At 41.7% G+C, this 282,138-nt stretch overlaps 1 protein-coding gene across 10 annotated transcripts; it reads right to left on the bottom strand.

The window, feature by feature from the left end:
* Positions 1 to 46,850: 46,850 nt before the first annotated feature.
* ENAH (ENAH actin regulator) lies at positions 46,851 to 200,590 on the bottom strand. 10 transcript variants are annotated; one of them, XM_082615463.1, is made up of 16 exons: positions 200,489 to 200,590; positions 123,015 to 123,180; positions 113,542 to 113,719; positions 93,441 to 93,497; positions 88,494 to 88,578; positions 72,785 to 73,089; positions 70,799 to 71,581; positions 68,522 to 68,826; positions 67,432 to 67,577; positions 67,228 to 67,285; positions 65,912 to 65,960; positions 62,047 to 62,113; positions 59,317 to 59,379; positions 56,028 to 56,106; positions 52,631 to 52,688; positions 46,851 to 51,833 (listed from the first exon to the last, which is right to left on the bottom strand). In XM_082615463.1, the coding sequence occupies exons 1-16, from the start codon at positions 200,491 to 200,493 to the stop codon at positions 51,796 to 51,798; spliced, it is 2,442 nt and encodes an 813-aa protein (XP_082471589.1). In that variant the 5' UTR covers positions 200,494 to 200,590; the 3' UTR covers positions 46,851 to 51,795. The 10 variants fall into 10 exon arrangements, with proteins under 10 accessions (XP_082471589.1, XP_082471592.1, XP_082471591.1 ...); XM_082615468.1 differs by having other exon boundaries at positions 48,819 to 51,833; positions 70,799 to 70,909; XM_082615466.1 differs by lacking the exon at positions 59,317 to 59,379.
* Between the last annotated feature and the right edge of the window lie 81,548 nt (positions 200,591 to 282,138).

The raw sequence follows: 282,138 nt of genomic DNA, 5'->3' as shown, positions 1-282,138 counted from the left end.
ACTAACTAGGGTAGATGAAGAAGCGTTCTGCCTTGGGAGCACCGCTTGACTGCCCTCCCCTCTGTGACTCCCTTGCCCCCTGCCACTGGTCCGGCTTCCTCGCCATCGCCATCCACTATGCTGGCTGCTCTTCCCTCTGCCTTGGTCTTTTTGTTTGTTTGTTTGTTTGTTTGGGTTTTTTCTGGCCGCACTGTATGGCACGCAGGACCTTAGTTCCCTGACCAGGGATCGAACCCGTGCTCCCTGCATTGGAAGCACAGAGTCTTAGCCGCTGGACCACCAGGGAATTCCCCTCTGCCTTGGTCTTCATCTCTGCGCCCTCATCTCTTTTAATCCAGAATATGTTTCAATTCAGAACCTACTGTATGTTTCACGTGGGGTTGCACAACTGTACCAACACAAACCATGCACAACACAGATGCAGGTGCTAAACTGTGAGTCCCTGAGGGTGGCCTTCCACCCCTGCCTCCTACCCAGAGTCTGCCTGGGGCAGAGTGGGGGCTCAAGTGTGGAACAGAGCGTACTCGTTTACGTAATATGTAATTGCCATGTTGATTCGCTTCTAGCCAAAGCTAAGCCTTAGCCATCAGTGGTACGGTTCAGTACGTACACTTCTCTTCAGTGATTGCTCCGACCCTCTCACTAAAACTGCTCCGTGCCCTCTAGGAAAAGTTGGGGAGCACCTGCCGTTGGCATCCAGGCGGTGGAGAAAGGGACAACGTGGGGGAGGGGACTAATGTGTCATGAGACCTTGCTGTGTGGAGAGCACTTCCGTTCCTTATCTTATTTATGGCTCAAATCCACTCAGTGAAATACTTATCATTATCCCCATTTTTAGGATGACAAGACTCAGGTCAACAAACTTGCACCAAGCCACACCCAGCAAATAAGTGCTGGAGCGGAAATTCTAACCCAGGTCTAAGGATTCCAGAGCATCTGGTCTTCCCACCACCTGAGCCCCCCTGGTCCCCGGGGCAGCCTCCTGGTTCTCCCGGCCATTAACTCCCAATTATTATATGACCCCACTGTCATATCAGCTGGACGTTTCACAGGCTGATCAGAATACGGCTCGTGGGCTTTTTGTCTACATTTTGGGGTCACGGAACCCCTGTGACTATGCTCCTCTGAGCACACCTGGAGTGCAAACTTACCCTTGTCTCCACTTTTGATCCTTTCCGCCATGACTCTTTATTCTGATGCCCTAATTCTGGACTCTGTAAAATTGCCTGTATGTCTTCCTCTTCCTTCCTTCTTCTAAGGGGCCGTCTTAGAAAATTCACTTTGAGACAGCAAGAGCAGGATCGCTGTAATCTTTGTAGTATATTTACTACAGCATCCAGTGCAATTAAATCTGCTTAAAACATGTTTGAGGGCGATGAGGTAAAATATTTGAGATGAATGTTTAAAATCAGATTTGCAGAATTCTTTCAAATTTCTTCATTTTACTTGAGCAAGTGCATCCTAACTGATTGTACAACCTAAAACCTATTTGGAGCACAGTAGTGGATTATTTTTATTCAGAACACACACCTGCATAAATGATGAACAATATATGTGAATATTATATCTATTAAAACAGATGAAATGTAATTGCAATATAGATGTATTTGAAAGCTGTACTGAATCAGCTTGAATAGCCATTAAACAACTCTAAATATTATTTGACATGAATAGTTTGGCAGAAAAAAATTGCATCTTCATACTAAGTTACTTAAGATATTTCTTTGCTTGTTTATGTTTGATACAGAAGGCTAGGATCCCAGAGATAACCACTGCTATAGCAAAGCAAGTCATGGTACTCTGAACTGGAGTCTTCTCCAGGGTAAGTCACACTGTGGAACAAAATGCCACTTTTGCCTGTATGAGTACAGTTTTTACATACTGAGATTTCTGAAATCTCAGTAAAATAATCTTTTGTCTATGTAAGGTAACAAAGGAAAGTTTATCTTGGACCATTCAGAATGATTCCATTTGTAAAGTACCAAAAGTACAAGATTATAAGCCTTCCCATAGCATTAACCTTCAAGATAGCATAACAACAGCACCCATCAAAAATGTCATTTCTACAAATATACAGCCTTCCTTCTATTTTTTTAATTTTATTTTTATACAATGATTTGGAATACTGTGGCTTTTTCATTTATTTATTTATTTATTTATTTTTGGCTGTGTTGGGTCTTCGTTTCTGTGTGAGGGCTTTCTCTAGTTGTGACAAGCGGGGGCCACTCTTCATTGCGGTGCGCGGGCCTCTCACTATTGCAGCCTCTCTTGTTGCAGAGCACAAGCTCCAGACGTGCTGGCTCAGTAGTTGTAGCTCACGGGCCTAGTTGCTCCGCAGCATGTGGGATCCTCCCAGACCAGGGCTCGAACCCATGTCCCCTGCATTGGCAGGCAGATTCTCAACCACTGCGTCACCAGGGAAGTCCCATCTTAACCAGTTTTAAGTGTGCAGTTCAGTGGCATTAAGTACATTCACATTGTTGTACAACTGTCATCGCCATTCATCTCCAGAACATTTTTCATCTTCCCAAACTGAACCTCTGTACCCGTTAAATAATTATTTCCCCTTTCTCCAGTCCCTGGCAATCATCATTCTACTTTCTGTCTCTATTAATTTGACTATTCTATATACCTCATATAAGTGGATTCACAAAGTACTTGTCCTTTTGTGACTGGCTTAGTTCACTTTGAATAATGTCCTCAAGGTTCATCCACATTGTAGCATATGTCAGAATTTGCTACCTTTTTAAGACTGAATGATATTCCGTTGTATGTATATACCACACTTTGTTTATCCATTCACCCATCGATAGACACCTGAGTTGCTTCCATCTTTTGGCTATTGCGAATATTGCTGCTCTGAATACAGGTGTAGAGGTATATGACTTCCTGTTTTCAATTTGGGGGGGTATATATCCAGAAGTAAAATTGCTGGATCATATAGTAATTCTATGTTAAATTTTTTCAGAAACCTCCATACTGTTTTCCATTGCAGTGTACCACCCACAGGGTACAAGCGTTCCAATTTCTCCACATCCTCACCAATGCTTGCTATTTTCTGGGGGTTTTTGGTTTGTTTGTTTTTGATGGTAGCCATCCTAAGGGGTGTAAGGTGGTACTACCAATGTTTTAATAAAATAAACATTTATGGGGGCATCTCTGGCAGTCCAATGGTTAAGACTCCATGCTTCCAATACAGGGTGCACAGGTAGGATCCCTGGTTGGGAACAAAGATCCCACATACCTCATGGGATAAATAAATAAATAAATAAATAAATTTTAAAATATTTATGATTTTTAAATATTTTTATAATATCATATATGGTTTGTCAAGGCACCTTGGAAATTTTGATTCAGGATATGCCCATTAGATTAAAAATTATTGCACTAAGAGACTAAGAGGTATTTGTGTCATGCATTTCTTAAAAGTACAATACCAGTTAGTGTCGTATATAGTATAGATCAAAACTTTCTAACTTCTTTAGGCCAAGGCAAGAAAAATGTTTGCAAGTAAGTGACAAACTCTTCCCCTTTCCTTAGGAAAATATGACTTGAGTAGAGCTAAAATATAAAATATTAACAAGAGTAAATTAACACAAAAGCAACCTATTGCCTCAAGTTACTTTCATCTCAGGATAATTAATTCAAGGAGGAGGAGAACTGAGCTTCAACATATTTGCTCTTTCATGGGACTCTCCTTTGCAAAGCAAGGAAACATTTTTTCATTGGTGAATGTGTGAGTAGAGGCCGGTGAAGTGACAGTTAACCAGCCCGGTTTCCGAGGAGGGAAGAGAAGTGTAAAAGCATGTTGGCTGTACATGTTTTGCAGGGTAAACTTTTTGGACACATAAGCATTTAAAGTCCAGAGCTACATCACCCTCTGGAATATACACAGGGAAATGATAGCTAAGAGGCAGGATGGTTTCCTTTCTGTTCCAAGAACCCATGGTTAAAAGAGTCAGAGGATTACTGATTTGGCAGGATGGAGTCCCACAGAGAATGTGGATTTCAGAGACTGGAAGACCTGCACTTGAATCCTCACCTCTCCACCTACACTTCAGACCTCAGGCCCTTAAATATTATCTTCAGACTGTTTATCTATAAAATGGGGAAAATAATACCCATCGTTCACAGCGCAGTTGTGAGGTTTAAATTTAACAATAAGCAATCACTAAATAGTTCTGATTCATTAATTTATTAAGTCATTCATTCAGCAAATATGTATGAAACTGTTATGATGGAAGAAATTTGAAGACAAAACTTAAAACAAATTTTACAACAAATTCCAGTAGTGCCTGGAATTTTTATGTTTATCTAAATGAGATATAAGTTCATAGCAGGAAAGGGGATGAAGTACACTGCCTTTTTTTTTTTTTTCCCCAGTACGCGGGCCTCTCACTGCTGTGGCCTCTCCCGTTGCGGAGCACAGGCTCCGGACGCACAGGCTCAGCGGCCATGGCTCACGGGCCCAGCTGCCCCGTGGCATGTAGGATCTTCCCGGACCGGGGCACGAACCCGTGTCCCCTGCATTGGCAGGCGGACTCTCAACCACTGTGCCACCAGGGAAGCCCAAGTTCACTGCTTTTGAGGAACAAGCCTTTCCAACAAGGATCCACATGGCAGTCTGGAATTAGACTGCCTGGAAAAGTTAGTGGAGCCAGCTAGCTATGGTTCAGAACACAGCCTCCCACAAGAAGGAGACTGAGGTTCCAGTTCCCTGAATTAACACTTTGGGCTGGAAAATCATCACCCAATCCCTGAGAGCAGTGACACTGGACTGACTACTTTATAACCAGATAAGTTCTTTGGCGTCCCTAAAACAGCTTAGAGTAACTAAATTGGAAAAATGTCTTTCCTAGAGTTTGGAAATACCTCAAATCCAAAAATATCCTCCCCCTGCCCAAAATACTTGTATTGCTGGTGATTTTGCAATCACCAGGTGATTCTAAAATGCCAGGGACCGTGAAGAAAGTCTCTCAAATTACTTGAGCATGCTCTTTGCCCACCACATACAAACCAAGGCCTCTACCTCGTCCTCTGCCTTTACGTGGATTTGGCAAGGAATACTCACTGAGTCCACACCAGGGCCTTTAAGAGCTTACCAACAGGTCGGTGTTCCCTGAGGACTGATGATCTGGGTCCAGAAGGAAAGCACTCGCCTCGGGTAGAGAGAGGAGGACATGGGACGTGGTACATATCAGCTTCGGCAATTCGACTTGGGGCTCCTGAAAATCACATGGCCATCGAAGCCCATGTTGACATGAACTTGCTTTGCCTGGCCACAAGCTCAGCAGTGTTTCATGACGAGTTTCTCTCCCTGTTGGTAAGATTTGGATCATCTTTCAATGTTTTCTCCCGTTGCCCATGTGCCAAGTGTTAGAAATTCTGAATACACTTAATTAATAACTAATGACACCCCCGAACTCCCTCTCCTGGCTCTGCGTCAGCCAGCTGTGGCAGGGGAGAATTCTGCTTCTACTTCTTCCACGAAGAGAACAATTTATAATCCACAAACCAAGAGGACGGAGCAGAGGGTGTTTAAAAAGTAGCTAGAAGTTGATGGACTGCCAGGTTCACTTTCAAGGCAGAAGTCTGGATTGTCTGTGCGGTTCCTGGCACGGGTAAGTGATGCACAGCTCAGGAGCCCTTCTAGAACCTTATCGCAGTGAACAGATGAAACCGAAAGCAAAGGCGCTGGAAACTTCTCTGTTCGTCATGCACCTAAGGAGTTCAGAGAGAATAAAACAGTATCTGACCCCCTTTGTTTTGTTTCAAGTTTCTAAATAGGAAGAACAAAAAAGGCTTGATTCACATGACAATCACTCCAGCATGACAGGGCCTGGAGGCACCATCTTTGTCCCAAGGAGGAGGAAAGGGCTGGCCATCAAAATGTTTTTGGGAGCACTGCAGAGAGTGCCCTGCCTGGACCGGCCAGAGCCCTCAGAGAGGGCTGTCAAGTATAGATGGGAGGGCTGTCAGGTGTCGATGAAGGGCTGTCACATGTGGATGAGGCCCAGCACTGCCATCAGAAGGGCATGTCTTGGCTAACAAAGACTTAATGCTGCATGTCCCCCCTTGTAACTGGTATCAACACGTCAGTGAGTGTGATGTGTGTGCTGGCCTCTAACTCCAAACTGAAGATGTGCACCGTTTCATCATTTTAGTGGTCTTTGTGTCCTAGCCTTGGTATAGGCTCATGGTATAAAGATTTGTTGGATGGATAAGAAAACAAAACAAACAAAAACACTTGGGCGGATGAAAAAAGGGTAAGAAAGAATGAGAAGAACAGAGGAAGAAAATGTACCACCGTGGAGGGGTGACGTTGGTTGCTATGGTGACATGGACCTATTGGCCCGGAGAGTTTCCTGACAGTCAGGATCTGCCCAAGTCACTCTGCAGTGGCGCTGTCCCTCAGCGTGCTGTACCCTCACCTGGGGTGGGAGGTGGCAGATTGCTGGCTGCTTGCAGGGCCACACCACAGAAGTGTTCAGCAGTGGGAGTTGGGGTTGTATATCCTGGCATGATTATTTTAAAGGATATACTGGAGGGGAGAAAAAAATAGGGAAATGTGAAGAGTTAGGCCAGTGCTTGGACCTGCCCTCTGTCCTGCGCACAGTAATGCGGCAGCCCACTGCAGGCCAGCCAATATCTGTGAATACAAAGATGTATGATCTTCCTAACACTTATTAAAACTCCAGGGCTTCTCTGGTGGCACAGTGGTTAAGAATCCGCCTGCCAATGCAGGGGACACGGGTTCGAGCCCTGGCCCAGAAAGATCCCACATGCCACGGAGCAGCTAAGCCCATGCATCACAACTACTGAGCCTGCGCTCTAGAGCCCCACGAACCACAACTACTGAGCCCACGCGCCTAGAGCCTGTGCTCCGCAACAAAAGAAGCCACCGCAATGAGAAACGCGCGCATCCCAACGAAGACCCAACACAGCCAAATAAATAAATAAATTTATTTTTAAAAATAAATAAAAATAAAACTCCACTAAGCGCCGGGATCTTGTGTGCAGATAGCTCTATTAATCCTTCCAACAGTCCAATGAGGTGGGAACATTATACCCATTTTGCAGGTGAAGAAACTGAAAAAAAGGGCTGACTGACTTGCCAGGTTGACACAAGGAGTAAGTGGGAAGAGCTGGGAAGAGAAACCAAGAGTGACTCAGAGCTCATGGTTACCTACAAGGGGCTAAGAGAGGCCAGCCAAGAGCAGCTGAAATCCCAGCTGGTTCCCAGAGAGTTGGGACAGGGCACAAGATGTCCTTGGTGGTAAGTCTGCCCCACCCCCTCAGAACCAGTAATTATATACCCAGTGAGAGTGGTGGCTTGATGTGGGTGTTGGCTCATGAACTGTAGGCACCAGGAAAGCTAGGACTTGTCATGTGACCTCATTATCCATCCCCTTTGCTGGCAACCAGGGCTGTGCACAGGGTGGTGAACACACCCAATCAGTTGCTTGCTGTTTGTGCAGCTGTCTTTTTAGGCTGTGCTCTTTGTAACAACAAAAAAACAGCCCCCTGCAGGGCTATTTGATGTCACAAAAACCCAGTCTCCAAACTCTTCATATCTGCTTCTATCAGAAGCTCTTTCTTTTACACCTCCCCTGGGAGCCTCAGCTACACCACTAAGGGAAAAAAGAAATACAAGAGATAGAAGATCAACATCCTTATGCATAAGAGTAGAGTTAATCTATATTTCATTCCTAAAGGCTGCAGTTTATGAGATTGGCTGGGATTTGTTACATAAGTAATTGCAGTTTGTTCTGAAGATAAGGCAATTCTGAGTTGGTGACCAGGCTGGGGTGTCCACCTCACAGAGTCCCCTGGCTATTGTTCAGGGTTTGCTTTTGACTTCATTTCATGGAATAAAAGGTCGTTGCAGACCCAACACGTGAACAGGAAGTGGGCAGGGCTTGTTGCCCTGCCTGGTGGTTCACGAGAGGAGAAACACAGAGAAGTCATAACCTCTGCGGTTTGGTGTGTGTTGCAACGTGACAACCCGGAAGCTTATCTTAGAGGAAGGTGATGGGTCAGAGTCGGCAATGAACTGGAGCCTTTACTGTTGGAAGCTTAGGAGGGGAGCGAGTCTTGTCCTCCAGAGAAGCACCCAGGTCTTGGCACCTGATAAAGAGTCCCCAAAGTGTAACCCTGTCCCATCAGAATGGGAGAGTCAGAAGAGTGTTTACAAGAATGCAATTTGATTTTTTAAAAAATAGTTTGATTGTCTCTAAAAATTAACAGCCCTCCTTATGGTTTGACTTGAGTGAGAAGCACATGGGTCAGTGGTGACAGGAGATGGAGGAGACATGGGTGCCCCGTCCCTCCCCACCCCGTGTCTCAGGGCGTTTCAGTGGCTTGAGCCAACCTGCCTGTTTGAGCCTGTGGATTTGCTTGATCTTGAAAACCTGCCAGGTAGTCTCACAGATGGTCGAAAATTGCCACCTGGATCGGTGCTAACAGAAATGCTAGAAAATACTGCTTACAGGCTAGCCAGGAAAACGTTTTACCGGAAAATTGCTTGAGAAGAGACCACAAAGTTTCAGTGAGGATATGCCATTTAAGGATAGAAATACTGAAGTTTCATGAAATGGGACATCCTGATGGAGGCACAAGAAGACATACTCTCTGACAGTCACATCAAAGTCATCCTGAGGGCACAGGCGGTGTGAACCTCACTGGCTCCCAAGGTTTTGGGGACCCATCAAGGGGGAGAAAAAACAGCCTCCCTGCAGCTCTCTGCCACCTGCTACCCCTGGCTCAGCAGGTAAATAAGACTGGAAAAGCAAGACTGGGAGTGGTTCTACCATGCTTATTTGAGGAAATGTCTGAGTGTCAGCTGTCAACATAGTTCCTCCCAAGTTTCTCAACATTCTAAGATTAGACACCTTTAACTAATTTCCAAGCACACCCCCAAGGCGGACTATGATGTTGGCGGTTCCCTGAGAGAAGCCCTTGCAGGTTGGTGCCCCTGGAGGACTGGCAGAGGCTGTGTCACCTGTCCAGACTGCGGTCCCCCAGAGTGAACAGCAGAGTCAGTTTGATCTTAATTAGCATTCGGGATATGAATATAAATACCCAGCTCCCAAGACAGGGAGTCAGCCCAGGAAAACCCCAGGATGTGGAGTTCTCAGGGGTTCGGGGCAGGCTGGCCTCCAAAGGCCACACAGAGCTCTGCAGCGAGCCAGGGTCACGGCTCACCTCTGTCCAGCCACGCCGGATGTTTCCGGAAGCCCCCTCCCAGCTTTGGCCCTCCTGGCTCTGTTTGGTTCCTGAGAACAAAGAGAAGAGCTGTGGGTGTGACCGGGCCCGAGACACATGGGAAAGCCATTGCTGGCTCGGCTGACCAATGTCAACACACACCGGCCCTAAAGCTCCAGGAAGACGGCGCCATTTTGCATAGAGTGGAGGGAATATTTTGATACAGGTGGAGGGGACTATGTCTGCAGAGACCCTAGTTCCCAGCCTTTGGCATATGGCCGAAGGGACCTCCTGGGGTGGGGGGCATGCTAGGGAGCTGGGGGGCTTCTGCCTCAGGCGGCCTCTGCTCTTCCCTCTCTTTGGGTTCCTGTCTGGACAGGACATTAGGTCTGTCACAGCCACAGGCACTGGTTAGGCTCTGCTTCCCTTGGAAGGACATCCTGCCAAGTTGTTCCTGTAGCGTTTGGGCAAAGGCCCCTTCCCAGGGACAGTATTCATTCTGTAATTAAAATGTTGCATCTCAAAGACACTTCTAGTGATCCAAAATTTTGTTGCCAGAAAGAAAATGATAGAGTTGGCACCCCTGAGGCACTGCATGGAGGGCCTTCTGTACAGTGCCTGGGACCATGAGCCCGCAGTAAAGGGCACACCCGCCTCAGGACGCTGGAGAAAGGGCTTCAGGCATCTTGCAGATTGATAGCGGACAGATGTTCACTCATTCGAGACATCACCTCCAGAGCACCTGTGGTTTGCAAGCACTGTGCTAGGGCCAGGCCACAGCCCAGTGGGAGAAACAATGGGGCCCAGAGGGGGGCGTCCAAGTCAGGCCCAGCAAGCGGTGGGTGGGAGGGAGGGAGGGCATCCTTGCAAGCAGTCCCCTGAATGGAGGGGGCCAGGACTGAACTTGGAAGGATTCCTACTGCACTTGGTATTTAGAACAGGGAGAGGCCGCTTTCCTCTCTCTGCCTTCTCTCCTTTTCCTTCCTTCCTTGTCACCCCATTTCCACACTACCCCACTGAGACTGCCTCCAGGGAGACACTAATCCCTGCCCTCCCAGGACCCAGGGTCTCCCTGGGGCTGTGAGGCATCTCCACTGCCCCTCCCTCGTCTGCTGCCCTCTGATCTGGCCTTGACCTCCCTCCCCAGATTAGGGGCTGGTCTGGAATTGAGCACACACCACGGTGCAATGGTGGGCAGTCACAGCTGGTCAGTCTTGCTTTCTGTTCCTTCTCATCCAAAGATTCGGAACAGTACCCACTATACAGGGCCTTCCTCCCAGTATTCAAAGCATCACCATGTGGTCTGATTTATCCTCCCAATGGAATTGGACTTGGTTCTGGGAACATGATGCATTTTATTCAGTATTTTATTGACCAAAAGCATCTCTTTGGAATCAGGAGATCTTTGGAAACCCACAATGTTCAAGGAAAACATTCAGCCGCCTTAGACACATCTCTGTCATTAGCCTCTGGACTTTTTATTCCTTTAGCCCAGAATAATATTTATTCTTTGCTTCATCTGACTGAATCACAGTGGATATTTATACCTTGAACCAAGCACACAGCAGAGAATGCGAGGCTTGGGGGATTTTTGCAAAGCTGTCCTGGTTAAGGGTCTTGCAATTCTCCCAGAAGTTTATTGTCCTGGTGTAAATCTGACTCGGAGATTTCTCACAGCTCTCCGTTCTCAAAAGCCTCTCATCCTCTGGCACTTGGACCCGAGCATTCGGCTATTCGACAGCGGGATAAACACGTGAAGGGCACTGCCCTCCTGCCCCCTAGGGTCTGGCCCCGCTGCCGCCGTGATCAGAGGTTTGCAGCCAGACCTTGGCTTCCCTCCCTTCCCAGCCCCCAGCTTCCATCCTGTCCCTGCCAGAGATTTAAGGAGAAGGAAGCTCAACCCACTTGGTTTTCAGCTTGTCTGTCCACCCTAGGGAGGAAAGGAAGAGTCAGTTTAGTGGGGGAGGCCAGGGTCAGCCCTCGCAGGGTCTGGCATCTGGCCGGCCTCTGGGGTCCAGCCCCTCCGTCTGTCTGGCTGTTCCTTATGGTGTCTGAGGCCTCCTGCCTGGGGTGCCCGCTGTTTGTGCAGCCTGAGAACAGATCTGCCCCTCCTCACTCTGTGCCCCAGGAGCCTCCCTCAGACTAGGAATTCTAGAAACACCCTTTCTGTAAAGCTGAATGAGTGAAGGAACCCGCAACAGGGTGGAGAGCTGAGATTGCAGGGCTGTATCTGAGGAACAACAAATGTGACCTTTCTTGTTTTCAGCCTCTGCATTTGCCTGGAGCTCTGCTTAATTCAACCTTTTCTTTCTTTCTTTTTTTTTAATGGGGAGGGGAAACACTCCATTTTCTCAATCCAATTAAAGAGGCACCTGTATGCCACTGGGCTGGGCTCACCTGTCAAGCTCACAGGATGGGGAAGAATCCATCCTTGTCCCTGCGGAATCTGCCCTCTCGACTGAGGTCCGGAGAAAGGAGGAAATGTGGGGTGCAAGTGCCCGACCACAGGGGGTGTGTAGCTCAGGGCACAGATACCCTTCTTGCCTAGGCCCACCTCCATGCTGTCCCCAGGCCCCCGTGGAGGACTTTGGGGGAGGGTGAGCCTGCAGGAGTCATTCTGCAGCTGCATCCCACGCTAGAGCACAGGGCTCTGGGAGCTGTGATTTGGGCCCCTCTGCCTGCACCCTACCTCTCTCAGGAGTCTCAGTGCCTCTCTGGGACCTTGCATCCAGGTTCTTCAAGGTCTGTACTCTCAGGGTAGAGTGTCGTTCCCATTTTACAGATGAGGACAATCAGATTCAAAGAGGTCAAAGCGACGTGCCCAGGTTCACACAGTTGGAAGGCTGCAGAGCCAGACCTCAGTCCTCCTGCCTCAAGGGAGCCTGGCCCTCCTGTTATGCAGTGCTGTCCCCACCACAGTGAGAGGGCTCCTGTGCTGGGGACATGCCAGCAGAGGTGACAGGAGCAGCAGGGGTGACAGGAGCAGGTGGCGTTCGAGGTGGGCCTTGAGGGGTGGGCAGGATTTCAGCAGATGTAGAAAAGGTGGGAAGAGGGCAGAGGGCACAGAGAGAGTGAGAGAGACAGGAAGTGCAGGCCAGGCCTCAGGGGAGGCTGATGGTCCAGGAGGAGCCCAGGTCATCTGAAGAGGCAGCCTCTGGGTCTGACCCGCCCGTCCCCTCTCAGGCAGGACAAGCTCCTGAGGCATAGCTCACCATTAGCCAGTGAAACTCCAGCTCTACCAATGGTCCCAGCCAGAGCCTTCGGCTTTATGTCAGGGGAAGGTCACAGTGGCCCATATAACCTCACTCTGCTACACCGCTATGGGCAGCGGCCCTCTCTGAACTGTGGTCTATGCAGTAAGGGCCTTTGCAGTAATTTGCAAGGAGAAAAAAAAGTGGCTTATGCAAAAAAAAAAAAAAAAAAAGGAAATTACTTTCTTGGTGCCTTTTGGGGAGGGGCAGGCATAGATCTGGTACTTCCAGTAGAGCTTGATCCGCTAATACATTACAAAACCCATTCTACCAAAGTTGGTTCTCACCTGATTTGGGGAACCTGGAGGAGAGATAATGACCTTGAAAATGTGCAGCCCTCTCACCATGGCCTGAGGACAGGCTGGGACACCAGGCCTGCCTGCTAGAGCAGCCAGCTGCTAACCAAGCCAGAGGATGGGCACAGATCATGCCATAGGGGAGCCACACTTGAATTTCAGGGTCAGAAGGTGAGAGGTCAAAGCAGGGGGTCAGGACAAGGTGGGATCAGGCCCTCGGCACCCTAAGCAACCGATCGGGTAGGGCGCAGTGTAACACATCCGCCTAAATCTCAAGTTTCCATCTTTTCTCTACAGTGGCGCCACTTTGAAAGGGGCCGGTGGTAGGATCCCTCAGTTGCTTTTTTGTCCTTTCCTTCTCTAGCATTCAAATGATTCCAGAGCCCCAATTTTGCCTTGTGCAACCCACATCAATCCAAGTTAAAAAGACTTCCCGGGCTTCGCTGGTGGTACAGTGGTTAAGAATCCACTTGCCAATGCAGGGGACACGGGTTCGAGCCCTGGTCCAGGAAGACCCCACATGCCGCGGAGCAACTAAGCCCGTGCGCCACAACTACTGGAGCCCGCGCGCCTAGAGCCGGTGCCCCACATCAAGAGAAGCCACCGCAAGGAGAAGCCCGCACACCGCAACGAAGGGTAGCCCCTACTTGCCGCAACTAGAGAAAGCCCACGCACAGCAACAAAGACCCAATGCAGCCAAAACTAAAGAAATAAATTCATAAAAAAAAAAGATTTCCCCAGAGAATGTTTTCTCCTGTAAGACTGTAAAATATGAGCTCACCACGTCATCCCCTACCTGCATCTTCCCTTCTCTGCCTCAGCTGCTGAATTAGGGGCAGCTGGGGCTGCCTGGTCCTCTGTCTTGTGCAAATAAGAGAAAAAAAAATAAAACAAAACAGGGAACATTCCTGGGGCAGATGCAGTCCCCCATCAGGGTACAAGGTCTGAAGCAGGGCACACACAGGCTGGATTTCAGCACCCACTGCATCTCACCCAGGAGCCCTTGGACAGGGCACAGCCTGCAGAGTTGTCCGTGGCACTTTTGGTAGGTTATAGGAAGGGGAAGGTCCCCGACCCCAGCACACCAGCACTCAGAGGGGAGGCGGAGGGAGGGGGCTGATCCCTCTGGCACCCCCTCCCCAAGGTAAGAGACTCCACTGATGGAGAGAAATATAATTGTCATTAAAACAAATCATCAGGTTTTTTTATTTGGCAGAAGCATGGCACTCTGTAGCTTTCAGGGAGTGGTCACCCTCAGTTTCTTTTTTGATCATCTCAAAAAAAACTGTCGGGTAAAGGGGCAGATATTTCTCACTTCCTTTTTACAAATAAGGGAGCTGGGATCTAAGGGGTTGATTTGCTTATCCTCGTCTCATGGCTAGCTGGAGGCACAGTCAGAGCTATAAGCCAGGCTTGTTGAAATCGAATCCAGGGCTCGTGTATTTGTTTCTATTCTGTGTTAAAATAGAAATATCTGACCTGTCAGGAAATCCTGTTAGCTTTACCTCCAAAATGCTGCCTATCCAGAACCTGACCACTTCTCATGCCCTCACTGCCACCATCTCTTGCCTGAATTACTGTAACAGCCTTGTAACTGATCCCCTGCATCTGCCCTTGCCCTGAAGCCTGCTTGCCACACAGCCACCAATTGATGTTCTCTTCTTAAAACTTGAGGACAGGTCATGGGTCTGCTTCAAACCTTCCGGTGGCTTCCCTTCTTTCACAGTGGTGCAGAAGGCCACGCCCACACCCTTCACTGGCCTCATCCCCTGACATCCCCCCTCTGCCCACTCAGCTCCAGCCACTCTGGCTTCCTAGCTGTTGGCTTCCACCGCAGGGCCTTTGCACATGCTGCCTTCTCTGCCTGAACACCCTCCAGCACTGCCGGGTGCTCTCTCTCTCTTCTTCAGGTCTTACCCCAATGTTACTTTCCCAGTGAGGTCTTTCTTGACCACTCCGTTGAAAATGACAGCTCCCCACCCCCCCATACTTCCTTTCCTTTTCTCCAGAGCCCTTTCCGCCCGTGTCACTCCATTCATCAGTTTTTCCAAGCTAGAATCGTTCCTGCAAGGCAGGGAGTTTGTCTGTTTTCCCAACCCTAGAACAAGGCATAGCAGGTGCTCCCCAAATGCTAAGGGAGTGAAAGACTGAACACACTGCCCTGGTGCGTGAGGCAGCTTGCTGTCCTTTCTTCACAAGGACAGATGCGGTGGTGGTGTAATAAGATGCCGTCTGAATAGCAAGTGTGGAGAAAGAAAAGTCTCCCTTCCTGGAGTGGTGGCCTTTGCAGCCAGTCCCCACCATTCAGTTACTTCCTCACCCAGCGCCGAGTAATGTAACCTAATGACCTTTTGGAGACCCACACCTGAGAGACTCTTTTGTTAGGGCAGAACCGTATCTCCTGGAACCTTTTTTTTTTTTTTTTAATTTATTTGGCTGCGTTGGGTCTTTGTTGCTCTGCACGGGGTTTCTCTAGTTGCAGCGAGCGGGGGCTACTCTTCGTTGTGGTGCATGGGCTTCTCATCGCGGTGGCTTCTCTTTTTGCGGAGCACGGTCTCTAGGGGCGTGGGCTTCAGTAGTTGTGGCTTGTGGGCTCTAGAGCGCAGGCTCAGTAGTTGTGGCGCACACGCTTAGTTGCTCGGCAGCATGTGGGATCTTCCCGGACCAGGGCTTGAACCTGAGTCCCCTGCATTGGCAGGTGGATTCTTAACCACTGCGCCCCCAGGGAAGTCCTCCTGGAACATTTATTTTAAATTTTAAAAAAAGTTTCTAGGAACTGTGCCTGTCAGAAATCTTCAAACTCCCCTTGCTTTGTCCCCACTTGTCAGACATGCTCTGGGGAGAGGAGAAGACAAAAACGAGGCCAGGAAAGGAAACAGGGGTGGCTTGGATGGAGGACCAGGGGTAAGTGGACCTCTTCGTCTTCCCTGAGTGGCGCCCCCTTGGGGATGAGGAGGGCTGGGCCAGCCGCCCCGGCAGCCTAAAGCAGCAGCCACTCAGAAGCCCCGGAGCAGGTACCTCTCAGCACGGAGCCCCCAGATCCTGTGCTGCTCTTAGGGTCCCTGCTGCCTGGATTCGGGGGGAATGGGGGCTTTCAGGTGCCAGGAAGAGACAGTAAAGCAGTGGAATAAGACAATAAAACCCAGCATATGTCCTCACAGCCAGGTGGAGAGGCAGATGCCTAAAGGGCTGGTCAAGGGCAGTGGTGGATGGCAGAGGAGCCAGGGGGCAAGGTGAGGTGAGGAGCCAGGGGACAAGGTGAGGTGAGGTGACGGCACTTCCTCCCCAGCAGCTCGGCCCTTGGGACCCCCCACTGAGGCCTTGATTTCCTTGATCGATTTAATAAAAACGTGCTTCACAGCATGTTTCCCATGTTCACAGCAGCATTATTCCCAACAGCCGAAACATGGAAGCAACCACTGTCCCTGGACAGATGGATGGGTGAACAAAATGTGGTCTATACATACAGTGGAATAGGATTCAGCCTTAAAAAGGAAGGAATTTCTGACACATGCTTCAACATGCACGAACCTTGAGAATATTAGGTCAAGTGAAATATTGCCAGTCACAAAAGGACAACTACTGTGTGATTCCACTTATACGAGGGGTCTAGTCAAATTCATAGAGTCAGAAGGTAGAATGGAGGTTGCCAGACGCCAGCGGAGGGGGGAATGGGGAGTTGTTTAGTGAGTGTGCAGTTTCAGTTTGAGATGAAATGTTCTGGAGACGGACGATGATTATGATGGTTGCACAGCAACATCAATATACTTAATGCCATTGAACTGTCCACTTAAAATGGTTAAAACGGTAAAAATTTTTTTTTGGCTGCACTGCACGGGGTTGTGGGATCTTAGTTCCCAAGCCAGGGATTGAACCCGCGCCCCCAGTAGGGAAAGCGCGGAGTCCTAACCACTGGACCGCCAGGGAAGTCCCTTAAAATGGTAAATTTTATTTATATTTTACCACAATTAAAAAATGGGGGGAAAAACACTTCAAAATTCAGCTGCTTAGGAGAATGTGTGTTTGGATGCATTTTCCCTGCAAAATCTAATGGCCAGGTATTTATTGGGGGGAGGGGCATAGCACAGTGATCAAGAGCATCAGTTTCAGAGACATATTTCCTGAACTGAGACTCCCAGCTTCTCACCTGGCAGGCATGTGACCTTGGGAAAGTCAGTGCCTCATTTCCTCAGCTGTAAAATGGGGATAATGATAGTACTTACCCCATAAGGCTTGTTATAAAGGTAAAATGGGGTAATGCATTAAGCGCTCGGCACAGCTCCTGACATATAGCAAATCCTCCAAACAAATGTTCACTCTCATTAAAGCTAATATTGTGCATAAAAGAACACAGGACTTCACAGGAAAAGCAGTTACCCAATCCGGCACTCTTAGAAATGTGCCACACAGTCTAAAGTTTGGACCAAACAGAACACCCATCAGAAGTCAGCAATGCTCCATCATACAAAGGGGTGTCTCTTTATTTTAACAGTTGCTGGGAATCAGGGTCAGTAACTATAGATTTAGTAGCAGTTGATGGAGCACTGTCAGTTGAGTCAACATATATTTACTGAGAACTTGTTTTGGGCACTGGAAACAGATGGGAACAAACAGAGCACCCCCACCCTCAGGGAGTGTGCATTCTAGTGGGAGAGTGAAGAACCCCCCCACTCCTTGGTGAGTCATAATAAAACAAGTTACATCATGAAAACATGTACAAGCAGGAGACGATAACAAGAACACAACTAAAATTAAAATACTCATTTTTGGAAGAAGATGTGGCTCAAGTCAGCTTAGGACACCCTGACAGGCAGACCACGCCCGAGGTTGGCTGAGAGGATTACAGAATGGTATAGCCACTTTGGAAAATAGTTTGGCAGTTCCTCAAAAATTTAAACATAAAGTATGACCTCCAGGTATATAGGGAAATAAAAACATATGTCCACACAAAAACAGTATACAAATTTCATAGCAGCATTATTTGTCATAGCCAAAAGGTGGAAACAATTCTTTGTTGTTCAATTCATCATCCAGTGAATGGATAAACAAAATGTGTCACACCCATACCATGGAATATTATTTGGCCATGAAAAGGAATAATAACCTGCTACATGGATGAACCTTGATAAGATCACACTAAATGAAAGAAGTCAGTCACAAAAGACCACATATGGTATGATTCCATTCATATGCAATGTCCAGAATAGGGAAATCTATAGCAACAGCAAGGAGATTAGTGGTTGCCTAGGGCTGGGGGTGGAGGAAGAAGCGGGCCTGTTAATGGGCTCAGGGTCGTTTCCTTTTGGGGCGATGAAAATGGTCTAAAAATGGTTGTGGAGATGTTTGCACAACTCTGTGAATATACTAAAAACCACTGAATATACATTTTAAACGAATGAATTATGTGGTATGTGAATTATATCTCAATAAAGCTGTTATATATATATTTTTTAAAAAGGAATTTCCAGCTGGACTGGAGTAGAGGGAACATGGAGGGTGAGAGAGTCTATTGCAGCAGTTCAGGGCAGAAATAATGAAGGTCTGAGTCAAGGCTGTGGTCATGAGGGTGGAGAACAGGGGCCTGAATGTGGAGACGAGCTAGAGCCCACAGGGTTGTGTGTGTATTGTTGTCGTTCTCGTTGGAAGGGAGCTAATAACAGATCGTATTTATTGAGCGCCTTCTGTATGGCCGCGACCCATGGAACATCTCCTTTGTTCCTCACTGTAACTCTCTAAGAAGGGCTGTTTTTATTCTGGGAAACTGAGGCACAGAGGGATTCAGGAATTTGCCAGGCTAACACAGGATGTGGTGGAACTGGAATTTGCACCAAGTGGTTCGACTCTGAAGCCTCATTCCTCTAACCTCCGGGCTTCTGGGTGGGTTAGCTGGAGGAGGGGACGTCTCTCTCTGAGAGATGAACCGGTTTACAAGGCAGAAACAGAGACACAAACGTAGAGAACAAACGTTTGGACACCAAGGGGAGAAAGGGGGTTTGGGATGAATCGGGAGATTGGGATTGACATATATACGCTACTATGTATAAAATAGATAACTAACGAGAACCTGCTGTATAGCACAGGGAATTGTACTTCGCTGTACGGTAGAAACTCACACAACATTGTAAAACAACTATACCCCAGTAAAGAAAGAAAGGGAGGGAGGGAGGGAGGAAGGGAGAAATACTGTGGGAATCACCAGGCACATATCAGGTGGCAGAGAAAGTTTGAATTACCTATATATTAGGACCAAACCGGGACAAGCTAGAGCATTCCAAACTTGGAACAAGGGGTCCTATATAAAATTAATATTTAAACCAAATTACATATAAACTATATACAGTTTTTCAAAAAAAAAAAAAGAATACTGACGGAGGGGCAAGGATTTGGGGGGAAGGGGACAAGTTTAGCCTGGGACATGATGAATTTGAGATGCCTCTGGGATATCCAGTAGATATTCCATGTAACAACGGGTTAATGGAACAGGAGCTTGAGAGAAGAGGCCAGGAGATGACAGGTTTCCACACCACCGAATATATTTGTTCTCCTCGGGAGTGAATGAGAGCGTGCGTAAGAGTCTAGTCGGAAGAGGGGGAGAGGAGAGAAACAACGATGGAGACCTGAGGTTCCTGATACTTAGGGCAGGAGGCAGAGGAAGAGCGGCCAGAGAAGGAGGTGGGGACAGTCCAGAAGCAAAAGGAAAGGCTCACGGGGACTGAGCCCTGGGCACCCAGAAGGGGAGGCTGGAGGGGTCAGCCCCGAGGCGGGCTGAGGACAGGCAGCCACTGGGAGTCAGAGGAGGGACGATCACAGTCGGGGGAGGAGTGAGTGAGGGTGAGGTTAGGAGACGGGGAGCGCAGACCTATGTGAGAACCACTGAAGACAGTCCTACCGGCACCTGGTAGGGAGAGCAGGAGAGAGAGTGTCTAATCCTCCAGTCCTGGGAGCCTCCGGACACCAGCTGAGCCCCGGTGGGTGTGTGTGATCTGGAGGCTCCCGGGCGGCCCTTCCTGCATCGAAGAATGCAAATGCTCACGGAAGGATGCAGATGACCACGGTCTCTCAACCAAGAGCAAGGAACAGCGAGGGTTTGTGTTTTACTGCTTTGGGAGCATATTCAGGGTTTCAGCAATATAGAATAGTTAGCTGAGGTTTGAGGGTTTTGGGGTTTTTTTTTGCGGTACGCGGGCCTCTCACTGTTGTGGCCTCTCCCGTTGCGGAGCACAGGCTCCGGACGTGCAGGCTCAGCGGCCATGGCTCACGGGCCCGGCCGCTCCGCGGCACGTGGGATCTTCCTGGACCAGGGCACGAACCCGTGTACCCTGCATCGGCAGGTGGACTCTCAACCACTGCGCCACCAGGGAAGCCCGGCTTGAGGGTTTTTTGAACTATAGAGTATGTTTATTTTGATACAAAATTGGTTGTAATGGGCTTTGACCAAAATTTGCATTCTGCTCAGAAAGTCAGCCTGTGCCACTACTCTTTCTTGTTTGTCGTGCTTGAGGAAAATCTGATCTCACATAAAAGCAGCAACCACAGCCAAAATGGCTAGCCAGCTGCCACCAATCGTCCCCCGCCTGCCCTTAACCTCTGCAAGCTCCTCTCCTATGCCGCCACGTCCAAACGCTCCACATAGGACACTATCTATCCTTCAGGACCCTTTCACGTCACCGCCTCTACATAAACACTTGCTCAATGACTGAATGACCCACCCACCTGGGAGCAGCTCTCCCCACCAGTGCTTTCAGGTGAAAATGGGGGTCACTTCTCACAATTACCCCAATGAGGGCTCCACCCAGTTGCTTTTTTTAGCCCAAGAAGCAAAACCTGGGACTTTCCTGCGGCTAAGACTCCACGCTTCCACTGCAGGGGGCATGGGTTCGATCCCTGGTCAGGGAACTGAGATCCCACATGCCGCGCAGTGCAGCCAAAAATAAATAAATATCAATAAATAAAATATCATTAAATAAAAATGAAGAAGCAAAACTTTCCAGGGTTGAATTGCTAATCAGCATCTACAGGGTAAAAGTGACAGAGAGTGGGGGTCATCTCCCCCAGCGGGGGTCTTTCACGGCCCTGCTGTGAACCATGGCCACTGCAATGGCCCAGCTAGGGAGGTACTTCCACTTTTCCTTTGAGGCACTTCTCTCCCCTCCAGCTGCCCTTGAGTGTTTTGAGGGGGAACAGCGTCGGGGGCTTCCTGCCCCCGCCAGAGCTAACCCAGAGGGATGGATTGCTTTTGAAGGACCTGGAGGACCCACGCCCTTCCCCTTCCCCCTTCCCCCCATCCACTGTTTGTCCCTCATCCCTTCTCTGTCTGAGGATGTCCGCCAGGGTCTGGAGGGCAGGTGCAGGGCACGGCAGCAGCTGGCCGAGGCCTAGAGGGGCTGCTTTCAAACACATTCAAACCCAAATAAGCCAACGACAGATAAAACAAACCTTTAAAAAAGGAACTCCCTTAGGACAGCCCTCTGTGGCTCCATCGCCCCGGCTGGCTGCCTCTGTCAAGACCCTGTACTCTGCTCTCTGGAAGCAGATGGCCTGTTGGAGATTTCTGGCAAACATTCTGCTACTCTGCTGGGACTATGAGGCCCTCCCCAGTCCCTGCTGGCTATGCCGGTCCAGGTTGCAGCGTCTTGGGCCTGCTGGGCTCCCAGACCAGGCTAGAAGAGAACACAAAAGCCAGAGCCAGCGGGAGGAGTACGCGCCCCTCCTCACCCCAGGACCCCTGCTGCTGGGAGGAACAGCACAGCTTTGTTCTGTGAAAACGAAGATAAAGAATGACCTGGGCCTAAACCAGCCCGGACTCAGCAGGTCGGTCCTGCCCTCCCTGCTCTCAGCCCCTTTGTCAGGAGTGCACTGGGGAAGAGGCAGGAGCAGCAGAGGGGCACAGCTGCAGAGAGGCAGGGGGGTCCAGCCACCCAAAGCATGACGGGCTTTCAGATGATTCAGGAGACCCTCCTGCTTGCAGAGAGCAAAAGCTCAGGGGCACCGGACGAACTTGAGGGAAGGAGGGTCAAGGCCGAAAAGCCTGGATTACTGACCTGGGGACCACATCGTTCTCCCCTTGGACTCTTCCTTCAGCATCTGTACAATGGGCGCATGACCCCTGCCCAGCCACCGCACGTTCCAGCCTCGGCCTCAGCCTCAGCCTTCTCACCTTTGATCCTGCCTGCACAGCTCTCCTCAGACCAACTCCCGCTGCTTCTCCAGGCCCCAGGCTGGTGGAAAGTGCCTCTCCCACCCATGGAGAATAGGCCAATTCACCTGAAGAAACACCAGCACCACCTGGTTCCAAATTCCCAGGGAAGAGACTGAACGGCCAGCTGGCTCGTGCTCACCTGGGCGGAAGTGTCCTGCTGAACCACAGGAAGTGACCCGGCACCAAGGGAGGGGAGGGGGTAACATGGCTGGAGGTGGACAGGTGGCTGTGATTAAGGAGGTTGTTGTGAACTGGAAGTATGCTCCAAAACCACGTGCACCTGAGATGCTACCTTACAGAGAGGGATGCGGGAAGAGGGACGATGAGCTGAGGCGTGGACACGCTCAGCTGATGCGACTTTTGGGTGTGGAGTCGGCCAGAGTCCAGAGCCTCATGCTCCGCAGAGGTCCAGCTGGAGGCGCGGATCTGGGAGCGTCAGCATCCAGGAGGCCATGGGGAGGAGATCTCCCAGGGGAGAGAGTGGGGAGGGCTGGAGAGGGGCAGCGAGGAACACCAGTGGTGAGACGGGCAGAGCTGAAGGAGACGGAGGAGGGGCAGCCGGGGAAGCAGGAGGAAACCGAGAAAGCAGGGCAAGATGGAATCCAAAGGAAGACGAGGGAAGGGCTGGTGTTGTCAGAGGTCAGGCTGAATGAAGCCAGAAAGGTGAGCAGCTGGGGGTGGGTGTGCACAGAAAGGCCCTGGGAGGGGTGATGCTGAATCTAGAGGGACAGGTGGGAGATTCTCGGGTGGAGAAAGGGTGGAGCCCAGGCACCCAGGATGAGGAATCATCACATGCAAAGACACAGTGGGGGACTTCCCTGGTGGCGCAGTGGTTAAGAATCCACCTGCCAATGCAGGGGACATGAGTTCGAGCCCTGGTCCAGGAAGATCCCACATACCGCGGAGCAGCTAAGCCCGCCAGCCACAACTACTGAGCCCACGTGCCACAAAGACTGAAGCCCACGTGCCTAGAGCCTGTGCTCCGCAACAAGAGAAGCCACCGCAATGAGAAGCCCACGCACCACAACGAAGAGTAGCCCCCACTCGCCACAACTAGAGAAAGCCAGCGCACAGCAACAAAGACCCAACGCAGCCAAAAATAAATAAATAAAATAAATAAATTTATTAAAAAAAAAACAAAGACAGTGGGAACAGAATGCCTTGGGGGCACCTGAAGCAATATGGAATTGGCGGTGAGTGGGAGGGGGGCGGCAGAGGGGTGTAGGAGGTGGAAGTGAAGAGGGAGAAAGGAGCCACACCTGGAGAGGTCTCTTAGGACATGCCGAGCTGTCCACATCTTCTGTAGATCAGGGCTGGCAAACCGCAGCCCACAGGTCGAATCCAGCCTGCCGCCTGTTTTTGTAAATAATGTTTTATTGGAACACAGCCCCACCTAGGCTAGGATAGCAGAGTCCACCGTATGGCCTGAAAATGTATTTGACCCTCTGCAGAGACAGTTTCGTTGCACCACGGAACAAGGATGAACAGGAGGATGAGACCTTGCCGGCCGCAGGGTGGGCAGCGATGGAGTGAGTGAGGCTACAGGCAGGGAGTGGGTATGGGGCCGTGGTTCCCTCCTGATGAGAGCTGGTGCCGACCTGAGCTAACGTGGTCAGGGGTGAGGGGGCTTAGCTTTACTGGAATGGCAAATAAAATCCTTCGATTAGTGGTGTCTGCCTGAAGCACTGGCTTGAGAAAGATGCTGAGGATATAATTCTGCTCAGCAAGAAAGACTTCACTGACCCATTGCTTAAAAATAAATAAAAATAAAGAATTCTTCTTGGGATTTGCTCACATCTGAAAATTCTGAACAGCTCCCTTTTTCTCTCCCTCTTAATGACAGGACCTAGGAGGCTTGTCTAGGTGTTTACCCATAGCCCTTGCCTGCAAGCCTATTCTGCATTCTCAGGGAGGAGATGACCAGAGATGGAAGGCGGGGTGGGGTGGGGTGGGATGGTGTGGGTCCTGAGGCTGCCTGTGCTGCAGGCCCCAGGAGCCAGCTCTGGGCTTTGACCAGCAGAGGCCAGTGGAGGAGGCTCCATGGGTGGAGGGAGAGGCACAGCCTGAATAGAGCAGGCTGGAGGCCTGGGCTGTGAACAACAGGGAAAGAAGGCTTAGGAGTCATCCGAGTTGCCTCTGTAAGCAGGAGTGCTGGTCCCAGGGGCAATCTAGGTGTTTGGTGGTGACCTGAGAGCCGACAGAAGAAGTTGTGAAGAAGATAATGCAGGTTAGTGCAGGTGGTTAGCATGTGGGCCCGGGTGGGACAGGAAGTGGGATCGTGAAAAGGGGATGTGACAATGCCTGATCAGCTCAGGCTCGGGGAAGGAAATATAAAGCCTCATCTTTTTCTGCGTGAGCGAAGTGGGCATGGTGGGGTCCTCCTGTCCAAGTGCCAATGCAGAGGTGCAGGCAGGGCTACGGTGGGCTGTGGCCCGGGGTTGTGGTCTGGACCAACCAAGACTTGAGCATCATCTCCCCTGAACCCTGTGGCCTCCTTTGAGACATCTGTTGACTCAAAGAAAGACACACAGCATAAGAGTTGTGAGTTTATGTTTTATTCAGGGTCCTGCTGAGGACTATAGCCTGGAGACGCCACTCAGCAGCTCAGAGGAAACTGCTCTGAAGAAAGTGGGGAAAAGCCAGTTTATATATGATTTTTGGCTAGGAAATACTTGCAATCAAGCATACATCTTGGTAAAAGATTACTGCTAGTCACAAAGAACAGATATCTCAAGTTAATGATTTTAGTGCTTTCTTATGTATGGGAAGATGCAAAAATATAGGGTCATGGAAATTCTTCCTGAGATATACATCTAACCATCTAGGGGCCCATTTATCCAAAGCACAGGGTGTCTCATCCTGTTTTTTATCCTGAATTCCTCTCAGTTGGTGGGACTGCCGTGGGTTAAGACTTAACCCTTGTAGAACTGGGTGGTGAGCCACACTCTTTGTTCTTTGATCACACATCTTTGGCTGCAAGTGTGCAGGATGGCTGTGAAATAAACTGTCTGCACATGAGGAATGAAACGGGAGGAATGTTCACTTCCTCAATCTGGAAAGACAGACAGGCCTCACGTTCCTCAGCCAGGCTCTCAGAAAAAAGGAGAGATGGGGACAGAGGCCGACTGATTGTTGTTGCTTCAGGGGCTGCTGAGGCCCAAGAAAATCCACTCGGGTTGCCCAAGGCCTGGCCGGGACAGAGCCTAGGCCTTGGACTCCTCCAGTGGGAAGGTCAGACTGCCCAGGCGACATGGCAGGTGCCCTGCACAAGTCCACAGAGCTCCCCAGTCTCAAGAGCAGGGCAGGGGGGATCCCTGTGCGTGCCCGTGGCCACCCAGGAAGACCCTGTGGGGGACATCTCGGAGCCTCTGGAGGTGGAGGCAGTGCTCAGGAACAGGAGAGGCAGCGATGACCACCCAGGACTGTGGCCCAGGCCCCTTCTCGTGTTCCTATTCCCCTGAAATCCTCGGGACTCCTGATGAGCCCATGGAGTTGCGGGGAGGGGTTCTCCGGAAATAAAAAGTGGACAATCCCCCTCAGGGAGATACAAGCTTGAGGTGAGATTAATTTAGTTTAGGAAAATGATGTTTGTTGTTTCTTTTACATTCCAGTGTTAAGGTTCAGTCGGGAGTAACAGAGATCCTAACTTTTACCCAAAAAAGGTGATTCACTGGAAAGAGGATGAGGAAGCAGCGGGGACCTAAAGATGGAGGTACAGAACAGTGTCCCGGCACTGGCACACCAACAAGAATCAGCCATGCCCCTTTGCTGGCCTCTGCTTCTTTTCCCCCAGGGGTGGGGCATACCCAGAGCTGCCTCCTGTTGAGCACTTACTATGTGCCAGGCACTTACAGAATGGAGTACTTTACATGCGTTGTTTAGTCCTCATGACAACCCCATGAGGTAGGTATTAATGATATTACTCCCATTTAGCCAATGTCTGATTGAGGCACAGAGAAGTTGAGTCATTTGCTGAAGGTCACACAGCCAGGACATGGAGGGACATATTCTCCAGAGAAACAAGGGGCATCATGAACTGGATGAGCACCCTAGATGCGTCTTCTACCCCTGGCTAGCCCCCTCCCGATATCTTGACAAGGCACCAGGGAGGACAGGCAGGAAGAAGGCGGACGGACGGGTTATTGTCATCCACCAGTTTACACGACACGTCACACGTGTTTTCATCTCAGCCTCACCACAACTCCCTGAGGAAACGGAGACCCAGCAACGAAGTGACGGGCCTGGAGCCACTGCAGCTGCTGAGAGCTGGGGCCCGTCCAGGGTCTTGGGGGCGTTTTTTCCTCACCTCAGCCTTGGCAAGCGCAGGGGGGGCTGCTGGTTCCGTTGGTGCAGCAAAGACAGACTGTGGGCAAGGCTTTCCGACCAAGTGGTGTGTTCAGGTCCTGACGCTACAGGAGAGGAGCGGGGGTGGGTGGGGGGGCCGCAGTGAGGTCTCCGCGCTTAGGGAACTTGGACCCACCTGCAGCGCCCGCCTGCGGGAGCCGCCCTTTCTGTGGCTAGAGCTATTGAGCTCATTTCCTGTCTCGGTTCTCTGTCTCCAGGTTGCGGGGAGGGCGGGGGAGGGCGGGGGTGGGGCGGGGACGCGCTTCCTTCCACAGAGGATGGGTGTGGCCAGGGCGGGGCGGGGCTGCGGAGAAGCGGCTCGCCCCGCCCTCCGGGGGCAGGAGGTGATGGGGGGCACTGCGGGGGCAGTTCTGACCCCTTGGCTTCCCTTCGCCGAGGCGGCTCCTGAATGGAGGTGCGGGCAGAGAGGCCCGTGAGGCTCTCAGGGGCCCTGGGGGCTGGAGGGCCAGGCCTCTCGGGAAGGGTCACAGGCCCGCGATTGACAGACATCCTGCTTGGAGAAGAGAAGGATAAGGAGCTTTCTGGTCACCAGGGAGCGTGTGCCCAGGCACGGAAGAGCCACGCGCTCCCCTTCAGCCCCGTGGATGAGGTCTTTAGAGACCCCTGGGACCGTTCCTTCGCCAGGAGCCGGAGGGGCTTGCACCATGTGATCCCTGAGGGGGCTTCCCACTTCTGACCCCCAGAGCTTGAGTTGAACCCCCTGGACTGTGTGCAGGAAATGCAAGGAGGGGGAGGGAGACAGACAGACTCCAGGAGGGCTTGTTTAAAAGGGAGCCCGGGGGGGGGGGGGGCTTCGGGCTTCCCTGGTGGCGCAGTGGTTGGGAATCCGCCTGCCGATGCAGGGGACACGGGTTCGTGCCCCGGTCCGGGAAGATCCCACATGCCGCGGAGCGGCTGGGCCCGTGAGCCATGGCCTTGGAGCCTGTGCTCCGCAGCGGGAGAGACCGCAACGGTGAGAGGCCCGCGTACCGCAAAAAAAAAAAAAAAAAGGGGTGGGGAGCCCTGTTCCTGCCTACACCTACTAAATGAGAGGTAGGGCACAGGATCTGCATGTTCACCAGCTCGCACTAAAATCTGAGACACACCACACCAGCCTTTGTGCAGTTCCTCAACCACAGCTTCGCTTGCTTGCCTCTACCATTGCCCCAGATCTGCACAGTTCTCCCTCCATGTCATTCAGGTCTCTTCCCGAATGTCCCTCAGAGAGTTCTTTCCTGACCTCCCGTTTGCAATCCTCCCGTTTGCAATGCTTGGGAAATACTTGTACTAAAAAAATATTTGTTGTGAACCTAAAACTGAAATTGAACTGGGCATCCTGTATTTTTATTTGCTAAATGTGCCAATCTTGAGGCAGGAGGACTCTGCACCCGCAACCCCCTGAGAGTAGGGCCGTTTGGTAGTTGAAGTTTCCAGGAGCAGCAAACAGGCTGCAGCTGCCACTCCTGCACAGCCCTGCCCTAAAAAGAAGGCAAATCCTCTTCTGGGGCCATCCTGCATATCTGAAGAGGAGTGTGTAGGAACTTCCAGGCCAGGAATTAAACCTAAGTGCTTTCTTCTCCCATATTCTCCTCCTTGGCCCTGCTTCCTGCCCCAAATGCTCAGGTGTTCTGCCTGAGTCCCCAGGTGATCACACACTGCAATGGACTCTCTAGACAGGCCTGGGTACACTGTACTCAGGTAAGTGCTCCATGCAAGAGTCAGGAAGGGGGGATTTCCCCCCATCCCCCATGGGTTCTTTTGGTTGCTCTAATAATGAAATTGATACACGACAGATTAACAGGAGGAAAAACAACTTAATTTGTATGCACAAAGGCCTTACAGAAATGGGACTCCCAAAGTGACCAAATCAGGATGTTTATATATCAGTTTTAGACAAAGAAATAATTATTTGTGAAGCTTTAACAAAGGGCCACAGTGCTTGGGGCTGCAGACTAATGAAGAAGTAACAAAGTTTGTTTATACAGCTTTCTTAGCCTTGAATTCCCTGACTGGTGATAAGGATGCTTTCTATCCTTTCTGTATAGGGAGGATACCTTCACATGGGAGATTTATTTACCACTTTCACTGGGAAAGAGGGGAGTCAGAGTGTTTTTCTGTGTCATTTTTTCCCCACTGGCTGTTTCTCAAATAACTTTAATTCAGATAATCAATATGCCACTGCGATACATCTTGGGGCATCCTGCTCTGAGCCCCAAAGGGACAGGGAGCCCCTGCCATAGGAAACAGACACCACAGGGCAGGCTCAGAAATAGACAATGAGCTCCCTGACCTGCATACCAGTAACCATGACAACCTGTGGTTGGGGTGAGTTAGGAGTTGAACTGTGCCCCGCCCCGAGTTGGTATGTTGATGTCCTAACCCCCAATGCCCCAGAATGTGACCTTATTTGGAGATAGGGTCTTTACAGAGGTAATCAAGAGGTAACGAGATTATTATGGTGTCCTTATGAGGCGAACTTTGGACACAGACATGTAGGGAAGCAAGACCATAAGAAGACACAGGGAAAAGACAGCCATGTACAAGCCAAGGAGAGAGACCTGGGACAGATTCTCCCTCCCAGCCCTCAGAAGGAACCCACCTGCTGACTCCTTGATCTTGGACTCTTAAGCCTCCAGAGCTGTGAAATGATACATTTCAGCTGGTTAAGCTCCCCAGTCTGTGGCACTTGGTTACGGCAGCCCTGGCAAACTAATGCAGGGTGCCGGTCTCAGAGTCCGGGGCTGACTCTACCATCTCTGCCCTGGCACCTCCCATCCCTCTATCCACCCAGGTGGGGGTCTCCACAGGACAAGTTTGTGGTGAAGCCTCAGATCACCCTGGGCTTCTTGGATCCCTTAACTTTTGTCCGAGCAACAGGCTTGGCTCAGGAAAGCCATTTGGTGGCCCCCAGGTTGGGGTCTCAGCTCTGGTGGCCAACCTCCACGTGGGGAGCATGCCTGCTTGTATAAAAGTTTTGCTGGGGAAACTTGGGCAGTGGCTGCAAACACTTCACTGGGAGCCAAGAATAAGACTGGTCTTACAGCCGAAGGAAAGAAATTCAGACCAGCCAGAGTTGGAAACGGCTTTTGGGCACATAAATAAAGCAACATGGAGATCGACTTTCTGGTGTCCAGAGCTGGTCTGTGCTCTCAGGACAAACCTCAATGAGGCAACACACTCACCAGTGGCAAGGACTGTGTTTTACTTCTCTTTGTGTTCCCAGCGCTCAGCACAGCAGCAAGTACACAGTAGGTGCTCAGTAAGTGTCAGCACTTCCTACAATAAAACGTAAACATCTTACTCCAAGCAGCAGAGAAAGGAAATAATTCAGCAAGCTGGGGAGCAGTCCACTTGGTGGTGGGCAATTTGATCTGCTCCCAGTTCTGGAGCAGATATCCAATGCTGGGTGACCTCAGACAACTCTCACTCCCGTGCTCTGGGACTCCGTGTCTCTGTAAAACTGGGAGCCTCAGTACCTGACAGGGCAGCCTCCAACACCAAGAATCCTTCCTGGTTTGGGGCTAGGTGGATGGTGCCTGCTACTAATAGGCCTCACCAGAGCTAACGGTGGGGAGGCGCTGGCATCAGGGAGCTGGCAGGGAGGAGTCCAGGCTGTTCTCACCTACCCAGCTGCTCCCCAGGACCTCTCCCATCTCTGCACCTTGCAGCCGGCTGGACACTTTCTAACTGCCTGGGTTGTTCTAAAGTTCTACCTTGAGAGGTCAAAGCTTTGAGAGGCTGGAGTGAAGAATCTGGGAAGACACGCCCACCCCCACCACTAGCAACCCCATCAGGGTTTCAAGGGTGAGGAATCACGTGGAGCTGTTGTGGACTGAATGTGTCCCCTCAAAATCCCTGGGTTGAAACCTAACCCCCAATGTGATCATATGAGGAGGTGGGGCCTTTGGGAGGTGATTAAGTCATGAGGGTGGAGCCCTCATGAATGGGATTAGTGCCCTTATAAAAGAGGCCCCAGAGAGCTCCATCACTCCTTCTGCCAAGTGAGGACACAGTGAGAAGATGGTCATCTATGAACCAGGAAGCAGTCCCTCACCAAACACTGAATCTGCCAAGCCTTGGTCTTGGACTTCCAGCCTGCAGAACTGTGAAAAATAAATTCCTTTTGAGCCCTCCAGACTGTGGTATTTTGCTTCAGCAACCCTTATCAACTAACACAGGAGAATGCTTGGCTTATTTATTGTGTATTAGGGAGATGAATGCCAGTTTTGAGTGACTGTCACCTTGTACCTGCCTGGGGACCCCTGGGCCAGAGGAAAATGGGGATGAGAGCAGAAGGGTGAGAGGGTCTGGAGCTCTGCACCTGGTGGGAGGGGCTGGGCATCCTGAGGGGAGGTCCCAGCGCCCCAAGGCTGTGACTCACCATCATTGCTGGCATAAAAGGAAAGAGTAGACAGACACCAGTGGGGGCAGAGAGACCCCGGAGCCAGCAGGCGACCAGCACACTCGGCCAGGCTGGGGAGAGGACAGGGCTGGAAGTGAGTGAGAAGCTGGGGTCCAACACTGTCGCCCTGAAGAAGGTGGTGGCCTTTCTGTCCGGCCACTTCCACTCCCAACTTTGCCTGAACACACGCTGTGCTTAGGCCCCTATTCAAGCCACCTTTGCAGAGGTGAGTTGTGAGGGATGGGACTGCCTTAAGAAGTCAACCCCAGTCTTTACTGGGGGTCCAGGGAGTCCAGAGAGTTGGGGGACCACCTCTCTTCACTGGATAACTGGGAGGGCCATGCAGTGAACCTCCTGTTCTCCGGGTGGGGCTGAGCCTCGCAGGAGGCTGGGTCAGTAGCAGTGTGGCCCCTAGGGGGAAGCCCTGGGTTATGGGGCACCAGACCTGGTTTCAGCCCCCCCCCACCAACCCTCCTCACCCCCTCGCTACCCTGCACCACTGGCGGGGGTCAGGCGACTCCCAGATGGGCCTCTCAGAAGGAGCAGCAAGGAGGGTGGTGAGCTGATGGCTACCCTGAGGACGGGGTCAGCCTCAGATTTTGAGTCAAGGTCAAGGTCACCTTCCTCTCAGCCCCTTCAGCCAGTGACAGTGAGGTGAGGGCACGTGGGCCTGGCCATTTCCGTCCTCCGCTGGCTCCTCTGATGGGCTCCCAGCATCCACTGGGCTGCGAAGACGAGTGTAGCAGATCCGAGTGGCACTTTGCCAGCTCTTCCTACCCATTTTCTCCGCTGGTGCTGCTCCCCTGTAAATCTTTTGTGCCCCTAACTCTGGCTCAGTGCTGGCCTCCTGAAGAACCTCACCCGCGGCACCTCTTCTACACCCTCTGCCTCAGTTTCCACTTCTGTGCTTCGGGTTCACCCCTGGCGAGGGGCAGGATGACCCGCCCCCCCGGTCCCCGTGCAGCGCCCACGCCCCAGGTGCAGGGAGCTCGGCCTGTCAGAGGCTGGCGAGTAAGACGTGTCCTGTGCCCCGACGGAGCAAGGCCCTGCGGTGCGTCCACCCCCGAAGCCCCCGGACCTCGTGAGCCACCCCGCACCCCCATAGAAGAGAGCAGATGGCCTCCAGCCCTCCCCAGCGCTGGCCGGGCCTCCTGCCCTTTTGCTAACGCCCACTGCCCTGCATCCCCCGAGAAGCTGTAAGCGCCCTGACGGGCCCCTCACGTCTGTCCACATCCCTCCACCCCGGCCGGCAAGGGTCAGTGAGAGGCCGTGTCCACCTCGCTGGGCACTTCCTTCCTTTGGAGGCAGCCAGGCTGGCAGAAGGCTCTGGACGGCAGAAATCGGTCTGTCCACGGTCCCCACCGTGGAACCCCGGCGCGCTCCGACCCTCCTACCCACGCAGCCCTTCGGGTGTGTGGAGTCCCCTCGTGTTCCCTAAGTCCCTTCTCTGGGCTGAAACCCCCCATTCTTTCCATCTTTCCTCACATGACTGGACTTTGAGTCCTCTCACCATTCTGGCCATTCAACCTGGCCGTGTTGCAGTTTGCCGCTGATGGCTTTCCGCAAGTGGGAAACCCAGGGCTCAACACAGCCCCCAGGAGTGGTCAGATTCGCTGGGCCTGGGGGAAGGCTCTGTGCACACATTTTTGTGGACATAACTTGAGGTCATATTGAGGTCATATTAGCTATCTTGGTCTTAACGCAGATGCTGCATTCAAAATGCCCGGATTCACATCCCTTCTCAGTCAGTCTCACTTTGGATAAATTACTTAATTTCTCTGTTTCTCACTTTTCTTAACTGTAAAATTGCCCAATCCCAAGGCAAAATTCGAGGAAAATAAAATAACGGCTGTTGGCCGGAAGGGGGCGCTACACACCCGCTTTGGGCTGGGTGGGGAGGTGTCACTGTCGAACGCGATCGCCAGGGGTCGCCCGAGCGCCGCCACCCAGCTCCACGGGCCAGGAAGACCCCGGCAGGCCTGGCGGCTCCATCCCGGCGCCTCACCTTGCCTTCCTGCAAGACTGTCAGTAGTTCGCTGCAACCCCTCTCACCCGGATGCGGACCCAAACCGCGGATGCTGTGGCCGGGGAGCAGGTGTGAACGGGAGCGAGGGTCTGATGGGAATCGCGTGGATGGTGTAACGGGGAGTGATGCAAAGCCTTTGAAAGAATGGAAATAACACTCCATGGAGAAGCACAATACCCGCCACCCCGTGAGCCCCACCACATCCAAGAATATTATAGGGCTGAGTCCAACTCTGCTCTCCAACAGCCCCCTGCCGTCACCTGCGCCTAAGGCCTACAGTGGCCCCAGGTTGTCACACCCTCCCCCTGACCACCCCCCTTATATCCCTCCACATTGCATGGGGTGCATTCACTGTGTTTAGGTGTTGTCCCCCTTTCACCAATGCCCCCTGTCCCCACCAGAAGCCTACAGACTCCCAGGACAGGGTCTCCTTGATGGAGCACCCCCCAGGACAGGCTGGCCCAGGTCGGTAAATTAGAAAGATCTGGGGAATCACAAATGGAATACAGAAGCAGATCTTTGCATTCAACTTCTTCCCATTGGCAATGAAATGGGGGCAAAACCTCTTTCTGGTCACAGGTGGGAAAGGGCATAAAGTTTCCCTTACTCTTAGCATAGGAGGAAGCGTTTGGATCTGGCTTAAGTGGAGAAAAGTCCTGTTTCCAGAGTGTCTGCTAGGTCTTTGGCAGCCAAGGGAAGATCAAGAGGACATATCTATGACGGTTAATTTTATATGTTGGAGTTGACTGGGTTATGGGGTGCCCAGACATGTGGTCAAATGTTATTCTGGGTGTGTCTATGAGGGTGTTTTTGAATGAGATCAACATTTGAATCAGTAGACTGAGTAAAGCAGATTGCCCTCCCCAGTGTGGGTGGTCCTGACTCAATCAGTTGATGGCCTCAATGGAACAAAAAGGCTGAGGCCCGCAGGGTAAGAGGGAACTCCTGCCTGACTGCTCTCGAGCTGGGACATCAGCTTTTTCCTGTCTTCAGACTTGACCTGAATCATCAGCGCTTCCTGGGTCTGGAGCCTGCCTGCCTTCAGGCCAGAACAACAGTATCCTGCCTTATCCACTGGAGATTTATTCCAAGGTGTCCAGTGGATGCCTGAAACTGCAGGTCATACCAATGAACTATGTTTATAACTATGTTTGTTTTGGGGGTTTTAAAAATAAATTTATTTATGTATTTATTTTTGGCTGTGTTGGGTCTTCGTTTCTGTGCAAGGTCTCTCTCCAGGTGCGGCGAGCGGGGGCCACTCTTCATTGCGGTGTGCGGGCCTCTCACCGCCGTGGCCTCCCCTGTTGCGGAGCACAGGCTCCAGACACGCAGGCTCAGCAGTTGTGGCTCATGGGCCCAGTTGCTCTGTGGCATGTGGGATCTTCCCAGACCAGGGCTCGAACCTGCACTGGCAGGCAGATTCTCAACCACTGCACCACCAGGGAAGGCCCCAGGGAAGCCCCATATAACTATGTTTTTTCCTCTACATACATACCTATTGATAAAGTTTAGTTTATAAATTAGGCACAGTAAGAGATTAACAGCTATAACTAATAATAAAATAGAAAAATTATAGGGAATTCCCTGACGGTCCAGTGGTTAGGACTCCACACTTTCATTGCTGAGGGCACAGGTTCAACCCCTGATCGGGGAACTAATATCCCCGCAAGCCACTCGGCACAGCCAAAAAAAAAAAAAAAAACAATTATAAAAATACATTGTAGGGGCTTCCCTGGTGGCGCAGTGGTTGAGAGTCCGCCTGCTGATGCAGGGGACACGGGTTTGTGCCCCGGTCTGGGAGGATCCCACGTGCCGCGGAGCGGCTGGGCCCGTGAGCCATGGCCGCTGAGCCTGTGCGTCTGGAGCCTGTGCTCCGCAACGGGAGAGGCCACAACAGTGAGAGGACCGCGTATCGCAAACAAACAAACAAACAAAAAAACATTAATAATAGTTAAGTAAATGTGGACTCTCTCTCTCAAAATATCTTATTGTACTGTACTCACCCTTCTTGTGATGATGTGAGATGATAAAAAGCCTACCTGATGAGAAGGAGTGAGGTGAATGCCGTAGGCATTGTGACATAACGTTAGGCTACCACTGACCTTCTGGTACCATCTGCTTTGGGTGATCTTGGATCATTGAACCATGATGATGTCAAATGGCTGAGTGCTGAGTAACAGAGGCAGACGATGTTGACAGTTGGGCCACCCAAGAGGGACAGAGCAGGAGGTCTCGAGATCTCATCACACTACTCAGAGAGGTGCACAACTTATGAATTGTTTATTTCTGGAATTTTCCATTTAATATTTTTGGATCCCACTTGATCATAGGTAACTGAAGTCGTGGAAAGTGAAACCGCAGATAAGGGGGTACTACTGTACAACAGGCATGGGTCTCCAGCCTGTTGAGTGCAGATTTGGAGGCTTGGCAGCTTCTGCAATCACATAAGCAATTCCACATGCATATATAGATATGCTATATGATATTCCTTATGATATATATGTGAATATACACAGATCCTATTGGCGCTATTTCCCTGGAGAGCTCTAACTAATGCAATATCCTAATCAAAAGAGCAACACGATATTCTCTCCTCCCACATTGGCAAAGACAAGTCCTTTGAGCATATGGAGGAATACTGTACATGAGCAAATCTGTTGAGTCAACATTTCCTCTCCGGAGTCTGTCCTCGGGAACCAGCTGTGTGTGGTGAGGGTGTCTTGTGCGCATAAGGAGATTCAGGAGGACCTCTCGGTTTCCCCTGCCCAGCACCCTGCTGGTCCCCGAGTGGCAGGTGTCACTTCCCTGCCGGTCACATCCTGCTGCGCGAACCGTGGGACTCCTCGCGCTACTGGGATCACTAACCACTCCCCAACCCCCGCCGCCCAGCTCCCGCTGTTCTCTCTGATCCTGACTGCGACCCCGTGCAGCGTGCGTGGTGTGCAGCGTGCGTGGTGTGCAGCGTCCTCCCCTGAGCAGTGAGTACAGGTGACCCATAACTGATGCCAAACTCCTCTGTCCAGGGGCGAGCGTGGTGTGTTCAGCCGTTCCCGCACCCCTGGGTGTGCATCCCTGCCTCACCAACATACACCAACGAAACTCCTGTTATTTGAGCTGCTTTTAAGGTGGCTGTTCTGTTACTTATGGCTGGAAGCATCCTGTCAGGTTAGCCCAGGCATCCCGACAACACCCAGTGACCCCTGGGAGACCCAGTCTCCCACTAACTCTCTCATAGCGCAGACTCAGGAAAGCGCTAGGCCAATGGACTTACTCTTTCCTGTATCACAGGTCACTATCCCCGATGGCCTGGCAGCATATGCCGGAATCCCAGCAACACCCACATCACCACAGCAATACGTCCTCCAGGAGATGAGAGGCATCTTGTTTCCTGAAGGGACCGATACTCTTTACTTTTCCTCTGAACATGTAAAACAATTTAGATAGAAGGCGTTTTCGTTTCGTTTAGTTCTTGATGTTTTAAAAATTGAAGTATAGGGACTTCCCTGGTGGCGCAGTGGTTAAGAATCTGCCTGCCAATGCAGGGGACATGGGTTCAAGCCCTGGTCTGGGAAGATCCCACATGCCGCGGAGCAACTAAGCTCGTGCACCACAACTACTGAGCCTGCGCTCTAGAGCCCGTGAGCCACAACTACTGAGCCCACGTGCCACAACTACTGAAGCCTGCGTGCCTAGAGCCCGTGCTCTGCAACAAGAGAAGCCACCGCAATGAAAAGCCCACGTGCCGCAACAAAGAGTAGCCCCTGCTCGCCACAACTAGAGAAAACCCACACGCAGCAACGAAGACCCAACGCAGCCAAAAATGAAATATAAATAAATAAATAAATAAATTTATACAAAAGAATTGAAGTATAGTTGATTTACAATGTTGTGTTAATTTCTGCTGTACAACAAAGCGTTTCAGTTATACATACATACATATATATATATATATATATATATATATATATACATACATTCTTTTTTCATACTTTTCCATTATGGCTTATCATAGGGTACTGAATACAGTTCTCTGTGCTATACAGTAGGACCTTGTTGTTTATCCATTTTATATATAAAAGCTTCCATCAGCTAACCCCAGCCTCCCACTCCATCCCTCCCCAAACCCCTACCCATTGGCAACCACCAGTCTGTTCAGATAGAAGGCATTTGAAATGGTTATATTTTCCACAGAGGGTCTAAACATGCAGAAGAATGTTAACGCAGGTACTACTGTGGGCTCTGCAAGCAGGGACTGTGTCACACAGTTTTATATCTTCTGCAAACTTCACACAGTCCTAGAACCTTAAGGCCTTTTTCTTCTTTTTTAAAATCAGAATCAATTTCTCTCTTTCTCTCATGAGGACCTCTGAACCTCTCCAGAAACCACGGAGTCTGGTGTGGCACGTGCTGGGATTTCAAAGGGAAAGTGCCCAATATCTCCAGTTCTTTCCCACCCCTGAGACTCCACCTCCCACCACACCCATCTCTCACCTCCAATCCCGCCAGTCTGCAGAGCAGGCCTGCACTCACACCCCCGAAGCACAGCTGATGGCTCTGCTGGAAACCCTTTCCCCACTGTCGCCTGGCAACACTTGCTCCTTGGAGCCCATCTGGATGTGGGGCGAATGGACTTTCCCATCAACCCCACGCAGAAAGAATGAATGTATTCTTTCTTCATTTGTGTCTGTGTCATTATATACAACTTGTTACCCATGCCTTGTGACTTTGGTTTTGTAAACTAACTTCAGCCCAAATAGTTCTCAGATCTCCTCCCCCTACCCCGCGCAAGGGTAGGGGCCACTCTTTAGAGGCAAGTAATACACGCTTCTCCCTCTTCCCCATCTTACAGTTCTAGAGAAAAAAGGGTAAAAAGCATCCAGAGTTAGCCACCTCCCGAAATTTGGCCCTGTGACTTATATCATTCCATTCTTATTTGGGTGTTGAGGCTCTTTTGTATTTGTGATGGAGTTTATTGTGAAGAGAGAACTTTAAACTGAGCCATCTTGGGAAAAATGATCTTTTCAAGCTTATTCACATTATTTACAAACTAATTGTACCTGACTCCTGGCTGAATTCCAATTACATCCCCCACCGCAACCCCTTACAGCTCCCTCTGAGGCCTGAGATGCAGCTTGCTGGAAGGCACTGGCTCCACCAATGACAAGCTGCCTTGTGGTGCCGTCACCGTCTGGCAGGGCTGGTTACCCTCAGTTCTAAACTCTAATAGACAGTTTTTCTTGGATCTTAAGCCCTTTGGCATACCCCTCTTGGTAATCATGCTTTTTGAGTTTATAGACCCAATCCTATCCCTGCTGTTCAACATCCATTCCTGCTAAATTAATCCACGAGGATTCCAGAAAAAAATGCCCGAAAATCCAGAACATCAACTCTTCTTGGCCTTTTGTTAACTTGGAGGCATTCTGAATAGCTCTCTGGATCCTTTGCTCGCATCACCAGGTTGCAAGCGGCATCTGAGATGCTCTGCCATGAAGTGGTTGGTAAAGCAAGGGATCTACAAGGAAAAAAATCTCACTTCTGGGTTCATCTGCTGCCCAAATCTGAACCTTCTGGACCTTGTTTACCAACGTATCTCAATATTAACAAGAGAATCTGATATTTTCTCGGATGATATTAAGGGGGAAAAGTCTTTCCCTTTTTTGAAAATTTAGGAGAGGAAAGGAGTTTGGGATTTTGAATAGCTCCCAGTTAAAAAATAATAATTCAGGGCTTCCCTGGTGGCACAGTTGTTGAGAGTCCGCCTGCCAATGCAGGGGACACAGGTTCGAGACCCAGTCCGGGAAGATCCCACATGCCGCTCCGCGGGCCCGTGAGCCATGGGCCCGTGAGCCATGGCCGCTGAGCCTGCGCGTCCGGAGCTGTGCTCCTCAATGGGAGAGGCCACAACAGTGAGAGGCCCGTGTAAACGCAAAAAAAAAAAAAAAAAAAAAAAAAAAATCATCATATGGGCAAAAAGTTTTGGAACTTAACACTGGAGATTTGTATCTTAACATCCTCTTCAGGCCCTAAATCTTTGGGTTACCACACAGCGGGTGGGATTACTTCCTCAAATCAAGCAAATTCCCATGCCATCACGAAGCATGTGAACTCCCCCTAGAGGGAGCATTTTTTTAGGAAAAAACAAAAAACAAAAACAGAACAAAAGGCAGCTACTTTCTAGGTTACTGGGCATGTACCTCACTTCCTTTGCCCTGAGAGCCATTTCTGTAATCTGCAGGCCACAAACAACTGCTCCATCCGTCTGTGCTTTGTTAGGTGGACATTTTAAATGAAATAAATTTTAAAAACAATTTCATTGAGTACAAACAACTGAACTGGAGGGGGAAAAAAGGAAGCTTATCTTCTGAGCAAATTCCTCACAATAAGTGTAGACATGAATTGTGTTCTTGGTGAGTTAGAGGGAGAGGAATTTGTGTGAGAAAGTCCTTGATTCCGTGTTTCAGGGACACAGGATCAGACTCCAGTTAGGGAATCTCACGGAGGCAGGCTTAGTTCTTCCCCTTGACCTTCCCTGTGGACGGTGGGCCGTTCACAGAGGGGAGCATGATGGAACGGAGGTGCACTGGCCCTTCCAGTGGACATGCCCGCATGTGTAACAGTGTCTCCGTCACTGTCATGAGTGTCTTGAAAAGTGGATCAGTATCTGCTGAAGTTGGACACAGGCATGCGCTATGACCCAGGTACATGCCCACGAGAAGCATATGCCTATGGTCACCAAAGACAAGTACTGGGATGGACCTTCATGGCACTGCTAGCCCCCGTGGTCCTGAGCTGAGAGCTGTTCTATCACAGTAAGAATGGACAACCAACCACCACACACATTATAAATGAAACTCATATACAGTATTGAGACACAGAAAATACACCCGTCCATGGGACTCCCCTGGTGGCACAGTGGTTAAGAATCCACCTGCCAATGCAGGGGACATGGGTTCAAGCCTTGGTCTGGGAAGATCCCACATGCCGTGGAGCAACTAAGCCCGTGTGCCACAACTACTGAGCCTGCACTCTAGAGCCCGTGAGACACAACTACTGAAGCCCGTGCACCTAGAGCCCGTGCTCCGCAACAAGAGAAGCCACCACAATGAGAAGCCCATGCACCGCAATGAAGAGTAGCCCCCGCTCGCCGCAACTAGAGAAAGCCCGCGCAGCAACGAAGACCTAACGCAGCCAAAAAAAAAAAAAAAGAAAGAAAAAAGGCACCCGTCCTATTTATTTATTTGGTTGGTTGGTTGGTTGTGCTGGATCTTCGTTGTGGCATGCAGGATCTTTAGTTGCAGCACGAGAACTCTTAGTTGCAGCATGTGGGATCTAGTTCCCTGACCAGGGATTGAACTGGGGCCCCCTGCATTGGGAGCACAGAGTCTTAGCCACTGGACCCCTAGGCAAGTCCCACCAGTATATTTAAATAAAGCACAAAAACAGCCAAAACTAATCTACAGGGTTAGAAGTCAGGAGGGTGTTTCTCCTGGGTGTGGACGGAAGGGAACGTGAGAGGGCTCTGGGGTCATGGCAATGTCACTTCCTGATCTGGGTGCTGGTCCAATGGGTGCATTTACAGCGTCAAGTCAGTGACTTGTACACGTAAGTGCACTTTTCTGTGTTTTACTTCATTTAAGAAAAAAGAGGCAAAATATGGGGGGGGGGGTTGGATGCTAGCTGCGAGGACTCCTGACGGTAGCCCTGGTGCGGGCTTGGTTGGCTCCTGAGAGGTGGTCTCTGCTCTCACCTCGGGGATCAAGCCCCACTGCAGGGACCGGGTGCCCTTTCCTGGGCTGACACTACCTGTCTGCAGGGTCCCAGAACTCCACTCAGTCTCAGGAGCAGAGACAGGAAAGGCACAACTCTGTACCATGCATCACATTTCCAGCGTCCAGGCTTTCCATACAAATTTTTGTTCTGGGGGTTGGGAGTGATGATATACATAGCCATAATCATCCAAGAATGATAGAAATCACTGTCACATCCCAGGTGACTTTTAAATCAAAGAGTTTTGAAGACTAGAGCTGCAATGTCTCCTCCCCACGGGGTAGCTTTACAAATGTTAATTAACATCAGTTCAGCATTACAATACCTCTCAGCCTTTGCTAGGACAGACCCTGTGAACAGAGAGAAATGGCAGGATAGTGGCTCTTTGCACCTGGTCCATGGAGGAGCCGTGAACGTGACCTCCACGACCTCCACCGGTCTGCCACTGCCGGCAAAGTCTGGGGGGCAGTCTCCAGTTCTGTGATACTGAATGTCTGTCAGACTGGCCCATCTATGGTGGGGACCCTCAGCTGCCTGCAGCCGGGTATAAAACCCACAAAGCTTGAGCTGGAATGATGTCGGAAAACCCAGACACTTACCTTTCCAGCTGAGAGAACAGAAGCACCAAACCCCAATGCTTGGACCACCCTGCCAGGGGCTGCCTTCCCCTCTGCACTTCTTGCTGGCATACAATTGCTAATGCAGCATCTTAGGATATCACACCTCATGTTAATAAGCTCCAAGAGAACATCTTACTTGGATCTGAGGAAGCTGGCAAGTCTTTTTATCATCGAGTCTCTTAGAGGATAACCTCTTCCGCTATAGATAATGGGATTGCGCCTGGGATGAAAACCATCAGTATCCAGGAGTGAGGGACTCCGACATCGCGGTGCACCCTCCCCGACTCCTTTCCTGTGAACCTCGGGGGCTTCTCAGATATCTGAAAAGGGGAGGAGAGGAAAAGAAATTCAGCTAGAAATGAGGCTAGTGAAAAAGGAAAGCACTCAAGTTGCTCTAGTTCAGGTTATGAAGAGCCTTCTTTCTGCTTTCCTGACTTCAGAGTATGGGGAAAAAAAAGGCAGAAGTTAAAGTGAGGCCATTAAGTGGTCACATAGTCTACAGGAATGTACCAGCAAGCTCCTTACAAACCACAGGCTCGCAGGTATTCTTGGCTGAAAGGTAACCGGCCTCTAGGAAATCCAGCGAGAATGGGATGGTCACAAGACAAGAACGTGCAGTCTCAGGTGCCCTCCATTCTCTAGAACTCCAGAGCACTCCCAGCATCCGCATGCAGTGATTTTGTGGTAGCACTATTCCTGGGTTACAGACACAACACAGTTGATACTGAAAAGCACAGGGTATTTGGTAGCCCAGAGGCAGCCATTCATTTGTCCATCAGGCTGCTGGTTGAGTCTGGGCAGCGGCCTTGGGTGGCTCCAGTGAGGACGGCACTATTTTCTGTGGACACCATTAGACAGAAGTGGAAGCAACATGCAGGGATGAAGGCAGGTTGCTTGACACCCTCCTTAGTGACGGGGTGAAATGCAGGAGGAGGCCCAGAAAACGCTCTTCAAGCTTTTAGAACTGAGCATATTTCGAGGTCAGAATCACAACCAAGAAAGTGGAACACTCTTTTTCACATCATATATTTTTTGATAAATTAAGAGCACTGGTAAAATAAAAACAAGTCTTGGTTGACTTAAGTATTTCATCTTTTTATTTCAAAACAAGAAAGGATACCAAGAAGCAGAAGAGTGAAACAGTTAAAACCAGCAAAGCTGCAAAGTAGGAAAGAAAGTACAAAGGAAGAAATGGATCCGATTTCAATATGGTTGCTTAATGCAAACACAGGGCTCTAAGAAGTCACACGTTAAGTCCAAGGACTTCAGCAGGCTCGCTGACCCATCAGTGGCAGGGCTACGCCCCTTTTCCGCTGAACTTAACTTTACACATTCTAGACACGTCATGCACATACAGGTTACACTTTACGGTTACATGAAATTGCATGCAATTCACACGGAGAATCATTTTGAAGGCACTGTTGTGCAGCAGGAGCTGCTACTTTCTGGCAAGTCCTTCCTAAGTTGTCTTGCAAGTGGTCCTCCTTTTTATTTATTCATATTTGAAACTTTGGTGCAAAACCCTGGTGCCGTCTAATCCCACCTACCCTGCCAACCATTTTGGTTTCTTGTCTCACCCTCTCCTCCACTTCTCCTTCTTAAAGGTAGGCTCCAAACTTGGAAGGTAATGTTTCCTGACAATAAGATCTCCCTTTATTTGGATTTACAAATGATTTTTGAGTCAAGCAGCAATTTACAATTTGTTGCTTGAAAACAAGTTGCTACCAGTTTCTTTTACGCCTGAAATTCAGCAAGGCCAGTAACTCAGAAATTCCATGAGATAAGATACACGAGGTTCTGTATACACATTAAATAATTTCTAATTCCAATTCAAATATGGCCTTGGATATGTTTAAATCAACCTTAACTTTAAAGTGTTATTTCAGTCCATACTGCCTTAAGAGGCTCACTCCCAGATTATAAAGCCCTAGATTAATGGGCTGCATGTACTCACATCCTTAGCAAAGAAAACTGCTCTGCATAATCTTTAAGGACATAAATGCACATTTCTAGTTTTAAAATTTTGTAGCAAAGCAGGTCCATTTGGACCACAAGAAATTCACCTTTAAATTTTACCAACTGGGCTCTTCTACAGGATGCTGTTGTAATATCACCTAGGTAGGTCTGAAAAGGAGAATGTATTTAACATTCTAAATCTCATAATGGAAACGGTGTATGTTGCTCTCCAACCAGAAAGGTTCATCCCTGACTCCCCCACTTCTCAAAAGTAAGATAAAAAGCACCAAAAAAGCCTTCCTGTCATTCACTCCTATGGTCATCCCAACTCCCCAGAGGTCAGCAGAAAGCACAATGGAACTGATTTTCGTTCAGGCCAAGTAAAAGGTTTTGAAGACTCCTCCCACAGGCAAGGCAACAGAACGCTCTGAACTGGAACTTACCTGGATCGACCTCTGCCTGAAGTCCCACTCTGCTCAAGCACAGATGGGACTAGCCCTAACTCCCCCACTCTCTCTACCCCAGCTACAGACCAGACTTGCAATGCTGCTATAACCACAGACTGCAGGGATGCTTCCTCATTCAGTCTTATCAAGCAAACCAAAAAAAGAATGTCTATGAAAATGTGTAAATACTGTAATTGAGTTTTGAATATTTTGCACCAACTACAGATGTCTCAAGATAGAATCTTCTTTCTAGCTCATTCACTTTTGTTAGAAACACTTCATTTTCCCCCAAAAGAAAAAAACACACAGTATGAAAAGAGTGTCTTATTGCTAAAAAAAAGTGAATTCCAAAACACACACATGCCCACCAAGAACAGAAGGAAAAGAACATCTGCAAAACAGGACTCATCTTCTCTAATCCCATTCAGCCTCTGACTTTGTGCCAATTATTTTCTCCTTAAGATCAAGCAAGGACTAAGAACAACATTTACCCAAATGGTGCGGAAGGGTCACCTCGTTGGCCAAGAAACTGCCATGAGTCTTTTGGATTAACAACAAGGACTTGGGAAGGAAGGGTCACCTCGTTGGCCAAGAAACTGCCATGAGTCTTTTGGATTAACAACAAGGACCTGGGAAGGAAGGGTCACCTCGTTGGCCAAGAAACTGCCATGAGTCTTTTGGATTAACAACAAGGACCTGGGAAGGAATGGCAGCTTGTACACTCGTATATAAGAAGGGCAGAGGGGGGAGGGCATTATTCCCCCCGTGGATGACAGAGATAGAAGGAACCACGGTACAGCAGGCTCAGGGGATATGAGAGCTGCTGAAGTGCATTCCTCCCCAAGAAACAAAGAAGGGCTGCTTCACTCCATCCAGCTCTGCAGTGTTTACTTAAAAAAAAGCTACTGGGCCAGAAAAAGAATCAAAAGGGCTTTGTCACTGATCTAATCATAACCGGAGCACGGTTTCACGTCTCACATGATCCCACACGGTATCACTCTTGGTCTGTGGGAATGGATGGATGCCTGTGCTTCCAGGCTGAGGCCGTGGCCGGGAGAACGCAGACACCTGTAACCCAATCTGTGAAATCTCACAGGTGAGCAGAGGGCCTTGGGGCAGCAGGTAACACAGCATTAACACTACACGCGGCACGACTGCAAAATCATCATTTCATCGACTTTACCTTAGTGTTCACACCTAGGATGCATGTTTTCCAGTGAAGAGGGTCTAAGATTTTGAAACAATTAAAAGCGGCACTTAGGATCAGAGAGAGAAACTCAGGCCCTTTTCCCCTTCTCTTGGATCAAAAGGAAGAAATAAAGCAAATCAGTGGCTGCAGAGTACACACGGGATGATGACACACAGAACTAAGTGTTAAAGGGAGGGGCAACCTCAGAGACACGGCCTGGAGACCACATGGATTAGCCCTGCAGCCTGACAGCTAGTCAAGCTGGCTGGAGTCCAGGCCAATGACCGGTCCACTTCCCACATACAAAGGGAGGAGTGAGACGGCAAAGTGGGAGAAACACGAAGTGTCCAGCCTAAGAAAGGGGCAAAGAAGTGGGTTAAAATAAGAATCTTTTAACAATGTTTACTTTCAGAAACAAGGCTATTTTATGTGAGGACCAAATACTACCCCCTAAAATTCAATTTCAGCAACTGAAACCTATAATGATGAGGTGTCTATGGTAAGGAAACCAAACTGTAAACTCCTTGGCTCAGGCCTGAAACTCCCATTCCCCTTGGTAATAAGCAGGTAGAAAAGAAAATGAAGCCAAATTTTAATACGCCTCTCTTCTGAATATCTAAATCCTCCCAATACTTTTCTCAGGGGGAAATGATTCTCCCTGGACATTTTAGTGACAAAGTCAGCGCCTACCACCAACCCTTCAAGGCGCAGAACTTAGGTCTACATGTAAGTTCATCGCACCCAGCTTCCACTTGCCCAACCACCACTGCCAGGCAGCCTGGCAGCATCCGAGGTCACACGGGGCCTGGGTGACAGCGCTAAGTTAGTCCACCACCAAGAACAGACAGACCTCAGACTTGAGAATACGAGCATCTAGGGAAACTCCGAAACATGTAAAACACCCAATGCCACGGCAGGCAGAACAAACCGAGTTTACACCTGAGTTCAACATGGTTAATGACAATAAAAATTCCAAATCGGTATTTCTCACCTAAAATTTAAATGAAGCAAATTGAAAAACGTCTCTAAAAATGCCTTTAATCTTTAAAAAAGGGACTCAGACTAAGGTTCCATGGATGCGACTAAGGGCATGAATGAACCATAATCTTAAAAAGCTTTCTGTGGCAACTTCTTTTGTATGATTAAAATAGCTTGTATTTTAAGTGTAAGCCAAGAACCTATTTTCTCATTTTCTATAGATTTGAAAGGAAACTTTGGGACCTGACAGAGAATTAAATATCCTTCAATGTAAACACCTATCAATATACACTTCTTCAATGTAAATTTCCTAAATGCCATTTCCTGTGTAATCCAAAGGACCAACTAACTGCATGCTTTTTAATATATTCTAAGTCTTCTTGGAAGAACAACCATTAACTAAAAACCAAATGCACCCATATAACGTTATTCACTGCCTACATTAGCAATTTTTTATATATTTTTAAAATTCTGTTATCTATTGCTAAAGAAATCAGTCTTGGAGCCAAAGGGGAAAAAAGTTAAATCAAATTTAAACATGATAAACTATGAAGCTGTGATTTGTATAGATTTTTACACTTATGGAACAAATGCACTTAGTCCTCTAATGAAATATATAAGCTTTTCTAGTAAGTTCTATTGAAATGAAAGCTGTCTTCTCTCAGAACTGTTGAGAAAAGGTCGTATTTGAGTTTTCAGTTAGAGTCATATGAAAAAGTGATGTAAAAGAACACTCTTTAGATGATGCATATGTCCTCCCTACCCTCAGCTGCCTCCCTGAGGCCCTGATTTCTTCCCTCTATCTAGGAATCCCACAGCCCTATACCAGAAGCTTCCAGGGGCTCTGCTCTCTGCTCAACTTCTCCAAGTATACTACATGCTTCAGAGAAGTGGGGTACATCTCAGTGACGGTGACCTTTTGGCTCAAACACTTAAAATTGAGGATTCAGCTTTATTTATTCTTCATGTTAAATTAATCAGCAAGTATTTGAAGCCTACTACATGCCTTAACTGATACTAACATTTCAGCTTAGAGAGTTTATGTGCAACAGATGAATCTATAATAACTGAAAAGTCCTTTTTTTCCTTTCTTGACCTTCAGATTTATTGATTTCATCAGATTTAACAAAAATAACCAATAAATGTGGCAGTAATTCTTTCAACATCCTAAGTCATTATGACAATCATTTATTTACCCTCTCACAGGGACTGTTACTTTAAAAAAAAGCTCTTTAGAGATAAATTTACATAGTTCATAACATTAGGAGCTTTCAGTTGTATCTCCTTACTGATTCAATTTGCTTCTCTGTGAATTCACCATTGGTATCAACAAGGGAGATATCCTAGACCTCCATTTAAGTTGATGCTGCATATCCCTAACCCTCCTAAATTTACTCTAGTAATATTTTTTCTTTTCTAATCAATTTTAGACTTTTTGAAAATTTGAAGGTTTCACTTTTAAAGTATTATGAACAGATATAAAAACCTACTGAGCCTCAAAAATTATCTAGAGACAACATAAAGGAAACAAACATAATCCACAGCCTATTTGGAAGTTTGGAACAGAGAAAATCTGCATTCTAGACCCTCAACAGTACTTGGCTCAACAGTCGTTTCTTGAGGGGTTACCAACTTTAGCTTCTTAGGCAAATGTGCTTATTTTGAGAGAAAACTACTCTTAAAAATAAATGTTCTCCACTGTGTCTTTTTGTAGCCAAAGATACCTGGGATAATTCTATTCACCCAGATCGACAAAGATTCCTTATGCATACTTCAGAAACACCTAAGTCTAAATATGAAATGGCTTTTCAGTGAAAAGTCTGAGGTATTAGCATCACTAATTTCATTATACTCTTGGGATCCCTTTCTCATCCCTTAGAGCTTTGAGGAGATGTACAGATACGAATTCATCTATTAAAAAAAAAAAACGGTACTACCAGGAACACGTGTAGTTTTAATGTGAATGCTGGAGTAAATGTCTTCAGGAAAGCAGATTATGCAATAGCTTCATAAAGGAATTAAGAGCTCCTAGAGAGTTCTTTCACACAGTATGCTTTATATGATGTCATTCTTATGCTTAATCGATAGAACTGAAAGGGTAATAGGGTTATATATAAAGTTAGGATGCCTACAGACAGGAATCAGAGATCCCGTAGCATACCTTTGTAAACTGTGCTTCAAAGGGTAACACTACTTAGAACTTAAAGGCCAATTCTTCACAAGGGCACTGGAAGTATATACAAATTTAGGAGACAAAGTTGTATCTAGGCAAATGTTAAAGGTTACCACCTGTTACTTCATTCATTTTTGAATGGGAAGTGACTCTTAGTTTGTAGACAAACATTCTGATTTATACATGAAGGGAAGCCAGAACCCCGAGACGGGACAGAGAGAAAAAAATCAGTTAATATGTTTATACCTGTGGACTGGGTAATGACTGCAAACGTCAGTGAGTGGCAGGAACATGGGGTCCACGAGAAGCGGAGAGCATGAGGGAGGGAAAAGTTGGGGTCCGGTAGGAGAAAGAAGACAGACTGTTGTATTTCTAATGAAGACATTAGAATTTTAAAGCGAACTCAAAATCAGTACTTCGTAAGAGTCAGATAAAACATACTGCTGCTTATATGTGGGTTTCAAGAACTACATATAAACAAACACTATATAAACAAACACTACTGTATAAACAAACACTATAGATAGAGATTTCACTATATTTAAAACTCAGTACTTGGTAAGGCCCTTACAATATCCTTTACACTGCAAACTATATAAAGGAAAATTTTAACTGCATAAATGAGTTTAATGTATCTATGCTGTAGAACAAAATGGAGTAAACTTAAACATTTATCACTCTCTTGACTGTAAGACACTGTACCAAGCTGGGCCGAGAGAAAATAAGAACACACAGGGAACACCCAACAGCTATTTCAAGCAAAAAGTAGATAGATACATGATCACATATTCCCTTTGTATACATTACTTAGTATTTATGACTTATGAAATCTTTGTAGTGTTGGTATGTAAACTTTAAGTAGTGAAGTCATGGACTTGAAAGAGTGTTTTTTACATTCAATACAACTTATTTTAGAACCAAAAGATTATGTCAGAAGATTATCTAAGTGTCATGAACAAGCAACACGTATATACTGCAATTTTATTTCAATCGCACAAACGAAGTTAGCATGTAGGAAATTTAAATGAAACAGTACGGTAAAAATAGCAGAGAACCAAAGACTCTAATAAGGAAGTACACCTAAAGCATGAGAATTCAACATTCATTAGTGTTTCATCTTCAGTTTCGATTGACACTTGATGCTTGCAAATTTTGAAACAAACTTTGAGATCATGATGACTATTCTGAAGAGATTTCAGCACCAGCACTAAGATTTGTACATTCAGTTGGTTTGCAGTTGACTTGTTAGCCATTTACATAGTGTATAGTACAGATTTGTCACAGGTCAGATCACAGTGTTGAAGGAAAGAAGTACCTTCCTGTAATTAGACAGGATCCCCTAAACTGCGTTCAGCTTAAGACATCCAGTGTACAAGAGCACGAAAACCATCATAATATTGTGGCTCCAAGGAACATAGTTTTGATAAGGAAAACAACCTAAGCTTCTGTTGCCCATTTTAATTACTGAAATCTCTAACAATGACAAAACTGTCACATAGGACAGCAAATGTATACAGTAATTCAATCAAACTTCTTGGAAAGAACACATTTAGCAATCTGGGATAATGCAGAACGACAGGAAATAAAACGTGATTCAACACTGGTTCTTTTTGTCATTTTACACAGACCTCATGTTAATATTAGACCAAGGCACAAAACGTTTAGTGCATAAACCGGTTTCTTTTTTAAGATCTAGCATTTTTACCGTAGTCTTTTATTTTACTTTGGACCACTTGTACCCAGTACTCTATCCTACTATAGACTGTTTAACTTAATCAACAAAATCAAAAGTGATTTCTGACCAGATTTATGGGGGACATACACATTGGTATCATCATAGTGTTTGCATAACCAAAAGTACAATAATAAAGATGAAAATGCCTCCTATTTCTTTTAGAAAGTAGTACTTCATAAGCTTGCTGCATCTTTAATGTCTTCACTATTGGATGACAATGAAGAGTTGATAGAAAAAAAGAACTGTATACTTGAATTATGATAGCTCATCCATCACAGATCTAAAAATGAAGTTTCTACAGAAACAGGAACTATTTTAACAAGGGAAAAAAATTCCCTCATTCAAACCTCTTTGAAGTGGTAATGGCTGCAAACTTGCAGCGCTTAGAAAACTATGCTGTCAACAAGTTCTGTCTTATGAACTTAGATTAAGAAAATCTAGAAAGCAGATGAAAGTGGATTATTTCTTCAAAATTTTAGTAAAACTACTGATAATCAAAGGTTTCAAAGCAAATATGGCACATAATAACTCAAGCATAAATCAAGATGGAGAGCCTGGAGAATTGGGATTTCCTAAAATTTCAAAAAATTCTATCATTGCAACATACAGGATTTCTCCTCTATTTTAATCTTAGAAGTTTCAAAGAAAAGGGAGTGGATAACATACACACACGTGAGTGCCCACACAAACACGCACGCACGCACACACATGGTGGTAAGTAGAGTATCTAGTTCCTTCTTCCCACCACCTAAGTCTCACTTTATTTATTAAAAGAAAATTATGCAGGACCCCCCCTCGTTGTTTTCCCTTTATCTAATGATTTCTGTGACCTTAATTGCTGCCATCATTGTTACTTTTCTAGTATTTCAACATAACAAGGTTCAAAAGCAGCTTTGTAGTCAGGAATGTGTACCTGAATACCTGTATAACTGCAGGGCGCCTAGGTAATAACAACTGCCAAATTCAGGGACGGAACTTTTGAGTTCCACACTAAGATGTAATTCATGTGAAGCTCAGAATCATGTTTCAGACCACTGAACTTACTCAAGTTAAAATACAAATAGCTGAAGACATGATGTAAAAGATCAAGTACTTGGTGCTGTTAACATATTTACCAATTAAAGTCACAAAATAGTCCTCATTATTATTCATGCAGGTAACTGAGAACAAAGATAGTGCAGAAGTTAACTTTAAATAAAAAATTATTCCTTCCCTTCCTCCCGCTCCCCTATACTCTACAAAATGTTTTCCCTGGGACTAGGCCTTGAAAAGGCCACTACATATTAGTTTGACATGCATTACTGTCTGCAATTTAAAAAGCTAATTTTGTGGTGGTTGTAATTACATTATAAAAATGTCCACGTGCATAAATCTAAAAAAGGTTGAAAACCTACAGTGAATCTACAATATACTGTTTTACATTTGACCACTGGTTTGTGTTATGTAGGAGTCACAGATTTGGTAAAGCATTGTAACAATTTAGGAAGGCATCTAAATCTTTAAATTCTGGACAAATTTTATGTTTGAATCTACAAAATTGCATGAAGGCTAAACTCGAGAAACTTCCTATCATTCTAAAATTCCTCACTCCGAACAAATCATTTTTAGGACACTTTCTTATAAATATCACCCTTTGAAAGCACATACAATTCCATTTGTTCCACATTTTATGATCTTAACCTACATAGGGCTGAGCTCAATTATTCATGGAATATCAAATATGATAGGAAGACAAACCTGAGAGAAACATTTACAATACAATAGCATAACTTGCTAAATTCCTCATCACCATTCTCTGAAAAAAAATTCTCAAGCCTTTCTCCTCTTTATTTTAGCAATGGATTGTGGAAAACGTGCGATTTTCTCTTGACATGAAAGTATTTCAATGCACGGGTGATCTTGCCTGACGGATTCAGTATTTTCTGCATAACTGATACAGGAACTCCTATATGACTCTCCTCCATCCCGTTGTAGCGGTCAGAGAAAAGCAGAAAACTGTGAGGGAAACAGCTTATCGCCAGAGTAGTAATGTCTGAAGGCTTTCAAAGTATGTTGGTTTTTCCCTCCTTCCGACTGTTTGTCTCCATTTTCTTCTTACAGCTCACAAGATGTAAGGGTTTTGTTGTTGTTAACACAGCTGTTCTTTGTAGGTTTTTTTTTTCTTTTCCTTTCTCCAGATTAAAGTCCTATCTCTCCTTAGTTTGATTCTCTATGCAGTATTTGACTTGCTCAGTTCCTGCCTGATTGCTGGGTAGGAAAAGGAAAAATATTAAAAGCAAACATAACGATACGGTAAAATAAATGGGTGATTCATTCTTAAGAAATCTTAACGACTGTATTCAAACTCACAGTAATAAAAGAAACACTGATCTTGCATCTTTCGTTGCAGAAATCTTTGTTTTCTTATTTTTATGAAGACCACACTAATTTCTATATATTTATATATTCTCTCCATTTTGTACACAAAATGAAAACACCGATTTTTGGGGCTTAAGAGGTCAGTGGGATGGGATGGATGAATAGAAGTAACCTAGAGAAAGACTTGTTCACCTAGTTTTCCATCTAATACTCCTCAACACCGGAAACTTAGGAATCTTGCTTACCCCTATTTTCAGAACTAATTTCCATTATATGACGGAGACAGAGCTCCTCCCTGACATCCTAAACCAAGTAAAGGGCAGGATAGTATGGAAAAGTAAGTGTTTTATGCCCTCAAGTAATAAACTGTGGACTTCTTTATTTGCATTTTCTTTAAAATGGCTATTCTTTCTTTCTTTCTTTTTTTTTTTTTTCGCGGTACGCGGGCCTCTCACTGTTGTGGCCTCTCCCGTTGCAGAGCACAGGCTCCGGACGCGCAGGCTCAGCGGCCATGGCTCACGGACCCAGCTGCTCTGCGGCATGTGGGATCTTCCCGGACCGGGGCACGAACCCGTGTCCCCTGCATTGGCAGGCGGACTCTCAACCACTGCGCCACCAGGGAAGCCCTAAAATGGCTATTCTTGATCATTACTCTATAAGGGTAGCAAATTTGTTTAGACACTCACCATCAATGAGCTCTTCTTTTAGCTTAGTTAATTCTTTTCTCATTTCATCTAAAATGTCCTAAAATGTTAAGAGAAAAACATCAGAAATACAGAAAAAAAAACTGTTAAAAAGATGCTTGCTCACATAAAATTTTAAGAATGTATGAAATATTACATATGCTTTTTGTTTCCAGAGTCACAATTTATGTCTTAGAAGATTAACCTTGGTAAATTTTGTTTTAAGAGTCTTTGCTTCCCAATCTTTGCTTATTCTAGCTTAGCAAAATGTGCAGCAGAATGTTTTCTAAAACTAAAATAATTACTTGGTCATCCAGTGAAAGGTATGATTCAGATAATTTCTAGAAAACGTAATGGTTCTGCTTTTAATCTAGTTCTTCTGGGAGCTGTCTAAGAGGTAATACATAAAGAAGTTTCAAGGAAGAAGACACGTGAACTGGACAATCAGCGCTTGGCAAATCTGTCATCTGGTCTGAAGTATGGGGACTCCTTAGGAATCACCAGAGCTGCTAAACTAAGTTTCAAGGAATCTAGGATTCCCCTGGAGGGCCCTCAGGGGCTGCCCTAATAGGTGGGGAAGGAAAAGGATTGGACTCCGCTGGATGTGCACAGACCAAGAAGGCAGGGACCAGCCACATATAGCTACTGAGCACCTGAAACGTGGCTAGTCTGAAGCGAGATGCATTGTAAATGTAAAACAGACACCAGATTTCAAAGATTTAGTATGAAGCAAGTAATGTACAATAACTCATTAGTAATTTTAAAATACTGATTATATATTGAAATATTATTTTGGCTATATTAGGTTAAATAAAATATATTAAAGTGAATACCACCTGTTTCTCTGTATTTAAGGCGGCTACTAAAAATTTAAAGTACTGTGTGGCCCTTGTTACATGTCTAGTTAATAGTGATGTTCTGGACCCTCCTTCCTCTATGAAAACCAATCCATCTTTACATATTTTACAAAATCTCTTTTTATAAAGTTCAATTTGAAATAATGGATACCTCCTAGTTAAAAACTGAAGACTGTGTAATATGAAAGCTAAAAGGGCTAATAAGGTGACACAATTTTTTTTTTTTTTTTTTTGGTGGTATGCGGGCCTCTCACCGCTGTGACCTCTCCCATTGCGGAGCACAGGCTCCGAATGCGCAGGCTCAGCGGCCATGGTTCACGGGCCCAGCTGCTCCGCGGCATGTGGGATCTTCCTGGACCGGGGCTCGAACCTGTGTCCCCTGCATCAGCAGGCGGACTCTCAAGCACTGCGCCACCAGGGAAGCCCAAGTTGACACAATTTTAATGGGTGAAAAATAGCTATCCTTTGGAAGGATTAATTTCAAGTTATTTGACTTTCTTTAATACTGCACACACCTCAGGTTAACATTAAATTGCTCTGCGTTTAAGGTTCATTTTTTAAAAAAGCTTTTCACGCTTAAAATAAGGTTGAAAACTATCAATTAGTTTAATTCCTTCATTTTCCAATGAGGAAAGTGAGGCACAGAAGTTATTATATGGACTAGCAGATATCCTTTTTCAAATTAACTTAAAATCAGTCCTAAAATCAAGTCTATCCTCTCTTCTAGTCCCCTACTTCAGATTGCCAAGAACTTACCATATTTTAAATGTGTGCAAGTGCTCCATTTTAAAATGCTTTTCAAGAAAAGAAAGCCATGTTTAACACACAGGAAACAAGGGCTTGATTATCAATGACCACATGCTTTTCAAATTACATAACTCAACTGAACTGTTCAAACAGCTTTGCAGTATAAAAATAAGGTTGATCTGAAATTGTTAGTATTTGTCTCTTTAATTCCTATTTAACTTTTACTTTGAACTCATTATTGCAACATTATTGGTCCCTTTTTAAGCCCCACTCAAACTTTGTTGGCATTTTAAAAAATGAGTGATAGAATGGGGAAAGCGGACTCTGAAGAAAGACTGGGTTCTTTTTTTCTTTTTTAAATAATTTAAGTGTGTTAGTCTCTGCTTTATAACAAAGTGAATCAGCTATACATATACATATGTTCCTATATCTCTTCCCTCTTGCATCTCCCTCCCTCCCACCCTCCCTATCCCACCCCTCTAAGTGGTCACAAACCATCAAGCTGATCTCCCTGTGCTATGCGGCTGCTTCCCGCTAGCTATCTATTTTACGTTTGGTAGTGTATGTCCATGCCACTCTCTTACTTTGTCACAGCTTACCCTTCCCCCTTCCCATATCCTCAAGTCCATTCTCTAGTAGGTCTGTGTCTTTAGACTGGGTTCTGATCCTGACTGTGGGACTGAGTAAATTTAACTTCTCTGAACCTCAGATGTGCACAACTTGAGTACAAACACTATGTTATCTGACTACTATGAAGATTAGGAGACGATGTCACGCTAATAACCTAGCAAATGCATAGCACTGAAGTCCGCCAGACAGTCAATAAATGCCTGCTACAGTGATCTGGTACAACTGTTATCTTCAGAGGCTACCGTGAAGTGCAGGGTAAGAAGACAAAGATTACATTTTTCACTACAGGCACATCTGTACTCAGGTCTGCAAAACTGATAGTTTTTTTTACTAAGATGTCCTGCCTTCCATTTCAAATCTTTTAAACACCACCATTAAAAAAAATTATTTACCTCTTCTAGAAATAAGATAGTTCAAGGTTCCAAAATCACCTATTACTCCTTCCATTTTTTTTTCTGTGTATACAGGTATTAAATATAATGCATATGTATCCAAAATATGAACAATATCTTTTTCTTATAAAATCGACATAACTGTTCATACTGTTCGGTTACCTGTCTGTTTCACCTAATGTGGGCAAGTGTTCACAATTCATTGTTCAATATTCTCAGTTATGGTTCCTTAATAGCTGCAGAGCCCTCCTCCATACTATATAGTTACATACTTCTATTTTCTTAGCATAAATTCTTCAAAGTGAAGTTGCCGGGTTCAAAGGTAAATCATTTATTTTTAAGGCTTTTGGTTTGTTTTCCCAAACTGCTTCCTAGAAAGCAGAAGTATGTGAGGTGAGAGTGCCCACTTTCCTCACATTCTTGCCAAATCCAGACTTGGTGGGTCCATTTTGGCTAATGATAAGTGAAAAGTGCAAGCCCATTTTTTTTTTAAGCAATTGTACACCATTCACTTACATTTAAAGTTTATAATATACCATTAAACCACTGCCCCTACCTTCCACCACTGCTGGCACTTTATGCAAACTTATGAACCAAAACATGAGGATTTGAAAAAAATAACAGAGTACTAAATGCCACTGTTTAACTTGAGTAAAAAAATATCTAACTCTACATTCTTTTCAAACACATTTGCAACCTGTCAAATATATGCGCATGGGATATTTTTTAAAAAGAACAAGAACAAATAAAGGGAAGCTGCCACTGGTCGCCCACCTGCTTCAGCCTGTCATAATCCAGTCCCTCCGTCTGGACTCCGTTGGCACTGGGCTGTGACGAGGGCGCAGATTTTGGTCTGTACAAATGACATTTTCAGGACAGGTAAATAACGCTTAGGATATTTAATGAGTTCATTAGTCATTGCAAACTTACCAACCCAACACCAGATTAAAGTACATTTCTTAAAACATGAGTTAAAAAGTTAATTGTCCTAATAGTTGCAGAACTGATAAGAACATATGAAAGTATTTCTCACTTTTCTCAGTATTATCAGTTATTTGTAAAGAAATCAGAAAAAGGTGATAAGATGACGAGACTTCTCCAGTAGAGGACAACACGCTTTGGGCATGAGGAGGGTAACTGGGTGACGTGTGGCATGGTGATCAGGACAGATGGGAGGCCAGCTGCAGCACCCCAGCCCAAGTAAAACCATCATGTTTTCTCCTTTTGAAACTGTACATTATCTACTAAATATCTGGCAAACCAATGAACAGGAAATTATAAAGACTTGAATATTTCACTCTATATAAATCAATTTACAAATTCTATGCAGGGGGAAAAATATTTAATGAGTATGATTTCTTTGTATGTGTTTTATTCCGTTGTAAGCATCAAAACAAATAAGGATATTGGAAAAATGATTATTAAATTAAAGGTATATTCATATCCAATTGGCTATGTGGCTATTTCCCAATGAAGTTTTTAAGAAGATGTCATCTGAATTGTCATCTAACTACTTCCATAAACTTATTTTATTTTTCTAAAAGGAAAAGGGAGCGGAATGCCACACAGAAACAGATGGTCAATTACTATTGCACTTTCAAAAGTTTAGCTTCTGTTAAAAATTTTACATGAAGAAATAAGTCTTAAGTATTAGGTATATTTTTATCAAGTCAGTCAGTCATGGCTCCCTCTCCAATTCTGGCAATGAGAGAAAATACTAAGTGGAAAATCTAGAATTTTAATTAGATGGTCCTTTATTTTCAGGTTTAGTATATATTAAGTGGCCACTCTTTAAGGGTCACAAATCAATGCAAATGAAAACATTAGTCAGGTCATATATTTCCAACTTTGCAGAGTACCAATGTTAGAAATTTGAACCAAGATTCAATAGGTATAATAACTTTTTCAAACTTATAATTGTTATAAGGCATATTTATACTTCAAACCCATAGGCACTGTCTGTGAAGATGAAATATTGAGTTAATCTGCTTTAACATCAATCATATGACAACTGAAAAGATTGTTGTGAAGGAAGACAACCAATTTTACTATATATCTGCTGCTATGTTTATATGAACAAGAAAAATAATAACTTTCAGAAAACCTCATTCAAGAGGCACTGAGCTAGGCCCTGGGTTGGATAAGAAGATTTATATGACATACTTCCTTCCCTCTTGAGACAATACACCTTTTTCACTTTGCTGAGACTACTTAATTCTATAGTCAACTAAGACGTATTGAGACCCACAGTGTGCAAGTCACAGTGCTCTGGAGAGTCTGGTCTATATAGTAAATATTCATAAAGGTTGACATACTGTGCATTTCATTCGCCCATAGTGTCCATTCCTGCTCTCCAGAAGTACATTATTATTTATTCTGCTTTTCTTTTACATTTCACATTTAACTGGTACAAACTAGCTAACTGTTTTCTCCTAAACTTATACTGGGCTGGCCAAAGAGTTCGTTCGAGTTTTTCCGTCAGGTTTTTTGTAAGATGTTACAGACTATCCCTGAAATGCATGTGAATAACTACGGTCTGCTACTTAACCAGGCAGTATGTTGTGAATATATACATATTTAATAAACAATGCAAAAAATTATTGTTATATGACAGAAAATTGTGGAAACATGCAATTTTTAAACACTTTAACTCATGCTAACATGCAATCCACCTCCACCTCCACCTCCACCACCTCCACCACCTCCTCCACCTCCACCTCCACCTCCACCACCACCGTGATAATTAACTAAAGGGGGGAACTTTTCATACTGAAGGAAAGACGTAATCACCACTTCTCAAAAAAGGCTTATCAACATTATCCCAGGGGGCACTACGTATGAAAGCAGCAAGGTAACTGAGAAGATTTACAACAGAAAATCTCGTTGTTAAATGCTACTTTTCTATGTGCTAGCAAATTTTCTAAATAAGTCTTTTGGTCAAAACAATTAAACCATCTCAAAAAAAGCAGGAGAAACTGTTTCACTATTGTGTTATGAACACTTTATGCAGATTTAACTGGCTGACAAAATGAACTTACCCAATATTGTAATCATCTACGGCATGAAAATAATTGTAGCTAACAACAATTTGGCCACACAGAGTCTGATTACAGAACTCCTTACTCACTGCCATAGACACCCCCTCCATATACTATTTAATTCATGCTCCTAGTAGACTTGATGTGTATTTTTAAAACTAGATGTATATAATAACACGGGTATGTCTCAGTTATTTCTAACATAAGGGTTTTTTTTACCATAACTGATAATAAAAAAGGGGGATTCTCAGAGGTTTTTATTACTTTATAATGAGAGTGTTACCTCTAGATACCTGCCTATAAAATAACTGTACTACAGCTGTTTAAGTCTCTATTCTGCCAAATTAATTCTAAATATGGCTTAAGCACTTGAGGATTTTAAGAAATTGTCAATTTTTTTAATTAAGAAAGAAATACATGGCTCATATACTAAGTTTTCTTAATTAAAAAATGGTATAATAAGACTCATCCTAGAAAAGAAATAATCTCAAGGATGTTAGGTTGTTAAAGATACTCAATATACTGCAAAGTATGTAGGAAATAGAGATTTTCCTCAAATAATAAATTATTCACAATTGTGGCTATAATACTGTCCTGTGTTCCAGTGACAAGCAGTACAGGATCTTCTATTCAACTTTTTAAAGCCTTGTCTTATAAAGAGAACGGCCTTTAAAATAAAATGCAAAAGCCACAAACACTCTAGATATATGAGGCCTTAGATTCCCACGCTAGTATTTCTGATATGTTTATAATTTATATTAGTATTTCTGATATGTTTATCATTTATATGTATCATAATCCAAATATAAACTGATGGCGGGGAAATGAATACTATTAATCTATTAATTTTTCTCATTCAAATCGCTCAGAATTTTTTTAAAAAATGTTCTAAATACAGCTAAATATGAAAGGCTCGATCTGCCTACATCTCTCCCTGTGGTGATGACCAATCCATGTAGAAAAAGCTCAGCCCTATAACATATTATTTCAAAGTCTCAAATCACAAAGTCACATCAGGATGATACCTGTGTAATGAATCATAGGACCTGTTGTCAAAAACAATCTGATTTTTCCTTGAAGAATCCCGTCTATGAAGGGGAAAAACCATTTAAAGGGGTATACAATAGAACTTAAAAAATTCTCATTATGTTACTGTTTTATAGGTTTTTAGTTATAGCAAACAGAAGAAGAACTAAAGGAGTCCATTAACTTTAAAATAATTTTTTCCAATTAAAAAAAATTATTTGGAGACTGAGTCTAGTTATGTGAGGACACTGTTTACTTGACAATTATAGAGAATTTTTAAAAATCATTATGCAATGGCTACTTTTACAGACTGCAGACATAGTAAAATCTACCTATACAAAGATTCACCAAGTATCAGAACACAACCAAAGACATTTCTATTAGAGTGAATATAAATAAAACTACAGGCTCAAATAAAAAACACAATAAAAATCACTACAGCTTGGAGTATACATAATTAACTCTTCTCAGGAGGCACATAAAGAACTCTTTTTCCATCTTGAATACAAGATCTGTAAGCTCTTAATAAAAGCCACAGGAAGAATACACAAACTTTCCAATGTTATGTTCCTGTCATGATCTAGAGCATTTTTAACTTCAACACTCTTGATTTTATTCTGTCTGACATCTTCACTTAATAAATACAGCATAATGCAATATCTCATGTATATTATAGGATATTAATCCATCTTATCACTAACATAATTTTGACATGGATATTCAGAAGAGAAATGGGTACTTTCAGTACTGTGCAAGAATAAAGTGTGCTCAAATAAAAACAAAAAATGGCCAATATACTTGCTTTCAGAAGGAACGGGGTAAATAATTTAGGAAGAAAAGCAATACAGTTATTAGTCTTTTAAACATATTTTTAAAATCTTTTATGGTTTAAAACTGCTTGCAGTGAAATTTTAAGACATACATATCAGTGGTTGGATCAAATCTATCAAAACGGATATGAGTGCTCAGGAAATAAGTGGAACGTCTATTTTGGGAAGAGAGAGGAAAACTATCTACCAGAGCTAGAACATCATTACAATACACTACTAGATATAAGAACCCATATTTGACAAAATATTTTTTAAATGGTGATGTTTAGAGCACTTACTTAAACTTCCTTTAGAAGTCTGAAAAATCTCTGAAATAAAATTCTTTCCTTCATTAAATGAACCCACCCACATCAAGGAACACATACATTCCACCTGGAGAAGCTTTTCCATGTCCCTTCTAAGATAGGACTTTTGCCATGAATTTAAGTTTAGCTTTAGCCAAGCTCACTACAGAATCCCTATCAATGAGGAAGGGATGAAAGTAGTGACAAAGGACAAATGGCACATCACAGTTCTGTTCTGATATGCACTTGATAAACCAGGCTTCGTAATGTGCTACTGAAGAAAATCTGTAACAACTACTGGAGATGCGTTAGAAGGCCACATCAATTAGGTACCTGAGAACATAAATGTGCAATTTTTCTACTCTACTGAAAAAACATGTTCACCAAAAGCAATTCTGCCATTTTCTCCTAAAATCAAATATATTCATCTTTCAGTCACTTAGAAACTGAAAGCTTCTATACATTCAAAAAAGGCCCAGTTTCTTTGCGGAGCTTAAATAACTATGTCATCACCAAATCTTCCCACCAACAGAAAGAACCACACAAAAAGCAAATCCAAACTTAGACTGAAGCTAACACACAACAGACTTGTGACAATATAAGATCTATTCTTGCATTTTTCTTTATTAGGTTTCTAAAATTAGACTCAAGTTTACTTTTTATGAGGCAAAAATAAGACAAATAGCTCAGAAAGAAAAGGCAAAAAACCTTTTTAGTCTCTAGATACATACCTTTCTCTGGAAAAAATATGAGTCCTTTAAACTGTCTCATAAACCAAGAAAAAGTTTCATCTATGTTTAAAGACCTATGATATAAAGTTAAGTTATGATAGTAAAGTATGCCTGGCTAAGAAATACTGAATTTGCTTGACCATGCACACAAAGCCACTTGTAGAAACACGAATTAACCAGTCTTGTTTCTGAGCATTATCTTTTCTAACTCGATTATAATCAGAAGTTTCAACTGCAAAATAAATCTTTCTACTTTATAAATTCAAAATTTTAGGTTTTATTTTACTCTCTCTTAAACATTGTAGCTTTTTCTCTCCAGCTGCCTTTCAGTTCAAAACATAAGTTTCTTTCAAAAGTTCAATGTTGTTTATTGACAGGGATAATGGTATTGAGGTTATATAGGAGAATGTCCTGTTTCTTAATAAAAATGCTAAAGTATTCAAGCTGAAGCAGCACATATTTGCAAACTGCCTTCCACCTATTCAGAGAGAATAAAGTGTGGATGTGTAGATATGAGTTCAAGCCAATGCTGGCAAAATGGTAATAACTGGTGAATCTAAGTGATGGATACACGGACGTTTGCTATACTATTCTTTCAACTTTTCTGCAGTTCTGAATTTTTTCAAAATCAAAAAATTGGGAGGAATAAAGCTATCTTAAAAGTTCAGACAACCTGGGTGACAATAATAAGCATAGGGTAGAATTTAGACAATTACTAATAAAAATACAGTGGGGCTTAGTTGTCCAACAGCAGTAGGATTATAGATGTTTTAGTTGCTCCTTTGTACAATTTCAGATCTACCATTCGAATTTTTTCTACAATAGAAATGCAGATTTCTTTTCAGGTACAATTCTAAAATAAAACTCAGGAAAAAAATTGATACCTGGAAATAACAGGTGACTTGCTGCCATTCATTGTACTTGCTCTTTCCCAGGGTTTTCTTGTCGGTTCTTTAAAAATAAAAGAACGTAAGTTATTAAATATCCGATACGCTCCCAGAGTTAGGATTCTAATTTGTACCGTTTCAGACCCCAAAATGAGACGAAATTAATAAGCAAGAATGACAAGTTTCCCTAGGAAGAACTTAGATTGTTAAATCTAAAATACAACGATTTTAAACACCAGATGGTAAGAAGTTTCTCTAATAAAGATAGGATAATAAGATTAAGAGTAGGATAATTTTGGGCCTCCCTGGTGGCGCAGTGGTTGAGAGTCCGCCTGCCGATGCAGGGGATACGGGTTCGTGCCCCGGTCTGGGAGGATCCCATATGCCGCGGAGCGGCTGGGCCCGTGAGCCATGGCCGCTGGGCCTGCGCATCCGGAGCCTGTGCTCCACAACGGGAGAGGCCACAACAGTGAGAGGCCCGCATACTGCAAAAAAAAAAAAAAAAAAAAAAAAAAAAGAGTAGGATAATTTTAATTAATTAGAATGGAATTGTGAAAATTATTTTAAATTAATAAGGATAGTTTGAATGGGACAGTATTAACTATACTCTTTTAAACTCTTTTTAGTGCCAATGGTGAAACGAATAAAAAGAATCTTTAATGTGTTCATGTACTTCAATAGTTAATCTAAACTCAAAACAGTCCTCTTGGGAAAAAATTCAAACTCAAAATATATTTCAGAATCATCCAACTGTATTGTACTTCCTTGATTGTCAAACAACCAATCCAATTCTTGGGACTTAGCAGACAACTCCAGTTAAATAAAGTTCCCTCTGAGCTTTTAGTTGATTGTGCTTTGAACTGTTTTTCTAACCTGGGCTGCCTCGCTGATGCCATCACTGGCCTCACTGGATGACTGCGTGAAATCTGGAGTGGAAGCTTGTCATGGAAGGATGAATCTGGGCTGCATGAGAATCAAGTCTACATACAAGTTGCACAGAGTTTTAGCTAAAAAAACTGGTCTGAGTTCCAATGTAGCCCCTCAACTGGCCTATGCACATTCTTACTGAGGTAGCTTGTCCTCTTTTCAAACTGCACATATGCAAAACTAAACTTAAACTCTCTACTCAAACTCTGAAACACTGCTTTTGTTCTGGATTTCTGTTGCATTCAGTCACCTAGGTGTGAAACAAAAGTCATCTTTCATCTTGCTTTACTCCCTGTCAATCAATCAATGGTTACTCCTTCATCTGTATTCTAACAGCTAACACACTCTCTCATTGACCACCACAGAGTGAGCCAGGGGACATCAGATAATCAGATGAGGAGGTCCACGACAGACAGAACCAGAAACACATCCAAGAGGCATCTGCCAGAGGAGGGGAAAAGAGGGAAATCCTGAAGGACAACTGGACAGGCAGAGAAGAGCCATTAGGACACTGTCACTAAAGAAGAGGCAGGCAAAGAGATGAAGAAATAATTCCAACATGATACGATGCAGCAATTGCTACCATTTAACAGTTGGCTGACGTCCTTTCTCAATCAGCCAAACCAGAACTATCCTTTAATCTTCAGAGAGCGCATCTGGTTTTGAGGAAGAGCAGTTCAGTTTGGCTCTGCAGATAGTGAGGCCGTGTTCTCTCTGAGGGGCTCCAGGTCGGTTTCAGGAGGAAGGACAGAGGCTAGGTTGCCTTCATCGGGTCTTTGGAAACACACCAAATCCTTACTGGCACCAGTTTCCCTATCTTGGTCCTCCCTGATTTCTACGTCACTCTGCTCACAACTGCAATTTTAATGTTCCTAGAACAGTTTCAGTTGATTGTCAACTCAATTCTTTGCAGGATGAAGCCTAAACTCCTGATCTTTTCATAAAAAGCTTTAAACATTTTACTTCTAACTTGCTTTTCCAAACTTTCTCCCCCAATACTCCCCAAAAAGAACCCTCTATCCTAGTCAGGCAAGTCTACCTGATATTTCCTAGTCTCTTCCAGCTCCAACTCCCCATCTTTGCCCATGACGTACCCACTTCCTGAAACAGCACCCCTTCCTCTACTTTCAGCTAAGGTAAATACTCTTTAAGGCAGGGTAAAATGTCATTTTTTTCCTACTAAGACGACCCAGGTGACTCCAAACTATACAATCTCCTCCCTCCTTGACACATTATTTAATATTCAACATGTGGTTGTAAAAGATGAACTTTTCACTTGTGTGTATCTCATCATCCCAGCTGAACCATGGATTTCTTGTGCTTAGGGTGACTTTATCTTTCGCTTCTTTTTGGCCTGTCAAATGTCTTGACATGTGGCAATTAGGGGAAAAAAATTTTTTTTGACTGAAACAAGTGAAAAAGAAGCCTCTAGACCTTCTGAATGAATCCTTAATTTTATAAACACGGCACACATGTGCAAACATACACACAAAAACACATGCAAAATCCATGCTTCAGTTTTCATATTTTAAATAAGGGGATATATATTAGATAAGGAGTTCTTAACTGGAGTCCATAGATAACCCTCAGGGAATTCACCAATATTTTGCAATGTGACCAATTTTGTATAAAAATATGATTTTTCCCTCCCTGGGAGAGGGTTCATAGCTCTTTTCAAATTCTAAACGTTTCTGTGACCCCAAATTATAGTTGAATTCTAAAACATCTATGGTTTTAATAACAGCATGTATTTTGATTTTGGCTTATAGAAGATAAAGGTAAAATAAGTCACAAACCAGAGAATTTTTAATGAAGATAACATAAACTGATTTGAGTCCTATTCAGAGGAAAACTTATTCACAGTCACAATATTAATTATAATACAGCAATCAGACTGCTGAACAGTCACTATTCAATAATGAGAAGGAATGGTTATAGACAATTCCCTATAATGGATTCTTATGGCTCATTCTAGATATTAATTCATCAAACTCATCAAATTTACTTATGTCACTTCCTTCCAAATTAGGTAAGGAGATGAATCGACAGTCTAGTGCTTAGCCTTTAGTCAAATATGAAGAAATGACATGTACGTTGTAACAATCTCATATTCTAAATATGGATATAGTCATCATTAAGTACCTCCAGTGAAATGTATTTTGTTAATATTCTAAGTAATATATTCTATGCCCAAGACTTCTCAATGTCAGAAATTTTACTGAATTCAAGAACATTTCCCAAAAGTTTTAAGGAGATTTTTATAGTATTTTTTTAATTGAAGTATATAGTTGATTTATAATATTGTGTTAGTTTCAGGTGTACAGCAAAGTGACTCGGCTATACACACACAGATATATTCCTTTCCATTATAGATTATTACAGTATAGTTCCCTGTGCTATACAGTAAATCCTTGTTGTTTCAAATTTTTTCAACCTTACAAATTAGAAGCTTTATTTCCTTATCAATATTATGCAAATGAATGGCTAAAATGATGATTCAATGGGAGAATGTTTTGAGATAGACTTCAATGCTAGCTACATGCTCACATAATCCTTACCTTTAAGAATCAATGACTAAAAATATTTCCCTTTCATATGGATAACATATTTTTCCTTGTATAAGTGAATAACTTCAAGTCATTAACAATAATATACACAGAATATGCAAAAATCATGATTTTTCAGAGAAAGAGTCATCAGAAAAAAACTTTGGATTTTAATAGATCTCCCAATATCAGAAAGAAATTAACAGCTGCTTCTGGGGTCACAAAAGGTAGAGGAAAAAGTCAGTGCTCTCAAGTGTGAACAAAGAACTTGAACGTTTTAGTAACTAAGCAGTCACTTTATCCAAACATAGGGAAATGGGGAATTTTTAGTTGAGGAATGTTGAGACTTACAGACAGTTCATAAAGATTAAAATATATCTCGAACTTACCAGGTGTACTTGTTGAAGAGGCCTTAGAACTTACAGGCTCTGAATCTTCCTAAATGTACAGAAATACATATTAATAATACCACATCTTCTAGAAACCTGTTGTAGACATTTGGTGTTTCATACGTTCTGCCATTTCCCACTTATCCCTTCATCAATCTTTTCTCCCTTCTACACTAGTTTAGACCTTTTTCTTATCCTAGCACCTCCACCCCGCTGCCACCCCCTGCCGCTCCCCATGGCTCCTTTCCTCAGGCGTCCTCATTGAGAGCTGTGCTCGCCAATGTGATCAAGCCAGATATGAGAGAGAGATTTGAATGGCATCAAAGAAGGCCAAATGCAGCAGGGAAAACAATTATACTGTTAAACACTAATATATAAAACAAATAAAGCAGAGTCTGCCCTCCTGAACTAGAGAGGGGGGCACAGCTAATAACCACAGGGCTCCTAGGGGAAACATTTGAAAACCGTGATTTAGTCTAATTCCTTCATTTTAAATGCAAGGAAACTGGACTTCCCGGGTGATGTAATGGTTAAGAATCCGCCTGCTAATGCAGGGGACAGAGATTCCAGCCCTGGCTGGGGAAGATCCCACATGCCGTGGAGCACTAAGCCCGTGCGCCACAACTACTGAGCCTGTGTTCTAGAGCCTGCGAGCCGCAACTACTGAAGCCCACGCGCTACCGTGCTCCGCAACAAGGGAAGCCACCACAATGAGAAGCCCGCACACCACAATGAAGAGTAGCCCCCGCTCACCTCAACTAACTAGAGAAAGCCCACGCGCTGCAACAAAGACCCAACGCAGCCCAAGATAAATAATAAAATAAATAAATAAATTTATAAATGCAAGGAAGCTGAGACTTTAAGAGATTTAAAAAACCTAGTAAAAGGTCATTCACTCCTTCAATGGTAGGCTTGGGTACAGAATTAAACTCTAAAGGTGAGAATTTCAGTGCTTTTCCCCCAACTCCACACATTCAACCCATTTTACTAAGTAAGAATGCCATTAAAAATTTATAAATAATACCATTTTTAGTATCTGAAGAGTTAAAAAGAAACAACTGTTAGTTGAAATTAATTAAGTTCAAACTAATCTTTGACACAATTTCCTGAATGATCTATACTTGAATTTCACATTTTCAGGTGTAGTAGACTATTTTTATTTTTACTTATTTATTTTTTGCCTGCACCACGCGGCATGTGGGATCTTAGTTCCCCAACCAGGGATCGAACCCGCGGCCCGGCAGTAGACGCGCAAAGTCTTAACCACTAGACCGCCAGAGAAGTCTCCATGTAGTAGGCTATTTTTATTAACTTACATTTTTGTCCTCTTTTTGTTCTGTTTCTATTGTTGATCCCTTTTCAGCAATTCTTCTCCTAGAAAGAAGGTAAATCAATTTTTAAAAAAAACTTAGTGTAAAACTATGCCAAAAGGGAAGAACTGCATCTAGCTAAATTATACTTAGAATAAAAGTAACAAAATCCTCTCTATTCTGGACACATCCATATAATTTCTCACTCACCTCCTGGCCAGCAGGGCACTCATTTCTTCCATTAAACCACTGCCCCCTAATGGAAGGGGTCCATTTCCACGACCCGTATCTGTTTTAGATGAGGCCGAATTCACACCAATGGTATTCCCTCCACTTGGGAAAGAGGCATCCTCCATCTTAATGAGAATATACATACATAATAAACTCCTATGTGGGACAATCCTATGTTTATTAATATATTACATCCAAAACAGAAGGATATATCAGCATTCATTTCAATAAAAACACCTAGATATGATTTTTTAAACTTTAAGGAACAATGGAGTAATTTTATGTATCAGTGAAGTTTTATCAAAGCTAACATCACCAATAATGGGATAAAATGCTATCACATGTCCCCTTGTGTAATACATTGAAAAGGATATATTACGTTGGTAGTAAAAAATGTAAAACCTGACCCCAAAAATGCATAACTTGAATCAAATCTTAGGAAAATATCAGATAAACCAAACTGAAGGACGATCTACAAAATAATTATATTGTTGTCCTCAAAATTGTCAATATCATGAAAGAGGAGATTGAGGAAATGTTACAGATTAAAAGTAAAGAGACATTACAACAAAATATAACAGGTGATCTTGGAGTAGAAAAAGAAGTGCCATAAAAGACATTATTGGACAATAGATGAAACTTGCATAGATTTGTAGATTATAGTATTGTATCAATTGAATTTCCTGATTTTGATAATCATGCTGTGGTCATGTAGGTGAATGTCCTTGTCCTTACAAAATACAGAGGTAAGTATTTAGGGAAATGGGGCAAGGTGTCTCTGATTTATTCTCAATTCAGACAAAAAGAGAGTGTGTGTGTCTGTTTATGCAGAAGGAAACATACACAAAGAATAATAAAGCAAATGTGGTAAAATGTTAAGTGGTGAATGTTACAGAAACTCTGATTCTTGCAACTTTAATTAAGTTTAAGTTATTTCACATGTTTTTTAGTCAATGAAGTTAATAACATAGGGTTCGTAAAATCAGAATACAATAAATTCAATGTTTTAGATACTGAGACAGAATAAGACATAACATAAAAAATACAATTAATGAGGAGATGCATTTACCCGTGACACTTTTCGAAGTTTTGCTCCAGCAATTGCAGCTGCAAGTCCAGTTAAAGGGCGATTGTCTTCAGACATGGATCCCGAAAAGAATCCAGATGCAGGGAGGGGAGGAGCAGGAGGTGGGGGGGGAGGAGGGGGTACTTGATTAGGAAGAGGCGGCGGAGGAGGCGGAGGCGGGGGCCCTGAGGACGGAAGTGGAGGGGGTGGAGGGGGTCCTGGGGGAGGAGGAAGTCCAGCTGATGCCTGGGCAGGACCTGGCGGGAGTGGAGGAGGGGGTGGAGGTGCAGGTGGTCCCAAGACAATGCCTGAGAGAAAGAAATGTTAAGACCGTCAACAACAGAGCTAAGTGACACTATCTCAGGAGGAAAAGCATGTAGAATGACATGCTCAATGAACTTGAACATTTAGTACAAATTAATGAGTTCAATTTATCATAACATTGAAAGTCCAAATCAGTATTAAAAAAATACTAACAATTACAGCCAAAGTGTATAACTACTCCCTTTACTGTTAGAGCTTCATTAATAGAACTTTGCAACAGATCGTCTAAATTATTTTTTTTTTCCTTTGCTCACGGGCATTTGGTAAATAAACAAAATAAATGCTTATAAAATGTGGGACAGAGGCCGCATCGCTGAAAAGACAAATGAACGTACAGGATGGCAGTTAGTACTGTTCAAAACGACGGACCAAAACCATCTGGGTAAACCGTAAGGGCTGAGACAATAAAGTCTACAACAGCGAAAGCATATAGTTACTTGCTTTCCAAAGTGGCTGAACTGAGAACATGAAAGAAGGGTGGGTCCCAGGCTTCAATATCTCAAAAACATTCCACATTTAAAAGCAATGTATAAAGAGAATGGAGAATCACTGAAGTAAAGGAATCTACTAGAACAAAGTAAAACCTCAAAACAACTATCAGAAATAATTAGGAGACATAGAATTGGAAGTACAGAAGACAGAGGTTTAAGAGAGAAATGTCCAGATCTTGTAAAATCACAAAGGAGTGGACAAGAACAGGAACCAGGAGACTGACCCTGTAGGTCCTCCCCCTTCCTTAAGGCTTAAAGGGGTATTTTAGGACAAATAAAATGGTATTTGCAAACTGGGTGGTAAGTTTTTTGAAACTGCTAACTTTGAACAGTTACACAAGCTGGAGTCATAAATTGCTGGAAGAATATAGTGATGAGCTGCATGAGGGGTCATCAGAGCTCTGAGGATACAGGAAGTGGGCCTTTGGACTCTGTCAGGCTAACTGTGTCTCTCTTGTTCCAGAATCACTTTCACAATGATACTGAACTGCACCTACTAGAGTTGTGACTCAACCTTTAAGCAAATTCAGTAAGTCAACATGAAAAATATACACACAGCAATAACAAGCCCTTAAGAACTAAGATTTGTTTTTAAATAAATGTTTTAAATCCAGACTATAACACCGTTCCTTTGTAAATACAAATTTGTTGTCATATTCCTTCCTGTAATCCTCCCTAAATCCTATTTTAAAAGGGAGCAGGTTAAGCATATTCTTATTTACTTATAGAACCAGGTCCTTCTCTGCTTACAAATAATCCATACTTAGATTACATCCCCCCTCCCGTCACTGTGACAGCAAAGTTCAGGCATGGGGAGTGGGGGGTAACTGTAGAGGATGCTACCCTCTCCCAACTATCCCTTCAGCCTGCTACTTCTTGGAATTTTGGACCATGGAACCCTTTGGGGCACATATCAAGCCTGCTATCCTCTCCACCCTTTGTGCAAAGTTGGGCTGCTCCCCAGGGCTTAGGGTGGCACCCATCCCTGGAAGTCTGATATGAGAAGCCCAATACGTACAGGAGAGGCCAAAACGAAATAGGGTCCAAGATCAGAACTGTCCCAGAGGAGACTCCTGGATGACACATCTAACGACTACAGTTGGGCACTAAATATAATCTCTATGTTTCCCAGAAATTAAAGGAAGACAAGTTTGATTATATCAATATATTTATTGTGTGGACTAATGTATCAAGTCATGTTTTCCTAGTGAAAATGAAAAGAAACATACAGAGGCCCTTAAATACTGAATAACACTTCTGACTATGACACTGCAGAAGATATCCACATCTAGTTCAATATGGAAATCCCTCATACTGATCCTCCAAATGCAATTAATCCAACAGAAAAGAACCCACCTTCGCCTTTTTTCAAAAACCATCCTCCCCATTCTTCTAGGCAATTAAAGCTGTGGGTGTGTAACATTTCCAAGTGATTAGCTGTTAGTCGCAATAACGGAAGCCTTACCCTGCTGGGCTGGAGTCTCGGCCGGCTGAGAGGCTGCCTGCAAGCCTGGCTCAGAAGCAGAGGAGTCTCCCAGCACAGAGGTTAGAGGAGTCTCCACAGAGGCAGGGGCAGCTGCAGAGGGAGAAGGGAGAACACTAGGCTTGGATGAGGGAGTTGAGGCAACAGGGGTGCTTGGAGGAGGAGAGGCTTGAGATCCACAGTGTGAGAGTGGTGCGAGGGAAGGCGGTGGCAGCGCTGCTGGCCCCGAGGCAGGCGGTGGGGACACTGGACACGGGACAGAGTCGAGCAGCCCGCTGGGGGCCGCCGGTGATGGAGGCCTCTGGGGCACAGGAGAAGAAACACAACCGGGGAGGACAGGCCTTGGACCAGTAGCTCTGCCTGGGGGGCTGCTAATCATTACTGGAGGAGACGGAGGGAGGGGCGAGAAACTGGAAGTAGACCAGGCACAGGGCTTCGCAGCTGGAGGTTGAGGAGAGGGTGTGTTCACAGGAGAAGAAGGTCGAGAGTTTTTGTTCAGAGGACGAGGAACTGTAGCATAATGGGGAAGAACAGGGTGGAAGGCTGAACCTAGAGATGTTGCAAAACGTGTCGCGGGGTGTCGAAGTGGTGGTGTAGGGGGTGTGGAAGTGGGTGGCAAAGCGGTCACTACAGCGTAATCAGGAGTGGCCTCTGACACTGGAGCTGAGATGACTTTAGCATATGATGGAGGAGGTGCTGAAGGAGGCTGGCAACTGGCATACTCAGGAAGTGGAGCATGATACAGGGAGCTGTCGGAGGATGGAGCTGGACAGAGGTGGAAAGCAGCGGCGAAAGACAGGATAAAAAAGGAGAGAGAAAAAGGGAGCTAGTAAAGCCACAAAACCAGCATTCAGACAAAATGTACAAATGTAGACTACAGTTAGTACCAGAGAATAAGCACATGGGCAAATAACTAATTTCACCCCAACATGTCTTAACTTATAAATACATTTTGAGATCTGAAAGAGGACAAGTTTTCTTTTACTCTAACAAGTTGACTGATAAATTAAACTGATTAGCTTATTCTTTACAAGAAAAATATCATAGTCTTAATTTTCATTATTTCGTCCACTAAAAGGATATTAACATTACATGAATAAGACCACAAAGAAGAGTGAGCTTAGTTGTTTTTTTTTAAATAATAAAGAGAGAAACTAGCAAAAAGTTTATCATAAAGGGCTAGAAACCCCCAAATTCAATGCTTATTTGTGGAAAAGTTTTGTTTTGTTGGCTATAACTCCAGAAAACAATTAGGCAATCAAAAGCAAATGAATGAACTCAAACAACAAACCAATCAAACAGTATTTAATCAACCCACGTTGAAACTTTAGATATAGGCCATATGGAATAAAATAATAATTCTTAAATCCTATAATAAATGTTAATTTTAGTGAAATGTCAAAATACCTCAAATTTTCAGTCATATCTTAACCCTTATGTCTTTCAATAAAATTCCATCAGACTTAGTAACTTTTACTAATTTTTCACAATACTTGCATATATTTAAATTACTAGTCAGCTCTAGAGAGGATACTTTTTAACCTACTGTTTTTAATGCCTCCTTCAAAAACTTTAGAATACAATCAAACAAATTTCTGGAATGCTACGGTATTCAAGACAATTTAAGCACTCTCAGAAGGGAAATGTATTTGGAATACATCTAATATAAAAATTTCCCATAAAAACACACTTACACTTTATAGCCAATTTATAGGGAGTTCCAAGAATTAGAATGCCAGAATAAAGATTTCCTGGAGCTTTCTTTAAGTCTCCAAGCAATAAAAGCAATAGAAATAAAAAAAAGAAAATGTTAAAGCAGCAATAGCCACATATTTGTTCTAACTTCAAATCGTATTGCTTAATCCCAAGCACCTCAAATGTGAAATATTCCAATACACGAATACACAAAATGCCACTGCCATCCAAGCTCAGACATCAGGAACACGGAACAATCGGGAAACTTCTTACCGGTGTTTGCCATTCTTCGCTCTCGCTCCCATTCCAGCTGCTCCCTTTCTAGCTGCTCTTGCCGCTCTCGTTCTTGCCTTTCCCGGTCCAGTCTCTCCAGCCTCTCCCGCTCTTGTCTCTCTCGCTCCAGACGATCCTGACGTTCCCTTTCTTGTCTCTCTCTCTCCAGCTGCTCTTGTTCTAGTCGCTCCCTCTCCAGCCTTTCCCTTTCTAACCTCTCCCTCTCCAATCTCTCCCTTTCCATTCTTTCTCTCTCCAGCCTTTCCCGCTCCAGCTCCTTTTGTCGTTGCTGTTCTTGTAGTTGCCTGAAATTAAGAAATTAAAAATATGCAACTGTGGCTACTCACCATTAAAAACCCATTCTTTTCAAAGTGAACCTATGAGAACCTTATTTCTGATTTAAATACAAAGCAGTGTAGACCATGCAATCAACATCTCTCTTTCCACGTGAAGAAAGACTACGTTAGACAGAGATGGCTTATGTTTCATACGAATGAAAATAATTTCTCTTATTAGGATCATTTTGGGCTGCTTCAGCACATTACACTAATGTCTCATTTTATTCTGTACTTTTCATGAATAAAGTGCTGCAAATAAATGAATAACTGAACATACCACTTTAATGACCAAGACATTATTTCAATCATTTAATGGAAATATCTCTAAATTGTAACTACCTCCCTAAAACATCAAATTTTTACTGTATAAATTATATTTTATCATTTTAGAAAATGCAATGGCTAGTCACAGCACTAGCTCAATAAATGTTTGGTGAATGGGAAAAAAAAACAGACTTAAGAAGAAATAAACTTTAAATCATATTAAGTCTCACATCCAGAGGTCAGTATAATTAACATTTTGGCATTCATACTTCCAGACTTTTTTCCTCATGTAAAAATATGCATATAAACCTTAAAGACCAAATAAATTAGAATATGTCCCTACCACTCTGAAATCTGTTTTCTTCTCTCCCACTTAATTTATTATAAAAGGTATTCTAAGGCACTAAGTACAGTTTTGCACCTTTACTTTTCACGACTGAGTAGTATTCCATTGTTTAGGTGTCCATAGTTTAAGCAGTCTCCTATGGTACTATATAAGTTTGCCTAATACTATTACTGATACTACAATAAACATTTATCTTCATGTATCTTTGAACCGTTTTCTACCTGCTTCTTAAGGATCATCACCAGAGGCACAGATTTGCTAAATGAAAAGATACAAATATCAAGATTTTGGACACACGGTTCCAAACTGTCTTCAGGAACAGAAGCCCAACAGTATATGAGAACACCCACCTTCCTTTCCCCTCACTAATACTGAACACCATCATTACTTTTAATCTTTGCTAATATGACTGATCTCATATAACAATTTTCATTTATTTGATTACTTCTGAGGTTAAGTACTTTGCAATCTGCTTACTGATTTTTGTGTTAGTATTAACTGCACATGTTCTTTGACCAGTTTTCTCTGGGGATAGTTAATATTCCATATTCATTTGAAAGAGTTCTTTTCTATATTAAAGATAATAACCCTTTGTCACACGTTAGTCATATGCACTAACTTTTATCACGTTTTTTTTTATGTCTTTGATTTTTAAAGTTTTGTTTTGTAATATGGCTTTTAATTTTACCTAGAAAATCTAGTAATATTCCTTTATGTGATCTGCTTTTGATATCCTTCTTAGGCAGTCCTGTCCCACAGCAAGATTATATAATTATTAACACTTCCTTTTCATACTTTTATTTTTTACAATAAAATCCTTAGTTCATAGGAAACTCATCTTGGGCTTGACATGTGAAGTAGTGACCTACATCCGGGAAGATCCCACATGCCGCAGAGCAACTAAGCCCGTGTGCCACAACTACTGAGCCTGTGCTTTAGAGCCTGCATGCCACAACTGCTGAGGCGCGCACGCCTAGAGCCCGTGCTCCGCAACAAGAGAAGCCACTGCAATGAGAGGCCAGCGCACCGCAACGAAGAGTAGCCCCCGCTCAATGCAACTAGAGAAAGCCCGCGCACAGCAACAAAGACCCAATGCAGCCATAAATTAATTAATTAATTAAAAAAAATTAACTCGTCCATAGATTTAAAAAAAGTTACACTCATCTTACGCATAAAGTATTTCACAGCATTGTGGGGAAGATTAAATGAGATAATACCGCGACAGCTCTTTACTAAGTACCTGAAGCATAAGAACTCGATAAATGGGAGCTATAGTAATATTTATTTGGAGGTTTCAAACTGAGACTTTCCCTGGACTGGCTAATAAACTGGCTGGATTGTGAGTGGAGGCTGAGCTTCATGACAGGATGCGCATGCTGCCCTTTGCTCCTCCCAACACTACCAATAAGCCAGTAAGACCTTTCCAGAAATCCCTCCCCTTCATGGTTCCTGAACTGACTATAAAACAAAGGAGAAGCCCAATCCCACTCCTGGGACAACAACACAAAGCTTCTCTCTGGACAGATCATTGTACTTCATCGGTGCAAGAGGAAAACAGAAGACACCTATGGTGGTGCTGATTATGGGCTGGCCACAAAGTTCGCTCGGGTTTTTCTGTAAGATGTTACCGAAAAACCCAAATGAACTTTTTGGTCAACCCAACAGTTGCTTAAAATACTGACAACTAAATAATAAAATCTGATTTTTACGGTACAGTACTGACTTCATTATATCACTTGATAAATTAGGGGTCAAAGTTTCTGAGGGATAACAATATCACTGTAGGGATGAGGGCAAGAAATTAGGTATATTCAGAAGAATGTTTTTAATAATAAGTTAGATGAAGTTATTATTATTGAATAACCTGCATCTAATGAATAAACTCAGCTAGGGCTTATATTACATTTGAAATACACAACATGCATCAAAAAATAAGAGCACGTGAAATGTAATAATACTCTAAGCAATCTCTTGGGTCCAGAAGACAAAAGATATACCCATATTATTCTAATTAGAATATATTTGAAAACAGAAGCTAAGGGAAAGTATTTAACTTTTAATGTAGCTGCACCAAGATCTATGATTAAAAAATCCAATTTATTAGGTCCTGTTACATTCCTGTGCCACCTCATTCATTTTATTTTATCAAAATAATACAAACACATAGTTTTTAAGTTTGTAAGAAAAAAAGAGCAGCTCATTGTTCCAACCCTCCCACCCCAGTTTCCAACATATCAGAGATAATTACTACCAATTCTTTTGGCTGTTTCTTTAGATATGTCAATTCTTCTGATTATTTTAACTTTATACATGTCTACTGGCTTTTAAGATATCTCTTATAACTCCCTCACCACACACAGGCTTTTCCCAATATAGTCATGGGAGAATACTGATTTCTGGTTAAATCAATATTCAGAGTTTACATTATTAATATGATAATGTAAACACTGTTCCCAGCTGAACCACACAGTACTCTAAGACTACATCTCATTTCTTGTCCAAGTTCTTAGTTTTTTTACCCCCAAGTTAATGGCTGCTTCTCTACACCATATAATGCTTTTAACACAAAAAGTAAGCTTAAAGCACAAGTAGAAGGCCAGGTACGAGTAAAGTGAATCTGAAAGAATTATTAAATAACAGCATTTACAACTAGGGTGTCCTAGTTGTCCTAGATTGTTCCATACGTCATAATATTCTGGGTTTTCAGTCTATAAATAGAAGAGTATCTACTGATGTAGGGAAAGAGCACAGTGCCAGAGAGATCTCCCAAGTTCATTGATAGATGATTGAAGTAGGCAGTTCATACAGCTGTAGAAGAGTCTGATGACTGTGTATTTTCTTGATTTGAAAGTAAGAAAGATGCAAGAAAGGAAACTGTTCAAAGTCTCTATATAATTTTTAGCCTGTTTACTGAAAAGAAGCACATCTAAACATATTTCCCAACGTTGTGTGTCAAACAGAAAATCTCAGGCTTACAAATCTTTAGCGGAATGAATAATTCCACCTAAATTGGATGGTATATATAAATCTTCTGACTTTCATGTTTTGACTTCTAAAGCAAGACATCTGTATATCTTTTTAGGGGGACAGTTTCCAAATGTATAAATTCTGCTTTTCTTAGAACACCACTGCCAACTCACATACTGGAAATGCACATGACTATTCTTCCTAGAGTTCTGTCTACAAATGACTGTTTTCATCTGAAGATTTTTTCAAAGTACAAGGGCCCTAATTCTGAATTATGGAAAAATTCTGGAAGACTAATTTTTCTTTTAAGTTAGGATATGCATTTTACAATAATTTGAAACCTTCTGAGAAAATATATTTTTTCAGAAAACAATATAGTGCAAATGACTAATATCATAGCAACCAAGAGCATTTAAAAAAATATCAGGAAAAATTCTTCCCACCACCAAAATACCTATTGAATTTCTCACCCAAAAGAGCTATCCCCCAAATGCAAAGAGACGCACGAAGCACCGGCCATCCATGAGATTAATAGCTTTTTTATATATTTGAACACACATTTAGTTTATCTTAACTCAAAGACTTACTTTTCTTAAAGCAAGCAAAACCTGTATAACAAAAATTTGAAACACATTTCATTCAGCCTTATGTATAACAAAAAAATAGTGTTAGGTAAATGAAGAGTGATTTACATTTGACATAATGAAGTAGGAGGGCAGATTAGGAAAAATGTTCCGGGCTGATAACATTTAGTAACACTAATGCTACCGACGTCTGTCAGAAAATAAAACTGCATAAATAAAATGTGGGCATTTCACTTCTCTCTCAGTAAACAAACGAAAAATGGATAAAACTAAACAAGATAATTAAGTTTTAATATTACAAAGCTCCTGAGACAAGAGACAATACTTACAAGAGAAGGCGGTCAACTCTTGGTCCATCCTGCCTCTGAAGGCTAATCGGAGGGCTGTATATTCTCATTGTTCCAACTCAATGCTTCTGTGCTGGGGTTATTATTCCCCTTTTATAACTTTCAGGCAATAGTGGTGATTTGCAAACTATTTATAGATATTAACTACATTAAGTTCCATGTTGAGACTGACACAGGACTGACTCATGTTTCTTAGAATATGTTTTTTCATCAGTCAGCCAAGGAAGCCAAATTAATGATATGAGTAAGAACCAAAAACTGATATTAACAAATGCTACACAACATATGAATAGAAAACTAAACTACACTATCATCGTGTTACTATAGTAAAAGTATTGGACTAATAAGATTTAACATTTAAAGTAAACATTTGTTTTATCAACTCAATTTTATCCTCATTAAAATTTAAAAATTAAACTTGTAAAATACGTATAGTTTAAAAGGTCAAAGAGTGTTACAAAATTTATAACAAAACACTAATCCTCTTCTCAACCCTTACCACTTCTGATTTCTCTCCCCAGAAGCAACTACTTTCAACACTTTGATACTTATCTCACATTTCTAACTAAATACATTAATCTGTTTAGAACTAATACTTCTTAGTCTTTCAGATTCAGAAGTTATCTACTGACTTCATACTACACAAATGATTTAATTCCTACACCCTCTAACATCCTAAAATTTTTCCTTCTTCATTCTCCCAATAAAATCATGATAGTACTTTGGATACATCAGCATCCATCTAACTTACTCATGGCTGACAATATTTACTTTCCAGAACAATCCCTTTCTTAACCCTGGTGTTACAAATGGCTACCTTTTACATTCGATTCTTTTTCTCTGTACCGACCCCTAACTCTCCATCAGAACTGTAAACCCTCTCAATAGGGTCAAGTATATCAGGTGATCTATTTTTTGTTTGCTTATTGTTTTTCTTTCCCCCCAGAAACTTTTGGTCCATCCTGCCTCTGAAGGTTAACTGTAGGGCTACACACTTTCAACGCTCCAACACCCCGCTTCGGTGCTGGGATTATTATTCCCCTTCTATAACTTTCAGACCTGCTGGGTCCCTAGGTTTTGCTTTCGCCTTAGTCAAGCTGGGAATTCCCTTATCTCTTTCCTACAGTGGATTCCTTGTTTCCTGGCTCCTCCCATGGTATCATCATTCTTGGTTTACTCTCTCATTTTAATAGAATACATCTTCCCGTAGCTTCCTAGGAAACTGTGCAGAGGAGGAAATTTTAGATTGGAAGTAACTTCTCAGGAATTTGAAGCTCCCCCCACTTTTAAAATCTTCTATTCTAATATTCTAAAATTCCAGTGATATGCCTTGGTGGTAGATCTTTTTATGTTTTCCTACTTATTGGGCTGAACACTTGGTGAATCTTTTCAATCTGGACCAGGGGACCTGGCAAACTATAGTCCATGGCCCAAATCTGGCCACACCCATCATTTCCGCATTGTCTGTGGCAAAGCTACAAAGGAAGAGCTGAACAAATGTCACAGAGACCTCGTGGCCCACAAAGTCTAAGACCTTTACCCTCTGGCCCTTTTCAGAAAAAGTCGGCACCTCTGACCACAATCAGGTCACTGAGTTCCAGGAAATTTTCTTATCTTATTTATTTGCAGATTCCATTTCCTCACATTTTTGTTTTGTCCCCCTAAAATTCCTAATATTTAGATGTTGGACCTCCTAATCTGATCTTCTTTTATTTTTTTTCTCATATACTATCTCTATCTTTTACAGCTATTTTCAGGGCAATTTCCTCAACCTTATTTCTCAAACCTCCTAGCATTAAAATTAATGCTTTTAAAAAAATTCTAAGTACATTTTCTTACACTTTGATTCTTTTTAAATAACTACAAACATTTGCTTTATGAATAAAATATATTCTTAGTTCTCTGAAGCTTATTTATAGTATTTTTTAGGTTTTCTTCTGTTCCCTGTTATGACGTGTTTCCTCCAATTTCAATTTTTTCTGTTTGTTTTGATCTGTCTTCATGTTATAAAAGCTGTCCTTAAAGGTATGATGATCCTTGGTTGTCCATTCATGTTTATAAGTGGTACTGAAGCTGATCAGAAGCCCTTAAATAAATGAGCTTCAATTGGGAGGGACCTTGGGTGTCAATATCTTTGTCTTTTCTCTTGGCCGAGCCAAGTTTCCGGAGGAGGACTCTTCAAGTTCCTTACCTGAGTTCTACAGGTCTGGCTGCCAATGACTGGGAGCTGAGCAAAGGAAAGAGACCAAGTTGGCTGACTTTCACTCATCTCTCTTCAGTATGGCCTCTCACCCACACCTTCACAGCTGTGCCTCCTATACCTCAGGCTTTACCAGGAGTCAGCAAACCTGCTGAAAAGGGCCAGAGAGTATCTCTGTCCATATTCTTTTTTCTTTCTTTTTAAAAAAACAACTCTGCAAAAATGTACAAGCCCTCCTTAGCTCTCAGCTATGCAAAAACAGCCTAAAGGGCTGGACTTGGCCAGTGAGCTAGTTTGCCAACTCCTAGCCTACACTGCAATGCTGTCCAAAACGGTAGGTATTAGCTGTATGTTGCAAATTGAGCACTTCAAATGCTCCTAGTTTGAATTGGGATATGCTTTTAATATAAAAACACATACCAGATTTTGGAACACATACCAGATTTTTCATACCTAGTATGAAAAAAAAGAGTGTAAAACATCTCTAAAATTTTGTATCAATTACCTATTGAAATAATATTTTAGATGTATAGGGTTAAATATACTAATAAAATTAATCTCACTGGTTTCTTTAAAATTTTCAAAAATGGTCACTAGAAGACTTTAAAATGACATGTAGTTTGCATTATATTTCCATAGAACAGCACTGGTCTAGAGCATCTCTAGAAGATAATAAATCTCTAGTCTCCTGTTTGGGTGTTGTGGGGAAAATCTGGGTAGCTAAACCCTCCTTATAAAGACTTACCTAACCCTCCTACGTGTAGCGTGATGAAACGGCTTGCCACTGAGAGGCACCACAGCAACTCAACCCTTCTCTTCTCTGTCCTGGCTTAGTTTAGCTTTTGCTGGTCTACTAAGCTAGTTACCACCTGTATTAGTTTTTGTGGTTGCCATAATAAAGAACCATACACTAGGTGGCTTAAAACAATGGAAATTTATTCTCTCAGTATGGGAGGTGACAAATCTGAAATCAAGGTGTTGGCAGTGTTGGTTCCTTCTAAGGGCTCTAAGGAAGAATCTGTTCCATGCCTTGGTCTTCCTTCTCAAGAAGGCTGGTAATTCTTGGTATTCCTTGGTTTGTAGAAGCATCACTATAATCTCTGCCTCCATCTTTACATGGTGTTCTCTCTGTGTCTCTGTGTCTTCACATGGCCATCCTGCTTCTGTAACTTTCTCCTCTTCTTACAAGGACATCAGTCGTGTTGGATAAAGGGGTCCGTCTCACTCCAGTATGACCTCATCTTAACTAACAACTCTATTTCCAAAAGGTTACATTTTGAGGTAGTGGAGATTAGAATATATCTTTCTTTTCTTTTCTTTTTTTTCCTTTGGCCGTGCCATGCGGCATGCGGGACCTTAGTTCTCCGACCAGGGATCAAACCCATGCCCCCTGCAATGGGAGTGTGGAGTCTTAACCACTGGACCACCAGGGAAGTCCCAGGACTTCTTCAAGTATCTTTCTTGGGAGACACTATTCAATCTGTAACACCACTCATCAACAAAATTTTAGAAACCAGCAAGTAGACGACCATTTCTTGTCTTCACATTGGACAACTGATGTCCCTAAAGGGCAACTGATGTTCCTCAAAGTGCAATGGACAGTCCCAAACAAAACCAGATTCTAAATATGTTGTTAAACTTTTCTTTAAGCAATTCATTTCCTTTTTGTAACAGTCAGAAGCCAAGAAAAATAACTTGAAGAATAAGAATTTTTAGCTATTGATTAAAATAATCCATTTATAATTTATGGTTCTGAGCAAAAACCCTATCAAGTTTGTTATGCACACCACACATACACGTGCACACATATACCCAAGGAGCATACTACTCACGTCATTTTCCTCCTACCCCATCCATTATTATTAGCTCAGCAAACACGAACCATTTACCAGTCTTCAAAAATCAATTACTGATACCCACTAACAGCTTACCTAAGAGTAGTAACAGAAATGTAATGTTTATTATAATATGAACTTGATACTGAAAATGTAACTACTAAAATTGCAGGTGAATGTTATGATGCAAATTAATATTCTCTTCTACTACATTTTCCAGTTAACGGCGTAGAAAGATCCAGTTAAATAGCCAAAGTAACAGGGTAAGGTTACTTTTTTTAACTTATGAAATAAAACTTGTCCCAAGGGTATTTTATCATGCCTCTGAAAATAAAATCAAGCACAAGAAAATTTATTTTTATATAAATAACTACCCAAAATAAAATTTGAAAATATAATTTCTGTTGGGAACCAAACGTCTCACTAGAGTGTGCTGTACATCCCTCTGTCACTGTGTTTTTTAATCTACAAAACGAGATCCAGCCATGCACAGCTGCTGGCTGAGATAAAGTGAAGACCAGCACTGTCTATATAAAATTTAGCAGATATTTTTGGGTTTTGTAGTACCTTTTCCCAAGTATCTTTCAACCATAAGCAAAAACAGATTGTTTGGCATGTAGGTCAAAAGAAAATGGCATATACTTTTCTTATAACTTGAAAATACTAAAGTTTGACAAAGCAAGATGCCTTTTTATTATATGACAAACAGGGAAAGAATATTAAAAAGCAATGTCTTAGCATGGCATAAAGGCCTTTTACGTACTAATTTAAGAGCACCATCAGTCCTGGAGCCGGGGGAGAGGGGCAGTACTCACGTCACACAGGTGGTGTGCACTCCCTTGGCTCTTACACATAGACTCTTACCGCCTAGAATGCTTTTCCATTCTATGATTGGAAACTTCTAGTTCACTTCCCCTTCAAGGCACAGCTCAAAGAGCATCTCCTCAGGAACGGCTCCCACCGTCTCCCAAACAACACAGACAGAAAAGCCCAGGCAGCATGAAAAGAGTGTGTATTATCTTATTTAATGGTCCCAACAACCTCATGAACTCATATTGTCTGCCTGTTATGCCCCAACACCTACATATAAATGAATTCAGTACCACTGAACTTCTTGGCTTTTTACTCAAAACTTTATTCAGGTCCCTACTCTCAAGTAGCCTACAATGTTCACTGTGGAGATAGGACTCATATGTAAAGTAAACAATAAAAGAGCGTGTGGTTAAGTTACAGGAGTTCAGAAACGAAAACCATTAATATGCCTGGAAAACAGTCTACAGAAAAGGACAAGACAGAAAGGACGAGAAGGGCAGGACAGAGAGGTAAATGCTACAGAGAAGCACAGAGGGAGAAACCGAGTATGGTGTACAGACAGTCATAAGGGAGGAAAGAGATACATGGGGTGGGCTCTTAAGTGTCAGGCCAAAGAGTTAAACTGGATGCGAGGAGAGCTGGCCTTCCCTGTGAGCAGGGAAGTGACATGAGCTCCTGGACTCTTCTTACTCAAGTCGGTACATTTGAGCAGTCAAACTGTCTTCCCCCGCTCCAAGATTCTACTGGAATTCCAGAAAAATAACAGAAATGTGTATAAATAAACCCACTACAAAGTAGACAATTGAGCTGAGTGGTCTTTAGTAGACCAAATGTATCATCAAATTCCTGGAAGACAAAAAGGGTTAGGGAGGAGTCACATGTCTAGAAGTCTCTCCCAGTTCCTATGTACTGGTACATCCAACTGCCTAGTAGTCAGCATCTCTACCTGAATGGCATTTACCACAGAAGACTGTCCTCTAAACAAAGTGAACAAGCTGCCTCAGATGAGCCAGGGTGTCTGGTAGAACTAGAGGTGGCTCAGCTTTGAGGGGCTGAGGCCTGTCTGCTCCCCACTCTTGTACCCCAAAGGAGAGCCTGTCCGTCTGTCTGCTTGGCCACTTGCACAGACCCCCTTGGCAGCCCTTGGTCAGGAAAGAATGCTGTCCATAGACACCCAAACCTCATAATGGAAGTGGAAAGCCAAGCCAAGTACTGACGTCATTCAGCCTAATTCTTTTTTTAGAAATAAAGAGACCACCAAAGATTACTAGATATTTGGGTAAAACCAATAAGGCAAAGAATACTACTCTATAGGAAGGAGATAATTCAAACGAAGGATGAGAAACAAGAGGGACTTAAGATACAATCATGAATTTAGAACAGGCTGTTTTGAAAAAGGAATAATCGCTCCCCCCGCCTCTGCCCCGCAAAAGGCTCTTGGAGAATAAAATTAAATTTTAGGAGATCAACTACTGTGCTGTCCAATTAGGTGGCCATGAGCCATATGTGGCTCTCGAGCACTCATACTGTGGGCAGCCTGAACAGAAACGTGTTGTAAGTGTAAGAAATACATACTGAACTTGGAAGACTCAGTATGACAAACAGAATGTAAAATATCTTAATTTCTATACTTATTTCTTTTTGAAATGATAATATTTCCGTTATAATGGGTTAAATATTTTATTTAACGACATACTTTATGTTACTAAAATTAATTTCACCTGTTTCTTTTTACTTTTGCTAGTATGGCTACTAGAAAAATTTTAATTAAATATGTAGTTTCTATTTCTACTAGGTAACGCTGGTCTAGAACATATGGTTAAAAATATCATCAAGAATACAGAACACAGGGGCTGCCCTGGTGGCGCAGTGGTTGGGAGTCCGCCTGCCGATGCAGGGGACACAGGTTTGTGCCCCGGTCCGGGAGGATCCCGCGTGCCGTGGAGCAGCTGGGCCCATGAGCCATGGCCGCTGGGCCTGCGCGTCCGGAGCCTGTGCTCCGCAGCGGGAGAGGCCACGACAGTGAGAGGCCCACGTAACACACACACACACAAAAGAATACAGAACACAGAAACAGAGGCAGAAAATGAGAAAAGATAAGCATCATAAGGAAATAACCCAGGAGGTCCAGCATTTGATCAGTAGGAGCTCCCCAAAAAGAGAACAGAAGAAACAGAGAAGGAAATGGCTAAAGAAATAAAATTAAAAAAAAAAATCTAGGAGTTGTGAATAAGTCTTCAAATGGAAACAGTCCATTAAGTACTAAGTTTAATAAATGGGGGGGACCCCAAAACCAAAAACATATGACATCTTTGTGAAAACTCAGACTACCATGGTTAGTAAGCAGGTTTAAAAGGATTCTAGGAAGGGGGAAAAAAGATCACCTACTAACATAAAGACAAAGATTTAATGACAGTAATAGAAAGACTGCAAATGTATAAACCATGAAAATAAAAAATAAAAAAATAAAATTAAAAAAATGATGTGTCTATCAAAACTAGGTGGTAGAATGGAAGAAAAGGGATAGGGAGATGTGCAGAACTACTGCATTCCTCTTACAGAGTGAAGAGTTAAGAGATACTAAGGTTAGAAGAACTAAAAATAATAACTACTCATGATTGGCAGGGGAAGTGAAGAATTCTTCATTTTTTCATAGTGTAGAGTCAATAGGTACTATCTGTAATGTGACTAATCAAGAAACAGAAGTATAAACACATTATATATTACTATGGGAGAACTCATCAAAAGTACTAAAAGTAGAAATGGTTAAAAGTGATTAAGTCTCATGATTAATATGAGGGGAGGGCACAGGTGTGCAGCAGATCACCCTCCCCCCCTTTTAGACCCTCCTACACTGTTTGTGCAAAACAGTTTAAGAAAAAATAATCTGGCAGGAATAAAGTAGGAATAAGTGAAAGGGGTCTAGCTGAAAGACAGAAAAACTAGGAAGTCGGACAACTATAGCAGTATACAAGAGAATAAATACTGGAGAAAGCTATTAGTAATGAGAATGTCAGGAGAGTAAATCCAACAGGCTTTCAGAGAAAGAAGTAACAAAATGTACTTGAATAGATATTGTGAATGAAGATAATTATAGACTTTCTAAGCTGAAATTTTGGGAGAAATATTAGAGAGAAGGAATGTGCATTAAAAATGAAATCACAAGGGTTTAAACTGAGGCATCAGTAGGATACCCAAATGGATGAGCTCTAAAATAGGAATTCTCATTGAGGATCCACTGTTGGAATTAAGGGGGTCTGTGATCCTCTGGACCCTGTAAGGGCACACATGCGTGCACATGTGCAAAATCACATGCACATATCTGAAGGGTTAGGTTGGGTGGGGTGGGAGGACTGGATGGAAGAGGGCAGTAGTTCACTACTTCTATCAAATTCTCAAAAGGACCCATGGCACTACTCCATTTATCTGGAAACATGGGTCTGGCTCTCCATTGGGTAATTAGGAGCTGTAGATTTTGAAGCCATCGGCACAGAAGTTAAAAGAAAACTATAAGATCCAACCAAATCATCAACTTTTCAAAGGTTATACTGTGTGCAGAAATAAAAAAGAGATAGCTAAGTGTAAAGCCTTATATAAGAAAAGGAAGAGGTACAGAAAAGGAGAAGAGTTAGCAAAAAAGATACTCTAAAGCATCAAAAGGAAGAGAGAGAAGTGGAATATGTAGACCAAGAGAAGACACTTAAACTAGAATAAGTCAATGATGGAAGCAGCACATCCAGTAGATTTGTGAACACAAAGCAGATTTCATGAGATTAAAATGGAAAAGGGGTGGGACTTCCCTGGTGGCACAGTGGTTAAGAATCCCCGTGCCACAGGGGACATGGGTTTGAGCCCTGGTCTGGGAAGATCGCACATGCTGTGAAGCAGCTAAGCCCATGTGCCACAACTACTGAGCCTGCGCTCTAGAGCCCACGAGCCACAACTGCTGAGCCCGCGTACCACAACTACCGAAGCCCACGTGCCTAGAGCCCGTGCTCCGCAACAAGAGAAGCCACCACAATGAGAAGCCCGCACGCCGCAACGAAGAGGACCCCCATTCGACACAACTAGAGAAAGCCCGCACGCAGCAACGAAGACCTAATGCAGCCAAAAAAACCCCATAAAACAACAACAACAAAAAAACATAAAAAAAGGAAATGGGGTGAAGAGTAAAGAAAAGGAATAGAGATGAAATTAATAATGAGAGAGAAGGAAATTGGTTGGTGTCAAGTAGAAGAAGAAAGAAGAGTCTGTGCATGACTATGGACAGAAAATAATTTAAAATTCATACCAATTTTTCAGAAATTCGGATTCCACTCTTCAAAATGACTGAGTTAAAGCCTTCAACTAAACAAATACGTAATATAAACACCTTCAATTTTCAAACCCTTAAGTATCTACTTACATACAAAGAGAAAAACCTCAAGTCCAGATGAACGCTTTGAAATGAGAAAGGATATACATGAGGGCATGGCGTTCTCATAACAATTACTAAACATTCACTCAATACTCGTTTTCAACTAAAACTGCCTGCTGCAAGTTCTTGGCAACCCTCTGTGAAGCAGATGACCCACCTGTGACCCTTGACAAGGCAGCAGTACCAGCAGAAGACTTCTGTTTGTATTCTGTGCCGTCCTGGACTCCAGCAACTGTGTCTGGGGTTACTTGCTTGCCTACCCTGTATTACTGGAGATGATCTATTATGTGCAGGATTTTCTCCTGGTTCTTCCTAGTTTTCTACAAATGTGTTACTCTCAATAAAACTACGATCATGTTTTATTAATTACTTTTCCGTTTGGTGTGTGAGAGAGAGCATACAATTTCTAACTCTTGGAAGTATTCTAGTATGTTTAAAACTTTCAATATGGAACTCAAATACATGATTATATTCCTTAAACTTCCCTTATTTCTACAGAAACTTAATTCTATTTATATCTGTTACAGCATCACTCTAAAGAGCAGAAAAAGAGTTTCACCCAGTTTGGAGGCTAGTTCCAGAGTGATCTAACGAAATATATAGACTGTGGCAGAAACGAAGTTCACTTTAAGAGATCCTGGGGGGCGTTCCTCAAGAGCTAAGGAGTTACACGTAAAGCAACAACACAGAACCACAGCAAGAGATGCCTCTGACGGTCTGTCAGGGAAACGTCACACATATATTAAGACAACATAAAGAATATGAAGAACATTTCAAATATGAGGTCCAAATCAAAAGTGACAAGAAAAATTGCTGGCTTGCCTGGAGCAAATGCCTCTCAATTGGAAAATCCCATCTATAAGACGGTTATCAATTCCCCAGAACAAAACAGGGGTGCCCTCCTAGTAACAAAAAGCAGTATCAACATCTCTAAAAAGTTTTAATTTGTTTAAAATGGGGCACCTGGTTTGACTAGCTCAATTTTAGTTACTGAATGTGACTGAATTTTACAAAACTATTTTGTTGTAAAGTAGCCTCTAATTTAGAGACTCTGGGTTAATTCAGAAAAAACTACCCCTAAATGAGGCTGTATTATAATTTCAAATGTATTTCTAAACTGCATTGAGATAATGAAGACATTATTGATTTCATTCAATCACAGGTGAATCATAAACAGAATGATTCTGTATTCCATTACTATTCCTGTTCAATATTCAATGCCTCATACAAACAGCCAACACTATTTCAACTTCCCAGTCATATGACAGGCATAATGATCACAGATTAATTTATAACTGCTATAAAAATAAGACTGCTTGAAGTATAAAGACATTTTATATGCTGTTAAGAGTATTTAAAATATTTTAAATTCCTGAGTATGATTTTTACCAAAAAAGCATATATGAAATTTTATAACATCTTTTGTCCAGCCTATTAAGAACCTGCTTGATTATTAACAGTGATTCTAAAACTTAATATAACAATAGAAGTTCAGACTTCCAAATGGCTGATGAGACATCATCTACTTTCAATATCAGATGTTCACAGATTGGTTTTCTGTAGTAGAAAGAAAAGGTGCAAATAACTTGTGAATTTACCTTCTTTGAATTTCCAATTCTTCTTGTGATGGGCCATTCTGAACTTGGGCAGGGAGTTGTGAATTTTGTCTAGGCAATGTCGGACCTAAAAAGGGAGGGAAACATTATAGATGAACATTATCTTTATATTGCACTGGATAGAGGAGATAAAATCATGAGAATAACAGAAAACCATAACATATTTACAAATGTATCTTCTTTTTGTTTAGCAAAATAAAATATAAGCTTCATATAACACACAGCAAATGAAAGACTGCAACATAATACTGTCATTATCTCCAGAAGGCTTACTTGAAACAAATGGAAAACATCAACGATAAAAGAAAAATAAACATTTATATATGAAGAGCTTGAGTAAAACAAGTGTTCAATGAGCATCTTAATAGGCACCTAAGCTTGACGTTTCTAAGACAATGAGACATTCTCTTTGGGGTACTTATTCATGAAGTGGAGAGGGAGAACTTAAATGAAAAATCAGAATTCAAAAACTCACCTAAATAGAACACTGGAAATGAAAAACAGGAGAGAGAGAGCATGAGAACCTTATTACTAGACTGATGCATGCTAATGCATTTATCAAATTTGCCCACTTTAAGTTGCCATTCTTATTTAATGGCCTGGCATTTCCAGCACTGGTGAAAACAAACATTTGCTAAACTTCCATATATAATTAACCTACTTCTCTGAATTTTTAATGTAACACAGGTAATCATAATAACTTTTCATTTGGGGTAAAAACAAAACAAAACAAAAAAAACCTGGCATTCAAACCAACATGGTTCTGTCATGAGAAACTAATGACCATTCATTCCCACATCATATAAAAATGCAGACCCATTTTTAGCATCTCATAAAGAAGGCCACTAAATAATGGGACATTTTAATGTCACTGGATATAAAAATTATGTGTCATAAAATGAGATAAATAAAAGACTGGACCTAATATACAATGCCTATGGTTACAATAGAACAATCTTGAAATCTAATCCAGTAAACAAGAGAATAAAGAAACAGTAGTTATCTTCCACTCTTGGAGAGAAATATATGAGTAATGATATGCTGCACATATTTGTGAATTCTAGTGTGCCAGCAAAGGCCCCTAACAGATAGTTTGAAAGTGTTTCGTAGACCACTAGTATAAAAAACAGTTAATAAATAAATGCTTCTATGTGCTAAAGCACACTCTTGTAATCTGTGAGTTAAAAGCACAAAGTATCTATTTTATACTAGTGGAGAAGATTTCACAAAGAGAAGGATAAGGCCCGTTAGAATATAATACAGTACTTTTATATCCCAAGTGCAGAAAAACAAATAATTTGATCTGAACTTACCTACTAATTTTTCTCCTCATCTCTTTACACATGTTTTTAGATTAATCATTTAATTTGTCCTCTAAAGACAAATTAGATGACAACTGCAGTGATATTTCATTAGATTTCCTAAAAGAGTCTGCTATTTTAAGAGCCACATAGAGGAAATATAAAAATATATTAATCCCATGTAATCAGTAACAGCAAAAAAAAAAAATAAAATAAAGCTTTTAAAATTAAAAATGCACTTAAATGTTTGCATAAATGAAAATATGTAATGTGTCTAGGAGACAGACTGGAATTCTTTCCTTCTTTCAGATATTAACATAATGATATAAAAATAGACTGTCATATTAAGCCATACCCTAATGTTTAGTACTTTACTCGTCTCTTCTGGCAGAGGAGGGGGAGATACAAGGTGGGAGGGTAAGTGTGAGAAAATATAAACAATTTGGGGGAGTATTTTCCAAAGTTATATTTATCCAAAAATGTTAAATGTGAGCATTCAGCATGGGCAACTCACAAGACCACCATGGTTTAACTAGTTTTAAAAACAATGTTTGTGTATTTAAGTTAAAACTTCATGCAACTCAAATAATTAAGCAGTGAATGTCAGTAGGTAGATTTGTTTGGCATCAGTCGCAAAGAATTCGATCCTACTAATCCACATCTACATCAGGCACTGTAGCTCAACAATAATATTAATAGATTAGATTCACCAATTAAAATCTCTTGATGTAAGTTTTAACTCAAATACATAAATTCAAGAGAAAGATGTCAAAATTTCAACTCAATCCTACTGATTTTATTTAAAGGGTTTTTTTTAAATTAAACTGTCCAAAGTTTGATACAACTCACAAAAATGTCTGAATGTGAGAAAGGTTTCTTTGAGCAATTTATAAAAACTATTTTGGATTGTTTTTTTAATTTAAAAGTTTACTCAGCAAGCTGGTTTTAAAAGGAGGTTTTAAAAATGTGGGCAATATTTTCTGGCTGATATTATTAATTATAAAAATAGTTTACTACAAGGAAGATCCTTTTAAAAGGGGAGGAATCCAAGAACAACTGAACAACTCTTAAAATTCTTTTCTACATGGTTCTTGGTGATAGTGGGTTATTTGTCTTCCCAAACACCTTCTTTAACTGGGGGGCAGAAGAGAGGATGCCTTCCCCCTGGCATTTTCTCACATCCATATTTAACCTGGTTATTTCGTTTGTTTCTTCTTCATCAATATTGTCAACTAACAATAACAAGCACATTGAAATTCATGTGCATTTAAGAAATAATATAAATATACTGTGAGCATTAAATAAAAAGAGTCTTAGGTAAATTATGAACTTCAGGTACTCAATTATATTCTTCATTCTTGTCAAACATTCTACTGGGTTACACAATTGTTAAATTATACCAAAGGCACCACACACAACATGAAGCAGCAATTAAGATTAGGCAAGGCTGTCAGCTGCCACTGTATTTTCTGGAATATAACTATTAGTTACTTCACATAGGTCATATGCCTACATGAGTATTTGTGTTCTCACAGAATGCAAAAAAGGTACTTTCCTAACCAGTGGCTAAGTAACAATATTTTATGAGCATCACAGGGTGGTTAACAGCTCTTTTGGGGGAAAAAAGGAGAAGGGACAAGTGAACCTGCTTTGTTCCTACTATTGTATCATAAAGAACAGTAGCTACGTGAGGGTTAGTTTTCTCTGTTCTGTTACCACAGCCAAAGACAATGGTTGGTCTTAATTTGTCCTGGCTAGAATTCATATAGCAAAGTATGTAAATCACATGTTTCTAATAAAGAAAATGTGTCCATGTCACTGATATGGTATCTTGTAAATGATGGAAATCAGAATAGAATGTCTCTTTAAACCAAGAATGAATGGCATTTCAGTCTTGACTTCAATACTGAGTTTTGGCTAAAGCGTATTTCACTTATTGTCACATTTTAATTTTCACAGACCTAGTTTCACACTTAGCCACAGACTATTTAAAACACAGGACTAAAAGACAAATAGGTGTTATTATACACAATACAATCAAGTTTAAACTTAGCAATGTGGTAATTATATTGTTTGTACACAGTTAAATCAATTAAACATACTACTGGGGGAAACTGCTTTTTAACACATTATTTTACAACTTAAAAAGTTCACCTTTATGAAGGCCAAATCAATCTTTTCTCTGCAGTTGGGTAAACTCTATTATTCTGCATGTGAACTACACATATTAAGTAGCGAAGTATAGAACATCAAGTAGGTTTTCAAAAAGAGCTAAAAAGAGTCCTGATAACACAAACACGAACAATCACCCATGGCTAGTTCAAAAGACCGCCTGGAAGAACCCCCAGGAGGAGGCAGAAAAATGAGAACTAGAAGTCACTAATTAATCACTTAATCTGTAATGATTAATTAAGGAACCTGAGAAGGAGTGGAGAGTTTATAAGGAGCCGCACAACAGGCTCACTGCTGTAACTGTCACCTGGAGAGATCGTAAAATAAAACCTCAGGTGATTAAGAAATGCATTAGAATTTTCATTTTTGGAAATTTATAACACATGCTTCTTTGCCTAAACCAGCAAGTATATCAATCTTAAAGCAATTCTCTTTATAGGGCAAGAAACAATATAAGTAATACTGAAGGATCATATCAAAAACTCTGATTCACATGGATAAAGTACATATACACAGCTGAATTGTTTATATAAAATTTTAGTAGTATATATCATTTTATCTCTCATAAAATAATCTGGCCAGCCAAGGTATACAGTAGTCAAAAACGTATATACGAGTTAAAAAAAAAAAAAAAAAAACGGGTCTAAGATTTAAAAGTCACTTTTTGAACTTGGGTTTTCAAATCAGAAAGGTTTAGGATCAAATGAGAATAAAAAGAATTCAGACGTGTGTGTGTTGTGTATATGTGTACACATATAGATACATCCTAGTGTAAGGAGAAGGATATGCATATAATGCATATACCTGATTAACTGTAATGTGGAATGGTTAAGTGACATAACCGGTTTGTCCATGCAGACAACACATATATGTGCACACGTGTGTATATGAGCGTGAGAGTGAAAGAAAACACTCTAATAAGCCTAAATTCACTCCTAAGCCACAGATATCTAACCTACTGAATAAAGGAGGCTGTCAATCAGAAATCAACCTATTAATAAGAGCTCACATCTACCTTACAGCATGTACACCTGAAAATTAATTCAAGTTAAGCAAAAGCTCCCTTCCAATAAATCACATTTATATTCCCCAAATCATATTAAGATGAATATAACTTTTCCCCTTAAATTCTAATTTAAAAGACTGCTCTCAAACAAAATAGTTAAAAACAAAAACGAACAAACAAACAAAAACCCCTCTCATTCGTGTTGGAAGAAGTGAACAAGAATTAGTTCTGAGATCCTAATTCTAACTAAATCCTTTCTAAGAAGCCAACTCAAAAGCTGACCAAATCACCTACATGAACCACAACAAATATCACAACATAAAACAGTAGCTTGCTGTGTATCCCAAATACCACAAACCAGACCATGGCCTAAGGAAACAAAAGTTATGGAAATGCGCAAGGAGTATGTACCACAGCTTGAAAAAGTAATGTAAACATAATGTTGCTTACCACAGAAAATACATCGCAAATTAGTGCTGTCCTGGGTAGCAGTAACTTTGCTCTGGGCTGCAACAGACACCTTGGTGTTAGAAGCTTCAAAGGACAACGGGGCCATCTGAAGAACTTCACATAAACTAAAAGGTGCTTTGAAAGGTTCAAAAGTATTACACATACGTCCTAGCTAGATCCTCATTCTGGATACTCTGTAATTTAATAAAAACGTATCCTCTTTAACATTAACTTGTTAAAAATTTTTATGTGTAATCTTATTTGTGGAAAAAACCCTATAATAAGCCACAGACCAAATGATGCACTTATAGCTTAATTATTTCCTGAGTTATACAATCAGAGGATGCAATCGATTTGCATTTTACAATTATCTTAAAAAGTAAGTGGACCTGAGATACAGGAAGTCAGATCTATGGCCATTAGTTAATTCCATGATAGCTACCCTCTTTTAGTATTGCTCATTTAGAAGAATTTGCAGCTGAAAAAAATTTAAGGGAAATGCTTAAGATAAGCTTAACATGAGATGAACTCATGTCTACTAGTTGAAGACCAAAGCCATTTTACACAGGCTCCAGCAATTAAAGTGTTATATATTCATTGATGTCAAATAAGAATATCTTCATTTTTCATCTTTGAAAAACAGCAAAACTATTCATTGTTTTATCAAGCCACATTTTATTTTCCTTTTTTCTTCAATATGTATATATGCATACGAATTTGACAAAATCTTGTTAAAAAATGCGTGGCCACCTCAAAAAACCATTTAATATTTAGGTTGCCTATACTAAAATTTACCTTAAGTATTAATGAGGTAAATTCTCTTTAAGTGAAAAAATTCAATGAGAAGGAGATGATAATTTATGAAAAGGGGAAAGGCTTTTACAAAAGCAAGGTGACACTCAAAACTGGGGTGGGAAAAACAAAAATTAAATTTCTTTTAGTTTTACATTAGTGACATTCAAAACTTTACATCAATACTTTTCTATAAATAAAATACTACAGAAATTCTTTTCAGCATAGGAAAGATTTTCTCTTTCCATTAGTATTAATCAAGAAACAATAAACAAGTTAAAAATATATTGACTTAAGAAAGACTACATAAAGGCAAACAAGACAGTAATTTAGATTTCCCTTAAAACTGTATTCTTTAAATAATACAATTTATGCTAACTAAAAGTTTGCATAGAATCAAAACCAAACCAATTTATATTTAAAGAATGCACACCTGAAAATGGTAATAAATCTTAAATAAGAGAATTTTTTATTGTTTTTTAGAAATTAGATTTAATACAATCCAATTACGTTTAAGTCTTGTTTTAAAGATATTAAATATAGCAGATATTTTCAAACACAAAATAAATAAGATTGTTGAATGTCACCTTTCCTAAGTACTTCCACCCATTTAATCAATTATTATTAAAGTTGCATGCACAATATTTACAGTAATGACATAAAAAAGACCACAGGCATACATATAAAATGTGTACTAGCCTAATCAGATAATGCCAAAGACGATAAACCATTTGGAAGATTTTCAATAATTATATTTTGTTTAAACTTTTTAAAAAATCTGTCTTACCGATGTTTGTAAATGACTACTTCTATAAAGCCTTTATTAAATAAACATGTCTAGTCTTCAGGTTTTACCCTTCAGCTCTTTTCACTCATATTTAAAGGAGGAAAAAAAAATAAGGAAAATATTTAAAACTTACAGGAAAAACCTGAGAAATTATCTCATCTCTGACAGCAAAGAAACTGCCACATTCCAATACCGATCACTTTGGTAAAAAGTCATTTTTTCATTGTGGAATTCAGGTAAAACATTACTGCCACGTAAGACCCCAAATCCCCAATCTTGTCAGTGTAAACTATTATGCAACATTCTTGCACTTGGTATCTTTAAACATATTCTTTCTACTGACTTTTACTTCATACCATCCCGTAAAATACTCATCTAAATTCTGATAAGGTTGCTTGAGTTCCACTGCAGTTTGCATTTCCCGAAGATACTAAATTATTCATTCCATCATATGCATAAGGCTAACAGCACTTCCTGCTTAATACTGATGCTGTTAACTCTTTCTTCACTCAGCTGAGGGAGGAGGGTGGAATATGGGAAAAGAACGTTCAGTGTACAGATTGAGTAAATTCAGTTAAAAAAAAAAAAGACACTTCTCTTTAAATCAGTGTATTAAAATAGGCTTACGGCTGGGAGAAATAAGGATGCACCCTGAAGGAAAGCATGAACTAAAGAGGTTAACTGAAGCAGTTAAGATGCATCAAAAAAGCAAAACTTAACATCTATATTAGACGTCTAGAAAAGAAGAAAGACCATCTCTATGAGCTACTCTGACCTTGAAATAGTCTTGTCATGGTTGTTCATTTATTTCTAAGATAGTTTGTAAAACAGCTATCCCTCAGGCTTTCCCCCATCTTTTAACATCCTTTAGCATTAGGTATTTTGTACAAGCAGGGAAATACACAAACCTTGGGTGAGATATTAGTAGGAGAAAATGACAGGCTGTCATTTGATCGGTATTACTGTATTTTATTGCAATATATAATTACTATAGTAGACCCTTAGCATTCACATTTTTAACATTAGAGGTCTCCACGATCAGGAGTTAATCTCAAAGAAATTTGTAATGAGGAAACTACCCAGCTCAGCATTTTTCCTGAGGATTAAATGAGATAATGTTTGCTTACAGCTGGTTTTAATTTGATTTGTACTCTCTGGAAAGCTGGTCCGTTGAGCGAGCACAGTATAGCATGCAAATTAGCAGTGATCATACTTCTGACCATCATTAGGGCCCCAGGTATTATCCTCATGATCGCAAAGTTCTACTATAACCATTTTTGAGAGGGCATGAAAGCAAATGTGTTTGTGTTTGTTCTAAGGTATATAGAACAGAATGGAAGAAGACACTGCAGTGGTATGGTTGCCTGTGTTCAAAAATAGGTACCATGGGGTATAAACTGGTAGAGCCACTATGGAAAACAGTACAGAGACTCCTCAAAAAATTAAAAATAGAACTACCATATGATCCATCAATCCCACTTCTGGGTATATACCCAAAGAAATTGAGAATAGGATACTGAAGAAATACCTACATTCCCATGTTCAGTGCAGCATTATTCACAATAGTCAAGATATGAAACAACCTAAGTGTCCATCAACAGATACAGAAGATGCAGTATATATATATACACATATATATATATATATGTATATATATATACATACACACACACACTGCAATATTATTCAGCCATAGGAAAAAGGAAATACTGTTAGCAGCAATATGGATGGACCTTGAGGGCATTATGCTAAATGAAATAAGCCAGACAGAAAAAACAAAGACTGCATGGAATCACCTGGATGTGGAACCTAAAAAAGCTAAACTCACAGAAAAGTGGTTGCCAGGGGCTGGGGGGTGAGGGAAATAGAGAGAGGCTGGTAAAAGGGTACACATTTTCAGTTACAAAATGAATAAAGACTGAAGATCTAATGTAAAACACGGTTGATAACATAGTTGGTAACACTGTACTGTATTACTGAAATATGCTAAGAGAACAGAACATAAATGTTCTCACCAAAACAAAACAACCAATCAACCAAACAAAAAAGATAAATATGTGATAGATGTGTTAATTAACCAGATGGAAGAAATCCTGTCAAAATTTATATGTGTATCAAATCATCATCGTGTACACTTTAAACATCTTACCATTTTATTTGTCAATTATACCTCAATAAAACTGGGAGGAAAAAGGTACCATATTTGCAGGGCACTGTGCTAAAAGACATGAGAATTAACAAATAGTAAATTTTATTCAAAGTGATGATAATTTTAAAGTGGCATTTTAAATCATTTTCAAAAGAATTTCAAATTTTGTTTTAAAATATATGCAGTTTTTAATAAAGGAAAATCGTTATATATCTCAAAAAATGAGGTATCATGCATCTATAGCCACATGTGAAAAAAATACCATCATATAGAACTGCTCTCTTTTTTTTTTTTTTCATTACTGAATCTTAAGCAAAGCTATTTATATGACTGGGTTTCCCCGCCCCTCTTCATTTCTTTAGTTCTCCCCCAACTTAGGGCTTCAAATGCATTTTATTCCCTTCTAAGCAAGAATGAAAATGGCTGCTAACAGTTGATAAATTGCTGATAATTGATTAGGCTTGACTGGCAATAGCATCAGTCCAACATCTGTTTTGTAAGCCATTTATTTTTAGATGTGGAATGAGTGACTGTCTCCAGCTAAAGAAACTGAAAGAGTCAACTAGAAGTTGAGGGGTTTATAATTTACCAATCCTGTCATATCCTAACACTTCTAAAGGTAAGAGTAATCCATGTCCCACATTCATTTCTCTGCTTCTTCCTCATGAGCAGAGATCAAATCCCCTCACCATCCCCACCCCCTTCTATTTCGTTATTAAGGCACTATTAAGTACATACATGCTCAGAGAAAACACCACATTCAGGTAGAATGCACTTTAACAAAGATGATTAGCTTATTACTAGAGTATCTGTTAACTCTCTAACCAGCGCTGTTATCTATTCAGTTATGCAAACCAGATATCTAGGGCCCTTCCATTACTACTATTTAACCTATTTCCAAGTCCTGTTAATGCAATCTCCTCATTGTTCTCCAAACTACCTCCACTGTCACTCTTCATGTTCCATGATCTCTTGGTTTTCAAAGTGGGATTCATATATCCCAGAATGCTAAACATACCCTAGGGTAGAAAAGAACATAGTAGTACTTCCATTTCTGTTAACTTTTTTCTCATCCTTTTTACAGTTCTACTTTTTCATGTTTTACAATGTATGCAATATGTCAACGCCAAACATATACCTAAGCTATAAATACACGTGCATTAGGAGATAAGCTCAAAAATTAAGGGACCACCAGCCTAGACTATTAAATAAACTGTCCATTCTGATGCTGTACCTCTCCCATTCCCCACAGCAGCCAGTGATACTTTAATAACTAAACCAGATCAAAGCATCTCCCTTAGTAAAATCTCTTCAATATCTTCCCACTGATCTTAAGATAAATACCAAACTCCAGTGCTTTCTCCCCATGACGTGGCTGTGGCCTAACTCATCCCATTCATACTTTGTTTCTCTCTACACTCCAGGTACATTGCTCTTCCAAATTTTCAAATGAGCTATATGCTCCTCCCACTGCAGGGCCCTTTTTTACACATGCCACATGCCTTCTGCCTGTGATGTTCTTTTCTTGGTCAACTAGCATGCTTCCTTTTTGTACTAATTAGAACTTTCTGGCAGTCAACACTCAATTGGAGTTACTATTAGCCCCCAGACAACTAATGTAATTATTTCTCCCTCCTTCACTCAGAATTCTTATTTCCTATTTCTAGTTTTATAATTATATATGTTTTTCCCCAGTTATCCACTTCAAAAAATTTGAAAGGAGATAATAAGCATAAGTATAAAATTGGGTAATACCAAATTTTCTAAGAAATATGAAGAATCTGTCTAAAGACTTAGGAGAAAAGTTTTCATACATTAAAATTAGGCAAAGTGGTACAAATTTATATTCAGACAAGAAAGAAAGTGGGAGACAGAGAGAAAATAGATGTGTGACATCCTACAAAATGTAAGTTTGGGGTGGGGGGGATGATAAAGACACCCAATTCCATGGGCCAGGCTCATTTGGGGGTGGTGGGCAATCCAATGAGATGAGACCACCTCAGATCATTTTTAAGGAAACACATGCAATTTTGCTTCCTCATCCACATGTAAAGAGCTGAAATTCTTTTAACCAAGAAAAAAAGTGTTTTCATTCTAAAAGTATAATACAGAAAATTTCAAAGACCATGTCTGTTCTTTCCTACTTTTGTAAGAGAAAAAGAATTAATAGAACCAAAAAAGTATGCAGTTCTAAGGTAATGCTCTTGGATGTGGGAAAAAAGTGAAGGAAGGACAATGCTGGGCAAGAAAACTGAGCCTGGGGACCAAGAGAATAAACTTCAGAGATTTCACAAATGGCCAAGCATTCATCTCTATTTACATTCAATTTGGCAAAGAAAACTACTACACAATTCTACTTGCACAATTTACCAAGTTTTTAAATGTTGAGTTTTTTAAACTAAAGAATATGAGGAAGCCTTTCTGCTTTGGTTGTAACCTCCTTATTTAAAAAAAATATTAAGTATTAGTCATTACTTTCACTGTATACCATACTCCTATAACTTTAACACACAAACATCAATTGTGAAAATAAGAAAGTCAATTGTTAAAACTTAGAGAGTATGCCTAGATACATGAACACATGTTTTCTTATGACTTACTTTTCAAACTGCCATACATGATACCTGCTACAAAATACATGAACCTTGAAAAAATTATGCTAAGAAGCCAGTCATGAAAGATCACATATTGTATGATTCCATTTATATGAAATGTATAGAACAGGCAAATACATAGAGACAGAAAGCAGATTAGTGGCTGCCAGGAGCTGGGAGGTATGAAGGAATGAGAGTGGGGTAAGAGTAGGGGTGGTGATAGTGACTTAGGGGCACAGGGTTTTTTCCCCATGTGATGAAGATGTTCTTAAAACTGATTGTGGGGATAGCTGCCCAATTCTATGAATATACTAAGAACCAATGAATTGTATACTTTAAATGGGTAAACTGTATGGTACAGTAAAGCTATTAAGGAAAAGAAAAAGTGCCATGTCATGCTTGTATTCTTCATCTTGGAATTGTTTATAACATAAAGTTGAAAAATATCCCAGTGCCTATTACTTTTCTATTATGGAAAATATTAAAGGTGATTACCTCTGGATGGTGGGATTTTCTTTAAACATTTAAAAAAACTTATTTATTTATTTTTGGCCATGTTGGGTCTTTGTTGCTGAGCATGGGCTTTCTCTAGTTGTGGCGAGTGGGAGCGACTCTTCCTTGTGGTGTGCACACTTCTCATTGCAGCGGTTTCTCTTGCTGCAGATCACGGGCTCTAGGCATGCGGGCTTCAGTAGTTGTGGCACACAGGCTCAGTAGTTGTGGTGCACAGGCTTAGTCGCTCCACAGCATGTGGGATCTTCCGGGACCAGGGCTTGAACCCATGTCCCCTGCATTGGCAGGTGGATTCTTAACTATTGCATGGATGGTGGAACTTTAGATATTTTTACTTTCTTCATTATGATTTTCTGTACTGCTTAAGCTTTTATAAGAAGCACACAACTTTTTAATCAGAAAAAACTTTTTCGCTAGAAAAACAAAATGCTGTGCTGGAAATCCGAGTTCTACTGCCCAGAGCAGTTCCTGTCGGGTGGAGCTGCAACCGGCTCTACGTTCTGACGAGAGAATTGGATGTACACAATGAAAGAAGTGACTCAATTAATAGTACCAGCATGACCCCAAGTGTCTGGAAGGACTGCAGAGCCAGCACCTGGATGTCCCTTCCAAACACTAGAGCTGGTCTGGGAAGGTTCCTCTGCCATCATATTATTTTTCAGGAGGAATCAAAAATCAAAGCCATTTCTTAGGTCATGACTCTGAATACATATCCATTCAGGATGGTTCACTGAAAACCAGGCCTGTCCTAGTTAACCGGGACAGCTGTCTACTTCCCCCTGGGAACCCTACCGCCCTTGCCCTTCTCATTTTCTCTGGACAGTAATTCGTGATACTTCATCAACGAAACCAAGAAGCAACTTCTATCTAAAACAACCCCAGACAGCCCTAACACTTAAATGACAAAGATGTCCCCATTTACTTCTGGAAACTCAAAAATAAGTAAAATTTTATTAAAAGAATAGTTTTGATGAATATATAATAAATTAGATAAACTGGGTTTGTTTACCTCACATGGGGTTTATGAAATAGAATTAAATATAAATAAAGTTATTGGTGTGGGCTGTCAGCAAGTACATAAAAATAAACTTGTCCTACAAACTAAACATCATTAACTTCAGTCTCTGAAATGTAATTATATCCATAGCAATATGTATCTTTATTTCACTACTGTTTAAAAAATATGACTCATAATTAGTAGGTCTAAATTTGATATGACAATTCAAACGTGAGGGTGTGTTATTTAGAGGAAACATCAAATATTCAGACAAACAAAGAAAATGAAAAAAGCCATCAGCTATGTGGTCAAACTTATAAAAATTAAGGAAACTTTAAATTAGGGATGCCATATTACCACTCTTAAGAATCCATGGATGTTACCCGATAAAGAACAACTTCTTCTGGAAAACTGTGCACAAAATACTTATAATCGTATTTTAAATGATATTCTTAGTAATATTTTAGTTCAACCTGTTTCTTATGTCATTTTACTTTCTTCATTAGACATTTTCCACATTAAATCTTAGTCTTTTACTACTCATTCTCTAAAAATGAACTACAAAAGCAGCAGTGATATATTGTTATTTAAAAACAAAACAGGGGGAGGGAAAAAAGAAAACTTCAGTACCAGCTAGAGCTCAGAAGGAAACACACTGTAAAATACCAAAACTGGTCGAGCCTAAGATCCTTCCAATTTATTGTGAGTTACTACTTTATATTGTGTTAGAGTCAGCTGTCTGCCTCACTAGACTTCAAGATACTCAAAGGTAGTATCTGTGTCATACTCAGCTTCCCATTACCAGCAACCAGTATGGTACTTGGCACATTGCAGGTGACTGATTATTTAACTAAATAGGAGTTTTACAGAATCAATGTAACTTAATCAGAACTCGCTAAAGGTCTACTATGTGTTATAAGTACCTTTACATAGAGCAATCCATCTAAATAATGCAAATAGGAGAGAATAAATATGAGAATGAATGAATCTGTATATAATTTTATAATAAAGAAGCAGGAGATATATACAAGACCAGGAATATTTAAACGAAAGGGAAATAAAACCGTCTTCAACTACAAAACCACCTTTATGTGGATGGGTAAGTGGGGGTTCCTATAAAGTCTTGTTCAGCATAATATAAAGAAATCCCAGAACACCCAGGAAATCTATATCTGAAGTTTTTAATGGACTATAAGGTTGGGATCCCACAAGTTTCCTGGAAAAAAAAAAATCAACTCTTTAAAAGCAAAGAAGGGACTTCTCTGGTAGCACAGTCGTTAAGAATCCGCTTGCCGGGGCTTCCCTGGTGGCGCAGTGATTGAGAGTCCGCCTGCTGATGCAGGGGACACGGGTTCGTGCCCCGGTCCAGGAAAATCCCATGTACCACAGAGCGGCTGGGCCCGTGAGCCATGGCCGCTGAGCCTGCACGTCCGGAGCCTGTGCTCCGCAATGGGAGAGGGCACAACAGTGAGAGGCCCGCATACGACAAAAAAAAAAAAAAAAAAAAAAAAAAGAATCTGCTTGCTAATACAGAGGACACGGGTTCGAGCCCTGGTCCGGGAAGATTCCCACATACCGCGGAGCAACTAAGCCCGTGCACCACAATTACTGAGCCTGCGAGCCACAACTACTGAGCCCACACGCCGCAACTACTGAAACCTGCGCTCCTAGAGTCCATGCTCCACAACGAAGAGCAGCCCCCCTCGCCACAACCAGAGAAAGATCGCGTGCAGCAACGAAGACCCAATGCAGCCAAAAATCAAATTTAAAAAAAAAAAAAAAAAAGCAAGGAAAAAGCCTGGTCCATAGCCAATTCCCAGTGTGAAGAAATTCAGGTGAAGGTAAGTTATTTCCCCAAGCCTCATGACCAAAAAGCATCAGAAGGCAGGGCACAAGAGAACTGTTAAAGGGAGGGGTAACTCTAGAAAACAGGGAGGTGTCTTTAGAAAGGCAATCTGATTATGTCTCTTCCGGCAACGACCTTATGCTGAATTTGTTTTTAAGCAAGTCTAAACTCCACAGGCTGGCTGCAGGGACCATAGCATCACTATTCACAGGAAGATAAAATGCACAAGAAATACTTATGGGAAGTTTTAAGTGACAGTTGTTCAGATTCATACTTTAATGAATAAAAGGGTAAATAAATATTGGCAGAGAAATAAATAACTGCTGGACTAATCGACAATGTGGAAATATCAGAGAGTCCTGAAAACCTAGCTCTTATCTGGGTTATGATACTTGAAAATAAAACTGTACTACCCAAACTGAGGCCAAAGTACCTACTTAAGAGGGAAAAGATATAATTCAAGCTGATTTCCCAAAAGAATAGTATCCCTTTGGAGCAAAAAAACAGTTATAGCTTCCTAAGAACAAAACTCTAGAGACTCAAACATCTATTCATGTAAATAATACTATAAATTACTACTACTGTATTAACTATACTTGAGGGCTGTTTATATATCTTAGTCCAGATTAATTAGATTGTAGGGTACATTTTTAAATGTATGTATGCATATATCTTTTGGCCTTTGGCAGAAGGAGACACTTTGAATAATTTGATCTTTATGTGCAAATAAAATTGCTAGTAAATGTCACTGTATTAGGATTGTCACTAACTTTGGCTCTGCCAAATTTATTTATACAGTCCAGAAATAATCATTTTAAAGTGTTTTTGAAAACAGTAAGTCCCATTGTGGTGAAAGAAGGAACAGAAAGTGCAAGGACCTGAAGCAGGGGAGACTGCGTTTAGTTAATGCAGAGTCAAGAGGGGCCAGCTCATGAAGGAACCCAGAGTCCCGTTAAGAAGCCTGTACTCTATTCTAAGAGCGATGGAAAGCCATTGCAAGATTAGTTGGTACACACAACAGAGGTATGCAAAAATCCACCCTACCTCCCATGGACATAAGGTCATTCTCTAGTATTATCTGCGGAAGACACTAGAGACCTGTTTCCCGGGAATTAACATCACCCATCCAGTCAATATCTTCAAATTGGGGATGTATGATTCTAAGACTTAAAGAAAATGTTAAATCCATGGAGACCAGTGACTTTAAATCTGAATAAGGAAAAAGTAATTCTTTGTTTTTAGTATATTGAATAGTATTATCACAGTAAAGATGAGGACAATATTTGCATAGGAAACTCTTCAATAAAAATACATTTCTTCCTACATGAATGGCATTTTCATAGCCTAATATCACAGAAAATTTCCAGAAAACAGCAGTCATTTGTCTCCTCACGTGAATCATCTCAGAAATTGCAAAAGCCTATAGAAATAGCAGGTCTACCTTAAAGGAGTTATTTCTGGTATCTTTACGTGAGTAGCATGCTATGTTTGCCTATACCAGTTCCTAATTACCGCTCTGTACCATGCACGGTACTGACACTGCCTTGCAGATATTTCTGACCGTGGCGTATCTTCTCTACACAACTGCTCCTTAAGCTCAGCAATGTCGAATCTCTCATTTTTGTTTCCCTAGTATCGTGTAACACAGTACCTTTATTAGGAGTACCAGTAATTCAGTTTACTGTGGCTTTTCCTCTTTTAGATGAGATCATCTACCTCTTAGGAATTTTTAATGGGTTAATAAAACAATGTCACAATATTCTTTATATATAAAAAGGTGATGTCAAAATACCCCTATTTAATACCATCTTCAAAAGATTAATTAGAATTTTTCTATCTTGCCTAGATCATAAAAACAGGAATGCCCAATGTTAATTCAGAGGCACTGAACCAATGTGCATCTGCTCTCTGCTAAATACAAACATGGACAACCCAACGGTACACACTATCACTTACAGACTGAGGAAAGCATGTCCAAAATTAAGCTGTGATCCTAAAACTAATACAATATTGTAATATACTATACTTCAATTGGAAAAAAATTAAGCTGTAAAAATTGGGCCACAGATCTGGCTGCCACTGTGTGTTGTGATTGGTCTCATGAGAGTAGAAGTGGTTCCTGCAATTCATGTCTTGTCATCAATGGACAAGTCAGATTCTATTCTATCAAAGCTTCTCCCTGCATCCCCGTGTAAAGATGAAAAAGTCCAACAGAAAGGTATCAGAATTTTCGACTGTTTAACAGCCAGCAAATGCTTCTCCAATTTATGGGCAACAAATATGATTAAAATTCAGGAATACAAGTAAAGTAACTGTATACAAATTACTATTCTCACACAGGAAAACACGTAAATAATCACGGATGACATCCTCAGTTCACTGCAGCACCATTAATTAAATTTCAAACTTACTGTAAAATAAGCCTGAAGAACTGAAGTTACCAGCTAGACCTGTAACAGACAATACATTAATAAGATGCCCAACTACCAGAGAAGCAGAGAAACAAGAATGAGAGACAGAATAGTGTCTGTCTGACAACAAACTTCAGGCTAAAATAACTTTCTATATGGTTATGAAACACAGATTTATCAAAAAAAACATGTTTCTTTTAGCTATTTAATCAATCCCACTTTGGAGCAGGACAATATCGTAAGTCCCACAACATAAGACTAAAGCTGTGCTTATGAAAAATGCAATATCAGACTTGAGTTATGGTCAAGCCAAAGCAGCTTTCCCAAACAGTTAGTGACTAGAAGCTTAAAAGTCATGAAGTAAATACTTTAAAATTCTTTTATTACAAATTAAAATTCACATATGAATATATATAATAATTCATATGTTAGAACAGTCACCCAAATCACTTTGCATAAGCACTTAGCTCTCTTACGTAACGCTGGCTGAGAAAGGCTGGGAGAGAGGTTATAAGATATGATGGGTAGGGCACAGGAACCAGAAGCCTAACTCAGTAGTTCCCAACCTTTTCAACAACTAGAAACCCATTTATTATTTTAACTAACCCCCTTGGACTCCATGTTTAGGGTGAGCTTGTCCAAAGGAACTGTATTTATCATTAATCTTTGTTCTTCCATAAGTAAGCAAAGATATATAAATGATCGTGTTCAGTTCAGGCACTGGGACTATTGCAACTCTTCTTACCAGTATCTTGGCACAGTCACAAGATCTTCAAAGGGTCAACAGTAGTTAATTAGAACTTACTGGTTTTAGATAAATAAGCATCTCCACAGAGCTGGCAAATTTAGTCTCAAACAAAGAAGCTTAATATCTGAGTTAGGAGGTACAACCCTATCACTGCAATGTATGATGTACATCGTTTATTTAGCTTTCCAAAACACTGAAAATTATCTCAGAACTCTATCAGTTGTTCTGTAGTAGCTTTGTGGGTAATAAGTTGAAAATCATTGTTCTAACCCAAGCAGAATTATCTCCCAAGGAAAAGGACATTCATATATAACGTGTATGCTAACTCTGTTAATAAATTACTAAAATGTGGGCTTAACATATTTGTTCTCTAAAAGCTATTTACAGACAAAGACTGTGCCCATGTACCATTCTTTCTAAAACCTGGACTCAGGTTCACAGGAAAAATTCAAACTTATGCTGAACTACATTTTCATTTTTCACCTCTTTCTCCCAAACTACTGGTTTTCTTCACATACCAGAAATAATTTTAGGTCCCACATTATCTGCAAACAGATATGATACTCTCCCAGAGATCTCTATTGTTGTCATGTGAAAATGGGCAGCCAGAATTCTTTTTTAAAGAAAAACGTACCTAAGGGGATGAAGCAGTCGTACAACAGTGATTTCCTGTTTAAATGCACCTGATTCTACCACTGTAATCCCTCTCCTATTTGAATTTTCTTCTCTATTCTTACTATTTCTGCCTCCACTCAGAAACTTAAGGCTTGTCTCACGGCCTCCAGCAGCTCCCTTTTCAAACCACTGCTGGCCTTCTCAAGTACGGCTTTGTTCATGTCATTCCACTTGTTCAAAAACGTACTAAATCTCTATCACCCACAGCTCTCAAAGGACCTTCTTGATCAGACCTACCTTTCTGACTTTAATCCCCACCAGGCCAATCAAACAACTCCTGGTCTACAAACAAGCTCATTATTTCCACTTTTGTACTCCTACGCTATTTCCTAGGCTGGATATGCCTTTCCCCCGGTCATGTCCCTATGCCTACATTTTATCCATCTTTCAAAATCAGTTCAAAAAGCCATCTCATCATTAACACTTGCCCCAACTGTTCCAGTGAAAAGAAATCTCATTCCCCTTCTCATACTCACACAGGATTTTATCTGTACCTCAGATATGACTTCCTCTTTTGGATTATGACTGTGTCTTATCTCCTCTACAAGAGTAGAAGAATCCTTGAGGGAAAGATTTGAGTCTTATTTCCCCTTGCATGTATCCAAGGATGGATAAGTTAATTAACTTTCTACAGGGGAGGAGGAACATAACATGGTATATCTGTACCAGGCAGTAAAGACAAAGAAGAGGTTGGAGAAAACTTCAAAGTCTCTCTACCACTTTTATTCCTCTAAGTAAATTAATCCACATGGTAGAATTTTCTGTGTATTTTTAAATGTTAGCACTAAAAAATAACATTCTACTGTATAGTTTAAAAATATTAATGTCTTTATCTCATTTAATTCCCATGATATCCTAACACAGGTATTCTCATGATCCTTTTATATAGTATAAGGAAACAGCTTCAGAGAAGGCAACCTGCCACCAGAGGGAGAGTCAACACTGGAGTCTTTTACCTCCAATTTTAAGTTCTTTCCACCAAATCAAAATGAAAGACCACAAAATTTTACTAAAAACCATAAAACAAAAAGTAAACGAAAGTTCTTCTCTTTCCTGTTTTCTCACCTGAAACTGACTTCCCTCAAAAGCCTTTTAAAATATGCTTTGAAGATCTTGAATTGAAAAGCAGAGGAATGCAATAAAAAGAAATGGCCCGGAGGTCGGAAAACCCAATCCCAGTTGTGCCTCCCTTTCTAGGTATATGTGACCTCAGGGAAGTCCCACCTCTCCATATCAGTCTTCCTAACTGGAAATTGGGGGTGACAGATTAACCTCACATTATTGTGGAGACTGAATTTATAAATGGGGAAGGGTGTGAAGAGGTCAGTTAGAGAAGGAAGCAGTGCATGGCAGCACCCACAAAAAAAATATTTCCCACCCACCCAACCCCCAAACCTGTTACTCATTTAATCCTGATGAGCAGCTAACGCTTTATCTGTTTCAGTGTTACTTCTCCAATAAGATTGTTGATTAAGGAAAGCTAGAAGTGAAAACTATTATCCAAGACCAGCTTTAGAATCCATCTTCACCAGTTGCCCAAACTGACACATCTGGTAAATTGTCTTAGAACACCATCCTCCCCTCCCTGACCTGTCCGTTACATCTCACAGATATAGTGGAAAGAGGCTGAATGCTAAAATTAAATCTGGGTACAAACGCCACTTACACCACTGTCTAGCTGTGGGCCCTTGGGCCAGGCCAGTGACCTTCTGAAAGCTCCAACATCATCTCTAAAGCAAGGATAATGCCACCAACTTTGCAGTGTTGTTATAAAGTTTATCAGTAATAAACGTGCCCAATTAGGACCTGCCACACAGCTGGTGCCTAATAAACAGATTATTATTCTTGCCTCAAAACTGCTTCAACGACTATATGAGGACATAAGTAGAAGGCCTAGAACAATGTCTTCACAGGCACGGTAGGCACTGAATAAAGTCTGTCACCTCCTCTTCACTCTGCTCCTTTCCTCTTTATACTGTGTCATTTCAGGCCTCATCCTTCTCACTGATATTATCACAGCGGCGTCTGAAACCCATCTCCATGCCTGCAACCACGCGCTCACCAATCCATTACTTGTGTCCTGAAGCACAAACCTGATCACATCAAACATTTATTCAGCACCCTTCTAAGACCGCACTGCAGACGACATCATGAGTTGCACACCCCTCAGCAAGAATACAAGGCCCTTCCCGTCTTATCTCTTGTGACTTCCCTCCCCCAATAGAAACTCTCTTGCCCAAACTATAACATCACCTGCTTGTTTCCCAACTGCTCCAGGCTCTCATGCCTCCAAGCCAATCCAGAATGTTCTTCTATCACCTACTCATTCTTTAAAACATAGCTTAATGGGCTTCCCTGGTGGCACAGTGGCTGAGAGTCCGCCTGCCGATGCAGGGGACACGGGTTCGTGCCCCGGTCCGGGAAGATCCCACTTGCCGCGCAGCGGCTGGGCCCGTGAGCCATGGCCGCTGAGCCTGCGTGTCCGGAGCCTGTGCTCCGCAACGGGAGAGGCCACAGCAGTGAGAGGCCCGCGTACCGCAAAAAAACAAACAAACAAAAAAAACATAGCATCACCTTCTCTTCAAAACTTCCCTTTACCCTAGAATTTTCTTCTGCATACTTCATTCACAACATTTTACAAACCGAATTCTAATCTTGCTGTGAAATCCTGGAAGGCAAGGGATAGGCCTTATCATGTTAGCTTTATTCCCAGTGCCTAGCACAGGACCTACGCTCAAAACCTGTTTGATGGTTTCTGTGATATAACCTTAATATTGCTCCCATGAATACCGGCACTCTGGAAGAATGAAAAATAACTGTCACTATAAAACATATAAAGTATTTCTAGAAACTTTTTGAGATATTTTAAATCCATTTAATTCCAAAGCATATCTCAAAAAGATTAAAAAATGCTAAGATAAAACTCATACAAATGCACACAGTGAAAGGTTTATCAGGCCAAATTAACAGTTAAAAAATGAATGGAATCTCAGTCTTTATAAATATTTAATTACCAAGTCTAAAGAAAATTTCCAACAGGAGGATATCTTGCTTTCAATAGATATAAAACAGAATCCAGCAAAAGCAGTCTTAGTTAATGGTAAAATATTCTAAGGTTTTCCTCTTATAAAGGTATGCTTAATCTTGGTTCAGTAGAACAATAGTAGAATAATCTTACTGAACTCTAATACGATTTTCCTTTTAAAAAAATGGAATTTAAAAATTATCTCCTTTTCAAATGACTTAAACCTTTTTCAAAATGAAATAGATTGTGCAAGTTCACATCCATTAATCATGAAAAGGATTGATTTTACATTTTATATAATCCATAACTATTATCTGCAAAACTGCTATAAATGTACTTGATAAATAATACAGAAATCAAAAATATCAGGCGGGCTAACGCATTTTGAATGTACTTATTTGAGTCCATTTCCATTAGACAAAGGAAAGTGATAAACTGCAGCTTTTGGTATAAAAGAAAGCACTAATTCAACTCTTCTTCAAAAATGTTAGAACATTTGACTTGCGTTTTTTAAATTCCAAATATAACTCACTGTATTTAGCACCTCCTGTACCTTCCAGTATATTAGATACTTGCACATCAAGTTAAAAACAAAATAAAGGAAAACATTCCTGCCACCCACCCTTTTCATAAAAGAAATGGCAATATTAAACACGTACACAGAGCACCTTTTAAAGGTCAGTATGACTAGCTACAGAAAAAGCTGTTTTTTCTTAATTTAAAAATTTTGCTTGAGGATTTAGAGACGTGGGGGTCAAGGGAAAGAGGAAGGGAGAATTGTGTGATTTTTGATTTTGGCAGAGAAGATGGGTTAGTAATTTCCAAATCCTGCTCTAGGGTACATGGGTGCCCCAGTGGTTATGGGCTTCCAACTCCCACATTAATCAGAGAAGCTCTGTTTTGTGGGGAGGGGTCTGTATATGAACTGAGCATCTGAAAAAGATTTTGTTTGAACAAGGGCGTCCATAACTTAAAAATGCCTCAACACCACTAAAGAAGGACTAACCAATATTCAACGAATAATACATTAACACCTAGTGAACAAAAAAGCCAGAAGCATTCAATATGGAAAACTGGTTTTAAAAAGTGATAAAACACTAAGTAAAAAAGACTAACAGCTGTAGTTACTTTACCTTTATGAATAAGTTTGTTTCTTTCACTTCCGATCAGAGATTTATGGGGTACACTGTTTGCTTAGGGAGGGACATGCAAGAGTTAAGCTTTCCCAACTTGGTTTTGGCAAGAAGAGAATAGATGGTTTTAGCAAGGAATTGGCTATGAACCCAAAGCAAACAGCTGTGGAAGGGGAAAAGATGTTCAAGATGAGAGGTGACATTATTGGGTATGTTTGTTTAGGTGGATAGGAGGGGCCCACTAAATAACTCTGGGGTGGGGTACATTCCTATCCTACTTCAGAGGTCTACAGAAAAGTTTATACCCTTTCCCGAGGACACTTCTGATTCATATCATCTAAACCCTCCTATGCCTCCACTGCCAAGCCAATTAATGCTATCAAAAATCAGAGACAGTGTTTAACTACAGTAATTTACAAAAACAGTCATTTTCTAAAGAAATCAGATTATAAAGAACATCAGCCATTTTATATGTTTTCTTTGTCTTCTCTGATGAAAAAGCTACAGAACCAAAAGTTCCTTTGCCAGTGACTGGGGCAATGATGCAAGGAGATGGCTAGGATGGACCAACTTCTTCCACCATTCTCTCTCTTTCCTCAGCCCATGATAAGTTGAGACTGTGACAGAGAAGAGAATAAAGCTTCAAAATTATCTGAGAAGAATCTATTCAATTTTTCTGCCTTACCAAAATGCTTGTGTAGCTAATGAGATGATGGGCGATCTCCCCATTTACTAAACTTTCTATAATGTGGAAATTACAATAGAGAATGTAATTGAGTCTCTCCATATTAAGACTCATTAATTTCAAAAGATCAAGATCAGAAGGAAAAAACATTAGTTAGCATTTGCATTTTGAAAACAAATTATATGACTATACACCGATAAAAACAATCTTTTCCAATTGGTTAAAAAAACTGATGACAAGATGAACAATAATAATTTTAACCACTTTAAATTAGTAACATTTAATTCCCAATATCCATGGATACTCTTTTGAAGGTTCAGAAATAAAAGTAATGTTACATTGTTCCAAACATGGAGAAGCCAAACGTCATTGTCATACATATGCTCTTAGATCTAAAGTTTGATCCTTTATTTATTATGTAGTTGATCTATTTAATTAAGATATTAAGAACCACAATTAGAGTTGCTTCCTTATGGTAAAACTATGGCAACAGAAAAGCAATTCTATACCTACAGGAGAATGTTGATAAAATACTGATGCCTGAAAGAAAAGTACAGTGACTTAGATGATCTACATACAAGACTGTACATAAGAGCAGACTTTTCTATGCTATTTTCTGGACTTACTGACAAACCAAAAGAAGTTCCAGTGATTTACTTTCTCAAAATAGATAAGATATGAGAATTATGTACAAATTATTTATAGAGATACTAATTTCCTCAAAAGAAAATCTAATATAAACCACCTATAGGCATAATGTAGTTTTAGCAAGATTCAAAAGGGCCTTCTTACTTTGAAATTCATATGTGAAATAGACTAACACATGGGCTAGATGTTTCAATCCTTTTTAGAATAGGGCAAGGTATAAAATTTAAAGTATCTATAATAGGTTTTGAAATTCTATACCTTCAACAAAATACCAAATTTTAATGTAACTATATAAGTCCTTCCTCTTAAAATATATAAATAAATTTTATTTATGGCATGCTTATATCAATAAGATTGCTACTAAATACACAAAGGCAAGAGTAATCATATGTGTTGTTTTATTATAACCTTAATTTTCTGATTATAAAATCTATCTCCCCAAAGAGAGAACCACAAATTGGTATAGTTTTTCCTATTTTTTTAAGCCAAAATAAAAACAGAGCTCACCTCTGATACATACACAGTTTTAAATCCTGTATTTTTTAAAAATAATGTGAATTATTTCTACACATCTTTCTGACCACGATGCAGTGTCAGAGGACATGCAATTCATGGCTTGTACCACCTGAGGGCACTCCAAAAAATCTTTAAACAACTTTTAGAATGGAATTTTTATCTACTAGGAAGTAGATAGTCCTACTTGAAGTTCCGTAGTGGCTTAAAAAACATGTTTGAGAAAACACGTGTTTTTTCATAAAAAATAAGATGATGACAAATATGCATATTCAATCCACTGTATATTCTCTGGGTCTCCTGTCCTTGCAATGAAAGTTGAGGTTCTAGATCGGAATAAACAAACTAAATAACTTCAAATGAGAAGGTTAAAAAATTACTAACTACTAACAGTCTCATAAGATTATCCTTTTATAGTACATGTTTATCATCAACAACCAAAAGTTCACATTTTTGTAGAAAACAAGAGGAATTCAATAATCACTTCAAATACATACATGATTTAAAAGTTGGTCAGAAAAGATTTGGTTTAACATATACATGACACTTCAGTTCAAGAAAACAAGTAACCAGAGGACACCCTACCTGTTTCCTGTGAATTCAACACTTCTAAGGCATGCATCATGGCACTTGCGAAGACATTGGCATCTTCTTTGCTGCCAAAGTTAAGACCATACACCTGTCTAGCATCCCGCCATTGGTGGAAGGTCTGTGTAGCTTGATTGTACTTCAACCCTTTAGGAATGGCACAATTTATCACGACCTAAAAGACAGTAATTCTTTTTATAGTCAAGCTAATAACTGGCAAATATAAAATATTTGGCAAAATATTTGGCAAATAACTGGCAAAATCAACGTCAACAAAGCCTGATTGGACATATTCATTCAAACCTGCTCCTGACACACCTTGGCAAAAAATGGTTAAAACAATTATCTAGGGTAAAATTAGTCTGCAGAAGTAACATTCTGATGGACGTTAGGCTGTCTGATAGTTACAAAGGTCTGGCCTTAAAAGAGTAAATCAGCAAAATGAAAGAAAATCTATATCCCTCATTAAATATATTTGAACATGTTTACTGAGGTATCATAAATTCAGAAAGTGTATAAAACATAAGCATGTATCTCAGTGATTGCTCCCATGTAGCCAAAACCCTAATCAAGAAATAGGACGTTAACATCAGAAACCTCCTCCTCAACTCCTCCTGCCTCCCAAAAGGTATTAGTCCTACCTCTAACATCAAAGATCAGTTTTGTAGGTTTTGGGATTTTATATAAATGGAGTTACACAATACATATTGTAATTTATCTGCCATCTTTCCCTCCAAATTATTTATGAGAGGTATCTATTTGTTGCATGTACTTGTGGTTTATTCTTTTTCATTGCTCTATGGTACCCCATTGTACAAATCGTGTTTATTCGCCCATTTTCCCATTAATGAACATCTGGATTATTTCCAGCTTGGTGTTACTAAAAATAACAATGTTATAAACATCCTACCAAATGTCCACCAAATGAGCACACATTTCTGTTGGGCACATACCCAGGAGTGGGACTATTACAAGCCATACATATGTTCAACTTCAGTAGAAAACTCAAAGTGGCTTTCCAAATCGGTCTTACCAGTTTTCACTCCCCCAGCAGTATACAAGAGCCTGCACACCTGCGCATACAGTACACACTGTAATTTGCACAGTCAGTCTTCACTTCAGCAATTCTGCTGGGTATTAATACTACATCGTTGAGGTTCTAGTTAGCATTTCCCTGATTCAGATTGAGATTTAGCACCTTTTCACGTTTTAATGGCCATCTAGAGATCTTCTTTTATGAACACCTGCTTAAATTAAATCTCTTGCCCATTTTCCTACTGAGTTGTCCATCTTTTTCTTTATTGATTTCTAAGAGTCCTTTACATACTCTGGATGATCTCACTGTTGGGGTCATCAGTTATGTGTTACAAATACTTCTTCCATTTTGTGACTTGCCTTTTCACTCTCTGAATGGTGTCTTTTGATGAACAGGAGTTCTTAACTTTTATTCAGTCCAAATTCACAATCTTTTTCTTTATAGTTAATGCTTTTTTGTAACCTGTTTAAGAAATGTTTCTCAATCCCAAGTCATGAAAATATCATCCCCATATTATTTTATAGAAGCTTTATTGTATTAACTTTCGTATTTGTGTCTCCAATCCAACTGGAATTGATTTATGCCTATGGTATGATATAAGGTTCAAGTTTCCTTTTTGTTTCAATATGGCTGTCCAGTTGATGCAGCACTATCTATTAACTTGCTGCAGGTTTACCTTTTTCATAAATGAAGTGACTAAATGGCTCTATTTTGTTCTACTAGCCAACATGCCTATCTTTGAGCCAACATCAGTGTCTTAATTATTGCAGCCTTATAGTAAGTCTTGATAGCCACTAGAGTATGTCCTCCTACTTTATTGTTCTCCTCAATATTGCCTTGGCTGTTCTCAGTCCTTTGTGTGCAGCTATAATTTTATACTATCAATTTTGTGTTATTTATCCAATCTGCCAGTCTCTCTTTTTTTTTTTTGCAGTACGCGGGCCTCTCACTGCTGTGGCCTCTCCCGCCGCGGAGCACAGGCTCCGGACGCGCAGGCTCAGCGGCCATAGCTCACGGGCCCAGCCGCACCGCGGCACGTGTGATCCTCCCGGACCGGGGCACGAACCCGTGTCCCCTGCATTGGCAGGCGGACTCCCAACCACTGCGCCACCAGGGAAGCCCTGCCAGTCTCTTTTAATTGTAGTGTTCAGTCCATTTACATTTAATGTAAATTATATATAAATTTGGGTCTAAATCTATCATACCTTCTTTTAGAGTTGTTTATTATTGTCCCCTCTATCAGCTTGCTAGTTATACATGTTTTCACTGTTGTTTTAGTGGTTGCCCTAGAGATTACAACAGGTACCTTAAACTTATCAAAGACAAATAAAAACTAGTATTTTTATCTTTACCTCAACGATACAAGGACTTATTTTATCTCCAATGACATTCTCTTTCTTCCAATGCCCATCCTAGGAGTCCTACACTAGTTTTATCAGGTGTTTTAATTCCACTGACATTTTAAACCCCATAAAACATTATTAGTAGTCTTACACAGTAGATGATCATTTAAGATTTACCCAATAGTTACATTTTCTGTTGCTTTTTATTCCTTCTGCCCTCTCCAAGCTTCTGTTCGGACCATTTCTGATCTTGAAGAACACCTTTAGAATTTCATTCAAAGCAGATCTCCTGGTGATGAATTATCTCCATTTTGGTTTGTAAGAAAATATCTTTGTTTCACCTTGATTTTTGAAGACTATTTGTATCAGGTTTGGAACGTTAAGTGGCCACTTATTTTCTTTTAGTTCTTTGCAATCTGCCTCTTAAGTTTTTGTTGTTTCTACTGAGAAGTCAGCTGACAGTTTATTGTTGCTTCTTTAAAGTTGTCCTTTTTTCACTGACTGCTCTAAAGAGTTTCACCTTGAACTTAGTTTACAGTGATCTTAATATGATGCGTTTATATGTGGTTTTCTTTGTATTTATCCCATTTAAGATTTACAGCATTTCTAAGTTGATGTCCTTTCATCACTTCTGAAAATTCTTGTTCACTATTATGTCTTCAATTACTGCTCCTGCCCCATTCTCCTCTCCTCTGGGACTCCAATAACGTATGTGTATACCTTATACGTTTTTACTGTATTTCCTATGTCTCTTAAGCTTTTTCATATGTCCATATTTTTCTCTCTCAGAACATCACAGCTTCGGACTGAATATCTCCTTCTGACATATTCCAGTTTACTAATTCTTTTTAGTGGTTTCTAATTTGTTGTAGAACCCATCACTGAGTTGTTAATAGCAGTTATTTTATTTTTAAATTCCAACATTTCCATTTGGCTCTTTTTTCAAAAAAGTTTCCAGTTCTCTACTGAAATTCTCAATCTTATCTTTTATTTCCTTGAATATATTAAGCACAGTTATTTTAAAGTCAATTTCTGGTAATCCCATTAACTGGATTCCCAGTGGGTCTGTTCTATCACTGTTCTTCTTGTCTCGTAGCATTCTGGTTATTTTGACTGAATGCCAGACATTGTCTATGGACAACTATATGGAAATTTTGAGGCCTACAATGATGTTATATTTTTCCAGGGAAGATTTACATTTGTTTCTGACAAGCAGCTAGGGAAACTAACAATCTCAAATTACCTTAATCCAAAAGTGATTAAAATGTCATTAGAGGCTGAGTATCAGTTCCTATAAATTCCAGTCTACTTATGAGTCTAACTTCTTCCCCAGGGTATGGGGCTTCTGGGTCCCAAATCATGGCCTGAGGGATTACCAAGACAACCCTCCCCTCATTAGCAGGCCCTAACTTACAATTTTTGTTCTGCTAGTCCCAGGAGTCTGCCAAAAGCTCTGTTCAGCTACTCAGTCCCCTCTTTCAAAACTGATATGTGCTTCCAGGTAAACATACGTCCCAAGCTGGGCTCACTTCTCTGGTTCTTTCTGCTTTTAGGTCATGGACCCATAATTCTTCACTGCCACGTAAGCTCTCCAAATAAACTTTCTTCTTTTAAATATTCTGTCCAATTGTTTTGGTTCACAGAGAGAGGCTCTGTCTAAATTACCTCATCCGTCAATTCCCAAACTTGACAGTAATTTTTAAAATATGACCACTTAAAGATGTTATGCTAAGTGAAATAAGCCAGATATAAAAGGTCAAATACTGTATGATTCCAATTATTTGAAATGCCTAGAATCGTAAAATTCATAAAAATAGAATGGAGAATGGAGGTTGCCAGGGGTTATGGGTAGAAGGAAATGGAAACTTATTGTTTAAAGGGTTCAGAGTTTCAGTTTGGGAGGATGGAACAGTTCTGGAGATGAACAGCGGTGATGGTTGCAGCACAACTACGTGAATGTATTTAATGCCGCCGAACTGTGCATTAAGAATGGTTCAAATAGTAAAGTTTGTGATTTCTACTACAATGAAAAAGATATGATCGCCTCTTACCATATGATTTCTATACATATCGGGCTGGGGGGTAGGGAAGTCACAAATCCTTAGCTACTAGAAACCCAAAGCTAGAATGTAACATTACCAGAAAATTATAAACCAAATTTTAAGGCAAATCTATATATATCCCTGCTTGGCAAATCGGTTAAAAGGGCAGGCGAAAAAGATAGTTATGTTCACTTTTTCAACGTGTTCAGTGATGGAATATTAGAAAAAGTTGAGGAAAATAGTACTGGAATCAAAACAGAATTATCTAAATCATTAGTTCACTTTTTCCAATATAGAAATTTTAAAATGTGAACAAATTATTTCATTCGATTCTAACTTTAAAGAATTGACAAAGCTGTATAATCTCGGGGCTTCCCTGGTGGTGCAGTGGTTGAGAGTCCGCCTGCCAATGCAGGGGACACGGGTTCGTGCCCCGGTCCGGAAAGATCCCACATGCCGTGGAGCAGCTAGACCCGTGAGCCATGGCCGCTGAGCCTGCGCGTCCGGAGCCTGTGCTCCGCAACGGGAGAGGCCACAACAGTGAGAGGCCTGATACCACAAAAAAAAAAAAAAAAAAAAAAAAAGAAGCTGTATAATCTCAAAAAGCTTTCAAAGTCAAGGGGCATGCATATACCTTCATTTAATAATAACTGTTTATTGGATATTAACTAAGGATGTTATCAGGTTTGGACTTCTTCATAATCCTAATACTTCAAACCCAATGAGCTTGCATCTAGATTAGTGATTTCCATCCTGCGCACACCCATCCATTTTTAGCCTGATCATAACAGATTAAACCGTGCAGTTAAACATCTATACTTCCTTCTGACGTGGCTCAATAGCTTATCTTGTCTCTGAAGTCATCCACAACCCTCTTCCCCATCTTCTCAACACGGTGATCATTCTTTTATGCCCTCACTGTGCAATGATTTGTCATAAATGAAACAACTAACTGTGCTGTTTTCCTTACATGCATAATATCCCATTCTTTACTGCATTGTTCTTCAAGGTCAGGAATTATTATCTATATAAAACCTAACTACAATGCCTAGAACATAATAAGCACTCAAGTATTACGGAGAAAAATGGTAGCTTTTCATATATATGTATATAATTTGTACATACTCAATTTTACAAATAAATGGTGGGTCACTTTTTTTAATGGCTCTTAGTACAGAAAGTTTAGATGTTGTTTAATAAATTATACTAATATGTTTCTACTTAGAACAGACTGATAACCATTAAGAAATGAAAAAAGGTACTCTGGAATGAAAAGAAACCAATTATTTATTAGATTTATTCTTAGGTACTTTATCATTTTTGTTACTTTAAGCAGTATCTATATAAAATTATATTTTCAATTTGCTTATCGTTAGTTCTCCAAAAATGCTACTGATTTTTTTATTATTTATTTATTTTCGGCTGTGTTGGGTCTTCGTTTCTGCGCGACGGCTTTCTCTAGTTGCAGCAAGCAGGGGCCACTCTTCATCGCGGTGCGCGGGCCTCTCACTATCGTGGCCTCTCTTGTTGCAGAGCACAGGCTCCAGACGCACAGGCTCAGTAGCTGTGGCTCAGGGGCCCAGTCGCTCTGCGGCATGTGGGATCTTCCCGTACCAGGGCTCGAACCCGTGGTCTCCTGCATTGGCAGGCAGACTCTCAACCACTGCGCCACCAGGGAAGCCCAAATGCTACTGATTTTTATATACTGATGTTATATCCAGCAACCTTGCTGAACAATCTTATTAGTTCTAGTATTTTATCTGCAGATACTCTTAGGAATTTTTTATGTAGACAATTATATCATCAGCGAATAAGGTCAGTTCTGTTTCTTCCTTTTCAATCCTTATTGCTTCTATTTCTTCATCTTCATATTACTAGGTTGCCTCTTCTGCAATACTAAATGAAGACGATTAAAGCTGAAATCCTCAAACTTATTCCTGAGTTTAATGGAAATCCTTCCAACATTGAACTATCTTGTAAGATGTTTCCTATATGTTTATATTATTCATCCATATCAGCTTAAGAAAACTCATTTTTATGCCAAACATGCTGAGAATTATTATGTACGGATTTTAATTTTATCAATGTTTTTCCTGAGACTCTTGTTTCTTATAGGTTTTCTCCTAGCAAATTAATAGGTTATCTAATGTTAAACTACCTTTACATTACTGAGATAAAGAGAAAAATCCTATTTGGTCAAGTGGTGGTCTTTTTTTTCCCCATATACATTGTTGCATTTGGTCAGCTAATATCTTATTGAGGAGTTTTATATCTATATCAATGTTCTTAAGTGAAACATGCTTATACGTTTTCCTCTCTCAAATGGCTCTTCTATGTCTCAGATATCAAAATTATACTAGCCTCATAAAACACTCTTCTTTAGAACCGTTTGCATAAAACAGGTAATAGCTTGAAGGTTTTTAGATTTTGTTTATAAATGCTCTGGATGCCCTTTTTAAAAATTTTTTTGGGGTAGATTATTAACTACTGATACATTTTATGATTGAGGTCTATTATGTTTCTATACTTTTCTGCCAGGTGTTGTAAATTATATTTTTCTACAAAATGGTCCATTTATTAGTGTAAAGCTGTTCATAATATTATAATTTATTTCCTTACTATAACTATAGTGATATCTCTTTCCAACCCTAATACTGTTTATTTAACTTTTAATTTTTTTGTTTGAATCTGTCAATTTATTCAGGGAAGCAGCTTTTGTGTTAATAATTTCTATTTATTATTTAGTTATTTTTTTCTTTTATTTTTAGTATTTCCTTCTGCTTTTTTGGGTTTGCTTATTATATGCCATTAAGATTTGTCCACCTACCTAGAGGGTATCATGCTGAAAAAGTCAGACAAAGAAAGACAAATACGCTATGATTTCACTTACATGAGGCATCTAAAAAACAAAACAAATGAACAAACATGACAAAACAGAAACAGATTTGCAGATATGAGAATAAACGGGGGGACGGGGGGTGGGTGGTCCATCTAAGGACAACTTAGACATCCCACAGGTTTCTATATGTAATATCTTGTCACTCAGATCCAGGTTGTTTTTTTTAAATTTTTAAACATTTTCTAATCTTCATAATGGTTTCATCTTAGTGTCACAAATTATTTAGAAGTGTGTTTTTAAATTTCCAGTATTTTAAGAAACACTCCATTTGTCAAAACTGGAAGTCATAGGATAGTTTACTTCTCTTATGAATAAAAATTTCAGTATTTCATGTGGAAATTTGCTGACTTACACAGATTTCTAATTTTTTTTCAGCTGAGGTATAACTGACGTATAACATTATATTCAAGTTTACAAATAATGATTTGACCCAATTATTTTTAAATATTCATTTTCTTTTTTGCCAATATTTAGATACTTTTAGGTTTGTTCATCAGTGTTATCAAATGACCAATTCACTGAATTTACCAAAAATTTATTTTACAGCTACTAGTTTGGAATGTTGTGCTTAAAATGTTCAATAATTTCTACAAAGTTCTAGTTGTCCAGTTTCCAGTTTTTCTCTATAGTAGCATCTTAGGAAGTATTCAATTTGTCTCTGGCCTAACTCACTTTGCTGGAGGAAAGACAAAGGGGAGAGAAAGTACTCAGAACGACCTGGATACCCCACCAGGGAGAGAGGGTTCTTGGTACAGAGACTGGAGACCAGAGAAGGGCTGAGCAACAGGCACAGAGAGCAAAAGGAGGGAGGCTAGGGAGGAGGAAGAACAGGGTAGGGGGCGAGGGCACGGGAAAGAGAAGGGAGCCTGAGAGGACAGAGGGCAGGCTGGGACAGTTAGTACTAACGGTTAAACTTGCTAAATTCAGTGACCTGCCTTTCGGCAAACTGATTCAGGTCTTTAGAAGTTCCTCTCCAGGGGAGCAATGCATTTGTTTTTGCCAGGTGCCCTAGGAGTTTCACTGGCCTGCAACCAGTATTGGTTAATTTCTTGACTGGAGTTGTGTAAGTGAAGTTGGAGGTTCCCATTTTTCAGAGGAGCTCCTAAACCAGCTCAGACAGAAACAAACTCCTTTGCCTACCTGTGCTGATTAGGAGGATTTTTCTAAGTCCTCTTTTTATGGTGTGCAGCCCCTTGAAGAGGCTCAGCTTTATGTAGAGATACTGGTTTCAAAGCCCAGCCTCTCACAGGCCACAAAATCTAAGTCCCTGGATACTACCAGTTCATAATCTCCATCCCAAAACACAGGGCTGCTGCAGCATCTGGCCACCCCACACTACACCTCCCTGTCTCCTAGTGGAAATGCAGGGACCTACCTTTCTTTAGTAAGAACTCAGCTGGAAATGTGTTACATTTTCCCTGCATATGTTTAATACTGGTTGATTTTACCATCTTACCAGAGCCAAAAAAAAGTATTTTGTAAATCTGTTCTTTATAAAAGTCCTCACTGCTATTAGCATATACTTAATGCTAGCAAGACCCTATTTGTATTTTCCTCTATCTACTGCTCCTGATCTGTTAAGGCCCAAGAACTCAAGTAATCAGATAATCCAGTCACCTTTCTAAGAAATCCAGAGCAGGGAATCAGTAAAAGCTTAGTTGTCATGGCAGACATGAATTACAAAAGCCTAACTCTTCCGGCAACCTTAATACCTACAATTTTTCTATCGTATATGAATTTAACAATATTTTATGAAACTACTTACATTTTGAACTCTTTCCTATAATCCCACACCCCATACCTTTGGTGGGAAATGAATTCCTTAAACACACTCTGCTACTTAAGTGTATTTCACATTTTAGTTTGTCTTAAATTTACTTTAGATTCCAAAACCTAGCTAGTTTGAAGGCCAAAGCATCTAAAGAATATTCATAACTGACAAACTCAGATTTATATTCTTGAACAATTAGTTCTAAATCCTCATCTAAATTCAGGCTTTATAAAAGGTGGAGAGGGCGGGAAGGCAAACCTATATCCTTTTTCCCACAGAGACTCTTTTGTCTATAATTTTAAAGTACTTCTTTATTTTACTGAATGTATCAAGTCCTTGTGTAACACTAGATAACGTTAAGAATTTAATAGACCCTTACCTGATGGTCCTGAATCTTCCTGCCCACCACTCTGAATGTGTTGTTGCCTGTATGATGATATATATGAACTCTGCTGAACCCGGTTGAACCACCAGCTGGCACCCACTTTTTATTGGCATCATCGTAAACCATCACAGCAGCTCTTGCCTGACAGATACTCTGTTCACTGGGGTGGGGGGGGGGAAGAAAAGCAAACTTTTAAGATACTTAAAATATGCTAAGCTTCCCACATAGCCATATAAACCAGAGTTAGCTAACCGAACAGTTGGTCAACAATTAGTGCTTTACTGGGTGCTAGAAACAGCAACAATGAACAAGACAGAGGCTTCCTGCTCTTATGGGTAGAGTCTGATGGGGAAGACAGACCCAAAAATGAACTGTAATGAGGGACCAGAAAGAGATCAGGATCCACAAAGAGCACTTAGATATAAGAAACATTTTCTTCTAAATCTGAGGATCTAATACGTTCATTAAACTGAATATAACTACAAATATAAATTAATCATTATTTAACTGTATACATCTGTTTATAATATTGGTGAACTGTTTGTGATTACCTCTCTTTACTGGTAAAATTACTTTTATCATCAGGCTTGCTTCAAGGTCTATGTAACAAATTCTGCTAGGCTCTTCTGCCCCTTGAGCTATGCAGTGGCCACTAGCAATCAATGGACAGCCCCGTGACTGAGTAGTCCCTGACTCCACTCAGGCAAGATAATAACATCTTACGTTTCAAATTTCTTCACTTAAAAATGAAAAAGTAAAATAAGATGATTTCTAAGGATTCTTCTAGATGTTAAATTCTAAGCTTCACAAATAAATATTGAAGAAAAGAAGACCAACTGCATGATAGAATCTTTAAATCTCAGCTTCATCTTAATTATTTGTTACCAAGTGAAACTGAGATACATGAATAAATAAAATGTAGAGATGATCTTAATTCTATATTAAGCAATAGTTTCATCTTTCAAATATATTCCAAAATAATGCTGGGCAAAAAAGACTGATTGGAATTTTACTTTATTTTATACCATATGTTATTTTTTAAAAATGAAATACCAAAAGTGAACTACAGAACAGATATATTAACTCCATGCTATTAACCGAATTAAAGTGACTCAATCTCCATATAGAAGACTTATCCTGATGCTTGCTTAAGCAGCTGTTAATGGAGATGCTAAGTAGCTCATCCAACCCCATCTTTTAATGAAAGCACTGCTCATTCCACCAATTTTAGCCTTCAAGATTTTAAACAGTAAATCATGTGGGTTCTTCCCCAACATCCTGGGAAACAGTCGCTTTCATGCCCTCCCTTCTTACCCACACTTCTGGCCCATCTCTCAACAGTATATGTATGTGCTTTACTAGACTTGTTGTGTGACTTGATGACAGAAGATCATGGGAGACCTAAAGAGGTCACAGCACCAAGCAATAAAACCACCCAGAACAGTGGGGTTATAAATGCTTGTAATTTTCCATTAGCTAAATCCTACAAAAACTTGTAACAATACCTGTGCAGCACAAACACTGAAATAAACCCAGTGGTACTGTCTAAATTTTTATGCTGCACCGAATTTTTTTTAGTAAATTAGCTCTGGGAGTAAAAATGAGGCAATGACTAAAGCTTGAATTATTTTTAAAAGCTTGATTAAAGAGCCTTTGTCAGCACAGCAGTTGAAATCTCTTCATCGCTCACAACAAAAATACTTGTTAAGGGACAAAATTTACATAACCCTATAGAAAGAAACAAGCTAAGGCAAAGTGCCTCTTACAGCATACAATCCAAGAAACAAATTTACTAACTAACTGTAAATAACAACTCAATAAACAAATCTGTAAATTAATACAGAACAGTATTTTCCAGTTCCAAAATGAATGTTTTTGGACATACACGATGTTTCCCCAAGGTTCAAGAAATAATGTCTCTTCAAGAAGTTCCACTGGGATCATAGAAGCTAAAGCAATAGCTGAACCCCTATTTTGTAAATCAGGTCATTCCATGCCTCAAAAAAAAAAAAAAAAAGTTACAAACGATACATAGGAAATCTAAAACCGGGAGAGTTAAATAAAATGTCCCAACTTTCTCCTCCACCTTTTTCTTCCTCATTGCTCTACAGTGGGATGCCGGAGACATTCCAAATTCCTGAAGCACCGAGTTAACTGAATAGTTCTGACTAATGCTTAATTATTCAAGATATATATAAACCACTTAGTCAGCAAGCAAATGTCTGGTCGCTTCAATTTCCCTATAACCACAGAAACAAAGACATCTCTAAATGAACGTATCAAAGTAGCCAAGAAAGGCCAAAAATACAAAAACTGGTTGATTAGTTTTCTAATGAAGATGAAAAGAAATCTTCAAACTGAGATGTTAAGGATACAAATCTAACTCTAAACAAAACCAAGAAGCACCAAGAGAAGCCAAGGTTAAAGGGGAGAAAAAAATAAGATGTGGGTAAGAGCTGAAGTGTTACTGGAGGTATAGTCAGAGCCACGCGGGTTATGCGGCAAACGGTGAAGATACAAGCTAAGCCCCAAACAACCCTGTAGTTCTACAAGGCATCCGGCACTCAGAGAAGCCAAATCAAGGCCCAGCCAGGAAGGAACGGCACTGTCCAGTGGGCTCTTAGAGACCAAGCCAAGTCTTTCCATTCCTTTCCACACACCTGAGGACCTCTCCTCAACTAGAGACACACATCCTATGGTATAACAAAAAATATTGGGTCTTTGCCAGGTTCCTGGAACAGAGCTCCTAAAACCCTTGGCATCTCCTGAGCAGTAAGAGTGTCTTTGGTATGCTAATGAGATGACTCTAGGCTTCCATATGGGGGCTGGGTACCAGAAAATCAAAGCCAAGATCAGAGGGTAGAGATGCTCAGTCTCACCCCTTCCCCACCTCTGGGGAGGAGAGAAGGGCCGGAGACCAGTCTCACTCACAATGGCCAATGATTTAATCAATCATGCCTACATGATGGAATCTCCGTAAAAACACCCAATCGAGCTCACATCCAGGTGCTGGTTGGGTGGCATGCCTAGAGAGGGGCCTAGAAGCTCTCTATTCCTTGCCCTATACATCTCTTCCACCTGGCTGTTTCTGAGTTGTATCCTTTATGATAAACCAGTAATGGTAAGTAAAACACTTTCCTGAGCTCTGGGAGTCATTTAAACAAATTATTGAGCCCGAAGGGGAGTCTTGGGAACCCCCGAATTTGTAGTCAGCCGGGCCTAAGTGTGGGTAACCTAAGTACCCCACTGGCAGTGCCAACTAAAAATTGTCACTTGCCATCTGGTTCTACAAACATGAAGCCACTGGAGTCGCTGACCTTCAACACCCCCTGAAAGGAGTTTGGGGCGGAGATCAGGAATGAGGCACTCTGTGCTCTAGGAAAAACTGGCAGAACAGGCCTTCAGATAGGTAGGTATTTTCAGAAGACTTTATGAGCCCAATTTCTTGCATCTTCTCACATCTAGAAAAGCACGAAAATCATTAACAGAGACATCTGCTCCTCGTGACTAGCTGCAACCTTCTGCCAAGATGTGTGCTTGATTGATCCTCCTTCGCCAAAATCACATAAGATACTGACCTCCCCCTTATCTTTTAGGAGCAGTTCCCCAGAGCTTTCTGAGAAGCTGTCTCCCAGGCTATAGTTCCCATTTGGCCCCAGATAAAACTTACTCACTACTTAACTCACTACTGTCACGTTGTACTTTTTTTTTTTTTTCAGTTGACAGCAGCCAGGTCTAAGTGGGAGCAGTCTTGTGGGACGGAGCCCTCAACCTATGGCATCTTGTACTAATTCCAGAAAGTCAGTGTTTGAATTCAGTTGAACTGCTGGACACCCAGTTTGTACCAAAAAAATAAGAGAACAGACTGTTGATTTGAGAAGAAAACTCCCACTCAATATACCAACTCCAAATTACAGGTACGCACAAAATAAGCTAGTGGTACCCAGTTTTGGATTTCACAAACCCATAAACTTCAAAAACCGACTGGATGAATCAATACAGAACAGGATTGACAGTATTTTGGCCTACTTGCCAGGTAGGAGATTTCAGGGTAAGGTAGGGGACCACCATAACTTACTAAAATGAAGATATTTTGGAACTTAAAAATCTCAAAATAAATACAATGTAATATATTATAAATATAATAATTAGCTTTCCATACAATTCTCTACATTGCCCACTTTTTTTTTTTTTTTTTTTTTTGCGGTACGCGGGCCTCTCACCGTTGTGGCCTCTCCCGCTGCGGAGCACAGGCTCCGGAGGCGCAGGCTCAGCGGCCATGGCTCACGGGCCCAGCCGCTCCCCGGCATGTGGGATCTTCCCGGACTGGCATGAACCTGTGTCCCCTGCATCAGCAGGCGGACTCTCAACCACTGAGCCACCAGGGAGCCCCCACTTTTTTTTTTTTCTCCATTTCTCCCTGGCCCAGTGAAATACTTATAAGCCTGCCTGCTTTATATGAATGACTATATGACTGGCCTGAGTCACAACAGAATTGCCTGTACATTGGTGTATTTACAAGCACTAGAGCAGTGACAGGACAGCTTAGAGGTTCTTCTGGTAAGAATTTCCAACTTTATCTAGGAGGATTTTTAGATGAGAAAGTCAATGAGTGAATTTCTGAAATGATGAAATTTCATAAATTCACATACGTGCAGTTTTTCAGGGAAAAGTAACATGGAAGGAAGGCAAGATTTAAGAACCACAGCTACTGAAGAGTCAAAAAGGGGAAAAAATTAAAGAAAATAAAGATCTAAACAAGCACAGCAAAAAAGACAAAAATTTTATAATCTTTATATTATCATTCTATCTGAATTATAACAAGGCTCAAAATGAGTACCTAGTCAAAGCCTTCAACATTCTGAGCCAGTAAAGGAAGTACATAAAAGATTAAATTAGTAAATTACTGAGCTGTACTTTTGTGAAGATCAGGCAGTAAATTAGTTATAAACAAAAATTTCATTTTATGACCAAATGCAAATGGTATATGTAATTGATTATACCTCATTTTCCTGATGTTAATTTTGGTTTTTTAAAAAATGAAATATGGCATTACAAGGCTAAAGACAGCTGTTTTTTTTTAAAAAAGTATAAAAACCATGACACTACAATCCAATTTTGTGGCTTTGTAAAAATTCATTTCTGAATATAGTCAAATTTCCTGAACAGGTATATATGATGGTAGAAAATGCTGGCCCAATTTTATTTTTATAGGTTACCTGTGAATTAAATGGTTCCTGGTATTTAAGCAGAGTAAGGATCCCTTGGCTATTCTTGTCTATGCTGTTTACTGAGATTGCAATAAAGCCAAGTTTTTGAAAATAGAAACTTCCTTTCAAAGTAACCATTACTTGTCAAAGAAAGTATGAATATGCAGTGCCTAGGCACAGAGTAGGCATTGTTTAAATTCTCGTTCAGTACATAATTTCATTTAACAAAATCCTACTCAAGAATTGGATCATCAAGACCTGGATCAAATACCATTCCTTCTGTTAAGCCTCTCTGGAGTCCCCAAAGCCAGAATTAATTGCTCCCTCCTCCCATAGCATTCATTAATTTTTCCACCAGGAGGACTCTCTGCGGAGGCAATATCTGAGCCACAGGAAGGAGTTAGGATTTTACTCCAAGTGCTTGGGAAGCCACTAGAGGGCTTTAAGCAGAACATGACTTACACTTTTAAAAGAGGACTCCGGCTACTATAAAGAGAAGGGATTCAAGAATGCACACATGAAGACCAGTGAGAGACGTGTGTACGGTGAGATTTGGACCAGACTAGAAATAAAGGAGAGGGAAGCATATGGGATATATATGTCAGAAGCACAGGAGACAGGATTTGCTAGTAGGTAAGACGAAGGAGAAGGGGAAGGAGGGGACAACCAAAGGCAAGAGAAAAATTATGTCACCTAGCATTTTACTGATACTCCCAAAGTAGTATGTGACATGCTATAAAAGATGTCACTACCGGAAGTCATGGTCCCAATTAATTTATTTTTACATACATATAAAAATGTATTCATCATCTTTGAAAAGGAGAATGTCATTTATCTTCGAATGACAGAGCCTAGTCTGCAGTAAGTTATCAAGGTCTATACAATAACCTCTGCTATACTACCAATGACTTAGAGAGTTTACCCTATGAAAGATAATTAGCATCTTGTCTGTTATGATACTGAGTCACTCTGTGAATCAAGATGTCAGTTATTCAGAAGATAAAATATTAAGAAAGAAATTACACAAAGAAGTTGGGAATTTTAGGGCTTCCCTGGTGGCGCGGTGGTTAAGAATCCGCCTGCCAATGCAAGGGGACACGGGTTCGAGCCCTGGCCCAGGAAGATCCCACATGCCGCAGAGCAACTAAGCCCGTGCGCCACAACTACTGAGCCTGCGCGCCTAGAGCCCGTGCTCAGCAACAAGAGAAGCCACCACAGCAAGAAGCCCGCGCACCGCAACGAAGAGTAGCCCCAGCTGGCCGCAACTAGAGAAAGACCGCACGCAGCAACGAAGACCCAAGGCAGCCAAAAATAAATAAATAAAATTAATTTTTTTAAAAAGTTGGTAATTTTAAAGACAGTATTTCCATCTTATTCTCTGATGTCTATTTTGCTCAAGCTTGTAATTTTATAACATTTCAAGCATTAAAGAGGCTTAAACATAATTTGATTTCAATTCAATTCCACAATTATTTGTCACACCTGCATTCCATGGCCTCCTAGAGTTATAAAAGATTATGCACTCAAATCGGGACTAATAAGCATGTATTTTCTTCAAATAGGAAAGTAAGCAATAAACAGCATGCCCTGTATGGTGTTAAGCCCTAGAGGAGTCACAAACAGAAGGCTTTTTCTCTCAGTTCACCACTCTAGACTCTAGCCATCCTGCAAACCTAGGGGTCACACCAGCATCTTCCCTGCCCTTCACCCTGCCAGGCACTCTGTCACCGAGGCCTGTCAATTCTACTTCCTAAAAACTCCTAAATTCATTAGCTCCCTTTGCTCACAATGCTCAAAAGCTTTAATGTGGGCCGTCCCTAGTTGCTCATCTGGATTATTTCAAGTCTCCTAACTGGCATCCCTGACCGCAATTTTACTCCTTCTTCCCAGTGCTTCCAGAGGGAAATTTTTCTAAAGCAAATCATCACATCACTGTTCTGCTTAAGACCCTCTAAAGACTCGTTTCAGGATAAACTTTGGCTTCATAGCATGGCACAAGGGGTCTACTGTGATCTGGCCTCTTTCTCAACATTCATACTTTCTTTCTTTCAAATACTCGCAGCATGAAATGTGTACAAGACACCATTCTACCATCCTGCTGCTGGTGGCACATCCCACCACTGGGGGCACATCAATATTCACTACAGCAATAACAATTAGGCCGTATTCGTCCATATATCTACACCTTTGTACATGCCCTGTACCTAACCTACCTGCACGTTTCCTCCTCGCCTAATACTGACAGTTCTGCAGAATTTAGACACAAGTGTCACATCCTCTTGAAAGCTTTTCCCTTCTCCCTCAATATATAATAGGAACTCACTCGCTGGGTTCTCACAATACACTATGCATATCATGTCTCCAACAACATCATATTAAATCCCTGAAGGGTCGGCATTGTATCTTTCATCTCTCCTAATTAAGACTTGTTGAAGTACTAACTTGGAAAGTAGTGAGCAATATTAACTGTAAAAAGTAAAAATCCATGAGCTATGAGGAAGAGCCCCAAAACATGCCAGTGAAAGCTCGCTTTTCTGACTTCCAATGCCCAAATGGACAATCTCAGACCTTCTCCTTTCCATCTATAAAACATACCATTAGCACTCAAAACACTCAGCTCTGAGCTAGTAAACTATTCTAATCACCCCGCACTCTCCTGCTCCCAGTTAGGCTGTATACTTATTAAGAAGTCAGCTGTGTTTGTGACCAAATATATTCATTCCAATTGTACTTGTACTGTAATTATGCAATTTAAATATTATATAAAGGGATACAATGTGAATATATAGAAATTCTATGAAAATTAAGTTCCTATCAAGATGAGTCACTAAAAAATTGTAAGATGTACATAAAAGACGGGGGAATCACACAAGTCTAGCAGACCGCTATACTGAGAATGCTTTGCATATATCTTAAGTTCTCTCTCCACTTTAAAGAAACCAAAGCTGAAACTCTGAAGATAAAACATGGGCATGCTTTAGGAAAGAAAAATAATGTAGACTTCTCATCACCAGACTAACACTAAAAGCTTTACCAAAAAAAAGTCACAGAATGAACATAAATGCTCTAAGGTACATGTCATTTTTAAGGAGATCAATTAACCAACCATCATCACCCGTACAGATCACATTACATACAAAAGCTTCTACTATACGCTACATTTGTGAAATACTAACTAGCTTTTCTCCTTTCATATTCCATCCATAAACCAAAAAACTTGCTAAGAATGGCGGGGGGGGCGGGGGGCGGGTGCTGCTTGCTAGAACAGCTAGGTGCTGCTGTCCTGGCTGCCTGATTGAAGGACACGGGAAAACTCTGTGAATGCCACTGACAAACAGCAGATACAAATAAGGCAGCAAACAAACTTCTTTTCTGCAAGGCAAGAAAACCATCTGTGACGCAGTAGCTCCAATAACGTAGAAAGGCAAAATTTCCACTAAAGACCAGAGTTGTATACCATTCATCTAAGAAATACTAAAAGGTTGGGTTTTTTTAATAGCTCTTTATTGGAGTATAATTGCTTCACAATACTGTGTTCGTTTCTGTTGTACAACAAAGCGAATCAGCCATATGCATACACGTGTCCTCATATCCCCTCCCTCTTGCGTCTCCCTCCCACCCTCCCTATCCCACCCCTCTAGGTCGCCGCGCAAAGCACAGAGCTGATCTCCCTGTGCTATGCGGCTGCTTCCCACCAGCCAACTATTTTACATTCGGTAGTGTGTGTATGTTGATGCTACTCTCACTTCGCCCCAGCTTCGCCCTCCCACCCCATGTCACCAAGTCCATTCTCTATGTCTACCTCTAAAAGGTTTTTTAAAAAGGTGAAAAGATCAATGTCACTACTTAACTCTTCATCCCATAACATCTATATTCATGTGCAAAGTACAACTGTAATCTAACATGTAACAGATCGACAGTCACCACAGAAAATGACCAATATATCTAAAGCAAGATAGCATGTTTTAGAAAACATTTCAGCAAATCTGTTGGGTTATCCCATAGGATGAAAAAGTCTCTTTAAAAAAAGGAGAAATCATTAGGTAAAATACTATGTAGAAAAAGTACCTGAAAGGAGGCACTTCCTACATGCAGTTATGCATGTTTAGGAATAAGTGTAAGCCTTTAAAAAAACCTTTATGGTACTATTTGACTTTAATTATGAATACCTCTTATTTGAATAAGTATAGAACATGAAAAACTCTATAAATGTGACGTGGCCAACAAAAAGAACCTGCCTCTGCCAACAATATACCTGGAGAGAGAGGAATAATACAGAAAATGAAAATGCGACTATTTTGATATTCTTAGAACCACAAGAGAGGAGAACACAAGGATGGAATTTATAGGGGTTTGTAGAGAGAAAAGAAAATGAAATCCTATTGGGCAGGAAGTAAAAAGAGAATTAAGAAACTACTAAGACAGAAAATCTTGGATGGAAACCTGCCTCTGCATGCAACTGGCTGGGCACGTACTGAAGGAGCCCTGGCCTGCTGCCGAGAAGAAGCCCAGGTAAATCAAGCCCTCCTGCCCTTCCTGTGATACAGAAGACTAGTTAACAAAAAAAAAAAGCAAACACTATTTTTAAAAAATTAAAACCAACTGTTTCAGGAGACCGTACTCTACAACTATCCATAGATAAATATTTTCGGAGCCTATGTTTCAAAGTATTGCTTAACTGCAAGCACAAAAATCATAACAAAATCAATGAGGGAAAATCTATTAATTTTTGACTATCTACAGTATTTAGTATAGACTGACGTATCCCCAGTTGTAGTCGTAAAGAAATCTCCTTACATTAATAAAGACCTAAAACCCAGAGACAAATAAGTGACATATATAATTAATTACTGAGCCAGGGTTGTGATGATAATAATGATACTAATAGTAAAAACAAACACTAATATGAACATAATACTTAAGAAGATCCACACACTGTTCTATGTGCTTTGCCTTTATTAATTCATTTATTTATTCAACAACTTTATTTGGTAGATACTTGTTAATATTCCCATTCTACAGATAGGAAACTGAGACAGAGAAGTGAATTAATTTGACCAAACAACATACTGTACGAAGTGACAGAAATGGGATTCAAAGCAGCCAGTCTGCTTCAGAGTCTGGACTTTACGATCACTCTACTTGAATAAGAGAGCTAGAGTTTGCGTAACTACCAATTATATTAGTTCAATAAAATTAACTCCTCAGAAGTTTTCTATCATTTCTGCATTATACTTCATGTTACATTTGTTGAAGCTAAGGGAAGGGAATTTGTATATTTGCTGAAATTGATGTTCTTGTAAAAATAAACCAGGATTCCTTTGAAGACTTCATTAGAGAAAATTATACCTTATACTATTACGAAAACGTATCTAGACTATCACAGACTTTTTTTTAAAGATAGTACAAAACATATGCATAAAATTAATACTTCAGGGAAAGTTTCCTTCAAATTGAACCTCAACATTCTTCAAAGAATTACATGAAGGCAAAATCTGTGGGAAGCCTTTTAGACATCAAACTAGACACACACACAACACACAGACACACACACACATGCACACAAATGAAGTATAAATATGATTTTTAAAACAAGTCATATGGTAGAACAGCACCCACCATTCCATTATTTTTAACTACCCTGATTTTGTTACTATACAGTGTAACAATTTAGCATTAGAGTACATGAACTCTAAAATATACTAGCTAATATGAGGAGTATCACTCTCATTTTTCAAAAAGAATAGGTAAAATGAAATAATACAAGAAACTTTAGTTATTTTCATCCAAGTTAGTATAGTACTGACTAGAAAATTCAGATAAAATTTCAACCTAAAACTACAAAGATGCTTTCAGATACATGAAAACAAAGAAGAGGATTGACTGTGAATACAGACTGAACTAGGGGTAACATTATAATCATTTACTAATGTCTTCCCAACTAGATTGGGAGGGGAGGGACTGTGTTTTACTGATATATTTAACAGTAGCTGGTGTTTAGTCCCTACTTAGGAGCTCACTAAATTTCTGCTGAATCAAAGACTTGGTGCAGGATGAAGTGATAATTAAAGAAAAAAAAAGTACAATATAAGAAAGATCCATTTTATGGCTGAGTTCTAGACGGTTAAAGTTGCCAGAAATCTCACCTTAGGTAAGTGGCTAATTTACTGTCACTGACTTTCCTAAAATTGGGCACACCTGAACTATAATCTGAATCCAAAATTATTGTAGAAAATGTGAATGGTCAGCAGACCCAGTGACATCTGGTGTGGTAGTTTATTTTCTAAAATACCATAAACATCATCATCTTAAATTACAGTAAGTGCATAGAGTTAATTATTCTTTAAACCAGTCATTAAAACAAAATGAAACTTTTTCTTTTTTAAAAAAATAAATTTATTTATTTTTTATTTATTTTTGGCTGTGTTGGGTCTTCGTTGCTGCACGCCGGCTTTCTCTAGTAGCGGCGAGTGGGGGCTACTCTTCGTTGCAGTGTGCAGCTTCTCATTGTTGTGGCTTCTCTTGCTGCGGAGCACGGGCTCTAGGCGCTCGGGCTTCAGTAGTTGTGGCTCGAGGGCTCTAGAGCTCAGGCTCAGTAGTGGCGCACGGGCTTGGTTGCTCCTCGGCATGTGGGATCTTCCCAGACCAGGGATCCAACCCGTGTCCCCTGCATTGGCAGGTGGATTCTTAACCACTGCACCACCAGGGAAGTCCCCAAAATGAAACTTTTATGAAACGGTTTTGTTTTTGATTTTTTTGGTGAAACTTTTTATGAAAACTTTCTATGAAAAGCTCAGTCTTTCACAAAAAGGCCTGTTAACACCATTTGTGACTTGGTAAAGTTTAATGAAACAACTTACTTAGGTATCTATCACTTGTATTTTTTAACTAGTAGGAACCTCTCTTGTCTGCTATAGATCTCTTTTTCATCAGAATTAAACTTAAAGCTAATTCCTTTCCATGCCCACCTGTGCTAGGCAGCTTCTGAGACAGCCCCCAAAGCAAAGACTTGACCAGATATTTGTACTATGAATATTCACAGCAGCACTATTCAGCTAAAAGGTGGAACACCAATGTCCATCAACAGGTTAATGGATAAATAAAATGTGGTATATATATACAATAAAATATTATTCAGGCTTAGAAAGGAAAAAATCCTGACAAGTGCTATAACACGATGAACCCTGAAGACATAATGCTAAGTTAAAATAAGCCAGACACAAAAGGACAAATACTGTATGATTCCACTTATACAAAGGACATACAGTAGTCAAACTAATAGAGACAGAAGGTAGAATGGTGGTTTTCATGGGCTGTGGGGAGGGGAGGAGGGGGAGTGACCATTTAACGGGTACAGTTTCAGTTTGGGAAGATTAAAAAGTTCTAGAGATGGTTGGTGGTGATAGTTACACAACAATGTGGATGTACTTAAGGCCACCAAACTGTGATTACAAATGGTGAAAATATATAAACTTTGTATTATATATTTTACCACAATTTTTAAAATATATAATAGCTTTAAATATTAAGAAAACATGAAAATGTAAAAAAGTATTTTTGTCTGTCAAGGAATAAGACTGTATTTATTAATCCCACTTGCATTTGGTTAAAGGTTATGTCTTAATACAAGTCAAAATTTTTATGTTAATAAAGAAAACACAAACAATAACATTGTCTAGAATTAATCCAACGCGTTACAACGAATATTTAAAGTTTTGTTATGTCTTGTCATTTGAGATGCTTTGCTACTCTTATTTCTTTTTATAAGACAACTCTTTGGGCTGCACTGAAAACCATTAGCTTCCTAGTTATAAACTTTGGTTTATAATTTCTCCCTGCTGTTTCTGGCTCTTATTACAAGTATAATTATAAGAAATAATTTGCATCTTCTTCCTTCCTCCCAACCACAACAAAAAAGATGGTTCCCAATGATCTCCACCACCTAGTATTCATGCCCTTGTGTAATCTCCTTCCCCTGTGTGTGGGCTACACCCATCAACTTGCTTCTATTCTATGGCAAAAGTTATGGAATGTCAGTTCTAGGGTTCATTTACAAAAAGACTGTGGCTTCTATCCTGTGGGAAAGGCTGGCGTGACAGGCCAACTATGGGGAGGAACTGAGGCCCTCAGTCCAACCGCCTGCAACTGAATTCAATCAATAACTATGTAAATGAGCTTAGAAGATCCTCCCCCGCCACCCCGTGATGACTTTGGTTAAGACTGCAGCCCCGGCCAACATCTTGACAGCAATTGTTGAGAAACCCTGAGCCAGAGGATGCAGTTAAGCTGTACTCAAATTCCTAATGTACAGAAACTGTGTGATAATAAATGTGTGTTGTTTTAAGCCACTAAATACTGCTGTAATTTTATTGTGTTGCCATAAATAACCAATACAGCACCTCCACACATCCTCTTGCCTGTCCCCCAAGATCTTAAATTTCTTTCTTCCGCCAGTATGTTAGTTCCAGGTATACAACATAATGATTTGATATTTGTGTGTGTGTGTGTGTGTGTGTGTGTGTGTGTATAGCAAGATGAACACCACAGTAAGTCCATCACCACACAGTTACAATTTTTTTTCTTGTGATGAGAACTTTTAAGATCTCTCTCAGCGACCCTCAAATATACAATACAGTGTTTTATGTAAACTTAAAAGCCAAGACAACCTCTATTTCACATGCCACATAGCACTTAGCACACAATAAACGGCACACAATCAACAGGCTCATATCTTGTATCTACACACTTATCTTTTTCTTTAATTGATCTGAAGTTTTCAAAGATTAACTCCCAGAGCACCAGCAAACCTAAACCCTCATTAACAGCATGATAGCTCACAAAAGTAAGTACATTTAGAAATGGTCAGTGACAGAAGGAAAAATACGGGTAAACACTTCACTTGGCAACACATACCTTCCCTAACCTAGCAAATCCCCCCATTAACAAGAATTGAAGCAACTGATTAGAGATTTCACCCGTTTCCTGAAGTTTTCTGCCTCACATTATTTTCATCAGGTTGTAAAAACTATAAAAGGTTCGATTCACCAGAAAGATACAACAATCATAAATGTGCATGTATCTAATTAGTTTCAAACACATGAAGCAAAAACTGAATTATTATTTTGCAATATATCACTGTATCAAATCAACACCTTACACTTCCACAATCTTTTTTAAAAATTAATTAATTTATTTATTATTATTATTTTGGGGGGGGCTGTGTTGGGTCTTCGTTGTTGTGTGCAGGCTTTCTCTAGTTGCGGTGAGCGGGGGCTACTCTTCGTTGCAGGGCATGGGCTTCTCATTGTCGTGGCTTTTGTTGCGGAGCATGGGCTCTAGGCGCGCAGGCTTCAGTAGTTGTGGCACAAGGGCTCAGTAGTTGTGGCTCGCGGGCTTAGTTGCTCCACGGCATGTGGGATCTTCCCGGACCAAGCTCGAACCCGTGTCCCCTGAATTGGCAGGTGGATTCTTAACCACTGTGCCACCAGGGAAGCCCCTTCCACAATATTATATGTCAAGTTTATCTCAATAAAGCTGGGGAAAAAACTGACAGAATTAAAGAGAGAACAACGTTTCCACAACATTAGCTGCAAATTTTAACACCACCTCTCAGTTAACTGATAAAACTAGACGGTAACTGATAAAACTAGACAATAATTTATAAAGTACATTAAAAAATACTGAACACCTGGGCTTCCCTGATGGCACAGTGGCTAAGAATCTGCCTGCCAATGCAGGGGAAACGGGTTCGAGCCGTGGTCCGGGAAGATCCCACATGCCCTGGAGCAACTAAGCCCATGCGCCACAACTACTGAGCCTGCACTCTAGAGCCCGCTCGCCACAACTACTGAAGCCCACGCACCTAGAGCCTGTGCTCCTAGAGCCTGTGCTCCGCAACGAGAGAAGCCACCACAATGAGAAGCCCGCGCACCGCAACGAAGAGTAGCCTCCGCTCACCACAACTAGAGAAAGCCCGTGTGCAGCAACGAAGACCCAACTCAGCCAAAAATAAATAAATTTATTTAAAAAAAAATACTGAACACACAGAAAATCTGAAAACTATTAACTACTATGACTTAACTGATATTTAAAAAGCATTACACCCAACAACTGCAGAATATACATTCTTTTCAAGTACACATGGTATGATCACCAACACAGATGATATACTAGACCATTAAAAAAATTCTCAATAAATTTAAAATAACTGAAAGCACGCAAATGATGTCCTCTGACCAAAATGGAATTAAATTTGAAGTTAACCATACTAGGATACCTAAAAAAAATTTGGGGGGTGGGGTGGTAAAACACACTTCTAAGTGATTCATGGGTCAGAGAAGAAAACACTAGAAAATCAGAAAGTATTTCAAATTAAATCATTATGAAAATATGACAAAAATCATGAGATGCAGCTGAAGCAGTGCTTAGTGGTTAGAGTTGTAAATGTTTATATTAGAAAAGAAAGGTCTAAAACCAAATATCTAAGCTTCCCTCTCTTAAAAAGTTAGAAAAGAACAAAGAAAACCCAAAGGAAGGAGGTGAAAGAAAATAATAAAGAAACCAGTGAAACAGAAGACAGTAAGAAAAATTAAAATTTCTAGCTAAACTGATCAAGAAAAGGAGAGAGCACAAATTACCTATTATCAGAAATGAAAGAGTCCTTATCACTACAGATTCTACAAATGTTAAAAATAATACTATGGGAATTTGATGAACAGCATTATGCCACCAAATCTGACAAATTAGATGAAACTGGAAAAATTCCTGAAAAGCAAACTGACATGAGAAAAAATCTAAATTACTTTATCTATTAAAGAAATTATAGAGCTTACCACAAATAAAACTCCACACACATGGTTGCTCTAGTGAAGTGTATCAAATATCTAAGGAAAACACGGCATCAATTTTATAGACTCTCAGAAAACAGAAATCATTTCCAGTTTGTTTGATGATGTCAGCATGACTCTAATACCAAAACCGGACAGACATTACAAATAAAATGACATTGTCCTTCCATAATACAGATGTGAAAATTAACAAAATATTATCAAATCAAAATTAGCAATATATTTAAAGAATAATTAAATATTGTTTAACCCAGGAATGCAAGGTTGATTTAACATTTGAAAGCCAAAGTAATTCACTACATTAACAGAATAAAGGAGAAAAACTGTGCATTGCAAAAGATGCAGAAAAAGCACTGGATAAAATGCATTATCTGTCATAACAAGAGCTCTCAGCAAACTAGGAACAGAAGGGAATTTCCTTAATGTGATCAAGAGCATCTACAGAAATAGCTATAACTAACATTATACTTAATTGTAAAATACTGAACTCCTTCCCCCTGAGATCAGGAACAAGGCAAGAATGCCCTTCTCACCACCATTTCTGTTCAACACTATAGTGGCACTCCCAGCCTTTGCACCAAGGCAAATAAATAAATAAAAGATCAGAAAAAGTGATGCCCTTTAATTGCAGATAACAAATATTTATATAAAAAATCCTAGAGGGCTTCCCTGGTGGCACAGTGGTTAAGAATATGCCTGCCAATGCAGGAGACATGGGTTCGAGCCCTGCTCAGGGAAGATCCCACATGCTGCGGAGCAACTAAGCCCGCGAGCCACAACTACTGAAGCCTGCACGCCTAGAGCATGTGCTCCGCAACAAGAGAAGCCACCCAATGAGAAGCCCGCGCACTGCAACAAAGACTAGCCTCCGCTCGCCGCAACTAGAGAAAAGCCCACGCTCATCAACAAAGACCCGAGGTAGCCAAAAATAAAAATAAATTAATTAAAAAAGAAAAAAATCCTAGCAAATCCACAAAGCAGCTACTGTAACTAATAAGTGAATTTAGCAAGTTTGCAGGATTCAAGTATTTGACATAGGAATAAATTTAATATCAGATGTGCAAAATCTCTACACTGAACATTATAAAACATTGGTAAGAGAAATTAAAAACAACCTAAATAAAAAGATATACCATGTTCATATATGGGAAGACTCAATATTGTTATGATATAAAGGCTCCCTCAAATTAATCTATGGATTAAATGCAATTCCAATGAAAATCCCAGGAAGCATTTTTGTAGAAATTAACTGAGTCTAAAATTCATATGGAAACACAAAGAACACAGAATCTCCAAAACAACTCTGAAAAAGAAGAATAATGTTAGAAGGCTAACACAATCTGATCTCAAGACACAAAGCTACAGCAAACAAGAGAGTATGGTATTGGCTTCAAGACAGACAAATATATCAATGAAACAAAATAGAGTCCAGAAATACGGACTGATTTTTTTTTTTACAAAGTTACAAAGGCATATTAGTGGAGAAAAGACAGTCTTTTCAGTAAGCAGTACTAGAACAACTGAATATATAAATCTCAACCCAGACCTCACACCATACAAAAAAATTAATTCAAGATTATCAGACTTAAACATAAAAGCTAGACTCAAAACTTTTAGAAGGAAACATAGGAGAATACCTTCATGAGTTGAGGGTAGGCAAAGGTTTCAGCAATAATCATAGAAGAAAAAAGTACGAAGGTTAAAATTTTCTCATTAAAAATGACCTTTAAAAAACTGCATATGTATGGTATATGAATTATATCTTAAAGCTGCTATAGAAAGGAAGGAAAGTAGGGAAGGAGGGAATTAAGGCCAAGAGGGAATTTCCATATAGGCAAGGCACAAATGAGAAAAAAATACTTGCAAAACATAAATCTGAAAGGTATCCAGGATGCATTTTTAAAACTCAACTAAACAATTAAAAGACAACCAATAAAATATTGGGCAAACAATGTGAACAAATGTCACAAAATGTGATACACAAACGGTCAGTAAATCCATGTAAAAGTGCTAAACACCATTAACCATCAAGGAAATACAAATTAAAATCACAATGAAATGTCACTACCCATCCACCAGAGGAGTTAGAATGTGGTGCAACTGTAACTCCCATACACTGCTAACGGAAATGTAAAATTGTTAAACAACTTTCAAAGATGATTTAGTACTTTTTTTATAGAGACCTTACCCTCTGACCCTTCAATTGCAATGCTAGATATTGCCAAAAACTAGAAACAGCCCAGGTACCCACAAATAGAATGGATGAATTGTTGTATATTTACACAATGGTATATGACAAAGCAAGAAAAACAAACAACAGATACATGCAATAACACAGATGAATAGCAAAAACATACTGTGAGGGAAACCTTACACAAGAATGTGTATTTTATGATTCCTAATAGATGAAGTCCAAGATCAGGAAATACTAATCTACAGTGGAAATAAATCAGAACAGCGGTCGTTTGGGGGGGGGCAGTGAAAATGAGGATGACATGCGAAGGGGCTTTAGGGAACTCTGCCATCACCCCAGGATGTTCTGAAAAAGATTGGGTTACACAGGTGCGTGCATCTATCAAAACTCACCCAACGGTCTGTGCATTTCACTGTATATATTTTACCACAAAAGGAAAAAAGTTGTATTATGGAATCCTAGTTAATGATATACATACTGAAATACTTAGGAAATAGTACACTGATGACTCTTTTTTGAAATTCATAAAAGTTATATATATATATATATATATATATACACACACATATATATGGCTAGACGGATAAGTGATAAAGTATTGTAAAATATTAATGGTAGAATCTAGATGGTGGGCATGTAGATTTTCACCGTTTCAATTGTTCTGTGTGTTTACAATTTTTCATAATAAACTATTAGGGGTTGGGGGGTAAATTAACCAAACGTTCATTCCTGTGTAGTCTTCTCTGTAAAGGAGCTAGTTATGCACAGACTCAATACCTATAATAAAAATTATGATTATGTAATACAGTACATTTTTTATTTTCAGTAATAAAAAGGAAAGACAAAAGACTGGCATGTTTTATAGAATTCTCCATGTTCATTCAAGTAAAAACTCTAAAATTTTTTAATTGAATGGGTTGAAAAACAATGTGTAGATGAAAATAATCAAGTTTGGCAAGTAATCTAGTGACTAATCCCCTCCCCCCTCACTCAAAATACACACACACAACCACCACACCACCACGGCTTAGATCAGAGTCCACACTCACAGTTTCAACTAATACCTGTTAAAAAGTGCCAAAAAAGTTATTTCCAGCCGATACTTCTCTTCTAAGCTCTAAACCTATATAGACAACTGCCTAGTATGTATTTCTATCTACATACCACAAGCAAACCTCAAAATGCAACCTACTTTCCTCCCTCACCCTATCTGCTCCTATTTCCAACCCAGGTGAAGGATACCAAAAGCCCTACTGTCTGGCCCCAGCTAGAAACCCAAGTGCCACTCCAGACTGCTCCTCGGCTATCAACCCCACATCAGCCACCAAGCCCTGTCAACTCCACCCTTTAAGTCTCTACTAATACCCCCTCCATCTGTCCCACTGTCACTGCTTTAATGCATTATTTCCTGAATTACTACAGGGCCCTCCAAAATAGCATTCCTACCTACACCCTCTGCGGGTAGAAGCCGGATAATCAGCGCTTTCTGAACAGAGATAAGCATCTTAATACTACCTAGAAAATATGATGCCCTACTATTTCTTCATAAGAGACTCCAGTTAAGAATATTTTAATTAGGACTTTTTACAAAATAGACTTACATTTCTGATGGCTCCACTAATCTCATTTTCAGCGTAAACTGATAGACAGTTTATTCACATTACCACATCACTTTTATAGTTAAGACCAGGTGACAGTGATGATCTTAGATTTCACCACAGAACTGTTGCTAAGCATATACAAATTATCAAAATCATTGATACATGGGCTATACTTCCCTCCCTCCCCCCTAAACAGCCTGTACTTCAACAAGGTTTCAAATTTCTTTCCAAGATCTATGTCATCAGTACTAGATTCTACAGGGCACAGAGTGGGTATCTTTAAAAGTGCTGGGGCATGGGAGTTAAGAGCGGAGAATCTGGAGTTGAACCTGAATCAATTTCAATTTCAGCTCTGACATTTCCGTGCACGCATATATGCGACGTTAAACAAGTTGCTATTTAGCCTAAGCCTCCTGATTTCTAAAGTGGAATGTAAGAGTTCCTGTATCATAGAACTGCCGTGAGAATAAAACCGTGTACGTAAAGCACTTCCAGTATCTGGCACGTGATGGGCACTCAGTAATGTCAGCCGTTATTTGTATCAGCAGCAACAGCATTTCGGTAAATGAGGACAGCAAATAAGTGGGATTCCAGGATCACAAGTGATGGCAACACCACCAAAGAACTACAGTGCACCCTTAACATTTGATGTGCTGACAAACAAACCTAAAGATCCATGGCATGCATGGAGTCATCCTTCAAGCAATACAAGAATCGAAACTTCCCACTCTGCCAGTCTGGTGCACGGACAGTGAGCTTGATGAACTTTCTATCACCTGCATGCCAATGGGGCTTTCTTCATTTCTACCCATCCTTGGGTACCTATTTAATTTGGTGGCTATTACAGGCTACAGTGGTTATTTATGGATCTGGGAGTTCATAATAGCCTTGAAATGTCACAAGTATACTGCTGCAAATGGCTGTTGCTTAGCACACCTCTATGGGACTGCAATATAATTCTAGCTTCATGTTTCAATTTAACTGCTACTGCATGTGACTTAATAAGGATTATGGACTCTTCAAGTCATAAGAAGCTGCTTTTTGTTAATATTTAATATTTGATTTACAAGTCAACTTAAAATAAGACAAATATGAATATGATATTCAGGTACATAGGATACTTAGTCACACTAAGTCAATTATAAACAATGCTTCTCAGGCTTAAGAATAACCACCTAAGGAAGCGTGCCTGGTTTTCCTATTACCCTAAGGAAACCCTTAATTTCCCAAGAGTATTTCTTGGACATTCATGGTTCCAGACCAGATATTTATATAATTTGGCAAACACATTCAACACTCACCAGCTGCCAAATGTTGCTCAAAGCTACTTTTTATAAGTGGTGAAATTCTGCCCTGAAAAACAGTCTGTCCACTACAGCTAGGAAAGCATACTTCTCTCCTCTTTCTCCATATATAGTTCTTCCACACAGACAAGGAATTCAGCCCCTAAATGACATGCCATATCACCCTTGGCACATATTAGCTAAATCAAACAAGGTCAGCACACTTTAGTTCTGAGGACTAGACTATGATGACTATCATAAAACAAATATTCCAGAAAAAGTATCTGAAGATTACAGGAGATGGCACACGGTAGGCTTTCAACACACATACCCTAAAGAAGTCTAGGAGCCCTGTAGAGCCTACAGCAAACAAACTTCTTGCAAGTTTCAAACTAAAATATAGTGACTATTTTGCAATTCACTCTACTACAGAGCCTATTTCAATAGGATGTTCTCCACAAAAATCTTTCAGCAAAATTGACGCTCCAGGTAGAGAGCCCATGTTTGTCTTACGGTCTGCTCCATACACTAGCACACTGCAGCATGTCCCGGGGAGGGAGACAAGTAACCCAGCAGTGTGAGAAGATGGAAGTACCAAAGAGTGCCGTCAGCGCTACAAGAGGAAGCCTGGACTGCAAGATGAATACCAAAACTTCACGCAGGCGCTGGGAAGTGGAGGAAAACACATAGATGGAAAGCCAGGAGTCACGAGATTGACACTGACAACAGAATACACATGATAAAAGCTAAGAGGGATTTAGGAATCACCAGCATATGATGTTTTGTCACACGCTCTGTCAAGTGTGTTCTGAAAGTAAGTATAGCACAGCGTGATCAAAGAGGATGACTGGCCGTACTCTGAAAAACAGCAGCCCCACCTCTATCACTGGTCTTCAGCCCAATACAAACTGCATGACATTGAAGAAATTTTGAACTTCTTGTTCTGTACTTCTACAAAATGTTCAAACAAGGTGTAATGGTAACTGCTACTTTTTTTTTAAGTCGCTGGACAAGAAGGCCTTAGTGCTGTGCTTTTCTAATAATACCAACAAAGTAGAGTTAATAACAATCAATAGCTGCTTGCAGGGAAGACTGTCCGCTGGAACCTGCTGAAGAAGTAGCCAAACTGATGTGCCTTGAGAATACCTGCTATTCTTACATAGTATCAGCTGTAAAATTCTCTTTTCAGTCTACCATAAGGAGCAGCTGAAATGAATGTGCATGCAATAAATGTTGAGGTGAGGCTAGAAATGCAGAGATTATTTTATCTTGGGAACCAACTACAGGGCTTCACTGGAACGTTGCTAGATTCAGACTTCAAGGGCATTTGTTCTTTTTTTTTTTTTTTTTTTTTTCCCGTACGCGGGCCTCTCACTGTTGTGGCCTCTCCCGTTGCGGAGCACAGGCTCCGGATGCGCAGGCTCAGCGGCCATGGCTCACGGGCCCAGCCGCTCCGCGGCATATGGGATCCTCCCAGACCGGGGCACGAACCCGTATCCCCTGCATCGGCAGGCGGACTCTCAACCACTGCGCCACCAGGGAGGCCCAAGGGCAGTTGTTCTTAAATGGTTGTGCAAAGTCATAAGCACATGCAATATTTTTAATTTTTTCCAATTTGAGTGAGGACATCTTCAAGCAGTGCAAAGTCTGTTTCTGGGATTGCTTCAGTGAAACGACATCATTACAGTCTCCTAGATCTTGCTGCTCCACCGGGGCACCGTCTCTCTTCTCTCCATTCCTTTAATCAGGTTATTCCTGAATGTTCAAAAGCCTTCTTTGCCCTCACCATCTTGTTAGTTAATTGTTACTGCTCAATCCATACCTTACAGGTCACATCAAAGTATTCTTCTTGGACTGGCCCCTTCCCACACCACACCTCAAGTAAGTCTGCAAGCACCACAGAACTCCAGGAGTCCTCCTATCACAGCATGATTCTTACTGTATTATAACAATTCATTAGGCAGGACACATCCTGGTATAGAGAACAGCACCACCTCTATCTACAGTGTTAATACCTGAAGTATATTCAAGTATTTGCTGAATGTCAAGTGAGCAAACGGATTACATTGCCCAGCATGAAACACGGACAACCACTATTTTAAACTTTTTTTTATTAGCGATCATCTCCCAAAGAAGTAATATGCAATTTTGTATTTGAAGTAAATGGTAAACTTCTCTTACTTTATAGACACCTTTGCTAAAGCATAGTCAGTGAAGGTTAGAACCTAACCTTCTAAATTCTGTATACACATTTACTTATGCACTAAATAAACATATGGAATTGATACAGTTGAGGAAAAATGGGCATCTAGGAAACAACATACAGTGTCAGATCTATTTAATTGAACCTTGGGAGCAACTCAACCTTAAAATCACCAAATTAATCATGGCAAAAGATTCAAACTAAATATTTCTCCTAATCAATTAATTTTAATCAGATGAAGTCCAAAACTGAAGTTGACTTAATGAAATATATCTTGACATGAGTAGTTAGCTGGTCACACTTAACTCTAATTCTTAACAAAATGAGGGGGAAATACTCCCAGCTTTTGAATAGAAAACCTAAAGCCAGTGTTCCAATCACGAAATGCATGACTTTGTCATGACTACTAGGTATCTAAAACAAGGTAGGCATATTCAGAACATTCTAAAGCACGATTTTATACCCATATTCTCATGTGTTAACTTAATCTTTTAATTTCGTGGCAGCTGACTATCAGCTGGCATAGGACCTAAATCATGATCCTATTTCTCACAGTAATTCACATACATCTCTCCAAGCAACAGCTGTGTAATTCTTAGAGTACATCTAAAAATATAAAGTTCAAAACATTAAATGAATTTCATCTAACATTTAGGAATGACTGAACAAAACAGTCAAACTCAATTCATGTTAAAGGAGTAATTTAGCAGAAGGCAACATTCAAAACGATGAGTAATTCAATTCACAAAAATTAAAAATGTTTATGGGCTACATTTTAATTTTAGAAGTGTCCTCTTTTTTCCTCAAGATATGTAATGCCTGCAACTAAACTTCAAGTATTCTTTTTATTATTATTTCCCTACTACTAAAGAGGATATTCTATTTGGCTAAAAATTTAGAGAACTATAGTTTTCTCAGTATCTTGACACAGTCCTTATTCTCTCCCACAAGTTTAATTGAAAAAGACTTTTTTGAAGCTGGCTTATTTTGTCTTTCCTTGACTGACCTCATAAGCCACTTAGCTGCAAAAAGCTCATGCTATCTTTTAATACGCTTTTCCAGAAGTCCCAGTGCTAGTGAGACAGACAGCTATGTCTAGCACAAAGTACTCCTCACTGGAAAACCCAATTTTCAGATACTTTTCTTCCCTTAGCAACAATCACAATAGGGACTTAACGTATGCTGAGCATGCCAGGGAAACCCACCTAGCTGATCCCTCTGCCAGTCAGACCTGGCACCTGGTCAGCAGAGTCTGGAGGACTCAAGCTGAGTTCAGCCCTCCTGGATCTTCAATTTCCTGATCTCTAAAGTAAAATCGTCCCTGAAATTACCCAAGCCATATTACAAAACTAGGAAGACCACGTATAGCCTTGGTGAAGCTTGGGTTGGGGTGCAGGGGAGGGCTGGCTTCAGAAAGTACTTTTCAAAAAGTTTAACTATTGATCAAATAACACTTAAAATATACAATAACAAAAAAAAAGACCACAATTATTCTCTAATTATTAAGCCTAAAAGGAGAGATTTAGCTTATGTTTATTGCTCTAAATCAGTTTTAACAGTTTCTAGGAAATTTGACTTATTTGGTCTAGGGAAACAGTTGAAAACTTGATCATACAGATAACCATTTCATTTCAAAAGTTAAAGAATAAAATGAGGTGATACCAATCACAGGTGATAAAATGAGGTGATAAAAATCACATCATAATCAGGTAATACAGATGTAAATTGGGCAGCAAAGGGTTAAAAATTACTGTTTATCTTGCAGTTCCATAGGCTATTCCTCACACACAGCTGCCACCTTAAGCCTTCAGTTCTTCTCTAGATATTTAAATGAAAATTAAAATAAAACATTTGACCAGTGACATAAATATGGTACCTAAGTTGAACAAGTGGCCACAGCTGCTAGCTGCACTGTTTCTCTCATTCTGATGAGACGTCTAGGTCAGAAGACTTAATTAAACCCCCCTCTCATCTCTCCCCTCCTTTCTCAGACTCCCTTGAAAAAGACAATAAAAGCTCTCCAGTCAAGTAGTGGACACCATTCCTATATGCGGGACATATACCCAAAGTAACCCATTATTTATGTTTCTGTTCTGCCAAGAAATGAATATTCTACCAGTGGTGAAGGATAACAATTTAAACATTAAAACCATGTTAAATCATTACCCATAGGGACTCCAGGTTTTGTAATGGTAGTGCTTTGGAACAACGTAGATACTGAAACAAAAAATAACCAAAATTAGAGGACATTTTGGAGGACATTATACAAATAACCTTTACTCATCAAAAAGGTCAAGCTTAAGAAAGACTGAAGAACATTCCATATTAAAAGAGACATGACAACCAAACCCAACATGCCATCTGAACTGAATCCTGAACCAGAAGAAAATACACTTCTTCGTTTTCTTTTGCTATACTAAAACTGAACAAAATATGAAAAAATAATGCATGAGTCCTACTAGGTATATTCTAATATCACATTCTAAAGAGATCCAAATCTGAAATCTGTTTAACTTTTTAATTTATATCTTTGCTTCTTAATCAGTGGTATTAAGAGTTTACCTCTGCTTACTGTTTTTTTTTACAATTATTAATATTATTATTTAGTTATATGCTTCTATATGACCTCAATCTTCACAAAACCTCTGCAAGGTCAGTATTCTTAATTCCTTTTTAAAGATAAGGTAACAGCTGCAAAGAACTGAAGGAACCTCCCTCAGAGCACCCAGTAGGACCAAAAGCCCCTTTACAAAGATGTTTATTTAACACAGTAACATCTCATGTGGTAAAGTTAAAAGAGAATGGAGTTGTTCCACATACAAGAGTATTCGTATACTTTTACATACGAGTTTCAAAACTTGAACAAGCAAGAGAGAAGAAAGAAATGAAGGAAGAAAAGGAGGGAGAAAGAAAAAGGAAAAAAAGAAAAAGAAAGGGAAAGACAAAGTATACTCATAATTATAAGAACTAAAAATCCTAAATAATATCCACTTAATTGGGTGAGGGTAAACCTCACCCAAGAACATGAAAGTGTATTAAAATACTTGTCTTATTAGAGAAGATACAGACATTGGTAATTTTTAAGAAACCAACAGAAGTAAATAAACAGGGACTTCCCTGGTAGCACGCAGTGGTTAACAATCCACTGGCCAATGAAGCGGACACGGGTTCGATCCCTGGTTCGGGAATATCCCACATGCCACAGAGCAACTAAGCCAGTGCGCCACAACTACTGAGCCTGCGCTCTAGAGCCCACGAGCCATAACTACTGAGCACGTGTGCCACAGCTACGGAAGCCCATGTGCCCTAGAGCCTGCACACCTCAACTACTGAAGCCCTCATGCTCTAGGGCCCACGTGCCACAACTACTGAGGCTGTGTGCTGCAACTACTGAAGCCCACACGCCTAGAGCTCGTGCTCTGCAACAAGAAGCCACTGCAATGAGAAGCCTATGCAACGCAACAAGGAGTAGCCCCTGCCTGCCGTGACTAGAGAGAAAGCCCGTGCACAGCAATGAAGACCCAATGCAGTCAAAAAAAAAAAAAAGTATATAAACAGAACTATGTTTTAAGTTAAGAGCAAATGGTTAAGACACATACACAAAATGAAAATATACCTTTTAAACCAACAAAAGAAAATTTCAGGGCTTCCCTGGTGGCACAGTGGTTGAGAATCCGCCTACCAATGCAGGGGACACGGGTTCAATCCCTGGTCCGGGAAGATCCCACATGCCGTGGAGCAACTAAGCCCGTGTGCCACAACTACTGAGCCTGCGCTCTAGAGTCCATGAGCCACAACTACTGAGCCCACGTGCTACAACTACTGAAGCCCAAGTGCCTAGAGCCCGTGTTCCACAATGAGAAGCCACCGCAATGAGAAGCACGCTCACTGCAACGAAGAGTAGCCCCCGCTCGCCGCAACTAGAGAAAGCCTGCGCGCAGCAATGAAGACCCAACACAGCCAAAAATAAATAAATAAAATAAAAAAAGAAAAGAAAATTCCATCTATCCAGTGGAAAGCAGGAAGAGGTAAGGAAGAATAAAAGGATAGTAAAAGATATAAAGACATAAGAAAGCTGGAAGAGCAATCTTTTTTGCTTTTTTTTTGTTTTTGTTTGTTTTGTTTTTTAATTTTTATTGGAGTATAGTTGCTTTACAATGGAAGAGCAATATTAATACCCAATCAAAAGGCAAAATTATAGAGGAATGACAGTTAACAGAATAATAGAAACAGGAAAATCACCATTTTAAACTACTATAATAATATTTGATTCAAGCAAAAATCAATATTATGGATGCTAAGCACTGGAGCAGAAGTTGTTGGATATTCACCCAGTCTCAAAGTCTCACCCTGCAGATCATTTAATAATTATAAAGAGACAAGGATGCCTTTAAAATGGAGAGATCTGGTGGACACCATCTTAACAAAGCAATCAAACTTAACATCCCAGTATCCAGGAAAACTGCCATCATGGGCCTCCAGATGATGGACTGAAAAGAATACAACCTCACTATGTAATATAATACTCCTGTATGAAAATGTTTAGCCTGAATATACTCACAAAGAAACAAACATAATCAAAATAATGGATATTTTACAAAGCAACTGACTTGGCCTCCTCAAAATGGCAATATCAAGAAAAAAAAAGGCTGAAGAAATGTTCTAGAATCTAGATCAAAGGAGACTAAAGAGACAGTTTTATTAAATGTAACTGATGAATGGAGAGAAGGGGAGAAGAGCAATAAAGAACATTACTGGGCAATTTAAGAAAACCTGAGGGTAGACAGTATATCAGATAATACTATGGTTATCGATGCTAAACACCTAGAACAAGATAACTGTATTGTGATTTCATAGGAGAGTGCCCATGCTTATATTCAGGGGTAAAGTGTTGTGTGAGAATCTCATACAGTGCGCCAAATACATGAATATACAAAGAAAAATTAGTAAGAAAGCAAATATGAAAAAATATTAACTGGTGAATCTACATGAAAAATACATTAATTTTCTTTGTAATATTCCTGTAACTTTCCTAAAGGTATGAAATTTTTCCCAAAAAAGTAAATTGAAAGGAATTTTAAAATATATAAAGAAGTTATACACTAAGAAAACAAGAGAATAAAATCTATCCACCATAACGAAACTCACTCATATATATGCCTCAAAATATATCTAACAACAGAACTGTAGGAGAAAAATCAATTATTATTTAATCTACTCTGTTCAGAACTGATAGATCAAGCAGACAAAATATAAGCAAAAATATTGAAGTCCTAAACAATCTAACTAGAAGGCTCAAGTTAGAAATACACAGAACTCTGCCCCAATGTAAGAGAAAGCATGTATTTTTTCTAGCATATCTAAAACATTTATATAAACAACCATGTATTGGGAGTAAAGGAAGCCTCATTAAATTCCAAAGAATCTATCTTATGGTTATGTTCCGATAATAACTGCAATAAAATGAGAAAGCAGAAAGTAGAAAATAACTATAAGAAACTCCTAAAGTATAATTAAATACTTTATGTTAAAAAGGAAATCAATAAAAATTAAGTAACATTTAGAAAATATGTTTTTCTATATATAAAAAAGGCAAAGGCAGAACTTAATAGAAAAATACATAGCTTTAAACACGTTTATCAGGATACAGAAAAGGTTACAAATTTTAAAACCAACAGAGAAAAGCCAAAAGAATAAAAAGGAAGGAACTATCAAAGACAAGGGCAAAAATCAATGAAAATCTAGACCAAAAGAACAACTGAGAAGATTAACAAAACCAAAAGCTGTTTTGGTAAATATTAATAACCCAGATAAAAACTCTAGTAAAACTGATCAAGAGAAAGAAGACCCAAGAGAAGGGAAATAACTAAACTAGACAGACGTTTTCTAACAAGGGTAACTAAACCCTGATGAATGTGTAATCTAAATGAAATGCCAAAATTATCACAGGAAAACACAGAGAATCTGAATAGACTGGAAGAAAAACATTGAAAAACAGATCAAACGATTAAGGAGGGCTTCCCTGGTGGCGCAGTGGTTAAGAATCTGCCTGCCAATGCGGGGGACATGGGTTCGAGCCCTGTTCAGGGAAGATCTCACATGCCTCGGAGCAACTAAGTCCATGTGCTACAACTACTGAGCCTGCGCTGTAGAGCTCCCGAGCCACAACTACTGAAGCCTGCGCGCCTAGAGTCTGTGCTCCACAGCAAGAGAAGCCACTGTAGTGAGAAACCCGCGCAGCACAGCGAAAAGTAGCCCCTGCTCGCCACAACTGCAGAAAGCCTACGCACAGCAGTGAAGACCCAACGCAGCCAAAAGTAAAAATTAATTAATTCATTAAAAAAAAAAGATTAAGGAAACTGGGACTTCCCTGGTAGTCCAGTGGTTAAGACCCCAGGCTCCCAATGCAGGGGGCATGGGTTCGACCCCTGCTCAGGGAACTAGATCTGGTGTGCCACAACTAAAAGATACCGCAAGCAGCAACGAAGATCTGGCACAGCCAAATAAATTTTAAAAATAAAATAAATAAATATATTTTTTAAAAGATTAAGGTAATTAAAATGGCAATGCTCCTCTCCAAAAAAATTTCTGGTTGAGGTTTTTTTAATAGGTAAATTTTAAGAAACAGTTTATCCTCATCTAAAGTAAGTTTTTTCAGAAAGTAAAGAAGAGCAAAAGCTGCCTCACTCATTTTATCAGGCTGGTAATCTTGATTCCAAAACCAGATAACACTATAAAGTTACAGGCCAATTCACTTACAAAAGTAGGTGTAAAAAAATCCTAAATAAAATATTGACTAACCAAATCCAATAGTGTACTTTAAAAAAACAAGATTCTTCATATTAAAAGCGGAAAGAGGGCCTCCCTGGTGGCGCAGTGGTTGAGAGTCCGCCTGCCGATGCAGGGGATACGGGTTCGTGCCCCGATCTGGGAGGATCCCATATGCCGCGGAGCGGCTGGGCCCGTGAGCCATGGCCGCTGGGCCTGCGCATCCGGAGCCTGTGCTCCGCAACGGGGGAGGCCACAACAGTGAGAGGCCCGCGTACCGCAAAAAAAAAAAAAAAAAAAAAAAAAAAAAAAAAAAAAAGCGGAAAGAAAAAAATTTGATTATCTCAACAGAAGCAGAAAAACTTCAAGAAATCAGCATCTGTTTAATAATTTTTATCTTAGCAAACCAGGTATAGAAGAAAGTTTCCTTAACTGGTAAAGGTTATATACACCAAATACTATAACAAATATAAAACAAACTTCATATGCATTTCCCTTAAGTCAAAAGATACTACCATGCTGACTTGCATAGTGCTGAAGGCCCTGACCAACACTGAGAGAAAGGAAAAAGAAAAGGTAACTTTTAGAAGGGAAGAGAGGAAACTGGCACTGTTGCCAGTGACATCACCTATCTAAAAGAACCAATATAATCCACAAATATCAGAACATCATTTCTCTACAAAATTAATCTATAAATTTAATGCAATCTAAAATTCTAGTTAGATTCCTTAAGGAACTCAAAACTTAACCTAAAAGGTCTATACAAAAATAAAAGGTTAACCAACAACTAAATCAACTTTTAAAAAAATAAGCTTGCAGGATCAGACATTAAGACAAACTGTAAGTTACAACCACAATATTAAGAACATTAAGGTATGAGCACAAGAATAAATGGCCAAACAGAACTGAATAAGAACTTACTCCATGACACCAAAAATTAAATGACAATTTAATAAAGGGTAAAAGGGCACCACAAATCAATGGCCCCCAAAATGGATTGTTTAATCAATGGCTCTTGACCATCCAAAATGAGGACTCTACCTTAAGAGTCATTTTCTCGAAGTAAAAATAAATTAAAAATTTGACAAAACAAACATTTAAAATTAGATATGAAACTCCTTAAAACTTCTAAAGGATTTTTTAAACTGCATATACACCTCTTTATTAGAGTTCAAAGTACACGTTTAAGAGCTAGTGAAGAATAACCCCTGAAATGAGTTATTTAAGAGATGGCAATCTTCAGCTCTTACAAAATTATTTTTAATTATACATGAATATTCTATATTAAATTAGAGAATATTGAAAAAAGTATGTCTTCTAATATAAACCTTTGCTTTTCTCTTTCTCCAAAACTGAAATTCTGTTCACCTTTAAATTTAACACTACTATCAAGTTCACTTTCAAAAAGAAAAGGGGTTGCTTGCTATGTTTATTCTACCTCAGCCTCAAAATGTACACAGAGGCATTCATTATAGGCATGCCTGGCTACTTAAGTGCTATGAGTCATGTTTATTTTTCAAAGACAACACTCAGGGAATATCAATCAGAAGGACTGTGAAAAAGTACATTAAGAAAAACATTAGTATTTTCCAAATGTAAAGTTTTAAAACTTAGAGCATTAGCCAATATGCAAAATGGTAAAACAAATCACTTAACACTTAATCACTTCACTTAAAATTTCACAAATTTAAGTAGCATATGGCTATGGGTTTAAACAGTCAAAATTAAAAATGCTGATCACTTAGGACTGTAAAGAAAAAGACTGTAAAAATCAGAAATTTATTATGTAAAACATGAAAGTACTACCCAATAGCCTTTAAAATATCAGGTTTTAAGGGGTCAACCTTATTCTAAATCTTATTCAACTACATACAATACAATGTAAAACTTTTTGTGGGTACTGTTAGTTTCTGTTAGAAACTTCTAATAAGCAAAAACTTGCGTATATGTCAAAAAATCTTAAGTAACAGTACACAGTATGAGTAAAAATAATAACACTATCATTACACTAAATAAACAGAAACTTAAGCTATTTTTAGTGGTAGACATGAAAACCAGAATTCCTTGTCTCTTCCATTTTGAAAACACCCAACTCTTAGGGGGCAATCCAGGCCTAATTAAAGTCCACACTCTTTCACCATTTTTGGCCAGTGAAATTACTACTGTTACTTTTTTCTTTGGATAATGTCAGTAACTTGTGAGAGAATGGGCAAGTAAGAGAATTGGGAAATAAGGCTTAATACAAGGTGGGGGGGGGTGCACTGGATGGCTATTAAACAAAGGAAGGCTGCTTACCAAGCGAATTCTCCACAAGCAATAAATACCAATGTTTAAAAATTGTATGTGTTAGAAAACAAACTTATGGTTACCAAAGGGGAAAAGAGAGGGGGATAAATTAGAGGAGTTTGGGATTAACAGATACACACTACTACATATAAAACAGATAAGCAAAAAGATTTACTCTATAGCACAGGGAACTATATTCAATATCTTGTATAACCTATAATGGAAAAGAATCTGAAAAAGAACAGATAGATATGTATAACTGAATCACTTTGCTGTACACTTGAAACTATCACAACTTTGTAAATCAACTATATTTCAATAAAAAAGAAAAACAAACAACAACCAAAATAAATTATATGCGTTAACATAGAACACTGGAATATAGTAATAACAGAATATAATAGACCAAACAGTATAAATCCTTTTTTTTATTCAGCTAATTAGCACAAAAAAAGCAACAAATACTTGTAAATGGAGAAAAACCAAGATTTGAAAATAAGCATAATTTGCATTATTTAGATAAGCCCTAAGGGAAAAGATTACAAAATGGCTGCCAGCATATACTTTAATCAACATTAACTAGACATCACAGTAGGGACTGTGAAGGGTTAAACAGTTTATACACAATAGGGATGATGTCAGTATATAGTGTTCATTGCTCACAGGGCTAATGAAAGAAAATCTGAACAACAGAAAAACAATTCCAGAAACATGAACCTGGAGCAGTCAAACTGCTTGTTAATCTCCGAAATGCAAATAGGAAATACTAAATTAAAAATCTAAAACACACACACACAACTTGTAAATAGCGCAACTTATTACTTTGAAAAGACAGTAAGAACATTACAAAATAAAGCTTGAAATGTAAAACAAAGTGTTACATCTGCTCTTCAAACAGTCCTGCTATACCACAAAAAGTACTACTAATGATGGCTAAACAGTGAATAAATTATAATCTAATTTTAAAACAGACTGGATACAAGGATCTAACTTTTAAATTTTACTGGGAAAAAAAAGAAAAGTCATCAGTTTTTCTTAGTATTTAACCAAGCAAGATCTACCAGCCTTTCCTCACAGTTCCTGTAATGTGCAAGCCTTAACTTTCCCAACAGTCAAGATACATCCAGGGTGTGCCTGCTGTGCCTGTGAGCCTGTGTTGTAACAAAACCAGGTCCAAAGCAAAACCATCATAAACATGGGTCACTTATTGACTGCTACTAAAAACCAATGGTGAGTTACAATAGGAATCCCTCTTAAACATGGTGTATTTTGTTTTTATTTTTATTAAAGTATTGAGTTACAATGTCGTGTTAGTTTTATTCTGTTTTTAAACTATGATCACAAAGTTAGAAAAAGCAAAAGCAACTAAATAGATGTATTCAAGAAATTGTTTTAAGACTAACTACAATTAGCTGGTAACAAACTCTGTCTTGAGATGAAAAATGATAAATACTATTTAAAATAAATACTACTCTGTATTAAACGCTGAGGGGGTTTCTAGTGAAAAGGTTAGGAATGCCAATAAACAAAGGGCACTGGAATCAAGGATTCTACTCCCACAACCATTAACTAATCTTATCGCTCACAGCTAACACTCCACATAGTATTTACTTACTATGTGACCTGCACTGGACAGGACCTTAGCAACCACTGTCTCATTTAATTCTCGCAACAATCATGAAATATATACTGTTGTTATTCCCATTTTGCAGGTGAAGAAATTGAGGCTTAGAAGTTAAAGAGTTTGCCTAAGATTATAAAGGTACTAAACCATAAAATCAGGGGTCAAACTTGAGCAATCTGAACAGAGAATCCTTCCCTTAACTACCAAGTGTGTATGCATGTGGTCTTTTAGGTTTCAGCTTCTTCATCCAGGAGATAAAAGGTTCTATTCTCTTTAGTTTAATTAACAAATGGGAAAACAATAACAGAATTTTCAACTTTTACACAAGACAAATCTAGAAGCAATGGAAAAGATATCTTTAAAAAATAAGAACCCAAATACCTCAATATAAAAATGGACAATTCACAAAACATTTAGAGAAGACTGATAAAGATACATAAAATACTGAGGCTCACTAGACAAAGAAACCCAAGTTAAAACAAGATATCCTTTCAAACTTCGATAATGTCAGAATGGAAAAAGGGCATGATCATAGCTTGTTGATAAAGGTGAAATAAGCATTTTGAAAAGCTGTTTGTCCTTAAACATCAAAAGTCTTTGAAATGTAGATATGCACTAATCAAGCAGATTACATTTCCATAGGTTTCACTTAAGTAAGTGTATTACCTATGTATAAGAATGCTAAACCAACAACTTGTGATGATGGGAAATTTCACCAAGGGACAGACTGGGTAAATACATTTTTAGGTTGAACCTTATGAAACTGCCAGTATTGAAAATCACTTATGAATAGAAAAACATATGGTAATTTTAAAAATAATATATGTCTATATTTGAAATTGACATTTCTTGATATTAAATAAGAAAAAAAGGGCTTCCCTGGTGGTGCAGTGGTTGAGAGTCCGCCTGCCAATGCAGGGGACACGGGTTCGTGCCCCAGTCCGGGAAGATCCCACGTGCCACGGAGCGGCTAGGCCCGTGAGCCATGACCGCTGAGCCTGTGCATCCGGAGCCTGTGCTCCGCAACGGGAGAGGCCACGACAGTGAGAGGCCCGCATACCGCAAAAAAAAAATAAGAAGGAGAAGAAAAAAAAAGGATACACAAAACACAGTATTTTAGGAAAGAAGAAAGACCAATAGCGAATATTTGAGAGGCAACTATATGTCCAGGCACTTTAACAAACATAGTCTTTAATTTCATACAAAACAGAAGGAGAGGAAAAGAAATTTTAATACAAAAACAAATACATTAAAGCAGGGAACAGGAAAAATTTCAAACTATGTGAGATTAATATCCTCAGACGGAGAAAAACATATTCATTGGTGAAATAAGAATGTTATTGGGACTTCCCTGGTGGTGCAGTGGTTAAGAATCCGCCTGCCAATGCAGGGGACACAGGTTTGAGCCCTGGTCCAGGAAGATCCCACGTACTGTGGAAGAACTAAGCCCAAGCGCCACAGCTACTGAGCCTGTGCTCTAGAGCCTGCAAGCCACAACTACTGAGCCCTCGTGCCACAATTTCTGAAGCCCGCACGCCTAGAGCCCATGCTCCACAACAAGAGGAGCCACCGCAGTGAGAAGCCCATGCACTGCAACGAAGAGTAGTCCCCGCTCGCTGCAACTAGAGAAAGCCTGCGTGCAGCAACAAAGACCCAACGCAGCAATAAATAAATAAATAAATATTTTTAAAAAGAATGTTATTAAAAGGAACATTCATAAAACAACCCAAAAAACTTTTGAAATTAAAAGACACTAAAAATTTTAAATTCAGTAAGAGTTGGAATATAAAGAAAAGAACAGCAACAACAAAGACAGTAAACGGAACAAAAAAGAGGTTAAAAAAAAAAAAAAAAGAAATAAAGAATTGGTTCAGAAGGCCCAAAAACCCCATAACAGGAGTTCTTCCTTTTCAGAGCCCACTACCAAAGAAATAATAAATTTCTTAGCATTGAAGCAAATATGTTTCTAGATTTAAAAGGTTTAGCACAATGAGTTTTGTTTTTTTTTTTTTTTTTTAACAGAATCACACTAAGACTCAGCACTAAAAAGTTTCAGAGCATCGGGAATAAAGAGAAGATACTAAAGGCTCCCAGAAAGAAAAAGCGGGTTTCTTACAAAGGACTGGGAATCCGAATGACATCAGATTTTTCACAGCAAAACTGGAAACTAGAAGACACTTTGAGCAATGCCTTCAAAATTCTTTTTGAGGAAAAATAATTTCCAACTTTGACTTCTAACTACAGCCAAATTATTGGTCGGAAGAGGCTCTAAGAAACATATTCTTAAATAGTGCAGGTCTAAACGAATGTGCTTCCCGTGCTTCCATAATGAGGGAGCTTCTAGTGGTAATACGCACACAGAAAACAGGCAGAGAGAATGTCCATGGTGATGGTGAAGGAAAGTGCCACTACAAGAAGCCAGCCAAGGAAGCAGCCAGTCCACATTGGAACAGAAGGTGAAAGGCATCCAAGAAAAAACTTAGAGACAATGAAAGATGACCTGATGGGCTTGATTATATGGAAAGGAGAGTTAAACATCAGAAGGAGGGTTTGGAGCTGAATAAGTGATGAATGCATGTAAAACTAAGTAAATGAACACAAAGATTCATTAAATCTGGATAAAACAAAACGTTGCTTCAAAAGAAAATGTAACCAGAGCATACAAAACATGGCACAGATGTAAATATTATGTGATCATAAAAAAGCAAACTTAGTTAACCAAACTGTGTCATGTAACCGTATCTAGAATACGGGAAGTACACATCGTGGGGGAGGGAGGCAATGTTTAAAAACTAAACTCCTCTCTTCCACAGTGGGAAGACAAGAAATAAATTCTAAAACTGGAGCAAGTTAAGAAATGTTGGTTTAAGCATGTTATCTGGAAATACCAAGAAACTGTAGAAGAAACAAGTAAAAGACAGCAGTCGTTCCTCTGGAGAGCTGGATTCTAGAGGGGAAAAAAAAAAGCTAGGGACTACTCCCCCCTACCAAGTCTAAGCCTTGAAGAACTATTTGACCGTATGTACTACTTTGATAAAAACTAAACTTTATATCATGCTTTTATTTTTTAAAATCATCATTTAGAATAATATTTAAGCACAGAGATAAACCCATGCACCTATGGTCAACTAATCTATGACAAAGGAGGCAAGGATATACGATGGAGAAAAGACAGCCTCTTCAATAAGTGGTGCTGGGAAAACTGGACAGCTACATGTAAAAGAATGAAATTAGAACACTCCCTAACACCACACACAAAAATAAACTCAAAATGGATTAAAGACCTAAATGTAAGACTGGACACTATAAAACTCTTAGAGGAAAACATAGGAAGAACCTTCTTTGACATAAATCACAGCAAGATCTTTTTTGATCCACCTCCTAGAGTAATGGAAATAAAAATTAAAAAAATGGGACCTAATGAAACTTAAAAGCTTTTGCAAAGCAAAGGAAACTGTAAAAAAGACAACCCTCAGAATGGGAGGAAATATTTGCAAACGAATCAACAAAGGATTAATCTCCAAAATATATAAACAGCTCATGCAGCTCAATATTAAAAAAACCAAACAACTCAATCCAGAACTGGGCAGAAGACCGAAATAGACTTGTCTCCAAAGAAGACATACAGATGGCCAAGAAGCACAGGAAAAGCTGCTTAACATCACTAATTATTAGAGAAATGCAAATCAAAACTACAATGAGGTATCACCTCACACCAGTTAGAATGGGCATCATCAGAAAATCTACAAACAACAAATGCTGGAGAGGGTGTGGAGAAAAGGGAACCCTCCTGCATTGTTGGTGGGAATGTAAATTGATACAGCCACTATGGAGAACAGCATGGCAGTTCCTTAAAAAACTAAAAATAGAATTACCATATGACCCAGCAATCCCACTCCTGGGCATATACCCAGAGAAAACCATAATTCAAAAAGACACATGCACCCCAATGTTCATTGCAGCACTATTTACAATAGCCAGGCCATGGAAGCAACCCAAGTGCCCATCGACAGATGAATGGTTAAAGAAGATGTGGCACATATATACAATGGAGTATTACTCAGCCATAAAAAGGAACAAAAATGGGTCATTTGTAGAGACATGGATGGATCTAGAAACTGTCATACAGAGTGAAGTAAGTCAGAAAGAGAAAAACAAATATCGTATATTAACGCATATATGTGGAACATAGAAAAGTGGTACAGATGAACCGGTTTGCAGGCAGAAACTGAGACAGAGGTGTAGAGAACAAACGTATGGACACCAAGGGGGGAAAGTGGCCCGGGGGGGGGGGATGAATTGGGAGATTGGGATTGACATATATACACTGATACGTATAAAATGGATAACTAATAAGAACCTGCTGTATAAAAAAATAAAATAAAATTCAAAAAAAATAAAAATACTCATGACCAAAATGTTAAAAAAAGAATAATATTTAATTACAGAGCAAAGTATTCACAGTACATTATTAAGGGAGAAATCACATTATAGAACATTATGTTCAACAGAAAGCTAATATTGCATTAAAATAGTAGGAAGTATACACACCAAAAGTGGTTTTTTTCTAGAGTAGTGGTATTACTTTCATTTTATGAAAGCTTCTCTGTATTTTTCAAGTTTTCTATATCACATATGCATTATTTTGTAATTTTAAAATAAAGTACTTTTAAGGAGTAGAAGGTTAATAGAGCTCAAAGAACAAAGAATTACAGTAATATTTATTCCTGCCTCAATAAGTCACTTAGATCCCACTGTGGGGTTAAAAATAAATGTGTTTTTTATAATTACTGTAAAAAGTACTGGAGGACACTCAAAATCTAATAAGAAAACAAAACAATGCCAGGTCCCCAGGTCAGAAAAGATTCTTTTTTTTTTTCCAAGTATGCTTACATCTGATCCGTCTTCAACTTCATACCAAGATTATCTGACTCAGAGCTGACTCTCCATATCAAAACTCTAGATGGAGTTGTCACTTTCTAAATTTAAAATTAACCAAAGAAATGAAAAAAGGAAACCACTAAAAACTTCCCTATGTCCAAAAAAGAACTAAAATTAAACAAACAAAAAAAAGCCAACCAACAAAGTAGAGGAAATACTTATACCAATGGCAACACTGCAAAAATAATACTAAACCTGAAGCTAGTGCAACCGCTATAGAAGCCAAATATACTCAGCACACACAGGCTCAAGAAAAAAAACAGGGCTTCCCTGGTGGCGCAGTGGTTGAGAGTCCGCCTGCCGATGCAGGGGACACGGGTTCGTGCCCCAGTCTGGGAGGATCCCACATGCCGCAGAGCGGCTGGGCCCGTGAGCCATGGCCGCTGAGCCTGCGTGTCCGGAGCCTGTGCTCCGCAATGGGAGAGGCCACAACAGTGAGAGGCCCGCGTACGGTAAAAAAAAAAAAAAAAAGAAAAAAGAAAAAAAAAAATACTAGAATGCTCAGAACATTATCATATCACAAAACTAGAAACTACAAATGCAAATGTTCATCAACAGTAGAATGGATAAACAAACTAGTATTTCACACAGTGGAATAAAATGAACAATATGGATGAATGGGTCAAACAAAGTTAAGCCAAAGAAGACAGACACAGAATACTGTATGATTCCATTTATGGAAGTACAAAAACAGGCAAACCTAATCTATGTTGTTACAAGTCAGAGTGGTTACCCTTTGGGAAGACATTTTAACTGTACGAGGGCACGAGGGGAGCTGTTTCTTGATCTGGGTGTCAGTTACATGGACAACACTAATGATAGGTATACTTCTGTAGCTGTTATACATGTCATACATCAATAAAAACTTTAAATTGAAAAATTTCAATGGCCAACAAGCACATGAAAAGATAGTCAACATCATTAGTCATTAGGGAAACACAAATCAAAAATCACAGTAAGATCCCGCTTCACTCACACTCACTAGGACGGCCATAATAAAAAGCAAAAATATCAAGCGTTGGCAGAGGATGTGGAGAAAGTGGAACCTTCATACACTGCTGGTGGGAATGTAAAACGGCACAGCTGTGGAAACCAGTTTGGCTGATCCTCATTAGATTAAAAGTGGAATTACCATTCGACCCAGCCATTCCACTCCTAGGTATATGCCCAAAGAAACTGAAAATGGATACTCAAACAAATCCTTGTACATGAACGTTCATAGCAACTCTACCTACTCACAATAGCGGTAAGGTAGAAATAACCCAATTGTCTATCTACAGATGAATGGAGAATCACAATGCAGTATATCCAAACATACCCAAACACATACCAAACAAGGGGATAAAAAGGAAGAAAGCACTAACACTTGCTATGGCATAAGAAACCTTGAAACCTCAGCTAAATAAAAGAAGCCAGATACAAAAGGCCACATACTCTATGACTTCATTGATATGAAATGCCCAGAATAAGCAAATCCATAGAGACAGAAAGCCTATTAGGGGTTGTCAGGGACTGGGGGGGTGGTGTTGGAAAGTGACTGCTCAGTCTCAGTGGGTACAGGGCTTCCATTTAGGGTGATGACAAAGTTCTGGAACTGAGCAGTAGGACTAGTTGTACGACATGGTGAATGCACTCAATGCCAAGGAACTGTAACTTTAACATGGTGACTGTGGTGAATTGTATGCTGTAAATACATAATCAAAATTTAAAAAAAAAGTTTTTTAAAGATAATAATGCAAGCCAGGATATCGTTAAGAACTCTCATACGATGGTAACTGCAAAGAATTTTGGCAATAAGTAATTCATATCTTTGCCCCAGTTCACATTTCTCCTTCTGAGAACCAATCCTAAGAAACAAAAAAGCTTTCAATCCAAAAGCGCTCATGTAACATTTATAATAGTGACAGACAGAAAGAAAGAAAGAAAAAAGGGAGGGGAGGAAGGGAGGGAGGGAGGTTGGGAGGGAAGAAAAGAAATCTAAATGTCCAATTATCAGGGAATAGGTAAGAAAATCATGATGCATCTACAAAATTAATTATGCCAAAACTAAAAACGTTGACTAAAAGCATTCACTGTGAAATGGGGGAATGTTCTATTATGAAGCAAATGGGATAAAAGCAGAATACAAATTCTATAAATACAAGCCAAACTATACAACAAAAAAGACTCAAAGGATGTTTACTATGGGTTTGCTAGGGACACTATTTTCTTTCTGCTTTCTGCCCCTGGGAACAAAGCAAGCTTATTCTCATCTCAAGGCCTTTGGACCTACTCTATCTTCCGTTTAGAAGGCTCCTCCTCCTGATCTCCGCACGACTGTCTCCCTCATCTTTCAAGTCAACTCAAACTTCACCCCCCAAGAAGGGCCTTCCCTAACCACTCCAATCAAGTCAAGCCTTGGTGCAGCCAGCCTCTTCCCCCTGCCTCTTCCCACCACATTTTATCTTCCTCTTTGCACTTATTACGACATGAGAATAACTGATTTATTGGTATATTCATCTTTCTCCTCCATCCCCTATTAGAATGTAGGCCCCCTGAGTACAGGGACTCTTACCTTATTATTTTAAATGTATCATGCCACTCCCTTCTGGTCTGCAGAGTTCCTGCTGAAAAATCAGCTGATAACCTTACAGGAGTTCCCTTGTATGTTATTTGTTGCTTTTCTCTTGCTGCTTTTAATATTTTCTCTTTATCTTTAATTTTTGTCATTTTGATTACAATGTGTCGTGGTATATTCCTCTGTGGGTTTAACCTGTATGGAACTCTCCATGCTTCCTGGACTTGGATGATTGTTTCCTTTCCCAGGTTAGGGAAGTTTTCAGCTATTATCTCTTCAAATATGTTCTCAGGCCCTTTCTCTCTCTCTTTGTCTGGGACCCCTATACTGTGAATGTTAGTGCGCTTAATGTTGTTCCAGAGGTCTCTTGCACTGTCCTCATTTCTTTTCATTCTTTTTTCTTTGTTCTGCTCCACAGTAGTGACTTCCCCTACTCTGTCTTCCAGCTCACTGATCCATTCTGCTTCATTTACTCTACTATTGATTCTTTCCAGTCTGTTTTTCACTTCAGTTATTGTATTGTTCAGCTCTGTTTGGTTGTTCTTTATATTTTCTCTGTTTAAAAATCCTTCTAACTTATCCATTTTTCTCCCGAGTTCTCGGATCACCTTTTCAGTCATTACTCTGGATCACCTTTTCAATCGTTACTCTGAACTCTTTCTCGGGTAGATTGCCTATCTCCACATCACTTAGCTCTTCTGGAGTTTTATCTTGTTCCTTCATCTGAAACACATTCCTCTGCCACCTCATTTGGGGTTAATTATGTTTCTCAACTTTGGAGAAGGAGCCTTCTGTAGGAGACGTCCTATGGGTCCCAGCAGTGCACTCACCCAAGGGCCAGGGGCCAGCGGTCCCAGGGTAGTGTCTGGCCTACATTTGCAGACTACAGGCTACTGGATCATAGTTTTCTTCCTTCTGATTTCTGGCCCCCTGGTGGGTGAGGCTGGTCTAGAAGCTTGTGTAGGCTTCCTGGCAGGAAGGGATGATGCCTGCCCACTGGTGGGTGGAGCTGGGTCCTGGCCCTCTGGTGGGCAGGGCTGTGTGATCAAGAAGTCTTTAGGCAACCTGTCTGCTAATGCGTGGGGCTGTGGGGCCATACTCCCACCTGTACTCCCACCCGGTTAGGTGCTTGGCCTGAGGCATCAGGCACTGAAGCCCATAGGCTGTTGGGTGGGGCCCGGCAGGTCTTGGTGCTAATGACCCAAGCAAGATGTCTGCCTCAAGGAGAGTTCATGCAGATGAATAATCCCCAGTATATCTGCCACCAGCTTTTATGGCCCCAGCAGGATCCACAGCCACTCCCCCACCCCGCCTCCCCAGGAGACTATCCAAGACCAGCAAGTGGGTCTGGCCCAGGCTCCTATGAGGTTACTGCTTTTGCCCTTGGTCCCGATGCACTTGAGATTTTGTGCAATTCCTTTAAGAGTTAAGTCTCTGTTTCCCCGAGTCCTGTGCAGCTCCTGCAATTAAGCCCCACTGGCCTTCAAATCCAAATGCTCTGGGGGGGCACCTCTTCCCGATGCCAGACCCCCGGGCTGGGAAGCCTGATGTGGGCCTCAGAACTCTCACTCCTGTGGCACAGCCTCTGCAAGGTCACCCAAGGCAGAGGGTGGGAGTGGGGGGGTGGAGGATAAGGATTTGATTATATTTCGAGTGCACCCCTCCTACCGTCTCACTGTGCTTTCTTCTTTATGCCTTTAGATGTAGAAGATCTTCTTCTGTAGGTCCCAGTCTTTTTTATCGATGGTTGTTCAGACGTTAGTTGTGATTTTGGTGTGTTCGTGAGAGAAGGTAAGCTCAAGGTCCTTCCACTCCGCCATCCTGAGAGACTCCATGGGACTCTTATCTTATTTATCTATATATCTCCAGGCCAGAGAACTGAACCTGACAATAATAATGAATATTTGTGAAGCTAATCAATAATATTAGTTGACTGATTAACCTGTTCTTTTCCATACTTTGTTGATTTTCTATAATACCACATACGGTTTTTATATTTTTAATCTTTTGTTTTGTTTTGCTGGTGGTTTTTGGCCAGGTGGCACAGCTTGTGGGATTTTATTTCCCCAACGAGGGATAGAACCTGGGCCCTCGGCAGTGAAAGCGCGGAGTCCTAACCACTGGACTGCCAGGGAATTCCCTTTAACCTTATTTTTAAATATAAAATACTTCAGTGGGGGGCTTCCCTGGTGGCACAGTGGTTGAGAGTCCGCCTGCTGATGCAGGGGACACGGGTTCGTGCCCCGGTCCGGGAAGGTCCCACATGCCGCGGAGTGGTTGGGCCCGTGAGCCATGGCCGCTGAGCCTGCGCATCCAGAGCCTGTGCTCCGCAACGGGAGAGGCCACAACAGTGAGAGGCCCGCATACCGCAAAAAAAAAAAAAAAAAACAAAAAAACTTCAGTGGGCAAATAACACTTACCAAGCGAAAGAAAACATAACTTTGTGGATATTCCCTAAGGACAAGGCAAGGGTCTAGTTTTCAGTCATAACAACAAAATCACTAATTATATATTCTTCCTAATAAAGGATAATGCTGTAGTACACTCCATAGCATATCTGACCAATTTTCAGAAATTTAGAGACCTACCTCAAATCTCTGATTCCATAAGGTACTTATAATAACCTTTCCCCCAACACCAATCTTATGCCCACCATCCCAATGCCCGCCCCCCCCCCGCCACACACAAACCCTCTGAGTAATATTTTAATAGAGTCACATCTGAGGCATGAGAATTATTTCAGAACTCACTGGAGCCAATATGCCAATATTAAATAATGTTGAGAAAAAAATTAAATAAATTTACTTTTACTCATATAAGTGAATTTCAAATTAAAATACACTAGAAAAACAGCCTAACTACATTTATTCTTCTGTAGTAATGATCTGTAGTTGAAATGCAGTTTCACAAGAACCTAACTATATGTAGTATTTGCAACTATATTTATATTGTATCCATATATAAAAATTGAAGAGAAAAATGTCCTTTTTTGAAGAGAAAAGCTAGTTGAGATGTTCAAGAATCAAAGTGAAACCACCCTTTAGAGAGAGTAATTCCAGACTCCAATAAAATACAAGCATTCAAAATTTACTGTCACTGAGTTTCTACTAGTGATTAGAAAACTGAGTCCACACACTAAATCAAGGTTTGAAGACAACCAGGCTTAAGTCCTGAAAATCTGCTGAGCTCAGGCTAACAAATGCAACCTTAGACATCAGAATGAAAAGGACATTTCCACCTCTCATTCTGAAGTTAGATAAAATTTACCTGTCCACTGACCATCAATTCTAAAAAAGTGAATTAAGTTCTACTCACAAAGGTGCAACCCAACTAAATACGCAAATATGCAAATATACCTCCAAATCCTTGTATCTTACCTTTCCAGGCTCAGAGATACCACAAAAGACTTTCCAGCTTACTGACTGACAACTTGTAGGCCAGGCCTAAACCGAGACCGGGGTTATTAAGACACTGGCTCAGGATATTCAGACACATTGTTTGGTATATAGAAGTCAGCATACACCCCAATTAATGCACCTAAAGCAGATTCTTATCTCTACAGTATTAAAAAAGTATTTACTCCGATAATCAAAAGGATCGTAACAGAACAGTGCTAAATGAGCAATGGGCAACAGGCTGGCAATGCATTTAGCCTCTTTTGTAAACTCTTGACATAATTAGTACCATGACAACTGGTCAGAAATATGCCCCACGTATGCAACCCCGACTTACCAGCAAGTTTCAGATTCAACCACCTAAGTAAATTCTATTACTAATGCTTTTAAAGGTTATTAGAATTTAAATTCCAACACAAAATATGGGTAAATCTTGTTTGATACTGACATCCACAGGATCAAAAGGCACCTCAAGTCTCTGCCATTACCAAAATGGTCAAGTAATATACAGCTAATTTTTTAATTCAACATTCTGCTACCGCCAACTTGTGATTAAATTCTGAGCAAAAACTAAGAGAAGACAGAAGCAACCTTTTTAATTCCTTCATAGTAAGTAGCTGTCAAATACTGCATCAAGGAAGCTCCCTTAAAGAGAAAGGTTATCAGTTGGAAACATTACCAGCCAGAACTAAATGAATCTAACTGGAGTAAGCAGAAAAACATTTATCCTTGAAGCAAAGGAACATAATTTCAGGAACCAGGAGGCAGATTTCAACTATATACCAACTTGCACCTAATCCCCAAACAGACTGTTTAGCAGCTGTTGCCCTTGCCAAAGCAGTCCCTCCATTCTCATTCAAACATTCCCCTGGAGGAAAATGACAACTCCCTGAAAGCAATCAGCCTTCCTAGCAATCAACTTTTCCAATAACCGGGGAGAAAGAAAAAGTGAACCGTGGGCCAATATCCCTCAAAACTAAAACCACCAGCAGCTCTTTGTATGAATGGTTTATCCATCTCTCTTAAAAAAAGAATGGCCATCCAGATACAAAACTGGCCACAGGGACTGCTTTTAACCAACCAGTTGCCCATTTGGGATTTCTTTCTCCTTATCTCTCTCCTTCAGAGTAGAGCATAAAAATAAGGGAAAGATAATCGCCTCTGTTCACTTGTGCTTCATCATTCACTAATAAGTAGTTCAATGATGCCAGACAAGTGCTCAGACTCTCTCCAATCACTCAACCAGTCTACAAATATTTTTTGAGTGCCTACTAAATGTCCTATTCTATCTTGTTTTCCTCTGAATCACAGATGAATCCTTAGTGATTTCTGTACAGAACTCAACTAGGAAGGTTTTTTGTTTTTTTGTTTTTGCCCATGCCACATGGGATCTTACCCCGACCAGGGATCCAACCCGTGCCCCCTGCAGTGGAAGCACAGAGTCTTAACCACTGGACCACCAGCGAAGTCCCTCAACTAGGAAGTTTTACATTCTACTTACAACACTGAAATGAAAAAGGAGAAAGGCACCTCTGTGCCTTAGGCTTTCTGTTTTTAACTACCTTTATACTAGCAACTACTAGGAAGCCCCTTAAAAAAAAAAGACTCCCAAAGGATTCCACCTTGTATAAGACTGTATTTCATTACGTAGCAGGTAAAGAAAAGGACATGAGCCGGAGTTTAGAGGAGCTTGACGGTACCCAGCGAAAGGAAAGAAGGCCTATCATTTAAGCCCACAGTAGAAAGGAAGTTAAGGAAGTCCCAGGACCCTACAATGGCGAACCTGAAACCCCGAGATGCCCAGCCCATAGCGATTCATCTCCCAAAACAGCATCAAATTTTTGAAGCCGGTGATAAATACACAGTACATACTATGACCTAGTACATACATACAAAGAGAACTGAAACATTTTCATGGAATAATACTTGCCATTACCATATGCAATGTATGCTGCTATTTTCTATTCTTTCAATTTTGATAAATACCGTTAAAACACCCAGTTTGAAGATCAGCATCCTAAAACACTCCCCTCTTACCCCTCTTCCCTTCCCACGCTCTCATCTTATTTTAGGGACAGAGAAAGAGAAGATGACTACTAGAGAGAAGACCCATGAGAACCTCAAGACCAAGGAGAATCCCTGTTCCCAGACAGAGAGGGAGCAACATCAAGGGGAGTGGGGAACCTTCGATCTTGGGCATCTCAATTTGAAACTCTGAATGGATGGTCCCAGAGAGATGTTTTAAGACATGTCTGTCAGGTCAATTTTGTAGTCCCAGGGTTTGTCAAATAAATAAATTACAGACATCAAAAATGTCTGGTGATAATGAAATGTACTGGGTTGAACCATATTCAATTGCCAATATCTGACACTTCTTGACCTAATAGTGTAATACATCAAAGACATGATGAATTAAACGGCCTGAGGATTAAGGACCTAATCACCCCTCATTACAACAGTTTCCACAGAAAGACATGGGCTAAATTCCTACCAATTGATTTCAAAAGCTGAGACTATCTGATATTAAGCTGTGATGTGATTTAATAGCTCTGAATGCTTTATATATATATATATATTTTTTTAATATTTATCTATTTATTATTTGGCTGCATCGGGTCTTAGTTGAGGCACCCAGGATCTTTCATTGCAGCGGGCGGGCTCTAGAGCACGCAGGCTTAGTTGCCCCGTGGCATGTGGGATCTTAGTTCCCCAACCAGGGATCGAACCTGCATCCCCTACATTGGAAGGCAGATTCTTAACCACTGGATCACCGGGGAAGTCCCTCTGAATGCTTTTCCAATATGACCATTACTGGTTTCTCCTCTATTAAAAGCCTAGTACTTTCCCATGGTTCATTCTTATTTTCACACAATTACCAAATCTGGAGCCTCAACCTCTGCCTGCCACTTCTATCAGCACTATCTGATTTATTTTCTGAAAGTATGTTCAGTTCAAAACAATAGATCATAAGCTCCTTAATGGTAGAGACAATCCTTTTTAATCTTTAAAAATCCACTTCTTTGCAGAGTCTTGTACTATCAAAACAATAAAATATGTCCTGAATTACAACAGATCTTCTCCAGAAAATCCTCGCCTGATTTCAACTTGCCTAAAATCTTTTGAGGAGTGACAATGCTATCATCCTACCTATTACCGAATTCCAGAACACTGGCTATCCTTTCAGACCTCACGATCTTTATCTCACTGGAGTCGTTGGTATATCAATGCTATTTTATCCACAAGAAAAATTTTTCCAAACATTCCTTCATATTCCTACCAATAATCTAAAGTTGTCCCAGCAACCATTCTCATCATATTGATACTTACTGTAACTGAGCAAGACCCTATGGGGCCTTCAGGGGACAGCCCCCTCCCCCATATCCTCTGCCTTAGCTCCTTTCTGAAGTACCTGGATAACAGTATGTGATGCACATTTCCTGAGTTGTTTTACAGATGCTAAAACCCCCACCTAATGGAAGATGTTAACTACATGATGACCATGAGCAGGAAGCCCCCAGGCCTAGTGGAGCCTAAGGACTGATAACTGTTAACCCCTGTGACACCACCATTACCTCACCATTAACAAATCAGAGAACTGCACCTGAGCTGACACATACCCTTTGACCCCCCTCCTCCCTCACCTGGCCCTTTTTTTTTTTTTTTTTGACCGTACCTCGTGGCTTTGTGGCTTAGTTCCTGACCAGGGATAGAACCCAGGCCTACAGCAGTGAAAGTACAGAGTCGTAACCACTGAACTGCCAGCGAATTCTCCACCTGGCCTTTAAAAATGCTTTCCTGAAACCCATGGGGGAGGAGTGGGGGGAACCCATCGGGGAGCCTGGGCTTTTTGAGCGCTAGCTATCCCGGACTACCTGTATGGCACCTTACAGTAAACAGTGTGCTTTTCTTCACCACAACCTGGTGTCAGCAGATTGCCTTTACGGAGCAGCGAGCGGACTCAAGCTTGGTTTGGTAACATTATCACCCTCCTGACCCACTCAGTAGGGCCGTGAGAATTATCTCTTTAAACCTACCTCTTGGCATTGTGCTAAACGAGTAAGCCAGAGAAAGACAAATACTGTATATTCTTGCTTATATGTGGAATCTAAAAAAACCCGAGGGCTTCCCTGGTGGCGCAGTGGTTGGGAGTCCACCTGCCGATGCGGGGGACGCAGGTTCACGCCCTGGTCCAGGAGGATCCCACATGCCGTGAAGCGGCTGGGCCTGTGAGCCATGGCCGCTGAGCCTGCGCATCCGGAGCCTGTGCTCCGCAATGGGAGAGGCCACAGCAGTGAGAGGCCCGCGTACTGCCCCCCCCCAAAAAAAGACAAAAATAAAAAAAGCTGAACTCATAAAACAAAGAACAGATTGATGGGTGCCAAGGGCTGGGGGTGGGGGAAATGGGGAGATATCGGTACAAACCTCCAGTTACAAAATGAATAAATTCTGGAGATCTAATGTACAGCAGAGTGGCTATATTAATAGTCCTGTACATATACAGTTGACCCTTGAACAAGGCGGCGGTTAATCCAAGTATAATCTAGAGGTGCCCCTTTGTATCCAAGGTTCCTCCGCATCCAGATTCAACCAACCAGGGACCATGTGGTACTGTAGTATTTACTACTCGAAAGTATCTGTATATAAGTGGACCCTCAAAGTTCAAACCCACATTGTTCAACGGTCAACTGTACTTGACAGTTGTTAAGAAAATAGATCTTATTCTCACCATACACAAAAAAATTAATTATGTGAGGGGATGGAGGTGTGAGCTAACCTTATTGGTATTCATTTCATAACATATACATATATCACCTTAAATTTACATATGCTATACATGAACAATGTTACATGTCATCTCAACATACATAGCTGGGGAAAAGAAGAAATGAACGTGTGTAAATAAAGAAACAAACCTACCTCTTAATTAACCATTAATATTATTTTACATTCACACCATGAGGATCCTGTCATTCCACCTACCAAATTCTTTGCGGGTTTTCCCTAAATTAAATATTTCAAATTCGAATTCTTGCCATGTGCTTCATGGGCCTTTAACAACTGAATACATCCCAACTAGGCACTCTCATTTACCACCTGCCTCAGCCCACAGCTTCAGTTTCATTTAGTTAAAACATACAAGCTCTCTGTAGCATACCTGTACCTCTCACAGCCCTTGGAGACAAGAGTACTCACTTTGGAAGGAAGAGAGGGGACCAGCAGATCTGCTTTTGCTCTTTTACTCTCTCTTTGCCTCCTTCTTGGTATCTCTTACTCCAAAAGCAGCTGAAAATCTGTCTCTACCCCCAACATGAAACATTCTGTGTACTATGGTGTCAGATGTGTAAAGAGAGTGTTTTAACACATCACTGGCCAACTCTTTAAAGTCTTGCCACTATTAAGACCAGGTAACAAAGGGGAAAAGTGTTATCGATACTGTGGTAAATGAAAAAAAAGACACCAAAGGTCATGCAAATTAAGTGTTAGGGTTTATGAGTGACTTCCCTTTTTTTCCCCTATTCTCCAAATTTTTGTTGACATGCTTATATTACCTTTTAAACTGGGGGGATGGACAGGTTCACTAAGTTGACTGTGGTGATGGTTTCATGGGTAGAGACATATGAAAACTTACCCAGGTGTACATTTTAAATGTGACATTTAGTTTATGTCAATTATACCTCAACAAAGCTGTTAAAATGTCTAAGTTGTATTAAACATTTATGAAACTATGGCAGAATGACAGAACTGCAAGCCTTATACACGTAAAGAAAGCTTATAGGAAAAGGCTGAAGGGTGGGGGACCCTATATGTTTCGTAAAGTCACTCAAAGGGTGAATTGCAAAAGGAAGAAACTACAAACGGTGGGCAGGGCGGGGGAGAGATACGCTTCTAAAGAGAAACCCCACACACGTGGCCAGCCGGTTTACAGAAGACTTCTCAACTTGAAGCAAAAAACTTTCAAGTTAAAGTTCCAGAAGTAGAAAAACTTTTGTATTGCAGAAAAGATTCTGGATTACACTAAGATCCCAAAGAAAGGCAGCCAGGAACTTCCAAGACACTAGAGTCCTTACCATGGACTTAAGATATCTCTGAAAAAAACAGGCTTAGAGAAAGCAACAAGATGAAACAAAGAGGGTTTTTTTTTTTACTATTTGTTTTTAAGGATACATGCTTCTTATGCTTAGCTTTTATATTCTGTTGTTCTGTTCTTTGCATTATATCTATTAATTAGCAAATTAGTCCCTTTGATTGTTTTCTAAACTATTTTCCCCCAATTCTTCTGTTTTGCTTAATATTAGTAAAATACTTCCCCAAGGGCTCTGAGATTAGAGGTTAACTCTTTTGTGTTGGTGCTTTTCTTAAAAAACACCTGGTGACTGAGAAAAAAAGAAAGGAAATAACTAACAAGTCTTTTTATCTGCAATCAAAAACCCATAATGTCACTTATAAATCCAAAGTACCATGATACTTCCATTAACAAATCTCTTGGAAAACAGACAAGCTTTAAATGTTAAAAGCTTCATGATTTAGTGGAGGTTAGACAATCTGTTCAGACAATGAAAGGATGATCTGTTTTCCTCCACATCTGGACTCCAGCTAAAGGGGAAGAAGAAGCCAAGATCAAGATCCCCTGGAGGGGAAATACCCCAGGATGCTGATCCTTATACCCCGTCACAGGGTGAGTTCTTTCTGGGCCACAGTCTTACATGGTGGATACAAATAAATGGGAAAGCTAAGGAGTAAGGACCACCCTGACCTGCTGGGATGTGAAGTGCCTCCTCCCTGAGTCTGCTTTCTTATGGTGGAGTACCAGGGTCAACAAAGTGGACATGGAACACTCAGACATGGAATTCCAGTATCCCTACTCTCTCAGACATCACCCATTCCTGAAAGCAGGATGTCTAAGAGCTAAGCAATAGTCTTAGTTTTAAAATGAGTTTTCATTCCAAGAGTCGAAAGATAGGAAATCCCTAGTTAGCAGATGAATGTTTAGTTCTAAAAACTAAGGCACAAGCAATCACTTAAATGAATAAAAAATATAGATAAAATTAATTGTCTAAACAATTCTCACCTCAAATTTCTGGTTTCTTGGCCTACCTAAAGCAGTATTTAGTAGACAGAAGTGATTTTTTTTATTCAGTTACTCAGGGACTTTATAAGAAATGAGATGTTGGGGCTTCCCTGGTGGTCCCGTGGTTAAGAATCCACCTTCCAACGCAGGTGACATGGGTTCGATGCCTGGTCATGGAGCTAAGATCCCACATGCTGCGGAGCATCTAAGCCCGCATGCTGCAACTACAGAGCCCACATGCCACAACTACAGAGACCGCGTGCCGCAACTACTGAGCCCGCACACTCTAGAGCCCGCACTACAACTAGAGAGAAGCCCACACACCGCAACGAAAGATCCCTCGTGCCACAACTAAGACCCAACACAGTCAAAACAAATAAAATAAATGAGTAAATATTTTTTAAAAGAAGAAATGAAATGTTATATAACCAATTTTCTTTAAACTTTGTCTTAGGAAACCCTTCCCTTTTTTTTTTTTCTTTTTCTTTTTTTTTTTTTTTTTTGGTGGGATCTTAGTTTCCCGACCAGGGATCAAACCTGTGTCCCCTGCATTGCAAGTGTGGAGTCTTAACCACTGGACCAGCAGGGAAGTCCCCCCCACCAACTTCCTTTTATTATAAAGGAAAAGGAGTGTTGCAAGCTACATTCTTCAAAAAGCTCTATAACCCTGTATATCTAACAGATCACTAACATTAATCTCCAATTCCTTCCATCGTCTAAGACTTCACCTTTGAGACATGTTTCCGTGTTTTTTATATATAACTGACTTTTGCCATTGTCTTTTTCTTAGTTGAATATCATAATGGATATCTGTTGCCAGGATTCCTTCTCTCACTTTAGAAAAGCTCATTCCCCACTACCACTGGTGCTCATCACAGTATCCCAACCCCTACTAGAGAAGACAGGACAGCGACCTAGACAAGGCTTGTCACCAGTCTTCATCCAGGATTTTTCTACCTAAAGATTACAAGAAACATTCTTTGACTTCAATTTACAAAAGCTGGATGGAATATGGGAATCTGGAGAAACCATGTGAAGAAAGACTACAGGGGCAAAGAATAAAGCCTAGCAAAGAGAGCAAGTAACTCCTAGTCAACCAAAATTGCTAGCTCTGTTCTCATCCCTGAGGTCTGAGAGCGGCCCTGGCTCCAGCCGCTCTCACTTTGATGCTGTAAGCTATACTAGGGTCCTTCTTCAGCTAACTTGAGTTTCCATCAGTGTCAAAATTACCATGTACGATATACAGACGCAGACAACCAGCTTAAGTATAAATAGAGACCAGTCCCATTGAGGCTGAAGAATTATCACTTTTGGAATATCTAGTGACTTCCATATTTATCTCAGTGGTGTTACTAACATTTTGTTTTTTCTACTTCCCTCCTCATTTTTTTTTTAATGAATTTACTTATTTTATTTATTTATTTTTGGCTGTGTTGGGTCTTTGTTGCTGCGTGTGGTCTTTCTCTAGTTGCGGTGCGCAGGCTTCTCATTGCGGTGGCTTCTCTTGTTGTGAAGCATGGGCTCTAGGCATGAGGGCTTCAGTAGCTGTGGCACGCAGGCTCAGTAGTTGTGGCTTGTGGGCTCTAGAGCGCAGGCTCAGTATTTGTGGCACACGGGCTTAGTTGCTCCGTGGCATGTGGGAACTTCCCAGACCAGGGCTTGCACCCATGTCCCCTATACTGGCGGGCGGATTCTCAACCACTGCACCACCAGGGAAGCCCCACCTCTCATTTTTATGAGGGCAAAAAATAATAGTACAATAAATAAATGCATAACAATAATCTACAAAGGCACTGATACCGACAAAATTGAACTGTTGAGTATGCAAGTTGTACCACCATACAACAGTTCAAATTATTGTTTGTCAGCTTGACATATGAAATATTAAACTGAGAAAAAGGAATGGTGTTTAATGGTACAGGTACATAGCATATAAAAGCTCACAAAAGAAAAATCCTTTAATAAATACCTTTCTTTGTTCACACATTCAGAAGAAAATAGGTAAGCTTTCTTCTGGCTTACCAAAAAAAAAAATCATGGGATCTAAAGCTGACAAAATCAGTGTGGAAGGCATTCATTTCAATATTACAAGTCTTATATTGATGTTATTTATAATTTAGCCCCTTATGTTATTGTTATGATTGAAAGTCTGAGGGAAAACTGTCACTGAAATACCTATTTATCAGTAAGTGAAAATTTGTATGTACATATCACACACTCTGATTTGGACGCGTGATGTTTAAGGTGCCTATTAGTTATACAAAATGAACTACTTGTGAGCTTCTTATCTGGAACTCACAAGAGAGAGCCAGCCAGAAACTTGAATCTGGGAATCAGCAAACACAGGGTAAAGTCCAGGGGCTGAATAAGACTGCGGAGGAATGGAAGTCCAGGGTGAGAAGAGAAAGGGAGAAAGAGGACCAAGAGATGCAGCTAATGAGATAAGGAGAGAACCAAGAGAACTGAAAGTCACCGAAGTCCATAGTGGTTCAAGGCCAGGATGGTCAACTGTGCTGAATGCTGTTACAAGGCCAGAGGTGGCTTCCACTTTATCAACTTTCAGGAATGCTTTTCCCTTGACCTTTCTTCTACTCAGGGAAAACATTCTAACAGTACTTAATTTTTCTGAATTCTATCACAAATTTTTAGGGAAAAGCCACTTTAACTCCAGAGTTGTTAATTATTTTCTGGCTAAACAAGTAACAGTAACTCAGGCTATATCCAAGAAGCACGCCCTGGACAAGGTGGCCACTGAACCTGATCTCAGGTGCTTCTGCTGCCACCAGAGCCCCCTGAAGGGCGAAGGAGAGAGCCAAACCTATTCCTGCCCTGGCTCCAAAGGGAAATGTCATCTGAAACACACACCACTTTGTCCCATACCATCCAACATATCAAAATAATTAAGGGATTGAAAAGCAGAAAAAAACCAGTCACTTCACACATCCAAAAGCATACAGCGTTAAATGAAACCTTATCTGGGCAGTGACTGCATCAAAACAGAACTTAAAAAGCAGTCTAAGGAGCAGAAACTGGTAGCCAGGCCTTACTTCTCTCAAATCCAATTCCACCACAATTATAATTCTAGGTGTAATTTAGGATAAAGGCCCAGCCGAGCTGTAAGTCAATTCTTCTTAGATTTAAAGGTCAGCATCAAAACATTTTCTGCTGCTGCTGGTTGTGGTGAAATGGACACTCCATATATTTGCAGGCTGGCATGAAAACTGGCACAACACTTTTGGAAAGCATTTGGCAATATGATTCAAGAGCTTTTAAAACTGTTTCTATTTATTCAGAGATCTAATACTATTTCTGGAAATCTATCTTAAGGAATTAGTCTGTAATTAGGAGGGAAAAAAACCCCTCTGGGTTCATGAAAGCATTATTCATTATACAAAATCACTTTAAACCATACAAACAGCCATTTAAAAGGAAACAGGTAGGGCTTCCCTGGTGGCGCAGTGGTTAAGAATCCGCCTGCCAACGCAGGGGACATGGGTTCCAGCCCTGGTCCAGGAAGATCCCACATGCCACGGAGCAACTAAGCCCGTGAGCCACAACTACTAAGCCCACCTGCCACTGAAGCCTGCACGCCTAGAGCCTGTGCTCCGCAACGAGAAGCCACTGCAATGAGAAGCCCTTGCACCGCAACAAAGAGTAGCCCCTGCTCGCCACAACTAGAGAAAGCCTGCGTGCAGCCAAAAATAAATAAAATAAATAAATTAAAAACAAAAAAGGAAATAGGTAAATTACAGTGAAATACGCAACTAATAAAATTCTGAGTTTTTAAAAAGCATAGAGAATGCAAAACATATCAAGTGAACAAATTAAAAAATGCATAATCAAACATATATATAAATGCACAAAAATAAAAGGAGGAAAAATTTTTTTAAAGATGGTGCAACTGTGAAGAGAAATGAAAAGAAAACTGATTATAGAGTAAATCTGTTAGAGCAGGATGAGATCATATAAATCAGGGAAGATCAAGGTCAAGGGTTCTCAAGGCAGAAGATCTACTGGAACGGGGGAGGGGGGTAGTGCGGGGTCAGAGGGGAAAGTTAAGTTCTTCAGTTAAAGAATGAAAATAGACATAGGGCACCAAGCAGAAAGCAGCGGAGTTCAAAAAATTCCATCCCTTTGCATCAACCAGAAGTTCAAATGACACCTTGCACTGCTTTTCTCCCTTTTCACTCTTGCCCATTGCTCTTTACTCTGCCAATACATAATTAACTCCAGATTATCCATGAAATATAAACAGCATGAATTTAGAAAATACTAAGAAGCAGATGATCCAACACCAACTGGCTTTAGGTTTTAAATGGCATCACATTAGAATTCTTTAGTAACAATGTACCTTCCTTTATGTTAGTATTAAACTATCAGAAAATAATCTGCATACTCCATACACTCTACTGGAAGGAACAGCATGGTAAATGGTCCAGAAACAAGCTGAAAAGGGGAATTAAATCTTTTCTATATGATTAACCAAAACATACATAATTTTATATGCAATTAACCATAATACAATACAAACTACATCCTTCTTAAATATTTAGGAAAAAAGCCTAAAATATGGCCAAACTAAATTAATAGTCTGTAACGCTGTTAAAGTATGTTAACTTTACTTGAATAAACTACAAAACGTAATTTTTTTAAAAAAATCATTGCTCGGGCTTCCCTGGTGGCGCAGTGGTTGAGAGTCCACCTGCTGATGCAGGGGACACGGGTTCATGCCCCGGTCCGGGAAGATCCCACATGCCGCGGAGCGGCTGGGCCCGTGAGCCATGGCCGCTGAGCCTGCGCGTCCGGAGCCTGTGCTCCGCAACGGGAGAGGCCACAACAGTGAAAGGCCCGCGTACCGCAAAAAAAAAAAAAAAAAAAAAAAAAAATCATTGCTCCTACCACTAAACAGAAATGAAAGTAATTCCAAAAGAGGACAACACAGCATAGTGGCTGAGAGCACAGAAGAGCTAGACTGCTGGGATCTGAATTCCAGCTCCACTCATGCCTAGTGTGTGCTCTTCTCTGTGCCTCAGTCTTCTCATCTGGAACATAAAAAAAATACTTCCTTTATAGGGTTGTTATAAAGATTAAATGAGTTAATTTATCTAAAGCATTTAGAAGAGGGCCTGGATTAAGTTACTAAATGGATGCAAAAGGCTATTATTCAGTTCCAGAGATGGAGACATGATGGTTTGTACAACTATGTGAATGTACCTAATGCCATGAAACTGTACACTTAAAAATGATTAATATAGTGAATTTTATGTTTTGTATACTTTACCCCCTTTTTTAGGAAAAGGCTATTATCAATTACCCATTTGCTATTGAAACATTTTAATTTCCCCTGGAAGAATATAAACTATCAGATTCTACAGGAGATTTTACACAAGTTTAGGATTCCTATAAAAATATTTTATCAATTAAGGGATGCTGATACCAACTTCAGGGTCCATAATTTTCAAAAATAAATTATAAAATAATATGTTGTGCTATGGTAAAGCTCTGATGTTCAAATTATTTAACTTGAATTTTCAAGCAAAAATTTACTCATTGGAAGTAGCAGTATCATCCCTCTTACAGTACCAGAACAAAAATACTGCTCTAACCTGAAACTACTCAGAAACAGATCTATAAAACCCTTTCTTTGAACACAAGCATTTTAGTGTATCTACTACACAAGAACAGAAAAACTTCACAGACCTTAAATGTACCCAATTACAAAAAGCAACAAAAGTCTTTAAATGCCTGTTTTAAAATAAAACCTTGCAAAATAGCCCGAAACCACTTCTCTCAGATTACAAAATGAGCATGTGGTGAAAAGGGACAGAGAATACCAATTTACTATACCTTATGCTGACTGACAACGTTTGTTGCATAGCAACAAGATCCTGCAGTCTGAAAACAGCACAGAACTCCTTTTCTTGGCTTGCCAAGCCACAGTTAACCCCATAGAGGCTGAGAAAACATGCAAAAACAAATTTGCAGAGACTACTACCAACATCAGAAGCCTAATGATATAAATTCTAAAACTACAGAATCAAATTCCAGCCTATTTACAACTTGAATGTATTGGTATGCCTTCACTCTCAATGTTTCTCTATGTGCTAGAATAAAACTGCTACTTAAATTTGAACTTCTCTTTTAAAACCATCATCTGTAAGAGTTGTTTTTTTAAAATCCTATGTAATAGCATACCACATACCTTTTGTTTCATAATTTAAAAGAAGTAATTTGATCCTTTCAGTTTATTTTCAAAAAATCCTAATTTATAAGAGCAAGGGCTATAATTTCCTAACAATTTAAATTTTCTCCTACTTAAAATTTATTTGAACTATTTTTATGGATTTGCCTATATAGGTAACTAGTAACTTTTTTTTTTTTTTTTTTTACAGAAGTCTTCATCTAAAGAACAAAAATTTAAAGCTTGCAGTTATCCTTGCCGTATCTTTAATACTTGCATTGTTTTGGGATATCCCCTTCTTTTGAGAAAGTTAAATGGCTGCCAAGCCCCACCTAAGAAACAGATCAAATACACATAAAATCAATTTACAACAGTGGTTCTCAGCCTTTTTTAAGATAGGAAGGCCCTTTAAATTCATAAATTCTACTTTTAATACAGGTTGACTGAGAAAATGTGATTTAAAAGTACTTAGAGGGCTTCCCTGGTGGCGCAGTGGTTGAGAGTCCACCTGCCGATGCAGGGGACACAGGTTCGTGCCCCGGTCTGGGAAGATCCCACATGCTGCGGAGCGGCTGGGCCTGTGAGCCATGGCCGCTGAGCCTGCACGTCCGGAGCCTGTGCTCTGCAACGGGAGAGGCCACAGCAGTGAGAGGCCCGCATACCGCAAAAAAAAAAAAAAAAGTACTTAAAATTTACTATTTTTTAAATAAATCTGTATCTTATTATAAAAGCGCCTACATACTTGAAATATAACATATATGAAGGCAGGCATCTTTGGGTTACAAAGCTTGGTGCGCACAGGGGTTCAAGTTATCTCCCTAAAATAATCCCACAGCTGCCCCCAGAGCCCACAAATTAGAAGTCACTAATCCACCAGAAAAGTTCAAACCATTTTGAAGACATAGGGTAAAATGCATACAGGTATGGAAGTGAGACAAAGCTGGGTTCACGGACAGGTTCCACCACTTATTAGCCATGTACTCTCAGCCAAGGGCATTAATGAGGGTGATACCTACCCTAGGGAGTAGCTGTAAGGACTAGAAGAAAAAGTGTATAGAAATACGAGGCATATTAGTTTCATTCCTTTCCTGTTATTCAAAGCCTTACTGGATTTTATAATCCAGTCCAATCTGCTGCATTTCCCATCACTTCCTTCCTATACAAACTCCAAGATGAAAGTTGAGACACTATTGGATGTGATCTTAAGGATGGAAAGTGAAATCTGAGAAGCAGCGCTGAAAGGTAGAACAGTTAGAGGCCAAAGTATTAACAGCAAGGTCTTTGGATTTATGCAGGATTTTGATTTGAATCTCAGGTGTCATTTAGACCATGTGACTTTAGCTAAGTCACTTAAGCATTGGTTTCCTCTAATGTAAAACTGCAGGGGAGGGGGAAGGGTAAGCTGTGACAAAGAGAGAGAGAGGCATGGACACATATACACTACCAAACGTAAGGTAGATAGCTAGTGGGAAGCAGCCACATAGCACAGGGAGATCAGCTCGGTGCTTTGTGACCGCCTGGAGAAGTGGGATAGGGAGGGTGGGAGGGAGGGAGACGCAAGAGGGAAGAGATATGGGAACATATGTATATGTATAACTGATTCACTTTGTTATAGAGCAGAAACTAACACACCATTGTAAAGCAATTATACTCTATTAAAGATGTAAAAAAAAAAAAAAAAGAAACAGCAAAAGTCACTTTTTTTTCATTTAAATATACAACAGGGACTCCCCTGGTGGCGCAGCAGTTAAGAATCCACCTGCCAACGCAGGGGACAGGGACATGGGTTCCATCCCTGGTCCAGGAAGGTCCCACATGTCGTGGAGCAACCAAGCCTGTGCGCCACAACTACTGAGCCTGCGCTCTAGAGCCCGCAAGCCACAACTACTGAGCCCGCGAGCCACAACTACTGAAGGCCGTGCAACTAGAGCCCGTACCCCACAACAAGAGAAGCCACCGCAATGAGAAGCCCACACACTGCAACAGAGTAGCCCCCACTCGCCGCAACTAGAGAAAGCCTGCGTGCAGCGACAAAGACCCAACGCAGCCAAAAATAAATAACTAAATAAATTTATTTTAAAAATAAACATAAAACATTTAAGGGAATTCCCTGGCGGTCCAGTGGTTAGGACTCCACACTTTCACTGCTGAGGGCGTGGGTTCAATCCCCGGTCGGGGAACTAAGATCCCACAAGCTGTGCAGCACAGCCAATAAATAAATAAATAAACTGAACATATTTTTAAAACGTTTAAAAGTTATATAATAATTCCTGACATTTTAGAATTTAGAGTAGTAATAATTCTCAACTGGGGTGATTTCTCCCCCATGCAAAATTTCACTAGGAAGAGAAGTTAGCGGTGAGCTATGGGCATCTGGTGGGTAGAGGCAGGGATACTACTAAACACCCTACAATGCACAAGATGGCGCCCACAACACAGAATTATCTGGCCTCAAATATCAATAATGCCAAGGCTGAGAAACCCTGATTTAGATGTAGGCATTCATATTATAGGAAAAAATACTAAACTCTTTCAAAAGAACTACGAATATGCAGATTTCTCAGCATCATTTGTTGAAAAGGTTATCCTTTCCCCACTGAATGGTCTTTGCAACCCTGTCAAAAAATCAACTGACCATAAATGTGAGTTCACCTCTGGGCTCTCTATTCTGCTCCATCCATCTACAGGGCTAATTTATGCTGGTACCACACTGTTTTGATTACTACAGCTTTGTATTAAGTTTTGAAATCACGAAATATGAGTCCTCCAACTCTGTTCTTTTTCAAGACTGTTTTGGCTATTCCGGGTCCCTTGAAATTCCGTATGAACTTTAGGATGGGTATTTCTATTTCTGCAAAAATACACCATTGGGATTTTGACAGAGATTGTACAGAATCTGTAGATCACTTTGGGTACTACTATCACCTTAACAATATTAAATCTTTCAATCCATGAACACAGAAGGTCTTTTCATTTACTGAGGTCTTCATTAATTTCTTTCAGCAATATTTTGTAATATGCAGTATACAAGTCTTTCACCTCATTGGTTAAATTTACTCCTAGGTATTTTATTCTTTTCGATACTATAGTAAATGAAATTGCTTTCTTAATTTCCTTTTCAGATTGCTCATTGCTGGTGTATAGAAACAACTGATTTTTGCACGTTGATCTTGTACCCTGCAATTTTACTGAATACATTCATTAGTTCTAGTAGCTTTACTGTGGATATTTTGCATGTACTTATATTTAATGTATGCATGTCACCCTCTGTATCTGTCATCTGGGGCAGTTAGCTCAACTGATTAAAGTGAGAGGTGAATGAGACCAAAGTCGTGGTCCATACCCAAATGGGAAACTCAGGCTAGAGTTGGTGTGTTGAAGTACTAACCCCCAGTACCTCAGAATGTGATCTTACTTAGAATAGAAACAGGATCATGGCAGATGTAATTAGTTACAATGAGATCACACTGGAGTAGGCTGGGCCCTTAATCCAGTATGACTAGTCTCCTTAAAAGAGGAAAAACGTCATGTGAAGACAGAGACACACAGGGAAAAGACAGACCTATGACCACAGAAGCAGAGATTAGAGTGGTGCATCTGTAAGCCAAGAAATGCCAAGGATTGCCAGCACACACCAGAAGCTAGAAGAGGCAAGGAAGGAATTCTGCCTCAAGACTGTAACATAAAAATTCTGAGTTTCCAGCCTACTGGCCTGCCCTACAAATTTCAGATTCAAGGTACAACATCAACTCCTGTCTGAGTTTCCAGTGTGCCAGCCTGCATAACAAATTTCAGATTAATCAGCCCCCACAATCATGTAAGTCAGTTTCTTTAAATGAATGAATGAATAAATATTGGTTCTTTTCTCTAGAGAATCTTGATTGATACAGAAATTATGGGAACATTTAGGAAAATGGGGGAAGGGAAAGATTAGATCTGGAGGTCACAAAAAATAAACTGCCTAGTTCATCACTGTATCCATGATCTGTATAAAAACCTTACTGAATTAGTTTCTAAGTTTAGTACTTTTTACATACTCAGATAGAAAGAACTACAACAGTTAATCTTTTGAAGGGAAACAGGCTTGCTGACTGGATGACAGAATTCTTATTTGTATAAGATTTCCAGGTAGGAAAAAGTATATATATACATATTCACATATATAGACACACACACACATATTTGATGTGTTGGTCCTTATGCTTTCAAGTAAATATTAAATTTTTTAATCCAAGTATCATTACCACCACTTATCCATACCTTTACATAGCTTTATTAAAGGAGTATAAAAACATACTGTGTTTAATATTAAGTTGTGCGAACTACTACCTAATACCTTTGAAAATCAGATGATTTATCTAGAGAATTAAAATGAGAAGGCCTAAAACACTCAATAATCATGAGTTTAATTTTTATATTTCTTTTTTTAAAGTTACTGGAAGTCCCTGATTGTACCCAGCATGCTACAAAGTGCTTAGGGAAATGTGCCATGAGTAAAGGGAGCTCACGCTTGATTTTTTGAGGGAAAATTTTAGGTCTGAAGTACCAAGTGAGCTGAACAGTCAACAGATGATCTGAGTTCAATAAGAGAGACTTAGCCTGGAGTAATCACTAAAGACATAAACTAGCAGAGGAAACTGAAGCAAGAGTGAGTCTGAGTGAGCACAGAGAAGGCAGCTTTCCAGAAGACAGAACAAAAGTAATGAGACCAAAATTCCACCAGAACCTTTGGGGAACAAGCAGCAGACCACTGTGAAATGAATTCATGTGGGGCGTATGGACAGGCATGGCTGGAATGTTTTGCAGAGGACCCTGAATGCCAGGTTGAGACATCTGTGTGCTACAGAGTGCAGGTGAAGGTTTTTTAGGAGGAAGTTTGGGAAGAATAGCTGACAAAGTGGGAACCAAGCATATGAAAGGAAGGTAGAGTGAGAGACTTGAGGTGGCCACTGCGCGAGAAAGGGGGCTGGTTCCTAGTGATACAAATAACGGTTCCACAGTTCAGGGGGTCTGCTTTTTAAAGATTCATTTTAACAAAGTTTAAAACATTTTAAAATATAGGTTCTTTAAGAATTTAACTAGCTCCTTGCTTTTAGAGTGCCTAAAATAAGAAGTCTTTCACATTAAAAGTTAAAGAAAAAGGCAGAAGAACATTCAGGAGCTTGAACTTCATTTTTTAAAGAAAGTTATGGTGCAACACAAAGAAAACGATAGCTAGAATACACTAAATCCATAAATTCTCTAAATACATTATGGCAAACCACAAAACAGGGCAATGGATTATTAATTCCATTTGGCAGAAACAGAAATTGAGATTGGGCACAGCCAAGGTCTCACAGTCAGTAAAGAGCAGAAAAGCTTTGAAGCCAATGATGATTCTATTAGACCTATCTCCTCCCCAAATGAAACCACCTTGAAAAACTTCCGTATCCAGAGGAATACAAAAAGATGATAGAGGAATTTCCCTTAAAGTAGATGCTTTGAAAAAAATAATAAATGGGTATAACAAAATACTAAAGCAATATAAAATAACACTGGCAACCTGCTGTAATTAAAAGGCATACATACTAGACAAAATTTTAAAATATTATTTGCACATGACATTATTTAAAAAGGAATCAAACAAAAATATATGAAAGTCTCTACCCTCACAATACCATGTACCAAACTGATTAATGCCTCCTCCCCCACTAAACTGTAAGCATAAGGGAATGGGTATGTCCATGCACATCTTGACTTTTTTATAACTGGGTTTTTTTTTTTCTTTTCCTTTTTTTTTTTTGGCCGCGCTGCACTGCCTGCTGGATCCTAGTTTCCCGACCAGGGATCAAACCCAGGCCCACAGCAGTGAAAATGCAGACTCCCAACCACTGGACCGCCAGGGAATTCCCTGTAACTGGTTTTTGAGGATTCACCTTACTGGGCCATTTTACTAACTTTGGAATCACAGAGCAAGAGGAACCATGTGGGACATAGGCCATGATAATGAAGAGTTTGGTATTAGTTCTAAGAGCAATGGGAAGCCACTGAAGTGTTTTAGAGATAAGACTGAGCTGATAAAATCTGAATTTCAGAAAGACCTGACTGCTGCATAGATCACATACTGGATGGGGTAATACGCCAATGCAATAAATTAGAAAATACAGCAACACATATGTAAAAATGTAACACAGGCCAAAATAGGTTCAGGGGTCTTAATATGATTCATTGCCAGACTCCCACAACTTGCCAGGTCGCCCAGGGAAGCAAAGTCATCCTAACACACACACACCAGAAAAACTAATGAACTGACAACTTATAAAATTCATCCCTGTCAAACATCCGTCCTACGGTAACAGGAGCCTCTGTCAGTCCACTTCACCTTTGCCCTGTCAGTCTCTCAAAGATGGCAGGTATTTCAATGACAAAGCAACACAATGAGTATCAGGTACAAAGTAGAAGTGCAAACCTTCCCAAAGATGCAGGGCTTTACAAAGTCACTAAAAGTGATGAGAACTGTTTCCAACTATTGGCAAAGCCACTGGCAGAAATGAAAATTGGAGAGGGACACTGACTGGGAAGGAACGTAAGGGCACTTAATGGGATGAAAAGTACTCGATATGTTCTGTATCCTGACCTGGTTGGTAGCTACACAGATGTGTATATGTAGTAAATATCCATCAACCTGTAGATATATTTATGATTAATACATTTAGCTGTATGTAAATTATACCTTAAGAGGGGAAAAAAGGAACAAAAGAAGAGATGGTCCTCTTTCCTGTAAGAGTTGCTAGTTCTGAATGTGAAGCCTAGAAATCCCATGGCCTGCTTGCTACCTGTGTGAAGATGAAATGGATACTCAAGATGGCAAAATGTACCTGGATTCTCAGAGACATCCATGAGCCACTGAGTGTAGTGGGCCTGGAGCCCACTCTTTATCGGGACTTCCAATTATATGAAATAGTAAATGTTCTTAACGTTTAAGTACTTTAAGTCTGCTACTTGCCCCTGAAAGCATTTGAACAGATAACATGAGCAAATAATTGGAGAAAGCTAATGAAGATGAGATAATAGGAGGGCAAAAGAAAATAATATGAAAATATAAGTGGGCTTTGATAATGAAGCCTTTGAATATTTTGGCAAAAATGGATTTCTTTAGGATCATACTAGAAAAGTCCATCATTACACGAAGTACATAGTTTCATGCGATCTTGCAATTTTTAAAGAAAAATTATGCGAAACAAGCAACCAACACTTGATTCATTCTTCTTCCATTTTAAGAATTTAACACATCGTAGCAACTATAACATGAATGTTTCCATAATTTTGTTTCATTTTTCAAGATTAAACCCAAGTAAAGTCTTTTCTCCCCACCCCTGCTATCTCTGAAATGTTACTCCTATTCTAGGTCAATTCATCCTACATGGCCTTGTTCTTGTACCAATTATTTTCAGAAAATAAAGAACCCTTCCTTATATGATGAAATCACAAAGAAAAAGTAAATTATTCATTCACACATCAACACTTAAAAAATTCAAACACAGACCTCAGTTCATGTCTGAATGAGAGACCCAAGCATACTGGTTAAAAGCATGGGCTCTGGAATCAGACTGCCTGGGATGGAATCCCAGTTTGCTGTTTACCAGTGCGTGACCCTGGGTAACTTACTTAACCCTCTGTGACTCAGCTTTCTCATCTATAAAAGGGGAATAACAACTGTTCCTACCTTATAAGTTATAAGAGGAATATTAAATGGTTAATATGGGAAGTATTGATATTGCAGGCAGTAAGTACTCAGTAACCATTAGCTATTACATTCCAAAATCTAAGAAAACTGAGGAACATAAATGCCAACATTGGAACTGAGTTATTGGAGAAGGAAAAAACTTTTTTTAAATCACAGGCTTTATGTTTAAATACAAGTAAACATTTTAAATAAAATTAAGACAAAAATGAGAACAGATATACTTAGAGTAAAAATAAGCTGAAAGTTTCATTTCTAAATATGTAAGAACTTTTTAAAGGTACCATATCAAACCTACTAAACTAGAAACTGAAGTGTTGATGCACTTTACTGAAGATGAAATTAAAAATCTGAATATATGGAGGAGAAAAAAGAATGAAAAACTCAGTATTATAAAGGGGTCAATTCTCTCCCCTACCCCTATTAATCCATTAATTTTACACAATTCTAATCAAAACTCCAACAGGTTTCGGGGTGCAATTTTTCTTTTTTATTTCATTTTCGTTTTAATTGATGAAATGATTCCAAAACTAATCTAAAAGAATGTAGTAAGTAGAATAGCAAATAAAGTTTTGAAAAACAAGAAAATGAACAGTAACTTTCCTTCCTAGAAATTAAAATATACTACAGACTCAAAGTAATTAAGACAGCGAGGTAGTAACAAAGAATTAGACAAGTAACTAATGAGTCCGAAAAGAACCAAGTATTTATGGGAATTCAGCATACAATGAGTGTGGCATTTCAAATCAATGGGAAAAGACAGATTATTCAACAAATGATGCTGACAAAGGACTAAATATTTGATATTTTGTCAAATACTAACCTCCCATCTTACATCAAAACAAATTTCAGATGGCTTAAATTTAAACATAAATGAAACCGTAAACCAAAAAGTAATAGAAAAAAATGTAGGTAAATACTAATATAATTTTAGGTTGGGAAAGGCATGACACCAAAGGCAGAAACTATAAAGGTAAAACTAACAGATCTGACATGAAATTTTGATGTTTCTTTACCAAAGCAAAATTAAAAGACAAGTGATAAATTTCTTTATAAGATACGTCTGTTGATTTTACATCACAGCACCCAACAGTCACACCTCTTGATTCACCCTTGTGTCTTCTTCTCCCACCCTGACTCTGAGCTTGACCATGTAACTGGCTTTGGCCAAGAAGATTAAGGGAACAGGATGCAGGCAGAAGTTTGATAAAAGCTTGCACACTGGGGCATGATCTAATGGAAGGCTGCTATTACTAAGTGAGAGACAAACAGACACACCACATGAACCCAGGTCAGGGAGTGAAAAGATGAGTGAATCCAGGTGAGACCAGCAGAACTGCCCAGCCAACTCACACATGTTTTACTAGGTTTTGAGGCGGTTTGTAATACCACATTAGATAACTGGTATGATATCAATATATCTACACCATAAAGGGTTATTTTTTAAAGATGGTATAAATCATTACAGGAACAACTAAACATCCCAATGGGAAAATAGGCAAAGGATATAGACAATTCACACAAAAACAGAGATGTCCAGTAAACACATGAAGAAATGTCCAACTCTAGTATCAAAGAAATACAAATTAAAACAATGAGATAACACCTTTTGCCATCAGATTGGCAAAGATTAAAAAGGCCAATAATGGCTTGAGTTGATCACAATGTGGTGAAACTGGACTCTCATCCATGTTGTTAATTTGGTAATGTGTGTCAAAAACTGATAAAATTCCCTCTGGTCTGGTAATTTCATTTATTATTCACTCAAATACTTATTGCATACTCAGAGGCCTATGCTGGGAACTAGAATACAGTCAGATCAGGCAGGACCTACTAATAATTTTGCTTTTATTATTAATTTGGGTTTTATCCTAAGAGCACTAAGATGGCATTGAAGGCTTTAGCAAGCGAAGAACAATATCGGATTTCCACTTTAAGATCAGTTTAACTGATGTATAGAGAATGGGGGACAAGAATGCAAGTGAGGAGACACTGATTGTTCCAGTGAGCGTTAACAGTGGCCTGGATTTGAGCAGTGTCAGTGAGATGGAGAGAAGCAAAGGGAGGGTGACGTGATGGGACCTGCTGACAGAAAAAAGTAAAAGAAAGGGGAAAAATAAATACTAGTCCTCAATTTTAATTCCAGGAATGTATGCTAAAATATAAGTATCTGTGCAGATATAAAATATGATACACAGGTGTACAAAGATATATACCCAAAGATGTTCATGGCAGTGTTTTTTATAATAACAAAAATAATGAAAAAAAATCTAAAAGTCTACCCCTAAGAGATTAAGGTCACTCCAAGCACAGTGAGAACACTGTGCAGTCACTTAAAATTATTTAGATTTCTATTTAGTGACAAGATGTGGAAAGGGGCCAGTTACAAAATACATAACATAATTTCACTTCTAAATAGTATGATCTCACTTACTTAAAACATACTCATACACACACAAGCACATTTATGGCTGCCTATGTGCATTACAGAAAAGTCTAGAAAGCTATACATCAAAATATCAAAATTCTAGATGCTTTGGACTTAAGTTATTAAAATCTTTATACTTTCCATACCTTCTAAAATCTATGCAAAACCTGTACTGCTTTATAGTGAAAGAAAAAAAGTAATTCTATAAAACAACACTGACCAGACATTTATTTGGATAATAGTAAACTGGTTCATTTTCTTAAAATACTGCAAATAAAAGATTAAAGAGACTAAAAAGAGATCAAAATAACTGAAATGAAAACTTATGATTCGTAAATCTTAAATTGTTAAAAAATGAACAATTTGCTTGTGATACTAGTCGAATGTGAGACAAGAATTTGGGAGAGGAGAGGAAGGGACATCTCAGAGCAAAGCAGACACTCAAATATAACCAATTTTATCATTACAAAACCTGCACAGAAAGATCCCTTCACTGCACTGTTAGACAAACAATTTGGACTCCCTTGAGATTTGACCTAAAGAGCTATTCATTTTATTTCACTTTATGTTCTGAGGTTCTTTATGAATCTTCTTCCCTACCAAGTTGACACATACAATAACAGATACCAAAAAGGATAGATTGAGGACCTCTGAAGCACAGTTAGTCATTTTGACTTCATTATCATCAGATGTACTGGTTGCCAAAACCAGATGTTCTAGAAGGGCAAAAAAATGTCATCAAGGTTGCTTCATTTCCCAAAGACAAAAACTTTCTTTGGTATTTGAGATTACTGTAAACAGACCCCCCCCCAAAAAAAACACTACCTGGTTTGAACAGTTTTCTGAAGATTCTGATGGATTTGCTTCACTGATATAATCAGTGACCTTAGTCATTCTTGCTTATAACAGGGCTACCAGAGAGATGGCTGCTACCTGAGCACAAATATATGACTCCAAAGTTTGTTTAGGCCTCTCAAAGGCACCACTAATTAATGTTTCCACTTCACCACTCCTACCTGCCTGGTTCCCTAAAGAGAAAAGCCCAACGGTTCTACCTTCAATATCTCTTCTTTAGAAAACATGAAGATGTCAATTTAAAATATTAGTCCAAAATAACAAAAATGTCAGAAACAATGTAAAGCAAACAAGACCATCTTCCAGTATTATTTACTCTAGTGCATAAGTGAAAATAATAATCCAAGGATGGGGAGTGGAGGTTGAGACATAATTCACATACCATAAAATTCACCATTTTAAAGTATACAATTCAGTGACTTTTAGTGTATTTACAAGGTTGTGCAACTATCATCACTGTTTAATTCTAGAACATTTCCCATCGCCCCAGAAAGAAACCCCATACACACTGTGATTTGTAAGATATATGTTTGGTCATTCAGATATATATATATTTGGTCTTCCTCCACAGTTCCAGGTTCACAGCTCCCAAAACCCTTGGAATTTCCTATGTGTAGAGAGTGATAAAGGTGTCTTTTGGTTATGTGAATGAGGTAATTTTCAGAAGCACCTAAGGATGGGAGCTAGTGCCAGGAGAATCAACCAAGTGATTAGAGGATTGGAACTTTCAGTCCCAGCCCCTACCCCACCCCGTCCCCAGGGATGAAGAGAGGGGCTGGAAGGTGAATCAGGGCTGGAAGGTGAATCAATCACCACTGGCCAATGATTCAGTCAATCATGACTATGTAAAGAAGCCTCCACAAAAAACAAAAGAACAGCCTTTTAGGCTCTCTTTTTTGAAAGCTTCCACACTGGGGAACCAGAACACTTCCACGTGCCACTGTGCTGGCCCCAAGCTCCACGAGGACAGAAGCTCCCTTGTTCAGGAACTCACCCTGTCTAGCAGCTCTTCATCTGGCTCCTACTCTTTAATATAATCTTTTCATAATAAATCAGTAATCTAGTGAGTAAACAAGTTTTCCTGAGTTCTGTGAGCTGTTCTAGCCAATTAACCACACCTGAGGAGGGAGCTGTGGGGACCCTCTGATTCACAGCCAGTTGGTCAGAAATACAGGTGACAACCTGGACTTGCAACTCACCTCTGAAGTGGAGGGTGGGTCTTGTGGGACTGAGCCCTTTACCCTTGGAATCTCATTCTATCTCCAGGCAGACAGTGTCAGAGTTGAGATGAATTCTCAGACACCCTGATGGCATCTGGGAATTGCCTGTTGGTTTCGGGAAGCCCCCAACCTCCCCCCGCCCCTGACACACACACACACACACACAGAGTAGAATGGGGTCAGGGAACCCTTTTGCACACACTCACTTCCCACTCCTCCTTCACTATCCCAAGACCGTAGCAACTATTAATCTACTTCCTGTCTCTATAGATATGCCCATTATGGACATATCGTATCAATGGAATCATAAAATAAGTGGCTTTTTCTGTCTGACTTCGTTCACTTAGCACGTTTCCATCCATGTTCCTTTTGGCTATTATGAGTAATGCTGCCATGAACATTTGTGTACAGTTTGCACGAATATATGTTTTTATTTCTCTTGGGTGTATACCGACAAGTGGAAATGCTGGGTCATCTAGTAACTCTATGTTTAGCATTTGAGGAACTACCACACTGATTCTAAAGCAGCTGCACCATTTTACATCGTTTTTCACATTCTTAACATAAACTTAAGAGATGTCAGACTTTCATAGAAGTAGGGGATTTACTCTTCTCAAACCCATTTTACATGCCAAATGCTATGCCAGGGTTTTATATAATTTCTGACTTAATTTTCCTAACAACTCTGTAATGCAAAAAGCATCTCCATTTTACAGAAGGAATTCATATCTCAAAAACTGTTTGTAACCTGCTCAAAAATCACTTAGTTCATAAACGTCAAAATAGAATTTGAACTCAGGTTGACTTCAAAGCCTGTCCTCTTTACCCTCTTCCATGCAACCTCTGCACTGAAATATACGTACACTGACTGCTTTACACCAAAAGGATTCTTTGGAAAAGTACATGTTAACTAAGTTTATTAGAATCATTATAAAACAGAAGCTTCCAGCGTACAGAAATTTCTAGAAAATATAAGAGGTCTCTTGTGTAAATCATTCCGTTAGTAAATGATTTCTTCATGTAGACTTACTTAATAAAACCAATCTATAAATCATCTAAGCATTATACAGATTCATTTCTTCCATCAGTTATATCCACTGACAAAAAAAATCTGGGTATCTTCTACTGTGGGCTGAATTATTTCCCCCCCAAAAATCCGTATGTTGAAGCCCTAACCCCCAATGTGACAATATTCGGACACAGGGCTTTTAGAAGGTAATTAAGGTTAAATGAGTTCATAAGGGTGGGGCCCAAATCCAATAGGATCAGTGACCTTATAAGAAGAGCTCTCTCTCTCTCTCTCTCTCTCTCTCTCTCTCTCTCGCTCTCTCGCTCTCTCGCTCTCTCGCTCTCGCTCTCGCTCTCTGCCATGTGAGGACATAGTAGAAGGTGCCCAAGGAGATGGCAGTCTGCAAGCCAGTAAAGAGAGCCTTACCAGAACGTGGTCATAATGGCACCCTGATCTCAAGATTTCCAGCCTCCAGAACTTTAAGAAAATAAATTCCTGTGGGATTTTCTTACAGCACCCTAAGCTAATACATCCTCCTTCATAAATATCGCAAACTATCCAATTATTGGTATTTTAAGCACTAAGAATCAAAACAAAGCAGTCATTAAGTAGAGCAGAAATAAGGTAAACCAATAGACATGCATAAGCTTGTTGCTCAAAAATATCTGCAAGTCCCATGATCAAAGAGACTAAAAAACAGAATGATGGCCATTCTGTTAATGGAGAATTTAATGAGAAAGTCAAGGAAACCCGGTATCCTCCAAAAGGGCTTTGGAGTTAGACAAACCTGAGTTTGACTCTTTTTTGGCCACTTCTGAGCTTTGTGTTTGAGTGAGAAACATACTCTATTTGTTTCTGAACACTATTCCTGTGGTCAGGATGCTTGTTTTTGTTTGTTTCTTTCCATTAAATAACTTCATTAACATTTACTATATGCCAAATACTATTTTACACCCTATAATACCCAGCAAGCTTCTAGAACACTACAGCTGCTCCAAAAATGGTGGTGGTTATTGTTAGTACATAGATCCTGGAAAAGGACACCTCAAAGTTAAGCATTTACGTGAGCACCCACTATTTGCCTACTAGTTTGCTGGTACCGTGAATATAAAAACGCTGTCCTACCCTCAAGGAGCCTACAATGAAGAGGGACAGATAGACCCAGCTCATTATAAAACAATGTAATAAATGCAATGGCCAAAAAACATGCAAAGTACATAGTAACACAAAGGGAGAGCTGGGAGGCAGATAAATCAAGGACTACTTCCCAGAAAGTCTGACAAGGAATTCCCTTCCTGATTTCTATTCTAGAAAACTTCATGAGCCCTTATTAGGGGAATCATTCACTGAGGTACAGCCTCAGCTCAGATTCTCCCTTTTAACTTTTACTTCCACTCAGTTCCATCTGTCAGTTTCAAAGAAGGGGGAGAGTGGCACAGGAAGAGACTAAGTATCCTTTTCCTCCCCAACAACTGCATAAAAATTGAAATCACATTTTTCCAAATCCTTCTTACACTTATGATAAAGACTGGGTGTTTTACAAGTTATACAGTCACCCCAGAGTTAAGCTGTGTGTAGGATAAGTAACCAAAACTGTCAGTCCAGTATGTAATTTCTTCTATACCAGCCAAATGGGCCTGCCACTTATCTTGCTTATTCCAACTGGGCTAAAAAGGTATCCAAAACCTTGACTACTGTAAAAACCGGTAAATTTTCTTCATTAATCCACATTCTTATTCAAGAAGTGTTCACTTAATACCTACAAGGCAAAACAATGCCTAAATACAATGCACTAACATTCCAAAAAATGCAAATTTGGCTCCTGCCCCTAAAATTAACGTTTTTGAGAAAGTCACACATCCAAAAGCTACAAGCATAAAGGAAGATCCGTGGGCACAGAGACTATTTATATCCTTTCATGGGTATCTCACTTGACATCTGACACAACAATCCTTGAAATAATAGAATTATCTCCATTTTTATCTGTTTTCTCCATTAACAAGTCAGCATATAAACCCTGGATCTTCTGAGCTTTGATTGTGCCACACTCTAAAATGTATATTAAATTTAAATGAAGGTAACAAAATCACAATAACTACTTCAAAGACTAAATATACACACAGGAAGGAAACTTAAAGATCGGTTTCCTCACCTATAAAATAAGAAGGGTGGACTAGATCACAGATGGTTAAATAATGAGCATTCCAGGAAACACTCTATTGCCACTCTCTGGGACCCTCATCCCAATTAAACATTACTAATCATGGCACTTTCTCACCAAACCCAGAAATGCAGCTATGTCCTTATCAACATGGCAGCCACTACCAATTGGGAGTAGATAAGCAAAACATAACCTGCTTGTGGGACTTTCTTGCTGGCACAGCAGTTAAGAATCCGCCTGCCAACGCAGGGGACACAGGTTCAAGCCCTGGTCCGGAAAGATCCCACATGCCACGGAGCAACTAAGCCCGTACACCTCGACTACTGAGCCTGCACTCTAGAGCCCGCGAGCCACAACTACTGAGCTTGCGCGCCTGAAGTCCATGCTCCACAGCAAGAGAAGCCACTGCAATGAGAAGCACACGCACCGCACCGCAGCTAGAGAAAGCCAGCGTGGTAACAAAGACCCAACGCAGCCAAAAATAAGTAAATAAATAAATTTATTTAAAAAAAAAAAACCTTCTTGCCACACTTGGACTGGATGAAGTGAAGCTAACTACCCAAAAGATTTATATAACTAGTCTAAAACAGAACTAAGCCCTAAAACAAGAGAAGTAATATAATTGTATAATGCTTACAAGTACACAATACACACTCTCTTCCATTATCATTTGATCCTTAATACCCAGTAAAGAATTATCCCTATTTTTACATATTTTAAAATACAGATGAGTGAAATAATGTGATCAGCTCAAGGTCATCCAGCTAATAAGTGGCTTGGATGAATCCTCACAACTCCACAACACCTTTTTCCATGAGAAAGTCACAGAATAGTGAGTGGAAGCCTGGACTATTTAATATGGACCTAAGAATGTCAATCCAAAATCTTCTGAGCTCTTCTTAGCCACTAGGCTACATGCAACTATTTTAGATCAGACAAGCTCCTCTTTCTACCAAAATAAGATCTTGAGTAACTAACCAACTAAGTAAAAATGTAATCATTTAAAAGGCATACACTATATTAATATTACATATATACACCTACCTCAATCATAAATCTTATACTTTTGAAACATTACATAAATTAACAATAAGAACAGAACCAAAAAGTTGGGTGTTACACTAACAAAAGTACCAGTTTTTGGGGTCTCAACCCTTTCACTGTCTTATGTAAGAACCACACTTTCTCATTTCTTAAATTCTTATCTGTAAGCAAAACATTAACAAGTAATTCTATATACAGCTTTTTACAAGTACAGAATGCCGTTAAGATTGTTTCAGAAATGTACAGTATTATTCTGTTTCCTTCTTATAGGAATACCACAAGGAGCGTGCTATTCCTGAAATTACAGTCATTTGAAAGATCTTATCACAAATGCCTAAACCGCCAACATATTTAGCATATCCTCTCTTCAGAATTCTGACCAACTTAAATGGAAATTCCTACTCATGCACTCCTATTTCCGGATGGCCTTTAAAACATCAGAACTACTCCTTAATATAAATAAGAGAGACTCGACTTAATAGCGTAACATTTATGTCCTACCATACTTGAAAGCATCATTTGGACTAAGTCAAATACGAATATAACCTGAAGAGCCCTTTCTTAAGCACGAAAATATCCCAGAGTTTTTTGCAGCCAGCACAAGAACCTTTTACTTTCATACCACACCATCCTGCTTTTACAGGTATCGAAGGAAATGTGTATATATGAGTTGTACAAACCACCTACCAAATAATCCAATGCCCTCCAAAGTGAAAAGCTGATCCTCTTTTCTGCTCTTAAATTATTCACAATTAGTCTACAAAGAATTACTGTAGACTACCTGAACAAACTTTTCTGACCTGTGTACCATGTTCTATATTTATGCTACTGGAAAGAATCAGTGTGATTCGTTCCTCTCTACATTTAATAATAGAGCAGGAAAACAGCTTAAAAATTACAAGTTACTTTTTATAAGAAAAGGAACTTTTAAGTGAAGACATAATTTACTGTTGACAGACTCACAACTATACATGATAGTGATCAAACTTCACTGAATACTCTAACTTTTTTTTTTTGGTTCACAATCTCTGAGTATGACAATTTTACGATCATTTTATTTTAAAATATCCCACTTTCATTGTTTTACATTTCTCAATGTTGAGAAAATTTTACCCAAAGTTTGGAAAAATTTGATAAATTCTTGTCTGCAGGACCCCTATAAGCATTAAATCTTTAAAGCACAAATCAACAATATGTTGTATTACACGATGTTAACATTACGGATGTTTTTATTATAGTTCCTGAGTCTTCAAGGACATCAGTAACTTGATTAAAAAAACCACGTTCAAATGCATGACTCGCATTTTTCAAGTCACATTTTATGAACATTATGTTTTTTGGTTTGTATGCCATAATTACATTTTGAACTGATCCATTATATTTGAAAATAACTTGCATGTGAAATCACTAAGGAAAAGGGTCACTTAGAAACACAGCATTAAAAACAATTTTTAAAGCCTTCAAATAAAGGTCTATAACTTGGAATTAAAGAAAAACAATTCAAATTCACAGTAAGCTGAAGTGAAAACTCAACACAGCTTATACCACAAAAAACATATACATATAAGCAAAGTGGTAGTGTTCAACCTTGACAGAAAAAAAAAGTTTAAAATGAAAACTACTTAAATTGAGAAAGAATTCCAATGACATGACATTTTCTTGCCAAAGCGCAGGAATGTGTAGATTATATCATTCAAATCTCATTGTATTACATTATAAAGGTCTTGGCAACGGTTAGCCATTAATCTTTTAACACAAAGGAGATTCAAATCCAAGTGAACTGTAAGACTATCTCTTCCAGAAGACAGAAATGGAGTAATTTACTTTATCCACAACTGTTTAACCTAAAAGGAAGGCCGTAAGGATGATAACGCAGAATGGATCAGCCTTCAGTCTACCAAGTCCCATTTCTCACGAAGTCTTGCACCAATCCGAAAAGAGAAGGTTAGGGACACAAAACAGGCTTAGAAAAGACTGAAAAAAATCTCCAATGAATGACACACCACATCATGGTTTATTCTCTTACACAATTGGAGAAACAAAACCGAAAAATATCACACCATATGTTTCATCGTATCAATTAAAATATTTTACGACCGTACCTTCAATTCTTTGGGGCTGAAAAAATAATTTAGCTTCTGTTTTACTGATTACAGAGTAAAAGGAAAAAGCAGCTGCTGCAATGCAACACAGGCTGCTACAGAGGAAGGAGAGAAAACGGTTTTCCAAACAAATCCCTCTCCCGCCCCCGTTTACACACCCCAAACAACTTACTTATCCCAGTCTTTCACTGTGTCTCCCCAAATATAAACCTAATAAATTCTTTCCCTTCCCCCACCATCGTGAAATTTCACCTTTCAGAGCTTTCACCTATCGCTACCAGAGCACTTTATTCCCCGCAGGAATTTCAGATCTTTCAAACTTTTCTCCCTTTTTTAATTAAACACGAGAGTTTTGTTATAAAAGTGCACGGAATTTTTACATACAGACGGAAAAATACCTGTTTCCCAGCAACATGCACGCTTCGATTCTCGAACCCCTCCCCATCTCCCAGGTTTGGCTTGCAAGGCTGGTGGGGGGAGGGAGCCAGGAGCAAATTAAATTTAGGAAGGGAAATCCTGGGCGAAAGAGGAGCATTTGAGGAAAAACAGGACAACGTCGAAAAGAGGACCCCCCCCCCATAAGAGGGTTGGGGAGGATTACAAGAAAGAAAGAGAAATGAGAAGGGACAAAGGGGGAGGGGGGAGAAAGAGACCAGAGACCGGGGAGACTCGCCGGGCCGGGAGAGGGAAGGCGGGGTCCGGGGAGAGCGGGGTCGCGGCTCCCGCGGCACAATGGCCCGCCGGCCCCCGCCCCGCGCGCCCCTCACCTCATGGTGTCGGCCGCGCCGAGGCTTCCCCAGCAGCCGGGAGACGCGGGAGGCGCCGAGCCGAGGGGGGTCTCTCCTCCAGGGGCGGGAACGCAGCTCGGGGCCGGGAGACAAGTGTCCAGCTTCTCCTTCGGGCGGCCGCGGGGCTACACCATCTCCTCGCACAAAGCCGAGGCGCCGGCCCGGAGTGGGAGAGAAGAGGGCGAAAGAAAAGCTGGGGAGGGGGCGGAGAGGCCGAGGCGCCAAGCGGGTCCCGCGGCCGCCACAGCCCCCCACCTCCTCCTCCTCCTCCTCCTCCTCCTCCCCCGGGAGCTTCCTCGGCCGCCCTCGGAGGGGTGCCCGCCGGGGCCGCGCGCCCGGCCGCAGCTCCACAGGCCCGCGCTCGCCGCGCCCGCCGCCGAGGCCGTGTGCAACCGGCAGCTGCGGCAGCCGCGGGAGGAGAGTCGGGATCGCCTCGAGAAGCCCGGGAGGAGGCGGGGCGCGCGGCGGAGGAACACGCAGGCGCCGCCCTCCTCCCCCCTTCCCCCGGGGGCGAGGGGGCGGTGAGGGGGGAGGGGAGGCGGGGGGCCGGGCGCTCCCCTGCCGCCGGCCGGACCCCCCGCGGGACTGCGGAGAGCGGGGAGGGGCGGGAGCGGGCTCGGCGACTACGGGTTAGCAAAGGCTCTTTGTTGCTTTCCCACCCTGCCTCCCCAGCCCCCTGGGATCGGGGCTGCTCACCCCCCGCCCGCAGCCGGCTAGGGTTCCTCCCCCGGGGTTGTCCTTGGCCGTCGTCCCCCCCCGGTCGCCTACCGCTCCCCTGAGACTGGGGGAGCTCCCGGGCCTCCCCCGCGCCGGAGTGCGGAGACTGGGGCGCCGGGACCTCCCGGCGCGGGACCTGCGGCCACCGGCTTGGGAAGCCAGGAGGCGGCAACCAGGATGCGTGACTGGGCGCCGGGCCGGGGGACTCCGGATCTGCCCGTCCGGGTGCCCTCGTGCGGGGCTTGTCTTCAGCTCGTCCTGTTGCTATCTCAGGACCGGGACCTGCCAGTCGATGGGCATCCCGGCCAGCCCCACGGCCCGCCCCCGCCGCGCGCCGCTCCCCGCGAGTCCTCCGGGGTGGGGGGAGGGGGTGGCGTATAAATGTAAAATATGGTCATCATTGTTCGCTTCGCTCCTTTTCTTCCCGAGGAATCCCAGTGTGTTGTACCGATTTAACGAGCTGATATGCACACACCAAGTATAGGGATGACTTCATCCCCTAAAGAACGCAGCCAACTCGCGGGGAAACGCAGTCGCCGGGAGACGCGCGCGGCATCGTGTGCAGCAGCGGGAATGGAAGAAGAGAAACGCAGCCCGTGAAACCGCTTTCTATCGTCATTAGCAAAAAGGGAATTCCGGCCGCGGGAGGCGGGGAGAGAGGGGCGGGGGGGCCTGGGAGTGATGTCAAATAATGATAGTTTTAAATTTTTCGTCATTCGTTTGGTCTTGAAATCACCTTGAAAAGGTAAACGTAAAATGCTGGCGAAGAAAACATTTAAAGTCAATGGCATGGGGGGGGCGGGGGGAGTCCATCCAGGAAGCCAGGATTTATAGTTGTGGGAGTTTTTAGGTATCGAAAAGCAAATCCAAAAATCAAATGAAAACTTAAACTGGACAAATTGCAGGCCTCTTGTAGTCCCGAGGAGGAGTGTGTATTTTTTAAGATGACTAGGATGGATCTAATCCAAAATGGAAGACCTGCCATGACTCCAGGAACCTATTCAAAAGTTTTGGTGTTTTATTTTAAGATGGAGGCACAATTCAAATTACAGTTTTGATAGTTGAGATCATTTACACTTCCAAAAGAAAAGTGAACAAGTTATAGTCATACTTGGTGAATGTCTGACTTGTCTATAATAGAACTGTGTGGCCCAGTTTTAACTATAAAAAGCTTCCCCATTTCAGACTCAATACCAAGTTATTTTCTTTTTGGAACCTGCAGCCTCAAACCAACAGCCTTATATACTCAGTGATCTGGACCTATGGCACAGGACCAGAGTGGCCTCAAGTAGTCAAAAGGTATGGTGCCTCTGCTTAAACATGGTGTACTTGAACACTAATGTCCACCCACATGTCTAATTACAGCTTACCATCACAGAAGAGCATTTTATTGAAGGATCTCCAAGCACTGGAGAGAAAACAGCCTTGCCAGTCAAATGCCCTTGTTGCCATATTACAAGTAGAGACAGGGAAATAGAGAACCCAAGAACCAGATGAGTTTGTGCAATAGGCACAATTAAAAACCATAGCTACTAACTATGAGGTTCATTGCCTTATCATAAATACTCACTGTCATTTATGTAATTAAAACACATGCACCTCAAATATTCTCCAAATTAACCAAAGAATATTTGCTGTGGAGGCTTTTTTCTTGGAAAAGTTATAATAAGACTTAATCAAACCATCTTGGAAAAGTATTAAGACATATTTGACCACAAAGAATCCACACCAATTTGCCTTAGTTCATTCATAGCAATACAGTAAATCCAGCAGAGCTTATGTTTCAGGGAAAACTCGTACAAAGGGCCAAAAGGGGTGGAGATGTTGCTGTAGTGACTCAAACTATCTCCTCTTGCCAGAGACAAGAGGCAAGGATAAAAATGCTTTACAGATGACTCCATAACCTAGTTCTCATTTGTGAAAGTTAATTCATCCTGCACTAAATAAGTGATATATCACATCATCTTTATCCTTACAGCAAATGTTCTGATGGTATGGGCACCAAATTAAGCAATCCAAGTGGAAAATGCTGTTCTTATTCTCTATGTTTATTAAAATGTACCAGCCAAGAATTTTGGCCGCCTACAACCATTTCCATCCTTTTGGATGGCAGCCCGCCAGCTCACAAGTTGGTCATACCATTGCCTTTGGATTTAGATATTGCAATGGGTGGCCTGACCTCCAAAGGTCATTCAGTGGAAGGGCAATTTGTTGGCTGTGACAAAATGTTATTGCTTCTTGTTCATATTTGGTTTAACAATAAAAGAGGGCAAAGGGAAACTTGAGCTAAGAAATCACCAACTAATTCTGGTCACAAAGATAACTTTGTGGAATGTGTTACCATATAGAATAAAAGAATTTTAGAGATGGAAGGAATCTTAAGTCCAACCCACTCATTTTTCAAAAAAGGAAAGTGAGGCCCAGAGAGGTTAAGTAAATTGCCCACAGTCACACAGTCTCTTTGGTGGAACTGGAACTTAAACCCAGGATTTATAATTATGGGTCCATTGCTCCTTCCACCACGTCATACTGCCTTCCTATGGCATAAGTAAGTGGGTTAGACAGTAAGAATTAAAGCGGATTCTCTTCTCATAAACCCTGCTCTAAAATTAGCCGAGATTGTGTTGGCTTGGCTGAATGGTGAAAATCACTTGAATTTTTCTCTCACAAGGGCTACCCAGCCTGAAGCCCAATGCCAGGCCCTCAGGTAGGCACCCGGATGTTTGGAAGTAAATGAATGGATAAACGAATGAATGAATGAATGACTGCTCTAATCGAAGAGGAAACTCTTCATCAAAAGAAATACAGTCTAGGGACTTCCCTGGTGGCACAGTGGTTAAGAATCCGCCTGCCAATTCAGGGGACACGGGTTCAAGCCCTGGCCCAGGAAGATCCCACATGCCACAGAGCAACTAAGCCCGTGCGCCACAACTACTGAGCCTGCGCTCTAGAGCCTGCGAGCCACAACTACTGAGCCCACGTGCCACAACTACTGAAGCCCACACGCCCTAGAGCCAGTGCTCTGCAACAGGAGAAGCCAACGCGATGAGAAGCCTGAGCACCGCAACCAAGAGTGGGCCCCCGCTCGCCACAACTAGAGAAAGCCCATGTGCAGCAATGAAGACCCAACACAGCCAAAAATAAATAAATTAGTTAATTAACTAAAAAAAGAAAATACAGTCACCTCTTAACACTGAGTATGTGGACCTCAACTTTGGCTCGCAGAGCAACACCCCAGCTTAACACCACAATGGGAGGCCTGCTCCAAGCCCTAGGTGTGTACAGCGATCCCAAGTTGTTCTACACCTCTATTAGCGTGCGTACGATGAAACAAAACGTGCTTCTGTTGAAGATGGGTTTGCTGCAGGAGTGTTGTCAGTCTGGCTCTGAGGGTTCTCTCAGAACAGGCCTTGTTTAAATTCATCTGAGAGCATCAGTGTAGGCTTGTCCTCCATTTATGGGCATGAGGAGGATGCATGACTAATGTTGCTCAGCAGTCAGGAAATCATTGCTAAGGATTGTAGGCACAGTCTCCTCCATCACCCAAAAAAGGGTTCTACCCTGAAAATTCAGGAGTTACTTAGGGATGGGTGAGGACAAGAAGATAGTTTGGAGTGAATGTGATTGTATACTTTCTACTTATATGTAACAGTATTGAGTTTTCTTTTGTGGCAATTAGTGTAATTTTTGTTCGTTTTCCCAAGAATGGGAAAAAATAATGTAGAACATGATATTCCAGTAGAATTCAAGATATTTTTATTACTCATCTTTCAGCTTTAGTTGTCCATATATAATCTCGGTTCTAAAATATTATCAGGAGACAGACATTAGAGGAAACTATTTGCCTCTCTGCCATTTGCATTTTTCTTCTATTTGTCATTTTTCTCCCTTCCAAATTAGGATTTATTAAGCTAATTTCATTTCCTCTTCCCCAGAGTCTCTTTCTTTTCTTAGTGCCACAGTGTTTAAACTTGGCAGGAGATTCCTAAAGCCTGAACAGTATTGGAATAACAATTGGTAGAGGCCATATTCTATAAAATGCAAGGCATTATTTCCACAAAATTCAGCTATGGTTGCCATCTAATGAATATGGCAGGTGGGCTCCATTTCTAGATAACAATCAAATCATGGTGCTTTAAGAACTGGATTGAAAAGAAGCATCACCATAACCCAATTCTGAACTCTTATCTCTTATTTTATAAAATCTAGCTGATAGCTTGGCAAGAAAAAAATGAGTGGTTGCCCTGTTTCTTGTATTGAATTGACTTACTTGTCCCATTGACTTAATCAAATTTGAGAATATCAGTCAATATCCTAGGGACATTATGATTGGGTGACAACTGACCTTGGAGTATTTCCTCAAAGGAGATGAGGAGAAAAGCTAATAAGGAAAAGATTATTTTCTGGCTAATCACAGTAGAGAAGAAAGATATTACCACTAGGCTGTATCCTGTAAGAGGTATCTAAAGTCACGCTGCCTAATACCACATCTTTTATAGCTTTTATCCCATCTTTCTGGTAAGTTTCAAAGCTCATTAAAAATCCCAATTATCTTTCTCTTTGAAACTGTTGCTCAGCATGGTAACATGGCCAAATTCTAGTTTGAGAAATTATCTTCAAAACTTAATTTTCTTGGGTTTAATGTCAAAATTCAATCTCTAGTCAAGTTTTCCTGAAGTCAAAAGAAAAGCAGCAATTATTAGAAAAATAATTTATGTCCCTAATCATTAATACTCTCATTTGACCTAACATTCTAATGCTCTTAATTCATTTCTCATTGCTACCAACTTATGGTGAAATAAAATGGTGATATTGTACTTATTTTGTGTGTTAAGAAGTCGAGTCCTTTGACCAAAGTAGCCAGTGGCTAAATATTCTAGTGGTAAATGAATCGAATTGCAAATCAACAATGAAGGCAATTAATGGCCAAATTTACTCTCATTCCCCTCTTCTATCTGTATTAATGCCTGCTATAGATGGAAACCAACAGAGATAGGCTTTACATTTGAAGGAAGAAGTGTTCTTTGAGTCACAGGAATGTAAGAGATGAACATAGATAAGTGACTGGCTAGCCAATAATGATGTTTGCTAACCTGCTAGGCACTTACATACATTAATTCAGTCAATCCTCACAACATTCCTAGAAACTGGGTACCATTACAGTCATCCTTGCCATACATGTAGCTCATGAATGTCAGGTACAGAAAGGTGCAGAGAATAACCCAAACCACACAGCTTAGGAAAGGGAAGGCCAGAAAGTCCTGCTCCACAAGCCACACTCAAGCTCTGCACCAGGTGGCTTCTTCTATTTCACTTTACTTCTCTAATTAAAAAAAAAAAAGAAGACGACTCAGGTTCTACTTAGGAAATAGAACTAGCATAGTTAAAAACAAAACAAACAAAACACAAGTCACTTAATTCCTGATTCTGCTACAGCAATAGCCCGTCTAGTAAATCATGACATTTGGGTTACCCAAACTATAAATAAACGTCTCCCCTAGGCAGGGATTTTTATCCCAAGTGCCTAGGCTTGTACCTTGTGCAATGCAGGGGCTCAATAAATGAGTTAAATGAGTCTTCAAATTAGGGAACTCCAATTAATATTTTTTTCCAGAATGATAATGCTACTGAGAAGTGACCAGTGGTAATTCACTCATTCACCACTCCTTCCCTTAGATATTCCAGCCATACAGCTACCAGAGGTTAACAGAGCTTACAAAGGTCAAGTTTCCTTAAATCAATTTGGTGAACCAGAAACTCATATAGAAATGCTTAGCGTATATTGGCTAACATTTTTTGTTGAATACAGGGCAATAAACGAAATGAAGCCAAGCCTAAGTGTTTTTCAAGGTGTTTAGAGAAGTGTCTACATACTCTTTATTAATATTCTAACTAATATCAGAGAGACTAGATAGGGAATACCATACCCCCTAGGTGACCATGTGCTATCTTTAGCTATGGCTGTTTGCAAAGCAATTTGCTATAAAAGTCTTAGTCTAGGATGAGACTTAATAAAGTCTTTGAAAAGGGATCATCTATTTTTTCATTTATCTTCTTGTGACAGACCTTTTTAGGACTTAAGTACTCATTGAAAATTTATCACCAATACATATTGGCTACAATATTTTAGGGAAAGGCCTTGAATAGAACCCTGCTATCTTAGCTTCCTGTTCAGGCTTTCTTATCTAACTTAGGTGGCATTTTATATCTGTCAAGCATCTCATAATTAATTTTTCTTTAAATAGCTCCTGTTTTATGTGAGGTGTTTTTTTTTTTTTTTTTTTTTTTTTTGCAGTACGCGGGCCTCTCACTGTTGTGGCCTCTCCCGTTGCGGAGCACAGGCCCCAGACGCGCAGGCTCAGCGGCCATGGCTCACGGGCCCAGCCGCTCCGCGGCATCTTCCCGGACCGGGGCACGAACCCGTGTCCCCTGCATCGGCAGGCGGACTCTCAACCACTGCGCCACCAGGGAAGCCCGTGAGTTTTTTTGTAATGTTGCCTTCACTGAGCATCTCATTGCTTTTCATTTTATTCAGTGTCTCTCGCTTGCAAATATTTCCCTTCAAAAGTTCACAGTCTGGTCTTTTCCTTCTTATTATTACTATTTTTGTTTTCGGTACGCGGTCCTTTCACTGCTGTGGCCTCTCCCGTTGCGGAGCACAGGCTCCGCACGCGCAGGCTCAGCGGCCATGGCTCACGGGCCCAGCCGCTCCGCGGCATGTGGGATCCTCCCGGACCGGGGCACGAACCCATGTCCCCTGCATCGGCAGGCGGACTCTTAACCACTGTGCCACCAGCGAAACCCCCCCTTCTTATTTTTCACTTTATTTTCTGTCCTATTACTAATGAAACAGTGATTTTGATTTGCTATTTGAGTTATTTATATCTTCAGGCTTCTGTTTAATATCAGGTCTGGTTTGGCATTCCTTTCCTACTGAATGATGCCCAAATTAAGTTAAGAAACAATTCCTAAGAAAGCTGGCCTGTGATTCTTCATGTTCTTCTGGTATCCCAAGCTCTGGACAGTCTGTTTGATTTTGAAAGTTGATGTAACTAGCTAAGTTCATAGTTTATATCAGGTTTGACTCAGTGAGTCCTTTCCAGAATAACTCTGTTCTAAACCTGGTTGGGGTGATACAAGTAGGGAAGGAAGAATTAAAGCAGTCTAGGTGATGAGCAAAAATGCATAAAAGTTATTGACATGCAGCAATTTGCTGTCTTGGTTAACTCCTGCTCAGTTGACATCAACCCATAGACTATAAGGCATTTAACCCTCTCCTAATGATGGGGTTTCTAGTAAGAGGACACTAAGTGGAGTATAGTAACAAGAGGCCCTGATGCTACATCTACCATATGTAACTACTCCCACCATTACCATCAACCTATCAAAGAACTATATTTAAAATAGATAATCAACAAGGACTTACTGTATAGCACGTGGAACTCCACTCAATACTCTGTAATAACCTAAATGGGAAAAGAATTTGAAAAAGAATAGATGCATGTATATGTGAAACTGAATCACTTTGCTGTACACCTGAAACTAATACAACATTGTTAATCAACTATACTCCAATATAAAATTAAAAAAATTTTTTTAATCTATCAAATAAAAGGAACTTATCCCCCTTGACCTTCTATTCAGGTCTTTTTGTTAGGTTTCTGATGGCAGCTGACAGAAATCCAATTCAAAGTAGCTTAAGAAAAAAAAAAAGAAAAAAGTATCTGTATATTTCAAGTATGATCTTCAGGCTAGCTAGATTCAGGGGCTCAAACAACGTCACCATCTTCATCTCATAGTTCTGCTTATCTTTGCCTTTTTGTTCTGACTATTGTGTTTTGACCTATTCTCTCCTACTATATTACCAACAATTTCACATCCTATCAGCACTGTGATCCCAAAGCTGGACAGTCCATCCAAGCAGCAGGGACTCTGATTATCCAGCTTGAGCCACAGCACCATCCTGAGCCACTATGGGCAGGGTGAAGAGGTTCTTTAATTAGGCAGGACCAACTTGTGGGCCCTGTGGTCAGATTTTTTGCAAAATGGCCATTATAAATATTCTCTCAGTATCCATGGCTTTGGGTTGGACTCTCCCATACCTACTCTGAGCTTGGTCATGTAACTTGTTTTGGCCAGGGAGACAATAGCAAATGTGACACAAGCAGAGACTTGTAAAGGCTGCCTGCCCTTGCTGGCTGCTCTTTGGAAACCAAAAATGAGATGGCCATATGAAGAAGCCTGGGCTGGTTTATCCACATGGATGAAAGGGAGTTGTCCAAGTTGAGGTCCTAGATCAACAGCCTGTCAACCTGCAGATTGTGAATGAAAGTTCCAGGGACTTCCCTGGTGGTCCAGTGGGTAAGACTGTGTGCTCCCACTGCAGGGGGCCCAGGTTCGATCCCTGGTTGGGGAACTAGATCCCACATGCATGCCGCAACTAACAGTTTGCATGCTGCAACTAAGAAATTCACATGCCGCAGCTTAAAAATAAAAGATCCCACATGCTGCAATGAAGATCCCACAAGCCGCAATTAGGCCCTGGTGCAGCCTAAATAAATAAATAAATAAATAAATATTAAAAGAAAAAAAAAGAGAGAAAGTTCCAGACCATCCAACCCCAGCTGAGCAGATCCAGACCAAAATAACTGCCCAGTCAACCCACAAAATCATGAGAAATAATGGTTATTGTTTTAAGGCCGCTAAAGTTATGGGATAGTTTGTTACACAGCAAAATTAACTATTACAACTTTTTCTTCTTCAAGCAGTTCCCACTTTCTTTGAGTAGAGCAATGTCTGCTGCACTGAGAGGGAAATGTGTGACTAAAGCTCTTGCTCTAGTTGAAGGATGTTCACTTGTGCCCAGGTTCTCTTATCAAGGGATGCTCTGAAGACTTCTCAGAGTCTATGTGCCTTTAGACACCAAAACTCTTCATTGGTTGGGTGGTTATTATACTTTGAAGTTCTTCCTCCAGAAGAAGGCAGAACCTGCAAGATGGGGAAGAATGCACAGAATGATAAAAAGGCAGGACCTCTTAGGTCACCAAATTACAAGCAGATAAGACAGGAGCTCTTGAGGTCACAAGCAAGAACTGTAATTTATGTACCAGGTGATCTAGATTCTTGTTTCCCTCTCTGCTTATTTTCCTTTTGTTATCCACAAATCTTTAGCAAAAATCTTGTTTGAATGCTCCAAACTGCTCTCAGTTGGTCCACAAGTTATTCAAAGTTTTTGTTCATGTTCAAGTTCCTATGGGGGAGAACATCCCTCTCAGGCCATCAGTTTGGTGGAAGAGGTAAATATGAGGAATAAACTCCCCCCTAATCCACCAAACTCTTAGGAATCAGCTCCTACTCAGTTCTTGGCAAAGTTCCCAGTGAGGGACCATTGTCTATATATCATGGCTAAGGAGCCAGGCATGAGTTGGGATGAAACCCATGTTTCTCTCCAACTTGAAAAAGACATTGAGGTCATTCTTCAGAAGAGTTCAAGAAGGCGGTTTCTCTCAATGGAGGGAAGAAAGGATGAAGCAGATATTCCTGGAGGTCTCAGAGCAATATTTTAGATCTTGGCCTCCAAGCTTATAGGCAGCAGTCCAGTGAAATGACTGCGGTGAAGCAAGAGCATCTGATAGATCCAAGAAGGCTCTAAGAAGGGAACTTAGAGCTCAAGACACTTAGGTCTGAATGGAAATGGTAATCTCGGTCAGGAAGGGGGAGGAATGGATGGGAGTGGGAGGGGAGGCCCTTTAGAAATATCTGGGGTGCAGTGATCTGGAAGGGGTCCTGGAAACCAACAAGTTGCATATCAGTATACATATGCCCTTATTGGAGGACCCCTGAATTTTTTTTTTTTTCATTAGAGCCCCCAACCACTCTCTGCTGCCCTGGAAATGTTGATTGCATTGTAGTCCATTGCCAGAGGACAAGAGACCTATGTTAATCACTCCTTTTAAAAGGTTGTAATAGACAGAAAACCAGCCTGAACTGAGGGAATTATTTCTCATGTCATAAAATCTCAGGAAAGACAGGGATGACCAGTGTGCCAAATGGTCAAGACTTTTTCTCTGTCTTGTTTCTACTTCTCTCTGAGTATTAGCTTCTTTCTCTCAGATTGGCTTATTCACAAAGCTATAACACAGCTGCCAGAGCTCTTGGCTCACCTCTTACTTGGCTATCAGGGAGGGACATGCTCTGCCCCAATAAATTGTACATGAGGGAAATGGAGATAGATTGTGATTGACTTGCTTGGGTCCTGTGTGCCTACCTGACCCTAACACTGGCCAGGGGATGAGTACTTTGATTGGTCCAGCTTGGGTCCTTGCCTAGCTTGAGGGCCCTCCTAGAACCACACCTCTGGAGGGAGGAAGAGAGGTTCCTGAAAAGGAGGAAGGGAATTTCCCCTGAAGACAGAGATAAAACAGGTCTCAGTTCTTCTGGCTTCCTGACCAAGTTCTGCTCCTTCCCAGGGGATCACTCCTTTAAAGAGTAACATGGAAAACAATAAAGTCTAAATGATGGCAGGGCGGCTATAGAATGAGTTCTGGGCAATGTCTCTCTCTTTCACTTTATCCTCCATCATATTTTACTTTTCCACATTTCTTTTCCTCTGGATGTATACTAAAAATGTGAAAATAAGATAAAAATGAAAATACAAAGGAATAAAGAAATGTCTAAGGGCTTCCCTGGTGGCGCAGCAGTTGAGAGTCCGCCTGCCGATGCAGGGGATACGGGTTCGTGCCCCGGTCCGGGAGGATCCCACATGCCGCGGAGCGGCTGGGCCCGTGAGCCATGGCCGCTGAGCCTGCGCGTGCAGAGCCTGTGCTCCGCAACGGGAGAGGCCACAGCAGTGAGAGGCCCGCGTACCACAAAAAAAAAAAAAAAAAAAAGAAAGAAATGTCTAAGACCAGCATTATTAAAGATAACTGTTTTATGAAACTTAACTACATAGAGCAGAGACACATTTAAAATATAGAAAAATATAAAAATAACTTTTCAAATGGGTGAAAGATGATGCATGAATCCTTAACATAAATTATTTCCAATCTAGTGAAGTTTATTAATACCACACTAACATCTACTTGAGTTGCTTTTTGCTAACGTGTGGAACTGGGGCTCTGTATTATACTGGCTACTGAATTTTATTGTATAAGTCTCTCCCTTTGGTTGGCTGAATGGAATGGAATGGGAGATCCTTTCTATATTTGTTTCTGTCTGTGTCTTATTATTTTAAGACATCAATTCATAATTAAATAGAACCAATGGAAAAACCTGCAAATCAGATCAGCTGCCATGTTTTTAGTTTATTTTTTTAGTTTATTTTACCATCTAAGTTCAATTTACTATTTTAAATGAAATGTATTGTAGTATAATTTATATGTAATAAAATGCATCTGCATTTTATTGAGTTTTGCCAAATTTATATGCCCTTGCGACTGCCATCACAATCGAGGTATAGAACAACCCTATCACTCCAAAAACTTCCCTTGTGATTCTTCCTAGTCAATCATTCCCTCACCCTCTGCCCCAGGCAACCACTGGTCTTCTTTGTGTCATTATAGATTAGAGTTTTCTCTTCCAGAGTCTCACATAAGTGTAATCATGCAGTATGTACTCTTTTTTTTTTTTTTTTTTTTTTTTGCGGTACGTGGGCCTCTCACTGTTGTGGCCTCTCCTGTTGTGGAGCACAGGCTCTGAACGCGCAGGCTCAGCGGCCATGGCTCACGGGCCCAGCCGCTCCGCGGCATGTGGGCTCTTCCGGGACCAGGGCACAAACCTGTGTTTCCTGCATCGGCAGGCGGACTCTCAACCACTGTGCCGGAAGCCCGCAGTATGTACTCTTGTGTTGACTTCTTTTTTTTTTTTTTTTTTTCCGTACGCGGGCCTCTCACTGTTGTGGCCTCTCCCGTTGCGGAGCACAGGCTCCGGATGCGCAGGCTCAGCGGCCATGGCTCACGGGCCCAGCCGCTCCGCGGCATATGGGATCCTCCCAGACCGGGGCACGAACCCGTATCCCCTGCATCGGCAGGCGGACTCTCAACCACTGCGCCACCAGGGAGGCCCCCTTGTGTTGACTTCTTTTACTCAACAGAACACACTTGTGATTCCTCCATGTTGTTATGTGTATCAATAGATCATTCCTTTTTATTGCTGAGTATCCATTTTAATGCCATTTATCCATTGATACACATTAGGGTTGTTTCCAGTATTTAGGCTATGATGCATACAACTGATATGGACATTCATGGACAAGTCTCTGTATGGACTTTGTGGACTTTAAATACTGAAATGATGATGTTTTCATTTTTCTTTGGTAAATAATTGGATTTGGAAGGGCTGGATCATATGGTTAGTGTATATTTAACTTTATAGAAATCTGCCAAGCTGTTTTCCAAAATTGTACCATTTTACATTCCTTCTAGCAGTATATGAGAATTCCAGTTGCTCCACATCCCTGCCAACACTTAGTATGGTCAGCCTTTGTAAGTTAAACCATCTAGTGGATATGTAGTGTTATCTCATTGTGATTTTAATTTGTATTTCCCTGATGACTAATAAGCTGAGTATCTTTTCATTTGCTTATTGGCCATTCATATATCTTCTTTGTTCCTCATTGCCACTCTTCCACATTCAGGCTCTCATCATCTCCTGTTTAGAATGTAAATTTCTAACTCATCTCCAGTGCAAACCGAGGTCTGATCATATCCCAGCCCTATTTATAAGCCTTCCACAGACCCATATTTTCTTGGAATAGAATTCACACTTAGCATGACATTCAAAGTTTTTACCAATTTAGCCACATGAGACTCTTTAAGACCAATTTCCTGCTATTCTTCTCCCCTATCTTTTCTCCCTGCACACTTGCACCTTACACTGTTGACCATTCCCTAATCCTGTCACAGATGCTCATGAGTTTGTAGCTTTGCTCATGTTGTATATTCTACTTGGGTTGCCCTTTGCTCTTCTCTACATGAATACAAGAAATGCTCATTCCTCAAGGCCCAGCTCAAAAGTATCCTCTTCTGGGAAGATTTCCTCACCTCCTCAGGTAGAATTAACAATTATCTTTGTGCTTTGGTAGCACTTAGCCCATGCTGCCATCAAGGTCCTCACCACAGTCTGCTGTAGTGACTAGCTGTGGGGCTGCCAGCCTCTCCTCTCCTTAATTCCTTAAGGACAGTGTTGGTGTCTTACACTCTTTTTTGCATTCGGAGGGCCTCACATTATTAACTCCTGCTTGCTAACCATGGTTGCTTGAATGTGTGGATAAATGACTGGGTGAATAAATGAAAAAAAAAATCTGCCTTTAGGCAGTTGTTTACCCTCTCTGTTTACCCCCTCCGTTTCCTTATCTGTAAATTGAGAAAGTAAGAATAACTGATATATAACATCTTTCCAGTTCTAATGTTTTTAAAATTCTATATTTATTATTTGAAATCCAGCAAAACAGTGTATTTCACCATATTCCAAACTGGATGATGGATGAAGTGGTACTAATTAGATAATGGTGGATTGTCACTGACTTTGATGCTTAAGGAGCAGCATCTTATTCACTATGAAGTGATAGGAGGAAAATAGTGGGATTCTTCACAATTAACTTTGCTAGCAGATGTGATCATGAAAAACTGCACCATTTTAGTCTAAATCTACAATGCAGCAGCAACAGTACATTCTCACATTTTCCTGTAAATTTGTGCCTTGATGTTTCTGTATGTTGTGTTTTTTTTCTTCTTTTACGGTTTGAGGGAAGGCAAAAGGAAGAAGAATGATAATACTTAGGAAAATATAGTCTACTATTTAGCTGTAGAGTCACAATTAAAACAATCTAGTAATTATTACTTAAATTGTAACTTGCAGTATTTATAACCTTTAAAAAAATGTTTACTGAAGCATATCATGTTAAAAATACACGATGAAGAAATTTTTTCCATATGGGAATATGACAATTATTGTTTTAAATAATACAAATTATCTACCTTTTTTTTTAAAGTGCACATACTGCTTTTTTATTATTTATTTATTTATTTATTTATTTGGCTGCGTTGGGTCTTCGTTGCAGTGCATGAACCTTCTCCAGTTGTGGCGAGTGGGGGCTACTCTTTGTTGCAGTGCGCGGGCTTCTCATTGCGGTGGCCTCTCTTGTTGCGGAGTACAGGCTCCAGGCGCACGGGCTTCAGTAGTTGCAGCTCGTGGGCTCTAGAGCTCAGGCTCAGTAGTTGTGGCGCACGGGCTTAGTTGCTCCGCGGCATGTGGGATCTTCCCAGAGCAGGGCTCAAACCTGCTAAGAGAAGTTTCTCTTCCACATGATTACCCTGAAGCAGTCTATAATAGCTTCTTAACTTCTTCCCAGTATTATAGCATTTGTTAGCTGGCAACAGTGAGAGCCAAATCCACAATTTGGATTTTGAATTTAGTAAGTGGTAAATCATTTGTAAGACCCAAAATACTCAAAGCTACAGCAGCAACAATATCCTTCCCAAGCATTTCAGAAGGATCACAAGCACACTGCCAACACTTATTAATTGCTCTATAAAAAGACACACATGAAGGCATGAGCCCCAAAGGTCTGATGATGCCAAAGCATCATTACGATTATTAACTGTCAATTAACTCTGAAGCAAAAGCTGCTCATGGAATTTTTACATAATAATCTTCCAGGGCGTCTTCATATTTTTTAGGAGTCCTTGTCCAAATTAGGGATTTTCTTCCTCCTCTGACAGTTTGAATGCCACGTTGAATTGGCCTATTCTGCATGTCTCTTTCCCATATGTAACAGATCAATATTCCTGCCATTTAGAAAAAAATACCAGACCAGAAATAACTCTCTGCGTGTCTGTCTTTCACCATCTATAAAATGGGAGTAACAGTCTTAGGAAAGAGTCTACCCAGTGGGGCGCCTGTAAAAACAGGTTTAATTATTTTCTTAAAACTCTACAGTATCCCTGAGAAAGTCCAGAACATGAATACTTCCCAAAAAGATAATAAGAGGTGATTATTTTTTAAGGATTCTTACTGTACAGCTATTAAAAAGTATGTATCTGAAGATTATTTTAAAATATGATGACATGGGAAAATGCTCTTAACATATTTTTTTAATAAATTTATTTTTTAAATTTATTTTTATTTTTGGCTGCGTTGGGTCTTTGTTGCTGTGCGTGGGCTTTCTCTGGTTCCGGCGTGCGGGGGGCTACTCTTTTTTTTTTTTTTTTGCGGTACGCGGGCCTCTCACTGTTGTGGCCTCTCCCGTTGGGGAGCACAGCCTCCGGACATGCAGGCTTGGCGGCCATGGCTCACGGGCCCAGCCGCTCCGCGGCATGTGGGATCTTCCTGGACCACGGGGGCTACTCTTCATTGCGGTGCGCAGGCTTCTCATTGCGGTGGCTTCTCTTACTATGGAGCACGGGCTCTAGGTGCGTGGGCTTCAGTAGTTGGGCTCAGTAGTTGTGGCACGTGGACTCTAGAGCACAGGCTCAGTAGTTGTGGCGCACAGGCTTAGTTGCTCTGCGGCATGTGGGATCTTCCTGGACCAGGGCTCGAACCCGTGTCCCCTGCATTGGCAGGCAGATTCTTAACCACTGCGCCACCAGGGAAGCCCTCTTAACATATTATGAAGTGAGAAAACCAGGCTACCAAACTGTAAGAATGGAATAAGGCCAATTTTTAAAAATAAGAGTGGATAAGCCACAAATCCATGAGCACGTAAGGCAGGATGAGAGAGTGGTCAACAGTCTAAGGTGTAAGTTTATGAGGGGTTTGGGGGTCAGGGGAGAAATGATAGGGAAGAAAAATGACAGGAAATATATATATTATATATTTATATATACAATATACATATACATAATGTATACATATATAAATATGTATTTGTGGTGGGGAAGTGTATAAAATGGGGGGATATGAACACAAATGTTAAGTTATCTCTAGACAGTGGCATTATTTTCTTTTATTCACTTTTCTATAATTTCTAGATTTTCTACAGTGAATATATTATTTTATAATAAAAATTTATTTTTGAAAAGATCTTTTAGGACTTCCCTGGTGGTGCAGTGGGTAAGAATCAGCCTGCCAAAGCAGGGGACACAGGTTCGATCCCTGGTCCGGGAAGATCCCACATTCTGCTATTTAAAAGAAACCTATAATCAGGACTTCCCTGGTGGTCCAGTGGTTAAGAATCCATCTTGCAATGCAAGGGATGCCCATTCGATCCCTGGTCAGGGAACTAAGATCCCACATGCAGCGGGGCAACTAAGCCCGTGAGCCACAACTACTGAGCCTGCACTCTAGAGCCCATGAGCCACAACTATTGAAGCCCACGTGACTAGAGCCAGTGCTCCGCAACAAGACATCGCAATGAGAAGCCCACGGACCACAACAAAGAGTAGCCCCCACTTGCTGCAACTAGAGAAAAGCCCGCGCAGCAATGAAGACCCAAAGCAGCAAACAAAACAAAACAAAACTTAAAATAACTGATTATAGGCTTCTTTTTAAAATTATTTATTTATTTATTGGCCGTGTCGGGTCTTAGGTATGGCACACGGGATCTTTCGTTGCGGCATGCAGGCTCTTCACTGCGGTGCGTGGGCTTCTCTTTAGTTGCGGCACGAGGGCTTAGTTGCCTCACGGCATGTGGGACCTTAGTTCCCTGACCAGGAATCGAACTGGCATCCCTTGCATTGCAAGATGGATTCTTAACCACTGGACCACCAGGGAAGTCCCGATTATAGGCTTCTTTTAAATAGCTAGCTCCTCTATACTACATTTATAATATGATTTTTATTATCACAGCTGCTGTGCAAAGTGAGACACACCTGCTTAACTTGTTGTTTTTGTTTTTGTTTGTGGTACACTGGCTTCTCACTGTTGTGGCCTCTCCCGTTGCGGAGCACAGGCTCCGGACGCGCAGGCTCAGCGGTCATGGCTCACAGGCCCAGCCGCTCCGCGGCATGTGGGATCTTCCCGGACCGGGGCACGAACCCGTGTCCCCTGCATCTGCAGGCAGACTCTCAACCACTGCGCCACCAGGGAAGCCCTAAATTGACTTTTAAATATCAATGTTGAATGTGTCGAAGTACTGAAATTATCAATATTTTTACTTACAGAGTGTCTTACAGCCTAATTTGCCCAAGACCAGATACCTCCTTTTTTTTTTTTTTTTTTTTTTTTTGTAAATTCAGGAAGAGCTTGTAACACGATCCCATTTCAGTCAAATTGAAAGCCTGGGTTTAAAAGCGTGGTGTTTAGAGTTAATAGGGGGTTTGGAGCTCGCTCTTCCTAACTACTCATCTGGACTAGTTCAAAATGCTCTCACTGGCTTGCTTAGTTCTGGTAAAGGTCTTTCTGATGGGCTTCAGGGAACGTTGATTTAGAAATGTGAGTGTCATTCTAGAGTCACCTACCAGAGGCTGTACCTGACCAGGGGTTCTAAACACAGGGGTCAAAGGACACCTGAAACTAAGAAGAACCGCTGCTGGTACAGCTTTTCAGGCAGATGGTGCTGCTGTCTGACTGGCCTCTGGGGAAGCCGGCCTGGCCCTCTGCCTCCCTCTGCACAGGCCCTTTGGCTGCCCACCCTGCCTCATCTTTCCCCCTCACCTGCCTCACTTCCAACCCATCACCTGCCCCCTCCCCAGCTGTGTCTGACTTTCTTTAGTGATCCAAAGACGGGAGATGTCAGAAAATGACAAGGTATGAAAAGTAACAACTCTGGTGGAAGCAACCCAAGTGTCCACTGACAGATGAATGGATAAGCAAAATATGATATCTGGATGCAGTGAAATATTACTCAGCCTTAAAAAGGAAGGGAATTCTGACACATACAGCATGAATGAAACTTGAAAGCATTATGCTAAGTGAAATAAGCCAGTCACAAAAGGACAAATATTGTATGATTCCACTTATGAGGTACCTAGAGTCGTCAAATTCACAGACATAGAACATAGAATAGAGGTTACTAGGGCTAGGGGAAGGAGGGAATGAGGAGTTATTGTTAATGGGTAGGGAGTTTCAGTTTCGCAAGATGAAAAAGTTCTGTAGATGGCTGGTGGTGATAGTTGCATAGTAATGTGAATGAATGTATTTAATGCTGCTGAACTGTCACTTAAAAATGGTTGAGATGGTAATTTTTATGTATATTTCACCACAATAAAACAAACAAACAAATAAACTAACATCTCCCAGCAGAAAGTTTAGGAAACCCTAACAACACTTTTTTTTTTTCTTTTCCAAAAGATCTAAATCACGAGCAGTTCAGATTTCCTGACCAGAGTGTTGGAAATCAAAGACAAGTGCTTATTACTTCTCAAGCATATCCTGTTTTATTCCACTCATTATAGGACTGGCTTAGCCATTAAGTTATATCTTTCTCACTCACAAATCAACAGAAATTATAAGCGGATAAGTAGGATTTGGGCATCTAGTAAAAGTATAATTGTACTGGTAACTTAACTCTAGAAGATGCTCTTAGCAATTCAGGAAATTGCTAGCTGCTTTTCCTACCCTCTGTAAAATGTCTAAGTTTTCAAACATCTCAGATGTCTTTGAACCCTTTTAAAAAGTAAGATAGTATCATTGTACTTTACTACATACTCATCTATAAATTCATTCGTCTTAATAAGTAAATAACATTGATGGAACCCCAAAATTCAGTTATTTGAAACGCCTATATACATTGAGCTGCATAACAAGAAACTAGACAAATACTTGACTTAATTATAACGTTTGTTCCAACACCCCTAACTTTGTTTGAAGGAGAGATTGCCTTATTCAGCTGAATGACTTCTTTAACAATGAACCATTCATTCGCTTGTGATTGCACCAGGAGAGAATTACCAGTTCTTCCAAGTAGCTTTTGAAAACAAGACACTAGCCTTTTGGGGGTAAGGAAGGCTGGGAACAGGTAGGGGGTATGAAAGTGGATCTAGATTAATTCAACGTGGACCACCCAGGACCAGGAAGCCAGTTCCAAATTGAGGTCTTTGGGGACTTCCCTGGCAGTCCAGTGGTTAAGACTCCACGCTTCCAACACAAGGGGCACAGGTTTGATCCCTGGTCAGGGAACTAAGATCTCACATGCGGTGCAGCCAAAAAAACAAAAAATTGAGGTCCTTTATCTGAGTTCTAAACTGGTGGCCCTATGCCTATTTTTAATGCAAAGAAATCTTCATCACACTGAAGCAGCTGATACTGATTGGTTAAACAGCCAACTAAAAGTAGAATCTTTATTCCAGGTCTCCTGATTTCAAATGTTGACTGTAAACCTACAGAGTTGTAATTATAATATTTAGTATTTAAATAGGAGATAAAGCATTTGCCTAAATCTTAATGATCCAAAGTATTAGCTTGCTATGACTACTGTAACAAAGTACTGCAAACTGGGTGGTTTAGAGTAACAGAAATCATTGTCTTATAGTTCTGGAGACTAGAAATCCAAAACTGAGATATCAATAGGGTTGACTTCTTCTGAGGGCTGTTAGGGAGAATGTATTCCATGCCTCTTGCTTAGCTTCTGGTGGTTTTCTGGCAGTTTTTAGCATTCCTTGGTTTCTGCTGCATCACTCCGATCTCTGCCTTCATGTTCACATGGCATTCTCCCTGTGTGCATGTCTGTGTCCATATTTCCCCTTTATAGAAGGACACCAGTCATATTGGATTAAGGACCCACCGACTCCAGTATGACTTTGTCTTAACAAATTACATCTACAGTGACTCTATTTCCAAATAAGCTCATATTCTGAGGTAGTAGGGGTTAACTCATAAATTTTGAGGGGAAACAATTCAACCCATAACACAAAGATATGAAAGTTTGTTCCACCTTTGCAAGCCGAATAGTTTACAATTGATGCTTTTATTCCAATAAGTCCTTGGGACTAGGAATGGTTTTTAAGACAGTAAAGTTTGCTGTACTGTAGAGACACTTAATACTTTATGGCAGATACATTTCCTGGGCTTCTATGTGGCTAAATTTACTTTATTCTCAGTAATAAGTAATCATGAGTACTTCATGAATTATTGAGTCAAACGCATGCCTGGAAGCCATTGCTTATATTCAGTTTAAAGGATGCATCCATTTCATTTGCATTGTGAGAGTGAGGGCAGCTAATGAATTGTGTCCACAGAAGAGCCTGGTCCAGGTGGCACATGCTGTACTGCCACTGGTAAAAATGGGTTTGTGCAAAAATACAGTTTGAAGAAAATAATCTATTTTAGTCAAGAAATGTAGACAGGGAACATGACCTGTTACTAACTTGGGTGAACTTATTCTGGAAACCTTTTCTGCTTTAGCATTCAAAGGCTGATCCCAGGAGAAAACATTCTGCTCCTCAACAGGTGTCTTGCCTGGTTCATTTATCAACTATGAAAATCACGTCGCAACTCACACACACATGGATGCACACATATATGTGAAACAATTTACGAAACAAAACTTACCCATACTACAGACAGTGTCCTCTAAGTTTTTCTACTCTATTGTATTCTATTTTGTTTGTTAAAAATGTTGGTTGTGTGGGCTTCCCTGGTGGTGCAGCAGTTGAGAGTCCGCCTGCCGATGCAGGGGACATGGGTTCGTGCCCCAGTCCGGGAAGATCCCACATGCCGCGGAACGGTTGGGCCCGTGAGCCATGGCCGCTGAGCCTGTGTGTCCGGAGCCTGTGCTCCGCAACGGGAGAGGCCACAACAGTGAGAGGCCGGCCTACCGCAAAAAAAAAAAAAAAAAAAAAAAAATGTTGGTTGTGTACCACTCAACTAGGTTCATGACCTGCTAAGGGAGCCTGTTTGGGAAAAAAATCTGATGTAGAATATATACCCAGGGCGAAACTGCAAAGTCCTAGTTACATGCATGTTGAACTTTACAACAAAACGCCAAATGGGTTTCCAAAGTCATTATACCCATTTACATTCCCACTAGGAATGTGAAAGAATTCCTGTAGCTTTACCTCCTCGCCCACACCTGGTGTTGTCAGTGTTCTTAATTCTTGCTAACCTGGTAGATGTAGGTGTCTCACTGAGGTCTGCATTTGCAGTTCTCTGAGGAATAATTAGCTTGGATTCTTTTTGATTGTATCTTCACAGTCTCAGCAAATTGCCTGTTCACGTCTTTTGCCCGTCTTTCTGTTGGGGTTTTTTTGGGGGTTTTGTATCTTCACAGTCTCAGCAAATTGCCTGTTCACGTCTTTTGCCCGTCTTTCTGTTGGGGTTTTTTTGGGGGTTTTGTTTTTTTTTTTTTTTTTTTTTTTTTGCGGTATGCGGGCCTCTCACTGTTGTGGCCTCTCCTGTTGTGGAGCACAGGCTCTGGATGCGCAGGCTCAGCGGCCATGGCTCACGGGTCTAGCCACTCAGCGGCATGTGGGATCTTCCCGGACTGGGGCACGAACCCGTGTCCCCTGCATCGGCAGACAGACTCTCAACCACTGCGCCACCAGGGAAGCCCTCTGTTGGGTTTTTTACAAGGTGTCAAACAATTTGCAACACTCTATGACGTTTTGCTCATTTAACACAGGGCTTAAGTGGGAAGATTATTCCTTTGGGGATGGATTGGGAGTCAAGGAACTTGATCTGGTATGAAGGAGGTGTAAGAGGAAAACTGGGACCTCATTTCTGGTTTACTACCGAGCCCTTCTATTTACTCTTGTCAGGAATACTCTGCTCTCTTAGCTAGGTTCAGGCCCTTTCCCCGCCCCCCTTTCTTAACGCATGATAGCTGTTGGGGACATTTGCAGTGGGAGGTGTCATTCCTCACTGACACGGCTTGAGGAAGCCAGCCCACTTCCCCCTTCCCTACCACATTTGTCTTCTTCCCCAACTGAACAGCTTGTGCCTCTGCTGACTGGGCACTGGGATTATGGGCTCCTGTACATTCTCGAGGCTTCTTTTGATGTCATCCATAATTTAGTCCTAAGTTGAACTTCTGGATCTTCTCTTTCACACACCCCTCTCTTCCTTGATATTTCACCATAAGAGGTGAGAGAATCGCTGGGCACTGGGTGCTGGTAATAACGGTGCTCCGACCAGCAAGCTCGTGCCCTTTGCCCGGATCTGCGCCTGCCTCTGGGTCAGGGTGGACCTTGTCCCACAAGGGCTTTTGTCGCAGTGCAGTCCATGGAACCACTTCATAAAGTAGATGATATTTTCCCATGGTAACCATGTTATAGTTGGGGGGGTTGTGTTGTTAACTAAATCAATCATAAATATAGCCACCCCAATATCACAAAAACAAAACCCCCCAAAATACACAAGCCTCTGTAATAATAAATGAAATGAGTCATTGCTACCACAGAATAGGGTTTACAGAAGACCTTACTCAGAAAATGAGTGAAGCTCAGATTTGCCACTTCTAGGATCTGGAGCATGACTTCATTGTTACAAGGTTCAGAGTGGTCCTAATTGGCTTTGATGAAATTATCCTGGCTAGTAGCTTTGGGCCCTGCTTCCCACAGCTCAGGGGTCCTCAAACTGGGTTTCTTGGAGCCTCACTGTTCTGGGGGAAAACCTTCAAGTGGACATCATACCCCTTGGGTGTTGGCCTCTAATGTGCCATGACAACCAGAGCAGGTAGCTGGAGCTCTGGGCCCTCTCCTCTGTTTCAGCCAGAGCAGCCCTTTTGTTTTCTTATTTATAACTAGAATCCCATGTAAGAATGTATTTATAAACGAAGCTGCTTTTTTAAAAGTTTGGAAATCACTGCGGTTCACCTGGAGGCAAAGGTCCTTAGAACAGTGGGCTGTAGCCAAAGAAGAAGGGCAGGCTGGTATTTGCTGATGGTGTCTTTTCCTTCAAATGGACATGCAGTTCCTAAGGAACCTTTTTGCTTTCCCCTTCCCATGATATTTCTAATGGCTGGTCAAGGGTCTATAATTTCCCCTGTCCCGGCTGATATGGCCTTCTGGTTCCTTATTGTAGCAGACTGCCCTTGTCTTCCCAGATCTGTGTGCCCCCTTCTCCCCTGGTGATGGAGTTGCGACCCACACATCCCCACCCAGCCAGGGGTTTCATTTCCCAGCCCCCCACGGTTCAATGTGGCTCCGTGGCCACGTTCTCGACTGTGAGTACCAGTGATGTGTGTAATTCCCACATCACTTGCTTAAAAAGAAACTGCTTATCCAGGGCTTTTCTTTCACTCTTCCCCTCTCCCACAAGCTGAGGGCAAATATGATGGCGACCCTGCACCCCACGTGCAGACAAGGACAACTCTGGAGGAAGATAGAACAGCAGATAGAAAGGATCAAAATGTTTGATCACATTTTACAATAGAAATGAAGAGTTACGGAGACTGCCCTGACAGTCCAGAGGTTAAGACTCCGTGCTTCCACTGCATTATGTCTCTTGATCTTCGCTTCTTGTCCTCGTGCCACTGTTCAGATTCCTGCTTTCCTTCCCGAGTCTCTTCGCTTGAGCCTTGCCCTTATGTGAGAGTCCGTTTTCTTCATCTTTCAGCATCGCCACAATTTCCCTCTCTTTACTGAGCAGACCCAGCTTTCTGTCTGATCGTACTCCTTGGCTTCTTTTCCTTCTTTGCCCCATGTCAGCAGAACATGGAAACAGAAAGTGGGCGGGAACCCTTTGGGTGAGAGACAGCCCATAAGATGCCAAGACAAACAGGACAGATTGCTTGGAAGTACAATCGTATAACATCCAGGGATAAATGAGTGACAAGCTAAAGGCTGGATTTCTGAAAAAGACCACCACCTCCACTGTAGATACTTGGAACCAGGGTCTCAAAATGAATGACTGCAGGGAAGGCAACAAATTCTCCTAAGAGGGCACACCCTCCACTGTTCATCCATGTTTCTTGTGACCACCTTTCTGGTTGAAAAGAAATAGGAAGGGGTTTCCCTGGTGGCACACTGGTTAAGAATCTGCCTGCCAATGCAGGGGACACGGGTTCGTGCCTTGGTCCGGGAAGATCCCACATGCCATGGAGCAACTAGGCCCGTGCGCCTAGTTGGTTGCATTGGGTCTTCGTTGCTGTGCGCGGGCTTTCTCTAGTTGCCGCGAGCGGGGGCTACTCTTCATTGCGGTGCGCGGGCTTCTCACTGCGGTGGCTTCTCTTGTTGCGGAGCACGGGCTCTAGGTGCGCGGGCTTCAGTAGTTGTGGCTCGCGGGCTCTAGAGCGCAGGCTCAGTAGTTGTGGCGCACCGGCTTAGTTGCTCCGCGGCATGTGGGATCTTCCGGACCAGGGCTCAAACCCGTGTCTCCTGCACTGGCCAGCGGATTCTTAACCACTGCGCCTCCTGGGAAGCCCCGCCTTCTTTTTAAATCAAATCATTTAACAGACAAGGGTCAGAGCTAAAAATAAGTGCTCCGTTTTCAGAGCTACCTATGATGACATTTACTGTATTCTTAGGTCTTTGAAGTCGACACTCCAGACACACAGGCATGTAGATACACATTTGCAAAATAAAACCTCAGCTCACAAGCAGCTTCCGGAAGCTTGTGGTATTGCTTTGAGCTGAGGACTGGACTTTTCCAGGGGCTACTCATCCAGATTGCTGCTGTGCTTCCCTATCACCTTTCACCCAGGGGTCTTACCTAGATTTGTAGCCCAGCATTGGTGCTCATACCTCCCCAAGGAGGTATTCGTAACTGCTTTTAACAGAAGGAAACTGAGGTCCAGCAAAAAGAGACAACAGACCGAGTGAGTGGGGAAGTTTCCAGACAAGTTAGAAATAAAATTTATTTTGTGTAAAAACCAGGAACGCATGCTTTGATCTGTTTTTCTTTTGGCTGATACCAAAAGGTGGTCAACATGCAGAGGGTTAAACATGTGGGGGAAGTAAATTCAGTGGTGTCGGCTCAGGACACAACATATTGGGAATGAATAAGAGAAAAACAGTACTCTCACTAAGTTTCGTAACTCCAGCAAATTTGTGGATATGGGTTAACCGAGGCTGGAATTCCAGAACTCAAGTTACCCAAGTGTGGCAAGCCAGGGGAATTTCTGTTGGTTGGATGGGAAATCTTCAGTGTCAGCATTCGTGTTCAACTGTACTCAACATTTTCACCCAGTATGTAAGTAACTTTCTTTCCATTTTTATGTTGATAAGGAGCCTACAGTCTGGAGGGAACAGAGGAAAAGGTCTGTATCCACCAGACTGAATGTGGCCACCGGTCATGAAGAACGCTGACCGTGTCCATTCCCAATCAGCTCCTCATGCCTGGCACTAAAAGACACTGGACACCTCAGGCTGCAAGGGCTTCAAGGCAACGACCACATCATGCATTTGTCACTTGATCTGTGAGCTGCCACAAGTCCCCAGCTGGCTGTGTTAAAGTGTTCCACCTCCCCGTTGAGCTGGAAGTCCCTTGAGGGCAGGGACTTCCTCATATTCCTCTGCAGCTCCCGTGGGGCACCATGTTGATTTTCCATCAGTCAGATTTCAGTGGGGAAAGCAGAACCACTGGTGAGTATCACAGGATGTATCGGGCAATTATGGGAGAAGCTGGGGAAGTAGGGATACCTAATGGGGAACTGGAGGACTGGTGCCTAACCGGCTCTCCTGAAGCACTGGTGTGAATGGACTAGTCAAAGTTTGCCAGGAATAGGGGCAGCCAGGCACATGCAGCTGCTGGAGTAGAACTGTGAAAGCAGAGCTGGTAGAGAAGCCCATGGAGAATTATTGCCTTTGCATCTGGTGGTTGGGCCTGGGGCCACTGGACCAACCGTCAGAAAGAATTGCTGGAGAGAGTCTAACGGTGGTTGCCAGGGGCTGGGGGCAGACATTAGTCAAAAGGTACAAAGTTTCATTATACAAGATGAGTAAGTCCTAGAGGTCTCCTGTACAGCAACGTGCCTGCTATTACCAATACTGTATTGTATACTTAGAAACTGGCTAAGAAGGTAGATCTTAGTTTAATGTTCTAATAATACCAAATATCACACAAAACAACGACAGTAATGTCAATAATAATAAAATAAAAAGGGTGTGAAGAAACTTTGGAGGTAACAGACATGTTTATGACATAGATTATGGTGATGGTTTCATGGGTATATACTTATCTCTACACTCATCAAGTAGTATACATTAACTATGTAAAGATTTTTGTATGTCCATCATACCTCAATAAAGTGGTGGAAAAAAGAAGGAAAGAAAGGAAGACAGAAGGAGAGAGTTGCTGGGCATGGAATGGGAAGGAGCAAGGACACACTGGAACCCACCAGCAGTTTTCCATCTGTCTGTCACCACATGGAACCACAATGACCTGCACAAAGCAGAGGCTGTTGCTTTACTTCCACCTTCCAAATCTCGCCCCCATTTCTGTTTGGGCCAACTCTAACCCAGAACCATACAGAGAAGGGGATTCTGGGAAACCATTCCAGCTAAACCAAGTAGACACAATACAGTACAGAATCATCACAGATATGCAATAGTCTCTCTGAACTCATCTGGTCAGTTTCTAGCATCATTGGGAAAGTTCTTATCTAGAGTCAGGAGATGAGTCTGGTCATGGTTCTACCTCTAAAATTGTGTCCTTAGCTAAGTTGCTTAACCCCTCTGCCTGACAGGTCCTCAGAGGGGGAAAGGAAAAATGATTCATCACCTCTTAAGAGGTCCATGCAGAGGTGAGGGAGTTAGGATGTTAGCAGTGAGCTTTGATAACTTCCATCCAAAAGTTCTGAAGGATGCTAGATTCTGCAACATTGTTTCTCTCGGATTTTGCTAGTGTGCATTTAAAGCATGTCTATTTAGAGCTGAATCTCCTGGCTAAAGTATGGGTTTGACAGTCAGAAATTCCAGCTAGTTTTTCTCTAACTATAATCTTGGCGTGCTATAAAATTTGGAGCAAGTCATTAAACCACTTGCTGTCAACATTTACTTATGTACAGAATGGGGATAATAACATTCCAAGAACAGCAGTTGCCCACTAACTCAGTCCCTTAAAGAAATGAAGCCCCAGCAGAGCGACTGTAAGCTTTACCAGAGCAGCGTTCTACAAAATTTCCAGGGCTTGCTCTGTTATCTCCTTCTTGGGGCAGTAAATAAGATTGTTCCAGAGTTTATGAAGCCAGCAAACCTGCCCCATTTCACCTCCAGCTGAAGCTACAGCTGAAGCTTCCTTTAATGATGTAATATCAAACTCAGAAAAACTGGTTCCAGTCCCATCATCTGCAAAGCAATAAAGAGTGTCCTTCCTTGCTTGGTCCACAGGATGTGGTGACAGGGAGCTGAAGAAAGGTGGAGGAGATGGATTCAGGCCAGGGTGGAGGAAGCAGGCTATGACCCAAGCTGATTACCCTCTCCCGAGACCAACTAGTTTCTACAGAGGAGCGGGGAGCCCTGCCAGAGACCTCCCTCCAGAGACCACAGCTCTGAAGAACATAGAACACAAACTGTACCCCTTGCATGTGGTGGGTTAACTTCATGGCAAACAGAGGGTTAGGAAAAGAATGCACAATATTTCCCCTCACATTCTTCATGAGCGACATGTCCCATCCTAGGTCTGAGTACTTTAGTGCCTACCCTTAATAATCACTATCTGGGGCATTAAACGTCTCAGCTCTTTCTACCTGGCATCCATAAGTGTCAACCAGAACGCACTAACAGGGCTTCCCTGGTGGTGCGGTGGTTAAGAATCCTCCTGCCAATGCAGGGGACACGGGTTCGAGCCCTGGTCCGGGAAGATCCCACGTGCCGCAGAGCAACAAAGCCCGTGCGCTACAACTACTGAGCCTGCGCTCTAGAGCCCGCGAGCCACAACTACTGAGCCTGCAGTGCCACAACTACTGAGCCCGCACACCTAGAGCCCGAGCTCTGCAAAAAGAGAAGCCACCGCAGTGAGAAGTCCGTGCACCACAACCAAGAGCAGCCCCCGCTCACAACTAAAGAAAGCCCGCGCACAGCAACGAAGACCCAATGCAGCCAAAAAAAAAAATACATACATACATACATTAAAAAAAAAAAGAACCCACTAACAAATGTAAACATATGACATTTGAACACAAAGTCATATCTCTTGCCCTCACAGGTGACAAAGCTCAGAGTAGTATTTTTCGCCCTCAGCTTCCCACCGTTAGCCAGTTCATTTATAAAGGTGAAGCCTTGGGAATTCCTTGGCAGTCCAGTGGTTAGGACTCTCCGCTTTCACTGTCGAGGGCGTGGGTTCAATCCCTGGTCCGGGAACTAACATCCCGCAAGCCGCACGGCTCCCCCAAAATAAATAAGTAATAAAATAAGGGAGAAGCCTTGCACTGCACCATGCATGTTCTCCCCCAGGTCTCTGTGATCCAGGGGCACGTTTCAGCAAGTTGGCTGATGAACAGTGAGTGAGGTCTGAATATTTATGTAGAGTCAAGGATGAACACATTTTGGTACTTTAAAAGCCCAGCATAAAAATAGCAGTAAGGATATTTCGTGATAAAAATAATCAAGTCCAAAGTCCTTTATTAGTATCTCCCTTTCTTTTTTTTTTTTTTTTTCTTTTTGCGGTATGCGGGCCTCTCACTGTTGTGGCCTCCCCCGTTGCGGAGCACAGGCTCCGGATGCGCAGGCCCAGCGGCCATGGCTCACGGGCCCAGCCGCTCCGCGGCATGTGGGATCCTCCCAGACCGGGGCACGAACCCGTATCCCCTGCATCGGCAGGCGGACTCTCAACCACTGCGCCACCAGGGAGGCCCTCTCCCTTTCTTGATTGGAAGATTTTCATGTGACTTACAGCGTTTGGGTCCAGTGTCATGTTTGTTAAGTTTATATAGTAACCAAAACGCCGGATAAATATTTATATAGTTACAAAACTTTTAACAGGCCCCAAACTTGGAATAATCCAAAAGAGAGCAAAATGCTCCATTTGGGGCAGTGGTAAATCCCCTGTTGTCAACGTGACTTGGACGTCAGAAAGAAAGGAGTAAGCCCGAATGGCTCCCATATGTTTTGCCAAGAACAGCCTTTGAGGGGTGGGGGCAGAAGGGAGAACAGAGGAAGGGCTGCAGTGGACGGTCTGCACTGAGTGTCCCAACAGTCTGGTAACGGGCAGAGCATCATTTTGCACTTGTCAGCTGTTGCCCGGTGGACGCCTGAGTGATAAATGAATAATGGGAGCCACGGGGCTCTTCTTACACTAAAAAATTCATTGCATATGGTTCTGGCCAGTTCTCTATCCCACGCTCTCTTTTGGTCATTATGGAAGTACATTTGTTCCCCGGGCCATAAAAAAGAGTATTACAGCTTTTAGAAGAGAATTGAGGCCAACAACTTAGAGATTCACTCTTCAGGGACATGATATAAAGGACTCATATCGGAACCCGGGATGCAGGGTCATCGAGAAAAGTCCTCAGGCTCACTGGGGCAGGGTCGTAGAGAAAAAAAAGAATCTAATGAGGATTGTTCCTTTGAATCCATAAAGACCCAAACGTGCACATTTTAAACTGGTAATCATTTGAGAAATTTGACAAGACAGAGAAAGTAAGTCAAGGATGCTCCCAGGCATGTATGCATTACAAAGCAGCTGTGGGCTGACATAAATTTGGGGCCAGTGATCTATAAAATAGCAACAGTAACTGTACTGACCTCACAAGGTTGTTATGAGAAATAAGTGCAGCAATATAGAAGCTGCTTAGCATGACACAGGCACAAAGTAAGGGGTAATCCATGTGCACTATTAGTATTATTATTCCTTAGCTTTGGAGACACTGCCTCACTACCTGCACAGCAAGGAGAGAGTTCATACTAGATATATTTAGCTGAAACAACTGGAACATTTAAGCAGAAAATCTTCGCAAAGGGCTCGGACTTGGAGGAAGCATGTGTAAGGTTCTGTTCCCCGAAAGCTCTGGCCTAGGGGCATAGACAGTCTCTCCCCACCCAGGAGAGAAACCCTACCCTCACTGTGGCTAAGTTAGCAGAAGGCTGGCCTCCTAGGAATGGAGGCCATGAGGGCCTTTTCGTCCTTGAATAGTTCAAAGCATTTCTGGAAGCTTTGCTTAGTGGGGCAAGGAACACTTGGAGAAACCTGAAATAGCCCTGGCAGGGCTGATGGCCAACAGCTGCGGCCATGGCAGTTGCTATGTCCCACATCACTGCACCTGACCCCAGGCACGGGGATCCCTGACAAATGTTCATGAGAGCCTCACAATTTTTATCTGTCTGGAAGCCAGTGGGAGGTGAAAGGGAGCCTGATTCTGGTCCCCAACACTGGCACCCTGTCAACACCGTCACATCCCCCTCCTGTTACTTCTCTCCTTGCCATGGAATCCCAGGCTTTGGAGCTATACGAGGAATATTATTTTATACTGTTTTCAGGACAGTTTTCTTTCACCTCGAAATTCAGGTAAATTTCCCATCAAAATAGAATTTTATACCTAGTGCTATCTGAATATGGTTTTGAACACTGAATATGATTTGAGCAAGAATAATGATGCAAACTGCCAGTTATTAAGCATCTGCTATATGCCTCTGAGTATTGTGGGTGCTTTATATATACCGTTTCACTTAATCTTATAAGTGTTATTTCTAGTACCAAGGTTACACAGTTAATGAGTGGCAAAAGTAGAATCAACTCATCTTTCTCCTCCGTAGAAGGTTACCTGCTTTTTCAGAAGTCTTTTCCTTCTTAAAAATGGTTTATAAACTTTTCTGGTTATAAAAATAATGTATGTTCATATTAGAAAATTCAGGAAATATGAGATGCCTAACAAATAGTAATTCTGCTACCCCATGTAACTGCTGTTTACTTAAAATTTTTTTTCTAGTGTGTTTTTCTGTACATGTATTTATAGTATTTCCCCTTTTCCAAAATTGGGATCATGGAACTTTTTAGACTTTCCAAAGATTTTTAAATTTCCTTGAAATACCAGGAAGGCTGTTTTACCCAGGGAAACAACTATGGACTTCTGGAGTTCATATATAGTTCAGAAAACTGACCACACAGTTTCCAAGAGGTGACTAAATTTGGCAAAGTGCCTTTTTCCACCCTGATAGAGGCTTTAAGTGCCTGGTCGTTTGTTTTTCTGGCAGCAGGACCACTCTTCAGTGTAACCAATGGCTATTAATGTCATTAGAAGTTCTTCAACCTTTTTAGGCATTAATCATGCTCCAGATGTTACAAACATTTAGTGACTGAAAATGAACATACATTAAATTCTTCAGCTGCTGCCGCAAGGTCACAGGGATTTCAGCTTCAGTCTCTTAATTTGGAGTTTCAGCGAGACCCCATCAGGGGGATTTTACCCTCAATATAAGCCAAGGAGATTTCATTACACACATATTTTAGTATTTTATATTTTCAGTTAGCCACCCCAGTAGTGTATGTATGCCTTTGAAACATGTCTCCTTTGATAGATAGCCCTTCATGGGGTCCTTTTGTGGGCATGAGAGATTACACTGTTTTGAGTCTATCTTTGCCCCTGAGATAGCAACCAGTAGCATTCTTCCTACTTTGATCAAATAGAATTATTTTTAGTAGAGGCTGTTTTGCTTGAAAGACAGCTTATAATCTTAAAAAGCCCTTTACATTGTAGACATATGGGTTGCTTGACAGTGTGTGGCTAGAATTACAATGTCTTCCCTGCCCAGAAGACTACCTTTGAATGCACCCTTTCTGCTCCTGTATGTCTGTAAAGATAAATGAAGCCCTTTGGTGCCGCAGATAGTAACTGTAGCATCCATCATTTGTGACAACCACTTCCTGAACTTCATCCCTGAATGTTGTATAAACCATTCTTATTGGTCCTCACCAGAGCTCAGTGGGGCCAAAGGAAGTGATCCGCAGGCAGCAGTAGCAGGCTGGAGGCTGTACCTTCCCATGACTTTTACATGCTTCTTTACACAACTCCGTCCTATAATTTTACACGTTCACTTAACAAATGGAATGCACCATCTATTTCACTGGAGCCCTGTTGGATAAATATGGAAAAAACGTGGGAGCTATGTCATGAACCACAATGGGTTTGCGCTCTGTGTAATTTGAAGACAAGATTCCTTTGCTGTGTGTCACTTACCTCCTATATTACCACCGTCGTCCCATATTTCATAACCATCAATTCTTTGCCAGTGCCCACATGCAAAGATGGGTTTGTATTAAAAAATAAATGAGAACAGCACATTCTGATGTGGTGTAGTATATCAGCATTTTCCACCCGAAGCCTCACTGCCTGCCCTTCCCCTTTTAGGAAACAAAGGATACAAGGTAGAGCTACTTATCCAGTTACAGCTCCCGGTGAGAAGGGTGACCAGATGTCAAAAGAAAAGAAAAGCCTTTTTCCTTTGAAATATCTAAATGTCCAAAGATGAGAACAGTCACGGGGTGGGGGGGGGAGAATACTGTGCTATGCAGTTTGATCTAATTCTGTGGACCATCCATTTCCAGTTGGAAAGCTCAATTACTTTCAACTGCCAGAATCAAAAAACCAGACTTAACAGCGGCTTCAACATACAGAGCTTTAGTTCCCTCCCAGAACGAGGAGACCGGAAGTGGGCGGTCCAGGCCGAGTCATGCAAGACTCAGGTTTTCCTTTCTGCTCCACCAAACTTACCGTGTTGGATTTCTTCCTTGTGCTTGTTGTCTCATGGTGGCAAGGTAGCTGCAGCACCTCTGGGACTCAGTTTTAAGGTAGGAAGAAGGGGACAGGGCCATACTAGCCAGACAGTGGTCTCCTCTTACCTGGAAAGCAAAAGGCTTCCCTGAACGCTAAGCCGATCTCTGCTGTCTTCTCATTGGCCAGAACAGGGTCACGTGGTCACTCTCAATAGGCTTAAAAAATGAGTTTTAGCTGGGCGCACGGCTAACTTGAGCTACAGTGTGGTTGTGTTAGTGCAGAAGAGCGAGGAATGGGCGCAGTTTAGTCACATACCTCCCACAGCTGCTCTCCTTAAGATGCTACTGAGAGGATGGCACCGCTGAGGGAAGGGCACAGAGGTAGAACGTACTACGTACTGACCTCTTCGGAGATGTGACTGTCCCCGTGATGTGTTCTTCCAGGCACAGGAATCACAATAACCCTTGCTATATGAGAACAGTCCCAAACTTTTTGTTCATATGTGAAAATTTCTATAATAGATTGTTAGTTCCCCATTGCAATTGTTATGAAAACTCAGTGTTTAAATTAATGGAAAAGGGGCTTCCCTGGTGGCGCAGTGGTTGAGAGTCCGCCTGCCGATGCAGGGGACACGGGTTCGTGCCCCGGTCCGGGAAGATCCCACATGCCGCGAAGCGTCTGGGCCCGTGAGCCACGGCCGCGGAGCCTGTGCTCCGCAACGGGAGAGGCCACAACAGTGAGAGGCCCGCGTACCGCAAAAAAAAAAAAAAGAAGAAAAAAAAAAAGAATGGGAAAGTAAGTGTTCTTTTTAAAAGGTTAATCTGACCATTTTACCCCTCTGTTTAAAACTCTTCCAGAGCTTTCCATAGCTCTTAAGATTAAACGTAAAACCCTTGGCATGACCTTTAGAGACCTGCAGGACTTTATTTCAGCAGCCTCCCATCTGTCTCTCTGCCTCAGGGCCCTTGCATAGGCCCTTTCTTCTGCCCAGAAACCTTTTTCCCCACTATGAGCTTCGCACCCCTGCTTATCTTTCTGCTCTAAGATTGAAGATTCCCTAGAGAAACCTTCCTTAACCTGTCAGGCTATCTTGGGGCACCCTGATATGAACTCCGAGTACTCTAATCTTCCTCTTAGCATTTATCTAAAAAAAACTAATTAATTTACAGTGAGTTTTTCCAAGTCTGCTTCCCCTGCTAGAATGTTAGCTTTGAGCAGGCCCTAATGTTCTTGTTTACTGCACCTGGTTTATTGCCTGCTGTGTAGTAAGCACTTAACAAATATTACTGAATGAAAGAAATGAAATTCTAAAATCATGAAACTGATTTTGGTGATGATATGCACTTGTGCTGCTCAAAATATAGTCCTTGAGCTGGTGCTAATCTGCAAATTGCTCCTTGTTAATCTACCACAAATATAGAAATTGAAAGTGTTTAGAAACTTTTATAGCAATTTAAAAAGTGTTGTCACTCAATGGTTTGGAAATTTTAAAAAATAAAATAAAGCTAGTCCTTCAACACAGATGGTTTGAGAAGCTCTGTTATAGGTTACATACTACAAACTGTCATTACACTAGTGAAAGGCAAGCATTTCTAAAGCTTCTGGCACACTACTATATATAAAATAGATAACCAACAAGGACCTACTGTATAACACAGAGAACTATACTCGATATTTTAAAATTATAAGGGAAGAGAATCTGAAAAAAAAGAAGTGTATGTATGTATAACTGAATCGCTTTGCTGTACACCTGAAACTAACACATTGTAAATCAACTATACTTCACTTTTTAAAATTAAAAAATAAAATAAAGCTGCAGGAGCTCCACAGCCACCACCAGCAGCCATCAGAAGCTGTCAGAGCAGCACAAATTGCCAGCAAGAGGAAGCCATACAGCCCCACCTCCACCTCCTGAGTGAAACCCTGTCTCCCTAACGTCACAGCAAGTTATTTAACCTGGACACGTTCTTTCATCATTTGTGCCTCAGTTTCCTCATGTGTCAATGGGGATAACAACAGAACCTACTTAACAGGGTTGTTGTGAACGATTAAGCAGAGCAATTGTATGCCAAGCATTTGGAGACACATGAGTATCTGATATTATTATTACTTGCAATACATGAGAAAGCCATTTTGCCAAAATAAGAGAGGATTTTAAAACATGGTTTGGATTAAAATAACACTTGGGGTATAAAAGAACACTGAACAGAGATTGACATCAAACACTGAGAACAAACAGCCCGCTGGTAGGATGTGAGGCTGTGTGTGCTGAGGCAGGCTGAGACTGGGTTCTGACCTCAGATCAAGGAAAATATCTGCACAACAGAGCTAGCATATTCGTGCATAGTTCCTACATAGGAAAACTGGCAAACCGAACAGTCAGCGAGGGATGAGTATGTGTTTTTTTACTCTAATATTCTGTTCCAACTCAGGGTAGATGAATTCTATCTATCATAAGGGCTGCATCCTCTTAGTTGAAGGCTTTAGTGTAAAATGCAAGTACAACTTAGAGTTTACATTTTAAGCTCTTGTCAGTCATTTACACTTTAGCATAAAGAAAAAAATCTGAACGGAGCTTGGATGGGAGCCCTTTGCTCATGTCTTACCCTAACTAGGCCCTTGTTCCCTAACCCTACTCCCACCCCCCGCAAATCCTGCCCATTATACACAGTGTAGCCTTGATCACAGCTTAAACTTGACTAGCATTTCCTTTTTATTTCTTTGGCTTAGAACAAAGTCATTTATTAGATTTTTTTATTGGAGTATAATTGCTTTACAATGTTGTGTTAGTTTCTGCTGTACAACGAAGTGAATCAGCTATATGTATACATATAGCCCCTCCCTTTTGGACCTCCCTCCCATTCCACGCCCCCCATCCCACCCATTTAGGTCATCACAGAGCACTGAGCTGAGCTCCCGGTGCTATAAGGCAGCTATCCCACTAGCTATCTATTTTACACATGGTAGTGTATTTATGTCAAGCCTAATCTCCCAGTTCATCCTGCCCTCCCCTTCCCCTGCTGTGTCCACAACATCCATTCTCTATATCTCTAGAGATCTCTAGAGATTCTCTGCGTCTCTATTCCTGACCTGGAAATAGGTTCATCTGTACTATTTTTCTGGATTCCACATATATGCGTTAATATGCGATATTTGTTTTTCTCTTTCTGACTTACTTCACTCTGTGTGACAGACTAGGTCTACTTCCTTGGCTGTCGAGCCTCGCTGTTCTCCTACATCCCTGATAGGAAGTATAGGCTGTGCCACAAAATTTAGCACTTATTTATTTATATTCTGCCATCCACCGTTCCACGCTGTTTTGGGGTATTTATCTTCATTGCATCTGCAAGTTCGAGGACCCCATCTTACACTTTGGGTCACCCCTCATCCCTAGGCACAAGGCTGCATACAGAATAGTCCTCAATAAACTCTTGTTGGATCACGAGGAAGGTGAGGCAGAAAACCTGGGACATCTGTGTCAGTAGAGTGTAGGGATAAGCCTGGATTTGGGGCAGGAGAAGGTCGTTGTGACCTTAAAGAGAACATTTTCGGTGGGGAACTGAAGTAGGGGGCAAGGAGGAAGGAGCAAGAGGGTGGTGAAAACAACAGAGGCAAGAAGTGTAATAGAAAGTTTTTTTTTTCCTATTTTTTTTTTTTTTTTTTTTTTTTTGCGGTACGCGGGCCTCTCACTGTTGAGGCCTCTCCCATTGCGGAGCACAGGCTCCGGACGCACAGGCTCAACGACAATGGCTCACGGGCCCAGCCGCTCCGCGGCATGTGGGATCTTCCCGGACCGGGGCACGAACCCGTGTCCCCTGCATCGGCAGGCGGACTCTCAACCACTGCGCCACCAGGGAAGCCTTCCTATGTCTTTTTTGCTGCCTCCTTCCTCTTTATTTTTTTCTTTCACTATTATTGAGATATAATTGACATATAGCACTGTACAAGTTCAAGTTGTTCAGCATAATGACTTGACTTAATATATTATGAAATGATTGCACAATAAGTTTAGTTATCCATTATCTCATATGGATACAAAAAAAGGTTTGTTTGTTTTTTTCCTGGCGATGAGAACTTTTAGGATCTACTCTCAGCAACTTTCAAATATACCACACAACAGTGTTAACTAAAATCATCACGTTGTACGTTACGTAGTACTTATTTATCTTATAATTGGAAGTTTCCTTTTGACCACTTTCCTCCAATTCCCCCTGCCTCTGGTAACCACAATGTGTTCTCTTTTTATATGAGGTTTTTTTTTTTTAATTCCATATGTAAGAGAGAGCATACAGTATGTGTCTCTCTAACTCGTTCCACCTAACATAATGCCCTCAAGGTCCATTCATGTTGTCCCTAATGTCAAGTTTTCATTCATTCTGTTTTACGGCTGAACAATATTCCATTGTATATATACACCACAGGTTCTTTATCCATTCGTCCATGGATGGACACTTCAGTTATTTCCATATTTTGGCTATTGTAAATAATGCTGCAGTGAACATGGGGGTGCAAATATCTTTTCAAATTAGTGTTTTCATTTTCTTCAGATAAATGCTCAGAAGTGGGATTGCTGGATCACATGATCAATTAAAATCAAAAATTTTAATTTTTTGAGGCACTTCCATACTCTTTTACATGGTGGCTACACCAATTTACATTCCCACCAACAGTGCACAAGGGTTCCAATTTTTCCACATCCTCGCCAACACTTGCTATTTCCTTTTGATGATAGAAAGTCCCTTTTAAGAAGAGTTCATCAGCAAAAGCTATTGGAGGAGGCCATAATGAGGGAGGTTTTCAAGAGAAAAGAGACCTGAGCTTGTTTGTATGCTGGAAGGAATGAGACCACAGACAGGAAGCATTTGTAGGTGAAGAGAAAAGGGAGAATTGGTGAATTACTGTCCCCAAAAGGCATGGGATCAAGTGTCTCAAGAGAGGGGTTAATCTTGTTTAGAAGGAGGGACCCCTGCTCTTCTGAGACAGAAGGGAAGGAAAAGTGGGTGAGGACACAGAAACACTGAGAGGTGGAAAAGTAAATGGATGAGGGAAGGAACTGGCAGACTTGACCTTCTTAAAAAATTGAGAATCTAGGTTCCCTCCAAGGGAGGGCATCCCACCTCTTCTCACCTGTATCCCAGAGTTTGGGGCTTGATAATAGTGGAAAGAATGTTCAGAGCAGGTGCTGAGATATCAGCAAAGAGGTGCTTAAAAAGGGTACTCAGCAACTCTGAGGACGCTGCTTTAACAGGCTGCCACAGATGTGCATCAGACCCAAGCGGATCACTAATCCATCCGGCAAGTCTGTGTCTGGCACCTATCTTCTGCTGGTCTTACTTAAAGCCTTAGAGATTCAGCTGTGAACTAGGAGATTCCGTGCTCTTCTCAAGGGGTTTGTACACTGGAGGAGAGACAGACAAGCAAATATGTAGTTCGTGGACACAGTGCCGGGAGTATTACAATAGGGGTAGATACGGGAGCTGTGCAGAAATGACTCCAGTCTTGAGAGAACTAAAGGCTGCGAAGACTTATTCCAGCCATGGTGAGTGGCAGGATCAAAGGCCCAAAGGCAAGAAAGGGCCCTGCATTTTTGGAAACTGAAAGTGGAGCAGTGTGCCTGGAGGAAAGAGAAGGTGACCAGTCAGGGAGGTGGGAGGAGCCCAACCTGTCCCTCCAGGGCCCACCTAACATGCTCCAGGGTTTTATCCTGCAGGGAGGGAGGAAGTTTGGAAACAAACAGCCCTGCTTAGAGAGTAGTGACAGTGGAAATGAACAGAAGTGAATAGATTTGAGGGGTTTATAGGAGGAATAATTGACAAGGCTTGTTAATTGATTGGATAAGGGAGAAGTGAAGGAAGATTCTCAAGTTTCTAGCTTGGGCAACTGGATAGAGAGAGGTGCCACTCACTGAAAGAGAGAAACAGGAAGAAAAGTTAGTTTATGGGGAAATATGATAAGCTTATTTTTGAACATATGGTCTTTGAGAGGCCTATGGGAAATGTAAGTGGAGAAGGCAATGTATAGTGTATGCATCTGGAGGCCAGATGAGAGGTCTGAGCTGGAGGCACTAAATTATTGGTCTTCAGCATGGGATGATAAAGGAGGCCACAGAGTCACTGGGCTGAACCAAGGGACAGGGGAGAGTAAGAAGAGAAGCAGACTGAGGCTAGAATAAGAGAGACTATAACCACTTAGGGATGGACAGAGGCTGAAGAACCCACAGAGGAAGAGGAACTCACACAGGAGACTGACGAGGGAAAATAGTAGGAGGAAAAGTAGGAGGCAAAGATGAAAGAGTGTGATGTTATGGAAGTCAAGGGAAGAAAAGGCATTTCAAGGAAGGGACAATTAACAATGTCAGAAGCTGAGGAGAAGCCAAGGAAGAAAAGACTGAAGATTGTCTGTGGGGTCTCAAAGCCATAGGAAGATTTAGTGAACTTGGTAAGACTGGCTTGGAGGAGTGGTAGGTGGATTCAGAAAAAAAGGGAGGACGGAAAGACAATGAGAGGGGACCACTGTTTAAAGAAGGTTAGGGACTTCCCTAGAGGTCCAGTGGTTAAGACTTCACCTTCCAGTGTGGGGGGGTGCAGGTTTGATCCCTGGTTGGGGAGCTAAGATCCCACATGCCTCGTAGCCAAAAAAACCAAACATAAAACTCAATATTGTAACAAATTCAATAAAGACTTTAAAAATGTCCACATCAAAAAAAAAAATCTAAAAAAAAAAAAGAAGGTTAAGTAGAGGAGAAAATAGAATGACAGATGGAGGGGGCTATGGGGTCAAGGAACGTTTTTAATTTCATTGTCATTTAAAAAAATTGGAGTAAGTTGAATTTTTTAAAATGCTGATGGGTAAAAACCTGTACAAGAAATGTTGAAGAAATAGGGAGAGTGAATTAACTGATAGAAATGGGGTTCCTGAGGAGGCAAAATGGGATAGAACTCAGAACACCGAGGAAGGCCTTGGACTAATGCTCACAATTACAGGAAGTTTCTTGTGTGAGGCCTTCTGCTGAGCCTTTTATGTCCATTATCTCATTTAATGCCCACAACAATCCAATAAAATAGGTACTATTATTATCCCGATTTTTAAGTGGGGACCAGTTTTTAACTGAGGCCCACACAGTTGCCTCAATTAGTGTCACAGAGCTGTTGTGGAGCTGGGACTTTAATCTCCTCAGGAGTGGAAGAGGAGAAGATGGACTCAGATACAGGCAGGTTTGCTGGCAGGAAACTGTGGGCATTGTCTTCTATCTCTGTGAATTAGGAGGTGGGGGGAAGGGCAGTGGAAGGGCCAGAGGGGAGGGAGAGGTTGCCTGCAGTTGTGAGACAGTTGTGAGAGATAAGCAGCTGACAGGGCCACATCTCTAGCAGCTCCTGGCAGCCAGGGAGCAGAAGCAGAGGCAACGGGCCACACAGGACTGGGGGTTGATTCTCACTTGTCCTTCCCTGTTTTTACCTGTCAGACCTGAGGGAGGAGCTACCTTGGAGGTGTACTAGCTGGAGTGCCAATGTAGAAAGAAAGGGGCAGGAAACTCTGGTTACCTGCCAGTGCTAGTACATGTCAGAACAATAGTCCTGCCGGGTCCCGGAAAATTATGGGGCAACGCCCGTGTCATTACCATCCCTATAATTTTTTTTTTTTTTTTTTTTTTTTTTTTTGCGGTACGCGGGCCTCTCACTGTTGTGGCCTCTCCCGTTGCGGAGCACAGGCTCCAGACGTGCAGGCTCAGCGTCCATGGCTCACGGGCCCAGCCGCTCCGCAGCATGTGGGATCTTCCCGGACCGGGGCACGAACCCGTGTCCCCTGCATCGGCAGGCGGACTCTCAACCACTGCGCCACCAGGGAAGCCCCATCCCTATAATTTTTCACTGGCTTTTGGAGCAACTTTGTAATTTGTCTTGAATTTCATTTTTGAGTTACCAAATCTCAGTAGCATAACAGTTTTTAGTTCTCAAATGATTCATTCATTTCATCATTCATTTATTCATTCCATGAATATTGATTGGGAGGCAGTGGTGGCCAACACATCCATTTTCCCTGTCTTCCAAAGCCAGGGAAACATCTATTTTAACTAGAGTGTAAGTGCCACAGGTCAGAGACTGGGATTATTTTGTTCATTGCTGTATTCCTAGGGCCAGCAACAGTACCTGGCATGTAATAGATTCTCAATAAACAGGTGTTGTATGCAGAAGCACCTTGAACTGTGACGCCAAAGGAGTTTAAGCTTAAGCCCCTCATTTGCACTGGCCCCTTCCAAGGCTCTGGGAGAGGCCCTACTATGTGCTTTCATGGTTATGTGTTTTTATTAAAGTTTCAAAAGTAAGATATTTAATAGATAAGACCTCTGTCTCTACTCCAGCTTCCCCTCCATCACCTTCCCCTCCTGTCAAGGGTGGAGTCACCATGGGCATTTAGGGATCCAGCTAAGGGGCAGTTGCATTGGGAATACATTTAGTATGGGATGTGGGGGACACAGTTATATGGTATGCTGTTATTTAAGTGTAGAGTTATGGCTAGCTGTCCCAGTGTAGGAACAGCTTCCAGGAATACTCCCACCACCCACTTTGAAGACTCACGTGGCATGTCACAAAGGAGCAGGGTCAGATGTGGTGTCACAAAAATGAGCATGTCCTAGGCTCCTGGCACTAGAAGTTTGTGGGTGGTAGAGAAAGAAGATCTTCCTTAAAGAGGGCCTCCAAAATTGTTTCAGGCCCCTCAAAACATGAATCTGCCTTTGGCTAGATAAACGGGTGTATCTAAATCCTCTCGGGACGAGAAATAATCAGCTCCTACTTTACTTTTCTCTAGTACTTACAGACAATAGAGTGTAGTTCAATGCTTATTTTTGGTCCTAGGGAATAGGTCACACCCTTCTAGTAAATGGTTCGTCTTCCTAAATGATGCTCTTGTGAGACTTCTCTCCAAAGGGCAGCTAGCTTGCAGTCACATCTTCAGAGCTGAGGTAGCCATCAAATTCTAATTCCTTATTTATAATAGCCAAGTAAATATTGTCACTGTCAAGTTCTTTGTACCAATTGCTTTAGCTAATGGTTGTATTAGTAGATTTCTGGTGGTGTTCATTCATTCATTCATTCAATAAATGTATTGAATCTTTACTATGAGTCAGGCATTGGGTGTAAAACATTAAACAAGCCACAGTCCCCTTCTTCAAAGAGCTTTTAGTCAAGTGGGGGAGTGAGACATTTAAACAGGCGATGACAATTCATCATTTGCACTAAGACAGGGGCAGTGATGAGCACAGCGTTTTCGAAGCACTTGGGTGGAGCGCCTGACTCCAGAGTCGAGTCAGGGAAAACTCCTTGGAAAAGCTGAGTCAACCACTTGGCAGGGATGTGGAAGCACTGGGTGGGAGGGTGAACTGGGTCAAAGGTTCCCAAGTCAGGCTGATCAGCACAATCACCTGGGACAGCTTCATGACTTCCAGGACCACCCCCAACCTACTGACTCAGAATTTCATCCGGGTGAACCTCAGGAATCTGTCCTTTAAAAAAAAAAAATCATCCCTGGTGGTGTTTTGATCAACCAGATCTGGTGAAGTAGGTGACCTTTGGGATTGTGGAGGAGATAAAAGAGGCCTGCAGGAACCTGGAAGGTCCTATGGTGGAGGCGGCGTGAGAAGGAGGGGCTGAGGATGGAGGCAGGTGGGAGGGATGTTCCGGGCAAGGAAATGAAAGCCTCCTAGATGGGCTATTTGAATGGATCTCAGGCCCTTTTAGAAGAGTCACTCAGTGTGGCTGGCAGTTCGCACGCTGCCAGCTAACTCAGGCTCTGAAAGCCGTTTAACAACCTGATAGAGGGCACAGAGCCAGGTGTGTCCTGCAGGGAACAGGTATGTGAGTACCTGTGCTGTGATCAAGAAGGAGGAGGCTCAGGCTGCCCTGTGACTCTACAGAGACTTCCCATTTCCTGAAGGTTGGCCCTAGTCCAGCCTCCAATTCTCTAGTTCAAGGGATAGCTCCTTGTGTCATTTACCTTTAAAAAAAAAAAAAAAGAACTTAGATGTAATTCATATACCATAAAATTCACCCTTTTAATGTACAATTCAGTGGTTTTTAGTATATTCACAGAATTGTGCAACCATCACCACTACCTACTTTTTGAACATTTTCATCACTGCTGAAAGAAACTTGAACCTATTAGGAGTCCCTTCTCATCCCCCCTTCCCCTACCCTTATCCTTTTCCCCATCCCCTAGCCACCACCAATCGGCTTTCTCTCCATAAATGTGGCTCTACTGTATATTTCATATAAATGGAGTCATACCATATGTGGCCTTTTCATAGCACATTTTTAAGGCTCATCCACGTTTTAGTATCTATTCATTTAATATGTACTTCATTCCTTTTGATGGCTCAAGCATATTCCATTGTATGGATTTTGTTTATCCATTCTTCCGTTGACAGACATTTAGGTTGTTTCTACCTTTTGAATATTAAGAATAATGCTGCTGTGAACACTTGTGCATCAGTTCTTTTGTAAACATAGGTTTTCAATTATCTTGGGTATATACGTAGGAGTAGAATTTATGGGTCATGTGGTAACTCTATGTTTAACTCTCTGAGGAACTGCCACATTGTTTTCCAAAGCAATTGCCCCATTTTACATCCCCGCCAGCAGTGTAGCAGGGTTCTGATTTTGCCACATCCTCCCCAACACTTGGTTTTGTTCCTTGTTTTTATTAGAGCTTCATCCAGTGATGAAGCGATACCTCGTTGTGGTTTCGATTTGCATCCCCATTATGACTAATGACGTTGAGCATCTTTTCATGTGCTTATCAGCCATATATGTTTTTTCTTTGGAGTAATGTCTATTCAAATCCTATGCCCATTTTTTTTTGACTTAATTTATTTATTTTTGGCTGCGTTTGGTCTTCATTGCTGCACGCGGGCTTCCTCTAGTTGCGGCGAGTGGGGGCTACTCTTTGTTGCGGTGCGCGGGCTTCTCAGTGCGGTGACTTCTCTTGTTGCGGACCACGGGCTCTAGGCACGCGGGCTTCAGTAGTTGTGGCACGTGGGCTCAGTAGTTGTGGCTCACAGGCTCTAGAGCAAAAGCTCGGTAGTTGTGGCGCAGGGGCTTAGTTGCTCCGCAGCATGTGGGATCTTCCTGGACCAGGGCTTGAACCCGTGTCCCCTGCATTGGCAGGCGGATTCTTAACCACTGCGCCACCAGAGAAGTCCTCTATGCCCATTTTTAAATTGAGTTGTCTTTATGTCAAGTTGTATGTGTTCCTTATATATTCTAGATATAAGTCCCTTATCAGTTATATAATTTGTTAATATTTTTGCCCATCCTGCAGTCTGTCTTTTCCCTTTCTTGATGGCATCCTTTGAAACACAAAAGGTTTTACTTTTGATGAGGTCCAATTTATTTTTAACTATTTTTTCCTTTGTCACTTGTGCTTGTATTGTCATATTTAAGAAACCATTGCCTAATCCAAGGTCATGAAGATTTATTTCTTTGTTTTCTTCAAAGAGTTTTATAATTTAGCTCTTACACTTAGATGTATGATCCACTTTGAATTAATTTTCATATGGTGTGATATAGGAGGTCAACTTCCTTCTTTTGCATGAGGAGATCCAATTGTCCCTATACCATTTGTTGGAAATACTATTTTTTTCCCTCTTGAATTCTTGGCACCCTTCTTAAAAATCAATTAACCGGGCTTCCCTGGTGGTGCAGTGGTTGACAGTCTGCCGGCCGATGCAGGGGACGCGGGTTCGTGCCCCGGTCCGGGAAGATCCCACATGCCACGGAGCGGCTGGGCCCGTGAGCCATGGCCGCTGCGCCTGCGCATCTGGAGCCTGTGCTCCGCAGCGGGAGGGGCCGCAACAGTGAGAGGCCCGCGTACCGCAAAAAAAAAAAAAAAAAAAAAAAAAAAAAAAAATCAATTAACCATGTGTGAGGGTGTATTTCTGGACTCTCGATTCTATTCCATTGGTCTATATCTCTATCCTTATGCCAGTACCACACCTGTCTTGACCTTTGTAGAAAAGTTTGGAAATCAGGAAGTATGAGTCCTCCAACTTTGTTCTTTTTCAAGATTGTTTTGGCTATTCTGGGTCCCTTGAATTTCCATTTGAATTTTGGGATCAGTTTGTTAATTTCTGCAAAAAGGCAGCTGGGATTTTGATAGGGCTAGCATTGAAGTCATTTATTCTTGAATCAGTTTCATGAGGTCACTAAAAGGTCAGAGAGGGACACAGGTATTTATTATCACCTTGACATATAGGAAAACTGAGATCAGAACAATGCATTTTATTTTATTTTATTTATTTATTTATTTATTTTTCTTTGCGGTACACGGGCCTCTCACTGTTGTGGCCTCTCCCGTTGCGGAGCACAGGCTCCGGACGCACAGGCTCAGCAGCCATGGCTTACGGGCCTAGCCGCTCCACAGCATGTGGGATCTTCCCGGACCGGGGCACGAACCCACGTCCCCTGCATCGGCAGGCGGACTCTCAACCACTGCGCCACCAGGGAAGCCCAGAACAATGCATTTTAAAAACCTCTCAGGGCTTCCCTGGTGGCGCAGTGGTTGAGAGTCCGCCTGCCGATGCAGGGGACACGGGTTCGTGCCCCGATCCCGGAAGATCCCACATGCCGCGGAGCGGCTGGGCCCGCGAGCCATGGCCGCGGAGCCTGTGTGTCCGGAGCCTGTGCTCCGCAACGGGAGAGGCCACAGCAGTGAGAGGCCCGCGTACAGCAAAAAAAAAAAAAAAAAAAAAAAAAAAAAAAAAAAAAAACCTCTCAGACTGACAATGCTGCTTTCAACAGTAGGACGGATACCTCCTAACCCCCATGATGCCAATCTCCTTCTCTGTTCTTCTCCGTTAATTTTCAAACAAATATTTACTGAGTGCTTGCTCTGTGCCAGGCACAGTTCTAGGTACTCAGAAACTTAGAGGTCAACCTTAAGAAAGGACCTTTTGAAATTTGCTGTCAAACCAATTGTTCTTTTTGATACAGAGAGATGATGTCCATTAAAAATTTTCATGCTCTTTACTGTACAGAAATTCCCAACTAAATTTTCTTTTAATTTAATAATTTACCATTTTTTCCTGATTGCAAAATTAAATGTGCTTATCATAGAAAGTTTGGGAAATACAAAAATTCCAAAGAACAAAATAAAAGTTACCCATAATCCCACTAGTCAGAGACAATCACTATTACCATGTTGGTCTAAGTCTCTAAACTCTATAATAATAATAGGTAACATGGTGGTTACTGTGTGTCTGGCCTGTTTAATTACTTCATGTTTGTCAACTCAATTCAATCCTCACAATAACCCAACAAGTTAGGTATTTATTTTCTTGTTCATTTGTTCAATAAATATTTTTTCAGCCCCTATCATGTGGTCATTTGGTCCTAATCTATGTGCTCAGGATGCGGGGATAGACTATGAAGAAGTGGCATGGGTTGTCTCACTAAGTAAATAGGATAGTTAGGTCTATTTATCTATTCATTAGGATTATAGTAGAAGTTCTGATGCTGTCCAAGTACCCCTTCAGGACTGAAGACTTTTCCCTCAGCTGCTGGGAGTGTTGACAGGCTTCAGCTTTTTTGGAAACTGCCCTTGATGAAGAAAGTCACCTTACCTAAGATCACACTGGCTTCAGGGGCAGCCCACACCAAATGATTGGTTAATGTGAGGATTCAAAGACCTGCTCCCTTGCCCCAGCTTGACACTACTACAAAGGGTCAGTCCAGCTTTAGATCTTCACATGGGCCTGGCTAAGGCCTCACTGAGGCTGCACTGTGGTCCAACCAACTTCTCCCTGTATACAATCCTGCCCCCTTCACTTCCCATCCAGAGGTGTTGATATCAAGAGCGCTTCCTAACATAACTTCTTCTGTGTTGATACCTGCCTTGGGATCTGCTTCCCTGGGAATTCAACCTATCACTATTGGTATCAGCAGTGGTTGAAGAAAGAAGGTGCTAAGATAGGATTTTGGAATTAGATCACCCATCATCCAGCTGACAGTAAGGACCCTGCCTTACTTAGTAAGGTAGCAGTGAATTTGTTAAACCTTTCACTGATGGTAAACTGGGATAGTATTCTGGTGGAAGGGAATGGCACTAGTGGGTGTGATGTATCAGGCATTTGAGAAATATGGGGGAAATAGTAACTACTGGGACAGTGGAATTAGAATAATTAACACTTTGCAATATTGAGAAGGATTAATCAGCAATTAAAAACCTGGGGTGGGGCTTCCCTGGTGGTGCAGTGGTTGAGAGTCCGCCTGCCGATGCAGGGGACACGGGTTTGTGCCCTGGTCCGGGAAGATCCCACATGCCGCAGAGCAGCTGGGCCCGTGAGCCATGGCCGCTGGGCCTGCGCGTCCGGAGCCTGTGCTCCGCAACGGGAGAGGCCACAACAGTGAGAGGGCCGCGTACCACAGGAAACAAACAAACAAACAAAAAAGAAGCCACGATCCCTTGCTCAGTTTCCAGAAAGGAACTAATTTTCAGACCTAAAACTCATGGATTGAAAGAAAAGTCAGGTCCCCAGTAGGAAGTACCCTGTAACACCATGATGATGTACATGGAGGCATTTCCCAAACCTTTCCCAAAAGGGAACTGTGGCTACCTGTTTGGGTAGTCAGATACTGAGAAAAGGGAATACTCTTTCAAGGACTGTTGGGCATGGGGTCTGAGTTGAGACCCTGAGACCTGAAGTTTCATCATGAGAACCCTGTTAGAGTGGATGCATATGGGGGCCTGTTAGTAAGTGGAGGCTGGCCCAGGTCTGGCCCCCAGTGTGCACACTGGGTCCATGGGCCTACCAGGTGGTTACTTCCCTAGTCTCTGAATGGACATATCTTAGTTCATTGGCCTGTGGAATAAAAGCTATTTAGTGGAAAGGCCTTAGAAACTCCCTTTCTTGCACCACTCCTGCCCCCATGAGCCAAGATAGTAAATAAAAAACAGTAGTGCATCCCAGAGAGGATAATAGCAATTCATACAAAGTAATTACAAAAGCAATTCAGAGTCCTAAGGGATACAGGGCTGGTGGTCCCCAACATGTCTCCATTTAATCATTAGTCTGCACACTGCAAAAGTCAGACAGATCCTGGAGGATGACAAGAGATTACTGTAGTCCACCAAGAAGCAGACCTATCTGCAGCTGCTGTGCCAGATGTTATATCTTTGCTAGAGCAAATTATCATATCTTCAGGTACATAATATGTGTCCAGTGAACTAATGAGTGCATTTATTTCTATCCCTACCAGAAAGAGGATCAGAACAGTTGATTCACTTGGAACAGACAACATATACATTTACAGTCTTTTTTTAAAAATATTTATTTATTTGGTTGCATCAGGTCTTAGTTGCAGCAGGTGGGCTCCTTAGTTGCAACTCTCTGGCTCTTTAGTTGTGGTATGCTAACTCCTGGTTGCAGCATGCATGTGAGACCTAGTTCCCTAACCAGGGATCGAACCCGGTCCCCCTGCATTTGGAGCGCGGAGTCTTAACCACTAGCCACCAGGGAAGTCCCTACATTTACAGTCTTGCCTCAGGGCTATGTTAATGCTCCCACTCTTGGCATTATGTAGTCCCAAGAGACCTGGACTGGTTGGATATTGATGACATCATGCTAATTACACCAGATGAGCAAGAAGTGACCAGCTCATTAGAGACCTTCGTAACACATGCATTCCAGAGAGTGGGAGAAAAACCTTATGAAGATTCAGAAGTCTCACATGTCAGTAATGTTTTTAGGGGTCTAGTGGTCTGGGGCATGCTGAGACATCCCCCCTCCAAAGTAAAGGATATATTAGTGGCTCTTGCATTTCCCACCACAAAGAAGGAAATCCAACACCTGTTAAGCCTCTTTGAGTTTCACAGGCAGCATATTCCAAACCTGGGAATATCACTTCAACCCATATACCAGGTGACATGAAAGCCTGTCAGCTTTAAGTGGGGCTAAGAACAGGAAAGGGCTCTGCAGAGAATGTCCAGGCTGCAGTGCAAGCAGTCCTGCTTCTTGGGCCATATGATCTGGCAGACCCTATGTTCCTAGAGTGGTAGAAAAAGACGTCATGTGGAATTGGCGACAAGTCCCGATGGGAGAATCACAATGCAGATCCCCAGGGTTCTGGAGCAAGGCCATGCCATCTGCCGTAGAGAATTAAACACCTTTCTAGAAAGCTCCTGGCGTGCTCTTAGGCCCTAATAGAGACAGACACCTGACCATGGGACAAGTGGCCAGGAAGCCAGAACTACTCAGCATGAGCTGGGTTCTGTCAGAGCCGTTGGAATCATAAGATCAGGCAGTCCCAGAAGTAGTTCATTGTAAGATGGAAATGGTGCATCCAGGGTCAGCCATGAGCAGGACTGACGGGTATAAGTGATCTACACAAGTTGGTGACCCAGACCCACAGGCCACCCATCACTGCTGCACCAGCCCCTCCCCCTCAGCTCACTCCCACGGTTCCATGTGCATCCCTGGATACCAGGTGATGACCAGCTAACGGAGGAGGGAAAATCCTTAGTGAGGTTCATGGATGAGTTGTCTTGATATGTGGGTACGAGCTGAAAACGCATGGGTAGCTGCACTACAGTATCATTCTGGGGTGATCCGAAAGACAATGGAAAGAGAAATCCTCTCAACGGCAAGACCTTCAGGCACTGAATCTGTCATCCAATTTGTGTGGAAGAAAGAAGTGGCTTGGTCTTTGGAATAAATAAAAACTCATGGGCAGTGGTGAATGGCTTGGTCAGTGGCCTTGAAAGAGAAAGAGTTGAAGATCAGGATAAGGAAGTCTGTGGTGGAGACACTTGGATGGACATGTGGGAGCCGGCATGCAGTGTAGAGGTCGTTGGCTAGCATGCCTATGAGATAGTACTTATCAAAGAAGAAGAATTAAACAATGAGGTAGGCAAAACTGACTCAGCCCGTTAAAGTCAACCCACCTCTGTCATATCTGCTGGCACACTGGGTGCATGAGTAGAGTAGCCGTATTGTGAGGGACAGAGGCTAGGCATGAGCCCAACAGCATGGGCTCCCCCTCACCAAGGCTGATCTAGCTACTGTGCTCTATGTCCAACCTGCCAACAACAGAGACCAACTGTGAGTCTTTTCTTTGCTATCATCCCTGAGGAAACCAACCAGCTACCTTGCAAGGAGTAGCAATTAAATTTTTTAAATAGAAAAACTAGCAGAAAATATAACATTTATTAGGTCTGTGCAGGAATGACAACTTTCATGGCTTTAAAGCAAGAGAAGCTATCAGTGAGGAAAAGATGAACAGATTTGAATACTTTAAAATTTAAAACTTCTGTGCAAATGAAGAGATAAAAGTTGGAGAACATTTGCATTAAATCATGACACATAAATGATTAATGTGTTATGACTTTAATGTATAGCTTACTCAATAAGAAAAGTGCTGGGACCCTAATAGATGAATGTAGAATATAACAACTACCATTTATTGAATATTTTTCTATGCTCACATAGATTTACAAAATCAAATTGTGCTGATTGTTTTGTGTATAAAATGTTTTATGAACGGCTTTTCTCACATAACAGCACAGACTATGTTACTAACCAGTCTTCTAGAACATAGTTTTCTGTAGTTACAAAGTATAATATTTCATTCATGAGGAAGTACAGCTCTATTTTAAGGTTTTCTTTCTTCCTTCCTTCCTTCCCTTCCTTTCTTTCTTTTCTTTTCTTTTTTTTTTTTTTGCAATTAATGTTGCAAGACTTAGATATTCCATTGATGACTTTGCCTTTTCTCCATGCAGGGCCTCAACCAGTACCGCTATCCAAGTGCTTCTAGAGTGTTCCAATCTGCCAGCATCAGATCCCACGTAACATTGTATTAAACCAAGGGACTCACTTTGCAGCAAAAGAGGTACGAAGGTAGGCCCGTGACCATAGGCATACATCATACTATCTAGTTAGAGACAGTGAAGGGATAGGCTGTTGAAGCATCAGCTGGAAGGCGTTGCTAAGATGGCAACATCCTTTTTCAATCCGGGAGCCAAGAGGTAGAAGCAAGAATGACTCCCTTTACCGTGACTCTCAACGATCCACTCAGGGAATTTGCGCTTCCTGTCTCTGCAGCTCTGGGCTCTGCAGGGTTAGAGATTCCGGTTATAAAAGAAGAAATGCTTCCACTAGGGGACACAGAAAAATTCTCACTGAATCATAAGCTATGGCTGCCTCTTGGGAACTTCAGGTTCTTCGTGCCAAACGACAAGAAGTCAAGAGGAGGAGTCCCCATCTCGGCAGGAGTGACAGACCCTGACCAGTAGAGACGGCAGGATGGCTATTCCACACGTGGGGCAAGAAGAACAATGTGGCATGCGGGGGGTCCATTTGGGTGACTCTTGATACTTCCTCACCCAATTTTGACAGCTGATGGACAAGTCTAGAAGCTATGGCTGAGAAGGGCATGGTGACAGGGAACAGAACCATCAGAGACGAGGGTCTGGATCACCCACCGGGTAAGCCACCTAGATCAGCAAAGGTGCTATTTGCAGGTGAGGGGAATCTAGAATGGATAATACAGGGAAGGAGAGAAAATAAATGTCAACTGTTGCCCCAAGACAATCTGCCATGCCAGGGGCTGTGGTTCATCCCCTTAACCTCTCTCTTGTAAGTTTCCCCTCAGACAGAAGCCACTTGGAATTCTGGAGGAGCTGCTCCCCAAATTTCTATGAAGTAGTAGATCTGAACACAGAAGGGGTGGATTATAATGGATGCTGTAATGCACTGCCCATGATCCGCATCAGGGCTGATGACCTTATTCACCCAATCTGTTGGGAGTGCGGCCAGCAGACATCCCTCGGCGGTCAGCCTTCCTCTGGAACTGCCTCTGCCGAAGACAGTCGCCTGATCCCTTCCCTACAGCTGCCTTCCAATGGTCAATTCAATCCAATGTCTGGTTGAATCAGGTAGAGAGTGTCTTAGCCCCTCACTCTAACTCTGCCAGCTTCAGGGCTCCGTGTGGGGTTGGCTTACAGCTTTCTTGAGACAGACCAGCCCCACTTCTTCCTCTCCCTCCTGTGGGAGTTGACCCCAAGAGCACTCCTAAATAAAATTCCTGCATGCCAATCTCCAGCTCCGAGGCTGCCCTCTGGGGAACCCATCATGTGACAGTGCTATCTGAGCAGACTTGAAAGGAATAAGAAGGAAGATCATTCCAGGCCAAAGGGTGGCTATTCCAAAAGCCCTAAAGGCAGGAATGTCTGTGTGGTTAAGAAACAGCAAAAGAGCCAAAGTGGCTGTAGTGGAAGGCAGTGAATGGGGAGAGTGGTGGAAGATGAGATTAGAATGGTATCAGGAAACCAGATCATGGAGGACCTTGAAAGCCCTCGTTGGGATTTGGCTTTTTACTCCAAGTGGACACCGTTGCAGGGATTTGATAAGAAAAGTGCCATAATCCGACTTAAAATGTAAAAGAATCATTCAGGCTGCTGTCTTGAGAAAAGAGTGGTGGAGGGCAAGGATGGTCACAGGGACACTAATTAGGAGTCCATTTCAGTAACCCAGGTGAGAGGGGATAGTGGCTCAGATCAGGCTAGTAGTGGTGAAGGTATAGTAAAAGCTGATCTGATTCCAGATATATTCTGCAGGTAGAGTCAACAGATTTTCTGAGAGATTGGATGTAGGGTATGACAGGGAAAAAAACCAAAAGAATTAGGGATGACTCTAAGGTTTTTGTTCTGAACAACCTGACGAACGAACGGAATTGAGGTAGGAATGCCATGGGTGGAGCAAATTGGGGAGTGAAGATAAGGATGTTAATTTTGTTTTGTATATTAATTTTGAGATGCCTATTAGACATCTAAATAAAGATGTTGCGTAGTCAGTTGGAAAAACCAGCCTGTATTTCAGGGAGAGGTTTGGAATGGAGATATACATTAGAATCATCTGCATACAGATATGATTCAAAATCTTGAAACTGGATGAGACCATCAAGGGAGGGTGAAGGGGTGTAGATGGAGAAGACCAAGGACTGAGTCCCAGATGCTCTGTCCTTAAGAGGGCAGGGGAAAGGGAAGATACAGCAAAGGAGATGGAGGAGTGACCAATGTGAGGTAGGAAGAAAATCTAGAGCGTACAGGGTCCTGGAAGCCAAGAGAAAAAAGTATGTCACAGAAGGAGGGGCCCACTGTGCTGAATTATGCCCAATTATGATGAGAGCCAAGGATTGTTCATTGAATTTAGTCAATGTTGGTGACCTGGACAGCATCAGTTTCACTGGAGTGGCGAGGGCAAGAAACTGGTGGGAGCCGATTTCAAAGAGAGTGCAGATAGCCTACTCTTTTGAGGAGTTTTGTTGCCAAGAGAAGTAGGGAAATGGTGAGTCAAGGCTGGGAAAATGGTTAGGAGAAGGTACTATTATTGTGCCCATTTTACAGATGAGGAAACTGAGGCTTAAAAAAGTTGAGGAATTTGCCCAGGTTCATTCAACTAGTAAGTTGTGATTTGAGCACAGATCTGTGTGATAGAAACTTACTCTTTCTTAAAATTTTCTGTTATAAAACTGATGAATATTCTTATAGATAAGCATATAATTACATCTCTGATTATTTCCTTAAAATGAATTTCTAGAGGTAGAAATTCTGGGTCAAAAGGTATGCACCTGTGGATAGCTTTGAATCCACATTGCCAAAGCCCTGCAGAAAAGCTTGTAGTGGGTTACACTTCCATCAGCAGCCTATGAAGTCTGTTTCCCTGCATTATTGCCAACACTGGATCCTATCTTTTCTCCCTCCTCAGTTGCAGAGGTGAGAATAATAGTATCTTATTTTGCATACGTATGATTACCAGGTAGAGCTGACCATGTTATACAAGCCTGTTTCCCAGCATCCCTTTGGCTTCTGTGGATGTTTATCACTCTCAGGCCTGTTCACCCTCACCTGACCACTCTCTTCACGAATACTCATCCCCTGCAGCAACATGTCCAGTTTAGAAGGTAAACTGCACAGAGCAAAATAGAATTAAAAAGTAATAATAGCTTTAAGGTAAGAAATTAGATCTTGAGTGGTTTTTATATCTGAGAGACTGTGGAAGAGCTAAAATATTAGGAAAAGTTGGGGGGCAAAGTGGAACTGTGTCTAAAAGGACCCTGTATATGATCCTCTATGTGACTATGACCTGAGAGTATCCAGTTCCAAAGAATCCCCCAGAGGGTGCATGGGAGGGGAAAGGGAGATCCCTTTGTAAAATATACTTTGTAGCCCATAATTTCCAATTTAGCCACTTTTTTTCTTTTAATAGATTTTTTTTTCCAACAGCTTTTCTGTTCTTCATTTGCTCTTCCATCTGGGAAGACAGCTGATAAACTGGCCCTTGCACATTTGAAAGAAATAAAGATATTTATTTATGCCAGCAATACTAGTCGTAGGAAGATGAGGAAGTAAAGAGAAGCAGGAAGAAAAATAGTTAAACCAACAGAAATTCCTCCCACTGTGCTCTAGATAATTATTACTTATATTTTGCTGATTTTGGTTTCCAGATATTTTTATTAAAAATTTTACATAATACATTTATATAATCTATTATTTTCAATGAATAAATATTGAACATCTTTCTGGCTTTCTAGTTGTCAGCAAGTATTGATCTATATTGTCATTTTTAATGAGTTAATTTTTTAAAAAAATTAATTAATTTATTTATTTTTGGCTGCATTGGGTCTTCGTTGCTGCACGCAGTCTTTCTCTAGTTGCATTGAGCGGGGGCTGCTCTTCATTGAGGCGCACAGGCTTCTCACTGCGATGGTCTCTCCCGTTGCGGAGCACAGGCTCTCGGTGCGTGGGCTTCAGTAGTTGCAGCACGCAAGCTCAGTAGCTGTGGTGCACATGCTCAGTTGCTCTGCGGCATGCAAGATCCTCCCGGACCAGGACTCGAACCCGTGTCCCCTGCACTGGCAGGCAGATTCTTAACCACTGCGCCACCAGGGAAGCCTGGTGAATTAATTTTTATAAAATTCCATTATATAGATAATTGTGATCAATTTACTTAATCTCTTATTTTTGGAATTTTATGTTATATCTTAGTTTTTTACTATAATAAGCATGATAAACAACCTTATACATATATACTTGTGCACTCATCCACTGTTACTCTAGTATAAGTTCAAAGTGGGTTTACCAAGTCAGAGATCATGCACATTTTTAGGGGTTTTTTTGTTTGTTTGTTTTGTTTTGTTTTTTATTTTTGGCTGTGTTGGGTCTTCGTAGCTGCATGCGGGCTTTTCTCTGGTTGTGGCGAGGGAGGGCTACTCTTCGTTGCCATGCACAGGCTTCTCATTGTGGTGGCTTCTCTTGCTGTGGAGCATGGGCTCTAGGCACACGGGCTTCAGTAGTTGTGGCACGTGGGCTCAGTAGTTGTGGCTCGCGGGCTCTAGAGCACAGGCTCAGTAGTTGTGGCGCATGGTCTTAGTTGCTCCGCGGCATGTGGGATCTTCCCGGATCAGGGCTCAAACCCATGTCCCCTGCATTGGCAAGGGGATTCTTAACCGCTGTGCCACCAGGGAAGCCCTTTTTGGGGGTTTTGAGATGTGTTTCTAATTGCCCAAACGCTTCCCAAACCACTTTATCTCCACAACAGAGTTCCAGCTCATAAACGAACGTTGGTTTTCACTAAGCAGCGTTCATGCTGAAATAAACAGAAGGAAGTCACAAGTTTTCTTTGGAAAGATAGTTCCCAGGCAAAGATATTACTTAAGAAAGACAAAGTGAAAACAAGAGATAAGTGGAGGGAGGGTAGATTAGCATCTAGAAAGTGAAGAAGCAGATCTGTACTCAAGGAGGACCTGAGCTTCCAGAAGCTTCATTTGGCCTGGACTCTGGTTAGTGGCAGCGGCAGTGCCAGGGCTCTTGTTTGCACCTGTCCCCTTCCAGCACTCCTGTTGACACTTATCCAATGCCAGCTCCTTGTACAGCTGGCTCCTGTAGGCTCGTTGTCGCTTTGGTAAGGACCTAATACCTTCCAAGTTCCCTTCCAGCACACAACATTCCTGCTGGCTGACGGAAGACACGATGGCATCAGAAGAAGAGCCAGGTCAGAGATGAGCGTGTGTGGACACGCAGCTGGCACAGACACCAGGAGAACGTGGTGTCCTCTTAGAAGACCCACATCATAAGCAACAGAAGAATCCTCTGCAGGAACACCGACAGCCACCTTCACTCCGCACCCTGGTCTCTTAACCCAGCAGGCCCCAAAGCAAGCTCATTCTTATTTCCTGTGGGCTTCTGCTCCTGTCTTCACTTACTGGCTTCCCCACCTCTTAGGAGCCTGTGCGGGAGGCCTCAAATGTCACTTGGGACGGCTCCCTCCCCTTGACCTCCAACATCTAAGCTGTCCATCATATGCAGCCATTCTACCCTCAGAGCATCTCTTTCCCTCCTCTCCATCCTCACAGCCTTGGGTGAAACCACCATACTTCTTGCCTGCGAGAAGGTGGCAGTGTCCTGAATGTGTCTTTCCGTGAAAGTTCAAAATTCTCATGGCTCCACACAGTCTGCAGGGAACTGTTTCCATTCCTGGGTAAGGCACTGGCAGCCCTTCCAAACTCTGGCCCCATCCTCGCTTTTCAGCATCACGCCTGCCCCTTCCCTTCTTGTGTCCCCATATGTCCGGACCCCCCCACCCCCCAGCAACCACCTCCTGTGCCTTCATTCCGGTGTTTTTCCCCCACTGTTCTCACTGGTGCTCATCCTTAAAGGCCCGACGCAAACATTAATTCTCCGTGGCTTTCTCCAGGCAGGATTAATTATCCTCTTTTCTGTGTTCCCATAGCGTTTTGTCTATACTGCTGCGGGAACACTCATCATGGTAACAGCTGCCTCCTGACAGACTCGGAGTTCACTGAGGACCCTGTCTCGTTCATCTTTGGATCCCTAGAGCCCAGCCCAATGCCAGGCCGATAGTAGGTGCTTAGTAAGTATTGGTTGAATAGGGTGGAGTCAGAAATAGACTCAGGTCCCTTGACTCTTATTCAGTGCCTTTTATACTATCCCAAAGCAAAGGCTTGCATGGCTAGGATGGGCACTACCACAAAGCAGGATGGGCTAATCTCTCAACTCTCCACTGGCCATGTCTGTTACCTGTTGAAATTCCACTGGAAATTAATTCTTTTGGGTATGATATTATCTCTAGTTAAATTACAAATATCCCTGGGAGGGATTCATTTTCAACACAATTAACCCTGCAAAAATTTTCATGCTGGGGCTTCCCTGGTGGCACAGTGGTTGGGGGTCCGCCTGCCGATGCAGGGGACACGGGTTCGTGCCCCGGTCCGGGAAGATCCCACATGCCGCGGAGCGGCTGGGCCTGTGAGCCATGGCCGCTGGGCCTGCGCGTCCGGAGCCTGTGCTCCGCAACGGGAGAGGCCACAGCAGTGAGAGGCCCGCATACCGCAAAAAAAAAAAAAAAATTTTCATGCTGGAAGGGAACTTAGCAGCTATTAGCTTTTTTTCCCCCAACAACTAGCCTACAGGAGCCACCTGCAGGAGTTGGCGCTGGATAAGTGTTGACAGAAAGAGTAGAAGACAGGTCCAGGGAAGGTCCAGTCCTGCCTGAAGTGCCATGAAGGGATGTACAGGGCAGCAAGAGGGCCTGGGTTCCAGGGGAAGCGGTGTTCACTGGGGAACGGAGTCGCGTGGTGGGAGGAGAGAGGCAGCAAAGAAAAATTCCTCCAACGTCTCAATTTGGTCACATGTCTTCCTTGTGTACAGTACTGATCCCTAGTTCTGATTTCTAAACACCTCTGGCAAATCTTTTTTGCTAGAGTGCCAGAAAATTCTCAGGTAATTTTCCAATTTTAATTCACCTTAATCTTAAAAATAAATACATGCCTCATGGCATTTTTAAGAGGGGTGGGTGTTTGATGAGATGAAATGAGTGACAATAGGGTGTCACAACTCCAGAAAGGTTTCGTATCGCTGCTTTAGAGTTTTGCCAGTGAGTAGGAGTTTGATGAAGTGAAAAAGTGAAATGGCTTCCAAATCACTCTGCCCTACTATGCTGATTTGCAAACACATAACCTTCCTACACTGCTGAAAAGATCCAGCCCTGGGTGAATGAACCCTGCAAAGTTAGCGCTTGGCACTCACCCAGCAGTTTGAAAAAGGCAGTGAAAGGAAACGTTACCAGTCAACTGATAGCAGCAGGACCCTGAGGGAAGGAGAGCCCAGCCAAGGCAATTTGGACGGGCATCCAGGTCACAGCACAAAGCCTTCCTGGGAATTCTTAGGACAGCAGCAGGTTGGAGCCCTGGCCTCACATTTCACTCTAAAGGAGGCCACCACCGAAATGGGTTGAGATGCTCCTTTCTGGTTTTCTGTATTCAGAGGTTCACACGCCCAGGAGAAGAGAGAAAAGGACAAATCAGCCTTATTAGCATCTGTCTACTCTTTTTTTGTGTGTGTGGTAAGCGGGCCTCTCACTGTTGTGGCCTCTCCCGTTGCGGAGCACAGGCTCCGGAAGCGCAGGCCCAGCGGCCATGGCTCACGGGCCCAGCTGCTCTGTGGCATGTGGGATCTTCCTGGACTGGGGCACGAACCCGTGTCCCCTGCATCAGCAGGCAGACTCTCAACCGCTGCGCCACCAGGGAAGCCCTACTCTTGGGCTTGACTCTGAAGCAGCATTGGGTGGTGTCTTTCAGGACTAGAAGAGTCTAGAAGCTGCCAGGCATTCATGACTTGATTTCACATTTTTAAAGCTCTGGATTATGTAGACTCTTCTATATGTGATTGTTACCTCAGATTGATACTTCAAACTGTGATCTTCCGATTTCCCAAAGAAGAGAGTTTGGGGAGTCTGTTAGGCTAGAATCTGCCTCTTTTAGAACCAGCAGGTGGTGTAGCGACCCCTTCACAGGTGCCCTGCTGAGGCCCAGATGAATTTTTAGCCTTACCTCTCACCCAGGGAGTGACTACCTCTCCCTCTCTAGTTTTTCCTTTTTCAAAACTCTTCATAGCTACTAACGGACAGGGCTCTGTCAATATTTAAAAAAAAATTTTTAGGCTGCACCATGCAGCACACAGGATCTTAGTTCCCCAATCAGGGATCGAACCCGGGCCCCCTGCATTGGGAGCATGGAGTCTTAACCACTGGCCAGGGAAGTCCCTCCATCAACATTTTTAAAGAAAAGGAACTCTTTCAGATCAAATCTGTGCCCAACCTCAGTCTATAAAACAGAAGAGATGAGGTCCTCTGGTTGACCTGGGATGGGGGCCTGGTGCCTGCACCTCGCCCTCTCCTCCCCTGGGAAGCAAATCTGTCACAAGTTCCAGAATTCTGCCATCATCCGGATCGCAATTTCTCAATCTCCAAGGGAAATTTTGTCATCTGGCATTTCCATGGCTGTTTTAAAATGTTACAGAAGATTTGGCATGTCCCACTGGGAGGGGCAGGCACCTGTATCTGGACTTGTAAGCCGGTGGGTGTGACAGGAGAGAGTGACCACTGCTCGCTCGGCTCAGCGGCTCCTGTCCTCCTGTCCTGCTCGCTGTCTACACCACACAAGGCACCTGGCTGAGAAAAGCGCTTAGGAAGAAGCAGAGGATGCCAGAGAACAGAAAGAGTATGACACATGCCTGAGTTAGGTCAGAGGGCCCGGCAGCTTTCCTTTCCCAGCTGACTCAGGACGCCTCCTAACAAGCTGCTTGCTTGCTGAGGCCTGTCTTGACAACTGGCATCAGACGGTTGTGACTCGTCAGTTTTTACCCCAGGGGTTAATGAACACGCAGCAGAGGCAGACCTGTCACCCCTCAGAATCCTCCCGAAGGCTCCGGATCAGGTGTTCTCCTTGTCTGAAACCCCTAGAGACTGGGGCCACACGAGCAGCTTCCATGCGGGGTCAACTCAAGAATCCAAAGCAGCTGTTGCTCGGGATTTTTCTGGAAAAGAGAGAGGAAAGGGCTCTGCCTCCATGAGCAGAGGGGGCTGCTTTGGTATTGGAATCAAAATAAAATGAAATGCGTTCTTTGGAATCCTTGAGCTCTGTTCCCGGGACCCAGAAGGCATGGGGTCAGGCCTGAGCTTTGGGACTGATTTCAGGCGCCCCCAGGCTTTGGCAACAGGGGAGAAGCCCTTGGCGCCGTCGTGCTCCTGATCCCCTCGCCGATCAGGCCCAGTGGGCTTTCCATGCTCTTCACACAGCTCAAGACAAGCACACTCAGCATCCTGTCCCCCGAAGACAGACTCGACTCGGGGGACACGTGCCAAGAGTGTCTCTGCTTGTGATGGCAGGGACGGATCATAACGCTGCCTTGATCAAAGGCATGAGTCCCCCCGGGTGAGGGGGGCGGGCCAGGCCTCCTCCCTATGGGGCGCACGTCCCCAGAGCCCGAGCCCAACGCTCAGCTCTGCGGACTCACACTCAGTGCTGTCCTGAGAGGCAGCTTAAGTGACGACTGTGGAGATTCCAGAATCAGGAGCTAGGTTATCTGAGCTCAAGGCCCAGCCTCCGTGAAAAGGAGATAACGATCATACCTGCTTCCTAGAGTCAGAGCCAGGAATGAGCTAATATCGGTAATGAGACAGGGCCCAGCACACAGTAGGTGCGCCTTTAGGGTGACACCCGGCTTTGCCTCAACCTCCCCCTCAGCCCCACGGGGGCCACACTCCAGCCGTGATTTCTTCCACGTGCTGAAAACAGGGGCTGCCTCTGGCTCTCTTACCCCTCCTCCGCGCCCATCGCACCTCCAGAGCTCTATAGTGTGACGTCTGTCCTGGAAGAGTTCCAACCTCCCCGCTCCAGGACTTGCTGGCAGTCAGATCCACTGGTGATTTGGTTGGAAGGGTCGCTTTTCACCTCTTGTCCTAAGCCGTGAGCGAAAACAGTCACATACCCTAGAATTCTGCCTCTGCCTTTCTCCCGTGATTATGAGCGCCCGATGTGAGCGGTGAGTACACCGACTGCAGAGGCCCTGCCAGGCCCTCACCGAGTGGACTGATGCAGCTTGCTGAGTTAAGTAAGCAACGTGCTAGAAATCTGGGGGTCATGAACTCTTAACTTTTGCTGCTTGGCCTCATGATGTTCAGCCAGTTACTTCTACCTTCTGCCCTTCCTAAATGGAAATAAGCTATCTCTGAGATCATTTTAAGAGACACTAATGAAAATGATTACCAAGTGCCTCTCTAAGTAGAAAGCACAGTGGACCTCTGCGCATAATGTAATGGCATTCAGTCTTTCTTCCTCTCTTTGCAACCTGAACCACAGAATCAATAATGTTTTTCCAAGTGCAGTGTCCCCAGAACAAGATGTGCATCCATTCCCTGAGCCCTGCCCTTGGCTGGGGAGTGGCCCCTGCCCTTTGGAGCCTGGTGTCTGGGGCTGGAGCTGGCTTGCCATGGTTAAGTGCCCATCCCTTCCTGGGATTCCAGCCAAGACACCAGGGTTGCATATTTCTCTAATTTCAGAGGAAGCTTTGTTCAGGGGTTGAGTCTCCACAATGGCTTTGGCCATCTATCTCCATTCTGTATTCTCAGATGTAAATTTAACTATCTTTTATTGAGTACCTATTGTACTCCAGGCACTGTGCTAAATGCATTCACCAGCATTATCTTGTTTAATCCTCTGAGCAGCTCCGTGAGGTAGGTGTGTGGCCACTCCTATTTCACCTGAGGAAATGGACTCGTGGTGGGGGGAGTTAAACAAGTCAGCAAAGCAACCCAGAAAACAAGGGGCAGGGCCGGGATTCTACCCCAGAGCTCGTTATTACTTCCCATGTTTCCTTTATCATAGTTGTCCTGCATACAGATGGTTCCAATTTAAGAGAAAATCAAGCTGTAGTCTGAGAAAGTGCTAATTAGAGAGCCCAAGGTCGTGGGGGCCTCTGCCCGTGTCCTGGGGAGGATGCTCTAACGGTGGCTACTGGGGACCATCTGCCTTGAAGGGTGAGGGTGGAAGGACATTTTCCCTCCTCCTTCTTGTCCTGGAGCCCAGTGCACAGGCCTGCATGCTGTCAGAGCACTTCCGGCAAGCTGCGGATCTGAAACACAGAGCATCCAGGCTGTCAACCCCACAGCAGGGCCCCCAGTGTACTGTGTTTCATTCAGCATTATCGGCAATCCCCATTTCGGCTGAGTCATCCAGGCCTGTGTGAGTTGCCCACTTGCTACAGAGCTTTTCTGCAGCTTGTTTGTGGTGAACCCTTTGTAGGGTCCCATCCGTGGCAAGTGCAAGCGATGGGTGTAAACTAGAACCAGAGCACAGGAGATGACCCTTTCCATGCTTCTCTTAGTTCTCCATGGAGAGACAAAAGTATGGATTACTAGCCCATCTATCAAAGGGAATGGAGATACAGAGCAAAGTGGAGCTCCCTATAAAGCTACCGATATTTTAACTTATCTTAAAAGGGGGCTGGGGGCTTTCTGACAGTTTTGTTTGGGGACTGGGGCAGAGACTTCAGGTTCCTACATACTATCTGTTCTCCTCTTCCCCTTGAATTATAAAACTCCAAGTTTATTTGGGACAGCAATGTGCCCAGTTATTGTCCACATTTCTAAGCTTTCCTGACCAATTAGATAGAAGAGGATGTTATATGTGCAACTTTCAAGAAGTCTGCTTAGATTCAGATGGGCAAGATGCCCTTTTGCTGCCCATTTGCCCTTCTCCCTCTGTCCTGTTGCCTGGAATGCAGATGTGATGGCTGACATGACACAGCCCTCTGGGACCTTGGGGAAGCAAGTGCTAAGGATGGAGCTAGAGAAAGCCAGAGCAGCTTGGGGTTCCTGATAACTTCTGGAGCCACCATTCCTGCCCAGGACTGAATTCCTCTGGACTTCTTTCACATGAGAAGATGAACACTTGCTTTGATGACCACAGAGTGGTTGTCTGTAGATGTTTAGATATGGAGACTTTTGAGGTGGCACTAAATTAGTGCCTGCATTCTGTCCTTTGTTGAATAAATTTATATTAAATATCTACTATCTGCCAGGTATTGAGCTAAAATACATGGTCTCTACTCTCAGGAATTTAAACAGGCAATTTAAACAGACTATACTTTAAGGAAGTACTGTAACAGAGAGGAGGTCCCTAACCTAACCTTGGGGAAGGCTTCCCAGAGAAAACTGGGGCTTGTAGGGCACGTGGAAACCAGTCAGGGGTAGAGTAAAGGTAGTCAAATAAGGAGCTTTCTGTAGCTGATATGCAGTCCTTTTTAATGGACTACATTTGTCTTTCCAAACAGGTTATGACCCAGTAGCTGATTCTTGCTAAGCTTGCAATGATCTTGCAAAGATCAATACTGACAGCCACTCCATTACTGGACTCACAGTTTAGAAGGTAGTTTATCTTTTTCCTTCCTTTTTTTTAAAAAAAAAGATTTATTTATTTACTTATTTTGGCTGCACTGGGGATCTTCTTTGTGGCACGTGGGATCTTTTAGTTGCGGCATGCGGTCTTCTAAGTTGCAGCATGCGTGCGGGATCTAGTTCCTCGACCAGTGATCAAACCCAGGCCCCCTGCATTGGGAGAGTGGAGTCTTACCCACTGGACCACCAGGGAAGTCCCTCCTTCTTTTCCTTTTACCACAATCTTTTCTCCCTTCTAGGTCCTAGAGCAAAGGAAAACATGCATGTGGATCAAAAATCTGATCCTTTACTGAGAGTAGATTTGGGTGAAGGTCAGCCTCTGGCTGTATCCAGATCAACTTGCATGTTCCCTGTGTGCTCTTAGCCCTGGGCCTTGGAGGAGAGGTGGTGCCAGGCAGGAGAGTGTCCTAAGTGATCCGTGGTCTCTAGGGACCAGTTTGATTGTCACTCCTAGTCCTGATCTTATCAGGCCAATTCTAAGTCTGCTGCTTCTGCCCTGAACAGAAGTTCAAAGTTTTTGTTTACATTGAAGATGAGACTGAATGGGTCTTGAGTAGCAGAAACAACTTAAGCCAGCTTAAGCACAGAAGGCTAAGTCATTGAATGGGTGAGGTTTCTTCTTATGCCCGCAGCAGGAGAGCAGCTGGGCCTCAGGAAAATACCAACGTCGGGGCCTAGAGGGTATCCGGGTGTCTGTCCATGCTGCATCTCTATGTCTGAGTCCATTTCTGTCCTCTTACTCTGTAATGGACTTTTTATGCTGTCCAGTCCATATGGTAAAAAATAATAATATAAATATTGTTAATAAAAAATACCCAAAAGGCCATGCCTTAGCTCCTGGTGTTTTACATGTTCAAGAGATCAGCCCAGATTGAATCTTTTAGTCTGAATTCCAGATCCTGTGGCAATGACACTAATGAAGTCAGCGTGGCTTAGAAGCCCATCCTGGGATGAGAACCAGGGAAGGGGTCCACAGACAGAGCTGCAAAGCCCATGCCTGGACCACAGCAATGGGAGCGGGCACAGTTGGTGAGGTAGGTCAGCAGACAACCCAGCAGGGCTCTGCTTCAGTCTCTGTGTGGCAGCCTAGGAGTCCCAGAACTTACATTTCTCCCCCAGATCCTCCCTGATCCACGCAAGGACCTGATCCATGCAGTTAGAACCTGATCTCTCAGAGAAATGTCTGTACCCTGGCTAGAACATGAGCTCCCTAAGAGCAGAGGTTTTAATCTGTCTTGTTCACTTTCTTAACCCCAGACACTAGAAGAATGCTTGGCGCCACAGGAGGCACTCAAATACTTGGGACGTCAAATAATGAAATTCAACTTCTGCATTCTATGCCTTCCTGGAAGGGGGACAGGATGGCAGCCGGGGAGTAAAGCGCACAGCAGAGAGGATCAGAATAGAATCTCTAAAAGCAGCCCTGAGGCATATTTGTAGGCATTGGTCTACCCAGTTTCTGGGCCCTGGACATGGTTATGGAGCAGCGTACAAGCCCTGATCTTAGAGCTTGGTAGACACCGTTCACTAGATGCAAAGCCTGTCTACTCAGCATTGACAGGCCTACGTTTACTATCTCTTTGGTCCTGTGATTCCTGGCTGCCTTGTAGCCTCTCTGAGTCTTCATTTGTTTATTAGTAAATAGATCACAAGGTTATTGAGAAGATCAAATGATATAACATATTAAATACTTCCTTGCATGTACTACGTACAAGCTGTTCTATAAATATTTATTGACTCTTGCAAAACATGGGGTCGGATTTTGTGTTGTTTTCTGGTGGGTAAGTTGGGAATAGGGTAGAATTGTAACTATGTAATTTACTACAGGCCTTGGGTTCTTAGAGGAGATGGAATTGACTGGTATAATTACCATTTCTCACACAAGAATAGCCCTGCCTTCACCTAGTTCCTTTTTTAAAAAAATTAATTAATTTCTTTATTTTTGGCTGCGTTGGGTCTTCGTTGCTGCGTGCGGGCTTTCTCTAGTTGCCGTGAGCCGGGGGCTACTCTTCATTGCGGTGCGCGGGCTTCTCACTGCGGTGGCTTCTCTTGTTGCGGAGCACGGGCTCTAGATGCGCGGGCTCAATAGTTGTGGCTCGCGGGCTCTAGAGCGGAGGCTCAGTAGTTGTGGCGCACGAGCTTAGTTGCTCCGCGGCATGTGGGATCTTCCCGGACCAGGGTTTGAACACGTGTCCCCTGCATTGGCAGGTGGATTCTTAACCACTGCGCCACCAGGGAAGTCCCTCGCCTGGTTCCTTTTGTGGAAGTGCTGTTCTTTCTGTATGAAGGCAAAGCTTTGGCCCATCAGCAGGAGCCCTAAATACAGCATGGGTCAGTTGGGGGGATGACTGCTGTTGTGCTGCCCCGTGGATATCTTCCTATACACATCGTGGGCAGAGGGCAGGTCGAAGCTAAGGGCTCCCGTGGAGTGAGTCCTTGGCCTCATTCACTCTGTCTCCTCCCCACCTCAAGTGCAGTTCAGCCTCTTTGAATCTCCCTTCTGCTACCTGTGCTCCAGCCACCCCCATCCCTCAGATTCTTTTTTTTTTTTAAATAAATTTTTGTTTATTTATTTATTTATTTTTGGCTGCATTGGGTCTTCATTGCTGCACGTGGGTTTTCTCTAGTTGTGGCGAGCGGGGGCTACTCTTTGTTGAGGTGCACGGGTTTCTCATCGCAGTGGCTTCTGTTGTTGTGGAGCACGGGCTCTAGGCACACAGGCTTCAGTAGTTGTGGCATGTGGGCTCAGTAGTTGTGGCTCAAGGGCTCTAGAGCGCAGGCTCAGTAGTTGTGGTGCACGGGCTTAGTTGCTCCGCAGCATGTGGGATCTTCCTGGACCAGGGCTTGAACCCGTGTCCCCTGCATTGGCAGGTGGATTCTTAACCACTGTGCCACCAGGGAAGCCCCCCTCAGATTCTTTTCAGACCTGCATTCCAAGCTCTCCTGCTTCCACAGCCTCGCCACCTCTTCTGCTCTGGTTTTGATGCCCTGCCCCCAACTCTCCCAGGACTTCCCCCCCCTCACCACCCATCCTACACTGACCTGAGAAAGAATGGTTCCCAGGCCCTCTTCCCCCAGAGACTCTCCCTCCCTCCCTCCCACCCTCCCTCAGTTTGGCCTCATAGGGCAGACAGTTTGTGTCTGAGAATCAACCCTCTCCTCCGGACGTCCCATTATCCACCTTCAGCCGTCAGGGACACAGAGACAATCTGAACCAAATGGAGGATGCAAGAGAAATTTTTAAAAGAGAAAAAAAGAACAGATAATTTCAAAAGGACATTAAGCTCCACTCAGGGACACAATCTCCGATCAACAAAATGAAAGGCAAGCGGTAGCCCCACAGGGACCGGCTGAAAGGCAGCTGGTGGTGAGAGTGCTTCTCACACAGGCCTCCCTCACTCGCCCAGCGACATCTCCCTTCCCGGCAACCAGCCCCACCCTGGGGAATTAGGTCTGGACTCCACCCCAAGCGACAGGGCCTGGGGCCTCCCTGCCAGTGGGGCTTCCTCCCTGATGGGACTCACAAAGCCTCCCTCACCAGGGGTAACTGCAGGACCGTGCTTGGCTGACAGAATCCTTTGGCAGAAAAATGCCGTCTGAGTCAGCCCTCAGAAAGAATTAACCCTCAGGATGTTTCCTGGAGCACTGAAGTGGGTTGAAGGCCGAAGATGCAGGGAGTGATGAAGCATTTGTCTTCTGAAGGTGAGGGAGGGAATACTTGGGCACTCAGGGCCCTCCCAGCTCTCTGGGCCTCAAGATTGTTCTCAGAGGCAGGCAGAAGGCCCTTATTTCCTTAGAGACTCTTCCTAGGGGACTGTTTTCGTTTAGGGGCTTTTCAGAACGTGAGTCAGGCAGTAAACAAAGAAGAGTCGCTGTTTGCTGCTAAGTGTGGTACCAAGTGCTCAGAGGAGCTACAGGTGAAATCTGAGACCCAGACCAGGCCTCGGGGAATTCACCACCTGGGTAGAGAAGTGAGACAGGAAAAGACATTAAATTAGATAGTCTGTTGGTCATACGTTCATACATCCAGTGTGAAAAGAGAATAGGCATTTTCTTGAGCCTAAGCAGATTATTTTACACATTTAGGCCAGGAGCTCAAAGACTTGCTAGGATAATAATGCTGCCCGTGATTTACATTGGTTCTTCCTTCTAAGAAGCCTTCAGAGCTCCCCGCCAGTGTTTCAGTGAGACTTGGTCAGATTCTCCTCTTTCATGTCCCTCCTTTCCAAGGCCAAAATTTCTCATCCTCGTTTCACAACCAGGAAGGTTAAGAAACAGGCCACTGGCCGGCTTGCCAGGCAACCGGGCCCACATCTACACAGACTCAAAGGCGCAGCCACTGGCACCTCCATCGTCATGCACACAATGAATCCACTGAGTTTTTAATTGTTAAGTGCACTCTTAGAAGAGGCATATTCCAAAGAGAATCGGAGAATTAGAGAATGACAGACATCACACTGGGGCTTACTGTCAACACATGTGACACTGGTGTACTGTATTAGGCTGCTGTAGGAGTTAGCTCTAGGGTCAACAAACTTTTTTATAAAGAGCCAGATAATAAATAGGAAATATTTTAGCCTTTGTGGGCCAAATATTATCTCTGCTGCATCTTCTTCTTTTTTTAACAAAAAAAATTGTGTAAAATACACATAACATAAAATTCACCATCTTCTCAAGGGGGAAAGATACTCTCTTCAAAAAATGATGTTGGGAAAACTGGATAACCACATGCAAAAGAATGATGTTGGATCCTTCCCTTACACCATATACAAAAATGAACTCAAAATGGGTTAAAAACCTAAATATAAGACTCCAAACTATAAAATCCTTAGAAGAAAACATAAGGGAAAGCTTCATGACGTTGGACTTGCGATGATTTCTTGGATATAACACCAAAAGTACAGGCAACAAAAGCAACAGTACACAGATGGAGCTACATCAAACCTAAAAACTTTTATACATCAAAGAACACAATCAACAGATTAAAAAGGCAACCTATGAAGTGGGAGAAAATATTTGCAAGTCACATATCATCTGATACCCAGGGTATATAAAGAGCTGCTAGAATTCAACAACAAAAAAAATCAAGTAACCCGATTAAAAATAGGCAAAGGACTTGAATAGGCATTTCTCCAAAGATGATATATAAGTGGCCAACAAGCATATGAAAAAATGTTCAACATCACTGATTATCAGAGAAATGGAAATAAAAGCCACAGTGAGATATCACCTCACACTCATTAGGATGGTCACCGTCAAAAAAAACCCCAGAAAATATCAAATGTTGGTGAGGAGGTGGAGAAACTGGAGCCATTGTGCAACCATTGTGTTGGTAACGATTGCAAAATAGATGTAACTACTATGGAAAACAGTGTGGTGTTTAAAAAAAAAAAGTTTAAGGGCTTCCCTGGTGGCGCAGTGGTTGAGAGTCCGCCAGGATCCCACATGCCGCAGAGTGGCTGGGCCTGTGAGCCATGGCCGCTGAGCCTGCGCGTCCAGAGCCTGTGCTCCGCAACGGGAGAGGCCACAGCAGTGAGAGGCCCGCATACTGCAAGTTTAAAATAGATCCAGAAATCTCCTTTTTGGATATATATCCAAAAAAAATTGAAGCAAGATCTCAAAGAGATATTTGCACACCCATGTTGATAGCAGCACTATTCACAATAGCCAAGAGATGGAAGCTTAAAATGATTAAGACAGTAAATTGTATGTTATGTCTTTTTACCACAGTTTAAAAAAAAAATAATTTAAAGGCCCAGCCAGAAAAAAAATTTTACCATCTTAACCATCTTAAGTGCACAATTTAGCGTGCGTGTGCACCCATGTACGTGTGTGTTTAACAACCTTTAAAAATGTAAAAAGCGGGCTTCCTTGGTGGTGCAGTGGTTAAGAATCTGCCTGCCAACGCAGGGGACACGGGTTCGAGCCCTGGCCTGGGAAGATCCCACATGCTGCGGAGCAACTAAGCCCGTGCGCCACAACTACTGAGCCTGCACTCTATAGCCCGCAAGCCACAACTACTGAGCCCACATGCCACAACTACTGAAGCCCGCATGCCTAGAGCCCGTGCTCCGCAACAAGAGAAGCCACTGCAATGAGAAGCCCGTGCACCGCAACAAAGAGTAGCCCCCCTTGCCGCAACTAGAGAAAGCCCACGCCCAGCAACGAAGACCCAACACAGCCAAAAAAAAAAAAAAGTAAAAAGCCATTCCCAGCGTGCAGGCCTTACAAAAACAGGCTATGACTAGATTTGACCCATAGGGCCTAGTTTGCTGACCCCCATGCTAGATCAATATACACAAGACCTAGATTAGGTAAAATGTAAAGGCTTTCATCCAGGATGAAGGAAAATCATCATGTACATGAGACAGTGGTCTGGTTGTTAAGACTGGTGCCTCAGTCAGATGTTTAGCTCCGCCGCATATTGGGAATATAATCTTGGACAAGGTACTGACCCTCCCTATCCTCAGGTGGTTCATCAGTAAATTGGGGTGACAACTGAACTTTCCTTGTAGAGTTGTTGTGAGGATTAAATGAGATAATACATTGTAAGCACTTGGCATAGTGCCGGGCACATAGGAAGATCACAGTAAACTTTGGCCTCTGTACACGATATGAATAAAGGAATTGTGAGAAAGACATCCAGTTAACTGCACTATCAAGGCTGAAACCATTAGAATTCCAAGATGCAGCAGCGGTCCAATATTTTTGCTCAGCCTGGAAAGTCTCTGGATGCATGTGGGCTACAAGAACTGACTGCAAGTTGTATTGTTACGGACCAGGGTTCTTGGCCTTCCTTAATCAATAGAAATTGATAAGAGGCCAGACAAGAAATTCAGACAAGGCTTTATTGGGACTCCTGCTGCAACAGGAGGGAGTGAAAACAAGTAAGAGGTTCCCTTGCTCAGTCCCCGAGTGGGGGGCCGAGCTAGTTCCTTACATGGGGTGAGGGTAGGGGTGTGTCCAGGGGTCGGGCTGGAGGCGTGGCTTAGGAGGTTTGTCCACCTCTTAGGTGGTGTTGAGTGCAGGGGCACGGAGCAGTACCTGCTTTTTCTCCCTACACCCTGTTTTCACTCACGGTTCTTCAGAAGTGGCAGTTGGGATTTTGGTCTTTTTGTATCTTACCAGTAAATTTTAGGGGACTTCCCTGGTGGCGCAGTGGTGAAGAATCCGCCTGCCCATGCAGGGGACACGGGTTCAAGCCCTGGTTCGGGAAGATCCCACATGCCGCGGAGCAACTAACCCTGTGTGCCACAACTACTGAAGCCCGTGCGCCTACAGCCCGTGCTCCACAACAAGAGAAGCCACTGCAATGAGAAGCCTGCCCACCACAACGAAGAGCAGCCTGCGCTCGCTGCAACTAGAAGAAAGCCCGTGCTCAGCAGCAAAGACCCACCACAGCCAAAAATAAATAAATTTCTAAAAAAAAAAAAAACACCCAATAAACTGTACTTTTTTAAAGTATTTTTGTTAAATTAATTTATTTTTGGCTGCGTTGAGTCTTCATTGCTGCATGTGGACTATCTCTAGTTGCAGCGAGCGGGAGCTACTCTTTGTTGCGGTGCATGGGCTTCTTGTATCTTGTCCATAATTTGCCCTACCTTTGCATGCACGCAGTTATTTTTAGTCCCTCATAGTTTCTTTGTAGTTTGTTGCTTGAGGAGACATTTGTCCAGGTGCAAGCACTGCAGCAGAGGGCCCCAGGTAGCAGCCTGTCTTAGTATGGTCCCATCACCCTGGGGCTCCTGGGTGGGAAGCCAGACCCCCTTGAGTTCACTGATGGTGCCGTTTGAACCCTGCCAATTAGGCCCCCTGCTTCCCCTGCCCTTTGGCCTCAAGCTTTAATGCAGGTGACAGGCTGCCCACCCACCTCCCCCACAGCGTTTCCCATCCAGGCAGGAGAAGTGGAGGCACCCGGTTGGTCAGGAGGGACAGTGATGAAGGGTGTCACGAGATAGAGAACCTGTGGCTCAGTGGGTGGAGCCAAAGCCTCAGAGGCCAAGCCAACCACACACAACACGCTGAGGGCAGCTCTTCTTTGCTCCAACGCGTGTGACGGTTGGCCACGGGGCCAGGAACAGAGACTGATCGGTGCACACCCTGGCTCCTTAGCAGGCATCAGAGAAATTAAGGACAGGGATGAGGATTCTGACACACCCCTCAAAACGGCCTCCTAACTCCCAACTCTTCCGCCATGCTGTCAGCAGCTTCCCCTGGAGGCCCTCTGTGTACACGGCCCCGTGGGAACCAGTGGGAAGTTAAATGGGAAACTAAGACAGGGCTCGACCCTGGCCATAGAGGGCTCACGTTGATCCACATAACACAAGCTAGCACAGGAGGACAGTGCTGGCTCCGGACTGGTACATGAGGGCTTCCAAAGCCAAGAGGAGGAGGAGTGGGGGTGTGCTCATCCCGCCTCACCTCCAGCAGCTGCTCCTCAGGGGTCAGTGTGGCCCTGCCTTAAAGGGCACCAACAGGCCAGGAGCCTGGTGGGGGTCCTTTGTTTTTAGCAGAAAAACAACCACAATCAGATTTCAAGGCTTTGAGTCTCCACCCTCTCCTTTCAGTCTTTTCCAAATAGCTGCATGAACAGGGGAGGTGGCCTCAGGCCTCCAGCACGCAGGGCAGGAACCTTTCTGAGCTCCCACCCAGCTCCTGCTGCCCAGGCCTGGCAGCAGCCCTGGCTAGGAATCTGTAGGAGCCAGTGAGGACCAAGCCTGGGTGGTTCTGACACCAAGATCCACACCGGGAACAAAAAGAGCAAACAAGATCAATTTCCTCCCACAGGAGACAGAATCTTCATACCAGTGTTCAGAGACAGCTCTATCCTGTGCTGGGACTCCACCCTCTTTAGGAGCCCTCTCCCTTCCCCTTCCTCCTGAAAAAAAGGAGAGAAGCCCCTGCCCATTTGCACTGAAACCCCTCTAGGTGTCAGCAACAAATGTTTTATGAATTACTTCTCCCAGGGTGAGCTAGTTTCGAAACTCAAGTTAGGATAACAAGGGCCTATGCTATAGCGCAGGGAACTATATTCAATATCTTGTAATAACCTATAATGGAAAAGAATCTGAAAAAGAATATATATATGTCTATGTATAACTGAATCACTTTGCTGTAACCTGAAACTAACACACCATTGTTAATCAACTATACTTCAATAAAAAATAAAGTAAAATAAATGGAATGTCATTAAGCAAAAAAAAAAAAAAAAACTGGAGTTAGGGTGGGAGGAACCTTTAAGACCAATGAGTAATGTATATTAATAACATTGTAATAACTAGGCTTGCCTTGGTGATCATTTCATAATGTATCCAATCACTATGTTATATACCTGAAACTAATATAATATTGTATGTCAATTATAATTCAATAAAAAAAAATTTTAATTAAAAAATAAAGACATGGGCCTTTAGAGCCTAAAAGTCACACACCTCAGGAATGGTGCCCTCTTTAACCCCGGGCACTGGGAGCAGGGGTGTGGACAGTAAGGTGTGTTCAGACAGGGACCACACCTAAGATCAAAGTGTCACTTGCTCTTTTAACTGCAGCCTCCCCCCCTTGGGTTAGTTGTTCCACAAGCAGTGGCATCGCCAGCAGCCCTTCAGTTGGCATCTGCAGTCATGCTGACCCTGGTGGGGTACTCAGGCTTTATGAGATTCTAGGACCAGGCATCAAATCTCCAAGGGCTGGAGCCACGCAGGCACACCCAGTTCAGCAGAAAGCAGCCAAAGCTAATAAAGGAAGATACATTTTAGAAGTCATGTCCCAAATTTGGCTCCCTCCAACTGCAGATCCAGCTCTGACCAAGACCAAGATTAAAATTTGCATTATTTTGCATTTTAAACAATCTACTGGTCTTTCAAAGAGTGCTGATTGATGAATGACAATTAACTCAAGTAATCAGTTGTAAATTGCCAATAATTGCTATCATTTCAAGTACGGGTTTTTTTCCTTCTTCATTTTCTCCTCTCTGCTCTCTGTCTCTGTTTTTAAACCAACATATGTTTATTGACCTTCTTTAGACAAGGTGGGCTAGGAGCCACAGGGCATAAAAAGATACACCAGCCAAATGTTTGCATTTGGGAGATTCTTAGTCTGGCTTAGGGTAGTAACACGGTACACACAGGGAAAGAAACCAAATGTCCAGAGTGCTGTGTGATGAATGCTAGCCCTGAAAAGGGCAGCGTTACACTGGATGTTCAGGGAGTTTGATTTTCAGTTGTTGGGGGTTGTCAACGACTTTTGTTTCCAAGGAGGGGCTTTCCTGTACATCAGTGGTTCCCAAACTTGAAAGTCTATGAGTTAGTGACAAAAATTCTATGAAAAAGGTGTTCTATTGGCCAAAAACATTTGGAAGACATGCAGGTTTCTTTTTACATAATTGAGATGCAAGTGACATATAATGTTGTGTAAGTTTCCGTTACTGCTGAGCATCACAGAGGCTTCAAGAGCCAAAGTACATTACGAATCAGTTCAACACGGTGAAGGCAGCAGGTCCCAGATTTGACTATGCAATAGTCCCTCCTCCCTGCCCCTTTGCCCACAACCAGTACATGTTAGCATCTTTCTAGACATTATGATTCCAGAGAGGCTAAATGTTCTAACTCTGTTTAGAAAGCCAAAAAAAGGTTTAAGCCTCATTCTCTCTATGAACTTTCCCCTCAAAGTTCAGCGCAGACTGATCCCTCTTTCCCCAGATCTCCAAAAGCACTTCAGGGTCACCAACTTAGCACCCAACCTTCACGTGTTTCCTGCCTGTTTATACAGTTCCATACCACATACCATCCAACTCGCACAGAATATATAGCAAATGCTCACTAATGAGGAATTACCTGGTAATTAAATACACTTCGACATCATGGATAAAAGCAGACCCTGGACTCAGGAGGCCAGAGTTCAGATACTGGTTCTGGCTTATGGACTGTGTGACCTTGGGAAAGTTACTTAACCTCTCTGGACTTTTTTTTGGTACTTCATGAGGTTGCTGTGAGCATTAAACTAAAGTGCCCAGCACACAGTCAACATTTGATCAATGTTCGCTGTTTTTGTTACTAGTCCTAAATGTGTTGTGCACTTGGTCACCAAGCGAAGGAGAGAGCCTGGCCAGTGCATGGAGAGCTAGATTTCAAGGGCAGCCCACAACGCTGGTCCCAAACACAGCGATATTATTTGTTCATCTCTTCTAAGATCCTGAAGCACTTTAAAATCTCAACTTATTACTTTTCATAGGAGTTCCTTGACATCAGTTGGAATCCAATATAATCACCCTACAGAGGGGTTAATGACCTGCTCAAGGTTACTTGCCAGGGTCAACCACAGGCTAGAAATAGAAATTGGCTCCACGATCACCTCTTTGTCTCACTAGCTTCCTCCCATTGTGGTTTTGGCAAAGATAAAATACGCAGGAGTGATGTAGCAGCTGGGGTGAAGGTCAAAGAACAGCATCTGTGTTTAGCACAGCCTTGATGATGCTTTTGTTGCTTCGTCCTCCCACAAGCAGGCTGATATATCCAGCAGCCTCCTGTCCCTCTCGAAGCACTGAAAATAGTATTCCCTGACCTTCATTCACCAGGATATGCCAGTGAGAGGGAGCGAGGGTGAGCTGGAAATGCCACGTGGAAGGGCTGCCATGCAGAAAGAGGCTCCCTGACCTCAGACCTTTCTGCGTCAACACATCCTTCTCATCACCTTGGCTGCCTCCCACCAACACTGCAGTCACACCGGCTCCTTGGATAGAACCCACAGTTCCGTTGCTGCTGCCATAAGCAAGAAAAATTCTCTGCAGCCCATCCCCTGCCCAAGCATCCTGGGACCAAGTTGGCAACAGCCCTACTTAGGACTGCAAAAGCACTTAGGTTCAGCAAAAAGCAAAAGAGAAACCTCAGAAAACCATATAACAAAGTCACTGAGAAAACTTTGTGTTAACGTGTGTGTGTGTGTGTGCGGTGCATGTGTTGTCAAACCCCTCTCTGCCCACCCTCTCTGGATACTCACAGCTCCTTGTTTTTACGATTCCAACAGTTAATAATTGATGGAGTACCAGACTGCATTCAGAGGCTCCCAGGACCACCTAGATTGTTACCACCCCAGGGAGTTTACTGCCTAAGTCAATGGGACCGAATGGGCAAGTAAGTCACAGGTGACCAGTAAGGGACAGGTGACCTAAGTTGGGGCTCCTGGCTTCACCAAGGGTTGGGAGAAGTAGTATGAAGAGGTAACAGAGGACAATGGAAGAGTCTGGTCTGCCTAACTTACCAGTGGTAGTGATACGAAAGCAGGTGGGAGGGACGCCAGGGAAGTAGAAAAGTATAAACAATGAATCCCTGATCAAGCTTCAGGCAACCTCTGTTGTCACAAAACATGCCTGGAGTGGCTTCCTGAGAACCCAAACTTGGTCTCTTGGAGAGCAGGATGCATAAAGAGGTCAGAGTGCAGTCTAGTCTGAGACCGAGGCCATGAGCACTGCGGGTTCTATTCTTGATTGCCCGCTTAATATCTGGGGCACCAGATATTACCTGGGGACGGGTCAGCCGCTTCCTCCATAGAAACCTTTTGTTCAGGAATTTTGCTTGCAGGGCTTTATGTCTGCTCTTCATTGCTCGTTACACAGAGAATTTCAAGGTATATCTTCTCTGGGTCTCTGCCCTCTAACAGCTTACAAAATAAGGCAGAGTAGATAAGACGTGTACACAATGCTGCTTTTGTGGGGGAATGAACTGGAATGCTGCTCTGGAGCCATTTTTGCAAAAATATGCACCCCTAGAACAGTGTTCCAAAGTCTCTTTTTAACACTGATAGTTAATATTCATATCAAATATAAAAGCTGTTTGCATTTAGAGACATTTTAAATACCTTCCCATATACCTTATTTCATCTAATTATAGATACCACCAATAGAAGACGCACTTTTATTTTTTTTTATTTTTTATTTTTTTGCTATACGCGGGCCTCTCACTGTTGTGGCCCCTCCCGTTGCAGAGCACAGGCTCCGTATGCGCAGGCTCAGCGGCCATGGCTCACAGGCCCAGCCGCTCCGCGGCATGTGGGATCCTCCCGGACCGGGGCACGAACCCGTTTCCCCTGCATCGGCAGGCGGACTCTCAACCACTGCGCCACCAGGGAAGCCCGCACTTTTATTTTTGTATACCAGCGAGAAAGAAAAAATAAACTTCTATTGATTGAAAAATGCATCTTGGTTTCAGAGACATTAACATGTGAAAAAATGTGCATCTTAGAATTGATACAATATTAGGCTTAAAGGAATCTCATTTTCATCAGCTTCTTGCCATATGTCAGAGAAAGCACCTTACCTTCTCTGCAAATCCTATGTGAGGCCAGCCTGCTTTACAGTTAATATCACGGAAGAAAATCTAAGAGGAAGGAAAAGAAGGGGGAAAGATGGATTTAACGTTTATATGGATGAGATCCTGTACGGATAAGCATGTCTATTCATCCCACCTCTGCTTCCTGGGTCTGCTAAATAATTGAGCTCGGCATTAATGGGAAGGGATCTGGGGAGGGGGAAGGATGTGCCTTCTAGACCTGTTTTGTACAAAAAGATTTGCCTGTACCTAAGGCAGCACATGGGCTGTGCTATGGGAATGGTTCCGGCAGTAGAACTGGATGAAAGCTTTGTAGAAAAGGCATTTGATCTGAGCTTGAAGCATCTGAAGACTAAAAATGCAGGAAGACAGGAAGACCTGCAGCATGGTTGGGGGCTTGTGCCACCTCCTTAGTGACAGCAGACAGTGGGCAACAAAGCTGGAGAAAGAGGAAGGCATGCAAATAAACGGTTAAGGATTTTGGACCTTCTTAGGCTGGCAGTGGGCCACCATAAGGTTTTTGAGCTCGGGAATAATTGATATAAAATAGCATTTTGACGGGGGTGGCAGGGGAACAGCACCTCAGAAAAAAAAACAACCAGAATTTCAAGAGGACAAATTTGCAGTCCTGTGTATAGTAAATTCAATGGGAAAAAGTAAAAGTTGAAAGGACTAATGAAAATAAAAACTAATATTTAAAAAAAAATTTTTTAATTGAAATATAGTTGATTTACAATGTTGTGTTAATTTCTGCTGCACAGCAAAGTGACTCAGTTATACACATATATACATTATTTTTTAAAATATTCTTTTCCACTATAGTTTATCCCAGGACACTGAATATAGTTCCCTGTGCTATAGAGTTGGACCTTGTTGTTTATCCATTCTCTATGTAATAGTTTGCCTCCACTAACCCCAGACTCCCAGTCCATCCCTCCCCCACTCAACCTCCCCCTTGGCAACCACAAGTCTGTTCTCTGTGTCTGTGAGTCTCTTTCTGAAAACTAACATTTATTGAGTGCACTATTGACAGAAACAGCAAACTAAAGGAAAGAGCTGTTTTGAGACGGCAGTGGTAGAGATAATTGATTTGGAGGATAAATTTGAGATAATAGAAAAACTAGCCATGAAGTGAATTGGAGACATAGAAATGATGCTGGGGAGAGAAAGGATGTCAGTCAGATCTGGGAGTCATCTTCATAGAGGTGCAAGGTGAGTCAGGGGCTTCTGAAGTCATAGGAAAAAGTGATATTTAGAATGTAGACACTCCCCTACTTAGAAACAAGGTGCTCCAGAAAAACATGTTTGAATTCCAGGAGGCTTTGTCCCCTAGAGGCAAACACATAAATGTTGGTTGGAGTTCCACACGTGTCCACAAACGCCTAAATTACTCATAATTTGGTTAAAATATTGGGGGAGGGGGGAGAAAAAGAAAAGGTGATATTTAGAAGGGAGGCACTTTAGGACCTCAGTTAAGAAATTGTTTTTTCAGAAATAGACTCACAGACATAGAAAACAAACTTATGGTTACCAGAGGGGAAGGGGGAAGGAGGGATAAACTAGGAGTTTGGGTTAGCAAATACAAACTACTATATATAAAATAGACAAACAAAATAAATAACAAGGTCCTACTGTATAGCACAGGGAACTATATTCAATATCTTGTAGTAACCTATAATGGAAAAGAATCTGAGAAAGAGTGTATGTGTATACACACACACACACACACTCTGCTGTGTATCAGAAATATAACATTGGAAATCAACTATACTTCAACTTAGAAAAAAAGAAATCATTTTTTAAATTAGAAAATATTTGAAATATGCAGAATAGTACAGAGAACAATGTAATACACACCTTGTACCTACCTCCCAGATATTTCAAATGTCAGTCTTTTGATATATTTGCTTCAGATTCGTTTTTTACTTTTTCTCCTAGAGAAAAACCAAACACAGATAAAACTGAGATCATCCTCACTCCCTCTCTCCTTCCCTGGAGGTAAGTACTATTCTCCTATTGCTCTGTGGCCCTTCTAATTATTTTTGTACTCTTATGACATAGGGAGAAGACAAAAATATTATGTTAGATGTTTTAAGTTATTTATATACATGATGTAATAACATACATGTTCTTTTGCAGTTTTCATTTCATTCAATATTCATATCATGTTTTGGAAAATCATCCATAATTATATATAATTATGGGTATATATATGACTCATATATATGAATTATGTATAATTATATATAATAATGGAACACATTCATTTAACTTCTGTGTAGTCTGCCATTATAATGACTATGTCATGAATTATTTCTCCCTTTTTTCTAGTTTTAACTATTATAAACAATGCTATAATGAACATCAAAGTATGTGTTCGAAGTATACCTTGTGCACTTGCCCCAGACTTTCTGAGGGATATATATTGAGAAGTAGAATCCTAGGTTGTAGGATATAAACATTTCTAGCAGATATTGCCAAATTGCTTTCTAAATATATGTATTAAATGCTATATCTCCACTAATACTTGGTATTGCCAGACTTTAAAATGTTTGCTCATCTAATGGCATAAGTTGGTGTCTTGTTTTGTAATTTGCATTTTTCTGGTCACCGGTGAGTGTGGGCATTGGTCATTCAAGCTTTGCCTTCTAGGAATGGAATTGCTTGTTCTAATTTATGCCCTTTTTTTCTATGAGGTTGATGATTCTTTTAAAACTGATTTGTAATTCTTTATATATTTTGGATAGGAATCATTTGTCAGATGCATGTGTTCTAAATATCTTCTCCAGTGTAGGTCTTGTCTTTTAACACTATTCACAGTGCCTTTATTTTATTTTTTTTATTATGAAAACATCCAATCATCCACAAAAGCTGAAAGAACAGACTCAACCATTAACAATGCTTTGTGTCACTCATCTTATCTCTTTTTTCTTTCTTATATTTCTGCTAACATATTTTATAGCAAATCCCAGATGGTATGTCGTTTCACTGCTATGTCTTTCAGTAAGCATTTACAACACTATGGACATTTTCTTACGTTGTCGTCATGCCATGATGATACCTATCAAAATTAGCAATTATTCCTTCATATCACCTAATATATGATGAATTTGGATACATGGGAGTTTTTAATTGGGCCTCATTTTTAAAAAATTTTGTTTAGTTTTTAATTTTTGGCTGTGCTGGGTTTTCGTTGCTGTGCACGGGCTTTCTCTAGTTGCGGCGAGCAGGGGCTACTCTTCGTTGCGGTGGGCAGGCTTCTCATTGTGGTGGCTTCTCTTGTTGGGGAGCACGGGCTCTAGGCATGCAGGCTTCAGTAGTTGTGGCACGCAGGCTCTAGAGCACAGGCTCAGCAGCAGTGGCACACGGGCTTAGTTGCTCCGTGGCATGTGGGATCTTCCCAGACCAGGGCTCGAACCTGTGTCCCCTGCATTGGCAGGCGGATTCTTAACCACTGGACCACCAGGGAAGTCCCTGGGCCTCAATTTTTCTAGTGCAAGACACGGATGTAACTTTGCCTGGCCTGGGGTTATGATGGCTGTACTTCCTATGTGAGGACGACCCACGGGGTGTTCCATGATGACCGATGGCAGGTCCTTCTTCAGGAAGCAGGCAGGCCTTTGCACACCTTGGCGAGACATGAGACGCTGTCAGTCTGCACTCTGACAGCTGCTCGCAAAGCCTATGATGACTTGAACCACTATCTCTGACACTTCTGTTAGAAAACAGCCATCAGCCTCAGAGAAGGTGGTCTCCCTGCTGCTAGTATTTCCTGGTGCTTCCTTGTGAGGCCAGTGCGAGTTCCCACATAAATTCTTCATATCCCTGAAGGAAGAGGGGAGTCAGAGAAACCCAACCAGAGTCAGGATGGTTTGGGGGATGAGCTGGGTTAATTCCTCTGCCATGTTTTCAGAATAAAGAAAACAGATGGACTTCCCTGGTGACGCAGTGGTTAAGAATCTGCCTGCCAATGCAGGGGACATGGGTCCGAGCCCTGGTCCGGGAAGATCCCACATGCCGCGGAGCAACTATGCCCGTGCGCCACAACTACTGAAGCCCGCACGCCTAGAGCCCGTGCTGCACAACAAGAGAGGCCACTGCAATGAGAAGCCCGCACACCACAACGAAGAGTAGCCCCCATTCGCCGCAACTAGAGAAAGACTGCGCGCAGCAACAAAGACCCAATGCAGCCATAAATAAATAAATAAATAAATAAATAAATAAATTTAAAAAAAAGAAAACAGACGTTTACTGGGAAAAGAAAGAGCTTGAATACAAATACTAGAACAGTGTGTTCTGTGAATCCCTTTACTCAGAAAAAAGGAGTATGGATTTCTCTCTATACTGCTCAACAGGGCAAAAGACCCTGAGTTACTGGAATTAATGGGAAGACTGGAGCAGCTCTGGATAAGACACCAGTGAGGTAATGTCTGGTTTTTGTTAAATATCCCAAATAGATTACTCACTCTTGCTAGATAAAAGGTAAAGACACTGTCGTGCATAAACACAAACCCTGCTGAAAACAGGGCCCCTGTTGGTTCCTGGGCTGGGGATCCCCTAGGCTGCCCCGAAGACCAGTGACCTTGGCATCACAGGTAAACCTGTCGTCACAAGAAAACCAGTCAGCTCTGTGATCTTGGCACAGAAACTCTTATTTGCTAGGACCCCAGACCACCAGTGAGAGCAGGGATACCCATATCAGATGAAGCCAGAAAGAAGGGCCATGTGAAGGGTCCTTTCTCTTTGTCTTCAGGAGAAGACCTAGTCAGGCCCAAAAGGCTCCACGCAGCTCCTCTGACCTCCTGGGTGCAATTCCCAGAGA

This window comes from Mesoplodon mirus, assembly GCF_964341445.2.
Source record: "Mesoplodon mirus genome assembly, chromosome: 3".
NCBI classification, from domain to species: Eukaryota; Metazoa; Chordata; class Mammalia; order Artiodactyla; family Ziphiidae; genus Mesoplodon; species Mesoplodon mirus.
The sequence above is the reverse complement of the archived record's forward strand: the minus strand, read 5'-3'. Positions and strand labels throughout refer to the sequence as shown.

Coding starts and splice junctions, on each gene's coding strand:
- ENAH (XM_082615463.1), bottom strand. Junction 67,286..67,431: donor AGTGCCCTGCTGGCCAGGAG/GTGAGTGAGAAA, acceptor CCTTCTTTCTAG/GAGAAGAATTGCTGAAAAGG. Junction 59,380..62,046: donor AAGTCACCTGTTATTTCCAG/GTATCAATTTTT, acceptor TCCCCTTCATAG/ACGGGATTCTTCAAGGAAAA.